The following is a 203205-nucleotide window of genomic DNA, read 5'->3' as shown; positions in this document are numbered from 1 at the left end:
ACCTTAAGGAGCATCTGTTTTAACCCCATTCATTTACCCATCAGGAAATAAAGATCAGAAAAGTTAAGTAATTTGCCCATAGTCACACAAGGAATAAGTTACAGATCAGGTTATTTCTTCCTACTCCCACCCACGTCTACACTCCAGACAAACTATCTCCTTCTTTATGTGTCTAGTGCTTTACCACCCCTGTGCCTTTGCTTGGTTTGAAATAGCAGCTACTCCTTTCTACCCACCTTTGCCTATCCTTTAAAACCCACTTCAAATGCCACTTTCTTTAGAAAACTATCAGACCATCTCTAGTTTAGTGGGTAAGTCTAAGAGAACTTTCTGAGACTCCATCTCCAATATCAATAGTAAATGTTGAGCATTACCCCTTCCACAGCAATTACTTTTAACTAGTTAATTGTGAAAATAACAATTTATACCATCACTATGCACACATTGTATTATTGTTATTTGAGTATTTGTCTTATTCTCTTACTAGACTGTAAACTTCATAGAGGAAGGATCTGAAAAATGTATTATCTAAATTTTTTATCTTTCCCGAGTGCCTAAGTGTTCTGCATTTAATACATATTTATAATTGGTTGCTAAATAAGATGAATGGATGGAAACTATTAGAGAAAAAACTGAGAGAAAAACTTTTTTTTTTCCAAATCAGGAAATTCTGTCAATCTAAAACCACAAAGGAGACTTAGAAACCTCCAAATTCTGCATGGTGGTGAGTCTAGACTCTTTCTCTTCTTTCTTTTCCTTTGATTTTTCATGACATAAATTGGCATAGTTCTTTAAATTGAAATTTTCACCAGAGAAATGAGACATTCCAGGTTGTCATTGATCTTTAGCAGAATTTGGATAGGGCTGCCTCCATTTGTGGGCAAGATTCAAATAAAATATCCCAGCTCTGCCCTTGTTCCTTTGTTTGCTACATGTTTGGTTGTAATTATGAGCTTCATTCTTGAGGTTTCTTATCCACAATGTCTCACTAAGAGAAAGATTACATGAGGTTTATATCTGCCCTTGCTAAGAGAAAAGAGGTCCCCCAGTTCTGACATTAAGTCACAGACACCAGGAGCTTGGATCATGCCCCACTTTCCAAACCTTTGATATTTTCTCCAATAGGCAAGTTCCTAAGATATGAAAATCATGAAGACTTTTTAAAAAATGAATATTTGTTCATTGTTTACTTAATTGATAGTGAAAGAATTAGTTTTTAGAGCTTCCTTCTTTGGAATTTTGGATTTCCTTTTCTGTTTTGTGTCAATCTAGGAAAGGTAAATAATATATGAGGAGGAGGGAAGAATACTGAAAAAAATTAATGGAAACCCTTACTTTCATGGAAAGGGGGGGCTACTGAAGAGTAAATGAATTTCAGTTTGGTTCAGGATGCATTTGTTGAATCTCTCTGCGACATGCAAGGCCTAATAATTTAAAAAAATTCTGTATAGGGAAATTAGTTCCATTTGTAACACTTAGTTGAAATCCTAGAATATTAAATGTTCTCTTATTGAGAACAATTAATTTTTCTGACACAGATTGTATCTTTATGACCATAATAAGCTGAATGTGGGGTTGTAAAATGTAGTTAAATTAACCTTTAGTAGTTGGGCCATACCACTAGTCTCATCCACTCCTAGGCTGCCTTAGGGATCTTCAGAATAGAAGATGAGATTTGGGGCATACCAGAAAGACTCTGAAATTTGCAAAATACCTTCCTTTAAAAAGGTTTTTTCTTAAAGGTCTCTTAATGGCTGACATTGCCAATCTATTCCTTCCTTAACCTAATAATAGGTTTAAGAAAGCAAAGATTTGTCATCTGCTAAATGCAAATTACTCTTCTGAGAGATAACATAGTGAGCCTTTTGGATTATTTGCACTTCAGTTCAGGAAGCCTGACCAGGTAGAAAAAGTATTAGTTTAGATTCAGAAACATTTGAGTTTGTGTTTTGCCCTACTTTTACTATTAATTTTAGAGACTGACTCTCAGTGTTGGAGTTCAAAAGGGAATGTTGAGGTTCCAGATTCATGTTATGATGTCTTAAAACAATTTGCAGTCTCAGACCCATCTCCAAGTCATGAAGCAAAGTTTATTATAATTGTAACACCAATTAAAGTGGGGTAAGTTCCAAAAGAAGTTAGCAAACCAAAAAAAAAAAAAAAAAAAAAAAACCAGGAGCAAGAAGATAAATTTATAGGGAAAAGTTAGAGAGACCAGGTGCTTCTTGACACTGATATGCTAATTTTATGACTTAGAAGTGAAGTTGCAGAGTGGTCTTAGAGGTGGGATTGAGGAGTGGTCTGGTTGCACCCCATTATTGTCTCAGAAACTTTGCTATCATCTGACAACCAGGAATGTTTATGGAACTATAGAACTCTGAAGGTCAGATGGTCTTAGGTTTATTGCTACATCCTCCCTAGGAGGACTACCACATCATTCACCCCTCAAGCAGATGGTAACCCAATTTATTTGGGGCAAAGAGTGGAAGGTCTCATCTTCTGGAGCTGCTTTAGGCTAATACAGATGGAGAGCTGTCCCTGCCTAGCAGAGTCCAGACTGAGGAGGGGAGACACATGATTTGAAGATAGTGACAGCGGCATCTAAAGGGGTTCTGAGTCTCAGAATCAGGGAGCAGGTGGTATTCAGATTGAACAAATAATTGGAAGTTTAGGGCCTGGAGCCTACAAGAGACAAAGCTCACTGAAAGGTTGAATTAACAGTTGGTATGGAAACATGAGTAACAATACCCTTGCAAGTAGAGACTTTCTACTCCTAGAGTAAAAGATTTGAGAAGGTACCTAAGTACTCAATTCCAAAACAATACAGATCAAATAAGGCATTTATAAGAAAACATATCTGTACCACAGGGACACATAGAATGAACAGATGTTATTTCCACACTTGTAACAAACTTGAACTTTTTCATTGATGTAACACAAAATATCCCACTAAGTTACATCTCTCAAAGAAAACTAATTGCATTAAAATTCTCTTCTCTAAACCCTACTGAAGATGTTTAAGATTTTGTTTCAATAATCATTGGAATAATAATTATGTCCCATAGACAGTTTATCAATTTAGGCACCTAATTTCATACGAGTATATATCTAGTAACAGATGACTAGACCAAACACTCATTTGCCTAATTATTTAGGATATGATGACTATATTTTCAGATTGAAAACAAGAAGATCTTATTGTGCTCACTGCACCTATTGACCATTTACTCTGATTATAGAAATTTGCTATAAGAGGAAAAAGCAAAGACACAATTATAATAGCACCAAAACAGGCTTAGCCTAAGAACACATACATGCAGGATAAAGTATCCTTAGCTCTGTTTGACTTCAGGTAATGTCACAGTTAACAACCAATCATGTAGTAACAATTCTACCTCATAGTCAGACTCAGGAATAATCAGGTGGGAAACAAACAAAGAAACAGAACTGGAAAACTATCAGAAGGATCCAATCTTGAGCAGAGACCAAGCTTGTTCTCCCAGGATGGCATCCCTCTGAGTAATTTATGACATTTTTCTCAAATTGCGTGTTACTGACTTAATGATCCATCAGATAATCATATCCAAATTCAAAATTCAAAAGAATATCAATTACAGTTCCAAGAAGTACCTCAAATAGCAAATTCTACTAATCATAGCTTAGGGATAAATAAATTATTTTTACTCTTATGAAGTTGCAATAAGCAATTAAAATTTACTAGGACTCACACACATAGGAGATTTTGTTTAATATCTTTTATGTTTTTCTTTTTTCTTCTTGAGTTTAAGCTCATCCTGGTACAAAGATCAATCATTAGAAATCATTTCTATATAATAAACAAGCTTATAGATTCTTAGTAAACACATTTCTTGTTTGGGAACTATACATTCCAAACAAGCTCACTTCTCAGGGGTGATGACTTGCCTACACTATGGTTTAAAGAATACTTGCAAGCTTACAAATTAAGGAGAATTAGCAGACTCCTTAGAATAGGTTTGCTATCCAAGTATTCTTAGTGTGCTATGGCCTTTGATACCTCTCCCCACTCTGCAAAGGGGGAAAAGAGTGCTGCAACCCTCATAATTGAAGGCAAATGGATAAGGCTTTCACCTGATTCTTCTTGTTCCACACTCAGTAATTACCAATTTCAGGTTTAACATGATGATAATAACTCCAAATAATTTAGTCAACAATTTCAGAATTTTCAGAACAACCAAAGAATCTTAACTATATTTCCTCTTAATTTTCCAGCAAAGATAGAAATACCTAATTCCTAAATTACATTTACAAAACATTATTAAAAAGGTAAGCAAGGCTGATGAAATAAATAAATTTTCCATCTTCTTTTAGTTGTCCAGTTTATTTTGTCCCCAAGCTGTTGCAGCTTTGGAAGTTCTCAGGAAGAGTTCTGGTTTTCTCTCCTGTTTCCTTAAATAAGTTTTCCTTTTGTTTTATGGAGAAAACAAGACAATTCTTAAAATTGAGATGGAACATAATCTATTACAAAAATGAATAGACATCTCATATAATTTACAAGCAAGTTTCCAATTTTAACATACATACCACTTTAAAAAGTTATTTTAAGATAAAACTTTAGTTTATGAGATTCCCTAAATTCTAAGAAAGTGTCCCAGTCAAATTGAATTACCATTTGATTATTTTCCAATTCACACACATTTCAATTCCAATTCCAAACCATTTCTCTTTTGTGAACCAGGCAAGGGTTAAGTGCCAGTTTTTACTGACAGGGCCCCTAGAAGTCTGACTCCTGATAATGCAAAAACAGGCTGTTTGCTGCCAGAGTTTTTAAAGTAGCAGTGAACTGCTTTTCTGTTTTCTTAAAGTTCTCAAACTCTTAAATCTTCTGTTAATGCTGTCAGTACAAATAAATTACAACTTATATATCCCTTTTGTGGGCTTTGATTAAAGTCCTTTAAAACTTCTTTACTATCATATCTAAAATAAATTTCACTGAACTGAGTATATTTTCTCTCTCTCTCTCTCTCTCTCTCTCTCTCTCTCTCTCTCTCTCTCTCTCTCTCTCTCTCTCTCTCTCTCTCTCTCTCTCTTCTCTTTCCTCCTTTCATTTATGTATCCCTGCTGCAGTCAAGAAAGGAGGGAAGAGGGAAGGAAGAGAAAGAGACTCTCTTTCTACTACGCACTATTGCACTATCCTCCTATTCCTGGGAAACCCAGGCTGATGATCGTAATTTAATTGAATTTGCTTCCAAATTACTTATACACACACACACACACACACACACACACACACACACACACACATCATTTATCTCAACATTGGCATTGTATGTTGATCACATCTAAACACATATAAAGTTATCAAATATGAAGCAATTATATCCAATAAAACAGTTAGCATTCATATAGCATTTGTTTTATACTAAGAACTTTTGCAATCATATGATCTTTACAACAATCCTTACTATTTCTCTTTACAAATCAGAAAACTGGGCAAAGATAAAATAATTTGCCATAAATTACACACCTAATACATTTCTGCAATTGAAACAGAGAATGATGGGTTTACCAAATGCAAAGGTTGACAGGTTTTCCCACTTACACTGCCACGCTTAGTGCTGCCAAGGGCACCTGGATTCTTCCCAGGAAGTTGCTGGACAACACCTATTTGAAGGCTGGGGTGGCTGGTACCAGAATCTCCCTCTGACGGTGAGTTCAGGGGCCAGGGTTCAAGGAATGCTGACCATTGGGCCTTGCCCCCAATCCATCTCCACTCCCCCAAGATGGATTGGGGAGGTCCTTGGGCAAAGTATGTGAGGTCCATTACAATTACTGTTTCTCCTATTTCTACAGATGGGCAGAATTTGAATTTCCCTATAGTTCTTCACCATTCTCCTTTCTTAATCTGATCTGAAATAGAGGGACTAATAGAGGGACTTAGACTATATCGATCTCACTAGCAATCTGGGGAGTGGAACATCCTTAATATCTTCTGAGATGCTTTCCCTTTTCAGCATCTACCTTAGCTTTTATGTAAAGTGAACCATATTTTTTTAACCAAGGAGCAAAAAGGAACTCTGGATAAGACAGGAGGCAAGGAAGGGTTAGAAGAAAGTTGCTGTTTACCTATTTTTTTTTTCACTTTTTATTTCTGGGCATTCTGCCAACTAACTTTACTGTTCAACAAAACTGTTAATCTTGTCAGTTGCTTTTAAAAACTTTTTATAAGATTTAATCCTTATTTTTCCCCAAAATAAATTCTTAAAAAATGGTACCTCAAAACATACTAAGATGATTCAGAATGGAGCAAATTCCTGGAATTATCCCCAATGTCTCAGGAATTTTTCTTTCAATCTTAAAATAATTAATTGCCAAATTTGTTAACCATTACTCTCAAAACTTTGAGAATATGTTAAGATGTTGTTTTAGTGGTTGTATAATTTTAATTAGCTAACTTTATTTCTGTAGCCCCCAGCTTGACCTGGCTTGGGTCCACAGGAAAAAAGTAAAATTTTACCCTTTCTAAAATCAGAGTCAAGAAGGTTAAGAAATCTTTCCCAATGTTCTAATAGAAGTTTTTCTTGCTGGCTGCATTTTAAATTTTTCCAGGTAACAAAATCTAACTCACAGAACAACCATGACACAGTCTTTCTGCACAAAGACATAGATATGGATAAAAATGACATGGAAGAAGACTATCCCGTCTTTGCCAAAACCATAAAATTTCTATTTCTATAACCTCCTCCGGCATCTCAAGGAGGGTGTAAAGTAGCAAAGGCTCCCTTGTCAGAATTGAAGACTAGGTAGCCCTAGTCAAGGAAAATTTGCTGAGCATAACAATTTGATGGGTCTTCCTGGGTACTCGGGGTGCCCAGCTATAGGATAGAAGAAGAAAAGAATGGGGAGGGCTTACCTTGACAAGGAGGGGGTGAAGCCAGAGGAGAGCATACTCTCTCCATACAAGCCACCAAATGTTGGTGTGCAAGGGGGACCCCAACAATGTTGGAATTCTAGGCCAGTGTCACAAGGTGTCTCAAAAGAATTTGCAGGCTCAAACCCATTTCCAAATCAAAGGGCAAAGTTTACTATAATTGTAATGCCAATTAAAGCAGGCTAAAGTTCCAAAAGAAATTAGCCAAGAACCAGGAGCAAGAAGATAAATTTATAGGAAAAAGTTAGAGAGACCAGGTGTTTTATGTCACTAATATGGTAATTTTATGGCTTAGAGGTGAAGTTGAGGAGCGATCTGGTATGCACCTTATTATTGTCTCAGAAACTTTGTTCTCAATGACCAACAAACAGATTGTTATCTGATAGCCAGCAATGCTTGTGGAACTCTCAAGCCAGTGGCCTTAGGGTTAAGGCCAGGTGGCCTTAGGGTTATTGCTACAACCTTCCTAAGAGCTACATCACATCATTAGAAAGACTTATCTATCAAACTAGAGATGGTTTGACAATAATGAATTTATTGAATGCTTTTCAAAGAGGAAGTTTAGTTATAGGAATTGAGGAAAGAGTGGGAAAGAAATAGTTATTTAGGGAGACAAGAAAAAAAAGGACATCAATACAGGGAAGGGAGGGCATATATAAGGAATGAAGACAACTCAATCTGCTTCACCAATTTGCTTGAGAATGACTCTATCCTCGTTTTTTATAGCATTGAGATAAGTGGAGCCAATCTTAACTATTTAGGTGACAAGATTTTCGAGACCCTGAAATACCTTTTCTCCATTAGAAAACTCCCCTAGCAAGCTACCGATCTAACTGAAATTTCCTGGACATTTCATTTCTTTGATTAAAATATTGCAGGACACTGTGAAAATGTAAATGTTACTCAGTAGAGAATCACATGTTAGTTTGTTGTCACCCACCATACAAGAACATCCATTTAGGAACCATTGGGATTCTGAAGGAATGAAAAACATAAGCAGTTGAAGAGATCAGTGTTTGGTTGCTTTAGTCTCTTCCCTCCAACCATCAGGATTTGTACTATTGGATGGTTATGAAAGGTGCGTGGATGGGGGAGGGGAGGGTGGGATGAGGGTTGTCTCTTGTCAGAATCTAAGTTCCTTGAGAACAAGAACTACTTTGCCTTTGTCTTGGAAGCCACAATACCTAACATAGTACCTAGTCTATGGTAAATATTTAATAAGTGCATTCAATTGATAGATAGTTTATAATTTTTGCTTTAGGTTTGACGTTGAGAATAATTGTTGCCCCAGAAATTAAAATGCCTGATTAGAATTCTGGTTAAGGAAGCAGTTTGTAAACAACAAAGCATTATAGTAATACAAGTAAGTTATTACAATTAATGCTGCTGATGAAGATAATTTTGTTCTTGTTTAGTATTTCAGTCATGTCCAACTCTCTGTGACCCCATTTGGAATTTTCTTGGCAAAAATTCTGGCGCGTTTTGCTGTTTCCTTTTCCAAGCTCATTTTAAGATGAAGAAACTGAGGAAAACATAATTAAATGGCTTGCCCAGAGTCACCCAGTCAGCAAGGCTGAGATTGGATTTGAACCTATAAAGATGACTCTTCCTCATTCCAAGCCTTGCTGCCTGATTCCAACTAAACCCATAATAGCAACAATAATAATCATAATCTGTGTCTAGACACAATCACTATCTCAGGAAGATGCTGCAGTTTTTAAGTGAAGGGACCAAATGAATTAACCAAATTCTTGAATAAACATTAGCAAGATCACAAATCTAGACCTAGAGGCATCTCTTCTGTCCTCCTCATTTTTATAAGGAAGGCATCTGAAGTGCAGAGAGGTTAAATGATCTGCTCAAGATCATACAGATAGGAAATGCAGAAGCACAATCCTCCAAGACCAAGACCAGTGCCCTTCTCCCTGTACCAAGGTGCCTCCCAATATGGTGCTCTTTTGGCTTAAAAAAGACCATTTCCTATGTGTTGGTAGCACCAATAACAACTACAAGAAACATACAGGAATGTGAACTGTTTGGGTTTGAATAGGAAAGGAAAATTGACTTACAAATCAGGAATGAAATTGAAAACCTAAAAAAAGAACAGAGTATCTTTCCCTGCCTTACATATAAATATGTAATGGAATCCTGCACTGGGGAGCTGCTCAGCTTCTCACAGTATCAAATATGAAGCCACAACCAAAATACCAAATGATTTAACAGTGGTTGCAGAAAAATGTGGATAAAACTTGGAGGTTTTACTATAAAGAAGTTGAGAAATTTTCCAGTCCCAAGTTACCCTTCATCTACATTGTTTTTTTTTTTTTTTTATTCAGTAAATTTGTGGTGCTTTACAGAGGCAAAAGAATAAATAGAAACTTCCAGTTACCAAAATATGTGCCTACAAAACACTTGCAGCATATAACTAGGCTGTAGCCTTTTAAAATAACTTTTCCAAACCAACAGATGATTTGAGTGATTGGCAATCCCAACAGAAAGAGAAAGGTATTTCTATGATTTCTATGATTAAATGAACAAATAAAGGCCAATTTAGGCCTTTAGGATTAGAGATCAGCTAGTTTAATTCTCCCATTTTACAAAGGAGGAAACTGAGTTTCCCTCCAAACCGCTCCCACCCTCTAAGACTAAATTATTTTCACATGATCACATGTGATTGAAACCCAGGTCCTCTGTGACTTCAAACCTAACATTCTTTCCATTGTACCATCCTCAACTTCTTCCTTCAATTATTTTTGAAAATATAAATACTCATAGATTGTGGGTTTCTACACTTCATGGAAAGACAAAACACAACTCATGACTTGAAGAAACTCATATCCAAAATAAGGTGAGTCGTGCAAGAACAATTACATCTGTTCATTCTTTTAACATCCTATGATGTTGTTTATCTGCAATTGGCAGTTTGAAGTCTTCCCTGATGGCAATTCAGTGTTGTTCCATCTTTAGTTTCTTTTCTTTCTTTCCTACTCCACAAAACCAGGAAAACCTGAATTCAAATCTGGCCTCAGACACTTACTAGCTGGGATTTAAGTCATTTAATCCCCGTCTACTTCAGTTTCCTCTTCTGTAAAATAGCAATAATAATATCACCTAGCCCCCAGGTTGTAATGATATAAATTTTTCATTGTCTGTGGTGCCTTTTATCTATTTTTGTTATTGAATATTTTATTTTATTTTTAATAATAGCTTTTTATTTTCAAAATATATGCAAAGATAGTTTTCAGCATTCAGCCTCGCAAAACCTTGCAGTCCAAATTTTCCTTCCTCCCTTTTTCCCATCTTCCTCCCCTAGATAGAAAGTAATTCAATATATGTTCAACATGTACAAGTCTTCTATATATATTTCTACATTTATTATGCTACACAAGAAAAATCAGATCAAAAAGGGAAAACCTGAGAAAGAAAACAAAAAGCAAGCAAACAACAACAGAAATGAAAATACTATGTTTGATCCATATTCAATGATGTAATATTTTTTAAATATTTTGTACATATTAAAGAACTATATATATATATATATATATATATATATATATGCTATTATTCTCCTTCTTAAAGAGAATAGAAACAGAATAAAAGCTGAATGACTGTCATCTGTGTTGCAGTGAAAAGTTCACAGATCCTCATGTGTAAGATAAAGAATGTGGACTTGATGTCCCCTAAGGTCCCTTCTAGCTCTAGCTGTATGTTCATAAAAGAATTCTTGTCTTAGAATCAAGAAAAACTTAAATTATAATCTCCCTCTGATGCTGACTAGATATGTGACTAGAAGAAAAACACCTCTACGAGTTTCTTTTCTACATGTGCAAAGCAGAGATAATGTTATTAGTACCTCCCTCATTGGATCATTTACCATGTACCAAGTTACTGACTCTATCAATGTCAAATCACTAGTGTCCTCCCATCCCTTGATCTTTCTTTTGATCTTTCTTTAGTCACCAATTTTGCAAAAACAAAACAAACAAAAAATTTAATTGTCCTTGCTTCCATCTTTTGTATATGTTTTCTTCATATATGCATCTGTAGTTGTCATCATATCCCTATTCCTAGTTTGCTACTTCAAAGACCTGGGGTGAGATCCAGGACATTCTCTCTTACTAAAGCTCAGTTACCTCATCCCCAATAGGAAAGCTTCTTCACTCTATATTGCACACATTTCCTATGTATGCCTTTTCTAATTTCTGTTTTGCTATGACTTGGATAAATATTGCTATTTGGTATACATAGAACTTGTAGAAAGAGTATTAGGTAGAAAAGTGTAAAAGGATATGTAAAAACCAATTATTGTTGCAGCTAATATAATAGTAATAAGTAGATGTGATTAAATAGATGTGAGGCAGCTAAGTGGTTCGGTGGATAGGGCATTGGGCCTGGAGTCAGGAATACCTGATTTCAATCTGGCCTCAGGCACTTAACTGGCTGTGATTCTAGGCAAGTGACTTAACCTCTGTTAATCCACTGGAGAAGGAAATGAGAAACCATTCCAGTATCTTTTCTGAGAAAATTCCATACAGAGTCTCAAAGAGTCAAACATGACTGAACAAATCAGTAACACAAGAAAGGAGTCAAGCCTTGGATATAAAGCCTGGGGAACCTCTCCCCAACAGGATGACAAAGTGATCAAAAAGTTAGATGGAATCTGGTCGTATCCACTGAATGAACAATATTTAAGGGAACAAAGAAACACACTTCTAGCCCAGCACACCTTCTCTCTGGGAAGAGCAGAGCAGTGGACTCTGGCCATAACCTCCTACTTCTTCTCCTGGCAGGAATTAAAGTTTCCCTTGAAGAAGGGCTAGGAGCTAGGAGCTACCACAGGTAGACCTCTCTGCACATGTGGGGTCTGTAGTAATTTGCAACATCAGCACAAAACCACTCCTCCTTTTTCCCCCACTTCCCCTCACAGCTGGAGGCCATCCAGTAGGCTCTGTCTGGACAGAATTGTTCTTGGGAACAGTGACATAAGCAGTCATTTTCCTAAATCAAAGACAAAAAGTTGGGGAAGGAGAGCTTGGGCAATAGTCATTGCCAAAGCAGAGAAATGAAAGATGAAAGCATCTTCTATGAGGAACAGGAAGAAGAGCCAGTCTGGATGGACCAGACTGCTCATAAAAGGGAGCAAAGCATAAGACCAGAAAAGTAAATTGAATCTGAGATACTATTACACCCCTCTCAGATTGGCTAAGATGGCAGGAAAAGATAATGATGACTGTTGGAGAGAATGTGGAAAACTGGGACACTGATGCATTGTTGGTGGAGTTGTGAACGGATTCATCCATTCTGGAGAGCAATTTGGAACTATGCCCAAAGAGTGATCAAACTGTGCATCCCCTTTGATTCAGCAGTGTTACTACTGGGCTTATATCCCAAAGAGATTTTAAAGAAGGGAAAGGGACCTACATGTGCAAGAATGTTTGTGGCAGTCCTCTTTGTAGTGTCCAGAAACTGGAAAATGAGTGAATGCCCATCAATTGGAGAATGACTGAATAAATTGTGGTATATGAATGTTATAGAATATTATTGTTCTGTAAGAAATGACCAGCAGGATGATTTCAGAAAGGCCTGGAGAGACTTACAAGAATTGAAATGAGCAGGACCAGGAGATCATTATACACGGCAACAACAAGACTATACAATGATCAATTCTGATGGATGTGGCTCTCTTCAAGGACAATTCCAATAGACTTGTGATAGACAGAGTCATCTGCACCTAGAGTAAGGACTGTGGAGACTGAATGTGAATCACAACATACTATTTTCACTTTTTGTTGTTGTTTGCTTGCTTTTTGTTTTCTTTCTCTTTTTTTTTTTCATTTTGAATCTGATTTTTCTTGTGTAGCATGATAATTTAGGAAATATGTATAGAAGATTTGCACATGTTTAACATATATTGAATTACTTATCATCTAAGGGAGGAGAGGGGGAAAATTTTGGGACATAAAAGTTTTTGCAAGGGTGAATGTTGAAAACTATCTATGCATATATTTTGAAAATAAAAAGGTTTAAAAAAAAGAAAGGTAAGTTGGAATTAATTTGAGAAGAGCTTTAATGTCAGAGGAATTTATACTTGGTCTTAAGGATAAAAGGAAGCCCCTGGAATTGATTAAATAAGGGTATGATGTGGTTGAAATTATGCTTTAGGAAAATCTCGATATAGTTCCCTGCAACCCTGAGTAGGCTGCAGAGTCTGCTGGAACCTTAGTTCTGGGAGTTACTGAGAAGGAAAGAGTCTGTCTGTATTCCTTCATCTTTGCCTTCTTCCTGCTCCTAGCAACATCCCGCCCCAGGCATCAGGTCTGCCTGCTCACATTCCCTCTCCCTATAATTCTGCTCACACACAAACATAAATTGAAGATACTCTATCTCCAAACTCACAAATACATATTTCTACTTTCTAGCAAATCAGACATTATTTTACTTAATATTTAGTAATTCTTTGTATCATTTCATTCTCTGATTACTAGAATATATCCTTATGCTTCCTATATTATTTGTCATTCTGTTGTGAAATTTATGGCCAAGAAAAAGGCTTGTTTTCTCTAAAGGAATTTACAAAGGAATTGAGGCAATGAGGTTAATGTTAATTAAACAATTAGAGAAAAATTAAGATAGCATGGGATCAATTAAATAGATTGATGCAAATTATAATGGCTAAAGAAACTTAGAAGAGAATGAACATGGACCGGAATAGCCAGAAAGAAGGCTTCATGCATGAGGCAAGATCTGATATGGGTTATGAAAGATGGATGGAATTTAAACTAGATTTTATTCCTAAATCAAGATGAAGAGATGCCAATGAAAAAAGGTATGAGTGAGTGAGATGATCAGTCTGACACAACCTAAGAGTATATCCCGATTAGAAAGGAATGGAGAGATGCAATATGTCTAACCATGCAATATATTTTTATTATTGTTTTTCCTTTTCAAGAGTACTATCAATATTTTGCAATGTCCCACTGAGGTAAGGAATCTCTGGGAAGATACTTTGAGGGGAAAGAGTCAAGAATAGTACTTACAGATAAAATCTTAAGGGAAAAAAAAGCAAAAACTCAAAGATATTAGCATGATAGGCACTTAATAAGTGTTTATTGATTATTGATTGAGATATTATCCCTTGGGGGAGGGTAGAACTAGGATGACATCATCCATATTCTGAATGTCATTGAAGACACCACCACTGTTCATCTCTTTTTGCTCCAGATGAAAAAATCTCAAGCTAAACTTCTACCCCTTTGACTAAGTTTAGCTGAATACATACTGTGACTGGAACACTCTAATATTCCCTAGGACACAAATGAATCCAATCTATGTCACTGCCTTCATCAGAATCAAGATACAATGACATGAACTACGCAAGAACTGAGGGAAATCAAAACAAATCTAAAAATGCCAGCTTTAAGATGATAATGCCAAAGCAGAAGTTGGGGACTGAGTAGAAATGAAGAAGAGGAGAGTGGAGAGACATGAGTTTCCTGAGTCAATTATCCTAAAAGGCCCTTCCAAGAAAATGCCTGGGAATCACTTCATAGAAATAGGCCATCTTGACAGGCATTTCTAAGAGCAGTTCAAATGTCTTTTATTTTCAACAAAAATATTTTTACTATGAGTTTAACACATATAAACAACATATATTAACAATAACTTATCATCCAAAGAAGAAGGATTGTATTTGAATCCATGAATCTCTATTTTATATAGTGTGTGATAATGTTTCTTAAAGTACAAATTAAATTTGAGAAGCAGCATATTGTAATTCAGGAGGTCCAGTTTAATGGTTCACTGATGACAGTGGTCCAAGGGGTTCACACTAAAAATTCTTTAATGGTACCTCAAGTAGTAAATAATTGTCCAATTGGAGAATATATATAATATGCATATTATACACACACACACACACACACACACACACACACACACACACACAAATGTAAATCTAAATCTAAATCACATAAATCTAAAAAAATTAAAAGGAGTCATATGTATGAAAATATTAGGATCCATATGTGCAAAAATATTTATAGCAGCTCTTTTAATGATCGAAAAGAATTGGGAATTGAGGAAGTGCTCATCTATTAGGGACTGGTCGAATAAATTATGGTTTATGAAGGTGATAGAATACTATTATGCTGTAAGAAATGATGAAGAAAAGGGAAGATTTATATAAACTGGTATAGAATGAAGTAAGCTGAACCTGGGGAATTAATTATATAGTAACAACATTATTGAAATAAATAAATTTAAAAACTTTCCACTACAAATGTTCATGTGGATTATTCATGCTCAATTGATGGTAGAACCTTTTGACCTCTTATCAGTCTGACCAGTCACACATCAGATATAGTATACCTTGACTACAACATAGTGATGTCATTTTGGTTCAAAAAGAATGAAGGACAACAACCAACCAACCAATCGCAGTATTGTAAAGATGATGTTGAAAGACTAGGGAGCTCTGATCAACAAAATGACCAGCCCCAACTCCAAAGGACTCATAATGAAACATGAGTTTCCAAATGGAAAACTGATGGACTTAGATAGATTGAAGTGCATTTTCTTCCTTCCTTCCTTCCTTCCTTCCTTCCTTCCTTCCTTCCTTCCTTCCTTCCTTCCTTCCTTCCTTCCTTCCTTCCTTCCTTCCTTCCTTCCTACCTTCTTTCTTTTTTCCTTCCTTTCTTTCTTCCTTTCTTTCTTTCAACATGGTTAATGAAGAAATGTGTTTTGCTTAACTCTGTGCGTGCATGTATGTAAAACAGCTTTTATTTTTCTTGCCTTCTTAATGGGTGGGGAAGGAGAATTTGGAATTAAAAATAAAACATTTAAAATAATATTATGTGTAGTATATTAAGTGACTCTGGGGATTCACAGTATATTTTCTGTTGTTATTGTTAAAAGGAATTCACAAAACTAAAACATCAAAAACCACATTGTAAATACGAAGTTGCCTCAGAGCCAGTAAGGCCTGAGTTCAGGTATAATCTACGACACATCCTGACTATGTGACTTTTGGCAAATCACTTGATCTAAGACCCTAGATAATTTTCTAAGGTGAAGTGGCAGAGTAGGTGCTGATCTACACTGGTAGAGGAGTCTCATTGTCAGCCTCCTATATTAATGAAGTCTGTCCCATTCAAACATTAAATTTAACATAATAGTAACAAAACTGCCCTGTTTGTGTCTCCTTTTGAATTTTTTCCTACTCTCTTTGGTGTATTTGTAAGCAATTAAACAATTGACAGATATTTATTGAATGTTCACTATGTGCCAGGTACTACACAAGATTTCTCCAAGCATTTCTAAATCTCAACATGGAGCCTGCCTTAAGGGACCTTTGAACAGGCTTCTGGTTAGACCAACTGGTCTAATTCAAGGCTAGCCCTAGATTAAGACTAAGCATGCTCAAAGAAGCTTGGCCTTCTTGTGTTAATGTTTCATTGATATTTTTCTTTCTTTTCTTCTCTTTTTTTTTTTTTTTTTTTTTTGCATCTCTATCCCCCAAAACCCTTCTCTATGGAAAACTTACTTTCCCCCGCCCCACTAGAAATCTTTCTCAGTTTAACAAATAAGTAGAGCTAAACAAAACAAATTCACAGATTGTCAGTGTCTGAAACTGTATGTCTATTTCTTCCCTTCCCCTTCATCACCTCTCTGCCAAGATGTGGGCAGCATTCTTCATCATCTGTCTTCTGGAGTCATTGTTAGTCATTGCATTGCTCTTAAGACTTTCATAGTTGTGTTCTATTCAAAGCCCCTTTGTTTAAGGCTTGTTCCCCACTCTCCAACCCACCTAAACTGGAACCAAAAAAGACAGAGGAGTTTTTTGTGTTTGTTTGTTTTATTCTACTTTGTTTTGCATTTAACACCAGCTGTGAATTATTGCATGATTGAAACCTGCGAATGTTTTATGGAAGAGGCAGTTTGTAGAAGTGGAAAAATTATGAGCTGGGAGTCAAGGGATGAGGATACCTGCTTCTTGCTCTATTATTAGCTTTTTGGTCTTGGGCAAAGCACCTAGCCTCTCCCTAGACCTAGGGTGTTAGATTACGCATTTTCAAAGTTATTTATTCTATTCTGAAGTCAAGAAATAAAATAAACATTTCCATAACATAGTAGAATAGGAAAAAAGAAGTTTGTACATGAAACTACAAGTCTATTCTGTACAACTTACTATCATATAATTTTTCCTTTTTCTTCTTCCCTCTCTTTCATCCATCCTCACCCTAGAGATGTTACCATTAGACACAAATATATACACATAGATATGAAATGTATAAACATGAATAAATAAATATGTGTATATATTTGTAAATGATATATATATGTGTGTGTATGTGTATACATATATGTAATACCACTCTTTACATACTTCTATTTATCAGTTCTTTCTCTGGATGCAGATAGTATCTTCCTTCAAAAGCCCTTTGCAATGAATTTGGGTATTTATAATAGTTAAAATGACTTAGTCACTCAAAGTTGTTCTTAAAATAATATTGTTAGTTTATGCTCTTAGATTAGGCATTTTCTAACGATTCTTTCAGCTATAAAATTTTATAAGTTTATAAAAAAGTTATCATTTTACCATTTAAGAACTCTGTGGTATTAAGAAATAATTCCAAGTATAATGGGAAAAATATTAGAGTGAAATATCCCCAATTTCGATCTGATATATATATATATACACATATATATATGTATATGGAGCTAGCATAGATATGTGGATGTCCCAAAAGTGTTAACACATATCCAGTACATGACCAAAGGCCATTCCACAAGAGATAAGAAATTAAAGAATATTCCTGTTTGTTTCTAATCTTGCCAAGAAGACCCTAAAGAGTCAAACAGACTGAAATGACTGAATAACAACAAAGAGAGAAGGGGCAGTTTGATGGCACAAGGGGTAGAAAGCAGGTCTTAGAGTCAGGGAGACTCATCTTCCTAAATTCAAATCTGGCCTCAGACACTTATGATCCTGGGCAAGTCATTTCACTCTATTTACCTTAGCTCCTCATCTGTAAAATGAACTGGAGAAGGAAATGGAATCCACTCCAGTATTTTTGCCAAGAAAACCCCAAATAGGGTCACAAAGAGTCAGATACAACTAAAAATGACTAAACAATAACAAAATGCAGTATAAGAAATAGTTTCTCTGACAAAGATTCATATTCAGGTCAAGGAGTTATCTTAACCTAGATTTCAAGGTTATACCTATCATACCTAATAATTAATGTAGAAGAGAAGTGAATGTCCTTTTTAGCAAAGAAGAAGATAGATCAACTTAAAGTATATAAAGACTCTTGATTACTGAAAAGAGAAAAAGGTCCTAGGGAATTAAATGGGATGCGTATCTCCAAGCTCAGTGGAAAATCAGTTTAAAGAGAATGACAAATTACCAGGGAAAAAGGAGACAGGACTGTCATAGTCATAGGCACAAAAAGACAATGACAGGAAAGGGGGGTCTCAGCAGACCAGATTCTCACTTTGGGGCTCCACCCAGCCTGATTAGTGACTGGATCTCTTGGGACACCGTTTCATATAATTCTTAGCTAAGTTTTACTTCATTGCCTCCTCTTTTGTCATTTTCTCATACTCTCTTATTGTGGAATCATTAGGTATCCAGCGAAAATTTTTGAGCCGGAGACATGAAGCCTGTGCATGAGGAAGATTATTTTGGCACCTGTCTAGGAAATGGATTGGAGAGGGAGAAAAACTAGAAACTTGGAAGCCAATTACAAGGATATTGAAATAATAAGCATCATATTTCTGTCTTCTCAATGGAGAAAGGCGGATATTGAAATAATTAAGAGAACAATAAGAAGCTGAATTAAGGTGGAAGCTATGCAAAGAAAGAGAAGGAGATGGATATAAGAGATAGTATGGAGATCAAGTAGACAATATTTTAGATCTAGAAAGTGATAGATAAGTAAAGAAGGAAGAGTTGAGGATGTCCATTTTGTTAGGGAATGTCAAAATATTTACCCACATTCCCTCAAATATCTTGACTTTCCAATTCCTCATTATCTTCAGTTTTTATTATCTACTCCACTAAATTCATGTACACATGAGACTTTTCATATCCTTGATCTTCCATCAGCTATCAGCATTCCACTTTCATGTTTAAGAATTCAGAAATTTTCAATTCTGATGGATGTGGCTCTCTTCAACAATGAGATTATTCAGATCAGTTATAATGGTTTTGTGATGAAGAGAGCCATCCACATCCAGAAAGAAGACTGTGGGAATTGAGTGTGATTTATAACAAAGCATTTTCATACTTTTTGTTGTTGTTTGCTTGCATTTTAATTTTTTTCTCATTTTTTTCTGATGTGATTTGATTTTTCTTATGCAGCAAGATAATTATATAAATATGCATATATTGGATTTAATATAGATTTCTACCATGTTTAATATATATTGGACTACTTGTCATCTGGGAGAAGATGGAAAGAGGGGGATTGGAACGCAAGGTTCTGCAAGGATTAATGTTGAAGAATTGTCCATACATATATTTTGAAAAATAAAAAGCTTTAATATGGATAAAAAAAAGAAAAAATAATTCAGAAATTTCTTTGTCCAGTCATACTTTCCCATCAATTCATCTTTCCTAGTGTCTTGTTCCTCATCCTTTGGGGGCAGCTAGGAAGTGCAATGGATAGTGTACCAGACTGGAAGTCAGGAGGACCTGAGTTCAAATCTGGTCTCAGACATTTAACACTTCCTAGCTGTGTGATTCTGGGCAATTCACTTAACCACAATTGCCTCAGCAGAAAAAAAAAAAATATCCTGTGAAAATCCTTCCTAGATCTTACCACCACCTGAAGTTATCATTCTGTTTTATTCCCCTTTTCAAAGCCACTTTCATTTAAAAAAAAAAAAAAAAAAAAAAAAAAAAAAAAAGTTGTCTTAACAATTTGCATCTGACCACAGAAGTATATATGCAGTTCTAATCTGGAATTATCAATTATCTAATGTACATTTCATAATGGATATACAGAAGACAGATGTATCTTAAACTCAACATGTCCAAGACAGAATTCACTGTTTCCCTCCAAACCCATCTCTCCCCTGAACTTTCCCATTCTTGTAAAGGACATTCCCAAAACTCCAATATCGTCCTTGACTCCTCAACCTCCTTTATCCCCCACAGTCAATTTGTTGCTAATTCTTGTCATTCCTATCTCTATAGCATCTCTCATATACATTCTTTTCTTTTTACTCACATGGCTACCACCCCTAGTTCAGATTCTCATCACTTCACATTTGAACTATACTGGTCTCTGGCTCAGGTCTGCCCTCTCTTCAATCTTTCAAATCATATACCTAAAGCTCAGGTCTTATGTCATTATACTACTGAATTATTTCAAGTGGCTCCACATTATTTCTAGTGTCAAAAGCAAACTTCTATGTTTAACATTTAAAGCTTTTTACAATCTAGCTCCAACCTCCCTTTTAACTTTATCACTCCAGTTCTAGCTTTTATCACTCCAATTTATTTATTCTATTGTCTAGGCAAACTGTGTTTCCAGTTGTTCCTCATAGACTACATTCTATTTCTTATCTCTGTACTCTTACACAGGCTGCCTCTTATGCCTGGAATATACTCCATACTCACCTCTGACTCAAGTTTCTTTCAAAGCTCAGCTTAGAGGATTGTTTTCCAGAATCCTGTCTCTACTTCCCCCAAACTTCTATTGCTTTCCTTCCCAAAAGTATTCTATATCTATTTTGAATATATTTTTCATATTCTCATTTATGTTCATGCCATTTCCTTTGGTAGAATGTAAACTCCGTGAAGAGCTGTTTTATTTTTGTCTTTAGATCTGTATCATTTAACCCTGTGTTTGTCTCACAGTAGATGCTTAATAAATTCTTGTTAATGATTCAGATGTTTCAAAATTAGGTGATTAGAGGCCTACAATTACTACTACAAGCTACTGTGGTACAGACTACAGGAAAAAATAGAGAAGTGAAAAGGAGAGGCAAGTTTAGGAAGGAAAATGTCCACTTAGTATTTAGAATGTCAATGGTATATCTACATAAGCAGAGAAGTAGCTCATGGTAGAGAGTTGGAATTCAACATATATATATATACTTATACGTATATAAATATGGATCTATAGATATACATATCATAGTCATATATAGATTTTTATGTATAATTAGATAGAAATATAGATAGATATAAGTCATCTGCTTAGAGATGTTATTGAGCTTTTGATATTTGAAGAGATCGTCAAGGAATAAGGTATAAGGATAGAAACATCAGGAATAAAGTATAAGGGGAGCAGGAAAAGGATAATGATCTGAAAAGGAGTGATCAGACAGATAGGAAGAGAACCAGAAGAGAAGAATGATCCAAAAGTGAAGGAAGATGAGAGTGTCCAAGTAGAAGACCATATCAACAGCATCAGAGCTGAAGAGAAATCTTAGAGGAGAGCTGAGAAAATTCCTTTGGCTTTACTCTTTAAGAGATCCTTAGTAACCTTGGAGAAAGCAGTTTCAGGTGGGTTGTAAAGATTAAAACCCAGATCACATTACAAGGGGTTTAAAAAATGAGTAACAGATGAAGTGAGAATAATGGGTATAGACTGCTTTTTTTTTTTTTTTTTTTTTTTTTTTTTTTTTGAGGAGTCTTTCATAGGATTTAGATTTAGAAGACATGTTAAAGGTCATATAGTTCAAACTAATGTTACAGATAAGAAAATCAAAGCTTAAAGAGATGAATTGACTTGCTAAAAATCCCATCGCTAGTAAACCAAAAAGGCAGTTCTTTTTTCCACTATAACTTTCTTTCCTCTAGCTTCTTTACTATGACTTAGAGTTTGTTTTCTGTCATGATCTTTAAGAACCTGAGGCCACTTCCAAGACAAAAGGAGGCATTAGAAGAGGATTTTTGTAAATAGTTAATAAGTTGTAATAAGTTAAAGCATTGGGTAATGGAAAAAAGAGGAGAAAAATACTCTATTTATAGAAATTCTACTGGTTCATAAAAACAAAAACAAACAAACAAACAAACAAACAAAAACAACCAAGACTTAAAAACCAATGGTGATGGGGAGCTCCAGTGAAATTTCTGCACCAGACACAACCATTGAAATGTAAAGAGGAAAGCCAGAATTTGCTTAAATGTTTTTGAATTTCATGTGAAGAAGCAAGTAAGACAATGAACTTTGAGCAATGAATAGTTTTCTCTCTAGCCATTCATTTACATGATTCCTATAAGAGTATGGAAAGTGAAACTGATTGACTTAAAACTAATCACCATAAATTGATTTTAACCAGTAGTCTGTGGTTGTGGTGGCTGTACTTTTGGGGTACAGGATTTAATGCAAAAATTCCTAACATATCTCTCTTTGATCTGTTTTTTAGTTAATTTACTTGTATATGTTATATCTTATATTTTCTATTTTCTCAGTCTTTTGACTTTTTTATTTTAATAATTCTTATTGTCTTCTGGAATCATTAGCTCTTATTGAGTCCATTATAATTTTTAGGGAGTTTGTTACCAGAGCAGATTTTGGATCTTTTATGTTAAGCTGTTAATGCTTTTAACAAGCTATATAGCACTCTTTTTCTTCATAATATTTAATTTTTTTCAATTTTTGCATCATTTATTCTAGAAATTCTAATTGTTTTTATGGGCAACAGGCTTTTTTTTTTTTTTTTTCTTTGAGATTTTGCTTCTAGGTGTTTTTGAATTATTCTCCTTTTCTGAGTTTGTATTGTAGTTTATCCCTGGCATCATTAAAAATTTTTTTTGTTGTTTTTGTTGCTGTTTATTCATTTTTGCTGCTGAGGCCTTAAGAATTGAGTTCGTCTCTCATACTCTGGAGATCAAATCAAGTTGCCCTAGTGATTTTTCTTTAGGGATTCTTTCTTTGGGTGTCAGGTTAAGTTGAGCCTTTTCTTTTGATGCATGTTTTTTCTTTTACCACAGACACCAAAGTACTTCTTCCCTCCTTCTAAGATCAGACTGAGTTGAGACCCTTTTTTGGAGAAGTGGACTAAAAAGGAGAAAAGGCTTTTTTTTTTTTTTTTTTTTTTTTTAAATCCACATTTATTCTGGAGGCTGTTTCTTTTCAGGAAGAATAGACTTAGTTGAGGCCTTTCCCTTATATAAAAGGAGAAAGGTAAGGATACTTTTCCAAGAAACAAAATATCTTATCAAGAAATTCACTGATGAATGCAGGAAAGATTTATTTTACATCATTGCAAGAATGGGTGCCTAAGTTAGTGGACACACCTTTGAAACTCCGGAAGGCAGCATTTTATTTCCTATCCCGAAGATCAATTAGATGTTATGGAAGCTACAGGACATGAATCTCCACCCCTCATTTCAAAGCTAATCCCTGCCCCAAAGGAGCTTATATTCTAGAAAAGGGAAAGTAACCAAGGAGTGCTCTGGGTCAAGAACAAAAGATTCATTCCAAATCTCAGGTTACCACTCCTGATTACAAAAGTCAGTTCCTGTCCCCAAGAAGTTTATATTCTTTTGAAGGAAGATAATCTCCATCCTTGATTATTCTTTGATGTCTTTGTGGGTTTCAGTTTTCTAATTTGTTTCATTTCTCCGATTTAATTTTCATAACTGTGAAAAACAAATAAATGCCCATCCATTTCTCGTACTTTTCATTTTTATCTACCTTTCAAAATTGATATTTTTTTGCAATTTTCTTTTTTTTTATTAATTTTATAATTATAGCTTTTTTTTTTTTTACAATACGTATGCATGGGTAATTTTTTACAACCTTATCCCTTGCATTCCCTTCTGTTCCGAATTTTTCCCTCCTTCCCTCTACCCCCTCCCCTAGATGGCAGGCAGTTAAATATGTTATAGTATAATTAATATTATTTTCTTCCACAATAGCTAAACACTCCCCCACACACACTTTTTTTCCTCTATAAAAGCAACATGAAGTTGGTGATGAGGCTTTTTTTTTTTCACAGATATTTTTATACCTTTCTGATAATCTTAGGGAATAGTGAAGAAAAGGCTAAAAGAAAAGGAAGAATAAGAATAAAGTAGGATCTAGGAGTACAAAGAAAAAAGTATAAAATGCTGGGGTGGGGAAAAACATACAATTAACTATTTTATCTAGTTGTGAATGGTGTACAGTCACTCAAAATGAAAATGGCAAAATGAATTAGAAAGAAAAATCCAATTATACATATATATAAAACAAATATATTATAAAATAATGGCTTGGAGTAAAATCCATTATATTCTAGCTGAACAAAAAAAAAACAAAAAAAAACAAAGATAGTTTGATTTCAGATAAGGCAGCAGCAAAAATATACTTAATTTTAAAAAGATAAACAGAACTACATTTTATTAAAACATAAGCCACATAAAAACTTTCAATATTTTACATATATGCACGTCACCTCTAAATACTTCAAGGAAAAACCAAGTACTTAGGAGTAGAAGTAGACAGTAAAAATATAACAATGAGATATTTTGATATACTCCCTTTTAGCCTAACAAATATCTAACCAAAAAATAAACAAGAAAGAAGTTAAGGACCTGAGTTGAATTTTAGGAAAAGTAGATGGGGAAGACTTTTTGCCATTAATGAATGGGAACTAAAAGTTATATACGTGTGTGTGTGTGTGAGTTCCACAGTGTATAATGTTCAGGTTAGCTTTCTGGAGATCCTCCAGATGGGCTTTCAGCAGGATAGACACCATGAGAATAGTCAGGAATGGAGTCTAAAGTCTTTATTGTCTCCTTCACAGTCTGACCTAGTCTTGATCTTAATGGAGGAGTACAGGAGGCAGGAGAGCCACCAGGAGGATGGTCAAAGATGTAATGTCTCATTTTCAGTCCTCTCAGCCCTTAAATACCTTGGTATGATTACATCATTATAGCACACTATGTATGTGTGAACTACAAAACCATTGCATCACCATACTAAGTACTAAGTATATGTGAACTAGAGAACCACCATCTCATCAATTTTTATGTTAATATTTAATTAATTTTACTTTTATTTTTAATTAATATTACTTATATACTTAAAAAAAATTTTTTTTAACAAAAGACAAAATTCATATTAAGGTTAAAAAACAGTTAAGAATCTCAAAGAAAACAATGTGGGGGGAAGAAAGAATAAAGAGGGCCTAGTGTTATCATTACATTTCAAACTCCACCACAAGGTAGTAATTTTCAAAACAATTTGGTATTGGTTTAAAAACAGAGAAATTGATCAATGGAAAAGATTAAGTACAAGTTACAAAAGCAAACAAACTTAATAGCCTACAGTTAAAACATATACACATACACAAATGCCCTGTTAGGGTAAGGATTGTTTGATAAAAATTTCTGGGAAGATTAAACAGCTATATGAAAGAAAATAGATTTAGAATAATACCTAACATCTTTTCCAAGAACCAACTCCAAATAGATATGTATCAAGCATACAAGTGAGAGTGAAATGAATCAGATGGACACCAAAAGTGGAAAGCAGCCCTGAAAAAGGCTTGGCAGCCCTCACACCAGAGGTACTAGTCTAACCTGAATACTTCATATCTATCACCAGATTTGATAATTAAAAGATAATTCATTTAACTTCAATCTCTCCCTCTCTGGTGGCTCATCACCTCCTGCCTATAAACATATCCGAGTCTTCCCCATGCTGAAAAAAAAATCTCACTTGATGCTTCCATCCCAATTATTGTCCTATATCTCTTATACTCTTTGTAGCTAAATCTCTCAAAAAAGTCATCTACAATATGTATTTATTGTCCTTGCTACTTATGCTTCTTTCCAGTGCTGCTTCATCTCTTGGTATTTTCTCTGTCTCCTAAACCTGGAATTCGAATGTTCTTTTACCTTCCTTTGTATCCCCAGCACCTGCCCCTGTCCTTGGTACATAGTAGGTGTTTAATACATACTTGGTGATCGACTAACGAATTGATAACTTTCTGCAGAGGCTTCTGATCTCATTAATTAAGAATGCTGATCCATGCAATGACAAATTACAATTGAAGACTGATGATACATATTGCTTACTTAAAGACAGAGATTAATAGGCTCAAAATGCATAATAAGACATATGTTGTTTTGGCCTGGCCAAAGTCAACATGAGAATTTGTTTTGTTTCATTATAAATACTAATTTCAAATCCAACTTCAAATGCTTAACACTTACTACCTGTGTGATCCTAGGAAAGTCACCTAACCTCAAATGTCTCACCAAAAAAAAAAAAGCTTATTGATTTATTGTGGCATTCAGTATAAGGTTGACCAAGTCTAAGGTGGCTTCTTTTTAGAAGTCATTATGATAGATAATATTTATTGAGTACTTTAAAATTGTAAAGTGCTTTGCATATTTCATTTTCTCCTCACAAAAAGGAAAAGAGGTGATCTGGGGAGGGGATGGTATTGTCATCTCCATGTGAAGAAACTAAGGCTGATGATTAGCCCAGGATCACACACATAGCTAGTCCATGTCTGAAGAGGATTTGGAATTCCTTTTTAACTTCAAGTCCAGTGCTCTAGCCACTATGTCAATCTGCTTCATCCTCAATTATTAGAGGAAGCTTCCATTGAAAAGTTTATTATAAATATTATTTAACCTCTAATACTCACCTGTCGCCTGGTCCCAATGTATATATGTAGTATGTTTAAATATATAAGAATTACTTATTTCTTCTTCATTTTCCATTCCTATTTTTCCTAATATCTTAAAAGATATTAGGATTCTTACTAGAAAAATGGTTTATCCCAGGTATTCCTAAAATTTAGAGCTATAATAAATAAAGACATTTAATGTCTTTCATTATTGGTTTGTCTATTCAAGTTCATATTACAGCCTTTCCTTCTCCCTTCCCACCAAAAAAATTACAAGTTTTTTCAAGGCAGGAGTCATCTTTAATACATTTCTATGCCTTTCTGATTGCCTGGCATCATGCTAAACACAAGAGTAGGCCTTTAGTATGTGCTGATTGTGTGAATTAAGACAGCTCATAGTCAATGGGCCATTAAATGATAGAGAAGAGGGTAAAAGGCTAGTGATTGGAAGAAGTAGAGTGAGGTAGTATTAAAGACTGTAATGTAGTTGTTTTATAAACAAGCCCATGACTAAGCTATGGGGGTTGAGGAGTAAGGGTAATCGTGAAGGATGTGACTTCTACTGTATATCTATTCCCATTTCAGGTAAGTTGGAGAGTTCTTTGAAGAATAGTCATGTGACACTGCATATATGGAGGGATATTGTGATTTTTGAATGGCTAATGGGAGCCACAGAAGTGGACAAAACTTGGTTCCCAACATATTACTTGATTCCCAATATCTGTACTCTAAGACATTGCTAAGAGTAGACTTCTCCATGGCAATTATTTTCGTGATAGAGCTCTGATTTCAGGGTGAAAACAATAGCAAGATTTAGACCTAAATCTTCTTTGATTTTTGCATTTGCTTAGATAAATGTGTTTGCTCCTTAACCAAGACTGTCTTTTAAGTAACCAGTGTTTGATAGACTAGAAAGAAAATGATTAGAGTAAGCTATTCCTTCCTCTTTGGAAATGAAAAGAAAAGCAATTTTTATTCCAAACCTTAAAAAAAAAACACTGTAGTTCTCATTTAAAAATACCTAATGTGCATAGAGATAGAATTCTAGCCTAATACCCTTTTTGAAGTTATAAAAGTACCCAGCTGCTGCTCTCCTGGACATCTGTTTCTCCCCTGCCAGGGCATCTCTGAATCTGAATTCTATTTCCAGGAAATATTTATGATGCTAGAGCTGGAAGCATCTTCAATGGCCATATAGTCTAATCACCTCATTTGACAGCTAAAGAACCTAAGGCCCAGGGAATCTAAGTGACCTGCCAAAAGTCATATATGCAGTAAACATCAGATAAGAAATTTGAACTCAGATGTTCTGACTTCAGAGCTCTTTTCACTACCATGCTTCTTTCTGTCTCTGACAGTCCACAATGTCATTTCTTCCTACATACCTTAACTACCTATGTACTTTTTTTCCTCACCATCACCCCCCCAACATCTCTATCAGGTTTAAGAAGTATCTTCATATTAATTCCTCTGATTTCCTCAACTGTGTTATTTGTTTGGATTCCCGAAACATTTTTTTCATTATTACAGTAAATGCAACCCAAACCACTCCCATAGTAATCCATTTTATCATGAAATATTGCTGATGGGAGGAAGTTTGAAATAAATATAATGGAACTCTGGTGTGTGTCCAGAGCACCTGGGGCAGCATCCTTCCACACGAAGAACTTGATAAGTAGACCTCCTTCTGGGAGGAGAATCATGATGACATGTAAAGGAAGTACCCTGGAGAGACAGACTGTGGAACACGTGTAGACATTCCATAACTGGTTCCAGGAGTCTAATCATGTGTTGAAGAGGAGACTCTTTTATTGGCTTGTGAGGTATTCATAATGGCCTATTAGTTTATTTAATTTTTATTTGCATCATTCCCTTCTGGGAGATCTCAATAACTGCTATTCTCCATAGCATCTGGTAAAGGGAGCGAAATCTCTAGTGTTGAAAATTCCAAATGTCAGGAAGGCAGGCCACAGGAATCTGGGAATTAGAGTTAAGGTCAAATGTTGTAGCAGTGATGTCCCAAAGAGTAAGATGATCCCAAAGAGGATCTTGAGTTCCACATACAGCTAAGACGAGAATTCATCTAGCAGAAATGTCACATTTAGATGTAAACTTGGTAGAACCAATATTATGTAGGAACTGAAATAAGGTAAGCCTGTCCAGAACTAAAAGTGGTATTCAGGCAAGTATGGTGCAGAGATGGTAGGCAAGATGTTTATATGTTTGTATGGGCTGTCTCTGAAGACTTTTTTTTTTAGCAAAACTGGATGGATCTTAATTAGAATTTCTATTATTAGTAATCAGGAAAATAAAGCCATGGAGGGCTGAAACCAGTATCAGTAGAGAAAAAAGCCATGGAGAAGAGATGTAGCCTACCTGGTCTTAATAGAGTTAGCTAGAGTGCACATACTATGTAAGATATGACTACTACTACATAAGATTTGAGCAGAATAAGAATAGACCCTCTTTGAAAATGAAGACCCACAAATAATCACTGAAAAAGTTCATATTAGAATATGAAAAATTCATATTAGAATATTCAACCAGAATGTAAGAGCTTCTCACAATGTATATCTAAATACAAAGTGTAAGACAGAGATAATGAAATAATGAGAAGTACAGTTTAAATTCAATAGTATAGGAAAAATGTTAAAAGAAATATTTTTAAATTTTAAAAGCTAAAAGATAATAAAGCCAAGTGACTCAAGGATCTTTTAAAGTGCTGCTACAATAGGAAAAAAAATACATTTTAAGTTTTTGTCTACTAGTCAAAAATCTCTTTAAAATGAGTTTGAATTCAAATTAGAAAAATCAGTTTTGCAAAACAAAACAAAACAAAACAAAAACAGCATCTTTAGAACTTTTTAAAAAAAGAAAGTTAGGGGGAGCTAGGTGGCCCTGGAATCAGGAGGATCTGAGTTCATATGTAACCTCTGAGCAAGTCATTTAACCCCAATTTCTTCAGAAAGAGAGAGAGAGAGAGAGAGAGAGAGAGAGAGAGAGAGAGAGAGAGAGAGAGAGAGAGCTAGAGAGAGAGAGACAAAGAGACAGAGAGAGACAGAGAGATAGACAGAGACAGAGACAGAGAGAGACAGCGAGAGAGAGAGAGACAGAGAGAGAGACACAGAAAGAGAGAGACAGAAAAAGAGAGAGAGAGAGGAAGAGAGAGAGAGCTAAAGAGAGACAGAGAGAGAGAGACAGAAAGAGACAAAGACAGAGAGAGAGACAGAGAGAGAGGGGGAGAGAGAGAGAGAGAGAGAGAGAGAGAGAGAGAGAGAGAGAGAGAGACAGAGAGAGAGAGAGAGACAGAGAGAGAGAGAGGCAGAGAGAGAGAGAGAGAAAGAGAGAGACAGAGAGAGACAGAGAAAGAGAGAGACAGAGAAAGTGAGAGAGAGAAAGAGACAGAGAAAGAGAGAGAGAGAAAGAGAGGCAGAGAGAGAGAGAGAGAAAGAGAGAGACAGAGAAAGAGAGAGAGAGAGAAAGAGAGAGAGAGAGACAGAGAGACAGAGAAAGAGAGAGAGAGACAGAGAGAGACAGAGAGAGACAGAGAAAGAGAGAGAGAGAGAGAGACAGAGAAAGAGAGAGAGAGAGAGAGAGAGAGAGAGAGAGAGAGAGAGAGAGAGAGAGAGAGAGAGAGAGAGAATAGTAAGAAATAAAATAAAGCTATGGACGCCAACCACGTGTAAGAACTCATCAGCAGCATCATAGAATCATGGATTTTAAATGGAAATAATACTAGAAATATGTGACAGAATCAGGATTCAAACCCAAACCTTTATACTGTATCATATATCTCTTTAGCACTACAAAAATTAATTATAAAAATAAGATTAAAGTGATTAAAAATAATTAAAATATTTCTTTTGAAAACTCTTTTGTAGTGTTATTTGTTTAACCCCAAAGCAAAATGTAAATACTCAGGTTTGACATTATAATAGAAAAATTATAATTCTCCTGGTGAGATATAACTGGCAAAGAAAAGTGACATTTAATAAGTACAAAATGCTGCATTTTCAGTTAATCTCCTTTAAAAAGTCATCAATATCTCCTCTCCCTCTGTGTCTAACCATGTGCAATATGGTTTCCTACCTCATTATTCAATTGAAACTGCTCTCTTGAATCAAGATATCTACTGGCTGACCAACAGGCATCTTGAACCCACAAGATGTCTAAAATGGAATGCATTATTTTCTCTTCCAACCTATCCCTCTCCTGAACTTCCTATTTTCCCATCACTCACCTCTTATATCCATAGTGTTGCCAATTCTTATAATTTCTATATCTACAATATCTCTCAAATCTTTCTCCTTTCCTTCACTCACACAGCTCTCTCTGGGACTACTATAGCCTCATAACTGGTATCCTTGCATCAAATCTGTCCCCACTCTAATCCAGGATCCACATAGCCACAGGTGAGATTACGTCACCCTCCTATTTAATGCACTCTAATTTATTATTATTATTACCTCTAAGATTAAATGTAAAGTCCTTTGTTCAACAACTCATATTCCTCACATCCTGTGTCCATCAATTGGAGAATGGTTGGGTAAATTATGGTATATGAAGGTTATGGAATATTATTGCTCTGTAAGAAATGACCAGCAGGAGGAATACAGAGAGGCTTGGAGAGACTTACATCAACTGATGCTGAGTGAAATGAACAGAACCAGAAGATCGCTGTACACTTCAATGCTGTATGAAGATGTATTCTGATGGAAGTGGATATCTTCAACATAAAGAAGATCCAACTCACTTCCATTTGATCAATAATGGACAGAAACAACTACACCCAGAGAAAGAACACTGGGAAATGAATGTAAATTGTTAGCACTACTGTCTATCTACCCAGGTTACTTATACCTTGGGAATCCAATACTTAATGTGCAACAAGAAAATTGGATTTACACACATATATTGTATCTAGGTTATACTGTAACACATGTAAAATGCATGAGATTACCTGTCATCTAGGGGAGGGAGTAGAGGGAAGGAGGGGAAAATTTGGAAAAATGAATACAAGGGATAATGTTATAAAAAAAATTACTCATGCATATATACTGTCAAAAAATTTTATAATTATAAAATTAAAAAAATAAAAATTTTTAAAAAAATTTTTAAAAATTCCTCCCATCCTGGTCATTCCCTACCTTTGTAGTCTTTTAAAATATTGTTCCCTTCTTCTCAAGTAATCTATAATTATGCCAAATTGGTTAACCTGTTCTTCCTCATATAGGATGTTCCATTTCTACTCTCAGAACCTTTGCACTAGCTGTCTCCTCTGCCTGGCATGCCATCCTTCTGGTTTTTGGAATCTCTGGTTTCTTTTAACCTCACGGAAAGTGTCACTTTCTGCCTATGGTCTGTCCCAATCCTCAAGCTGCTCATGCTTTACATTCTAGGTCATCTCACATGATTACTGTTATGTATCTTGTACATACCGTGTGTGTGTGTGTGTGTGTGTGTGTGTGTGTGTGTGTGTGTGTGTATTTACAATCACCCTTCTATAAGCATTCTTTTTTTATTATTAATTTTATAATTATAACTTTTTTTTTTTTACAAGCATTCTTTACAATCTATTTTCCTGGACTATTGAAGAGGTAGATCAGAGGAGAGGATTCTTTTTTCTACCAAGGGTCATTGGGATATTTATAACATCATTGACGGGCCATATACAATTATCAATTTACAGAACTCAAGCAGTGGAAAGTTGTACCTAGTGTTCAGCTCATCATCACTTGTGGTTGCCTTTGTAAATAATTTCATGGGCCTTATATGACCCTCAGGCCATAGATAGTCTAGACTATTTCCCCTATTATGATCTTAGTTCCTAGAAAGCAAGGACAATTTAATTTTTTGTCTTTGTGTCCCCCAAATCTAGCATAGCACCTAATACAAAGTATGCGCTTAAATGCTTATGAAGCATGTTCTAATCTTGGCTCTGCCAGTTACTCTCTATGTGACTTTGAATAAATCACTTGACTACTCAGCCTCAAGTTCATTTCTAAAATGGACCTTGTAGTTGTTCTGTCATGTCTGAGTCTTCAAGGCCACATTTGGGGATTTCTTGGCAAAAGTACAGGAGTTTTTGCTATTTCCTTCTCAAGCTCATTGTACACATGAGGAAATTGAAGTAAGCGGGATTAAGGGACTTTTTTAGGATTGCACAGCTAGGAAGTCTCTGAAACCAAATTTGAAATTGGGAACATGAATCTTCCTGACTTCAGGCCTGGCTCTTTATCCACTACACTATCTCACTGTCCTTCTAGAACAGACTAAATGACCTCTAATGACCTCTATATGACAATTCCAGTTCTATGATTTGTAACCCAAACACCTTAAATCCTTGCAATCCAGCTTCTTTCAACAGAGGTTTACTAAAACTACCTGTCTTAACAGTTGCCAGAGATTTTCCTCTCCACAAATCCAGGAGCATTTTCTCAGTTTTCATCTTGGTCATTTGGCAGCTTTTGAGATTGATGGACACCCACTCATTTTGACTTTCCAAACATTCCTTTCTCTTTGTTCTCCTCTTATCTTCTAATTCTTCCTTTTCTTCCTCATTTTCTTTTTTCTTTTTCTTCCCCCAGTCCTTTATTGTCTTGACTCAAGTTTCTTCCCCCTGCTCCTCTTCCCTTTCTACACTGTTACATTTAATAATCTCATTCACATTCATAGTTTCAACTCTCGATGGCTAATACATATAGTTTCCATATTTTTAGTTCCAATCAGCTTTTTCCCCTGAGATGTAGACATATATCTCAAATTGCTTATATGACTTCTGCACCTGGATATATCCTAACAACTCCCTTTTATCCCTAGGCTCTCTGGGGCAGCAATCATTATACAAGTACAAAGAATGAAGCAAAAATCAGAGTTGGAGAGGGAATGCCAACAGTAACAAATGAAGGATCCTTGAAGAATTGAAATAAGCAATAATAATAAACTCCTTTTAGCATCTTAAAGTCCATAAAACATGCTCATAAGAATCCTGAGGTAGATAATATACAAATAGCTACATTATAAAGTGATCCTTGTATAAGTGCATAAGAAAAGAGCAAATTTACCATTGAACAAGCCAGGAGAAAGTGGATCTTTCACCACAAACTGAAGGAATCAGGGAAAATTTCATGAAGAAAGTAACATTTAAGTTGGCCATTAGAAAACAGGTAAGATTGTGTAGGGGAAAACAAGATTGTGTAGGGGAGAAACAGGAGACAATGACATTGAACCGCTTGAGCAAATGCTTGAAGGGAAGATCATTTGCTATATGTGGAGTAGACAACATGTAGTACAGACTGATTATAATATAATAAGAATAGTCAGTAAGATGATATCACATTGTAGAAGCACTTGAATACCAGATTAAGGAGCTTGAACTTTATTTTGAAGACAATAAAGAATTATTGAGACTTCCGGCCAAGATGGCGGCGTGGAGGAAGACAGCTGCTTGAGCTCCGTGTTTTCTCTCAGGACTTACTTCATACAAGCCTCAGAGTTAATGGTTGACTGGAAAAGAAACCCACAAATAATCACCAACAGACGACATCCTTGAAATTCTCCAGAGAAGGTCTGTGTTTGCTCGGGGGAGGGTCGAACAGACTGGGCACAGACTGAAGGCAGGCAGCCAGAGCAAAGTTGCTGGATACAAAATAAATCCACATAAATCCTCAGAATTTTTATACATCACCAACAAAATCCAAGAGCAAGAGATACAAAGAAAAATTCCATTCAAATTAACTGTCAATAGTATAAAATATTTGGGAATATATCTACCAAAGAAAAGTCAGGAATTATGTGAGCAAAATTACAAAACGTTTGCCACAAAAATAAAGTCAGATTTAAATAACTGGAAAGACATTCAGTGCTCTTGGATAGGCCGAGCAATATAATTAAGATGACAATACTCCCTAAACTAATCTATTTATTTAGTGCTATACCAATCAGACTCCCAAGAAAATATTTTAATGACCTAGAAAAAAATAACAACAGAATTCATATGGAACAACAAAAGGTCGAGAATTTCAAGGGAAGTAATAAAAAAAAAAAATTAAATGAAGGTGGTCTAGCTGTACCTGATCTAGAACTATATTATAAAGCAACAGTCACCAAAACCATTTGGTATTGGCTAAGAAATAGACTAGTTGATCAGTGGAATAGGTTAGGTTCACAGGGCAAGATAGTGAATAAAAATAGCAATCTAGTGTTTGACAAACCAAAAGATCCAGCTTTTAGGATAAGAATTCATTATTTGACAAAAATTGCTGGGAAAACTAGAAATTAGTATGGCAGAAACTAGGCATGGACCCACATTTAACACCACATACTAAGATAAGATCAAAATGGGTCCAAGATTTAGGCATAAAGAACGAGATCATAAATAAATTAGAGGAACATAGGATGGTTTACCTCTCAGACTTGTGGAGGAGGAAGGAATTTGTGTCCAAAGGAGAACTAGAGATCATTATTGATCACAAAATAGAAAATTTTGATTACATCAAATTAAAAAGTTTCTGCACAAACAAAACTAATGCAAACAAGATTCGAAGGGAAGTAACAAATTGGGAAAACATTTTTACAGTTAAAGGTTCTGATAAAGGCCTCATCTCCAAAATATACAGAGAATTGACTTTAATTTATAAGAAATCAAGCCATTCTCCAATTGAAAAATGGTCAAAGGATATGAACAGACAATTTTCAGATGATGAAATTGAAACTATTTCTACTCATATGAAAGAGTGTTCCAAATCACTATTGATCAGAGAAATGCAAATTAAGACAACTCTGAGATACCACTACACACCTGTCAGATTGGCTAAGATGACAGGAACAAATAATGATGAATGTTGGAGGGGCTGTGGGAAAAGTGGGACACTGATGCATTGTTGGTGGAGTTGTGAAAGAATCCAACCCTTCTGGAGAGCAATCTGGAATTATGCCCCAAAAGTTATCAAAATGTGCATACCCTTTGACCCAGCAGTGCTACTACTGGACTTATAGACCAAGGAAATACTAAAGAAGGAAAAGGGACCTGTATGTGCCAAAATGTTTGTGGCAGCCCTTTTTGTAGTGGCTAGAAACTGGAAAATGAATGGATGTCCATCAATTGGAGAATAGTTGGGTAAATTATGGTATATGAATGTTATGGAATATTATTGTTCTGTAAGAAATGGCCAACAGGAGGAATACAGAGAGGCTTGGAGAGACTTACATCAACTGATGCTGAGTGAAACGAGCAGAACTAGGGGATCATTATACACTTCAACATTGATACTGTATGAAGATGTATTCTGATGGAAGTGGATATCTTCAACATAGAGAAGAGCTAATCCAATTCCAATTGATCAATGATGGACAGAATCAGCTACACCCAGAAAAGGAACACTGGGAAATGAGTGTAAACTGTGAGCATTTTTGTTTTTTGTTTTTCTTCCCAGATTATTTTTACCTTCCGAATACAATTCTTCCTTTGCAACAACAACAACAAAATTCGCTTCTCCACATATATATTATACCAAGCATATACTATAAGATATTTAATATGTATGGGAATGCCTGCCATCTAGGGGAGGAGGTGGAGGGAAGAAGGGGAAAAATTCAGAACAGAAGGGAGTACAAGGGATAATGTTGTAAAAAAAAAATTATCTATGCATATGTACTGTCAAAAAAATGTTATAATTATAAAATTAATTAAAAAAAAGAATTATTGAAGGGCTCTGAATAAAGGGAGTGGTAAGTTTATATCTGTATTATGATATTTAGCAGCCATAGGAAAAATGGTTTGGGAGAAGGAATAAATTGAATACTAGTTGAATATCTATGGCAATGGTCTAGGTAAGCTGTAATGAAAGTTTGTATTAGAGTGATGACACTGAAAATAGCAAGGAGGGGGACAGATGTTAGAGATCATATTAATTAGTATCCACATAGCATTTAAAGTTTTGCAAAGCACTTTCTTCACAAAAATCCTGTGTCAGAGGCAGAGCAAATATTATTATCTCCATCTTATAAATGTAGAAACAGAGGCTGAAAAAGCTTCAGGAACTTGACCATGATCATACAGCTTGTAAATGTCTGAGACAGAATTCATATCCCCGTCTCCTGACTCCAAACAAAGTACTCTATTGACTAAGCCATTTATGTACAAGTCAAGACATTACTTGTCCCTCCCCCCTTTCTCCATGTTACTGGTCTTCTTTGAAAACAAAAGATAAACAACAATAATAACTGCTTTAGGCAAAGATACCAATTACAAGAGCTTGTTTATAATAACTAGATATGAGAGGAAGAAAAGAGAAACATGACAGATCAGATAATGATTGCTGCCGCAGAGAACCAAGGGATAGAAGGGGGTTGTTGCGATATATCCAGGTGTAGAAGTCAATATAAGCAATTTGAGATATATGTCTACAATTCAGGGGAAAAAAACAGATTGGAACTAAACACAATCCTCTCCAATATTTATCATTTTCTTTTTCTCTCAAAGTAGACAATTTGATATCTGTGACCTCAGAGTTTTTAATGTGCATATCTCCAATCAGTAGTAATTTAAAGCATTTTTCTCTCTTTTTTTTAATAATAGTTTTTTTTTTTTCTTTTCAAAATGCATGCAAAGATAGTTTTCAACCTTCACCCTTGCAAAACTTTGGGCTCCAAATTTTTCTCCTTTCTTTCTTCCCACTCTCTCCCCTATACAGCAAGTAATCCAATATAGGTTAAACACGTAGTTCTTCTAAACAAATTTCCACATTTATTGTGCTGCACAAAAAAAAAAAAAAAAAAAAAAAAAGAGAGAGAGAGAGAGAAAGATGATAAAGAAAAGAAAAAGAAAGCAAATAAAAAGATGAAAATACTATTCAATTATGTAATATTTCTTTTTTTTCTTGCTTTTTTGCAACATGATCCATATAGAAGTATATTTTGCATAACATGAATACAGGGTATTTTATTTCATGTTTTCTCAATGGGTTGCGTAAGGGCTAAGGCAGGGGGAAAGATTTGGAACTCAAAAATTTTTAAATGAATATTAATGAACTTCTGCTGAGTGAAGTGAGCAGAACCAGGAAAATACTGGCAATTTCAATAAACTTTGGATGGAGAACACATCCAGAGAGTGAACAATGGAGACTGAATAAAGATTAAAGTATACTATTTTCATTGTTCTTTTTTTTTTGTTTGTTTCCTTTTGTTCTGATTTTTTTCTTCCAAAATGACTCATCTATATAATTATAAAAAAGTACATATATAATCTAAAAAAAAATAAAATAAGAATGTTTAAAACAATGAAATAAATAAATGACTTTTGATTGGCAAAAGTGTTGAAGCAGAAAAGGTCATCCCTTTTCTTTCTTTCTTTCTTTTTCTTTTCTTTTTTTTTTTTTTTTTGCTGAGGCAATTAGAGTCAAGTGACTTGCCCAGGGTCACACAGCTAGGAAGTGTTAAGTGTCTGAGACCAAACGCTGGTCCTCCTGACTACAGGGCTGGTACTCTATCCACTGCTCCACCTAGCTGCCCCCAGAAAAAGTCATACCTAAGAAAGCCTGTAGAAGGGATCTAAAAGATTTCATTTTCAACTTCAAGATGCTTTGCCTCTAACTTTGGAAATTGGCTTTATTTCCTTAGAGTCACGCTACCTTTATCACATATTTCCTCAATAACATGTTTATTACTGGGGTCCATTGAATATTCCCATGCTATGGTTGTATATCTGGCCCTGCATTTGCTTCCAATTCTCTTGATTTTTCAGAAATATTTAGTGGATTGACAAATTTAGCTCCTGTGCTCAACTTAATACTCAAGATCTTAGGGTAAAAGAAAGAACACTGGGCTAGCCAATCTAATCCTGCTCTAAATAATGGTACAATTCTGGGTAAGCCATATCTTGCCAGAGCCTCAGTTTTCTCAGTGACAGAATGAGATAGTTATCTAAGTACCACTACTGGATCCATACCCTAAGCATTAGGCAATATAGTATGGTAAAAGGATGTTGGGTCTAATCCTACTTCTGATACTACCTATGTAACTAGGGTCAAAGCGTTTGAACTCAGGTTTGAGTTTTCTCATCTGTCAAATGAAAGACTGATTAGATGGCTAACCTCTACAACTATGATTCTACAGAATTAGAGACAAAAAGAATATGTGCCCAAATATTCTGTGGTAGATGATCAATTAGACCCCTATTTTATTTCAATCAGTATTAATATCATTCCAAAAGGAAGTGATAAGTAATGTATATTGGGCCCTAGAACTCTGAACTTTCAGTTATGGAGTTCACTTGTCTAACCACAAGAATGCTCTTGCTCAAGCCTAGTGGGGGTGGGAAACTTTGGCATGACATAGAAAGTTCCACAATTTATTTGTGTACCTGTGGACCACCCTTTCATGTCCAATATGAGCTGGTAACCATCTTATGATCACTTAGTCACTGGAGATGACTATAGTCTTGTCCATCTTGTGACTGACTACTCATGATGATGCATCATTTCTGGCCCTCCTAAAGAGTCAAAATCAAAATCTATCAACCAATAAGATCCTGTACTTTATTTTAACTGTTCAGAGTGCCTGAGTATCAAGTTCTATAAAAGTAAGACCTTGGAGAAAGGAAGCACCTCAAAGCACTTCACTAGAGGGGACTATGGACTCTTTAATAAAATGCTATTGGATCAGAGCCATGGCTCAGTGATTTTTCTTGTATATTGGGACAATTTCAGACTCCATAATTCATGGCAGTACTTTTTGTGGAATTTTTTTTTAAATCCAATATAAATAAACTGAGAATTCATAGATTGGGGAAGTGTTCAACACGTAGAATATGAATCCATGGAATGCTATAAAAATGGAATACAATAAGAGATGGCAAATAGGAGGAATTAAAAAAAAGTTTGGGTAGGTTTGTATGAATTATTAGAGGGTGAAATCAGCATAACCATGAAAATTTCATACACACACATACAAAGCCCCACAATAATGTAAACAAAAATGAAATTCAACAGTAGCTGAACTCATATTTATTATAGTTATTAATTTTAGTCCTGGAAAACAGATGAGGAATTCTGTTTTCCTCTTCTTAGTAGATATATGGGACTACAGAAATAGAAGCTGGTATAATCCATCAGACACTATTTTTTTATTTTAGTTGGTTTGATTTAACTGATATTTTACCCTTACCATGGTGAGGGGTGAGAGTAAGAGTACAGGGGAGTATAGGGGAAGAACTAGTGTTTAAAAACATATAACATTAAACATAAACATAAAAATATATCAATAAAATAAAAATAAAAAAACAATGGGATAAATTTCTAAAAATTAAATGGCTAGAGAATCTAACTTCCTTATAAAGAGGGTTCTAATCTAATCTAATATAAAATAACTAAGAATCTGTCCTTAGAAAAAGCATTTTCTATTATTTGAGATGAGAAACTGTTCATTTTGGTATGGTACATAGAACATCAGATTTGGATTCAGAAATTCTCATCCTGTTCTCTTCAGAACTTAATTTCCTCATCTGCAAAATGTGGAAGTTGAACTAAATAGTTTTACCAGGCCTCTTCTAGATCTAGAGTATTGCTGTTTTTAATTGCTGAATGGCTTAGTAAGATGACAACTGCTATCATTTTAGCATCTTTCTTAATTTTCCTTAGTTTGAGCTGTTTTATTATTTGCAATATTCCCCATAATCTCCAAGAAAGCATAAAAGAATTTTTACTATAACTCAAAACTTTCTTTATAGAACTCCCCCCCACCCCTGCCCTTTGATTGTGTTTTTGTTACTTTTCTGTGGATTCTTTCCAATTTCTCCACATTCCTCTTCAATCATGTAGCCTGTAAGTAGACACAGAGTTGCACTTAAGGGCCTGACTCCATTCCAAATAAAGTGGAAGGATTATTTTTTGGCTCCAATTGGCATCCATCTCTACTTCCTTCTTCCGTGACAGTTTTGTGCCACTCCATCAAGACTTTGCTTTGGTTCTCTAGGCACAAGCTGCTTTTTACAATATGTGGATTTAGAGCTAAGGAGCCTCTAAAGATCATCCATTCCCATCATTTCACAAACATGGAAACTGAGACCCAGAGAAGTAAAATGGACTTGCACAATGTTACAGAGATGGTGGCATAAATGGGATTCAGTTCAGAGCTTCTGTTGCCATATTTACTGCTTTATCTACTGAAATGCCTTCCTTTCCTTATTCCAGGAAGGGCTTGCACAGGGAAGTGGAAGAAATGAAAAGGACAGGAAATAGAGTGACATTTTAAAAATGTTAAAGAATATCAGTCAATTACCAGGTTGATTTTATCTAAAATTCACTCTGAACATTATTTTTGGAGATAAGAAAAAAACTGGATTTCCATTCTTTCTGTTATTGTTTGCTAGCATTTTTGTTTTCCTTCTCAGGTTTTTTCTTTCTTTCTAGATCCCATTTTTCTTATGCAGCAAAATAACTATAAATATATATATATATAGGATTTAACATATACTTTAACATATTTAACATATATTGGACTACCTGCCATTGAGAGGAGGGGGTGGAGGGAAGGAGGGGAAAAGTTGAAACAGAAGTTTTTGCAAGGGTCAGTGTTGAAAAATTACCCATGCATATGTTTTGTCAATAAAAAGCTATAATAAAAAAATTTTAAGTTAGTAAATGTTTGATTTATATACCTATTTAATATACCTATATATTCAGGATCATGTAAAAATGTCTTGGATAAAAGGGCTCATGAGGGGAAAAAAGTTTACCCTGATCTAGGGTATATAATTAGGTTTCATTTAACTTTTGATCATTTTCTCATTTGGAAGAGACAAGGAGACTCAAAGCTTTATATTTACAGCTCTTATCAAATATTTAATACCTTCCATAATGAACACACATAGCAAATAGCAAAAAACCAAAATCATTTATCCAAATCATAGCAAACAGAAATCAGAGAAGGTATACATAAGAGAAAATTTGCCATATAATACAGTGTAAAGCAGTTCTCCCATTGGGAGGAAGGCAACTCAGATCAACCAAGAGAGACTCCTGGATCTCACCCAAAGGGAAACTCCTTGAAGTCTCTAGAATAGCAAGCTGGTCATAGGGACATGAAAGCCCAAACAATCCTCTCATGTTTTCCCAGAATTTTTTCTTTCAGCAATATGAAATGGGGTTAGCCTCTTCCATCTTCACTTTCAAAACTACACAGGGAGAAAAAGACTTTCATTTGGAGAGCCCTTAAGAGGTATTCCCACTTAAGAGTCCTCAGGGTAGGACTGGCTTGGAATTGAAGCTCCAACCCTCTCACTAACTCAGCCTGCCTGAATTCAAATTTAGCTTTAGACGCGTACTAGTTGTGTGATGTTTAGCAAATTACTCAATCTCTGTATGCCTTAATCTCCTGGAAAAGGAAATAGCAAATTACTCCACTATCTTTGCCCAAAAAATCCCCCAAAGGGTCAACAAAGAGTTGGATATGTTTGAAAAATGACTAAAGAACCCTATCAATAGATTTGGGAACAGGGAGAAGAAAAGAAGACAGGCAAAGGAAAGACATGATAATATTACAGGGGTAGTACGCTTTATAATTCAAGAAGAGAGATATTAAGCTGAAAATAATATAACGAAAAAATTGACAAGGAAGACAATCCTGTAGCCTATTATATTGACTAAGAAAAACAAGGGAATGGGAAATGTGTGTGAGGCGGGCGAGAGAGATGACTGATGCTTTATGTCAGACCACAAATTCAAAGAACAGCTTTAATAACAGACCTCAATAATAGAGAAATAATTGAATTTAGCACCTAGTTAACTACATAATTAATCCAAATAAGAAGCTAAGAAATGGCATGTGTCCTCACCCAGCAGCAGCCACACCCTGGGTGAACAACCCAGCCAGTCTAGCCTGCCCTACCTGGGCTGTGGCCTCCCTAGCAGCATCCTCCAGGTGTCCCAGAGTCTTATCTCTCCATCGAGGGAATTAGTGTGCAAAATCTCTTTGCTCCTCCTCTCCCTAATTGAATTTGTCTTTTAAAACAACTGATTTGAGATGGCATTATGTGCTACTTGCCCCAGGCACCAAAGTGCCAGGTATGGCTATATGTGAATGTGTATGCAATGGGGATAGAAGCCTTCACTATTGTGTCTTAAGAGGCTTCAGCTTTTAGAGTTCCTTCCTAGGGGTTTCTTGAGGCTTTTTCATGCCTTATAATAGTCACCAAAGCCTTACACTAATCTAGGCATGAAGAAGGGAAAGCTGATAAGAGAGAATAGCAAAATAGAAAGGAGTGTTGAGTCCAACTTCATGCAGAATCAGAAAAAGGGCAAGTTTCTCTTGCAACTGAGGGAGGGAAAAGATACAAAGAATTCAGTTTCCTTAATTTGGCTAGGAATGAGGGCTACTTTTTGTCACATCAGTTGAGATGAAAAAGTCTTCACAACAAAATGACCTTTATTGTGTCAGGTGGGCTTTGGGGCCTGAAAAGAACAGCTGGAAATCTTACTCTCTTGGATATAACTAATATTTTAGGAACAATAATATCTCCTAAGAAAGGGGGAGTCATTTACAAAAGTAGAAATGGATACAGGGACAGCAACAGTAGCAGAATGTCGAACCTGCAAACCTTTTAAATCCTTGATAGAAAAGACAGTGAGGAACACCAAACTGCACATGATTGGAGAGGGATCAATACTAGGCAATTAACATTTATTGAATCAATCAATGAACATTTATTGAATGTTTACTATATACCAGGCTCTGTGCCAAACACACACACACACACACACACACACACACACACACACACACACACACATACAAACACACACACACAGTCCCTGCCCTCAAGAAGCTTACAATTTAATGAGGGAGAAAACATGTAAACAAATAAATAAAAATCAAGTTGCATTTAGGACAAATAGGAAATAATTACCAGATGGAAGATATTAGAACTAAGAGCTTTTGGGGAAAGCTTTCAGTAAAAGATGGAATTTTTGTTTGGACTTGAAGTCAGGGAGGTGAGTAACTGGCCAACATTAGGGACAGCATTCCAGGCATGGAGGAAAGCCAGAAAAAAAATGCACCAGAGGTGAATGATGGAATGTCTTGTTTGTAAAACAGCCAGGAGACTGATGTCACTGGATCGAAGAGTATGTGAAGATCTAGATACAGGAATAGAGGAAAAGAAAAAGATTTAGAGGTTTTAGTGGACTATAAGCTCAATATGATCCAACAATGTGATATGGAAGGGGGTAAAAATGTTTATACACTCATTGATGTCATTGAGAGGTCTAGCTTCCAGAAACAAGGACACATCTGAAGTATCATGTGAAGTCTTGAGCATCTAAGTCATTTTAGGAATGACATTGCTAAGTGTTCAAATGAGGGCAACCACAATGGTGAAATTCACTCCACAAGTTAATGTACTGGAATTTTTAACCCAAAGAAAAGGCTTAAGGAAAACATGACAGTTTCCTTCATGTATTTAAAGTCTATCACATGGGCAGCCCTTTTCGTAGTGGCTAGAAACTGGAAGATGAATGGATGTCCATCAATTGGAGAATGGTTGGGTAAATTATGGCATATGAAGGTTATGGAATATTATTGCTCTGTAAGAAATGACCAGCAGGAGGAATACAGAGAGGCTTGGAGAGACTTAAATCAACTGTTGCTGAGTGAAATGAATAGAACCAAAAGATCGCTGTAAACTTCAATGCTGTATGAAGAGGTATTCTGATGGAAGTGGATATCTTCAACATAAAGAAGATCCAACTCACTTCCAGCTGATCAATGATGGACAGAAACAACTACACCCAGAGAAGGAACACTGGGAAGTGAATGTAAATTGTTAGCACTACTGTCTATCTACCCAGGTAACTTATACCTTCGGAAGCTAATACTTAATGTGCAACAAGAAAATGGTATTTACACACATATATTGTATCTAGGTTATATTGTAACACATGTAAAATGTATGGGATTGCCTGTCATCTAGGGGAGGGAGTGGAGGGAGGGGGGGGATAATTTGGAAAAATGAATACAAGGGATAATGGTATAAAAAAAAATTTAAAAAAAATAAAGTCTATCACATGGAAGAGAAATTAGTCAAGAATTATAGAGTTTAAATGGATCTGGAAAACCTTTATTTAATAGGTGAGAAAATTGAGGTCGATAAGTTTATATAATTCATCCAAGGTCACCCAAGTAGTTAGCTTCAATTACATTATCTGATACCAAAATTCTTTCAGTGTTCTTTCCATAGTGCCTCCTGGTTAGACTTGCTAAATTTAGTTCTAAAAGGCAGAAATTGAAGAAATGGATAGAAATTACAGAGGTGAATTTAGACTTGACTTCAGGAATTTTTTTTCTAAAAAATAAGAGCTATCCAAAAGTTAAATGGAAAATATATTGACTCTCACTGAAGGTATTCCAAGCAAAAACTAGATTGCTATATTGCTATTTGCTATATTGTAATGGAGATTCTTTTTCAGGTATGAGTTGAATTAGGCTGATTGTTGAAAGCTATTTCAATCTTGAAGTTTTTTGGGGGGAGCAGAGTACCAAAGGAAGAAAAGAGACTGTTTTGGCAAGGAATAACAAGATCCACAGCACAAGCCAGAACCTAGAAATAGTGAGGCTTGGAGTTGCAATTAGGAGTAACAAGCCTGGAGTATGTCATTCATTGATACTATGAATAAATATGGTGAGCTTTACAGGTTCTGTCGAGGGGGTGAATATTCTAGCAACTTTAGGTGAAAACCTCAACCCAGAGTAGGGGGTAAGCCTGGGTAAGGTAGGAGATAATGCAGGTGGCAGAGTGTTGCTTGACTTATTAAGAACAAAGAATTATTTCTCCACTAAGGTGAGCCTCAAAATCAAGATGGTGCTATAAGTGTATAATCTCTGGGGGCAAGTGAGAGTTTTCTTGATTACCTATGTGTTCTAGCACAAATCTTCATTTAGGGGTAGTTTGCATTAAGTACCTCCTAAGAGTTAAATGTTCCACATTTAAATTCTATCATCCTGTGAAATTTTCTGTAATTGTTGCATTTTACAAAATCTATTTTATGCTCTATCTCAAAGCTGCTTAAGCTGTGGGTTATGACCCCTTATAGGAGTGTGTAACTGAAGGTGGAGCTTGAAAAATTATGGTTTATTATCAGTAAATGTTTGATTTGTATATCTATTTTAATTACGTATAGATCTGGAATGGCAAAAAATTTCTGTGTTGAGAAGAGGTCCAAAGTGGAAAAAGTTTAGGAAGCTCTGTTCTATCTTACCAACCTGGGCTATTTCTGGAGAACTGAATATGGAGTGTTTACTATGTGCCAAGTATTGTGCAAAGTAATAGGGATACCCCTCCAAAAAAAAAAAAAGAAAAAAGAAAAAGGGGGGGGGAAGAAAATCAGTCCCTAGAACTCACATTCTAAGAGCTTACATTCTAATTTCTTCAGTTATTATTTAAAAAAAAAAAGTAATTCTGTAAAGGGGTCCTTGGCATTTATCAGACTACCAAAGGGGTGTCCATACCACAAAAAGTTAAGAACCCCTAATCTAAAGGGGAGCCCTCAAGATGGAACCTAGTCTGTTTAGGAGCAAATGGGTTACATGTGTGTATAAAAGGAAGGCTGGGGAGATTTCCTGGCAAAAGATCGTGCAGCACAATCAGGAAGAGAAAGCCTGGAGGCTGGTGCCTCTTCCTAAGATTCAGCCTACTAGACCATCATGGATGAGAGAGGAAGAAGGAATAAATACAAAAGAATTTCCATTTCAAATATTTCCTCTTCCCACTTCAAAATGTCTCTGATTTTGTATTACCCCTGGCCGGTATTGCAACCACATGAAATACTGCCTAAGATAAGAGAATATTCCAGTTTTGCTTCAGTTCATTTTACATAACGTGTTAACATCATTGGTTCTGATTCAAACTTCTTTAACCGGTTCTTCACTTTTCTCTTGAGGTTCTGTTTAAAAAGAAAATAGTTGGCGTGCCCCGTGCCCCCGCGCGCCACTTCAGAATCTTAGCCACTAAGAGTAGTTACTTCATTTTGATCTTTTGCTTATAGTTCAGTTTGGCCCAAGCCGCTGCTTTAGTTCAGAGCCAGGCCCACTGCAGGCGTTTAATAAATGCTTTTTGATTGATTGATCCGAAATCCCGGAGGTCAAAGGCAATCTTAGCTTTTCCCAGCTTCAACAAAGAAAGAAGAAAAGAGTAGTGGGGCAGGAAACAATTCCCCACGAAGTAAACTTGAGGCAGGCGAAGAGGCGGCAAAACGGAGTAGTTCGGGAGCACCTCCGTCAGGTCCGGACCCTAGTGCCCAGCTCCGGGTCACCTGACTCCAGGAATTTTTGGCCCGGCCGGGCGGCCGGGGGAAGGGGTGGGGAATGGTAGCACCTCCCCTCGCTCTCCTGCTCCAGGTCGACGGGGGCCGGCGCCTGGCGGCCACGTGGTGGTACTACCGCTGCCCCCGCCCAGCCCCGGGAGCCGAGGCGCCCACTGACCACCCGCAGCCGCGGGAGGGAGGTGGAGAAAGCGGAGGCGGAGGAGGACAACGACGAAGAGGAGGAGGAGGAAGAGGAGGAAGAAGAAAAAGAGGAGGAGGAGGAGGAGGAAGCAGGCGCAGCTGCAGCGGCTTCCTTAAGCAAGCGCCTGGCGGGCATTCGTGTTGCTCGCCCCTTCTGCCCGGCTGGCTTGCACTGCCGGCGGGCCGGGAGCTGCTTCTATGGGGTGAGTGTAGCACCGAGACTTTGGGACTTGCCCGGGCGCCCCCATCCTAGGTCCGCCTTCACCCCCGCCTTTCCTCCCCTCCCTCCTCCCAGGGGGCAGTGCCGGCGCCCTATAGTGTCTCTCCCTCTCTTTGTGTCTGGAGCGGGAGCGAATGGAGCTGCGGGACAGCCGGGCAGAAGGAAACGGAGGCAGAATGCGATAGCTGCGCTTCGTTGGGGGGAGAGAGAGACTTGGGGCCACCGAGGTACCACTGCTCCCTCCTTCCCCCTCGGCGGGCGGCTTGGGGATGGGAAAGGGGAGGGAGGAGAGGAGCTCACTCTCCTTGCAAACTGTCTGGATCGCGGTTGGGTTTGAGAAGGAAGGGGAAAGTGGCTTAGTTTAGGGATGGAGAAAGGGAGCCGGGCAAAGTTTGGGAAAGGATCTTCATCCAAAGCCTTAATCTCCCCCCCCCCCCCCCCCGCCCCAGTGGTCCTCCCGCTGCGAAGGGTTTGCAAGAGCTCGTCCGGAGTGGGGGATTGGAGTGGGAATGAACTATAAAACGGGGAGGGGAAAAAGGATGTAGACGAGCCCTTCCCCACCTGCTCTCACTCCGTGGGGCTGGCGAACTGCCTTTCCCTGCACCCAGCTCCTGACGGGGCGGGAGCCTCCGATGCCAAGATTCCCTCCGCTCCCCTTGGCTCACATCTCTTTCAGACTGCTGAAGTTTGCAGAGATTGAGTGGGGAGTTCGTGAGAGGGAGCACTAGTAGCCCGCCTGCTACCCCCAAAGGGGCTTGTGCGGCTCAGCCTTGGCTATTGTTCTCCTTCGGTTTCAAATCGTCCCTTTGGCTTTTCCAAGAAGAATGGCTTGATTTCCAGACCGGTGCTGTGGTGAGCTGTCTCCTCTCTTTCCTTACTTTTTCTCCCTCCTCCCTTCCTTCCTTCTTCCCTTTCCCTCCTTGAAGCTTTTAAAGAGGTGAAAAAGTTGCCTCTCAGGGCTGGAGGGATATTAGTAGACTTCTTAGGAAGCCAAGACTTGGTTTACGGTTTCCTGGGGGCGGGAGGGGTGCTCGGTCAGCAGACTGGTGTCCTTCGACTGCTGCTGACTTATGCTGCTTTGTATGAAGTTTGTTTCAGTGCGGAGTTGTCTGGTTATGCAGGAGGCAGACGGGCTAAGGCCAGATCGAGTAACCGCTGATTCACCGGTGACTCTTAAGTGCCTTTTTTCCCTTTTGGAGTGGAGAGTAGAGGGGTAGATAAGCATGAAGGATTCTAGAGGGATGCGGCCGATGGGTGAATAATGACTCTATTTAGCCAAGTTGAAAGAATGGCACTCATAGGTTGCTTCCAGGGGCATGTGAATCGGGGAAATCTGGGCTTATTTTTTGCTTTCAAACACCAGTGGAGTCCACTGGTGAGTCCAATGAAACTCATTTCTGCGTAGCATCTTAGGTAAGCTGTATTCTGGGGTCTTGGATTTGGTGACTTCAAAACATGATTTTTTAGCAGTGTTTCTGATTTCATTTGTGTGAGAGAATGAAAAACTGCTTTGGTTTGTGGAAATTTCTTCAGTCCTTAGGAAAACTGGGGGACTGGGTGGATCTGTTAGAACCAGGGAAGGAAATGGTTACTTAGATCCATAGAGATGGCAGAAGGGAATTAAGAAACTGGAGTAGATTGTTCCAGCTGTGATATGAACAGAGAAATAGAGTGAATAATTCAAATACCAAACTTGATGTAGCCCCAAAAGAAGGTTATTTCATATATTCATTCTTTAGTCATATTATGAGTATTTTGTGTGTATTATTATTGACATGTAATCTAATGATTTATTCTTCATGATATTAACCAAACTATTTAACTGAGTAATGAAGTAATAAACTTTGTTTGTGGAATTTTATCCTACTCTGATAATCTTACCCAGCACTTGTGTAACTAAGGACTACCAGACAGGATTTCTGTCACAGTTAAAAAGCTTCCTGTTGAGTAAGTGACTGCTACAAGTTGTTAATCTGTTTGCAGAGATTTCATTAATGAACTTTTGTTGTCCCCTATTCACCTTTTCAAGTTATTTGTTCCATGTTTTTATATTACCCTGATGCTCAGATTTGTCACTTTGTTTTCACATAGTGTTTCCACAATAAGTTTTCAGCACATACACTGGGGTTGGATTTGGAATCAGAGAACTTGGGTTCAAGCCTCATTTTTTGCATTTAACCTCAACCTTAACTGACTTTTCCCATTACAAAATGAGGGAGAGGAGACTTCCAGGGTCTCTTCCAACTTGAAATCTATGTTCCTATGCATTGAATGAATGAATGCTACAGATTTTGGTTAAAAAGAAGCAGAATATATTCTCTGCCCTTAGTCACAAAGATATTAGTACTGGTTTGGGATTTCTTTGCTCTCTTGTTGGTGTTCATCCTTCGTTCTTAAAGAGGTCCAATGACATCCAGAGGGTGGATTGGAAGTGGATTAGATTTAAGTGAGACACAGCTTTGCAAAATCACCAGTCCCACCTTTTTCTTTAGAGTCATCTAGTTCTGGCCAGACATAGGTCAGGAGGACTGGAGATGGCCCGGATGCAGTGACAGACCTTGATCTTTTTAAGCTAAGGTCTTTCCCAGATCCCAGTTTGTCTGAGGCAACACCTATTCAGTAATCAAGGGCTGAGTAAGATTTGAGGCAAAAGATAGGCCTAATTTGCCTTCGAAAAACAATCTGGGAGGTAAAACCCTCATTTTTATTGTTCTACAGAATTCCCTGGATGAAGAGACTCTCAATGAATACAAACCATCTCCTACTTTCCAATTTTATAGTCTCAGCAATGAGAGATCAGTTAGGTATTTGACCAGGGGCATGTGATCAGTACGTGTCAAAGGTGGGACTGAACACAGGTCTTACTTGTTCAAAGCAAAGCCACTTTCTCTCTTTGACATGCCATACTACCCTCAGTGAAATTTTAATTTCACATCTCACTTTATCCTCATAAGCAACTGTGACGTAGCTAGGATAAGAATTATATCCTTTTCATAGATGAGGAAATTGAAGCTTCAAGTGAAAAAAGAAGTGATTTGAAGCCACATAGTTCGTTAATGATACAGTTTGAAAACAAATCCAAATCTCAGCCTAGTTCAGAGTTTAGTTTTTTATGCGGATAGGTTTGTTGCAAAAGTGTCCAATTGAATTTGATCAACATGGGGATTTTAGTGAATTATAGGTTTGCTTTCCTTTGTAATTTGGGAATAAGGTCAATATAATAAATCAAAAATGATTGGTGACTTTAATTCTATTTAGATTTGTGTTCCATTGGAAGCAGTTCCTTCAGACTGGTTCAATAGACTTGTCATAGATTTAGTGTTGAAGCACTCTATCAAATGCTTCAACCCTTATTTTAAAGCTGAAAAAATTGAAACTCATAGAAGTTGAGTTATTTACCTAGCATCATATACAGGATGACTACAGTCTCCTTTATCAATGTTTGCAATTTTTTAGTCTACTTTACTATGAGTTTAATTGTTACTCACTATAATTTTGAGTTTTACTAGGTTTGACCTATCAAAGTACCATCACTTAAAACTTGAAAACCGAGATGTCAAATTCCCAACAAACTCCAGAAGTGGGTCCAAATCAAGTTAAAATGTAATTGGAAAATGGTTTATATAATAAATATACAGTGCGATATAGATAATGCTAATTTGTGGTTTTCTAAACCAATATTTGGAAATCTATTCTTATTTGAATTTGACATCACTGCATTACAAGATGACATTGGTAAAAAGAAGAGACTACTGGACTACAAGATGGAGTCAAGGTTTAGTCTTGACATAGCCAATAAAATTTGTGATTCTAAGCCTTGTATAGCAGAGAAGAATTTGAAGAAAGTTTTTAAGAATATATGTGCTATATTTGAAGTCATTTTTTTGTTTCATAAATGTTTTTTCTTTCTCTTTTTTCTTTTTTTTTTTTTTTTTCTTTTTCCTGAGGCTGGGGTTAAGTGACTTGCCCAGGGTCACACAGCTAGGAAGTGTTAAGTATCTGAGACCAGATTAGAACTTCTGAATTCAAGGCTGGTGCTCTATCTACTGCGCCATCTAGCTGCCCCGTAAATGTTTTTTCAATATAAAAAACAAATATATAGATTCATCCTGGTAGTACCAACATATCTAGAAATGGTCACACTGAGTTTTCCTGAGACGGTCATCTCACAAATTGTTCCATTTAGTTCATACAGCACTTGATAATCCCTAACCAAAAAGAAAACTTATGCTTTGCTCTGTGGACGCCCACTCTTCCTTTTCTTAGTAACCTATCTTTCAGAAGGTTCACTTATAGGAGCCGCATAAACATGTCTCGCCCACTTCTCCATTCCACAAAGACATCTGTCAAAACAGCAAAACACTGATCTCAAACAACTTTAGTTTTGTGGCAGCTTTTAAGAACAAAGAGCTGTATACTTTTGTATTCTTGCAGATACAACCATCCTGATTGTTTCAACTATTGTACATTTATCTCCCATCTCCTGCAGTTCCCTTCTTTCAACTTCCAACTATGTATTTCATTATGGAAGAGGATAATTAGGCAAACAAATACCTAGAAGCTATCTTGACACATACAGTCTTGAGAACTGTCATTCATGATTCCTCAATTTGCCTTTGTTACCAATAGACTTTGTTACTATAGACTCTAAATCATAATGTGGTCTTTTCTGATGAAAACCAGTGGTATTTTTCTTGTTCTACTATTAAAAAAAAAACCTTAAAAAAACAATCCAGAGCTAAAAATCTGAAAGCCTTAGTGTGTTATTTTAAGAGTGTGATAAGAATAAAATTCTAAGATTTTCCATAAACCATTTTGATATGTTCATGAGCTTACTAGAGAATGGATGATTGTTTTAATCTCCAGAAAAAAAAAGGTTGTTGAAAGAAATCGGTTAACAATGATTACAGAAAATTACTCATCAGCTAGTGTTAATTATGGAAACATCAAGTCATGAGCTAAAATCCCATGATCAAGGCATTTTATTTGTGAAGATTGGGAAAGCTGAATACTTCGGAGTCTATAAGATGAAAGTATTCTTTAAAAAACAAGTTTTCCTCTGCTATTCTGCCCCTCCCCAAAAACCACTCTGAATAGAACAGGTTTTAGTTTTAGTTTTAGTTTTTTTTTTTATCATGGAATCATGGGAAAAGAGACAGGTGATGGTGCAGTGGATAGAGTACCAGCCCTGAAGTCTGGAAGTCCTGAGTTCAAACACAGCCTCAAACACTTAACACTTAATAGTGAGCCTGGGCAAGTCACTTAGCCCCAGTTGTCTCTCAAAAATAATCATGAGAAGATTGTTTTTCCCTTTTTATTTACAATGAAGTGACAATCTCCTTTGACAACAGATCTGATTGTGGGAGTAAATTCAGTTGCAGACTTAACAAATAATTTCACTGCCAAGACCATCAAGAGAGAATAAATTATTAAATAATTAAGAATTAGCAAATCTTAAATATTTCAAAGGAAAAAAAAATTTGTATTTTATTACAAACATTTTCAGTTTATCTATTTAAGATACTCATATAAATTAGGGTTGGCCCAGAGAGGAAGGGTTAAGAATTTAAGACTAAATTTACCTGACTTTGGCTCTGGTTTTTGGCCATCTGGCTAATGGTGAACTTGGACAAGTCACTCAATCTGAGTCTCATCATCTTATATGAGAGAGGAAATTATCTTGAAGGCTTGTTAATGTGCTGTATATTAAAAGAAATAATTTAAATTGAAAGTGTTTTAACCAGGACAAAATGGAGCACATATATAAAGCATTATTATGGTTATTCTGTAGCTATTGATGCTTACTGACATTAAACCCTAAATTCTTAGGGAGAATAGGCAGATTAAACCAAAAAATTGGCCAATTCATACTTTTTTTAAATGACTGAATAGTTTTTCATATTTTTTTTTGTAATGTGTATCTAGAGTGCTGACACGAATAAAGAGTGTCAAAGTTGGCAGCATATTTATTGAAACCTTCCTATACTGGTAAAGTAATATGTGATGGAAGCATTGTGGTATGAGAGAAGCAATGCTTTTGTAGTTAGAAGATTGGATGTGAATGGATACAGATGATCACTTGCTGTTTGTATGTCTGTTAGAACTAGTCACTTCATCTTCCTGAACCTCATTTTCCTCACTTTTAAAATAGGGAGTTGGATTAAATCATCTTTTAGATTCCTTTTTCCTCTAAACATTATTCTCCTTCCTGTGTGGTGTTTGTTACTTATGGAAACTGAATTCAAACTCACTCTGTGCCAGTCTTGTATGCCCATCTCTTCTGTGATGAGGCATTCAAAGAGATTCACGATGCCATGTATTAGATAATGCTGGTTTGGGAATTAAGAGCACTGAAGTGCAAGATCCAGCTCTGTAGCTTTCTACTTAACTTGGTTATGAGTCTTTTCAAACCACATTGACCCTCAGTTTCTTCATCTTTAAATAAAAGGATTGAGCTAGCTCTGGGTTTTTAAAACTTTTTCTACTTGTGACTCCTTTTTGCTCAAGAAACTTATATGACCCTGGATATATAGGTATGTAAAGTAGGTATACAAATCTACCATTTACTGACAATAAATCATAAAAAAATCAAAACAATTCTTTGGCATACATAAAGTTTTAATCATTTATTAAAGACAAAAGCAAATTTTCATACTAATGAGATGGATGTGCTTGCTTATTTTTATATAAAAAATTAAATCTTGGTGGAATATTTGACACCTTTATTGTTATTTCATGATCTCCATATTCAGTTATGTGATCCTATATGGGACTATAACCTATAGTTTAAGAAGTTTTGAGTTGGATAGCTTCATTCTAGCTTTAAATCTGTGATCCTGATATTGTGTCTCCACAGTTCCATAATTATTGGCCATTCCTGAGCTAAGCTAAAGGTTGTCTTGATTTTTTTAAAAAAGGGTTTTGCTTATTCACATCTCTTAAGTAACTGCACAATTCATTTGTGAAGGAAATGTATTTATTCTAAGTAAAAGAATGGATGATTTCTCTTTTCTTCCTCTTTGACCCCTCCCTTTTCACATCTTATTAAACCCATTTAAGTCATATGTCCTCAGTCTAAATTCAAGTAATTTTATTTTTTTTTTACTCAAATGATTACTTCTTCTGTATATAGTAATTCTTCAGCTAATAAGCATTTATTCAGCACTACTTGCCTGGCACTAAGTAGTAGAAATACAAAATAAGTTTTTGTCCTTAAAAAGTTTATATTTTAATAAGAAGTTCCCAGTGTAAATCCTCTGCATCTTTGTCTTAGTGTTGCTTGTGGTTATTAAAAATAAAATGACTTTGCCATTGGCTACCCAAATAGTACTTGTAAAAAGTGGAATTTTAACTGACTTCCTAGGTCTTGTATTCATTACCCCATATTGCAATGGAGTTACATTGTGTTGGACAGTGGCTGATTAGACCAATACAGGCTCAGAGTTCTCTATCATAGTGGGACATAAATAGTCCATATGAACATTTGGGGTAGCTTCTAATTTTACACATCTTGCATTTCTTCTGGGCTAATTCAATTCTTCTTTGCTCACAGACTATCAACCTTCTCTGATGAGAGCACACCACGATGGGCAATCCTGTGCAAGTGTCTCCCATGTCATATAATCGATTCTAAAGTTCTTAAGAGATACCTTGAGAGTGTCCTTGTACTACTCTTTCTGACCACCTTGTAAGTGTTTGCCCTGAATAAGTTCTCCATAAAATAATTTTTTGACAAGTGTGCATTTGGCATTCGAACAGTGTAGCCAGCCCAATGGAGTTGTGTGCTCTGCAATAGAGATGGAATACTTGGCAGTTTGGTTCAAGAAAGCACCTCAGTGTCTGGTCTCTTATCCTGCCAGATGATCTCCAGAATCTTCCTAAGGCAATTCAAATGGAAGCCATTCAGTTTCCTGGCATGGTGCTGAAGTTAGCACAAAGGCTCTATAGACCTTGAATTTAGTAGTCAGTGGAAAAAATCTGGCCTCAAATTTGAACTCAGGTCTTTCTGACTTCAGGGCTAGTGTTGTATCCACTGCGCCACATAGCTGCCCCAAATGGTCAAGTTTTGAATGCTGTGGATAAGATCTTTTACTTTGGCAGTGTATTTTCCAGGGATGTACATTCACATTGATATGAAGTTGACACATGTATTGCCAGAGCTAGCTCAGTGTTTGGAAGACTCCAAATGAAACTGTAGGAGAGGAGAGAGGTATTACACTGACTACTCAATTCTAAATTGGAGTGGGAAGATCAGAATGTCAATTTTTGCTCTTAATTCTTGGGGTTTTGACTTTAAGCAAGTCACTTAACCTTGAGAATCTCAGTTTCTTCATCTATTAAACTGGAATATTTATATTAATGCTTTACAGTGTTCTAAAAATCAAAATGTTATGTAAGCATTTTTATATAAATTCATAAATTAAATTATCATCAGTATCATGTAGAACACTCTTGGGGGAGAAATATGTAATGATCTGCCAAGCTCTGTCAACATGTTCAGATATTTAAATCCCATGCTTGGCCATGCAGGTGATGATAACATTCAGTTAACTTTTTCTAACACAAAAATTGCTTTGAAAATCTGTTTTGCTCTAATGATCACAAGCTATTCAGATGAACAGTCTTATTTTATGAAGTAAAGCAAGTCAAAAGCTTATAGTGGACAAGGAGTAAGATTCCTGGGGATAATGGCTATTTTGGATATTAAAATGGGTGCAGAAATGGATTTATTTCTCAGCCTTGGTTCCGTAGTGAAGCATTAGGAAACCAAAAGGCCTTTACTTTAAAACATGTAAAAATGTCCTTTTTTAACCAAAATGTCTTATCCATAAAAGTTTACCCCAAACCTCTATACAGCATGAGAAAATCCCCCAAAGTATCTTATATTGAGTTTTATTTGGACTTATTATTATTAGAGATATGAGTTAACTCCAAAACTTTCTTAGCATTTTATTTCTTCTGTTTAAAAAAAAAAAAAAAGGTTAATGCTATTGTTCTTTTTCACAGAACTTCCTTTTCTAAGAATTTTTAGAAGGAATGTTCATTGTCAACCATAATCTATATGTTTTCTTTTGACATGTCCTGAGAGTTTTGGTACTGACTAATTGATCCAGGCAAACTTGTCCTTTCTTGAACCGTTCTGTAAAAGTTTAGAGTTTCTACCTTATGATTCTAGTTATTTTCTTTTTCTCCTCCATATACAAAGGGGAGGGGAAGAGAAGGGAATAGATATTTGCTAAGTATCTATTATATTCCGGGGGCAGGTAAGTGGCACAGTGTATAGAGCACCAGCCCTGAATTCAGGAGGACCAGAGTTCAAATGTGGTCTCAGACACTTAACACTTCCTAGCTGTGTGACCCTGGGCAAGTCACTTGTATCTATTATATTCCAAGCACTGGGCTAAACTCTTTAAAAATATTATCTCATTTGACCCTCATAGCAATCCTGGGAGGATTTTATTATTATCCCCATTTTACAACTGAGGTAGAAAAGGAAACTTAGTTTCTCTAAAATAGTACTTTAAAATAAAAAAACAGAGATGTTCTATTGTTTCTTATTTGGGCATTAACCATTTACTTATACCATGTCTTAAGTAGTCAACTTTTTGTTTCTTTCATTCACAACATTTCCCTGATTATTTTAAGTGCAGACCCCTTGTAACAAAGGGTGTTTTGACTCTTATTAAGTTGGAAGCCTATATTTACATCCACTCTAGTAAAAGAAACAGAATAAAGATTTTATCCAAACTGATGTCGATGCCAGAATTTGGTGACAGGCTGATGGGCCTTGAGTGCTTTTGGAAGCTTCTCCTCCCCCAAAAAATGAGGATATGTTTATATCCCTGACTCTCTTCCACTTATGCCTCATTGGATGGTATTGTTTTAAAAGGCTTTTCTCCCTCTCTCCTCTAACATTGGTTGCAGTGTTAATTATGAAAAAAGTAGCTTTTTATTTTCACACTGTAAGTGAAACTGGCAAATGGGCCTTTGTCAAGAATATTAGGATAAATCATCTTGTGGGGATAGAATTGTCTTGGTGATTGTGGCAGATGTGTTCAAGGACTGCCCAGTTCTTATCCTTTACTTCAGTATTTCTAAGTGCCTACATTAACTTTGGTTCCTTTGGCATTCTATCAGTCAGTTATGTACTTAATAGCTAGGATATCTAGTAGAAGATAAACTCCTTGAAGACAAGAGTTGTTCTCTCTCTGTCCTTTCCTTTTGGAAGGTGGGAGAGATCTACACATAGTAGATCATTTATAAATGTTTATTTGAATTGAAAAAATCAAGTCAAGTCAACAAGCATTATGGGCCAGACATTTGGCAAAATGCTTGGGGGGAAAAAAAAGGTAAAATACAGCCCCTGCTCTTGAGGATTTTATACTATAGTAGTGGAGATAATATGCAAACAATTATGTTCAAATTAGATCTTCAGGTGCAAATGGGAGATAATTTCAAAGGGAAGGCAGGAAGATTAAGGAGCCCCGAGAAAAGCTTCTTCTGGAAGATGGGACTTGAGTTCAGACTTAAGTGAAACCAGAAGGTAAAGATGAGGAGGACAGAGGGACTAGAAGTGAAAATTCTAGTGAAAGTGAAAATTACAGAACAAAACAGGTCAAAAAAAAAAAGTTTAAAACAAAAAGCAACCATTCTACAAACTAAAAGTTTAAGGTTTGTTTGTTTGTTTTTGAAAGAAATTTGTTATCTAATAAATAGCAAGGATGGCAGAGACAATGGATTGCATGGTGTAGTTTTGGAAAATAAAATGTCATAAGGCTGGAAATATAGGAAGGAGCTATGTTGTGGAAGAGGATTTTGCATTTGATTCATATTGAGGTAGTGTGAAACCACTGCATTTGATTGAATGAATGGGGCAGGAAGAAGTGATACAGACTTTAGAAAAATCTGTTTGATATCTGAATGGATAATGGATTGAAGTAGAGACTTGAGGAAGGTGACTATTGCACCAGGGTGATGGCAAGGTCAGAGCAAAGAAGAAGGGGTAGCTGGGTGGAACAGTGGATGGAGCACCAGCCCTGGAGCTAGAAGGATCTGAGTTCAAATATGGCCTTAGATATTAGCTATGTGATCCCAGGCAAGTGATTTAATGAGAGGAGGCAAGTATGAGAATTGTAGAAAAAAGAGAATTGGCAACTGACTAAATTTGAGAGAATGAGAGAAATTGAACCCGAGTGACTAGGAAGATAGTGGTGCTCTAAAACAGTAATAGTGAATTTTGGAATGGGGGAATGATCCCAGACAAGCATTTCTGAAGAGCCTATTCCAGGCTTACCAAAAGGGTAAGTAAGTATTACCTGCTCTGGAGGAATTTAAATTTGGTCTGGTGAAACAACATGTATACATATACAAATATGCCAAATAAATATGCAGTAGTTGGAGGTGTATTTGGAAATTCTTCAGATAGAAAGTGTTGCTTGAGTTGAGTTTTAAAGGAAACAAGATTCTGAGGGATGCAGGTGAGGTGAGTCAGGAATGGGAGGCAGTCATTGCAAAGACTCCCAAACAAGAGATGGAATGACATATGGGAAGAATAGCAGGAAGGACTAGCTAGGTTGGACTGTGGAGTTTGGAAAGAAGAGCAATATAAAATGTTGAAAAGGTGGATTGGGCCCTGGTTCTTCAAGTGGAGCAGCTGTTGTTTGATCCTAGGGGTACTATGGAATTTTTGTCCTCTTCATAAACCTGTGCTTGGGGTTTAAAATGGTATTTTTTACCAAGTGGGATAGAGTAGAATCATACAATATGAGATTAGAGCTAGAAAGGGCATTCATTTTGGGGCAACATTATCATATCCAGTCACCCAAACTTACTTTCTCCTCCTGCAGTTTCACTTGTTGTCTAAATGTTTTCTGTACCTGTTGGTGAATTGATGTTCCTTTTAAAAAATTGGCATGTGATCATTGACATTAGTGGTTGTGAACAGTACCTTTAATTTTAAAAGAATCAGATGCCTGCTATTGTAATCTGCACCTGACTGGACATCCTTTGTCTGCAGTCATTCAATAGACATGTATTAAGGACCAACTGTATACTAGGCACCATGCAAAGTGCTAGAGATTCAAAGAAGGCCTGAGTCTGCTCTCAAGAAACTAAACAGTCTAATGGGGGAGACTACATGCAAACAACCATCTACAAATAATCTATAGACAAAATAAATTGAAGCTTATCAACAGAAGGAAGGCACAGACATTAAGGGAGATTGTCAGAGCCTTCTGATAGTAGGCAGGATTTCAACTCTAACCAATCTGGAGACCTCCAGTGATGGGGAGTTCTCTACTTACTGAGGTAGCCCATTTTGGCTTTTGGATTCCTATTAGCCTTATGTTGAATCAGTCTCTCTGGCATTTGTGCTATTGCTAATTTTGACAAAACAAAGCTAATCCCCTCTTTCACAGAATAAGTAAAATACAATTAACAAATATTTTTTGTACTTGAAGACCATTTACTATCTTGGCCCTCCAATTCCTGTTTTCTGTAGGCTAAATATTTAGTTTCCTTTCACCTATTTTCTTAGGTTATTGGTTTCCAAACTTAATGTAAAATGTAATAAAATTTAGAAGCTGTATAATCATTTTCCTCCTTTAAATTGTCCCACCACCACCACTTTTTTATAAAATAATTTCTTCAGATAATTTTCTTACTTCATATTTTATAAAAATAAAATTAAAATTTTATAATTTTGTAACATAAATTTTAAGATAAAATATTGTATAAGCCGATTTTTTGCTTGTAAAAACTCTTTACAAAAGATAATTAAATTTAATTATTAAAAATTTTGCATGATTATAGCAGTGCCTGTTATTTCATTTTTTAAGATGCAATTTTAAAAAAATCAGTTTATTACATTAAGCCAAAGTGAATCATGTTGTGAAATAGAGAACTTTGGCACTTCTAACTTTCACACAGATAAGATAACATTGGACACACTTCCTAGTCATGTAGAACGAGCACCAAATTTGGATTGAGAGAATAACTTTGGTTCAAATCATACTTGTTCATTACTCATGATATTGAGCCAGTTCTTTCATCTTCCTAAACTTCAGTAACCTCATTGTACAATGAAAGGGTTGGGCTAGAGGCTTTGGGAGTTCCTTCTAACTAAAAATCTATGATCTTACAATACAAAATGCCACAAGAAACACAGATTTCTCATTTATGTCATATGCCCATTCTGATTGATGGTGGTAGATCATGCCCGTTTCAAGATTCAACACAGGCTAACTCAAATTTAACTTCATTTATGCATACTGGATTAGTGCACTTATGTCTGTTATATTCATTGAGAATTGGAGAAAAATCACTACTGTTCTCCTTGTTGTGGTTGACTTTGATTCAAATTAAAGTAAATGTATTAATATAGGAGTTATTAATTAAAAGTATCAGATCATTTTGGTCATGGCTGATCTCTACCTTCTCTGTCATTTGGAAAATGACAGGTGCCTTATGGCTTCAAAGTTCCAATCTCTTCCTTTTAGATGCATTCCTTTGGACGTATATCATTGACCTTTCTAAAATGTGGTTCCCTAAAAAAAGTGAGAGAGTCTTAAACTGTGGGTTGTGACCCCATATGGGGTCATGTATTGGAATGTGGGGGTCACGAAAAATTTGGCAACAGTAAAAGATTTCTTGAATGCAGTGACCAAAAATTAATTCAAAATCAAATGTGTGATGAATCAAGGTGTTTCTAGCCACACTTGGCCAATGTGGGACTTCACCAAAGTCTTAATTCAAAACACATAGTATGCATACTTTGTACTGGGCATGCATGAACATTTCCAGAAATACCTTGACTCAGATTCAAGAGGGGGTCATGCAAAAATTTCTTGAGGAAAAAGGATTTGTGAGTAGAAAAAGTTTAAGAAACCCTGCTCTAAAAATAATAATAATAATAAATGTGACGCCTAAGCCAGAATATGGCAGGACCATCCCGTCTTTCATTTTGTATACTGTTTTGTTTATTGCCTAGATTTTGTGAATTGTCATGTCACATTGTCATAAGGCCCCCTGGCCATTAAGTCAGATAGACCTGGATTCAGGTCCTCTTCTGTCTGTGTAATCACTGAGTTAAGCTAATTAACTTATCATTACTTTAAGCAATTCTCTAAAACCAGAAGTGTCAAACTGCTGGTGGCCTGTATAACTCTTTAGTCAGGCCTTAATTAGATTAAAATGTGATGGGAATTGTTTTTTAAACAGTTTTTAAAAAAATAAAAAATACAACATAACACAGGTAATGTTAATTTGTGGCTTTTTAAATCATTGCTCAGCCCTGAGAGATCAATATCTCTGAGTTTGACACTACTGCTGTAAAACTCTTTAAGTTATAGGGAAGAGGTCATCCTGCATTGGTAGAGGGACTCCTTAACCTGGGAAATCACAGGTTCAGACCTAAAGCATTAAGTTAGGTATGGATATTAATATTATCATTTAGCCTCCATCTAAGTGGAGTCTATACTGGGCATTTATCCCCAAGTATCTCATGAGGGACTTTTTTAAGTTGCATTGCTAAGATGTAGATTTTCAATCAAGTAAAAAAGCATTGTTTTAGTGAATAAGATATTCTTTTACTTAGCTATCTGTGGGATTGCAAAGTCAGCAAAAGAAGTAGTCCTTGACTTTAAGGAACTTATTTCTACTTTAGGAATACAACATAAATACACAAACACATACACAGACATATATATGTGTGTGTGTGTGTGTATATATATATATATATATATATATATGTATATATATATATATATATATATGCCCAAAGAGAGATTTGTAAATAAAAGATAGATTGTTTTTTGTTTTTTTCTATAGCATGGAAAGGATAGTTGTAATCTGGGTTTTTCAGTAAAGGCTGCCTCTAGCAGAAATTGAGAACTGAAGATTTCAAGGGTGAGAGAGGTGTGTTATCATCCCAGACACAGGGAAGTAGCCTGTGTAAAGGTGGGACAGCAGTGTAGAGCATGTCTATGGTGTCTTTCTGATCCAGCTATCTGAAACCAACCTAATAAATCTGCAGTTTATTCAAGAATCTGTCTTGCTTAATTTACTCTCTTGACTGATGACTACCTACTTTTACCCTACCATTTCAGGAGGGGATCCCAGCCATACTCACTTCATTCCAAGTTCAATTTCCTCCCACCTTTGGTATATTACCTCAGCCACATCCACACCTGTGCCCCCTTTCATTCCCCTTTAAAAGGTAAGATTCTTGGAGATGGCCTTTCCTTGTATTTGTATCTTCAGCACTTAGCAGAGTACATAAGATCTTAATTAATGCTTTATCTTTCTGTCCATCCAGCAATAATTAGAACAGTAATTCTTCTGTCCCAGAACCCCTTTATCCTTTTAATAATTATTGACTACCTCCCTCAGAAAGCTTTTGCTTATGTGCATTATATTTATTGATATTTATAATATTAGAAATTTAAATGTTTTCATACATATTATGAAAATAGTTTTTGATCCCTGAAAGGGTGTTGGGGCAGGGGGGACTCTTGACTCTGGGTCACCCTTTGGAGAACTCTGACTTAGACATAATTTTAACTGTGAGATCATCCTGGTAGACATAAGAGGGATGTATCAGCCAAGTAGATTTCTTCATTTTCTGATATTACTATTCCGTAAGAGAAATTCTGCTATCCTATATGTGAGGTACATAGACTTTTTTTTTAAAGGACCTTACCATTGATAATCCTGATGTAGAATTGAAATAAGCCAACATTTACTAAGTGCCTACTATATGCAAGATACTCTGCCTAGGAGTAGGTGGGTTACAAAAGATAAAAATAGTTGCTGGGGTCAAGGAGGGGAGGAAAAAGGATTCAATGGAAGGAATCTTTCAGCCTTGCAAAGTAATATAAATCATTGATTAACTTCATCTCATGAAATATGTCCTTCATACCTCATTTAGTTAACATTTTATCATTAATATTCTGGCATATGCAACACCTTCTGGTTCTGTATAGATAATTCTGTGGAACCATAATGTGTATTGTTGCCTGTATGATTACTTTGGCTACTGACCTAGTATCACTGTAGTGCTTGTGAGGAAGCAGTGAAGCATTGTAGTCTGGAAACTTGAGTTTGATATTGGGATGACCCAGTCATTAATGCCTATTTCCTCATCTATAAAATAAGCATTAAAATACTTAAATTACTTACCTCTAAAGGTTTTTGTGGAGAAAGCATGTGATCCTGAGCAAGTCATTTAACCCCTTAGCTATCCATTAAGATTCTTGAGATAGAGAGTGGATGGCTATATCACCCTTAGCATTCAACACAAAATATCCCTGTACAGAAATACTCAGTAAGTATTTGATTAAATTCTTTCTTGTTTCTCCAGTAGTTTGAAACCTTGTCCCTTAGCCTCAAACCAAACTTGGCCTTTAATATCTAGAACCTCATTGGCTTTCTTAATTCCATCACATTGTCACCTGTATTTATGTATAACTATGAAGCATTGTTCAATTATATCAAACTCTTCATGACCCCATGGGCCATAGCACTCCAATACTGGCCATGGGGTTTTCTTGATAAAAATATTAGATTGGCTTGCAATTTCCTTCTCCTTTAGATTGAGGCAAACAGAAGTTAAATGACTTGTCCAGAATCACACAACTAGTAAGTGTCTGAGATCACATTTGGACTCAGTTCTTCCTAACTCCAGGCCTGTGCTCTCTATCCACTGAGCTGCTTAGCTGCCCCTAAATTATGAAATACATATAACAATATTCAGAATTTGCAAGTATCCTAAGTATTTCATCTGTTTATATGGGTATGTTATCCATAGCTTTGCTTTTGCATCCAGCTTTGATGGATGCCCCAAAAGCCTCAGTGCAGTTTTAATTCTTTAAGAGCTGAAAATTACACTAAGATTTATAAGGGCATCCTGTATTTAAGCATTTAGAAAGGGCTCATTTTCTTTGGCTTACAAATCCTATGAGTTCCCCCTCTTCCCCTTTGGTTCAGAGCATCTTGTTAGCTAACTCTTTGCTGAAGGTTTTAGATACTGGGTATGGCTCATTTCTGAGGGATGGGATGCTTAGGTAGTAACTGGTTATCAGATCTAGTAACACTGAAGTCTGGCTTTCCCCAGGCAAGAGGTTCTAGACTCCTAGATAACTGACTGAAACTGTTCTGAAAACCCTCCTAGAGTCAAGACTCAAAAGAACTTTTTCAACCACCCCTCTGGTAAGATAGGGTTTCCATATTAGGGATAGTGCTCAAATTAGGGATGTCTTAGACTCTGGGGAATATATTCATTAGAATAAATTAGAATTAATGACAGCTTCTGTGCACATAATATATTCTATGTTATTTAAGGATTAACTGCTTTGAGGATTATATTTGAGACCTTCAGTCCATTCCTTCCAGCTGGGTCCCAGGAATCCTTCCCCTCCTCCCCTAGAGTTAGCTCTCCCTTATCCCTCCTCCTCTTTCCTGCTGGCTGCCTTCTCTCCTTCCATTGCTTAAGGCACTCCCTACTTTCCCTCATCCTCAGCTGCTGGAACAGCCTCTTTCCTCCTTCCCTTTCTCTTTTCCCCCTCCCACTCCTGGCAGCCCAGAGAATTGATTTTAGGCCATCTGGATGGGCTGCTACGTTAATGGGGAATAGAGGAAAAGGAGCCTAACAAAAAAAGCTCCCTTGCTCTAGACAAACAGTATATAGGAAGAATAAGCAGTAATCCTTCCAGTCAGTACCCTTCTGCTGAACATTGCAGAAGTTTTTCAGATTTGAAGTCAGGGATGAAGAAGTTTTAAACTGTTTCAACTCTAATCAATTATGAATAAACTGTGATTGGCAGAAAACAGGGAAAATAGGATAAATAGGAAAGCATTTCCCTTCCTTCCCCTAATAGAAATAACTAGAACTTTTCATATTTGGGAGTGTTAGAAATAATATTTGTAATCATCATGGTAGTAGGAGCTTAGGAAGACTAGAACACATTTGGATAGATGGAAACTGACTAGAAAGAAGTTTATATGATTCCTGAGGGGAATCTATCTCTATTTAATCCTTTTTGAATTATTTGAATCACTGGATTCCATGATTAATCTGGATAGTTCAAAGTGTATATTACATATACTTGGACTGTCCCTTTGACTATAATGAATTTAATTACTTGGCCCTAGGAAGAAGCCCTAGATACAGAGGAATAACTTTTGATCCCTTTTCTATCCTTTCCAAATGTTACCTTGATGGAATAAAATACAAATATATGTATATATGTATGTATATGTATAATATACATAAAAGCATCTGAAAACATTCAGACACTATGCAGAAGTAACATCCTCCATGTAATTACTGAGGTGATTCTCCTTAAGCACAGTTCTGACCATGTTCTTCCCCTACTCAATAAACTCCTATGGCTTCCTATTGCTGTTTTTTAAAGCCCTTCACAACTTGGCCTTAACCTATTTTTCCAACTTCATATATTACTACATTTTTAATACTGACATCCCAGCCAAAACATTCTTATCTCCTTTCTCACAAGCCTGGAACATATTCCTTTCCCACCTCACAGAATCCTTAACTTCCTTCAAGATGAAGATCAATCACTACCTTCTACATCTTAACCTTTTTTGTGTGTTCTGGACACTTTTGGCAAACTGGATCTCTCAACATGATTTTAAATGCATAAAGTAAAATAAAATAAAATAAAATACATAGGATTTCAAAGGAAGCCAATTATATTGAAGCAAAAGTGGTTTTTTTCCCCTGTCCAAGTTCACAGACCCAAGCACCTCAAATCTACAGGATACCTTTCCAGAACCCCCCTTCCCACTTTGTATTTACTTTTTATTAAATTACCACATATTTGTGTTGTATTTATCCTGTACACACTTATTACATATGTGTCTCTTCCAATATAATGTAACTACATTAGAGCAGATGCTGTTTCATTTTTTTGCCATTGTATACCAGCGCCTCTCACAATTCAGGACACATAGTAGGTAAATAATAACAAATGCTTGTTGAGTTATGATTTCACTGCTGTGATAAGTCCCCACAAAGATACATAACCGAGCCCAGCCTATGTGACTTTTATCCATTCACCACTAGGGATGCACTAAAAGGTCTATCTCACTTTCTCCTGTTATCTCTAGAATGTTTTTCTTATCTTTCACTCTAGATACGTGAGTACCCTTCACGAATACATTTCCCTGGGGATATCATTTACTTCATCTCTTCTTTTTTTAAATTCCAAATTTGGTAGATGATGTAGCCTGCTTACTTTGTTTGCTCGGTGGGTGACCATATGTTTTCTGGGATTTTATGACTATGGGTATACCTTTTATTGCAGATCATAACTCCAACATTGTTTAGTAAAAAGGTCTTTGTGGGTTGCAGGGACAAAAAAAAAAAAAAAATAGCACTTGTGACTAGTCTTTTGGTGATGAACCATTATCATGACAAAGTATAAGGTTGTCTGATCCGCTCTTTTCCCATCTCTGTATAATTGGGAGTTTTATGCAACCCAGCATTAGCCTGGGGTAGAAATTAGGATATCTTCACATATAAGATAACTAAAGAGTCTTAACAGGAAGAAGAAGTTAGTTGATCAAACTAATCCTCTTCCCATAAGGCATCAAATTTTATATTTAACATCTTTACTTCTATCTCGCTGCCTCCAAACAATATGATTGTGATTGTTACAAATGAAATTTCCAGCATTCCAGAAAGTAGAACATCCAAAGGTATTCCTAATTAGGAAGTCAAATTGATTGCTGATGAAACATACTACAAATCAGCTTCTGACAACTTGAATCTTTCTAGAACAAAAGCTTGGATTAGATATTACCGTACATGTTGCCTACTTACATCACATCAGCATCTCTCAAGATGTTTTCCACAATCAACACTGTATATGTGGGCTTTCTTTTGAAATTCTTTTGATTTTTACTGAATTTTAGATTGGTTGCAAATCCAAGGAATAGGCTTTCAGCAAAAGAAATTAAAGATTTTGGGGAAGTTGTAGTACAGGAAAAATCTCAAGCCTTTCTTGTTTATGAGTAGGTATACATTTTTGTGTTTGTATTGTTTGTAGGAAATATAATAGGGATTTTTTTCCCTCTGGATATGGGAAATAGTTTTCATTTAAAAAAAAAGAATTATAATCTCTGATTCTATTATGCCTTAATTTCTGATTAAATTTCTTTGCTACTAACCATGTTCTCCTGGCTTTCTAATCTCTGTTTTAAACTTAAACTTTAAACTAAAACATGTCCAAAATGAATTCTTTCTCCTGAACTTACTTTTCCAAATTGTCAAAAAGTTCTACAAATTAAATATTTAAAAGTCTGGTGGAATGCACCAGTATTCCATGCATGCGGTATTCCACATCCACAATTCATCACTTCTAGAGAGGAATGGGGGAAAGTATCTTGTCATATCACTTCTCTGAGTTTAAGCTTTCTCAGTTCAGATTGATTTTTTCCCCCTAGTTATAGTATATAATCACTTTTTATATTGTTTTCTTGGTTCAGCTAAGTTGGCTTTCTATCACTTTATTTAAGTCTTTCCATATTTCACTGTGCCATTAGCTTTGGCACACAGTATGCACTTAATGCATGTTTATTGATTGATATTAATTTTTTTAAACATAATATTTTGTTCACATCCTTAGTGTGTTTCTTTTTTTAAGCTTTGTATATTTTAATCACTTTGTCTGAATAATTTCAAATTGCTTTTCATAATAGCCGCACTAATTTATAACTCCACCACCAATACATTAATATCCCTGATTCACTTCTGCAAAAGACTTCTTTCTTGTAGATGAAACCTTGAAGGTTACAACAGGTGATGCCTTTCTCCATCCCACCCATCCCCTTGGCAGATGTTTGTACTTTCTGCCTCCTCAGATAATCTTGTTTGACTTATCTGTGTTCTTGGGTATCCTTTAAGCCCCAGGGGCAGGGACTTTCTCTTTTTTGTCTCGGTGTACTTGTTCTTTAGGGCAGTAATAAATATTTGCTCGAATTGAATGATATTGAAGAGGATGTTGAAAGATTTTAGAAAAATACTATGATTACATTTAGTTTCTTGATACTGGAGGGCTTTCTATTTTTAGTTGATGAAACAGAATAAGGCAGCTGGCTTTGGCAAATCCAGTAACTACTGAAGTGGAAGGATCCAGGACATGAAATTACCTCCAGGGTCTTGCTTACTAGAGTCCCTGGAGTTTATGAATAGCAGACTAGGTTGGCACTGAGTCTTGCTACTTGAAGGATAGCCAGACTTCCTTGTTAGGGCCTCTGATCTTGACTTCTTGGTGGACCAGTCCAACCTGGGGGCAGTGTTTATTCTTTTAAAGGTGAAGGAAGATAGTAAATAGGAATTATTAATGTTCTCAGAAAAATGACAACTAGATCATTATTAATATTTTCATGCAGCATCTCTGGGACACTTGGTTTACAGACTGTAGTCATTTATTTGCAGCTGTTTAAACTGAGGTGTTTTGCTAAATAGGAAATTATCAAAATGGAATTCTTTAAAAAAAAAAAATTAACCTGCTCTTCACCATAAACATTTTATTAATTGCCTATTATAGCAGAAGTTCTGTGTTGAGTCCCAAAGATGTAGCCTTTTCCTTTCTATGCTTATCTAGAGACAAGTCCATTGATGTCATTTTGTTATTTTTTAAAAAATTGAACCCATGATTTCATTGGTATGTAGAACTTGCTCCATCCAAGCAGATCAGTACTTGCCACTTAAACTTACATAGGGAATTAATTAATTGCTTTGGGAAATAAGTCACATAGCCAGTAGATATTAAACTGGGGATTTGAATTCAGGTTTTTCTGACTTGAGACCAGCTGCCTGTCTTCTAGAATACTTTCTACAGTCAGTCACAGGAAAACAAAGTTCCTTCTCTTGGGGATTTATATCCCAAAGGACTAAGGCATGTTCCCTATACCTCAGCTTTTGGCCTAAAGCAATTTAAGTTGTATTATGGAATTTCCTATGAAAGATTGATCTAAGTTGCTGATCAAAAGATATAGTAGCAGCTGTGAGAATGAGAAGGGAGGTGAGAAGCAGTTTTCCTTGAGTATCCCCCAGTGGGTATGTTCAGTCATTTTTCAATCCTGCCTGACTCTTTGTGACCCCATTTGGGACTTTTTTGACAGAGTTACTGGAATCATGTGCCATTTCCTTCTCCAGCTCATTTTACAGATGAAGAAACTGAGGCAAGCAGGGTTAAATTGCCTTGGATCACACAGCTAGGAAATATCTGAGGCCAAATTTAAATTCAGGAAGATCTTCCTGACTCTATCCATTGTACCACCTAGTACCTATGAGCACACATCACTTCTTGCTAATAAGTTTTACCAGGACCTTACAGGTTATTAATGCAATCTATCTATATTGTATGATAATTATTCATTACTATTTGTGACACATTTCTAAATGGTATCATCCCAGGACATAAAACCTAATATTCTTGCTGTCCTTTCTATAAAAAGATATTTCCCTTTCTATAATTGGTCCCTGACCTGTTTACAAACTCATGTCAGAGTCCTTTTGTGACTAAAACCAGAGGGTTATGTGGGATTTGGAAGAGAGCTAAGACAGATGGCCACATAGGGGCATACGGGTATCCCTTACTTTCAGTCCCATCCCACTCTTCTCAGAGTTCAATCCTAATCTTACTTTGGCCCACTCTTCCATGACACCTTTCTTGAGCTTCCAGTCCTTAGATGATCCCTGCAAAAGCCCCAAATTTTGGAACTTGAAGAGATCATATAGTCTAAACCCCTTTATTTAAAAAGTACCATTCAATTAAATAAGAGTAGTGAGATTCAATTTACTGCAAGTTTACTGTGGTCTAATGGAGAAAGTATCAAACTTGGATTTGGGAAAGCAGGGTTGTACTGCTATTGGTAATGATGACTTTGGGTAAGTGATTTGAACCTTTCAAAGCTTCATGAGAAAAGTAATTCCTATGCTTAACAAAATGGATAGTAAGAATTAAATGAGAAGAAATGCATTAAGTTTTTTCTAACTATAAAGAAATTTATGATTGTCACTAAGTGGCAAAGAAGAAACTAGTATCAGATCCCCCAGTCTCAAGTATCCTAATGTACCTTAACCTCCAGCAGGTTGCCTATTCCAAAGCTTCCTAAACTGTGGGGTCATGTAACTGAATGGGGGTGGGTTGTGAAATTGTGATTTGTTATCAGTAAATAAATACAAGAGATAAAAAATTCTAAAAGACAGACATTGACAAGAGTCTGATAATATGAGCAGTATTCCGCAGCCAATAATACCCTCCCTTCTTCCCCTTCTGCAGAGACAAGGGAGGTGACTCTTCCTCAAGGACAAGCTTTCAATTTCAATAAGCTTTTATTAATTTTTATCATGTCCTTTTTGTGAAATACAAAGACAAGAATTAAATTGTTCTTATCCTCAAGGAATTTATATTCTATGGAAGACCAAATGTGTATATAAAAATACATATAAAAGAAATACAAGATAATTCGAGAGGGGGGAATAACAGAAGTCCAGGGAGATTAGGAAAGATTTCATGCAGAAAATAGTAATTGAACTTAACTTTGGAGGAAGTAAAGGATTCTACAATGGGGAGGTAAGCAGATATACTGAATATACTGTAGCCTTGAGTATTTATTTGTCCATTTGTTGATTCAGTAACAATTTTCACAGTTTCTCTTAAGTGCAGAGCTGCAATAAATGATATAAACTTTAGGTAAGTTAACTTTCGTCTTTTCTTCTGAGTCTTATATATCAAAGCTTCTTGGGATTACAGAACTGAATGAGTCACAAAAACTTTGGCATCAGCAAAAAGTATCTAATATTCTGCCAAGATTTAATTCTTTATATAAAAAATAAAGAGCACATCCATCTTATTAGTATGTAATTTCATCTTTAAATAATGGTAAAATTACATGTATGCCAAAGAATAAATAAATTTCTTTATGATTTATTATCTGTAAATGTTTGATTTGTATACTTATTTTATATATCCATATGTCTGGAGTTGAGTAAAAATTTCTTGGGCAAAAAGGGATTGTGAATGGAAAAAAATTAAGAAGTCCTCTGTATAATACAAAGAGAGTGAAATAACTCAGGCAAGGTGAGTCTTCAAACCAGGGAAGCAGAGAATCCAGGCACTTATCCAGGTAGATAATCAGGTGACTTTCTAGGACAATTTTTTTTAGTTTCAGTGGTATCCAAGTAGGAATTTGTTCAAGGGACCATTTGTGACTTGCCCAGGGTTACACAAATAATTCCAGGTGTCTGAAGTCCATTTGAATTCAGGTCTTCCTGACTCTGGAGTTGACCTACTGCCCCACCTCATTGCCCCTTTTATATATTTTAAAAAACAAAAACAAAAACAAAAAAACCTCTTATCTCTACTGCAGAGATTATTGTTTGGTGAATGTAGGACAGTTGAGGAATAATAGGGAGATTATAGTAAATTTGTGGTCTCGTCCTCCATTTGGGCCCATGGGTTTTAGCTCCAGTACTTTTTTTTTTTTTTTTTTTGACCTCTGTAAACTTAATTCCCTAAAGGTCTCGTGTACATTAATATTCTAATGTAGCTGAAGAGGCCTTAACAATTATTGATGAAATATAATGGGAGGATTAGTTATGGGGCAATGATTTTCCTTGATCCTCTAATCCTAATATGTCATTGAAAGATTTTCTTTTCTTTCTCTTTCCCCCTTTTATTCCCTTCCCTCCTTCTTTTCCCCCTTCTCAGTGTCTTAGGCATTGGAATCATATGAAACCATTTCGTTTCTCATTCCCTTCATCTTCTTAATTGATTGAGGCAAAAAGATTGAAGGGAATGAGAAAGGAAATGGTTTCATATGAAAATAAATTTGTTACCTGTAGAATAGGCAGAACAAAGTGGGAAAGTAGATTGTTGGGGAATGTTGCTTTAGGGGAGGAATAAAGGAATAAAGTGGAGACTTGGGGATGAAATATGGTCTTTGGACAATGCCTGGGTTACAGAATCACAAGTTTGGTGAAGGATCCTAGTTAATCATCAAGAAATTAGTTCAAGTAGTTATCATATCCCTAGGGGTTCAGCTTTTTATGTGTACAGAAAAAAAGGGAAGGGCGGGACAGAACACAGGAGGTTGGAGAGGGTTGTAGGAGAGAGGGGAAAGATTATTCCAGGGATCCTGGGAAACCTACTTTTCATTTTATTGGCAGCCAGATTAATCATTAATATCTTATTCTGAGCAAGGGATAATGTTGTAAAAAAATTACCCATGCATATGTACTGTCAAAAAATGTTATAACTATAAAATAAAATAAAAAATTAAAAAAAAATATCTTATTCTGAGGCATTTTATAAAGGATGTATCTTGGGGCATTTTGATCTACTAAATACCAAATGGAATTCCAAACTTACAAAAAAATTCCTCTAACCATTTCTTTATTTTAGGAAGCTAAAAACCTTAAGTCGCTTCTAAGTCATCTAGTTGTATAAGAGCTCTGTATTTATTATCTTGAAATTTAAGATATGGAATTACCAGAAAGTTATGTTTTAAAAGGTGAGGTGAACCTCTGTGTTCCAGAGTGATACTCATCTTGCCATTAAGGGTAATCATCTGCCTGACTACTTTAACTTAATTCCCTTGAGAACTTTTTGGAATCACTGATATTTACATATCACATTAAGATAAGAATTTGTCAGCTCTAATCCCATTCACAGAATAATGCCAATTCTCAATCAACTAAAACCCAACCGCCATAACTTTCCCCAAGCTATCAAACCCCAAATAGATGGCATAAGAAATGATAGTGATGATGACAGTAAAAATGACAGTGATAAATTTGCCTTACATATAGAGTGTGATTTCACTATGGAAAAGTATGTTCACATTATGTTTGATTTTTTTTCAATAAGATTATGAGAATTTAGGTGATGAATTACAGATATAACTAGGGCCATTAAGAAGGTAACATTAACTCTTGGTGATCCAGGGAACAATTACAAATTGGTTGATTATTTCAAACTTTCCTTTTTTTTCCTACCCCAATTTCATTGCTTGAATTTTGGCAGTCTCTTTTGGGCATGTTCTTCGACTAGAGGGTGCCCATGGGGAAAAAAATGAAATTTAACATAAGGAAGCTTTCTACATATTAACTCAGGGAAAGGGTTAAAATATAGAGGACTTATCTGGGAGTTAGGAAATTTTACTTCAATTTTGACCTCAGACATTTATTAAGATGTGTGACCCTAAAATCTGTCTTGCCTCAATTTCCTTATCTGTAAAATGGGAATAACAAAAGCACTTACCTCCCAGAGTTGTCATGAGGTTCAAATGATAACAATAATTAAGTACTTAACTATATTTGGCACATAGTGGATGCTTTTTTTTTTTTTTTTAACACAACAGGAAATAACGCAGTTTTATTTCACTTACTAGAAAGCAACAAACTCTCATGCAATATTCCTAAAAGTTGTGGTTTTTTTTTTTTTAAATATAGAATACAAAAATTGGTGCTTTGGAAAATTCTTTTCTCTCTGTCTTATTGGTAGAGTGGCAAGACAGGATCTTGAGAAGTAAGACATTTCACAGCTCATTGAAAACATTGCAAAGTATTTAAGTTACAATCTTTATCCCTTTAAAGTGGTGACTGGTAACCCATATGGGATCCTGACTGTGGCTCCTCAGTATTTAAATTATTTATGACTGCTTACAATATTTTTTTCTGCTCTACAAGCTCTGGATTTTGGCTGTAATGTTCCTTGGGATATTCATTTTGAGGTTTCTTTTAGGAGATGACCATGACCATTAGATTCTTTATACCTACTTTGACTTTGGATAGTTTTCTTTTAAGACTTCTTGATCTATGTTGTCAGGACTTTTTTTTGGGGGGGGGAATCTGTTTTCCAGGTCAACTGTTTATTCTATGAGATATTTTTTTCAGCCTTTTGACTTTCTTTTAATATTTCTTGTTGCTTCATGGAAGTTAGCTCCTATTCGGTCTATTCTAATTTTCATGGAGTTTGTTGCTTGGCAAGGTTTTGCTGACTCTTATGCCAGATCATTACTCTTTACAATTCTTTCTTCCATAATTTTCATTTATTTTTCATTTTTTTCATCAAATATTCATTCCATTTATAGAAAACATTTTAAAATGTCTTCACTCTTGCTTCTGCTCTTCTAATAATTTTAAGTGAATTTCTGTCAAGGCTTTGTTTTTCACCTGTTGCTATTTTGGAGTCATATTTTTCTTCTTTGTGTCTTGAGTGTCCCACCACTAGAATAAGTTATTATCTGTTCATTCTTCCTACCTGCTTCCTGACTTTGAACTCAATGTTAGGACTGGACTTTGCCACTCTTCTGAAGGGAAGGTCTAGCTTAGTTGTGCTGCTCCTTTCTTGGGATGTTAAATATCATATTATTCCAGGATCTGAAACAGGCTGGGAACCAGATTTTCAAAGAAGTCTGCTCTAGGGCAAAATTTGATTGATGTTCCCCTGATTTGAACTCACTTAAGTTCCAGAACCTGGTTTTGGGTCTATGCAGAAGTAGATATTGGATTCAGCTCTTATAGCCGGCTGGAAAGCTCTGTTGTTCAAAGCTCCTCTTTGGTCTTGTGTTCTTGCCCTGGTTATTCAGCAGCAGACTGAACTAGATGCTGGAAGCAAGCTCCTGCTCTGAGCCTAGTTAGTGTCTGAGCCACATACCACTGCTGCTTTTGGCTTTTGAACTTTCTCTTTTCTCTATGCTGCCCACAGCCTCCCTGCTTAGGTCCTTTTATCCATCTGCCTTGGATCTGTCACCAGAAATGGGATAGTCTTTCACAAAGTTGCCAGTTGACATCAGTCTCCATGGTGGTGGATGAGGACCTCTTCTTGCTCTAGTGCACAGCCTCTTCTGGGCATTGAAATGTCCAGGTCTGACCCCGCTGCTGGTCTAATCCTGTCCCTGCTATCCATAGACCTCTATTCTTTCTCTTTTAATCTGAATAAGATTAGACAAAGGATTCACAATGAATCTCAGGAATTGGGTTAGTGCATTTTCTTGGTCTCTTTTGAAAGGAATTTGTGGAAGAGAACTCACCACACTCACTGCTTTTTAACATTTGGCATATTGGTTCTGCTCCCCAAATGTTTGTTTCTTTCCTTCCTTCATATTATTTTTTTAAATGAAGATCTTGTAATAAGGAAGGTGCTATAATGAAAACACAGGGTATATAATGAACTTAAGTTCTAGTGAGGGGATCATCTTTTGACATCCCCACTGGGATCACAGCTCTAAAGCAGCTTAATCACTTCTATTATCGCAGATCATCATTGCTCAGGTTTGTGGATAGTGGAAAGAAGACTTTACTCTGGCCTTAAAAGTCATTTTAAAGTAGTCACTTATTAGCCAGAGTAAACATTTGATTGATATCAATTCTGAACTGGAGTCTTAGGAGCAAAGATATCAAGCTGGAGGAGAATGTGAGAGTTATTGAGTTTAATCTCCTTATTTCACAGATGAGCAAACTGAGGCCCAGAGAGGTGAAAACAGTTTGCTTGTGTGACACAGGCAAAAAGTGCCAAAAGCTCCATTTGAACCCTTGTCTTCTCCCTCTAGAGAGGTGAATGCTGAATGCTGAACCTTGTCTGTTTCCATTTATTATTATTCCACTTATATCATTTAATTCCACTAATGGAATTAATTATTCCAATTATTAATAATTACCTTTAAAAAATTACTTTAAAAAAATAATTACCTTTAAATAGATTTTTTCCTATTTACAAAAACTCGTGTACTCTCCAAATAACTTTGTATTGCAATTAATTTATCACCATTCAAGTTTTTAGAGTTCTGTTAGGAAACGAATTGAGGGTTTGCCATATCTTTTGAATGAGCTCCAAAATTAGATGTCATTCTTGACTTCTACTTTCTCTCACCCTCTCTCTTATATCCAGTTAGCTTTCATTTCTATATTAGCCACAACTTTTGAATAAGCACTCTTCTCTCCTTGGAACCTTCCACCACTCTGGTGAGTCCTTATTCCCTCATACCTGAACTGTTGAAATATCCAGATGAATGCTTTCTCTGCCTCAATCTTTTCCTCTTTCCATTTCATTGTCAGTCACATTTCAAGTTGATCTTGCTAAAATATAAGTCTGATCATGTCACCATGTCTACCCAGGAAACCTCAAAGGTTCCTTAGTATTTCCAGTTTCAAATACAAAATCCTGTTTGTCTTTAAAAGGCCTTCATAACCCGACTTCTTAGACCTTACTTCTCTCCATGCACTCTGCAGACCACTCATACTGCCTTTCCAGCTGTTCTTCAAACATTATGCTCTCAACTCTGGGCATTTTCGCAGGCTCTTTTCCCATGTGTGGAATTTTCTTCCTCCTCATCTTTATCACTGGGCTTTCCTGGCTTCCTTCAGTTCCTCTTTAAAATTCCGCCTTCTACAAGAATGTTTTCCCAGCCTTCCTTACTCCTACTGTCTTCCTTTTGAGATTACTTTCAATTTGTCCCGTATACATCCTGTTTAAACCTAGTTGTTTTCATGTTGTCTTCCTGTCCTTTGACTGGAGCTTTTTGAAGGCAGTGACCATGTTTGCATTTTTTTGTTTTATTTTGTTTTGTTTTCCCATTTAGTCTAGTACTTATTTGATTCATAGTAAGTGATTAATAAAATACTTGTTGATTTTACTTGAAAACAGTATGGCACAGTTGGATTTGGGGAAGGAGTTTGAGGTGAAATGTGCCACTTACTTTGTTCATTATATATTGCTTTTCCTCTCTCCTAATTGTACTGTATAGTAAAAAGACTAAGAATTCCAACAGGATCAGATTAGGAAAGAATACTCCTCTTTACTCCTTTAAAGTGAATAGCTTAATTCTAGCATTAAGAATTTGAAGGAAGTGACTAATCATATGAATGGAGATGATAATTTGCAGACACTGTTCTTGAAATTTTATTTCCAATTTTTGTGTGTGAACATAATAACATAAATTTTAATACTTGCTTAAATTCCTACTGTTCTTGTTTTTCTTTTAGAAAACAGGTAAATCTATTTACTAAGCTAGAGTGTGACCTTAAGATTCACTGAAGCTTTGCACATGTTGACCTGTGAATATGTTGTCTGTCCATGGAGATCTCTCAAAAGTCATACTTTTAGGTAGCATTGTGCCTTAGATCAGGAAGCAGCTAGGTGGATGTTGCCATAGAGTGTTGGCTCTGGAATCAGGATGACCTGAAAGAAATCAAGTCTTGTAGTACAGGTTGAAAAAACTTTTGAGAAAAGACTTAGCAATAGATGTATGTCTTACATGTAAGAACTAATTTAAATATATTGAGAGTTGTGTCTTGAATTGCTTGGTTATTATAACCCTGACCATCTAGAGTTTTCTAGATGATGTGATTATCAGGTATTTCAGTAAGTCAACAAGAATTTATTAATTTATTAAGTTTTATTTAAGCTATGTGTTGCTAAGCAAGTCATTTCGTTTTTCAGCCTCAGTTTCCTCATCTGTAAAAATAGAGATAATAGAACCTACCTCACAGGGGTGTTGTCATAATCAAATCAGATAACATGTTAAAACTTTTTTTTTCTTAAAAATACAATATAAATTCTAATTATTAGTCTAACTGAACTGTAGGCAAAGAATTTTACTTAAATTAATGTATACATATATTGGATTTAACATATTCTTTAACATATTTAACATGTTTTGAGCTACCTGCCATCTACGGGAAGGGGTGGGGGGGAAAGAGGGGAAAACTTGGAACAGAAGGTTTTGCAAGCATCAATGTTGAAAAAATTACCTGTGCATATGTTTTGTAATTATAAAGCTATAATATTTATAATTTTAAAAATTAAAAAAATAAAATAAAATTACAATGGAAACCAAGAACAACAAAAAATAATAATAAATTAATAAATTAATGTATACATGGCTTTGGGAAATGAGCGATCTTTAAAATTTTGGTATATTTTAGGATCTAACAGAGTTAGCTCCAATTGATAATATAAAAATATTTCCAAGCATGGAAAAGAGACAAGAGAGGGAGAGAGAGAGAGTCTGACTCAGAGAAAGTCAGATGGTGTTTATTTGGAGTCTTACTTTTTCCTTTCTCCTTTTGCTTAGGTGTTGAAAAATCTCTTCTTGTTTTGGAAGGCTGAATGGGCTAACCATGAAGAGCTTGAAAGCAAAATTCAGGAAGAATGATGTAAGTACTCTATGACTCACAGTCTGGTTGTTCAGCCTTGGTAGCTTGTACTACAAGACAGTATTTCACTCCCACCTTGATAAGGCTTTGCATTAAACTATAGAGAACAGAAGCATTCCCGCTACCACCGCCATCCCCCAACCCTTTCAGTACAAAGTTTATGAATGGCATGTTGAGTTCTTTTTCTTTGAAAATCTGACTCTCCTGAGTTTTCTTAGGCATAGGGTCTGTCCCTTATAAGAGAAGTGCTACTATTAAAAGGAGGGAGGGAAATTAGCAAAATATTAAGGCTATCTTATGAAGGGGGAGCCCTTTTTAAAGAGAAAGTTTTCATGGAATAGACTGATTACTGAAATGTCAGACATCTCTGGTCTACTTTTGGCTTTAACCATGAAACTAAAGTTGACTTAATTCCATCAATTTGTTATAATTGATCATAATTAAAGATACCAGTCACTGCTTTGATTTTTGCCTAGCATATCTCAACCCTTCCCCATTGTTCTTAGAAAAAAAAAAAAAAAGATAGTGAATTAGTCATCCTGCTGATATGAGTTCCAGTGGAAAAAATAGGAAATAATCCCAGAGGAATTAAAACCAATAACATTTTTGCTAAAGGTCACTTTAGAAATCTGATTCACAAGTCTCTGTTGGGAATCCCATCTGGCACCCTTTGTATCTCTCTTGCAAAGTGCATTCTAAAAGTCTTGAGCAGAGTATTTGGCCAGGAGGGATGAATGGAAGGGAATTTAGAACAAGAAGCTTGCTCAGCAGTCTTTTTATCTTATGTAATTAAGGTGTTTGTGAACCTGGGTTTCATTGCTTTACCATGAATTATATTTGACAGCTTGGCACAATTGTATTGATGCAGTGGGGGAGATTGTGGGCTTTTGTGGCTGATGTGTCACATGCACACCCTTCTTTGGCAGTAGCCTTTCCCCTGAGGCTACATTATGACATGTAGTTTACAACCCTGAAAGATTCTCTGTTTGCTGAGCAATCTCAAAGTATCATTTTAGTTCTCTAGATGATGTGATTTTTGGGTGTTTCAGTAAGTCAACAAGCTTATAAAGTGCCCAGTATGTGTGCTCTGTCCTCTACTGCACTTTATCTCATCTCTAGCCCATATAATCTCTGTAATAACCCTACTCTGATACTTGCTAGTCCTGTATAAGCCTAGGCTTTTAAAGGCTTTGGCCTTGGAAAGTCATTTTTCCAGAGAAACGACTTTTGAGAAGAGCAACAGACTGTATGTCTTTCATTCAAGAACTAATTTAAATATATTGAAAGTTTTGTCTTGAATGATTTGGTCTCCACAATCCTGACCATCTAGAGGGGTTGTGATAGGTATGTACAATGAAGTTAAGGATACTTGGAAGTATTTTATGTGACACTGAGGATCTCATGTTGCAGTGGAACAAACATTGGATTTGGGATCCAAGGACCAATACTTGAAGCTCAACTCTGCTACTTGCTGTCTGACAATCTTGGGTAAATCAGTTGAATTCTAGGCCTCATTTCAAATTGATCTGTAAAATGATGGATCTTCTGGAGCATACGATCATATACCCCTGCCTTAATTATTCTAATTACTTAGAAGGAAAACCCTGCCCAGTCCAACAACAACAGAAACAAAAATCCATCCTGTCATCTTTCTCTCTATAATCAACGAAAATCCATATTCTATTAAAATAAAACCTACTAGAGCAAGAATTCATCTGATTGGTAGTCTGGGTTGCAGAAGCATTTCTTCATTAAAATTTTTTTGAAGGGTGGCAAGTCACAGTCTGATATTGAAATATAATAAGAGGCCCAACAGAATGTCTTAAGAATGTAATTTGTTAAGTAGAAGCTTCTGAAACTGGTGGCAAAAGACACTATAATGTTCAATAGTTTAAATTAAAAAGAGAAATTTAAGTGGAGATTTATAGTGAAAGAGGACAGAAAAAATGACATAACTAGATGTTAGAACCTGATCTGGTGTTTCTGCCCCAAATTATTTCCCAAAGTCAAACTACTGAACATAAACATAGAGGTCATTAAGAAAAGTTTCATTGTCACTTGCCAATTTGTTAGTTGGACAAATGCCAGCCAAATAGTACTTTGGAACCCCAATATGAGTCTCTGGAATTGGATTTGGATATATGAAACAGAAAGCATGATGATCGGGATAATAATGCAAGGCAGAAAATAAGATGAAAAAGAATTCATTTAAGTGAATGGCCAAGTGTTTACTTTTTTGCTCTGTGTAATAATTACTCTCAGGAAACTAACCTGGATTTACCACTGGACAATTTTCTTATATATGTTTGTGTAAGGCAGTTGAAAAATGTTTTTAAAATAGTTTTTTGTGTTCTTGGAAGGTAAGAAAAGAAAGGGACAGCAACTCATGTCTGTGCATTTGTGAAGAGAAAAGAGTTATCCTGTTTGTTCTGATACCATTTCTATCAGCCTGTGGCCAGATTGTTAATGATCACCTAGAAATAAATGAGAGACTTTTAACCTTTCTGTATCAGGACCCCTTTGGATAGTCTAATGAAATTTTGGATCTCTTTGTGGAGTGTTTTTAAGTTCATAAAATAAAATTCACAGGATTACGAAGAAATCAATTCTATTGAAATACAGTTATCAGAATGTTAATTTAAAAACATATTTCACAAATCTCAGGTTAAGAATTTCTGCTATAAAGCGTAAAGATATTCATAAGAAAACCACACTTGTATATCTTAAAGCCATTTTGCTAGTCTAGTTTTCTCAGGCCCTTGTATATATTGTTATGTAGACATGTTATGTTGTAATGGAATGAAGTGGACTTTGGGCTCTGTGGAATGGAATGAATATTGTTAGAATTTGGGATCTGATAAAGAGAGGACATGGCCAAGCTATTAGGACCTCTTATTAAGAACTTTGGGGCTCTGTGGATTAACAAACAAACAATCAAATTTATGTTAGAGTAGAGTATCGTTCCTTCTGAAATAGAGTATCATTATTTAAAAATTTTCTATCTCCTGAGTATTACCATTCTGCTATTTTAAGGAGATATTACATATTAATATCTGAATGGTGCTCAACATTTGTCTGGGTGCTTTTGGAGTCCCTACTATTTCCTTTGACTATTATTCTTTAAGTAATCCAATCCAAACCAGTAAGCATTTATTAAGCACTTTTTCTGTGCAAGTTATATTAATCTGTGCTTTTTGTTTTTTAAAGGCTTGGGAGAGGAGGCACTGAATAAATAACTATTTAATACCAACTACATGCATAGATTAAGTGAATTACAAAAATCATTTGATCCTCACAATAATCATATGAGACATATTATTATTATTATTCCCTTTTTTTTTTTTGGTTCAGTTATTTTTCAGTCATGTCTAACTCTTTGACCCCATTTGGAGTATTCTTGGCAAAGATATTGAAAGTAGTTTGTCATTTCCTTCTCCAGATTATCTCCACTTATAGTTGAGGAAACTGAGGCACACAGAGGTTCAATGATTTAGTAAGTGTCTGAGTTCTGATTTGAACTGGGTCTTCTTGATTCCAGGCCCAGCATCCTATCTATTGTGCCACCTAGCTGCTTCTTTATCTCAGCCTAGCTGTGCTTTGTTTAGCAAGAGGACTTTGACCTGTAGATTGGTCCTCTTTGATCAGTTTGGCAATTTATGTGACAATCCCACCTGATAATGCCAAAATGAGGGCACACAACTGATGGTCATAGCCCCCTGAAGCTCAAAAAAATCCTGCCTTCCCCGCCCCAAAACTGGAATTATAGGCCACAGTGGGTTTGTTAACTTGTTTTACAGATGAGGAAATTTATCCCCCATATAGAGACTAGGTTATTTGCTCAAGATTGCACAGCAAGTTTGTGTAGAGTTAAGAGTTGGAATTCATGGGTCCTGATTTGAAATGTTGTATCCATTTTACTATATTTCCTTTCATTATAGCAAAGCAATGGGTCTTAGTTATCTAGCCAGCTCCTTGTGCTTCACCTAAGGACTTATATGTTATAGAACCCAACATCTGGTTCATACATCTTGCAAAAAGGGCATATATATACCCTTATGTAGTGAAGCACAAATTCACTTGCAGTAGAAATTTTCTTCTAAAAAATGAGAATAGTGATGAGGAACATCACTTGGACTTTAATTTTGCCTTTGAATACATTTATCCATTTCTAAAAATGCAACCATGCAAAGAGTTTGTAATACATTTAAATTTGTTTGGGGGAAATTAAAGTTGGACTTTTAGGCTTTTAATACTGGGCTTGTGGGACATAAGAAATCCTAAAGTGTTAAGTAAAGGAATACAGTAATAACAGATAAATTGAACTTCATTTGTCAGGTTCTCATTTTCTTTAAAAGTAGAAGCAAAACATGATGAAATTGTTAAAATCTCTGAATCTTTCAGTCAGTTTATTATTTATTGATAGTATAATTCAGGCCCTGCAAGGGGGATATAGAAGGAAAACGAGATTAACTTAGACAAAACATTTGGAGAAAATGAAGCAACACAGAATGTTCAAATTCAGAAGGAGCTATTAAAGTATTTATAATTAAGTGGAGTCTTTTTGATAGGAGGGGAGTCATCATGGTTTGTTCATGAAGCATATGAGATTTGAGGTAGGACTTGTGGATGAGACAAGAGAGAAAGATGGTCATGTTCATTTCTAAAATAGGTTAGACTTTCATATAAACTGTACCTCAAATTAAAAAGGTGATACTGGAGAAAACCCTGGAGATTACCCTTGGCATGGCATTGAAAGTATTTTAAGAGAAGCACTGTATTTTCATTGCAATATTTTAAATGACTGTTTTAGTTTTTGGCCTTATAAAAATGAGCAGAAAGCTCTAAATCATCATTTTATGCATTTTATGATTCTAATTTGAAAGTGTGCCTTTCTTCCCAACCCTCCCCTTTAAATATTTGCAGCAGTTAGTGTATGATTCAACATGGAAAACTAGCTGTCATCATCAGAAATGGAGCCAAGAAGGTTGGGATTTCCCTTTGCTAATAAAATGCTCAGACTTCTGGTATTTCTCTGTAAATGCCAATTTTTGTTCCTTGAATGAAAAGGGTGGAGATTGGAGATGAAAAATGGGGTTCAGAGAGAGAGCTTTGCAATAAATCTTGAAAATCTGACTGAAACTCAATTGAGGTGATAGAGTGCTTCAGAGTTTACTTGGTGTATTTATAATTTTATTATGGAGGTGGAATTTCTGAATTGTGAACCCTTTCATGAAACTAAAAACAGTTCTTATTTCATTAAAACATCAGCATTTAATAACACATTTCTAGGGAACCCAAGCTGATTATTATTTTTCTAAGCAGGATAGTACTGAAGCCTTTTGGTTAAGGAATTTAATACTTAATAATAAGAATCTTAATAAGCCAGGGAGATTCTGCTGCCACAATCCAAGTTTGCTGACCTTTATGGTGTCCTTTTTTAGGTCTTCCTTTGGCATTTCCTTCAAGTGATCATTGCTTTATCATTTCTATAAATGCCCAAAGAAAACAAGTACAAAATAAAATGAGTATAATGATTTTGGTCATGCTTACCTCACAGCATTTCTGTAGGAAATACATTTTATAAGCTATAAATATTATGTAGATATGAGAAGGGATTTTTGAATTCAGGTATCTTTCCCTTTTTTAATAAACATGTTCAATCAGTTTTTTTAAAATAAATTTTAATATCTTTTTTAATAGCTATTTTCCCTATTGTGAGTCCTCCTTCATCATCATCCCTCACCTAAAAGCCATCCCAGATAATAAAGAAAAAAGTTCAGCAAAACTAACCAAAATGCAGGATTATCATTTACAGGATCTATATCAGTGGACCCCATATTTATAAAGATGTATATAAGAGTAGTATATTTTCTCATACGAATTCTCTGGGGCCACACTTGGTTGTTATAATATTGCATTCAGTTTTGAATGTTTTTCTCTTTCCATATACAACTTTGTTATTGCTTAAGGTCATCGTATATGTTGCTTTTCTGGTTCTGCTTCACTCCCCATTGTATCAATTCGTACAAGTCATGCTATGCTTCTTTGTATTTATTGTTTCTTATAACTCTGTAATATTCTAATACATCCACGCACCATAATTTATTTAGCCATACATACTCCAATGGCTGGATTCCTTCTTGGTTTTTAGACCTTTGGGACCACTAAAGATCTCTTCAATGCATCTCTTTTAAAATTTATTTTTAGATTGATTTTTAAAATTTATCAAAAATAATTCACCCTTTTGCTTCTCCCAATCCCAATTTAAAAAGAGAAAAGAAAAAAACCCCTTGTAATAAATAAATATAGCTAAGCAAAACAGATTTCCATATTGTCTAAAAATGTGTCATTCTGTGTATTTAGTCCATCACCTTTGGAGGTGGGTAGCATTCTCCATCATTGGTTCTCTAGAAACATGGGGAAAAGTTGAAGGGGGGAAGAGAAAAGGAAAGGAGAGAGAAAAGAAATGACATCGCAATAACTTTTGGTCAATAGTTGTGAATACAGGGAGCTCACATTGGATGGATCCAATCTCCTCTTCAATTAAGATTTCACTTAGGAGTTTGAGGAGAAGGGAATAAATAAACATACAGTCAACCACGAGCCTTGGTAGAATTTCCCCATGTCTTCCTTCCCTACTTTCATTTAATGACAAATTGATTTTTTTTTTCTTGGCATGCTAAGCTCATATACACTAGAATAGTTCATTGTTTTAATGAAAATGTTTTCAGTTTCAAGAAGATGCTTTCTCCATATTTTCTTTGCATAAGAGATTGTAAAAGATCTCAGTTTCCAATTCCTTCGTTTATCTTGGATTGCCTAAGTTTCTGGTTGGTTGGAAAACATTGAGGATTTTTATAATGTGAGAACAACAACAACAACAACAAAGTTATAGAACCAGGTGTTCCCTTTAGTGTTTGTTTGGATAGACATTCCCCAATGCTGAGAGTGTTTTGCTGATGATTGTTTCATGTTTTTAGAAAGGATTTTGGTATCTATTTTGCATATCTGTCTCTTCTTGGAAATGTTTCACTGTAAAAATCAATTAATCAGCAAACATTTTTACTTTTTTATTTGTGTTCTGTGCACTAAAGATACTAAGAAAAAGGAGTAGTTAGAAAAAACAATCCCCTGCGGGGGTGGGGATGAGGGAGAGTTAAGGAGCTAATTTCAAAAAATTTTCCTATGCTGAGCTTTGGAAACTATGATTTTTTTTCCCCCTTTCTAATAATTTTATTTTTCTTTTTGGCTCCCAACCCGATTCCCAAACATATGAGTTGGTGAGCATGTTATAGCATGCTGAATTACATTAACTTAAATGATAAGTTTCTTGCTAAAGCTTTGGTTGGGAAAGTAGAGTCACTCAGGGATGCCAGCCAACTACATTATCAGACTCTTCCTGTTAAAACTCATAATATATTGGATGGCTTGTGTGTGATATGCTATGTATTTAGCAAAGGCCTGTTTTAAATAGTCTGCTTTTCAGAACTTTCTGATCTTGAATTTTTCTTTACAGTTTTGTTTTGTTTTTTTACTTTACATAATTTACATTAAATGTTAAGTACTAGAGATTTGTAGCTCCACAGATTTAGAGATAGAAGGAACTTGAGAGTTTACTTTTCAGAGTCCATCAGTTGAAGAATTGAAACCCGAAAGCCCAAAGTCACATAGGTAAAAAGTTTAGATTTGAAAAGTCTTCTGATTTCTAAATCAAACATTTTTCTTCTGCTACACTGTGACAACTATATCTCTTCACCTTCATATTCCAGTGACTAAAATAGTATTTTGCAGATAGTAGATTCCTAATAAATGTTTTTAATTGAAATTAGAGACTCTTTTGTTTTATTTTATATTTCTTCATAGGTATTGGTAGGAAAAGAGTTGTAGTTATTCAATCTTTTTAGTCATGTCTCATTCTTCATGACCCCATTTGAGATTTTCTTGGCAAAGATACGGGACTGATTTGCTGTTTCCTTCTCCGGCTTATTTTACAAATCAGGAAAACTGAGACAAATAGAATTAAGTAACTTGCTCAGGGTCACATAGCTTCAAAATGTGTGAGAGTAGATTTGAATTAAAGTTTTTTGCCCAGGAAAGGAGTAGGTCTAATTAAATCTTTTATTAACTAGAAAGACCAATTGTATAAAATGATAGAAGAATTTAAATAATTCTTTATAATTTTACTATAATTTTTCCTATTTATGTAAATGTACTTTTAATAGAAGTAATTAAAACCGATGTTATAATTTACTTTCAAATAAACATTTTCATTCTACCTGTTCTGTTTCATTGCCTTATGGGTTTAAAAAAGTTAATAAATAATATAATAAAAATAAATAAGAATGCTCATTGACATGAGTATTTGAGCCTCTAAAGTATTTTTAAATTATGGTTTAATTCATTCTTCATTTATAGTGACTAGGATGAGGAGGCAGTTAAAGTAGTCAATATTTTCCACTGTTCAGTGCTATAGTGCCTTTTGCATTCATTGGAGAAACCAAAGATGGAATAGATGCTAGCATACCCATAGGTGCTCAGAAATGGAAGAGAATTTTGGGGTACTGGATGGACAGATGCTTTCTAAGGGCAGTTTGGCCCAGTCCAAATAACCTCCATGAAGGATTAGTTTCTCTTCGGGCGGTGGCCCCCATTATAAAACAAATTGAGCAGGCCATTATCATGGTTGTACTGCAGATCTTGGGCCATTTTGCTTGGAGCCTCCAGGAGGATGGAATGGTTTAGAATGATTCTTGGGAATCTTGTTCTCTATCAGTTGTATGTTCTTGATTGGCCATATGCCCTATGCTTCTAGCAGCTGCCCGTAATGAAGTTCAGGTTGAGATTCTGGTGCCCTGACATAATGGAACTGGAGGGCCTTGCTTCTCTTATCCTGTGCCCCCTCATTCCATATTCACCTGAATAATCAAGGAAGGCCTTCTTGATATTAGACTCTGAGGGATGGGTAGGACTTAAATGGACAGAAAAGGCATCTCAGTAAAGTGGAAATTAACCTTTTTTTGTGGACCTCATTGATAGTCTGATGAAGTCTATAGACCCGTTTTTCAAATAATGTCTTTAAATGCATAAAGCAAAATACATGGAACTTCCAAGGAAATCAATTACATTGAAATAACAATTATCAAAATATTTTTTACAAAGTTCATGGACCCCAGCTTAAGAACTGCAGAGATGAAGGGAACAATATGAGCAGGGAACTGAGCATTGTGTGGGTCAGAGAGAAACTGACAGTAGGAAGGATAGCCAGTGTAACAGAAGCAGATGGTTCCTGTTGGGGAATGGCAGGAAATAGGGTTTGACAAGTAGGGGTGGGGCCAGACCCTGTAAGGCTCAGAAAATTAGACAAGAGAGTTGAAATTTAATGTAGTGGTCAATGGGAAATCATTGTAGGTATTTGAGGAGGAAACTGACTTGGTGAATGTAGTGAATAAGGAAGATTAGTTTATTGATAATAGTATAAAATGCTTTAGAAGGTGGAGAAGCCAAAATCAATGAGACTAGATAGAGATTATTACAGTAACTGAAGCACAAGGTGTTAGGGACCTAGACTTGAAGGATAACGGTAGAAGTGGAAAGGAAGGGTCAGAGACCCAGGTATGTGAATTGACAGATCTTGGTGATTGATTAAAAGTAAGGGTGAAGAAGATGGATAGAATTGATAACTCCAGTGTTTATATTCAAGTTGATATTCAAACAGGAACCTTGGAAGGTGCTTTCACCATTATTTTCTCTTTCATTCTGACCTGAGTTCCCCTAGCCAAGTCTACTCTGATCATCTGAGAAATTTGTTGATAGCTGGGACAGGGAATTGTTAGGCTAATATTTCACTAAGCAGCTAAGTATTGAGAGGTTTCAGAATTTTTTTATTTAATAAGACATAGTCACTAGCTTAAAACCTTTGGATAAAGTGCCCATGTCTTTTTTCCCTTTCTTCAAGGATGGTGTAATATTTGCCTAATCAAGCAAATGCCTGTACTTTGGAACTTAAATTTCTTTGCCTAATTTCCTTGGATGATTGACAGATAACAACTTAAATATCATGGGAAAACTCTGACCATAACCAATTCTAATTCTGGTGAGCTTCCCTGAATAGATTCTTAATTAGTTGTTTAAGAGTAGTTTGGCTTAGTGAGATAAGAAGAGTGAAAAACCCACAGATAGAAGTTGTCGGACTTGTTTTTTTTAAGGGTGCGGAGGAGTGAGACCCAAAATGCAAATTGGGGTCAGAGGCTTAAGGAATCTTAGGGTTGGGTTTTTTTTTTTCCCTTGCATAAAAAAGCACACATGATTTAGTCAAATGTCTATTCCCTTGGAAGGTTTAGAGTATGCTTTTCTCCTGGATGATCACATCCATTCATTTGTCTTTTGTGATTTTGCCTGTACTTGTCCAAAGTACATGAAAAGTAGGTTAATAATAATAATAATAATATTAATGACTCACAGGTACAAAGCTTTTTAAAATTTGCAAAGCGCTTGTTCCCTTATATGATCCTTATGAAAATCCTGTGAAATTGATACTATTATTATACTTATTCTATATATTCTTACTATTCTTAAGTAGGAAGAAACTAGGGCTCAGAGAAATCAAGACACAAGCACTTTACCCAGGTAAAGCTTTGACTATTTTGGAAAGAATTTTTTTTCTGAAAATTCTGTCTAAAATACTGTTCAAAGTGATGGGTGGTGTTGGTGTTCGATGGTTTTACTCATGGCTGACTTTTTGTGACCTTGTTTGGGGTTTTCTTGGCAGATATGATGGTGGTTGGCCATTTGGCAGATCAGGAAACTGAAGCCAATAGGGTTAAACTGAGACTTGTTCAGGATCACACAGGTAGTAAGTGTCTTCCTGAGCAAATCTGTTGCTCTAGAATCCATTGCATCACTAGCTGTCCAAACAAGATGTGGTGCACAGAAATAATGTAATAATAGGGGGCTGTAAGAAATGCTAGACTCATTGAACATAGAGAAGCATGGAAATACTTGATTGCACTGATTCACAATGAAGAAAGCATAAGTATATGCAATGAGTTTAAAAATATAAATAGAAAGTAAAACAGCAGAACAGTTAAAAACTGAATGCTATGAAATTGAAAAGTCCCATTTGTTGTAATGCCCTAAGGATCTGAGAAGGCTTACCCTTTGAAAGTGGGGGATAAGGAGTATGGGATACTGTGTATAACTCTGAATTTTTATTGTATATTGTTTAGTTTTTCAATTATTTTCTTCCATGCTTCATACTTGATTATAAAAAATGTCTACCTAGGAGGAGATGAGGTAAAAAAAATATGATGAGAAATATAGGTGATAAAAATATATTAATAAATTTATTTTTTAAAAATTATATGAGCAGGTCAGTGATCTCATAGAATGGCTTGGATTTGGTAGAAGGAATTTATTATCAGATTATGGCAGTAGAAGTATATGCTTTGCTTAGAAAGATACAACAGAAGAAATAGAATATACCTTGGACTGTGTGTGTTTGTTTTTAAAATACTTTTAGTGATAAACTGTGTCTGTTTTTAAAATTTTTTAATTGGTAAACTGTGTTTGTTTCTAAACTGCTAGGGTAAAATTAAAGAAAGACTGGAGCCTGAGGTATTTGGGTCACAACAGACCTAAGATTATTCATAGCACAGGTGTCATACTCATAGACAGCAAACTAGATAAAATTTAATTGGGAAATAGTTAAAAGTATGGTGCAGTATAGATAATGTTGATTTGAGGTTTTCTAAGTCAGTATACAATCCAGAAACCCATTTCTATTTGAAAAGCCAGTTCTAGAGAGGTTGAGGCTGGTTAACTCTTTTGAGCTTAGAAGTTCTGAGCTTCAGTGGGCTAAGCTGATTGGGTATCTGCATTAAATTTGATATTACTATGATGAGCCTCTGATAGCTGGGACCAGTGATATATCTAAGGGAAGGAAAGTAGTTGAGGTTTGAAATGTAGCAGGTTAAAGTTTCTGTGTGATTAGGCTTGTAAGTAGTCTCTGTCCTTCCTACCTGAGAGAGTTAGGGAAACTCAGTCTTAAGGGGAGAAAAAGATTTATAACCTTTTGATGAAGGCTCTATCTTTCTAAAATCTGTACTTGTATGAAAATTTATAAACCTGAAGATGGATAAATGTTCAAAAGCATTTGGATAGAATCCTTCTGGTAATAATTAGAAATAACTTCCCCCTTTTTAGGCAGGGGGCTTCCCTCTGCCATCATGGATTATAACTTCCAAGAAGGGAGAAGAAAAGAATGGGAAGGGCAGGGAGTGAAGGAACGATAGGGGACCCCTCTAGTCTTTTCACTTAGTCCCCCTGCTCAGCTGGAAACTGGGATTCACAGTTGGAGCTTCCCCTAGCTAGCATCTCTGTTCCGCCCCCCCATAATTTGAAAGGCACCAGGGACAATTATTAACTGTTCCCTCCATCCTTACTTTGGACTGGGCTTTGTCCCCCATAATCTGCTGCCCCATTTTCTGTTCCTACTTTGGGCTGAGCTAGCTCTCCTCTTGTAAGCAATTTAGCCAATTTTTTGGAGGGGAGGAAGAACAAAGATGTGTATAAATCTTCACGTGAACCTGAAGAAGAAAAAGGGGAAAAATGTTGAAGGAGAATATCTCATACCTCGATTGAACATTATTCATTAAAAATATGGAATATTAATGTATACAGTAATAATTGACATTTATCTGATGCTTTACTTGTATTATATCATATTTTATATATATTCCTTCATTACAAGGCTCTGAAATGGTACTCACCTTACTAGACTGACTTAACTTTTTGAGGCAAAGACTGTGCCTTATCTAAGCTTTCTTTCTTCTCCATTTCCTAACACTGGCCTCTGTACATAATGCTTTCTTTGTGACCTTGGGGAAATTATTTGATGCCTCTGAGTTTCAATTTCCTTTTTGTGTAAAATAAGCAGATTAAAATGTATGACTTTTGAGGTACCTTCTAGTTCTAGATCTATATATTTTCCTCTAATTTTCATCTAGATGTTATAATAAATATTATCAATCTTATTTGCTGTCTAGGAGAGGGCATGGAGGACCTTTCCTCTCCCTTAGAGGAAAAAATTTGAAACCCAAGGTTTTGCAAGGGTTTAAATGTTGAAAACTATCTTTGCATATATTTTGAAAACAAAGTTATTTTTAAAAATATTTTCAATCCCTACCATTTATCTTCTTCTTAAAGGAATTGCCTTCCTGTAATTTACATATTATTTTCTTTAATTTATTGATTACTTAGATAAATGTTATTGAACACTTGCTTGATACTGAGTACTGTGCTATGATCTGCAAGCAAGACAGTCTTTCCTCTTAATGAACTTACATTCTCATAGAGAGAAGACAACATATAGGAGAAGAGGGATTGAAAAAGGCTGTGGGTGGGGAATAGACTCCCTTAGTTTGGAAATGGTGGTGGGAGTGACTCCAGGGGGCAAAGTCAAAAGATTGAGGGGGAGGGTAAGAGTGGGAGTAGAGATGAGGATGATGACAGAAGAATGTGGGTAGTGTAGTTTTAAAATGCTGGTTTATGAATGAATTTTTCATGAAAAATGAAGGTTTTTTTTTTAAACTCTCAATTCACTCTTAGCCAGCTGTCCATGTATGTAGTACATTGGAGTTTTCCAAAGATTTTTCTTAGATGCTTGAAGTGGGAAGGGGAAAAAAAAAATCACAAATTTTGATTCACAAACTATATGATGTTTTGGCTAGATGCCATGGGAAAAATATTTATTGATTCAAGTTGTTTTGGTCATAAATTGATAACTTATGTGTATATAAATCTTTGCATATATAGTTTCATCTGCTTCTGTCCTATCTGATCTTTAAGCATAGACTTAGAAAAAAAAGTTGGTGGTGCTATCCCCATTTTATCAGAGAAATTGAAGAACAGGGAAATTTTAGTTTATGACCAGCTTTTACCTATTCCCTTAAGAAGAATTGAGGTAAGCATTCTTGAACCCTAATAATACAGCCTCAGTCTTGTTGTGAACTTTGGTTGTTATATTCTAAGAAAGAGAAATGCCTTTTTCTCCATTCTTATGAATGGAATATGCTGAATAATGTACTGACCTTGAAGTGAGAAGCTCAAATTATGTTTCAGCTCTTACATTCACTAGTCCATTCTGTGACCCTGGGAAAGTCATTTAACTGTTATCTACCTCAGTTTCCCTATCTGTAAAATGAGAATATTACCTACTCTTCAGAATGGTTGTGAGAATCAAATAAAATAATATTATGTAAGAACTTTGAGAACCTTGAAAAGTGCTCCACAAATATTATTACAAAATCATATATATTATTATAATAAATATTGTAATTTCACCATATCACTTCTCCTCTCATTAGTCTGAGTAATTGGTACTGCTGAAATAGCATTGGGCTTGCCCTTATTTTCATTGGATTAGGACAATATGAAATCTACCCTTGACTCTTTGGGCCACTCAGTTGTTAGAATGGACAGCTCAGGCCATTTTTGAAGGAGTGTAATAATAGACATGGTTTTCCATGGTAACGTTAACCATCTTAATATTTAAATCATCTCCATAATCCTGATATTAGTAGAGGTGATGAGCTATTGGACTGTGTTTCCAAAACTGCCTTAATAAAAGTAGAAGGAACCTAGGGCCTGAGGAATTCAGACAACAGGTCTAAGATGATGAAAGCTTACAATTATATGTTTAATAATTTAGTAATAATCTTGAGTTAGGGACTATGAGATAGGTTTCTCTGAAGTTAAGCCTCATACCTGAATATAAAACTTATGATTCCAGATTTTCCATTTGAGATAGGGAGCCTCTAGCCTCACAAATCTTGACTTTTTTTTGTTCTCTGGCCCCAAGAATCAGGATCATTTGATCAGTGCTATTCTTTGTTCAGATCATAAAAGAAAGTGAGGACACCATCTTTATAAAATAGCAGGGGTTGTTCATTTCTTCTTGTATCACAGACCACTTTGTCAGAATTAAGAAGCCTATGGACTCCTCAGGATAATATTTTTAAATGCACAAAACCTATAGAATTACAAAGGAAAAAAGGTTGTTTTTTTTTAAATGTATAATTTTTTTTTTCTATGCAAGTTAAAAGATGCTCTGAAATCTGTAGGGTCATTGGATAACAACCCCTGTTCTAGGTTAATTTTTGTTCAAGAACATTGTAATTCTTTAATTAATTTTTGGTGGTATTTTATTTTTCCAAATATATGCAAAGATAGTTTCCCTCTGTCCTCCCCCTACCCAAAATAACAAACACATAAGTTTTCATGCAATTCTAAACATATTTCTATATTTGTTATGCTGCACAAGAAAAAATCAAATCAACAAGGGGGAAAAACACAAAGAAAAAACAACAACAACAACATCAAAAAGGTAAAATTATGCTGTGTTCCACATTGAGTTTCCATGGTACTCTCTCTGGATGTGACTGGCATTTTCCATCCCAAGCCTATTGGAATTATCTTGAATCACCTCATTGTTGAAAAGAGTTAAGTCCATCACAGCTGATCATCACATAATCTTATTGTTACCATATACAATGTTCTTTTGATCACCATGATTCTTGCATATATAAGCATTTCATAAACATTCAGGGTTTGGGTCAGTATCTCTTTTGCAGTCCTTTTCCCAGACTCAATACAAAGCAGACAAGAATGTTTAAAGGTTTACATTAAAATCATATGCCTGCTTCTAAACCACTTTAGTAACCAGCAAGGTTTTAAAAAAACACATTGCACAGCTTAATTTTTTTAAAAAATTGAGGGCAATTGTCTCTCCTCCTTTCAAAACTCTATCTCACTTTAACCTGTTTAGAACATTAATTTGAAAACGATATATTAGAAGGTGAGAATAGTTTTTCAGGCAGGTGTTGGGAAACATCTAAGCCAGATAAACAAGGTTTACCTTGGTTACTGCTATTATTGTGAGGTATAGGAGGTGTTCAGGGAGGACTAGCACCTCAGGTGTGAAGGCTGCCAAATTCTTTTTAGGGCTGATTATCTAGCAACCCTTCAGTGTCTTCTTGGACACCTGTGACTCCAAAATTCTGTAGCCGGTGCTATGGCCACACCCTAGTAAAACCATCTTGACAAGTGGGCTAAATCCAGTTGAGGGTATCAAATCCGTCCACAAGTTAGGAGGTGTTTGCTCCAAACATGTGAAAACTTTCCCTGATGGAAAAGATGAAAAGCATCGTGGCAGATGAAAGCAATTTATTCCAGTGGCCATGAAGGCAACTGAAGCAGATGCTATGGAGTGCTTAGAGTTTGGTCAGACTATCAAAAAGGCCAATGAATCCCAGACTATCACCCCTCATCCCGACTTTGGTCTCACCCTGGATGTCAGTGATTCTGAAAGAGAGAATGAAGCTGACAACTTTTGAAGCTCTGCCTCATTTAAAGCTAATCCGCAAACAAATTCAGTTTTGACCCTGTTATGTCATTAGTCCTCTTTCAAAACAAAGGATGAACGACAACTAGCATTGTGGATTAAGGCAGTAAACTTCACTTGTCCCATAAGAGAATCTGCTGTTCTTTATCTTCATCCCTCGACTCTCATTGCCTGTCTTACATTTCCTGTAAGAAGAAGGCTAACAAGTTTTCTATTTAGAAATCATCTTTTTTCATCTCATTTCCTATTAAGTTGGAATGTTGTACAGAATGGATTCAGTTTTTAAGTGTCCCACGATGCAGCTGAAATGGTGTACTGAGTGTCCATGCTTAATTCTGAGCCTATCCTTGATTAGTCCTCCCTAATCTTAGCGCTTCCCCTTAGATAATTGTCTCTTCTTTATCCTGTATATATGTTGTTAGTATACAATTATTTGTATATTAGCTCCCCCATTAGATTGTGAACTCTGAGGGGAAGAACTGGTTTTTGCCTCTGTCTCTCCAGTGCTCAGCAGGCATTAATGTAATACATCAGAGAACTATTATTGGATCAGACTCAGACCATCTTGTCCAATCCTACTTCCTGGAGAAGTGACCTGATTCTTGAAGGAAACTAGGGATTCTATGAAGTGGTGGACAGATAGTACATATACTTGGAGATAAGAGATGGTGTCATGGGTGTTATCTTCTCCTGAAGTACTGCCATATTCACCTTAAAGCCATATAGATAGATATGAGTGACCATTATTACAATTTGTAAGATTTGGTACCAGCCTTGCTGCCACCCCCAGATTCTGCAAGAATAAAAGCTCTTAGCTAAATTTTTAATTTTGTTTTTGCTTCTAATTCCATTTTATCTCCAGTAATCTATGCTTATCTATATACAAGGACATGGGAGACAGGGAGAAGTAGTGGTACCTTGTTAGAACCCAGTATATGTCAGGAATCTAGTAAATAACATATCAATCACATTTATTAAGCATGTGCTATGTGCAAAACTCTGCTGGGATTAAAAATGTAGATAAGGTAGTCACTGCTTTTGGTCAGCTTACTGTCCAATATGGAGAAAGACATGTTCATAAATAACGGGTTTAACATGTGAGAGAGAAAAAAATAGATGTACAAGAAAAATATATGAGAAATTTGAGGAGAGAGATTTGCTTCATGAAGTTGGGGGTCTGTGATTCAAAGTTTATAGATGGAGAAAAAGGTTCAGTGAATAAATAATAACATTAATAACTTACCTATATGACATATGTACATATATATGTTTATCTATAATATGTAAGTTTTATAAAACTTATAAAAGCATTTCCTCACAAACTGTGAAATAGTGCATATGTTGTTATAAAGAAATCCATCCTTTAAGAAGTTGACTTTCCTAAGATTGAATAAATAGCTAAGAGTGGTTGAGCTTGGGATCCATATAGTAGGCACTTGATAAATGCTTAGCTGATTGCCATATATTGCTTACTCTACTACTAGGTGTTGTTTCTAAATCTCTGAAGATGGTTGTATTAGTCTCATGACTCTTATTCCAGGGCTCAAAGTGTGGATACAGGACCTAATTCACCAGGCCAAAGTATTACAGGATGGGGATGATTTTTGACACTTTAATAATGATACTGAATGCTCCTGTGCTTTGGCAAAGCACTTTTTTTTTATTTTATAATTATAAATTTTTTGACAGTATATATGCATGAGTAATTTTTTATAACGTTATCCCTTGTATTCATTTTTCCAAATTATCCCCTCCCTCCCTCTACTCCCTCCCCCCGATGACAGGCAATTCCATACATTTTACATGTGTTATAGTATAACTTAGATACAATATATGTGTGTAAATCCTATTTTCTTGTTGCACGTTAAGAATTGGATTCCGAAGGTATAAGTAACCTACCCAACTACTGTAGATAGACGGTAGTGCTAACAATTTACATTCACTTGCCAGTGTTCCTTCTCTGGGTGTAGTTGTTTCTGTCCATCATTGATCAACTGGAAGTGAGTCGGATCTTCTTTATGTTGAAGACATCCACTTCCATCAGAATACATCTTCATACAACATTGAAGTGTACAGCGATCTTCTGGTTCTATTCATTTCACTCAGCATCAGTTGATGTAAGTCTCTCCAAGCCTCTCTGTATTTCTCCTGTTGGTCATTTCTTACAGAGCAATAGTTTTCCATAACCTTCATATACCATAATTTACCCAACCATTCTCCAATTGATGGATATCTGTTCATCTTCCAGTTTCCAGCCACTACGAAAAAAGCTTGGCAAAGCACTTTAATGTCTCTCATTTAGCTTTTAAAGTAGCTTTCTGAGGTACATTGGACAGAATTTGTCATTCCTGTTGGCAAACGAGGAAGCATAGTCATCCAAGGTCACCCACAGTGTTACTGATACAGGCAGTACTAATTCTTGGTCTTTGGGTTCCTTTAGGGTCCAGAACATGATGCCAGGGGAAGTAGAATAATGTAAAATGTAAACCCTTTGAGGCTAGGCACATTTTTATATCCCCAGAGCCTGTCAGAGTACAGAGCACCATAGTGAGTGCTTAATAATACTTGTCTTGAATTCAGCTTTAGAGCAGTGATTGGGACCTACCTCTTATCTTCTGGGTTCCTTTCCAGCAGGGAACCAAACTGTTCACTTAATCTTCTTTTCTAAATCCCATGACATGTGTCTGTTTGGAGCTTTCCTCTTTCAGTATTATAAATTCCGAGAGTACTGTTGCCTTCTCCTAAGTTTGTCACTTCAAGTATCACCTCATTCCAGTTCATTATCATCTTTGTTTTTTCTACCTACTGAGAGATGAAATGCTCAGTAAAGCAAGAAAGGTATTTATTAGGTATGCTTTTAGAGAATGAATCTTCCAAATATGACTCTAAAAGTCAGTGTTTTTAAAATGAGATCTAATCTTCATTATTAATAAGGAATTCCCGGTGAACAAAGTGCCTTTCCGGGTAAAGATCTTACACTTAGAAGGATCTTGCCAATATTTTTCAAAATTCCCAAAGCCAGAATTTTTCAGAACAGGATCTTGAAATCAGATTTTCCTGATTCTAAGGCCAGTTTTCTTTCTTTCTTTCTTTCCTTTTTTTTTTTTTTTATTAAAGCTTTTTATTTACAAAGCATATGCATGGATAATTTTTCCAACACTGACTCTTGCATAACCTTTTGTTCCATATTTTACCCTCCTTCCCGCCACCCCTTTCCTGAGCTGGCAGGTAGTCCAATACATGTTAAATATATTAAAATAGATGTTAGATCCAATATATGTATACATATACAGTTATCTTGTTGCACAAGAAAAAGCAGATCAAAAAGGAAGAAAAAGAAAAACTGAGAAAGAAAAAACAAAATGCAAGCAAATAACAACAGAGAGTGAGAATGCCATGTTGTGTTCCACACTGTTCCCACAGTTCTTCATCAGTGAACAAATGGAACTGGTTTGAATCATCTCAATGTTGAAGAGAGCCACATTCATCAGAATTGATCATCATATAGTCTTGCTGTTGCCATGTATAATGATCTCCTGGTCCTGCTCATTTCATTTAGCATCAGTTCATGGAAGTCTCTCCAAGCCTCTCTGAAACCATCCTGCTGGTTGTTTCTTACAGAACAATAATATTCCATAACACTCATATACCATAATTTATTCAGCCATTCTCCAACTGATGGGCATCCATGCAGTTTCCAATTTCTAGCCACTACAAAGAAGGCTGCCACAAACATTTTTACACATGTGGGTCTCTTTCCTTTCTTTAAGATTTGGGATATAATCCCAATAGAAACACTGCTGGATCAAAGGGTATGCACAGTTTGATAACTTTTTGAGCACAGTTCCAAATTACTCTCCAGAATGATTGCATTCATTTACAATTCTACCAACAATGCATCAGTGTCCCAGTTTTCCCACATCCCCTCCAAGATTCATCATTATCTTTTCCTTTCATCTTAGCCAATCTGAGAGTGTATAGTGGTATCTCAGAGTTATTTTAATTTGCATTTCTCTGATCAATAATGAATTAGAGCACCTTTTCATATGACTAGAAATAGTTTCAATTTCTTCATCTGAAAATTGTCTGTTCATATCCTTTGACCATTTATCAATTGGAGAATGGCTTGAACTATTATAAATTTGAGTCAATTCTCTATATATTTTACAAACAGGCCAAGGCCAGCTTTCTATACATTATGCCGTCCAACTTTCCCACTTAGATGAAAAGAAGCTTAGCAGAGCCCAAAGGCTGGAAGATACACACATTTGTTCTGTGTGCTCCAGAATCTCTTTCCTGTGGCTTTCATTGAAGTATGTCTCCTGGTGGCAGCAGGGCTGACAAATGTCATAGGTGCTTGGGTTTCCACTAGTCAAGAGTATGTAAGGGAAACAGCAAATATGACTAAGGCTACTTAAGACTACCTTTGGACAAAGCAACCACCCCACTTCTTTGGTCTTCAGGAAAAAAATTTTTGAGACTAGAGTGAAATGAATAAGACTTACTTAGGGATAGTGTGGAAGGGGGAGCTTGTGGGCCTTGGTTATATCTCTTTAGTGTGTATTGGTTTATTCTAGAGAAGCGTGATAAAGAAAATTTTGGTGTTGATACCAAATCTGCTCATTGCCTAAGTAGTTAAGTCATTTGGACATCTAGGAAGAGAGGCTGTGATGGGGGGAGGGGAGGAAAGGGAAGGAATGCGGGATTTCACACATACATAAACACACACATACACATGCATTTAAAAACACAACACAAAATAACACAATAAATGACTATAACAAATACATAATCATATAATCACATCAATTTAATGACATTAATATACTGATCATACCTTATAGTAAGACATATGCATATACACACATATAAATATATGTATACACATACAGATAGATAGTTAGATAAGGAATCTAGGGTCAGCAAAAGCTGAATCCTTGAGTAATACTTTGTGTTTTCCTTGTTCCAGTCAAGGCTCGTGATAGAGAAATTTTATCAGTCAGACGCTATGGGAACATGAGAGGACGGCTTATTTCCCTGATTATTATTTCATGCCAACTCTGCCAAATTTCTTTTTGAGAAACATATATTTATTTTCTCTATCTGGCTTGACAGTCTTTAATTCAGATCCCATGATGATATCATTAACTTTTTTCCCCCTTTTTGTGCATCTTTTCTTCACACAGTGCTACTCTTCTGTCCTTTCTTTTAGGACTTTTTATTTTGAATGAGACATACTCTCCCATTGCCTTAGTCAAGACATGAGTCCCTGGGGCAGCTAGGTGGCACAGTGGATAGAGCACCAGCCTTGAATTCAGGAAGACCCAAGTTCAAACCTGGTCTCAGACACTTAACACTTCCTAGCTGTGTGACCCTGGGCGAGTCACTTAACCCCAGCCTCACCCCCCCCCAAAAAAAAGACATGAGTCCCACCTTCCATCTTGATGATACCTATAAGGCATTATTTATTTTCTGTAATCTCAAGTAATTGGCAAAGAAGACCTGAGATGTCTCAGAATAGCCAGTATTGGAAGTATTGTGGAAAGAAAGGCACACTTATAGCATTGTTAAAGCTGTGAATAGGCCAGTCTTTTGGAATAATGCTAAAGAAAAAAATTTCTTAAAATATCTATGCCTTTGTCCTTAGTATTCAATTGCTAGACATATATCCCAAGGAGGGCAAATAAAATAAAAAGCCTCATATATGACAAAATACTCATAGTATTGCTTTTTTTTTTTTTTTTTTTTTTTTTTTTTTTTTTTTTTTTTTTTTTTTGGTGGAAACAAATTGTAAACAAAGTTGATGCCCATTACTTTGAGAATGACTAAACAAAAGGCCATGAAATAATGATGTATCCCAAAAAACAGTGAATATGAAGTGATACATTAAATGATGCAAAGCTAACAGAACAAAGAAAAATATACACAACTATAACAATGTAAATGGAAAGAGCAACCACAAAATAATAAAAACATTTTGTAATTATAATCAAGCTTTGCCCAAAGAAGAAAAAAATATACCTCTTTCTCTTTAGAATTGAGGGATCTACTGGTGTGCCACATTGTATATATTAATGTTTAGTTGATAAGTTCTTTAGTTTTGATGACATGCTTTAAAAAATTATTTGTTACAAATAGGAAATCATTCAGTAGGAAAAGGGGATAGAAATTTTTTTGGAAATGAGGGTGATTATATTCCTTTTGCTTTTTGTTTATTCTGGCTTCCTTATTTTTTTCGCTATTCGATATAAAGAGAAAACTACATAGCTTTTAGAAATTATCCATCTTAACTGGGTGCACAAAGGTGCATCCAGAAGTCAAGTCTTTTCTGGAGCAGATTTTCTGTCTTCATTTTCATCTGAAATTCTCCTGGCTCACCTTCAGCCCCAAGCTTCCAGGGCCAATTATGCAGTTGTTCTCCTCCTGTGTGCAAGCGGTCCCTACAGTTGAGTAAAAGATCCTTCCAATTGTTTTTTGACCTGGAAGGAAATTTGAGCTGAAGCTGCTTCAGTGCTACTGACTTTTAAAACTACACCATCTTGCCGAAAATATGCTCCCTACACTTGGGCTTGGCATGTGTCTTTAAAAAACAAAAACAAAAACCCAAAACTTTTTTTTTTTTTTTTTTTTTTAAGTGTTGTGGTAGCATCGGAATGTAATTGTTCTGCCACCGTGTTTTTTTCCCTGTCCATACAAGGGAGTTTCCGTGCCTGGAATTTAGATTTATAATCCTTTCCTTGTTTTTGTAAGGCATCCTAATACACTTAAAAAAAAATAATTTGACCTTGACATAATTCATATTTTTTTTCTCAAAATGTTAACACTGACCACTTCCGCTGGCACTGACTGTGAATCAGAGGAATGTGTGAATCTTCCAATGGTAAAAGTTATTCATTAAGCTAAAAGGAGATCTTTTTTAGACAAACAAATATGACATGTCACTTACAGGGCTGGATATTTTTGCTTTTTCTGTCCTTTTGCCTTCTTTTGGCATAGTTAGCCAATTACTGGACTAATATTACTGACTAATGGGTTTGAAGAAATGGATTTAAATAAGTTCACATTTTGAAGATAGTTCCTTGAATCTTCAGCTTGTAGCAGAAAGATTTTATAGCAATGATTTCTAGAACTTTGTTACATTGGATGTAAACTTAAGTTTTTATACTATTAGGTTGTTTCTTGGAATTAACTTTCTGCCCTTAGGGAATACTTTTTCTAGTTTTCTAGATTTTTTAAAAAAAATTATTATTGAGCATCAATAACACCAGTATAAGTCAATAAAATCAAATGTCAATAAAAATATAACTTACTTAGTAACTATTTACATTTAATTAATTAAAACTAATCCATAGAGATGAAAGGGTTCAGATAACACCCTCAGCCAAGATTTGAGTTAAAGCAGTCCTTGAATCCGGGTTCCCAGGATTCTTAGATCAAGTGTCTTTCCATTAACCCTTGTAACCTCCCTCCCTCCCTCCCTTCCTCCCTCCCTTCCTCCCTTCCTCCCTTCCTCCCTTCCTCCCTTCCAGAGTCACACAGCTAGGAAGTGCTAAGTGTCTGAGGTCTGATTTGAACTCAGATCCTCCTGACTTCAGGGTTGGTGCTCTATCCACTGGGCCACTTAGCTGCCCTCTTGTAATCTTTCTTATCCAAAGGCTACATGTAATTATGCCCTCCCCATCAACAACAACAAAATGACAAAGTTAATTAAAAAAATGATATTCAGTTATTTTCTGTTGGGTCCATCTTTTCATGACATCATTTAGGATGGGTTTTCTTGGCAAAGATGCTAGAGTGATTTGTCATTGCCTTCTCCATCATTCTATAGATGGGGAGACTTGCCGAGGATTATACAGCTAAACTTGCCAAGGGTCGCACTGTTAAAAGTACTATGTTATTTTTTACAGGATAGTTTATAGCAGTCTACATAGCCATAGCAGATACATACTATTTTCTCTCATTCAGATGGGGAAAGAAGGTAACTAACTCTGTAGAAGTATCACCCATCACCTTTATTTTATTACTAATGATATTTATCTTGTATATAGTGCTTTAAGGCTTGCAAACCATTTTATAGATCTTACTTATTTGAGTCTCACAGATGATACTTGAAGGTAGATTAATGGGGATGATTTCCCATTTTTACAAATCTGGAAACTGTTGTACAAGTGATTTACTCAGTGTGACAAAGCTAGTAAATATCTAAGGATAGTTTTGAACTGGTTCTTTCTGACTCCAGATCTGGTGCTCTCTACGCTGTACCACCTAGCTGCCTCCTTCACGTAGTTAGAGGCAGAGCTGGAACTAAAATTGAAAGCCTCAAAGATAGAGCATAGTGTGACATATAATGTGTAGCTCTAGTGTAATAACAAGAAACCTGGGTTAGTTTTCCTGGGTACTGTCACTGAATAGCTGTGTGACCTTGGATAGACCTCTTTATCTCATTGGTCATCTACAAAATGAGCAAGTTAATGCCAAGTGTACTTTTAGAAGTTGGCACTCTAAAGCTTCTTGCCCTACATCATACTGTCATCCTCAAAGCAAGGTTCAGATCATCTACCATGTAATGATCCCTGTTGTGGTTGTAGGCATGAAAAAGGAAGTGTGTCTATATATACATATACAAACATACATATAAAATACAGTTGTTGGGAATCCAAGGGCCACCAAAAAGAAAAAGTCAGGTGGTATCTTATTCATTCAGCTCTTCTCACAGTACTCAGCTGAAATGTTTCCCTCCTCTTCATCTTGTTCTGTTTTGGTTTTTTTGTTTTTGGTAATCTCTTCTGATTAAGCCCTAGGAAGGCGAAAAGAATGTCATCTGGGTCTCTGAAGTGATTATAATGACTCCCTCTTAGGAAATAAATTAGTCTTTTGTCGTGTTTGTTTGAGCTGAAAGCCCACAGTGCAGACAGGAAATACTCTAGTCTATGAATTTGTCTCCAAGAAAAAAAAAAATCAAAAGCTTTTCAAGAGAATGGGGGGTCAGAGGTGGAGTGTGGAAATACATTAAAAAAAAAATCCTACATGTGAAACTTGTGTACAGATTTACATGTAAGAATGTTTCCATTTTGAAAGAGAAATTAGAGCATCTAGTATGCCAAATTACTTTTCAATTTGTCAAAATATAAATTTGTAAATATTTATTTAAATCACCACCTGGAAGACCTGGATTCAAGTACATGCTGTCTGGGAGAATCTGGTCAAGTTACTTAAACTCTCAGTGCTTTAGCCAGATGTGTAGAATAAATAACAGGTATGCAGCACTCCCCAGGACACCTTGAATCATATTAAATGTAATTAAGAAATATTTAATAAAATATATAAAAATGCAATAGAATACAATACCATTAATATGTTATTTTTCAAGTAATGTGCAGCCAACATGGATCCTTTTATATGGTTCATTGGCTCCTGCTTTCAATTTGAATTTGACACCCCCTACGCTAAGCAATTCTGCAATACTATAGAGCAGGATTTCTTTTCACTTGCAAACTCTTTTCACCTGAGAAATTTTTACATGACCCAAGTATATATGTATATAAAATAGGTATAGAAATCAAGCATTTATTAATAATAAATTATAAACATATTCAGTTACATGACCCTATATAGGGTCTCAACCCACAGTTTACAAAGCTTTGCTATAGAGAAGGTGCTGACCCAAATCTCATTCAATCTAGTTGAACCATATTTTGAAAATAATATAACATTAAAACATTGAAACTGGAAGAAATCAAGTTTTCAGGATTTTGTAGTACTGTAAAAGGATAATCCATGACAAGAATTACGATACTAAATTAGGCGATCTGCCCACTTCTGCTGAGCACCCCCTTAAAAAATGACAGAATAAACAACTGTGTATAATTGGTTTCCTGACACATAACTGTTTCTTTAGAAAGCATGTTTTGTCATTAGCAAATGCCTTGGAACTTTATTTTTGAACATGTTACCATGGTTTTATTGTACCAAACTTTATATCAAGCTTCAATTAAGGCAAATGAAAATGAAGAGAAAAAAATTGAAAAAAGAACAAGGGATATTTAGCTATGAATGAAATTAGAGGAGCTTGGTCTTTCATATTGGATTAGATTAAATCCTCTTGGTGAAAAATGTTACTGATTTATGGTTAACAGGTCTATTAAAGCATGATTTGGCATGGTGAATAGAGCTGGCCTCAAGTCAGAAAGGAACATCTAGGCCTAGAGTCAGACTTACTTAGCTGTGGGACTCTGGACAAGTCACTTAATCCTCTTTGCCTTGGTTTTCTCATCTTCAAATGAGCTAGAGAAGGAAATGACAAACCTGTCCTGTATCTTGATCCAGTTGGACGTGAATGAAAAATGATTGAACCACAATTGAGTCAGAAAGATCTTAGTTAAGTCATACCTCTGGCATATTTTGGTTTTCTATATGACTTTGAACAACTTATTTGACTATTCAGTGCCCCAAGTAACTCTTTTAAGGATAATCTAAATTACAGAACTATAGCCATCTGTATTAATAGAGGTTATTGAAATAAAACCACTGATCATTTTGATTGTGATACTGTTTTTTTATTGAGCTTTAAGGTTTGTCATGTAATTGCCTCACAATTGAAGGTGACTGATTATATGTATAATCTCCATTCTATGGATGAAGAAACTGAAGTTCCTCATTTGAGAGAAATCTAATAAATGAATAAGCTAAGAAATCTTTCAATTCAAAAACTACTGCTATTTCCACCAAACATTCAATAAATTCAACTACCTTTTGCTAAACCAGTCTTTATAAAGTCCTTCAAAGATTTTTTTTTCTCCCTTTTAAAATTGATCTTTGAAAATTCCCCTATTTGTAGAACTTGCTTTTAATGTAGGATGGTGTGGTTTGACTAGCATTTAAATGGTAACTAAAGTAGCAGCATTGGATTATTGTGTTTTGTTTTGTTTTTCTCTTGATGATAATCAGATCTGGTGGATGGACAGTTAATATTCTGGGTTTTTGTTCATAAAGGGAAGAAACAGATGGTGATTTATGTACTCTCCATTTTAAAGGAGATGTTTTGTGATTCCCTGCTGTGCTAATGAATGACTTAATGCTGTAGGTGGATGGCTTCCTAGGGAAAATACAACTTGACCTCTGTGCTCTTTGGTGAGGAAAGGCATCTCCCTTCTTGTCTCCCTTCCCTCTCCCCCAAACAGACATCTGGGTAACAGAAACTCCATTTGTGCCGTATATCTATCTGGTCACTGCACAGAAGCTTTCATTTCACAGACATGGGCAGTTCTTATCTCATGAAGAAAAAAGTTAATGCTTATGTAGGGCTAGAGATAAAGATTGGATTGGGATAAGAAGCTCCTGAATAAGGAAACTCACTCTGCCAGTGCATGTCAGCACTTTCTCTGCAACCCATAGTCTTAAAGTCTAACAAGTAATAACAACTCAGGAGCCCTTAAGTGACCTGCATAAGGTCAAAGAGCAAGTATATGTCAAAAGAATGAAATGAGCTCATCTTCCTAGTTCTGAGTTCTTTATTCAGTATACCATATCACATCTGTTAGATTCATGTAACAGTCAGAATTTGTTTTCTCATGTAGAAGTTAATAAGTGTAGATAGTGGCCTACTGTCTATGTAATAGAACTAAGGGCTCCTGTCACAAAATTATTTACGCTGCCACTGGTCACAAATTTTCCACCTACTCCAAATTTCTAAAATCAATTATTTGTTTCACTTGTGGCTTTGAAGGTCCCTAAGCTAGTCTTAGCCAGTGACTAATGGCCAAATTCACTTAAAAGAGTTTTCTGGGGATTGTTCTATAAGGCAGCTAATTAGATGATCATTAATGTGTTTTAAGCTGATTCATTTTATGGAGTATTTATTGAATATCCATGGGGAACTCAAATGAGCAGCTTTTAGCAGTTTGACATACAGCACTCCATTTGCTCATCTGGGTCACAATACTTGCAAACATCAAAAGTGCTTTGATGACAATGATGGAGAAATTCAGAAACTGCTAAATGAAAAACGAGAACTTCACGGGATGTACCAGCAGAATAGTTCATCTATCTCCAAGAAGGCAGCATTTAACTCCATCAAAAGTATAAGACAATTAGATCTTAGATATAGAATTCTTGGCTCAGTAAGAAGGCAAATGAAATTCATTTTTATGCAGAGAGTAACAATCTGAAGCTCTTTTAAGATGTCTTGAAGGCTATTTATGGACCAAAAACCTATGGTGCATCTTAACTACTCAGTGCTGATGGAGTCACATTAATTGGTGATCAGGACATGAGCCTAGAGATTTGGATTGAACATTTCCATAGGATTCTCAACAGATAATCACCAATCACTACTGAAGCCATTAACTATTTAACTCAGGCTGAGGTCAATCTCTTCTTAGCTAATATTCCAACTGAAGAAAAGGTTTTGAATTCCAAGCAAAACATCTGGTGCTGATTACATTCCACCTGAGATTTACAATGTGGGGGAGAGGGAATCTATTCATACGAAAGTTAACTGAAATTTTCTGTATTGTACATCAGTCTCATAACAGCATGTTTGCCTGGGTTCTGAATAATAGACGATATTCTTGTGCTTTCCCAGGCACCAATGGAGTGAAACAAAGCTGTGTGCTTGCTACCATGTTTTTTAGAGTGATATTTTCAGCCATGTTGTCAAAGGCCTTCAATAAGGACAACACAGCGTCAAGGTCAGCTACCACACTTTAAAAGACTACAGGCCAAGACCAAAGTAAAAAGAATATTGGTGCATGGTTTTTTGTTTATTTGCAGATGTTTGTGCACTTATGCAGCCTCTGAAGCTGAGATTCAGCAAAGTGTGGATCAGTTCTCTGCTGCTTGTGCTAAATTTGGCCTAACAGTCAACACCAATAAGTTAGCCAGCATCTCATCATCCATATGTGGAATCATCAATTATCGTAAATGGAGAAGTTTTGGATTCTGTGGATAATCATTTATCTTGACAGTATACTTTCTAGGGATATACACACTTATAACGAATGGTTAACACATGCATTGCCAGAGCTAGTTCATTGTTTGGGAGACTCCAAAGAAAAGTGTGGGAGAGATGCCAAAATGAAGGTGTGCAGAGCTGTTGTATGCCTGTGAAACCTGGACAGTCTATTAGCACCATGCCAGGAAATGGAATTGCTTCCATTTGAATTGTCTTAGGAAGATTCTGAAGATCATCTGGCAAGACAAGATACCAGACACTGAGGTCTTTTCTCAAACTAAACCTCCAAGCATTCAAGCTTTACTAAAGAGAGTGCAACTCTGTTGGGCTGGCTATGTTGTTTGAATGCCAAAGATATGCTTGCCCCAAAAAAAGAAAAAGATTATTTTATAGAGAACTCACACAGGGCAAACACTCACATGATAGTCAGAAAAAGCAATTCAAGGAAACTCTGAAGGTTTCTCTAAAGAACTTTGGAATTGATTGTGTGACATGGGAGACATTAGCACAGAACTGCCCAGCATGGTGTGCCCTCATCGGAGAAGATATTGTGCACTATAAGCAAAGCAGAATTGTAATAACTCAAAATAAATGCGAGATGAACAGAGTTAAATAAATCACCCCAAATGTCCATGTAGACTATTTATGCCTCACTCTTCCTAGAGCATTCCGGTCTGATCAGAGCAAAGTGGTCTGATCAACCACAGTCGGACACACCATAACTTGACTCTTAACATTGTGATGTCATTTTGTTCCTCTTTGAGAATGAAGGATTACAACCAACCAGCCTGGTTGGGGAAGACTTACATAAGACAAATGAGCAGCATAACACTGTTATATTATAAAGTACTAGGTACAAATATTCAAGCACCAACATGTAAAGGAATGGAGAGATCCAGGACAGGTAAGTTTTATTTAAGCATGGGGTGAGGATAAAAGGAAAGCAAAAGAGTCTGAGAGAGTTGAAGAGATCCTAGAGATACTTTATCCATTGTACGTTGACAGCTCCACTCTTCCTAATACAATCTGAAGATCTGTCAAGTGCTCTTGTATATCCCTCACTCTACCCTGGTTTGAATGTTTTGATGGGTTTAGTGACCCAGCATGGAAGGGAACAGAATTTACTCTAAACCTTCTTCTAAATGAGTTAAAAGGCACCATAACAAAGGCTACTTTTCCTGGGCTGATTCTTTTTTGATAACTTCCCTTAGTGGTGGTACAAATACAGCTGAGAAATGACTGAACAACTGTAATTACCTGAAGAATGATAGGAGGGGGGATGTTAAAATAGAAGAAAATGGGGAATCTGTTATTGAACACTTATTTATAGAAGCCTATTATAGTGCTTTAGGAGAAATCCACAAAACATTTAATGTGTTTTGAATGTCTCTGTGCAGGGCCCTGTACTTGGTATTTGGAGATATTGTAAGGATTTTAAAGATATATAAACTATGCCTCTCCTCATCAAGGAGCTTATAATTTTATTATAATGGCATAACATGTACCAAAAGAGTATCACAGATCAAAGCTTTAAGACAAGCATTCTAAGAGAAATTCAGGGGAGGGAGGGAGAGTTTCCTGTGGCTCTAGGTATTCTGGAAAGATTGTGAAATAGTTTCTTTCCTCAAGAAGTTTTCATTGAAGTTTGAGACACAAAAGTCATTCACAAGATCATTGATTAAGAGCAGGAAAAAAAGACTGAAATAACATAAAATGTAACTCCTCTTGTTATAGTTGAAGAAACTGAGTTTCAGAAAAGAGAAGTAATTTACATGTCAGACCAAAGATTCAAAGCTGAGCCCTATGATTCCAGATCTTTTCACTGCAAGAATTTTTTAAAAGTAACATATTAACAAGTGTAAACAAGCAAACAACGATACCGTATCTGTATAGAATTTTGTGAATGCCCTATCTGTGTCAGAGTGGAGGGGTAGATAAAAGATCTTCTAATCAATCAACTAACATTTTTTAAATAAGCTAGGCAACAAAAAAGGGGATTGGAGTGGGTTATTTGCAGATTTGGGATTAATTCAATACAGCAAATAGTTGGTGACTTAGAGAAGTGCTCTCCTATGGATTTATCTGTTTTGGGTATACTTTCGTGGGAAAATATTTCTGTTCTAGGCCATAGTTTTGCTTTATTTTTTTAAAAAAATTCTCTCAATTTCTCTTCATGTAATGGGATATAGTTTTATTACAATGGGGTTTAAGTTCAGGCAATATATTATTACATCTAAACCATTAAGTTTCTATGATCAAGTTTCTTAGTATTTTTTCAAACTATCCATTTAATGAATCGTTTTAGAGATTCTCTTGACAGTTTGTATTCTTGAACCAGCCCAATAGTTCTCAGAATATCCTTAAATAGTCAGAACAGACACTAGTTAGACTTGGATATTAACCCCAGATTTTTAGAGTATGAGGAAACTGCGTAAATGAAGCATTAGGTCTTATTTGTGAATAGCAATTGTTAAATGGATTGTGAGCCTCATGGTGAGTGTATCTGGCTGAGAAACCTGAACAATGATTACTCTATATGGTTTTCAGTTAAGTGGGGTTTCACTCACTGCTTGACTCACAGTGATATGGTGTAACCATGTTTATAGAAGTAAAAAACAATTGCCTAACAGTAATAATTGGGGAGTAGGCCAGGCAAAAAGCCCTAGTTTTGAAAACTAACAATTATAACAATAATTAACCCCATCTACTTGAGAATTGGGCTAAAATACTTGATATAAGCTACCACTACCTGTCACAGAATTCTCAGTTTCCATACTGTTTCCTTTCCACCTCTACTAAGGGCATGGATGGCATTTGGTGATTGTGTTAATGATGTTAAAACTGTAAAGAGGATTGTCATGAAAATGAAAGATGTATGAAGGAGCAGAGAAGATTGCTTTTAGGACTTTAAGGGGATGTGTGGCAAGGACCTAACTACAGAACTTTCCTAACAAAATGTTATCTTGGTGGAACTTAACTAGATTACCCAAGAGATCCGGAAAGGAAGTTCTTCCTCTCAAAAGTAGATCCTTAAGTTCTTTGGGAAGGGTTCTTAGAGACTATCTGGTATGCACATGAAGCAATTAAGTGAGTTGAATAAGATTATGCCAGTAGTTGTAAGTGACAAAGTTGGATGGGATTTGAACTCAGTGACTGGAGCTCCAAGTTCCTTAATTGACATGGAAGATGCTATACATTGTGCTTAGTATAGAAATATTTAATTAAATTAGTTTCCTGAAGAAATGAATTGTTCTTTTTTAAAAAATTGATTTTACATATGGTATTGGGTACCAGTACAGAGCAAGTAAAATAGCCATAATTTCTGTTCTGAAGGGATAGTAGAAAATTGTACCTTTGAGGGAGCTTGAGAACTGAAAGAAGTTTAATATCTGCACTCCTGTTGTTTTGAGGATGATGATAAGTTATTTGTGTAAATATGGTTGAGTTTCCTCTATTGCCAGCAAGGAAATCTTGTAAATCCAAATCTGGTGGGATGAAAAGTAATTAAATATATGAAGACCATTGAAGGCTCTGTATGGTTGTGTTATATGGTCCACCAGTGTTTTCAATTTTCTTTCTTCTTTTTCTGTATTTTTTACCCCTGTTTTTCCTGAGATCGGGGTTTCTGTCTCCATTTTCTTCCCTGACTTCTTCCTGCCTCTTAATATCCACTCAATTGTGCAGTTCTGGTCCATTCTTAGAGCTCTCTGAAAAACTGGTGAGAGTACTGAAGATAACTGAGGCACCTCTTTAATTTGGGTCCCTAATTGGTTTTGTGCTGCTGCTACTGTTTTTCTTAAGCAAAGTTTGAATTAGATTTAAGGGTTTCTTATTTGCTTGAAGGAAAAGATGAAGAACATGGAATTTTTAGTCTTGTCTGTTTCTCTTTGTGAGGGTGGGAAATACTTTTTTCCTGCATTAATAAGGCTGTGCCCAAAGAGAACTTAAAAACAAAACAAAACCCATCATTTAACAAGCATTTATTAAGCATCTTACTTTTTGCCAGGCAACATTCATTTTGGGCACTGAGAATAAATACACAGACAAAAATGACAGACTCTTGTCTACATGTCTACATGTTGTGGATGTCTGTACAAAAAAAAAAAATTAGAAGATAAGTAATTGGGGAAGCCCTCATTGAAGATGTGATTTCTGAGCTGGTTTTTCAAGGAAACTAGGGAATCTTAAACGAAGATGAGGGGAACTGTATTCCAGGTGTAGGGATGGATGTGGAATATTGGATGTGAGGAACTGAAAGGCTGGTTTGGATGACCCATAGAGCATATGAAGGGAAAAAGATAGACGTGAATTTTAACTTTATCCTTGAAAAACTTCTCAATATAATTCCTTTAATTCTATAGTAATCGCATTCATTAAATTTGAGGAGTAAAAGAAACTAGAGGAAACATTGTAGAAAGAGGAAATCTTACTTCCTACTACTTGTCTATCTTTTGGATAAAACAACAACCACAAATTTAAATCCTCCTACACAGTCCTTGAGTGTAATAATAACCACCAAGAGTTTGTTATGGTCTTATGGGGAGGGGAGTAGGATTAGGTGGGAGAGAAGGACTTAAACCTTCAGAGAAAAGCCCTTCCTCAACACTACTATCATATATGTGTGTGTGTGTATCTTGGTATATTCTTTGTATATGTTTATACACACACACACACATACATATCTATGTATACACACACATAGACACTCTTTCTTGGAATGTATGGCATGTTCAGGGAGGCCTAACACCTCTAGTGTGAGGACTTGTGAAATACTTTATAGGGCTGCTCATCTCCCTTTGGACACCACCAAGCTGTTGCTTTGTGCAGAAGCCAGCCCCTTGGTAAAACCATCTCAGCAGATGGACTAACATAGGTTGAGGGAAATCTACTGGCCTCACACCTGTTGACGAGTTAGAGGGATGTCTATCCCAACAGGCAAATGCTTTCCCTAGTACAGTGGGCAGGTGAAAACAGTTTGTTCCAAAATCACATACAGATCAAGATATGACCCTATGTTATAGAAAACGAAGGACTACAACTTTGTCTTTCCTATTAGAATACAAACTCCTTGAGAGCAGGGACTGTCTTTGTATCCTGAGGCACCTATTATTGAACCTCCCTCTCTTAGTAGGTGAGGAATAAATGCTTTTTTAATCCATTCATTTATCAGGTATTTGAAAGGCTCTTATGTGGGAAAGGATTAGACTTAAGTCTTCTTTTCCTTCATAGCAAGGAGACTTTAGCTTGAGGTCAGGAAGAAATTTCCCAATTGGGCTGTTTTGGGATTAGTCTGGAGGACCTCTTCTGTATTGTGTGGTGTATTGTGTCTTATTCTGGAATAGATTGAACCAGATAGATGGTTTTAGATGGCCTTTGTGCTCCATGATCTCCTTTACTCTTGGGAGTGAGTATATTTTGATGATAATGATGATGATCATTTACATTTCAGTGGCATTGTTGGTTAAACACTGTTCACATTCACCCTCTGAGGTAGGTAAGTGTAAATGTTATTGCTCTCTTTTTTAATAGGAGATCTGAGATACTGAATGATTTGCTTAGAGTTGTGATGACACTAGTTAAGTGCCAGGACCTGAACCCAAATCTCCCCCAAGTCCAACATTCTATCCACTAATCAAAGTTTGGTTTTTTGTTTTGTTTTGTTTTGTTTTGTTTTGTTTTGTTTTGTTTTTTGGAGGAATGATAGCTGGAATTGCTTTGGCAGAGTTCTAGGGTCTTCTCCCAAGAGAAGTGTCCTTTAAAAAAAAAAGAGAGAGAGAGAAGTGTCCTTTTGCTTGCCTGCAATAAATATGTGTAACTTTAATTTGTATTCAGTTTGCTTATATACTCAGCAGACTTTGTCTAAAAAAGTGATGAATTCCAGTGCTGAAATTAATAAGGTGAAAGGTGTTTATAAATTTCTGTTGTTGAGAATTACTCTGTGTCTAAGGGAGGGATGGAGGGAAGAGAATGTTACTTTAAAGGACTGATTGGTTTTTTATTTTTTTTATGTGCTTACATGTGAACAGTGTAATAGATTTTTATTTTATTTTACTTTTGTATACCCTGGAGTAAATGAGATTTATTTGCTTTGACGACCTGGAAGACATTAATTATTTCTTTTCTACCCCCATCCTCCCAACTGTAGTTGCTATTTCCATAGAGAAATAACATCACTGCTATAGTCAGCAAAGAAATTAGTATGATGAGGTGTTGCATGGACTTTGTGTGTGTGTGTGTGTGTGTGTGTGTGTGTGTGTGTCTGTCTTTGAGAACATGTGTTCATTTTAAGTATTTTTGCATGTCTTTGGGGGAAATGGAATTTTCAGTTTTGATGAAAGCCAGCTAAATTACATTTTGAATATACCATTTTCTCCTTCCCACTCACCATTTTCTCTTTTGGAGGGAGGAAACTGTAAAAAATACTTTGTGAGAATAGCATGATTTGAAACAAGGAACTTGACTTGCCAATAGGAAGCAGAGCCTTAAGACAAGTGAGCTGTAGAGTCCCACTGAGCTTGCCACTCTCCTTTGGTTTCTGTGTTCATTTTGTTACGCCTCCTATGTGCCAAGGAAGGAACGAGGGGCCCCACCGAAGATGTCAAGCCTTTGTGTGGGGAAAGCTTTCCTTAGCATTATAAACCAAGACTCCTTCCTAATTAGTATAGATGTGAACAGAGCTTGTAATAACGAGCGCTGGTTCCCATTTTGTAACCGCTCTGGACTGTACTTTACATTCCTGACCTGTAATGAAGTTGTTCCCAAATTCAGTACCACCCCCTCTCCCAACCCCACCCCACCCCCACACCTCATTCTTCTTCTCCCAGTAGGGGAAAAAGTTTTCTTGAAATGGGCTGAAGGCTGAACAACAACAATCAAACATCCCCCCTCCCTGTCACTTTTTAAAATACTTGAGTTCTTAGAGGTGGGAATGGGCATGGGGGAGGTTATAGTGGGGAAAGAGTAGAAAGACTACTAATTCTCCTTCCTTTTCTTTATCACATTTATACTTGTGCTTAAAAATTTTGAATGAGTACTTTACTCGTTAGGAATGAATAATGGTAATGAGTTGGATATTTGAAAGAGTGCTTTAAGTGTTTTGTAAATCATTTTATGCAATATCTTCCACTCCCATTTATGTAATATTTAAAGTTTGTTGTGAGATATGTCACAGTTATATGTCTTCTTGTTGAGTTCAAATCTGGCTTCAAATAATTACTAGCTGTATGACTCTGGGAAAGTCTCTTAATCCTGTTTCCCTCAGTTTCCTTATCTGTAAAATGAACTGGAGAAGGAAATGATGGCAAACTGCTCTAATATCTCTGCCAAGATTAACTCCAAATGGGATCATGAAAAATTGACTGAAAAGACTGAATAACAATAGATGTCATGGTTAAAGTTTACTGTGAGTTTTGAGTTTTTTCAATTAATTTGAACTGCACACCAAGACACTGAGGTAGGTGCTGGAAGTTACCAAACTCAGTTTCCTAGATGAAGTGAAGTGGCTTCCAAAGTTAGATGACTAAGAAGTGACAAGACCAAATCTCATGACATCAGATCCAGTGATGTGTCTCAAAACCACGTAAATGACTAAAAAAGGAAGTTTAAAAGAGCTATGGATTCTTTCTGCTGGATGTTTTTGCCTCAGGGTATCATAGATGAAGATGCAAAAAAAAAAAAAAAAAACTGCCATGTATTACAGTTTTATAGATGAGAAAACTGAAACTGAAAAGATTAAATGCTTTGACTGAGGATGTTGTTCAGCCATTTTCAGTCATATCCTTCTCTTTTGAGGTTTTCTTGGCAAAAATACTGGACTGGTTTGTCATTTCCTTCTCCAGCTCACTTTACAGATGAGGAAACTGAGACAAACAACATTAAATGACATGCTTAGGATTACATACTCATTAAATGTCTGGGGCTAGATATGAACTCAGGAAGAGGAGGTCTTCCTTAAGTCAAGCCCATTGCTCTATACTTTGCCCTCTAGCTGCCCTGTCACACAGGTAGTGGATACAAATCCAATTTTGTCTCTGGTTCTCATGTTGCTCCTTAGTATTTGCCCTTAGCAAAGGAAAGCTGATTTATACAATATGTTTGAATTTCACAAGTCATGCATTTTGGTTGAGTTAACTTTCTCAGATGTTATCCTGTAAGCAGCATGTGATCAACAAGGCATTTACCATCTAAACTTGAAATGCAAGCAAAAGCAAAATTAATTGTTCAATATTTCTGATTCTGATCATCAGCCATCTTAACTTTCTAACATACTATTTGTAAACTGTTGAAATGTGAAATGGAGAGGTTTACTGAGGCCCTTTATCATTACTGTCTTTCTAGTCACTGCAGCAGTATCTTAGAAATCACTTTTATACAAAAACCTGGACTTTTAAACTCAGGCCTCTCCCACAGGATGATAAGACCTTCAACCTAGAGCTGAACATGGTTTCATAGGTTATTTTATTCAATTCCCTCTATTTTTAAGACTACCTAAAACAAGACTAATCTCTTTTATGAGAGACATCTAGATGGTGAAAAGAGCCTTGGGGATGTATGTAGTTGGGACAACTGTGTTGAACACTGGCGAAAAAGCCAGTAAAGTAAAAATACTTAGAGCTTTTGGACTACAAGCTAAGGGATTAATCTCAGTTGTCTCAACTGTAAACAGAAGAGATTTTTTCTACTTCCCCGACTCCATGATCCTCTAAGTATATTCTATCTCATCTTATTCCACTACCTGTTTGTTCTCCTGATTTTACATTTCTAGTATCTTCAGTCATCATGATTTCCAATCCCTTCCCTATCCTGAATGCATTACTCTAGGTACTTTCCCTCTTATCATTGTCACTCCTAAAATATGGCAGCCAGAAATGAACTAGATTGTAAGTATTTGCAGAATCCAAGCAACTTAAAAAAACAACAACAACAAAAAAACAAAAAACTTGGTATGGTATGCTAATCTCTTTATTTGAGACATCATGTTTTATGTCAAGAGGACCCGAGTTCAAATATTATCTTTGATACATACTGACTATTAGGAAGTCCCTTAACCTGTTGGTATAAGCAACTTTTTAAAAAAAGAATCTCAGTAGTATTTATTTTTCCAATTACATGTAAAGATAGTTTTCAACAATCATTTTTGTAAGATTTTGAGTTCTAAATTTTTTTCTCCCTTCCTCAAGACAGCATGCAATCTGATATAAGTTATATATGCAGTAATTTTAAACGTATTTCATATTAGTCATTTTGTGAAAGAAAGATCAGAACAAAAGGGAAAAACTGTGAGAAAGAAAAAGAAAACAAAACAAAACAAAAAAGGTGAAAATAGTATGCTTTGATATGTGTTCAGCCTACATAGTTCTCTCTCTGGATGCAGATGGCGTTTTCTATCCCAACTCTATTGGAATTGTCTTGAATTACTGTATTTCTGAAAAGAGCTAAGTCTATCATAATTGCTTATCACCTAATCTTGCTGTTACTGTATACAGTGTTCTCCTGGCTGTAGGCAACTCTTTAAAACTATTAAGTTGAAGAGAAACTGATGACTTGGCATTGATAAAGGGAATTTCCTGGTGTGGGAATTCCCAATATCAGTGTAATCACAAATATAGTCCCCCTTGTTTCTTGTTCACCATATCAGCTGAGAGATAGGCTGAAGAGACTAGATCAGATGGATGAAAGAAGGACTCTGAGGAAGAAAATTAAGTCTCTGGCCCTATAACTTCATGCAGATTGAGCCCTGTGCTTCATATATGAGTGTTCCTCATCAGCAGGAAAAATTTAGGGGATGTTGCAGGGGTGATTTTGTTTCCTTGAATTTTTTCATGGGAAAAGTAATTTTTTGAAATTTACTTTTTCAAAGCCAAATTTGTCATAGGTTCTCAGTTAAGTTGCCAGGATTGTGGAATGCCTGTGGGTTTTAATTTGTTTTATTTAATGGTACATAACCATTGTGTGCTGGTCCCATGGGACTTGAAAATGAGTGATCCCTTCCTCTGTATTCATAATAATTTTAATAACTAGGTTTTGTGGTCTTTTAAGAGTTATCAAAGGCTTTTCCTGAAATTCTCCTCCAAGGTAAGCAGTAGAAGTATTGTCATTTTTTGTTTTATAGATGAGGAAACAAAGTAAGGCTCAGAGAAGATGTGGCTTGGCCAAGGTCATGTAGCTGTTTGGTGGCACAGCTGGGACTAGAACTGGGACTGAGAATTATTTGGTAGATACTTGCTTATATATCTTAACCCTTCTTGAGTTATAAATAAACTTCTTGAGAACCAAAGTTTCTGTACCATTTTTGTACCCTCAGAGTTTTATTTGTAAACATGTAGTAAGTATTTGTTTAATTGACTTGACCAGAACAGATGCAAACACAAATATGCCTCCTGTAACAATATTCTCTTTCTGGGAATGAATGTTGATGCATTTTAGAACCTTGCAGTCTTATAGGAACTTGGAGCTCCTAGCCTATTTACTTAATGGAACAACAAAAAAGTAGAGAAATGGGTGAGAATACAGGCACAGAATAGGTCAGCTATCTTATGGTAGGTACCTTAGAGATCACACAGTTTAATCTCTGTTTTCAGAAGAGTTGAAGTGATTTCTTCCAGATTACAAACCAGCTAGGAAATATAGGCAAGACTGTAACCATATGTAAGTGGTTAAATTGGAAAGAATTTAGATTCATAGTCAAGTATTGAGTTTACTTCACCTGAATGATCAGTTTAAGCATCTAAAAAAATTAACTTCCTCTAATAATGCATGTCTCATGGGAATTTATGGCCTATGGACTACATTGTCTCCAATCATGTGTCAAAGTATGTGAGTCTGTGAATAAATACATGTGTATTTATATTTGTGTATCTGTATATACATACATATTCATTTTTCATCTATGTAGCTTATTCTTAAATGGCCATTAGAACGTAAACTCCTTGAGAGGAGAAAGTATTTCTTTCTCTGTCTTTGTATCTCCAGTGCCTGATATATAAGAAACAATTTTTTTTTGATTGAAGGATTACAAATTTAGTGATTTTTGCACCTTTTAAAACTATTTTTAAATTAATTTCACTGATAATTTCTTCTACCTCAATCCATGTTCACTTTCTTATCTCTTGTAATTCTTCTCTATATCCTACATTAAATTCAACTTAATGTAAAATTAATCTAGGTTCAGGATTTGCATTTCAAAAGGCATAATATTAAAGAGGGGTGGGTACAAGTTTATTACTGCTCAGAACCTTGATTTTAATAAGAGATGAGGAAAGAGGAAACTCATAGCACAAAAGTAATACACAATTAACAAACATTAACATATAACACTATATGTTATACTATATACAAACAAATAACATACATCATATCACTCCAAGGAAGTATCAGCATCTGAATTCCTTGGCTGGAAGGATGGTCACCGCTATTCGCAGTCTCTAGTGGGAGCCATTGCTAGGCAAGCTATTCAAGGACTTCCTAGCCAAAATCCTCAAACTCCCTTTCCACTAAAGGGTTTTTATAGGCTGAGCACAAAGAAGGCGCTACCCTAAATATTCTCATTTGATATATGACTCTTGAGATGTAGCAACCTCCCAGATATAGGACACTATCACAAGAGTTCCTCCAAAGAGAATATTTGTTCATTCCTTTAGGAGGATTATTTACTCAAGGGCAGGTTTCTGGGGTAAAACACAAGGATATAATAAAGGAAACTTGTTGATTAATGCACAAGAAAGGATGACCTTTCTTTATGCTTTCCTGGCATTCCATCAGATAACTGCAAGCACATTTTCATGTTCTCAGCAAAAAGTTACACAAAAGACAAGGCTGAGACTTATTTAAGATTCCTTACTCACTAGAATTCCTTAGACTGAACATGATGGGGGCCTTTCTCACTAGGTATTTTAATATTATGCAAATGTCTTTGCAATACTTGGCTTATCCAGTTATCCTATATTCTAATTACATACTTCCTAGTTATATGTATGACCAAATCATACTTCCTGATCCAGCTTCTTTTCTGGGCCCGTATATCCTTGATGATGTTTTAAAGATTAGGAAAGGGAAGCTCATAATGGTGAGGCGAAATGCTCAAGATACATGAGTGAATGAACTATTATGTATTAAATATCTGCTGTGTGCTGGCTAAACACTGCAAAAACACAGAAAGAACACATACACACTCTTAAGAAGCTCAAAGCCTAATGGGTGTCTTAGTTATATTCTGAATCTATTGTTAGCGCTCATTCATTGAATAAAAATTGTTAATGACTCTGTGTGTGTACTGTTGGGATTGGCTGAGTAAATATCAAGACACCAGATGATTAGTATTTTAATGAGGTAATTCAAAAATCTCAGTTTATTTAGTGCAAAAAGCACTGGATGAAGTGGATTGGCAGAGGAAACAATCATTCCTTGTGATTCCTTTATAAAGTAAAAAAATCAGTTTAGAATTCAAGCTGTTGGAATTCTGACAGAGATTCTGATTAAAGGATGGAGGATTCCAGCTAATTTTCCCAAGAAGTCCCTTGGGAGAGAGGTGTGTACTTTAACTTCAGTCTTAATCTTCTCTTCCTCCCTCTTTCCTTATCACTGACTTTGTGAATTTTTTGCAATCTGACTTTTCATAGACATCCTTGCAGCATTACTGATATAACTGAAACAAAAATACCCCCCATTTTCATCCCTACTCTTGTCACATATTTTTTTCACCAGTGAATGCGTAATTTAGGGGAAAGTGGGCTCAAGCCTAAAGATTACCTCTGGCAAAAGGACTTAAGCTCTCTTCCCTTTCTTTTCTTCTTTCTCTCTCCCTCCCTTCCTCCTTTCCTTCTTTCCTTTTCTCCCTTTCTCCCTCCCTCCCTCTCTCCCTTCCTTTCCTCCTTCCTTTTTTCCTTCCTCCACTTCTTCCTTCCCTACTTCTTTGTACCTCCCTTCCTTTGGCAATTGGGATAAAGTAACTTGCCCAGGGTCACACAGCTAGTCAAGTCTTGAAAAAGGATTAAAATTAAACAATTTTTAAAAACTCATAATCAAAATCATATTAAATCCTTCCATTTATTTTGTGCCTGTATGAGTTAAGAGCGGAAAATAAATTGTGGGATATTCAGGTTCTAAATTAACTTCATAAATTCAGAGACTACTGTTGTGATTATCACTAAGGTAGCAAACAACTATCAATAAAAGCTGTGATTAAATACATTCATTTATGTATGAAACAATGTCCTATACTCAGTAACACAATACTCTTAAAGTTTTATTTTATATTTTAAATAAAATGAAACTTTGATTTTATGAGCACCTTCTTCTGGCAAGGTCTCTGAGGGCAAGATTAATCATTTTTCTTTGCATTCACTGGCGAATTCTCTACTATGTATATAAGTAGATACTTAATAATTGTATTTGTTTAAATGTGTTTTAAAGATCACTTTATTCAAATTAATTCCACAAACTTTGTCTGAAAAAATTACTCTGCTACTTCCAATTCTTGGAAGAGTTTAGGGAGGAGGTTTAGAATATATTGCTTGAGGATGTATGTAATGGATTGACAAAGCTCAGTTAAATTGGTTTCCCTCCATTTTATACTTCAGCTTTCAGTATAGGAATACTTGCCTGCATCTTTACTGTCAAAAATGCAAGAATCAAGAAAAATTGCATTTATTTAGAATTTCCTAGTAGCTATTTAATAGCCACAAAAGCTTTATTTCTTTTCAAACTTCATAACCGTAACTCTTCTTTGACTATCATTTTGGGAGAATAGGATTGAAAATATTAGGTACCCTGTTTGTTTTTGAAGTTTTCACTTCTAGAATGGAAGCTTAACTGGTACGATGAATGGCCAAATTAAAAATAAATGAGTGAATGGAACCTAGTTCTTAAACCTCTCATGACCCTCTAGAAGGCCAGACAGAGCAAGAGTAGCTTGTTTATACTAATCTGACTTTCCATGTGATGGCTTTTCCTGTGAAAAGCCTTTCCTAAGCCTGTGGAGTCTTAATGCTGCTGCCATTACTTTTTCTCCTGGGACCCTAGCAGAAGGTGGATAGAGGCCCCAAAGGAAGTGACCTGGAAGAGAGATATAATGCCTCCCTACTCAACCTCCCTTATTCTCCTTCCAAGATACTCCAAAAGGGCAAGCTGAGGATGCGTTCTACTAACAGAGACTACTTTTGTTAAAAGGAAAGTTGAATTTTTTTGACCTAGAGATGATGTTCTTTTCACTGTACAGTCATGAGGAACCTTGTTAGTGGATCATTGGCCAGGAGGATGCTTTCGCATCTTGGTGAATAGGTAATAAAGAGACTTTTGTCTCTAATATGCATAATTTTGCATTCATATAAAAATGGTGGAAGTAGATGTGCCAGATTAAAAGTTAATTTTCAAAGAAGGATCTTCCAAAGGAATTAACTGATACTGTAACTTATTTGTAAAATGGCACACTGTTTGATGTATTCACGAATAAATTCAATTTATTTATTTTAAAATCTAGAAATAATTGTAAGGATATCAAAGATAATTACCTCATGAAACAAATTTTAATGGCCTCAGAGCAGAGAAATTTACCCCAGAATAAATTTCCCTAGCTGTGTTTTTTTCTGTGTCCCTAGTGGGGTATACAGGGAATTGTGTGAGAGAAGAGGAGGAGGATTGCTGTATTCAGGAGACTGTATACGCCTGACTGGATCTTTTTTCCATTTCTGAAACACAAGCAGATTCAGTTTAATTGTCTGAAAAAAGCAAGATGAGAAGCAAAATATAGTTATAATCTATTGAGTTCATTGGTTTCAAGTGTCATGCCTCTTCTCTTTTCTCTGAATTTATTGGTTGGAAGTGGTGAGAGGGAGGGAAAAGACCTAACACTTCCAAGTTAAAATTAAATTGTTATATAGCCCACCTCTGAACTGTTCATTGTGAGAAACTGAGCTATTCAGTATAACAGATTTTTTTCTTTTTCCTTGAAAAAGGTGGGACTTTTTTTCCATATAATTTTTATTTTTGAATTTTTTTGATAATCTGCTGCTTCCTAAGAGCTTTCTTCAATGTGTTGGTTCTGTTTTTTGACTGGTACAATGCCAAACTAGCCATAGTGGTCCTTATTGTCCTATTTTGCATAAATTTGCTCCTTTTAGAAGAGGCTGTTATTTCCATGCTGCTGCAATCATTGTAAATATTGTTGTTTTATTCGTTATATGTCCCACTTCATTTTAATAACCCAGGAAGAAATACTGTATCATTTTATTTAAGATGAAATCTTGTCTTTCCCCTTCCCATCTCCTTGAACATGGAAAATAATTTGGGAAGATCCAGATCTCTCTCATTGTTTATTCTGGTTGATTCTTCTTCTTACAAACAGAAGTCCACAAGGTTGCCACCCATGTGGACAGAAGTCCTTCAACAAAACATAATGATGAGATCCCATACAATTATATTATATGCTCCCATTCTACACTGAACTCCTGGTAGGTAGTGCAGTGGATGGAGCACCAGCTCTGAAGTCAGGAGGACCTGAGTTCAAGTGTGACCTCAGACACTTAACACTTCCTGGCTGTGTGATCCTGGGCAAGTCACTTAACCCCAATTGCCTCAGCAAAAAAAAAAAAAAAAAAAAAAAAAGGAGAAGAAGATGATGATGAAGATGAAGATGAAGATGATGATTAAAAGAGAACCTCAGATATAATTCCCCTGGAGTCGGGAGAACCTAAGTTCATATATGACTTCAGACACTTAACACTTAGTGGCTATGTGACTCTTGGCAAGTCACTTTACATCACTTGCCTGCAATTCCATAACAAAAAAAAAAAAAAATTTGTGGAAGAAACACCTCTTTGAGGCAATGAAATACGGGAATGATGACTAAACTGGAATCAGGATCTATTTCTGCTACTAAAACTTGGAAAGCTCTGCCTCCACACTCATGCTTCCTAAACATCCCTTGTTCTCTACAAAGGAGACCTCAGATGCCAATTAAGCATCTTCATTTAGGAAGATTTTCCTAATCTTTGCAGTTGCTGATGCCTTCTTTTATGTCTGAAGTCACCTTGAATTTATGTTGCATATATTCTGTTTATTTTTACTGGTGTAGATACGTATTGATTTTGCCCTGAGGAAATGCAGCCTCCTTCAGTGCTGATTTAAATTTAATATTGTCCCCATAAACCTGTCATATAGGAAGTGCTCAACAATTAATGTATGATTAGAATTGAATTGAACTGGGGGGGGGGGCTCAGTTTGTCTATCTACATTATAAAATGGTTCAGTTAGATGATTTCCAAGGTCCAACGCTTTCTGATTTCTTTGATTCAGGATAAGAATTTAGATAGATGAAAGAGGAAAGACATCAGACAGGGGAGTTAGCATGTATAAAAGTATCAAGACAGAAATCACTCTATCAAACATTTATTAATTACCTACTGTGTGCACTCTGGGGATAAAGAACAAAGGGGAAAGATAATTTCTTGCCTTCAAGGAGCTTACTTTCTAATGGGGAAGACAATATGCAAACATATATGCAAAAAGCAAGCAACATACAGAATAAATAGGAAATAATTAATAGGGAACGCACTAGAATGAAAAGAAATGGGAGGAAAGCTTCCAATAAAAGATGAGATTTTAGTTAGAACTTAAAGAAGCCAGGAAAAGTAGAGCAGAGAAGGGAGAGAGTTTGGGGTTGGAAGACAGAGAAGTTGCCTGGAGCCAAGAAATAAAAACATCCCTAGAAGGTCAGTTAGATACGTGAGCACGTGTCAGGAAGTAAGGTTTAAAGAAGATTGTAATTGAATAAGTATGGTGTAGCTATTTAGCCATAGGAAGATTGACTTGATTTTTGAAGCAGCAGTATGTAAGACAATCTAGATGAAGTACTTGGACCATAAATTTAATATGAGTTAAAGAAGAACAGTCTGTTAAGATGTTTCATATATAATTTTGGATTGGATAGTTAAGGACTGGTGAGAAAGGTACCAAATTATTCATTCCTTTGGCTCTTCCAGCCACTTCTTTATGATAATTATCTACTTTTACCATCTAACATTTTCTTTATTAATCTGTTGGAATAAGTTCCATTTGATAGTTACGAATAAAAGTGGTCATCAGAAACAGGTCTGTGATTGAACTTTCCTTGTAGTTCAGATTTTATGAAATAGGCCAGGGCACCTGTTGCCACCTAGTGGCTGCATAATATCAGGTGTATTCAAAATTTTACCTAATAAAAAAATACTTGTATGGAAGTAAAATAAAGAAACAGATATTACAGAGGAATAGATTAGAGCTATAAAGGATCTTAGAGAGACCATCAAGAGAGCCAACTCATTTTACAGATTAAAAAAAAAAAACACAGAATAGAGAAGTTAAATAGCTTATTCTGGGTCATTTAGTGTCTAAGGTAGGATTTGAATTCACATCTTCCAGTAATGGCACTGTCAAGTGCCCTATCATGTTGTTATTATGGGTTGACTTTCCCAGCGTCTCATCCCTGGAAGTTTGGTATTAAAGTTTAAATTGGAATTCAGGATCAGAATTTACTCTTTCTTAAATTTGTCAAAGAAAGTAAGAACCTTTCTCCTTGTTGATCTTAGATGGATGTTTCTTCATAGTCATTGGTTATATGGGAAAATGGAGTTACAATATTATGTTCAGACAAAACAACATCTTTAAAATAGTAATTACTTTTTCAACAAATGGAATCATAAGTCTTAATGTGTATAAGGAAGAAACAGATTCTAACCATCCTGTTAGATGAGAGTCAAAACTAGTCTGTTCAAGGCTGCATATTGAGTCCCAAGTACTATTTAATTAGACTTTTTTTTCCTCTTCTGGTGGTTGTTTGTTCACTTCAGTGTCTGGCTGCATCATAAAATTCTAAAACAGAACATTTGTAGAAATCCCAAGTGTGCTCTAAAAGGGTAATGAATGAGGTTTTACATATGGAAATGTCAATGACTTTTCCAACAGTTTTCCATATCAGGCTATCTAGACATTTGCCTTGCATTTTGGCTTCTCCATGACTCTCATTAAGAAATTCTCAATTGCAAAGTTAAGCCCTCTTGGGTTTTGTTAGATTGCTATATATCTTCTATGGACTGACAAGTATTCTAGAGCCAGAGGTCAGTCTGTGCTACAGATGTTGGGACATGTGTGCATCTGATGGCTTGGAAAGATCAAACTGATAATGAAACACATAGTCTCTTGTCTTATGCTTTTAAAAATATTGTTTTGTGCCGTTAGACATCAGACGAAAATAATTTCTTGGAAGAAAGAATTTTTTTTTTTTCCCTTGGGTGGATGTTGGAGTTTTTTTTTGGTTCTGTTATTATTGGAGGGTAGAAAGGCCATAACAAATATGCCCATTCTGAGAATTACAAGAATTATGTTATAAATAGATCAATGATTTCTCTTGCCCAAAATAGTTTGCCCAAAATGATTTTTTAAAAACCATACAAGAGGTACTTGTCATGTTTTTCACATAATACGAAGCCTAACGTAACTTATAGACCTTCTACATAGGAATGATGAGCTGAAATGCTAATAGCTCCACTCAAAAAGTCAGGAGACTTTTCAACTTTGAGTGTTATATGCATGTCACTGTGCTTGTTATTATGAGTCATAGAAATAAATATAAGATGTGGTTCCTGCCCTCAAAAAACTTAAAATCTAGCTGGGGAAATGATATAGTCACATTAAGCACGAATTTTTCCTGACTTTATTACAGGAGACAAAAATCTCCTTTGTAACTTTATCAACAGGACAATAAATGGATAAGTACCAAATCAGAAATTCACCGACATATCGGCAAACATTTGTGGACAGTTGTGAAATTTTTTTTTCCCCCCTGAGACTGGGGTTAAGTCCAAGGTCACACAGCTAGGAAGTGTTAAGTGTCTGAGATCACATTTGAACTCGGGTCCTCCTGACTTCAGAGCTGATGCTCTATCCACTGCGCCACCTAGCTGCCCCCAACAATTGTGAATTTAGAAGAGAGATGGAAATCAGTGGGTTTAGAGAGACTCAATGGAAGAGGTGGAACATAAAATAGGTTATGAAAAAGGGGGAAGGAAAGTGAAGTGATGCCTTATAGAGGCAAGAATGCTTATGGCCCACTTACCAAGTCAGTGGAGATAGTCTGGTTGAACAATGCATTTTCATAGAGTATGAAACTTCTTTTTTCTTTTTTTTCCTTTCTTTTTCTTTTTTTGCTGAGGCAATTAATTGGGGTTAAGTGACTTGCCCAGGGTCACTCAGCTAGGAAGTGTTAAGTGTCTGAAGTCAGATTTGAACTCAGGTCCTCCTGACTTCAGGGCTGGTGCTCTATCCACTGCGCCACCTAGCTGCCCCCTGTTCCAAAACTTTCTAAGCTCATGGGCACAGTATTCTGAGAGTCTTAAATTCTAGGCTAGGGAGAGTGAACATTATCCTTTGCCTTGGTTTTTGATTTTTGTTTGCTTGTTTTTATAAATGTGTGTTAGGTTACAATTAGGACTGAAACAATTAGGATTGAACACATGGCAAAAGCATGAAAGAGATAGGCATAGAGCCATAAGATTGGAAAAATATATTAGTTTAAGTGCCAACCCTTCATAGTTCATATGAGCCAAATGTGTGGGTGCCTTTAGTATTTTAAAGAAATTTTCATGTGACTATCATATCTTGATTTACATCATTTAGCAATAACTCTGGCCTGTGCCCACCAAATTGCACATTGTAATTTTAAAAAAAATTTTGACAGAGTTCCTTAAAACTCATTAGGAAACATTATTCAGTGAGATCTTACCAAAGTAAAAGAACTGATCCAGTTTCTAGCTGTTTTTAACTGGCTTCTAAGAATTATTGGTGATCATGGAAAAGAAGATGATTTTAATATGTTTCTGTCTTTTGATGTATGAAGCTTTTAGAAGAGAGAGAAGCATAGGATAAAGGTAAATTGCATAGAGCAGATCTGATCAGCTGCATATTAAAGATATTACTATATTTTTAACCATAGAACTAAGTTTTTAAACATAGTTGGATCCTGGTTCTCTGTTATAGGTTTTATTTATTTTTTTTAGCAGTATTCATTTAGTCAACAATAAAGTCAAACTGGACTGATCATTCACTATTTCCTAAGCTATTTCAAAGTACTGTATTTAGAGGAAGTGTAGAAATTTAAAAATATATAGTGTCTGCCCTCAAGAAACTTAAAATTGGAGAAATGAGACATTCATAAATAACTGTTTTCCAACGTTTAATTTGGCATGAAAAAGGATTGGGAGTTCAAAGAAGTAAAAAATTATGCTAGTAAAAGGTTATGATAGATTATGATACAAATTAAGACAATTCTGAGGTACCACTTGATACCTCTCAGATTGGCTAAGATAATAGGAAAAAATAATGATAAATGTTGGAGGGGATGTGGGAAAACTGGGATACTAATGCATTGTAAGTGGAGAGCATTCTGGAGCAAAGTTTGGAACTATGTCCAATAAGCTATAAAACTGTGCATACCCTTTGATCCAGCAATCTCCCTACTGGCTCTGTATCCCAAAGAGATTATAAAAGAGCAAAAAAGATCCACATGTGCAAAACTGTTTGTAGCAGCTCTTTTTATAGTAGCAAAGAAGTGGAAATTAAGTGGATGCCCATCAGTCAGGGAATGATTGAATAAACTGATGAATAAGTTAGGTTATATGAATATAGTAAAATATTATCATTCAATAAGAAATAATCAGGAGGCTGATTTTAGAAAAACCTGCAAAGATTTACATAAGCTGAGGCTGAGTGAAGTGAGCAGAATCAAGAGAATATTGTACACAATAACAGCGAAATTATGTGATGATCAACTGTGATGGACTTAGCACTTTTCAATAATGAGGTGATTCAAGACAACTTCAATGGATTTGGGATGGAAAATGCCATCTGCATTCAAAGAGACAACTGTGGAGGTTAAATGTGGATCAAAGCATAGTATTTTTATCTTTTTTGTTTATTTGTTTGCTTTTTCTTTCATATGTTTTTTTTCTTTTTTTGTCTGATTTTTCTTGCACAACTTGACAAATATGGAAATATATTTTAAAAGAATCACACATATAATCTATATTAAATTGCTGTATTGGGAAGGGAGATAAGAGAGGGAAGGAGAAAAATTTAGAAAGTGTTACAGTAATTCACAAAGTGTTACAAAAATGAGTGTTGAAAACTATCTGTATGTGTATTTGGAAAAATAAAATACTATTGAGGAAAAGATTATGATGATGATGATAAGCTGCCATTTGTATAATTCTTTAAGATTTGCAAAGCAAATCTTATTTTATTTGCTCCTTTTAAATAACTCTGTGAGTTAGGGATTGTCATTATTTCCATTTTGTAGATGGGAAAACCTAATCTAAGGGAGATTGTTATTTTCCTAGGGTTATATACTTAGTAAGTACTTGAAGTAGGATTCCAGTTTTGGGTAATTCCGACTCCGAGTCTGATGTTCTGGCTGCAGTTAGTTGGCAATCAGGAACTTTATGGAAAGATGGCATTTGAGTTCATATTTAACTTCATATTTAAAAGATTTCCTTGGGAAAAGTTGTATTCTGGTAAAATCTTATGAGCAGATATGGTAAAGAACATTGTAAGTCTGAGTTAGGTAAGTAGTCCAGTTTGACTGGTTCATAGGGGAATGATGGAAGCCAAAACTTGGAAATTAAATTGGGGACAGTATGTAGGCTTTAAATACTGACTAGGCTTATGGGTTTTATGTTTAGTTGGTGGGCACCTGAGATCCATTTCAAAGTTTTTGAAGATTGACATGACAGATTTATCTGTGCTTTTTGAAAGACCTCGAGGTAATATATGAAAGACTTGAAACAGGGAGAGATGAGAAATAGAAAGACCAGTTAGGATCCAAGTTAAGTAGTAAAACAAGTACCAGGGGAAGCAGAACTGGAGTGGTGTTAAGGGGTAGCATGGATATGAGAAAGACTGGAAGAATGCTAAGAGGATAACTCCCTAGCCCTCATCCCCACATTCAGTTCAGTTCAGTATTGCAAGAATTTTCAGGGTCTTGTTAAATAATCATTACACAAAATAACCAGCACAAGTTATAGAAAGACAGGTACATTGCAGTTTATCAGCTCAAGAATGTTAACACGCACCATCAGCAGGTGATGGACCATATGTGTCTTATAATTCAACAGGTGACATGCATATATATATATATATATATATATATATATATCTTTCATATCTATATGCATGTAAGTGTGTATATAAGCCCATGTATGTATGTATATATATCTTGTGTGTATGTGTATACACACATGTATGTATGTGTGTAGATAGAGATTCTCTTCCTGAGTTCCATGACCTAGAGTTTTGGTTAAGATCTATTAAGAGTTGCAACATTTTTAGAAAAAGAAAAAGAATGCTTAAACTGTTAACAAAGGCCTTTAACATGTCCATTTGCACAAAAAGAGACTGAATTTTCTTTATCAGTTAATTAGCATGTATTAAGCTACTACTAAAATGTCTAATTAGAATAAAGAGAACCGGATAAATTGCTGGAAACTTAAAAGTATTATGAATTTTCTTTTCTAACTAGAATGATTGGAGTAAGGGAGGCACTGAAGGAAACATTTGGTATATTCGTTCAGTGTATTTATGTGATATCAATATAACAATATCAAAATAAAGCCAGTTATGTTCTCCCAAAAGTTCTCATTTGATATCAACATTAATTAAATTCTTTTTTATGTAAGGTACTATGCTGAACCTGAAGATATAAAGAAAATAAAATTGCCCTCAAGAAACTTAAATTCTGTTTGGGGCTTATATCAAGTACACAAATAAACATGAAATATATCAAGATTACTTAGAAGCAGGTAGATGTAGTATGTAGTACTCAAACTATATTTTAAAGGAAGTAGGGATTCTAAGTGGTGGAAATGAAGAGTAAAGACATTCTATTTATGGGAGATCACTTGTACAGAAGGCTTGAATATGGGAGATAGTATATCATTTTATGAGTAAAAACTGGCTGGTCAGTTTAACAAGAATAAAGAGCATAGAAGGGGAACAATATGAAAAAAGAACAGAAAGCTAGTTTGTGACAGATTATTGAGAGCATTAAATGCTTTTCTAAAGGGTTCATATTTTTATCCTATAAGCAATAGAGCGAGAACCATTGAAAATTGGGATTGAGAGGGAAGCTGACATAGGTAGATCTGTATTTTTGGAATATCAGCTTATATTTTTGGCACCTTATATTTTGAACCTGGGTAGCAGAAAAGGTGGTAGGTACTCTGTATAGAAAAATCAGGGGAAGGGAACTAATTTGGTAGGAAACAAGTTGGAAAAAATATTATTTCATTTATGGACATGGTGAGTTTGAGGCATTAGCAGTCAGTCGGGAAGGATACAATATAAGTATTTAAATTTTATATTTTTTCAATTTGTTGTTCAGTTTTCTTGGGAAAGATATTGGAGTGATTTTGTGAGAATTGGATGAGGGTTTAGTTTCCACAATTACAAAAATTGAATTAGAGAAATACAGAGAAATGAAACTTAAATTAGAAAAATAAAATTAAAACCTAAGAAATGGAGGTGGAACAAGGAAAATGTAATTAAGGTTGGGGACTCAGACTTGTAGATATAATCAGAGAAACACATTGTAAAATATAATTAAAGGGGGAATATATATATATATATATATATATATATATATATATATATATATATATATATATATATATATATATATATATATATATATTTTGGAAAGGAGCCTTAGTGAGGAAACTTAAGACTCATGGAATTTAGACTCTTCAGATAGGATAGTACTCAATAGAGAATCAAGAAAAGAACTATATTCAAATAAATTAAGTGCCAAGGGAGAAATAATGATGTAATCCAGAGTGAAGATTCATACTCAAGGTGGGGGGATTACTCACTCCTGATAGGTTGTGACCTCTGTGGTGTTCAGCCAATGGGGCATCAGGGGAGGGATTTGTGTTTTGATATAAAAAAGATAAATATTGATTTCAAGCATTCCTATTTTATAGGATACCCATCTCTACAGTGAGGCAAACAGTTAAGGGATTTGTCCAGAGAAACACAGCTAGTAAGTGTCTCTAACTGGATTTGCAGGAAGAGAAGTTTTCTGGATACCAGGCCCAGTATTCTCCTACATCACCTAGCTGCCCTTTTCTCAGTTAACAAATATTTATTTTCTTCCCTGTCATTGGAAACAGAAACAAAACCTTTGTAACCAATATCCATAATCAAGCCAAAGTAATGTTGCACATTAATTTGGGTGTGTTTTGAAGATAAGAAAGGTCAAAGTTGGCATTTTTCCTGTTTTAGTAGGATGATGATGGTGGTGGTGATGGAGTATTTGGTCAATGTTAGTGCCAAGGTTTTTGTCTTCATTGAATAGCAAAGGAAAATCATGCAACAAATGGTTTCTTTGTTGTTTTTTTTTTTAAAACATTATTTTATTTTTCCAAATCCATGCAAAGATGGTTTTCAGCATTCACCTTTGCAAAACCTTGTGTTCCAAATTTTTTTTCCTCCCACCCTACACCCTAAGACTGCTAGCAAGCAATCTGATATATGTTAAACATGAAGCAAGTAGTATGTTTATTTGTTTTTTTCTTTGAGGCAGTTGGGGTTAAGTGACTTGCCCAGGGTCACACAGTTAGGAAGTTCAGTGTCTGACACGAGAGTTGAAATCAGGGTCTCCTGACTTTAGAGCTGGTGTTCTGTCCATTGTGCCACTGAGCAAGTAGTTTCTTAAAGCAGATAAAATAATTTGGTCTTCAGACTATAAAGTTGACACTGAATTTTGTTAATGAATGGGAAATGGGACCTGCATCCATGCAGAAGATGTTACTGAAACACATACAGTCTGTGGAGGCCCAGCCACCATGACAGCTTTAACTAATCTATGACCCCTTTCCTTCTAGGCTTTCACCTGAACCTAGAAAAGCCACTGCGGCCTGGGCATGGGAAATCTATAGCAGAGTCTGCATTTGGGGGAAGTTTCTTATCCTATCAACGAATGGAATTCTTCCCCTCATTAACACTGAGCCCTTACCTCCTGAGCCAGTGGAGTCCACATCAAAGGATAGGAAATGTGCAACAAATCTTAAACAGATTCTGTGCTTTAAAGGCATGGGGTTTTTGGAAAGATCATTAGATTTGAACTTGGAAGACTTGAATACCAGGCCCAGTTAAAGCTTGTCATTTACTGTTTGTTTGAGTCTGGCCAAGTCACGCTTCCATGTTGAGCTTCATTTTCATTCCCTATAAAACTAGAAGGGTTGGATTAGTTGATCTCTAAGGGGCCTGCCTCCAACCCTAAAGTCCCAACATGTTGCCGAGGCTGCTTTATTCCCTCAAGGCCTCTGTGCTTGAAATCCTGCCACACTCTCTGAACATTTAATTGGCTTTATTTTCTATTTAGGCAGAACTTGTGTAAGAAATAGTTATTTTTAACTGTACCCAGCCACCTACTCCATATGAAATCTATATTATACCACTTTGAGTCTGAGAAAAATGTAGGATTGGGACTGGATGTTATGCTCAAATGCATGCCTAGAATACTTTTGGCATGTGCTTGCATTATAAAATGACATGTCTTGGAATGTTCTATCTGTACGTGATGAGAACTTGGCCAATAAATCCATGTTTCAGACATAAACATGCTTAGGTCACAAGTGTACTTCATTTTATACACTAGGTAGATTTCTTTCAAACTGGTAACTGTTTCATTAACTTAGTCCAACTTCAGATGTACTAGGTTAATGGGTTATTCAGAAAACGCAAATGCTGAATTCCTTTTAAGTTACTTTATTATTGTTGTTGCTGTTCAGTTGTATTTTCAGTCATGACCAACTTTTCATGACCCCCTTTGGGGTTTTCTTGGCAGAGATACTGGCGTGGTTTGCCATTTCCTTCTCCAGCTCATATGACAGATGAGGAAATTTGAAGCCAATAGGGTTAAGTGACTTGCCCAGGATCACACTGCTAGTAAATATCTGAGGCCAGATTTGAACTCTTGAAGATAAATCTTCCAGATGACTCCAGACTCTGCACTCTGTCCACTCCACCACCTCCTCTGACTCCAAATTCAAGAGCCCACCTCTCTGTCTGTCTGGCTGTGTTGGAGGAAGGTGGTTTTTTGGTTTGGTTTGGTTTTTCCTAGGAGCCTTTTCCAAGAGGGCTGTTCTCTATCTTATATTTATATAGCCCTAAGAACTGACTCTGCTGCCTGCTTCCTGTCAAATGCCCTTGTGCAATAGTATGGACTTTAGGTAAAGTTGATTTCCTTTAATAAAGATATAACTTCATTACTTAATTAACAGTGTCTTTCAAAGCAAGAAGGTAGAAAAGAACAACTGAGCTTTGGTATCTGTCCCGTGTACATAATGCAGAATGGAGAATTTAACCAGATCAAACTGAATTCTATCAGTGGCAACTGGCAGGCAAGGTCTAGAATATTGAGGGGAAGGGAAGCTGGTGTAAAGGTTTATTTACATATCAGGAACATCATTCTAGTTTTTCTGTGAACAAGGAGGGCATTATGTGGAGTGAATAACGATGATGTTATAACATGGCATGTTTGGGTAATCTGTTTGTAATAATGTGTGGGTGGAATATGAGACTGTCACTTTAGAGGAAATTATCAAGAATAAGTCTTAAGTAGTAACTAAATCTCATTGTAAACAAACCTTAAATGAAAATTTCCCCTAAACCTACTGCTCCTGTTTATAATGATATCACCTACAGTTTCCTAGTCATCCTAGTTTATAACCTCAAATTGCCAGTGACCCTTTCCATTCCCTCATCATCTTCTAGTCCATGGCCAAATCCTGCCAGTTCCACCTCCACAGACACTTACCCTTCCTTTCTTCATATCAGTTATCTTCTCTAGTTGAGATCTTCATTACCTTTTGCCTGGACTATTTCATTGTCTTGGTTTGTTGTTTTGTCACCTAGGTTGGAGGTGAAGTGGCTCTATTCATGGAGACCATTCTGATCAGCATGGGAAGTTTGACCTGCTCTATTTTTCCAACCTGTACCAGTTCATCCTTCCTTAGGCAACCTGGAAGAATCCCTACTAATTAAATGAGGCAGGGAGAATTTCCTATACAGAATCTTTTTCTTCTCTGGACCCTCTTATATTGTGTGTCCCTATTTTCATTTAGTACTGATATGTGCTGCTTTGCATTGTTGGTTATCTTTTCTTGTGCAATACTTCTTTCCAGTGCATTGTAAACTCTTTGAGGGCAGGAATTGAGTCCTCTCTTTTTTATATGTAGATACCCCCAAAATTATGGATTTTGGTTTAGAAGGTCACTTTTCTGTTGTTTCTTTAAACTCAAAGTTTCTCCCTTATTATTTTAGTCCCTATGGATCCAAAACTGATTATTATGTAGGAAGTAGCAGAGTATCTTGGGAAAGGGAAAGAATCTTCCTCAAGAGTTAAGATGCTTTAGTAGTTGCTAAGGGATAGGTCAGTTCGCCAAGAACTTCCACAGCTGTGGATCATAGCATCTCTGACTTGCAGAGCAGCCTTTGCTGACACAGGTGTTGCAGACTAGGAATGAGATAAATTGGAGGCAGAGGGAAGAGGAGAGAGGTCAGAGAACAGCAACTGCCTCTCAGTCTCTTTGTATCATCTGCTCATAAGAGGAGATCCATTCTGCAGATCTGGGTTGGACCTCCAGCAGCCACTGTCAGGTAGCTCCTGTGTATTCCAACAGCTCCTATATTCCAACAACTAGTACCTTAGCTGTTCTTTGAGTTGGAATTAGCAGAACTGGGACACTTCAATTAAAAATGAAAGCTTCAGCATCTTTCATAAAGGAAGTCAAAATAGTACTTTCCTTTAACAATATATTTTCTGCAGTCTGATAGATTAGGTTTACAGCTTTATAACACAGACATGTTGACAAGTTTGTTTCCAAGAAGAGGAAAGAAAAAGCTTGTTTTTCTGTGCCCAAGTGATCAAAACTTAGTCACAAAAGGTAATTATTGCTCTGCCTGTTGGAAAGTTTGCCTGCATAGAGTCTCAGTGCCCCAGTGATCATTAGAAAAGTTTTTTTTGGTCTGTTATTCCAGACATTGGGAAGACAAATCTCTTGAGAAGGCTTTCAGTACAAGAAACCATTAAGACGGCAAGTGTCTGTCATATCCTGATAATGGAAATAAGGACAAGTAAGAGAAATGGTTACAGCAGGGCAAGAATAATAACAGGAAGTGCTAAAATTCAGAATAAATTGAAGCCTACGGGAGAAAGCTATGGAGAACAAGAAGGATTGTGGTTAAAATTATACTGGGTTAACTAGCATTGAGGAAGGATGCTAGGTGGCAACAGTTAATAACTAGAAAACTACAACAACTTTAGCCGGGGAAGAACTATAGAAAGCCTCACTTTTGGTCTCTTGTCCAGAATGCTTCAGGGTCATATTTCAGGAAAAGGCCTGTGAGGTTCACATGTTACTTTCCTCTTCATAGCTAAGGCATTACACACGGTTTTGGGACATAGCATATGGCCTCCTAAATTTGCAAGTGCAATCTTACGTGTTGAGCTGAAATTGAATCCTCTTAACCAGTTCCTTGAAAAAGGGGGTCATGGTAGTAAAGTACTTGTTTTAAGGTTTATTTCTCTTGAGACCCTTTAAATGCTTGTAAAGTGTTTTGTTTGTTTTTTTAATTTTGTTTTGTTTTTACCAGGTAGTGGAACAGAAAACAAATAATTTGAATTTTGGGTTCTGGTATTACTTTCTTCTTAAAGGATAATGGATTTCCAATCATAGATTGTTAGCTTGCAAGACTAGCTACTGTAGCTATGTTTAAGGAATTCCCAGTCACTGAAAATCAGTCCTAAAATCTTGACGGTGAAGAGGTCTGAGAGGTTATCCAGTCTGCAACCTAAGGTTAGGATTCAGGTTTCTTGAATATCATTTCCAAGTTCCTTTCTTCTTGACCACTCTTGTCAGTGAGAGTAGATAGAAAAGATACTTGTCTGTTTTCCACATGAACCTTAATATAGGTTGGATTGTAAATTTTTTTGTGGGCAAAGAACATTCCTTCTGGCACTATCATACTATTGCTACTTGTTCATTTCAGTCATGTCCAACTTTTTGTGACTTCATTTGGGCTTTTCTTGGGAAAGATGATAACCTGGTTTGCTATTTCCTTCTCCAACTCATTTTACAGATGAGGAAATGCAAGTTTGCATTTATTGAACCCATCCTACATAAAGAACACTCATGACATTCATGATGGGGACAGAGAATTTGCCTTCCTGAATAGCAAGTGAGAATATTAGGAAGGGGCATGTTCTTTAGACAGGGAAGTGGGTTATTTTAAAATGCTTTGTAGAGATCTTTAATTTAAATGCTATTCTGAACTAGACAGTGTTAGTATCAACCTACTTAATGGTAGAAGATTGGACAAAGTGAGTTGGTAAGAAAATTCCTTTAGGTATTTATGACTTTGATTTTGGTTAAGGAAGGACCTCTCCACCAGATGACCAGATTACTGGTCTGATTCTAAAGTACAGTGATCTTCCTTTTCCATTTAGCCACACTCCTCCAAAATTCTCTATCTTGCCCCTGCTTCCATTTCCCTTTCCTCCCACACCAATCTGCTTTCAATTTCCTTTTGTGTTGACTTCCTCCATTAAAATGTAAGAAGCTTGAAGGTAGGGACTGGCATTTTTCATATTTGCATTCCTGACATAACAGTAGGTCCTTAATAAAGTATATTGACTGATAAGAATGAAAGAGGTAGTAAATCTCAATGGACTGCATCTGGGAATGAGGAAGGTGGGACCCTCACAATTGTAGTTTTGAAAGGAATGGGAAACGACCATTTGTAAATTCCAAAGCTTATTATTAATATAAACAACTCCCTGGCCCTTGACCAGAAAATAGTGCTATATAAGCATCAGCTTACCCTTAGACCTAATAGTGTCTGTCTGGGTAACTACCACATCTTGAAAAGCTAGCTATTCACAATCAGGTTTCCTTATTACCAGGACCCTCCATCCCACTTTGTCTTGGATCTCTTTTATTAGCAATTGCTAGCCTTGCTAATAAAATGATCATACTTAGAATTCTGTACTTTGATTGTTCTTTATCACAAATTTTTATTGTACTGGCCTTAATAATACACAAGGACTTTCCTGATTTCACTGGTTGCTAGTATTTCGTTTCCCACTCCCATTACTTTGTATATATTTGGTATTTGTAAGTGTGCATATATTGTTTCTCTTCACCACTGCCCCCAAATGTAATACAAATTATCTTGAGAACAGGAACAATTTCATTTTCTATCTGCTGTGTCTACCTATGGGCCAGCAATATCATTAGTGTTTAAATAAATTCTTTTTTTTTTTTTTTAAACAAATTCTTGTTGAATAAAAGAATGAGTAGAATCTCTTTAAGCTGCTTCCTAAATGGGTATAGATAAAATAAATGCTTATTGAATGAAAATACAACATCAAAAGGTATTTCCTAAATGAGTATAAGTAACTTTTGTGTTTTCTGTAGCTCTTCTGCCATTTTGGTTTCCTCACAATAGTTGTTTCTAGTCAGGAAGATCCTAAAAGACACTATATAATTTTACCTATGAGCCAGAGTCAGTAGGAACTCACTGGTTTAAAACATCTCAATAGAAATTTTTGTTTATAGGACATTTACTGTGAAATTTAGTCTAGAGCAAGTACAGCAACATGTTATTGCTACTCATCTATAACCAAAGGAAATGTGAGCCTTCCTTTTCCATTAATACCTTCTGGTGCTACAGGCTGTAGTGTTTGCTGTGCTGCTGGCCAGGAGGAAGACTATTGATTTAGGGGAGATGAGATGCTGCTGCTGTTCTATTTGCAGATAAATGGAGTTCTGTATGGATAGTATAGGTACCTTTAACCTGAGATAGTCAGTGGCTCTTCTGAAAAGGAATTCATCCTGGAAGCTTTCCAACTTGAAGAAATAAAAGGCCTGGCCCAGCCCAAAGCTTCCACACCCTAGAGAAGTGATATAAACTGGGAAACCTGTGTTCCTAAACCTTTAAGATATGAATGGTGTCTAGAAGGATAGAAATTTACTGCTTGTGATTTCATTGTGTAGACCTAGAAAAATCTGGCATTTTACAAATGTAGAAGAAGCCAGTAACTCCCCCCAAATTGGAAAGGTTTCATTTAGGATGTCTCTTCTCAGCCAAGTTCTTGGACATCTGGAGACCTTGCCTCTTTGGGGACTGGCCTATTTTGGGCAGCTGCAGCTACTTTGCATGCTTTCATTATCAGCTGCTGTGTCCGAAAACAAAGACAAGTGGGAGCCCCATATAAATCAAGCGCTGATCCACCCTCTCTTATCCTATTGGTGGTTGGGCTGAAGTCCCTCCCACGTCTGGTTATTTGCTGCAGGTTCTGAAACCTGAATGTGTTGATTGCCAACCATGCCGTACCTTCAGCGTTTACTGGGATTGTCTCTGGTGAGTTGGCTCTTGAGAAGTGACCCTAATAGAATATACTTGAAATTGGGGCAAAGGAGGGGGGGAGGAGTAAATATCGTCTGTACTTGGGAATGTGTTGTCATTACTTAGGAGGAAAGAATGTTTTTGCCTTTGATTAGGGGTAGTTGAGGTGCTGCTCTGAGTTGCATCTGTCTGCAGGAAGACTCTGTGGGCTCAGCCTCCTAGAATCAACCCAGGGTCTGGTAAACAAAGGCCAGAAAGAGACTGGATAGAAGCAGAAGAGGCTGTTGTATCTCTGAAACCTCATGTAGCTTAGGGAGGTTAGATAGAACTGCTTCTGTAGTATGGTCACACAGGACGAACTTTGGACTCGAGGACAAAGGCTCATCCTCCAGGGCCAGCCCTAAAGATTGGCTTGAGTTGAGCTAATATGTAAACTGGCATCTGGAGAGCGGGAGCAAGTTTAAAGAAGTGGTTTTAATGTAGAGTTTTGTGGTGACTGTTCAAGTCACATGTATGCTATTTGTTTAGGATACAGCTCCCTTTTTCTGAATGGGAAAAGGTAAGGTATTTTTAAAGTTGATGTATTTGTGGAAACTTTTTATGTGGGCTTGGGGTGCTGATGGGAAGATACAGGAAGGACTTAAGGCAAATCAGACGGACCAGTGATCTTGCCTATTCCTGTGGTCTTGCCTATTTGTTCATTCCATTCTTTTTTCCTTGCTTTCCAGACTAACGAGTGGAATAAGAATGATGATCGGCTGTTGCAGGCTGTGGAGAATGGAGATGTGGAGAAGGTGGTCTCCCTGCTGGGCAAGAAGGGTGCCTGTGCCACCAAGCATGACAGCGAGGGCAAAACTGCGTGAGTATTTTGTTGATCTTTGCCCTGATTAGTTAAGATTTTCACACACTGGAATGTGAGGATCCTGGGAAATTTGTTAGGATTCCATGTGACATTTATTTTACAAATGGTTTCAAGTATCTTTGTGAACTTCCCATAAGTTTGTGTGGGATTCTTATTGCTAAATCTCATTCCTTTCCATTCTACTTCCAAATTATTATTTTGAAAAACAACAAAAATAAAAGCTAACATTTATGGAGTGCTTTAAAGTTTGGAAAGCACTTTGCATGTTATCTCATTTGATTTTCACAATGACCTTGAGGTGTAGGTAGTTTCCATTATTAGTCCTATTTTATAGATGAAGAAACTGAGGCAAAAAAAAAAAAAAAAAAAAAAGTCCAAAAAGGATAAGTGACTTGCCCAGGATCATATGGTTAATAAAATGTCTGAATCAGGATGTAAAAATCAGATTTTCCCTGATTCCAAGTCCAATACTTTGTTCACTGCTCCATCTGGTGCCCCCATCCCTCCATCATCTTGTAGTTGTGATTTCTTCTCAAGTGTAATCAGATGGTATGAAAGCTGTCTTCTCCTTCTAGGGAAAAAATATTGTTTGACCTGAATTATATACATTATATATGTAAAAGGCAAGGAATGAGCTTTAATTATGCTCACCACTGTCTCTATAACAATAGCTCACCTCTATATAGTGTCTTAAGATTTCCAGAGGGGTTTTCTTAGAATAGCCTTCTGAAGCTGGGAATGCAGCGATTATCATCTCCATTTTAGAGATAAGAAAGTTGTGGCTTTAAGAGGTTGTGATAGAAGCTGCATTTTAATTCATGTCTCTACCAAAGTCTGTTCCTTCCAGAACATCACCCTGCTTCTCCGATATTTGTAATTAATGTACCATTATTGTTATTTATTCTGCATAACTCATAGATTTTGTTGCCTTTTCATTTGTCAGTGGTATAAAAGTCAGTGCAGTTTGAATTAATTTTTTTTAAGCTTAATACCACAGTAAGACTTTAGGAACATCTATATCAAAATTTCTTATATTGTGGGTCATGACCCTATATGGGATCATGTCACTGAATGTAGAGGTTGCAGAATTATGATTTATTCTTAGTAAATGTTTGATTTGTATACCTGTTTTATATACCTGTATACCCAGGGTCATGTAAAATTTCTCTGGTGAAAAGGGTACAAAAAATTTAACAAGTCCTGCTGTATAGAAGCATTCCTTACCTAATGGTAATTGTTTCTACAAAGATACAATATTAGGAGAAATAACATTCCAAGGGATAATAGATTCATAAGAACAGTGTTTTAGACAGATGATTAGCTTATTGCTGTTGAGTTTCATGACTTGACCATCAGGATTTGGTTATGAGGTATTTGTTGGGGAATCATGAGCAGGGTGACTATAATCTAATTCCTCACTAAAAATATGTCTTGAAGAAGATTCTATAGCTGTCCTTCCTTACTAATAATAAAAGTTCTTTGAAAAGTTTGAAAAGCTTTCTTCTGGTTGTCAAACTAAAGAATAGGAAGGTACAAACTGAAGAGGCAGCTTGGTATAATGAAAATAGACATGGATTTGAAATCAAAAGACATATAAGTCTTGACCTCCCTGAACCTCAGTTACCCCATCTTTGTAAGAGAATTTCTCAGCTTGAGTTGCTGAAGAGCTCAGGTTGAATCTTACTCATCAGCTGGATCTGACTGGGAATCAAATAATTTAAATGGCCAAGAGTTTTAAGCACACTAAGAAAGACAATTTACTTTCTGCTTCTTAAGGTACAGATATGGTTCTTAAAATTTCTCAGGTTGGCTTTAGAGTATTCAGCCAATCAGCAGTGTAGTGTTACAGCTTAGGATAGAGAAGTGATACCTTACACAGGAGAAGGTGAATCAACCAAGAGAAGGGGGCATTCCTAAGGGAATGTGTGTCATTCTGGCAGAGTTTCATAGGAATGACAAAACATTTCTTCTTCAAAGTCAGAAATTTTAGAATTGGTTAAAAAAAAAAAAAAAAAAAGTCTATTTGATAGCAAGTTTGAGGTAGCAGCCAAAGCTGCAAGTGTCTTATTCAAGGAAAACAAATAGTTTTACACCAATGGATGAGATCATCTGCTTTGCTATGTCCTTAGAGAATTTGTTCTGTTTAATTTCTCAATCTATAAAGTGAATGAACTGAACAAGACAATTTCTAAGATCCTTCTCAACCGTAAATCCTGGGAAAGGTAGTTGAGGGAAATTCAGGAGTAAAGCATAAATTGATAATATGAATTAAGTGGGTTTTTTGTGTGTTTTTTATTTTTGACAGCAGCTGTGGGTTTATTTGTAGGGAACTCCAAGGAAAAAATTGCTCTCTACTAACGCCAGTCATCAACCCCTGCTCTGACACTTTGTGCCTCAGATCAGGGTATATAGTCAGTATGTGTCAAATGTAGTACTTGAATCTAGGTCTTCCGGATTCCCAAAATCAGATCCCTATCCACTTACACTACTCATTAGTTACTATGAGTTAACTATGGTTACCAAAAACTGTGGGCTCCATGGAAATACTGAACCCACACCAGTGTCCTAAGCTCTGTAGTACTAGCCTGGGACAGAGGAAAAAAACAAGTCCTAGAGGAGCAAGAAAGGGAGGAGAGCAACAGCAAAGGAGACCTCTGCTTTTGACCCTCATACTTTCTGCATTCCCTTGATGCCACTTTGGGGGTTAAATAATTTCACTCCTCTAATCTTTGCTTAGTTGAGATTTCTGTTGATTGGAAGCTAGTCCTTCCGGTAGAAGAGTAGTCCTGGTCTTGGACCCCAAGCAACAGTGACTACACCCAAGCCCCTCCTGAGAGTATTTAGCTATATATAATAGGTTTGAGGGTTTGGTTCCTGCACCATTTTCTTGATTATCTTTTTTTTTTTTTTTTTTTCCCCTGAGGCTGGGGTTAAGTGACTTGCCCAGAGTCACACAGCTAGGAAGTGTTAAGTGTCTGAGACCACATTTGAATTGGGGTTCTCCTGAATTCAAGGCTGGTGCTCTATCTACTGCACCACCTAGCCACCCCTTTCCTGATTATCTTGTCCAGATTTTCCCCAAAGTGACTTTGTAATTCCTTGCATCAGGCGGCTTCGCACACCTCAGAGAAAAGGAAGGTGTGTTCATAATCATCTCAACTAATTCAGAGATGAAATATGATTGTAGACCAGCAATATAGCAAGACAATTTCAAAAATCTGGACATTGTGAGAGCACTTATTTGTTCATTAACTACCTGAAGATTTGTTAATGGTGGTAATGATTTATGCTTAATAGAGGAGATTAAGGCTGATCAAGACTTTTCCTTTGAGGTACAAATTCAATGATTTTCTTCATTTTACAGATAGAGAAATTAGGGCTGGGGAGTATAACTGATTTGTCTATGGTCACATAGCTTGTTAGTGAGGCACAGTCTTCTATCATAATTCTAGCAGTCTTTCCACTGTGCTTTATTGTTTCTCAAAACAAATCAGTAATTGTATGGAGGAGTTTGGAATGTTCCTCTTGATTCTGCAACTTGGAGAATGCCTACTGAATAAAATGTGTGTGTCTGTGTGTCTGTGCATGCACATGTATGCATTTGTATTTTCAAATGTTTTCATCTCCATTTTGCCTCAGTCAAATACTGATTGTTGACTATAGGCAAGTCATTTAATTTTCCAGTGATCCAAAGACAGACATTAATCTTTTTTGTTTCATGTACCTATTTCTTTGAGCATCTAACAACTATGGAACTCTTCTTAAAATATTTTTCAATTCATAAAATACATAGGATTACAAAGGAAACCAATTGTACTGAAAAGCAGTTATTCAAATATATTTTTAAAAAACCCAATTCTAGGGGTAGCCAGGTGGCACAGTGGATAGAGTACCAGTCCTGAAGTCAAGAGGACCTGACTTCAAATCTGGCAGTGTGGCACTGGGCAAGTCACTTAATCCCAATTGCCTCAGCAAAAAAAAAAAAAAAAAAAAAAAAAAAAAAAAAAAATTAAAAGGCAATTCCAGGGCCCCCAGGTTAAGAACCTCTGCCCTGAGACTCTCCAGTTGAACAGAAGATATTCTATTGGTAAAAGTTCCTATCTGAGAATTCCTACTCTAACACAATCACAGTTTGTATAATTCCCATTTTGCTGATAAGGAAACTTAGTAAACATTGTGACTTTTCTTGGAGAGACATCTTTTGTAGTACTTTTCCTGAAGTGTGACCATGTTTAACTCTCCTGACCAGTAAATTTCAGTACTTTTATTCTCCACATCTTCATGCATTACACAGTTTGGCTGACTGGACGACTTGCTGTTCTTTGCACGTGATAATTCTTCCCTCATCTTGCTTTTGTACAGGCTAGCCCTTATCCCTCAGCATGCCCTCTGCCTCTTAAAGAATCCATAGTTTCCTTCCAACCAGCTCAGATGCCACAAGATACAGGAGGCCTTTCCTGATTACCTCTAGCTTGGAGTGTTATCACCCTATCACTATTACCTTGTAAACATTTAATGCATATTTATTGTTCTTCCTGATAGAATGTAAGCCCTTTAAGGCCAGGGACTGAAAGTTTCCTATTTGCCTTTGCCTCCCTAATGTCTAGCACAATGCCTGGCCCATAATATGGGTTTAAGTGCTTGAGGCTGATTTATTGATTGATAGAATTGTGTGCTTTGCATACAGGCACTCTGTAAATATTGAGTTAATCATAAAATCAGGATCAACACTTGTATGTAGTTTTGAATTCTAAATCTTAACATTTTTTTCACTAGATAACATTGTTAATGTAGGAAGTTATTAGAGCAAAATAATAAAGAGAAGGAATACTGTTTTTCTAGTTTCTTGCCCTCCAGGAAAAGCCATATCTTTCAAATCTGAACCTCTTTTTTTCTTCATGGAATTTTGTTCTTCTCAAATCTTTTATCAGTTATTCAGTCAAAAGAATCCAGTAAACATTTTAAACATGTAATATGTGCCAGGCATTGTGCTGAGCAAAGGAGATACAATTAATAAAGAGAGAGAGAGGTCTTACTCTCAAGGAGCTCAGTACAGGGGCATCTAGAAACCAGGCAAAGCAGCAGGTAATGAATGGAGCAGGCTGAAAAGTCCAGATTCTACCCTCTCTATAAAGGAGAAGGAATTGGGAGGGATTCGGGATTCCATCCGGGAAGTGGTGCCCATCAAGGCTTGTATTAGCCTCCTGGTGATGAGGGTAGAAGTGATGAGCTCAACCTGAGAGGGGCATTGCAGTAGATGAGAGGACTTTGTTTCCAGTTTTCTAACCAGGATAACAGGTAATTTAGATCCAGTGGAGACTGGAGACCTTAGAAATTATCTGGTCTAGCTCTCTCAATTTACAGGTTAAGAAACTGAGGACGCTGAGAATAAATATACACTTACCCAAGCTTAACTTAGTAACAGTGCCAGACTTCTAGTCTGTAACCTCTGGCTTACAAGGGGCCATTATAAAGTTCTTGTCCCTATCCTATTATTCAAATCCAATATCCTTAAGTTATCATAAAGGCTCATATTTGAAAAGTACAGAATGAGATAACTCTGCCCTGTCCATATCATAAAAAGCAGAAGTTAACTAATAATTCTTTGTTACTAACAATTTCTTGTTAATTCTTTGATCCCAAGTCAATTGGATGATTGGTTACTGAGGCAAGTATTTGAAAATTTACACTTCTCTATTTGTGCTTAATCTAATTTAATATTCCTATGTTAAGTCTCAAGTCTCACATTTGCAGAGGATTTTGATTCTTAACCTTTAGAGATTTTTGCTTCTACCTTATATTTTTCATGTGAGTTCACTTATTAAAAATGCAGACTGAATTGGTTTAATACCAAATTACTTGAACTGGAAACTTGCTAGAAGCGTTTCTGAAACCATAACCAATCAAAGCAGCCTATCCCTGATATCCCTGAGCCAATGTTTGAGCCCTGAAGTTAGCAGTGTTTAAGATACCATCTGGTTTCTAAAGTGAGTAAAATGTTTTGCTTTCTACCACTTCTCAGGCTACACCCCCTCCTGAGGTGGTTGTTCTAAGGAGGAGTTAAGAATATGCAAGGATGTCTAGATTGATACACATTTAATTCCTCTAGCTATATTTCTACTCTTAGGGATCTCACATTTGAAGCAGGAAGTAAAATTAAATTTATAAAAAGTTGAAATATTATGTGACTCAATACCCTTTGCATCCTTTTCTATCATTTAGCCGCCATATTTGAAGGAGCAGAGAGCTGCATAGAGCTGAAGTTTGGCATCTATCCTTGTTTCCTGGGTGGTCTTGGCCAAAGAATTCACTGTCCAGAGGCCCACATTCTGGTATTGAATCTTGCCCTTGGGCCTATAGTCTCTGGGAGTGTCTCTATGGCCCCAGGCAACTTCCTAACCTCTCCCATCAATTTATCCAAAGCAAAAATAAAAGAATAAATACCTTTCTCCAAACTAGATCTTGGATTTAACCTTTTTGGAAGGAAAGGAAAGGCATTTCCTACTTAGGGTCTGCAAAGGCTCTGTTTTCACTTTCTAGAATCAAAGGAGTTCCATAGTACTGCCCACTTTATAACTTAACTCCTGTAGTTAACTAATTTACCTTAGGCCATCCTTCCCAGCTACCAAACCTACTTGTGTAGGTCAAGGGACTTACAGTACCACAGAGTTCATAATGATGCTGTTCTTTCCTGAAATGCATTCTTACTCTCTTCTTTATAAATCCAAATCTTAACAATTCTTAAAGATCAGTTAACATTTGTTAAATTACTGTTCTTCTAGTGCTAAGACCTGAGTATGTGAAGACAAAAAAATGAGAGTCTCCGTCTCAGGGATTTACATTCTATCAAAGGAGATATGCATCAGTTTATAGTCTGTGGACCTGTAAGACCTGGGGCAGATTATTTACTTTCTCTGGATCATGGATTCATTTCCTGTAAAATGAAGGGACTGCACCTTCTAACCCTCCCCCCCCAGACCAAACCTGGGCCCTATAATCCTGCCTCTCCAACATAACTGAAGTCCTTAAGAAAAGTTGCTGCAACACATCTGTTCTGCTTTTATATCCCTCATAGAAACTGGCAAAACATTCGCCTCACAGCAGAAATTTGAGCTTCTTTTAGAAGAACCTCTTACCTAATTCATTTGTGGGGGGCGATAAGATTAGGGTTGAACTCTGGACCTTTGATTCCATCAGTCAGTCAACTTTTATTAAGCTCCTACTATGTGCCGGATGCTGTGCTTAACCTTGGAGATACAAAAGTAGGCAAAAAGTAGTCCCTCCCTTATTCAAGCTTACAGCCGAATGGGGTGAACTTCATGCAAATAAATGTAGACAATGAAAGCTACTTGTTGGCTAAATAGGAAGTAATTAACAGTGGGAAGCCATTAAAATTTAATGGGGTTGGAGTAGGTTTCTTATAAAGGAAGAGGCTTTTTGGAAGCTTGGGGTGTCTGTAGGCTACTGGAGGAGGAAGAGCGCTCCAGGTGTGGTGGATGTGCCAGTGAGAACACCAGAGATTTTGAGACTATCTAGTCCTAAAGACAGAGCTCCTGGTAAGACAACCTTCTTTATTAACAGAGATCAGTCTTTTCTCTAGCTCATAGTCCCAAAAAGTTTCCTAAATCATTAAGTGTTCGAATGATTTACCAGTGTATGTGAAGGTAAAGACTGCAACCTAGGCTTTTTCTGGCTCTCAGCCAGCCTTTTATTTATGGGTACTTCCTTATATGGGGGGAGGGGAGAAGACATTCCAATTCTTATTAATTCTCCAATTCTCATGTGTAACTCACTAATGATTTAGTTTAACTTGGGAATCGGGGAAGCGGGCGTTCTTCTAAGGCCCCTCTTTTCAGATGTGCGACCCTGTCATCCTGGCATTTTAGCCCCCAAATTTCCTGTAGAACTTCAGGGGAGAAATTCTTAAATCCACTGCCACCCATTGGCCCAGAAACTGCAGGAATGTGGGGGCGATTAGAAAAGCAGCTGTCTCCCCAGACATTCACCAGAGACCTCCGTTTCTGCTCACCCAGGGTCAGTAACCAGATGGGGACTTCTCTTTGCCATTTCTTTGGAGAAGCTCTTGGAATAACTCTCTTCTAGAGACCAAGCAAGTTTGTTTTCCTCAAACTGAGAAGGAGGTGTGGTGGGGTTGTAATAGAATGGAGGCCTTGGTGTAGGAAGGGGCTTCCTCAAGGCTATGCTGAAGCCGTTCCACTTGGCCACACTCTGCTGCATCTGTGTTGTTTCCATGGTGGATGGGAGGAAGTGGGAGGATTGCAGAACCTTGAAACCTCTTACCCTAGAGGGTTATAATTACTTCAATAGAATTTTCCTCCACATTTCGTTTTGAACTTAATTAAAGTTGTGTGTGTTTGTCTTAGGAACAGGCAGACTAACATAGCAGGTCCAGCTCCAGTGTTTGAAACGGCAACATGTGAATACTTGTGCCACATTTCACAGCACACACAGTACATGCAGACATGTACTTAAATGGTATATGGGACGGTTGCCTTTTCTGCTGTTTGAAAGTACCATTATATGCAAGGCCGGGATCTATGAACTTTTTTCTTTTAAATTTTAATAACTATATTTCTGTGTGATTTGTTTCCTTTGCAATCCTATTTGTTTTATGGATTTGGAAACGTTATTCTAAGAAGGGGTCCATAGGTCTCACCAGATAGCCAAAAGGGTTCCAGATCTTAAGAGGTGAAAAACATTTGCTTTATTACATCAGTTTGCTTTCCCTCTTCATTTAATTATTAAATATTTTAAGTGACTTCATGAAGCTGAAATAAACCTTAGGTCCCTGTACTTATGAATCCTTTCTGTAGGACTTTTGCCTTAAATCTGTGGGTAAAGGCATTTTTGCAGAATGATTTCACTTGTAGAGGGTGGAGGATACTTGGAAGTGTTATAGCCAAATAGTGGACTTTTCTACTAATGATGGAACTAATACATTTTTTAAAAAGCCTTAACTATATCTGTTATCCTGAGAACCAAGTATTTTGATATATTTCAGGCTAGCATTTTATATAAAATTAAATACTGGATTAAATAAAGTTTATAAAGGATTACTGAAAAGCCCAGAGTAGTATGGAATTGATCATGGACTCTTGAATAACACATTCAGGTTTTCCCATGCTGGATGAGCTTTGAATATGGTCTCAGCTAATAGAAGAATTGGTAGATGATAGGAATGGTTATTTCTAGTAATTTCATTAAAACTGAAATTGGTTATATTTTAAAAATAAGAAATAGCACATAAATTATGTGGAAGTCATTCCTGATTCCAGTTATTTGTGTATAGTTCAGTCATGAGTTTTATTGAAACAAAAAAAAAATTTTTAAACTAGAAGAAAGAATAAATAAAAATGAGACAAAGCTATGGCCTATAGTTAAAACAATTCAACACTGACTTCTTCAAACAAGACACTATTGTGTGTGTGTGTGTGTGTGTGTGTGTGTGTGTGTGTGTGTGTGTGTGTGTGTTAACATTTTTATTTGAAGTTTGGAGTTCCAGACTCTATCTCCAACCTTCTTCCTCCCTCTCCTCTTGAGATGATATAGGTTACATATGTGCAGCTATGTAAAACATTTCCATATTAGTCATTTCATACAGAAAGGCTCGAATAAAAGAAAAAAAAAATGAAGGAAAGAATGTGAAAAATATAATGCTTTAAGTCTGTGTTCAAAGAATATCAGTTCTTCCTCTGATGAGAATTGTATGCTTTGTTATTAGTCCTTTGGGATTGTTTTGGACCATTGTATTACTGAGAATAGCCAACTCACACTTTTTTATTGAACATTGCTGTTATTATGTATGGTCTTGTTCTGTTCACTTTACTATGCATCAGTTCATTTAAGTCTTTCCAAGATTTTCTGAAATCATCTTGTCATTTCTCAAAACATGATAATCTATTATAATCATTCTACATCTTCAAAAAGTCATTCATAATGAAATTTAATAGTAGATGGAAGAAAAGATGTAGTTACAAACTAATAATTTCATGCAAAAATTTAACTGAAATAAATCGATAGCCATAACAAGGAGATCAGAAGAATCTCCAAGATGCCTCCAAAAAGGTATGTTAAGGCACAAATTATTTGCCAAGTTGAAAGAGGTGGCAGCATTCATTTAGAATATAAACTTATTTGTAAAAACTTAATGTAAAGAATTTTGGAAGAATGTAAGTAGTGATTAAGCAGTCATCTTAAGAGCATTTAAGAATTAAAGTGGAAAGAAGACCCAAAACAGGAAAAAAAATTTTTTTGAAAAAACTTGGAACATATTTTTCAACATCGACACTAGAGCTACTTGAACCTTAAAATCATATTCTTAGATATCCTAATAGAAGAAGTAGAAATGTCATTAAAGAAGGCAAAAATAGAAAAAGCAGATGGATTAGAGCAAGTCTATGTAGAAGACAAGCTGGGAGTGAAATAGTATTGAGGACAATTAAGGGATCATTTTACAAGTATTTTTTAGGGGAGAAGATAAATGTGTGGGAAACATTAACATTATTAATGTTATATATTAATACATATTTTAAGGAAACTGAGAATGCCAACTACAAATACTTTCATCTGTATATAAAATTTTTGCAACAATCCTCAGAGTTTTAGAAGGCTTTTGCAGATGATATTCCAAAATAAATCACATGTTCATTATCAATTATCACACAATTGACTGAAAAGTTGTAGAGAATACAAGATTTCATCAGGTTTATATTTGTTGTTGCCCAGATATTCCTATTACCACTTAAACTTTTTACATGCAAGTGGTAAGTTGATGAAGGATACTTTTTTTTTTTTTAAATTTTTAATTCATTTATTGAAGTTTTTTATTTTCAAAACATGAAAGTATAGTTTTTTCAACATTGACCCTTGAAAAACTGTGTTCCATGTAAAATGTGTGGGATTGCCTGTCATCGGGGGGAGGGGGGGATAATTTGGAAAAATGAATACAAGGGATAATATTATAAAAAATATATATATAATAAAAAAAAAAAAAACTTTGTGTTCAATTTTTCTCCCTATTCCCTCCCCTAGATGGCATATAATCTAATATATGTTAAACATGGTAAAAAATATACTTTAAATCCAAATAGGCATACGTATGTATACAATTATCTTGCTGCACAAGAAAAATCAGATGAAATATATTTCACTACAGAATTATCATTTGTGTCCTATGATTGGTGATTAGAGGTAACATGACAAAGTGGGAAAATGCATAGCAGGAAGTAGGGACTGGGCGGGTGTTGGAAAAGGTTTTGTTGGTTCAGAGATTGATTTGATACTTGGAAAGATCCATGTTTTTTGTTCGTGTGGGCACTCCCTCCCTAGATGCTGATCAAGATCCCTCTACATTTTATGGGTTGCTTTAACTGAAAGATTTCACCCAGTAGCAAACCAGTTGATGAGAGAGGTTTGTAGATTAACTTCATTTTTTAAATCTCAGGTATGTATATTAGATACTAGAACTTTGTATTACTGAGGGAAATTTTGAAGGAATTTGAAGACAAAGATTTTCATTTGTTGTTGGGGGAGCTGAGTGTCAAAGAAATGGAGGAGGGAAAGGTTGTCTGTCTATAGGCATTAATTAGTAAGACTCCAGGGCATTTGTCTTCTAGAGTGTGTAACCTTGTGAAATTCCAGGGAAACTATGGCCTCTGGCATACTAATGCTGCTTGAGCAGATAATTATGTCAGTGTATTATGTTCTGTGCACTGTGGTCTTATTTAGGTCTCCAGTAAGTTCCTTAGGGTGCCATAGAGGTAAACCTCTGTCCAGCCAGCTGTCTGAAAAGATCATTTTACATAGCTGCTGCATTCCAACCCAAATGCAGATCCTCAAATTAACTTTAACCTGATCCTGGAGTGGTCTTGGACTGTGCTGGGGAAGTGGCCAATATGTGCAGATAATAAGGGGAGCAGGACCCTGGCCTGCCAAAATGTATCATTGACTACCCATTACCAAGTATTGATACACCAGCACAGACTTTCTGTATTTAACTTTCTGTCAACTGAGAAATCTCTGGTTTTGACATTTGTTTAGGTAAATAATTTTAGTGCATAGAATTGGACTTGAAGGAGGCTTTTCCTGTTTTAATACACCAAGACTTCATCCATTTAGGTAGCACCCAAATGATGTCAGAGCAAAGACTCTACTTTGGTGAAAGGCTGTAAAGAGTAAAGAGGAAAACATAGAGGACAGTTATGAAATCAATCACTAAGCACTTATTAAGTGCCTATAGTATGTGCTGAATGCTGAGGAAGTGTTAGAAGCATTTGGACTGACAAGAAGATCTATGGTCCCTAAAGGGCTATTCTGGTTTTTGTTTGTTTGGACTGGACCTGTGGTTTCTGGGATATTGGGAACACCTGGAGAGGGAAGAAAGATGCTCTTACAATGCAGATTGGTACTTTGTCATTTACCATCTTAGAGGATTTGTGGGAGACATTGAAAGACTAAGGCATTTGCCCAGAATCACACAGGTAATATACATTAGCAGTGAATTAGCAGAACCAGGTCTTCTCTGACTTTGAGACTTTCTCTCTCCCCCTTCAGACAGAATTCTGCCTTTTAATAAGAATATCGCTGGGTGATTATTTTTGCCTGACTATGTCTTTGTGTATGTTGATAAAAATGAATGGCTAGAATAAGTACTCCATAGTAATTTTTTGCTCCAGAAGTGAGGGGGATGAAAATCACGTGAATGTCACTGACTTGACATTTGTAATAGTGACTTCTCTAAACTCTTTATAACCTTATTTCCAGAGTAGTTCTTAATGTGGGCTCACACTATTCTCTGGAATGTACTCTGGAATGTCCTCTCTTCCTTTTTGCTCTTTTAAGCCCCAACTTAGATGCTAATTAGTCCTCCAATTCTTATCTGACTTGGAATCCTCACAAAGCACTTTTTATAATGCTCTGGTGTACTTATCACTTTATATCATATATTATAATTGTCTTTGTTGGTTTCATTCCCTTATTAGAATGTCAGCAGAGACTGTATTGTAAGTAGTAGATGATAAGTAGTTATCACAGTTGCATTTGGATTATATAAATAAATTATATCAAAATCTCCCCCTTGTATATTCAGATGTTATACAACTTCTTTTTTAAATGTAATGTCTTATTTTTTCCCCAATTTCATGTGAAAATAATTTATAAATAAATTAAATAAATTAATAAACATTTCATTTTTTCCTTCTCCTTCCCTCCATTGAAAAAGCAAGCAATTTGATAAAAGTTGTAGATGATACTTATACAATCATGCAACACATATTTTCATATATTGCTTTCTTCTTAGAAGTGGAAACTCTTTTTTTTTGTTTTTTGTTTTTTGTTTTGTTTTTTCCCCTTTTCTCTTCCAGTCCACTCCCTCAAATCTAATTTATAAGAACTACTTTCTTCTTATTAGAGAAGGACTCCAACATAGCATTGCCCATGATGCTGAGGATTTTTGTCTGGTCTTTCATGAAGCTAGAGAAAAGAAAAGGAATTTTTTTTCCTCCAATCCTCACTCCTCAGCATGATGTGGAGGTGAGTGGGGTTCTTGTAAAGATAGTGAGGAAGAAGAGTGGCTTTGGAATCAGAGGACATGGATTCAAATCCTACCTTTGATGAGGATTATATATATAATCTCAGACAAGTTACTTAACTTCTTTCAACTTCAGTTTCCTCATCTGTAAAATGAGAGTTGGACTAAATGATCTCTCTCACTCTAGATTTATGATCTCATCGTCTTATGTGATATGAGAGTAGAGTACAAGCCAACCCAAAATGGTTTTGAAATCAAGCCTAGCTAAAGACTGTCCTTCAAGGACCCACCTAAGTAAGTTCAGAGAGGCTCATTGCCAGAAACTGGCCACCAGATAATCAAGTTATTCTGATTATAACTACTCATACTTAGAAAGAGTTGTTCTCTTTGTACATAGAGAAATCAGAAATCTTCAAAATCACTGAAGTGAAAACTTATTCTCCAGTCCTGAAAAATAATCACCATTAATGCTTCATCTTTTTTCTTCCTTCACTTTCCTAGCAAACCATGACTGGTGTTGATGTACAGCAGGAGAGAAGAGAACTGGATGAATGCTTTGAGGGCATGGCCCAGCTCTTTTAATCTTGGTTTTCAGTTAAGCAAAGGCACATATTTTACAATATTAACATTCTCCTAGTGTTCCTACATGGCAGCAATATGTGGAATATTGCTGTTCCAAAGAACTAATGACTTTTACACGAAAGACAAGAAATGGAAAAGCATAGTGAGTGTGAGCAGATTGAAATTTTGTAACCCATGAGGAATTCTGAAATCTGTCAACAAATCTTTATTAAGTGCTATATGATGTGTACTGTGCTAAGATCTGGGGGTGCAGAAGCAAAAATATGATCCCCTTTTCTCATGGAATTCTTATCTAATGAAAATATCCAAAATATATAAAGTGGAAATCGGCAATAATCACAGACAGAAGGTACTAGCTTGGGTGGGATGGGGGTGAGAGTAGGGAAGTTTGCAGAAGGAGAATTGAGCATGGGGAATATGGGAATAAAGAATCAAAAATTGGGAGGTAGAGATGTGTGAGAATGTCAAGGAGGCTGGTGTTACTGGCTGGATCTTAGAGTTCATGAAAAGGAGTAAAGCATAGGAGATCTGGAAAAACTAGATTGTGAAGACCTTTAAGAACAAAACAGAGCATTTTAGATTAGATTCTAGAGAATAGGGAGCCACAGGATTTTACTGGGTAAGGGTGACATGGTCAGATGAATGGTGAATTCATCGGAATGGGGAGAGATTAAAGCAGGGAGGGCCAACCAACACTCTCTTGTACTCTGTGAGCATGATGATGAGATCTGAATCAAGGAAATATTTTATTGGCTACAAAGGTACTCTTTTAGAGTGAAATTGATAAATGGGTATACATATATTAGAATGAAATTGATAGGGCATATCGATATACCCATACCTGTAATGACTAGTTCTTGATACTGATGTCACCAGATTTTACAAGAGAATAATTGTTCTATGACTTTTGGGCCTGGTCCTCTGAAGGAGGGGCCATATTGTTATCTTAGCTGCCTATTTAGACTCTCTTAACTGAAAAACCCTTAGAACATAGAACTGGAAATCTCTCACACTTTTAGGAGAAGAGCAGGATTAAAGAATGTTTTCAAGAAATCATATTAAAAAAAATAGATTGGTTGTGTAGTTAAGTGGAGTGACAGGTGGACAAGTCAGTGTCCTGCTATGTGTTTAGGCAATTGGAAGAAATGAAAGGTCTCCAGCATTTGGGGAATGCTCCTTACAATTTCCCTGTGGTCAGCATGGACAGAGTCCCATGGGCTGGACAGACATGGATTGCTTGCAATCTATAGCAATGGAGGGAACTCCTGGATTAACTCACAGATTTGTTTGAGATTACAATTGTGCTATAAATTTCATGTAAGTTAGCCTGCCTAGATAACATTTAATAAATCATCCCCAACTTTATAGTTTGAGAAAGGTAAATAACATAGGAATTTCTTTTCCAGCTAACAGTTTTTGGTTTTTTGTTTACCATGATCAAGATGAAGAAAAGAGAAATCAGTGTGACTGGAGGTTTTTGTAAATCTAGATTCTCTCAACACTGAGAGTTTACTAAAGGATAACAGTACCTTTCTTTCTCAGTACCTCTCAGTAGAGACAGCAAAGATAAATCAGGTCATGGAAACTGAGTCTTATGCCTCAAAATGTATTTTCATATGTAGCTATTTACTGAAAGTATTTTTTTTCCCCCTTAGTCCCTGCCCACAGTCCTTTTTCCTTTTTTTCCAACTTTTAGGTATTCTATTTGTCAAGATCAATAGAAAGGATAGTAAGTAAAACTCATCAATTTATATGAATTGATTGTAGTAATAGTATAGAAATACAAAATATTAGAGTTGGATGGGGCCTTAGAGTTCATTTAGTGCTACCTAATGGTTCCTCTGTGGTATTTGAGTTATTTCATGAACCACTTCTTTGGTCACTGATTCCATGCCTTGAATTGTTGAATCTGTAGGATTATAGATCATAAATGGAAAGAATCCTAGAGAACTAGTCCAACCCCTTCAGGGCTGGTGCTCTATCCACTGCACTGTCTACCTGCCCCAAATGAAATATCTTTATTACCGAAAAGTAATTAGACAAAATTAGTGTGTAACTTGCCAAGCCAGATAATAAGTGAAAGTGCCAGGATTTGAATTCAGAGAGCTCAGATTCTCCGACTCTAATTCCAATGTTCTTTTCATTTAGCCAACCAGAAAATAGGGATCCTCTGCAACTTTCCTGCAAGTAATCCCTGAGCCTCTATTTGAAGATTTATATTTGATTCACTTTTGGTTTTGATGAAGATTATACAACTCTGATATAATCTAGAACTTCCACCCACTAACAGAGTCTTAGAATCCTATGAGTTGGAAATTCAGAGACCATCTAATCCAACCCATAGCCGACGAAGAAATCTCCCTCAAAAATCCCTGACAAATGATCATCTACCTTATGTTTAAAGATCTTCATTAAGGGATGAGTTTACTACTTCCCAGAGTTGTCAGTTTGGATAGTTGTCTAGATCATTTTGGATTTTGATTCGGGTTTTTAACATGCAAACTTTCTCTTCCTGTTTTGTTATCTGCAGTATGACAAACTTGTCTAATATGCCATTATTCAAGGAACTGTTTAAAATGTTAAGGAGCACAAGGTGAAGCTCAAAATTTCTGGGACATTCCATTGAAGGCCTCCCTCCAAGTTTGCACTGACCCATTAATGAATATTCTTTTGGTCCAGTCACCTACTTCTTAACAGTGTTATCAGTATACAACTTCCATTCTCTTCACTAGGCTAGCATAAGAGACTCTTGTCTATTACTTATCAGAAATCTAATTAGGCTGTGTCAGCAGCTTCTTCCTGACTAGTTCTTCTGTTGAAGACATAAATAGTTAATCTGTTTAAAGAGGTAAATAGTTAATCTGTCTTTTTAGATTAACCACTTCTGACATTTAATGATACCTGATTCCCTTTCAGAATATTCACAAATTATCTTTTTTTTTTTTAATACTTTGTTCTAAAATTTTGCCAGAAATGGAACTTCCCTAGGCTATAGTTTATTGACTCTACTTTTTTCCCTTTAAAAAATAAAAAACAGCATTTGTCCTTCCCCAGTTCTGTGGCACCTTTTTTATTTGGTCTTTCAAAAATTATGAGTAGAAATATATTCTTTGGATAACTGAGAAGATTTCAGAATCATGATTTGAAAACTAGAATTTAATTATTCTATTGCTCTAAATATTTATTCTCAACATAGGCCACATCTCTAAAATTAGTTGGTTTTTTTGTTTGTTTTTTTGCAAGGTAATTGATGTTAACTTGTCCAGGGTCACACAGCTAGTAAATGTTAAGTGTCCATGGCCAAATTTGAACTCAGGTCCTCCTGACTCCAGGGCTGGTGCTCTAACCACTGCACCGCCTAGCTGCCCCTACACACATTTTTTAATGAAATATTATACACACTAATTTTGTCTAATTTCTTTTCAGTAATAAAGATATTTCATTTGGATCAGGTAGATAGTGCAGTGGATAGAGCACCAGCCCTGAAGTCAGGAGGACCAGAGTTCAAATCTGGTCTTAAACACTTAATATTCCTGGCTGTGTGATCCTAGGCAAGTCACTTAACTCCAATTGCTTCAGCAAAAAAAAAAAAAAAAAAAAAAAAAAATAAAAATAAAATTTATAGCTTTTTTCCACTTGAATAAATATTTCAGCATCAATGCTTTTGCCATTTCCTTCTTAGTTTTTTTTTCCCATACAAAATCATTTTGTTTGCCATCCATTGTTTTTTAAAGGCAACAGGGCATCCACCACCATTTAACAAGGCAGATGATCAGGTAGAGCAAAATTAAAATATACCAAGCAGGAAGGAAACATCTCTACAGGTCCACTTGAGTAAGGTTTGAGGGTAGTCATAGGGAAAAAACAGGAACCCTTCCTACTTCCCCCCCCCCCAAAAAAATGGGGGAATTCCACTAAGCTAGAGTATCAGTTGGTTCTGCTGAATCCATTGTCTGTGAATTTAGGCAAACAGATAGATAAACAGATGGACAGATATACATATTTTTAATAAGTATCTCAGCATAAATTATTTCCTTTATAATCTTCCAGATTTTAATGTATTCATATCAAAACACTACTCTGAGAAGGGGTCCATGACATAAGAAGTTAAGAACCTCTGTTATTCCCCAAAGTTCATCTGTAGTAATCTTTTTCAATCTGGTGGTACCACTAAATGTAACCACTACTGGTTCTAGTAATAATAATTATTCACATTAATAACATGAATATTGGGACTTTGAGGTTTTAGGAAGAACTTTCTGTACATTAACTATCTGATTTGATCCTCTTAGCTAGCCTGTGAAATATACCTGCAGTTATCCTCATTTTAAAGATGAAGCAGCTCAGGACCAGGGAATAGGAGTGACCTGTGCAGTTACATAACTAGGTAGTAAGTGTCTGAAGAATCTATAGCTAGGCTCCTGTGTCTCCAAGTCCAGAGCTCATGCCTCATTGCCAGATTGCCTTTCAGGGAACTTTAAATTTGATATAATGAGGAGGGGAGTATATCCTTGGTTGGATGATACAATAGGGAGAACTGAAGAAGTACCTCCAGCAGATTGGGTGGACAAGTTTGGAGAGCTTGCAGTCTGTTATTGGAAAGAATTTTTCAGACTATTCGCCTATTTGAGGAGGATAGTATTTATCAAAAACCCTTTTGTGTCTTGAGCATTTTGTTATGGGGCAGAATTCAGTATAGGATCAGAATTTTCAGACCATCGCCAAGGGGTTTACTAATTAAAGGATGTAAAAGCGATCTCCGAGTTTCAAAGTCTAAGGACAAATCTGAGCAGCAGTGATTGTAAAGATTGTAAAATTGTTGCTCTCTGGTTTATGTGTCTGATTAATAAGTAATTTTGGCCATATTTATACACCTAAGGAAAAGTGTCAGTGCTAGATTTATTGTTTTTTAAGACTAGATGATTTTTAAGGTCTCTTCTATCTCTGCTTCTGTTAATCCACTAAGTTCCCAGAGCCATTTATTGAACAAGGAGATGCTGACCCTATCACTCTATCAAGATGAATAACTTTGAATTAATCCCTTTGCTGGTGCTTTTAAGGCCTTTAATTCTCCTTTCAAAAAAAAAAAAAAAAAGCCATTTATTATAAATGTCAGGTTCTTTTAGCAGCAGTGGCTCAAATTGGAAAGCTAACAAATGTTTCTGTCTCCCAGTTTTCCACCAGATTGGTTTCCAATAGTTGAAGAGATTAAAGTTGCTGCTACTGCTGCTTTGGAAAAACATTGACAGCAGCTTGTCATGTACCATCCAGGGCAGCACTTTGGTCCCTCCAGGGGATTTGTTTCTGAGCCAGCTCTGTTCGGTAATTTGTCTACAGTCATATACCAAAGTGTAGAATAGAACTTAGTTTTCTAAGGTCTTTGATAGCTAGAAGCTATTAGACTTAACATCTTTAGGTAATTAGATCAGAATTTGAATGGGAAATTGGACCCTTTTCAAAATCTTATTCGGGCCAATGTTTATCTTAAAAAATAGAACATGAAAAACACCTTTAGCTAAAGAGATAGGAATCTGTAGATATAAATGTCTATGCAGTCACATAGGGCAGCTGAATGGCACAATGGATGGAGCACTGGGTTGAGAGTCGGGAAGACTCATCAGATACTAGCTGTGTAACCCTGGGCAAGTTACTTAACCTGTTTACCTCAGTTTCTTCATCTGTAAAATGATCTTGAAAAGGAAATAGTAAAGCACTCTAATAATCTTTGCCAAGAAAACTCCAAAGGGAGTCAGAAAGCGTCAGATTAGACTGAAATAACTAAACAGCAATAACTGTTTCTCACTTGACACCCTGGTATTTAGGTATTACCAGGATGAGTGGAATTATAGATGTAGAGCCAGAAGAGACCTTCAAACACATATAATTCTTCTTTATTTTGTAGATAAGATGATTGAAGATCCCAAGAGATTAAAGACTGGCGAGTCAGTTTTTGCTGAGTGATCTCTGAGGTCTCTTCCTACCTAGTCTCTGTCACTGTCTTAGGATAGACAGTATGATATTACTTATGAAAAGTGCACTTGGGTTCATTTTTTTCTCTTCTGTTTTTTTTTTTTTTCTGTTGTTTTTTTTTTTTTTTTTTTTTTCTGTCTCATGGTTTTTCCTGTTTGTTCTGATTTTTCTTTCCCAACATGGTTCATAAAGAAATGTGTATTTAAGAAAAAATTAAAGTACATGTATAACTAGGGAGAGGGGGGAAAAAGAAAACAAAAAAAAAGTTATTTTTTTTTTTTTTAAACAACACTTGGTTCTGCCATCAGAAGACTTGGGGGGGGGGTGTCAAAACCTGCCTCAGTTTCCTCAACTGTACAATGAAGGAGTTGAACTGAATGGATTTCTGAGGTTGTGTCCAGTTCTACATCAATGCTTACCTATAAAGAGGAAGTGGATGAGCTACTCTGGTAGGATTTGATATGAATGAAAATGTTCTTTGAGAGACTGAGCATTTTGAAAAAAGGAAGTTTGTTGTTTTTTGTTTTTTTTTAATTCCCCTCTCTGAGTGTCTGTTTGAATATAGTAATCAGGAAACCAGAATGAGTTACTGTATGAAAAGTAAAAGGAAATTGCTTAGATCATAACTCTTTAGGTTCTTGGATAGTGAAAGTTCAAATCCCTTTATGACTCTAGGACTGGAGCAATCCCACATTGTGCTGAGGTGTTTGTTTAGGGAAAGTTTGCACAGCTTGCAGGGAAGTGGTTTGTAGGAAATGAAATCTCTTCTGCAGGCCATGTTTGTTTGACACTTGAATTACATTCCCTGATTTGAGAACTCTAGAAGTACTTACAGAAAGTCAGGAGTGCTTGCAATTTTCCAGAAGCTTCTAACTGTTGTTAAATTCAGGGGGAAGATTGCTAAAACCCCACCTACCACTGCCCCCTCATGCTTAGTCTGGTCCTTTTTCTCTTGTTTTGGCCCAGTAGGATCAATAGGATGATATATTTTTTGGGAAATCACCAAGAGAAAACCTTGGGAACTGCTTAAGGGACTGGGTCACAGCATGGAAATTCCAAATATCATTAAAGGGGCAAAAGGGATCAAAGTAGTTTTATGTAAATCTGCAAGCTGTTCTGTTTGGGCTTTTTAACTGTGTTGGTTCTCTTGAAGAGTTCCAGCTGAGTTTTTATAAGTATAAAGCTAAATACTCTGTTTAACAATTAAATCCAAAACAGACTGGCTTTTTTTTCCTCGAAATATTTCTATGAAATTGACTCTGGCAGGGCTTTTGCTTTGAAAATCATCTATGAAACAGAAGATATTGGGGAGCTGGAGGTGTTTTCCCCAGCTGGTGGGCTGCACCTTTGGTACCCTGGTAATCATTTCACCCCTTAGCTGCCCCCGGAACCTTCCTGTCATTGAAAGAGATGTTATCTGCATTGAATTATTGATCTACTGACACACGAAGACCATCAAAGCCTTTATAAAATAATTTACAATTAATTAATCGATCCCAAGTTAGGAATTTCTCCCTAAAAGACGTCAATTCTTAGTTGCTCTTTTAATTACCAAGCATTGTGCAGGTAATTGGCAGATTTCTGCCTCTGACCTTGATCTGTTCACTGCCAGTTCTGAATTTCCAAGTTCCATAGCCTCAGATACCAGCTGTGTAACTCAGGGTAAGTCATTTAACCCCTTTTGCCTCAATTTCCTTATCTGTTAAATGAGCTGGAGAAGGAAGTGGCAGACCACTGGTATCTTTGCCAAGAAAATCCTAAATGGGGTCATACCAGGTCTCAATAACAATAGCTAAACTGTACACACAAAAGACAACTATACCAATCTATCTTTGAATAGTTGTTTTATAAAAAATTCAGTATTCTTTATATACATTCCCAGCAATTACTGAATAGAAATGTGATTATTTTTGTGATTCTAGTTGTGTAATACCAGAATGATCTCCAAAGATGCTCCTAACTTAAAATTCTATTAGCAGTGTATTAGTGTCTCTGATTCTTTATAACCAATTAACATTGATTTTGGCCAATTTTAAATATATTTTAAAAATTCATTAAGTATGAAATTGGGCCACAGAGTTGCTTTCGCTTGCATTTTTGTAGTCTTTAATGGAATTTAAATTGCATCTCTTTTTTTTTCTCTTATACTTCTGAACCCTCCCAAGATCTTAGGGTTTACTGGATAGATTTCTTTCTTAAAGACCAGGCCTTAAATCAAAACCAATCTGATTCTCATTGGCTACCAATAGGTCCTAGGTGAAGCCTTAGTTGGTCGTTGTTTGGGTCCTCAGATTGAATGTAAAATGGCCAGAAACTCCCCCTCCCAGATTCATTTATTTAGTTTTTGGAGGATTTTTTTTTTTTTTTAAATTTAATTTTTTTTTCCTGAGCCTAGGGTTAAGTGACTTGCCCAGGGTCCCACAGCTAGGAAGTGTTAAGTGTCTGAGATCAGATTTGAATTTGGGTCCTCCTGAATTCAAGGCTGGTGCTCTATCCACTGCGCCACCTAGCTGCCCCTGGAGGATTGTTTTTCAACTAGGTGAAAGAGGAGATTCTTTGCCTCAGTTACCACCTAGCCTTAATCAGTCAATGGGTGCACCCTCAGTCAAATTGAGACCTGTTGACGATCTTAGCTTAAAAAAGCCCCAGGTTTCTCATTTCATCCAGGACTATCTCTAATTGTCTTAATCTGTCTTGCCACTGGACCCAGAGGAGAAAATGAGGCAGCCTTCCCTCACTTAAATCCAATTCACCTGCATGTCATGGCATCACCTTCCTGATGTGGCCCTCTTAGACAAGGAAGGACAAACAATAACAACTACTCTGATCTTTAATGGGATTAAAATTGCACCTCTTTACTGTGAGTGAGGAGCAAAATGTAGTTATCTCCTTTCCCCCTTTTTGTTTTGTTTTTTTTCTTTTGACCTGATTTTTCTAGCACAACATGACAAATATGGAAATATGTTTAAAAGGATTACACATATTTAATCAATATCAGATTGCTTGCTATCTTGGGAAGCGGGAGGGTAAAAGGAGGGAGAAAAAATTAGAACACAGAGTCTTACAAAAGTAAATGTTGAAGTCTATCTTTACATATATTTAGAAAAATTACTATTGAAAAAAAATGCACCTCTTTATCGATTAGTAATATTTTTTGTGGATAGGAAGACTGGAGAGTGTAATATAAGGACACTCTACCTTCTGTCATTTGCCCATCCAACTTTTCTTACTGCCTAGTTGCGGTTCTCCATAAACACACACAGCCAGATTTTCACATAAGCATATCATGAAAAATTGGCACTGTTCTGGTTCACAGTTTGAAGGTCAATTATAATGCCATTGCTTTTGCTAAACTGTGCTTGAGTGTTATCATTCTAATGAAGCTGTCAAAATGTTAAGAGCTCAACTATAAGCTCTGAAAATAACTGATTTGAAATAACTTTCTGGATCATAAACTTAGAGCATGGAGGAATTTTAGAAATCAACTAGTACAAATCCCCTATCTTAAAATAATATGACAAAACTGAGAGCAGGGAGGTAAAGTTATTTGCCCAATATTACACAGACTGTAGCAGAGCCATGATTTAAAGCTACATTTTATATCAAAGCAGGTCTCCTTAGAATGAGAGTTCAACTTTGTCTTTGGATTTCTTGGAAATCCATACATCTTTTATTGACATTTTTTCCTTTCTTTACTGATGATTGATACAATCATTTCTGATTTTACTTTAGTAAATAGTTTTCCCAGAATCTTGAGAAATTTTTTCTCGTGATAAATCACATTTCTACCTTTAATCTCTTTTAGGTTGCTATTTGAAATCATAATTAATTTTACAAATCATAGGTGTTAATGATAGCTATCAGCTTTCCGATAATTGAAAATGCCAATCCAAATGAAATAATGTGAAATAAGCAGATATGAAATATATTTTCTTCATATAGTCCTTTCTTAATAATGTCTCTTATTCCACTTCTTGGCTAACAACTGATTAGAATTTGAGCTTCTGAAGGACAAGGACTGATTTTACTTTTCTTTGTAACTGGTACTCGGGAATAGTGCTTCAGGAATAATAGCACTAGTAAATACTCAATAAATACTTTTTTTTACTATTTATTGAGAATCCTGCTGGCCATACATTAATACTAATAACAGAAAAATAAGACACAGTTCCTTCTTTTATGCATTGTTTAATCAAAACAGGAATAATGACAATCTAATAAAAAAATTCAAGAAGTCACAAATGATACATGCAGCTTGTCCATATTAATACCAAAATGATGCAGAGTAATGATGAATGAAGCTATGATGGGCATTTCTTGTTCCTGCCTGAATGAGGCTCTGTGAATAGAGAGGAAAGGAAAGATGTTGACATAAATCTAGATGTGTGTGTGTGTGTGTGTGTGTGTGTGTGTGTGTGTGTCTTTACACATAATTTCTTCACATATGTTAATTTGAATTCCCAAATTAAATTTTAAACAGTCTGAGAACAGGTATATTTCTCTAGGTTCTGCAGAGAAAGGCATATTTGAGACTCTATGCAAATTGGGTGTGCTAATAGATAAAAAGTACTGTTTATGTTAAAGACTTTGATTGTCCAGGTACCTCCTTTCACAGAATAATCTGTTTTCCTTGGTGTAATACTTATTTTATAACTTTAGGTTTTAAATGAAAGCTTAGACTTTTAGATGTGTTTCAGAACTGTAAAAAATAGGCCAGTGTTTACCCCCTTAGATTTTCATGGAAAGAAGTAAGGAAATAAGAGATAAAGAAAAATGTTTGCAAGTTTACCTATTCTTTTTCTTTAATGGAAGCAAAACAAGTCCCTTAAACATTATAATCTGAGTTGGTTAGAAGGATGCTTCTTAATTTCTCATAAAATTTTGTCTACCTTGGCAGGGGATCCACTCTTCTGTTTTGGAGCAACTGGTTAAGGAAAGAAATATGTTTATAACTTCCTGCCAGTTGTGAGATGTGTCCTAGAAACCATTCCTGTGAAATAAACATTGCAGATGGTACTATACACACACATTCATGCCTCTTTATGTGTGTGCTCATATGTGGGTGTGTAAAGTGTTCTCCTTCACATGAATATTGGGGTTTTTTTTTCCCCACAAGTGACTATAGATTTACATAGATCCATGGGATATTCAGGAGAACTAGCACCTCTGTTGTGAGGGCTTTAGGAGCCCTTTAGGAGACCTTTTTAGAGCTCTCATCTGCCTATGGTGTCCCTCTGGTTCACTCCACTCTTATCTATAGCTCCAAGAAGCTGTAAATCTTCTTGGCAGATGAACCAAGCTGAGTCTCACTGACAGTCACGTTTGGTGATTTAGGAGGATGTCCACTCCAATTGTGTAAAGACTTTCCCCGGGTGGAATTGGGTGGATGAGAACAATTTGTTCCAGCAGCCATCAAGGTGTATCAAAGTGATTCAGACCACTTCCAATGACCTTGTGATGAAGAGAGCTATCTACACCCAGAGAGAGGACCGTGGGAACTGAGGGTGGACCACAACATAGCATTATCACTCTTTTTGTTTGCTTGCATTTTTCTTTCTCATTTTTTTTCTGGTTTGATTTGATTTTTCTTGTGCAACATAATTGTATAAATGTACTTATATTGGATTTAACATATTTTAACATGTTTAACATATATTGGACTACTTGCCATGGAGAGGAGGGGTGGGGGAAATTGGAACACAAGGTTTCGCAAGGGTTAATGTTGAAGAAATTTAAAATAAAAATAAATAAAATAAGAAAAAAAAAGGTGCATTAAAGATACTGAGGTCATCTACTCCATCCTGGGCCATCTTGACTTTTGTCTTGGCACTATACACTGATGATTCTGGAAGAGAGAGTGAGGCTGACAACTTCTCGCCTCTGGCTTACTTAAATCCAATTCCTACTCAAGATGTTATCTATGATGTCATTGATCCTCTGAAAACAACATAGATCTATCCACATAGTTCTTATCTATATATTTGTCCAAAAAAAAAAAAAATCTGTTTGGAGTAAGGGCCATGGCATTACCTCATTAGGTGCGTATTCATCAAGTTAGAGGGCAGGAAAATGTGACATTATCTCTCCATCCTACTATAGTCCATTATGAGGCTTCTCTCCAGCACACCCCTACTACCCTCTTCTTCCATTATTATTACAATATTCCCTCATTCTTCTAGAAGCTAACTTTCTGTAATATTGCAGTAAGCTCCCAATGTCTCTTCTTCTGCACCAAGAATCAGTGCTTGGGATAATTATCATATATCAATATGGGCACCAGAATCAGCAATTACTTATGTGCTGTTGGGAAAATTAATTCCTCACCGATAGTCTCTCACCTCACCTCGGTGGTCTCTGAGCCTCCTTTCCTTAGAGACAGAGTGAGAGTGACAGGATAAAAAAGTTTTAATGCAGTTGAAATCTCATTATGTTTTCCCCTTAATTCATTCCTCTTCCAAACTGCCCATTTCTGCCTAAAGCACCATCATTCTTGCAGTCATCAAGGCTCTTAGTTTCAGGATCCTCAATTCTCTCCTGTTCATTCACACTGTACATAGTTAGTTGCTAAATCTTTCTATCTTTTCAACGTTTTTCCCACTGTCTTCCCAGAGTCTCTTTTGGTCCCATCCTCATCATAGATTATTGCAGTAGACCTCTGAATGGGCTTTATACTTCAAATTTCTTTCCTCTCCATCATCTCCAGAGTTGCAAAAAAATGATCCCTACACTCCCAAATCAATCAAAAAGCATTTATCTAGTGTTTCTTATGTGTAGGGATCTTTGCTCAAGGATTCAAAGACAAAACTGCAAAAGAGTATTTAAAGTTTACACCTGACATGTGATTTTCTTACTCAAGTTGTTTTTGTTCATCTTTTTTTCAAAGAGAACCATGATGTCAGAAAGATGCCATGACATACAAATGAATTGGATTTAAGTGAGGGTGGACTGTGCAGTCATCGGGCTCACTTCTCCAGAGCCATCTGGGTCTAGTGGCAAGATATGGGTCATGACAACTGGAAATGGCCCTAGATGCAGTGGGACATGTTGGCCTTTTCACACTAAAATCTTTAACAGATCTCAGTTAGATATCAGTGAATCTCAGTTGACTCTAGACCCAAATATAATTCCATTTTATTCTCATCCTTTTAAAATTTCTGTTACTGGGGGCTGCTAGATGGTGCCATGGATAGAGTGTTAATCCTGAAGTCAGGAGGACCTGAGTTGAAATCTGGCCTCAGACATTTAACACTTCCTGGCTGTGTGACCTTGGGCAAGTCACTCAACCCCAATTGCCTCAACAAATAAGCAAATAAATAAATAAAATTTCTGTTGCTGAATAAATTTTATACTATAATAGCATAATAGTACATGTTTTTGATTTAAGAATAAATAAGACTTGTTGTTCCATGTCAAAATTTTACTTTTAGTTATTTTTTACGGATGAGTGCATAATTGTGGGGAAAAGTTGGAAGGCCATTATTCTAGCCGATTCTACTAAATTGTGAGACTTGAGAAAGACAGTTATTCTGACTTAGGTTGGATTTGACTTAAGTAATTAAGTGGATGTTATCTTTGATTTATATATATGCACACACACATACACATACACACATATATACATATACACACTTTGTAATTTGGGGAAAGGACAAGATTTACTCTGTATATAAAACTTACATAAAACAATATAATGGATTAGCTCTATTTCCAGTCTTTAAGCTTTTAAATTTTTTTTGTTTTTTGTTTTTTAACCAAGAGATAGAAATTTACAACTTAAGGATTGAAAATAAGCTTCTACTTATTTCATTAGATTTTCCTGAACACCAAATTTATAGAAAACCCCTTGTGAACCATAGAACCTTGACAGCCTTAATAAATTCTGAAGCTTATTTATAAAAAGTTTTATAAAATAGTTTCATGCATATATTTTTGTTACATTTTATGTAATTAATGATTTATTGGATAAAAGGACATCAGAATACTGCTTTGCTTGCAGGGAGTCATCCCTATCCTTCAGGCTAGAGAATGATAACTTGATACTTTCATACTATTTTCTGTCTCCTCTCCTATGAGGAAATGCCCTGGCTATAAATTAGTTTTGCAGTGATTATAGTAATATACTAATTCTTGCAGGTCCCAAGAAACCATGTGCTTTTTTGGAAAAGCCACTTCTGAGGCCCTCTGGAGGCGCTTTATTGTAAACCTTTGAAGATATAAGCAGTAATTAGATCCAAAAAAAAATCTGGAACAATATTCCTTCAGAATTTTTCCCAGACTTCGTTCCACCTACACTCTACTACTAATAGTCTGGAATAGCCTTGGAATTGTTCTTAGAACTTTTTATTCCAGCCTGCCCTAAATACAACTGCATTTTTTGTTTGCCAAGATGATTGTTTTGGACCCATGATTCCCTATCATGAATTTGGTTTATATTTATATAAAGTAAAAGAAATTATGCCTCATGTATTGAGTATTAATCTTATTAATATTATTAAGCTTATGGTGCTTGTGGTAGTTACGATCTTTGTGATGGTAACTTGACAGAATGCTGGTTAGGAAAGGTTTTGAACCCCTTAGAGCCTTTTTTCTGTCACCAAGAAAGAGTGCAAGAAAAATCAGACTGAAAGGCAGCTTGGAAGTGAAGAGCTAGCTGTTTTTCCCTCCTATTCCTTCCTTTAACCCTTGAAGTCTTTGCCACAGTGTTGAACTGGGAATTGTCAGGACAGCTGAGACAACTGTGGTTTTGGCTCTAGAGCATTCCGCTACTGTCTTCCTTTAAATAATGAAGGGCAAAAGAATTAAGTAGCAGCATGACTTAGCAAATATACGGCTAGACTTTAACTTGGGAGATCAAAATTTAAATATTACTTCAGACACTTACAGGCTGTGTAGCCCATGGGCAGGCCAGAAATTCTTACTACTTGGATTTTATTATCTTTAAAAATGGGAGAAATCCTTATACCTATTAATTTACAGAGGCAAATGGGTGGATCAGTGGGATAGAATTCTGGACTTAGAATCAGGACCTGAGTCCAAATCCAGCTTTAGATACTAGCTATGTGGCCCTGGGCAAGTTACTTAATCTCTGATTGCCTTAATACCCTGGAGAAGGAAATGACAAACCAAGAAAATCCCATGGATGGTATTGACATGCTGGGTCAGGAAGATTAGGTAGCAACAATCTATCTTCTAGGGTTATGGAGGAAGAGTTAACAACCTTAAAGTATGACATATACATGAAGTATCTTTTATCTTTTAAAATTAACTTGCATTACATAGGAATTGCCATTTCCTTCTTTAGCTCACTTGACAGATGAGGAAACTGAGGCAGTTAAGTGACTTGCCCAGGATCACCTAGCTGGAAACTCTCTGAAGTTGGATTTGAACTCTGGTCTTCCTGATTCCAGACTCAGTGTTCCTCACCTACCTATTATAACAGAATGCCTACCTTTTAATTTTTTTAAATTAATTTTATAATTATAACTTTTTTTTGACAGTACATATGCATATGGGTAATTTTTTTTTTACAACATTATCCCTTGCACTCACTTCTATTCCAAATTTTCCCCTCCTTCCCTTCACCCCCTCCTCTAGATGGCAGGCATTCCTATACATATTAAATATGTTATAGTATATCCTGGATACAATATATGTGTACAGAACCAAATTTTTTGTTGCACAGGAAGAATTGGATTCAGAAGGTAAAAATAACCTGGGAAGAAAAACAAAAATGCAAACAGTTTACACTCATTTCCCAGTGTTCCTTCTTTGGGTGTAGATAGATGCCTACCTTTTAATAAAGCTTTATGGACTGGGCCAGCTAGGTGGTGCAGTGTATAGAGCAGCCCTGAAGTCAGGAGGACCCGAGTTCAAATCTGGTCTCAGACACTTAATACATCTTGGCTGTGTGACCCTGGGCAAGTCACTTAATCCCAATTGCCTCAGGGAAGAAAAAAAAAAGCTTTGTGGACTGGAAAAAATAAAAATTAACTCGCATTAGAACTATACATTTAGAGACAGCTAAATAGCAAAAAGAATAGAATGGTGAGCCTGGAGTCAAGAAAACCTCAGACACTAGTAGCTGAATGGCAAACACTTAACATTTGTCTCAGTTCCTTCATCTGAAAGTGGAGATAATAATAGCATCTATCTCCCAGGGTTATGGAAAGGCTAAAAGTCAATATTTGCAAAAGTGCTGCCCAGACTTCTGAAGTGCTGTATAAATGTTAGCTAGTAATAGTAGCAGCGGCTGCCACCATTGTCATTATCCCCATCACCATCATTGTTGCCTCCTAAGGGCAGAATATTCATCTTGTCAATAGTGCAGGGGAGGTTGGGGAGAAGAGCAAGTCTTATGGGGGATGGGATATTTTTTTCCTCTGAAACCTGTAACTAACCAAGATCTTGATGCTTCCTTCTTTAGTTTCCACCTGGCTGCATCAAGAGGGCAGGTGGAGTGCCTCAGGGCCATGGTTACCCACGGAGCGGATGTGACAGCGCAAGATACTGCAGGTACATTTTCTCCATCATTAAATTCCAATAAAATTAAATATTTGTTTTTTAGTTGCTTAGATTTTAGCACTTTTTTTCTCTTTCCATAGCAACTATATTCTTAGTTATATCTGTTTTCATTTTGTATCTAGTTATTAAACTGAAGTTATTAGGCTTTGAACATTTTTATTAGAGTAATAAAAAAGAGAATGGCTAAATGTATTTTTAATTTTAAAAAGCATTCTAAAAAGTTCCATATTTCATATATAATACTATTTCTATTTTCCATCTTCTATGTGCAGAATTATCAAATGTTTACTGCAATGTAAATAGATTGCTAGATAAGTAGTCAACTTGTGATTGAATATACAAATGACAGGAAGTAGTCTTGTTTTTAATATTAGCAAAATCGAATTGCTATAGTGCATGAGATCCATACTCCAGTGGAGCCCAGTATTCTGTCTCTGGTATTCACTGCGTGTTGCTTAACTGGCAGAATCCTGTGCTAACACAGCACAGACTGATTATATGTCTGTGCTTTTCAAAATTTTAATCTCTTGAGCCAGATTGGCCAGAGTCTATGTGAACATCATGCACAGAGTTTCCACAATTTCTATGTGATGGGTAATTCTAACCTTAATTGTCAAAAAAAAAAAAAAAAAAGTCAAAAAGGAGCTGAGGTAAACTAGTGACATCCATGCCTTCACCTGCACCCCTCTGCAACATACCAGCCAGTAATCACTCAACTTCCATTTGAAAACCCACCAAGATGGGGAGCTCAGCTCTTCCTGAGCCAGCTTAGTTCATTCTATAACAGTATTCTATTAGGGAGAGAAGTGTTTGTCTCTTGGCAATTTCTGCATCTTGTTCTTGGTTCTGTCTTCTGGAACAAAGGAAAACAAGTCTGGTTCTTCTTGCACATAGCATCCCTTTAAAATATTTAATGATAGTTATAGTGCTCACCCTACCCTCAAGTAATATCTTCCCCAGATTAATCTTTGTTACAGCAGGTCATTACAGGGCATAGTTTCTAGCCTGTCTTCCTATAGGGTCATCTTCTCCTGGACTCACTAAAAATGGCTAGAGCAGAGTAGAGCACTCTCATCCATCTCCATTTTATCCTGAATATAGCTAATTGTTACAGACATAAAATAACACCTGCCAAGTCCTTCCACAGAGCTAGGGATATAGCAGGCACTATTTAAATGCTTAATCATTTCCCCCCAATTGTGTGGGATTTTACCCCCATTAAATTGTAATCTTCCTGAAGGTAGGGACTGCCTTTTGCCTTTCTTTGACTTACCATTACTTGGCAGAGTGCCTGGAACAAAATAGGTGCTTAATAATGCTTATTGACTGACTCTATTAATATTGCCTAAGACCATGTTAGCTTTTTGAACTATAAGATTAAAATTAGGTTATATTAAGAGAACAGTTCACTAAAACCCTAAGAACTCAGCTTCTAGTCTATTTCATAAGAATGATTTCTATGGTTTCATTTGAAAATGATGCATAGAATGAGACCCAGGACATATATTGTGGAGTAGAGCTCTCCTGAGTTGATCTTAGTTTGCGCTGGCACTCTCTCACACTGTCTCTGCCTCTGCCTCTGTCTCTCTCTACCTCTGTGTCTCTTCACTTCTGTCTCCCCCCCTCCCCATATTTCAAACATGGAAATAAAAAGATAATATAAACAAACAAACAAATAAAAAAGAAAGAAACATGAGAATAAAAATATCCAGAGGAGATTGTGGATTCTCCCTGCAGATCTTCTAAGTGCTTTTTTGGGAAATATCCCATAAAGTTTGAAGTACATTTATATACACATATATATATATGTGTGTGTGTGTGTGTATATATATATATATATATATATATATATATATATATATATCCTCTGAACAGGTAGGAGCACTTGTTAAATCCAGCATCCTTGCAGTCAGATATAATTTTTATATTGGACTTCAACCTGACCCTATAATATATTACTTTGAATTTGCTTCATGTGTGTTCACTAATTTTCATGACCCCATTTGGAGTTTTCTTTGCAAAGATACTGGAGTCCTTTGCCATTTCCTTTTCCAGTTCATTTTACAAATGAGGAAATTTCAGACAAACAAGGTTTAGTGGCTTGCTCAGGGTCACACAACTAGTAAGTGTTCAAGACGGCATTTTAATTTTGATCTTCCTGATTTCAGGCCCAGCACTCGATCCACTGCATCACCTAACTGGATTTATTTCATATATTTTTTATGTGTGCTTTTTCCCCTTATAGAATAAATAGTATTTCTGCCTGCCTTTCCCTTTCCCTTTCCCTTTCCCTTTCCCTTTCCCTTTCCCTTTCCCTTTCCCTTTCCCTTTCCCTTTCCCTTTCCCTTTCCCTTTCCCTTTCCCTTTCATTTCCATGATTTTACTAATCATACATTTGTGACCTAAAAATGAAATGGCTTCTCTTTTCCTACCTTTGCTTTCTCTCCATTAGAGTTAATTTTACCTCAGTTTCCTTCAGGGTCTTATATAATTGTGATTTTAATAAATCTGTGCCTGGAATTAGAGGATTAGAACGCCTTCCTTCTTTAGGGTCCTTTCTGCTTCTCAGATTGTGATTCTGGCATGTAGTAACAGGCAAATCCTACAGTCATAAATAGACTTGGTGGTTCTCCAGTATTGGAGGAACTTCTGCTAGAATGCAATTAAAGTGGATTGTTTCTAATAAAATTACTTCCTCATGGGGCAGTCTTCAGTTGTCTAGGAGTCAGATGCATGCATTCATTGTCTTATCAGGAGAGTTCATCAATAAAACAGTATATTCCCTTTGCAGAATTTTATATTCTGAAAGATCTGGGTACATTAGGACTAAGAAATCCTTTTCCAGAATAATGCCGTACAGGGAATGGAATGTGGTTCTGATTTTAACTCTAGTTTAAACTACAAGGGGGAAACTAGAGGTTGGGGTGGCATTTGTCCTGTCTGTAAGGGTAAAGATATTCTGTAACTAAAAAGCGGAGCATGGTTTCCAAGTTCAGAGAGAGACATAAGATTGCTATCTAGGCATGGTGACAAGTGGATCTTGATTTATAAGAAAGCCTTTTCAATTTTATTTTATGTTAACTTTTCTTCTTTCTACCTTATACTTACCTGTGTTTGAAGAAGTTTGCTTTTTTTTGTTAGTTTTTAAAAGAGGCAGAAGATGTTGTGGTTTTTGAAAAAGCTTTTGTCCTTAACTCGGAGAAAAGCTAATCTATATCATATACCCTCTCAGCAGATGCCAGCTTTACAAGTTCTATCTTTTTTCTCTTTCTTCCTTTTTGTCTTCCATCTCTTCTTTCTGTCTCTGTTTCTCCCTTCCTTCATTTCTCTCTCTCTTTTCTCTCTCCCTTCCTTCATTTTTCTCTCCCTTGCTTTTCCCTTCTTTCTTTTCTCTCTTCCCCTCTTTTCTTTCATTCCTTTCTTCCCAGATTTTTAAATCAAATTTTGTAAAGGATTTAGAACAGTTTTCTCATAGAAACAATATTATGGATGATGATGAGGTTCTTTGGCCAACCCACAACATCTTGGAGTTCTAGGTCCTGAGAGCAGGGAGCTATACAGTGTTTATTAGATAGGAACAGACAAGAATATTTCTGCCTTTGCAGGCAAAAAAAAAAAAAAAAAAAAAAGTGAATTTCAAATGTCCTAGCCCTGATCTTGAAGTCCCCAGGCATCCTGTTCTTCCTCATGTTCTATTTAAGCTCCTCTTATCAGCATTTTGTAGAAATTAGCTTTCTCCCCCAGAGGGTACCTTGTTCTAAAATTGTCTCTCTCCTCTCCCACAGGAGAAAATTTCATTGCCTCAATGTGTCATCTTGATGTTGGGAAGAAAATCTTATGAACAAATTCATTCATACTAACTTGGGAATGACCAATAGGCTCTTAAATCTTAAATTTCCAAAGAAACAAAAACGACTCAAATTTAATTTCACAGAAATAAATTGATTCAACTTCATTAAGATTTCCAGGGAATAATCTATGATAAATAGTTGAGTTCATTTTGTTGAATTATATTTGTTGAACTAGCACTAACTGCAATCAGTAAAGCAGTTTTATCTTAATGGTGGTGGGGGTTGGGGGCAGTTAGGTGGTTCAGTGGATAAAGCAAGTAGCCGAGGAATCCAGAGGAAATGAGTCCAAATCCATCCTCAAACACTGATTAGCTTTGACTCTGGGCAGGTTACTTACCACCGCTTTGCTTAAAAAAATTTTTTTTTCCCCAAAGGCCAGGTTCTTGTAATCCAAGAGGATTTCAAATTTGCGGAATTACAAAGTAAGAAACTAGGGGAAAATTTCAGATATAGTAGAGGAAAGATTTGGTGGAACTTAATAGATAAATGACCTCTTAACACAGAACTCTCTCTTTCTGCCTCTCACTTTCTGTCTCTGTCTCTGTCTCTGTCTCTGTTTCTCTCTCTCTGTCTCTCTCTGTCTCTCTGTCTCTGTCTCTCTCTCTCTCTCTCTCTCTCTCTCTCTCTCTCTCTCTCTCTCTCTCTCTCTCTCTCTCTGCCTCTCTGCCTCTCTATCTCCTGCCTCTTCCACTTTTTCCCTCCTCTCCTCCTTCCCCCCTCCTTTCCCCTTTTCCCCCTTTCTCCCTCCTGTCCCCAAGATATCCCTGTTTTTCAGGATTTTTTTCCTTAGCTTTCAAGTTTGTTTTCACTAGGCTTGGGAGTTTCTGACTGAAGAGGTAAGGGAGCGATTGTTGCTTGTAATTTCTTAGTCTGGTACTTCCTTCTATTTTGAGGCCAGGTATGCTCAGTCATATATATGAGTTGACATAGATTTTAAAACAATAAGTAGCATTTGTAGAATGTTTTAAGGCTTCTAAGGTGATTTCTGATCTTTCGTTTGATGCTTGCATCCATCCAATAAGAGGTGCTATTATTATCTCCACTGAGGGAATTAAGGCAAATGGAGTGACTTTCTCAGGGTCACACAGCTAATCAGTGTCTGAAGCTGAATTTGGACTAGGATATTTCTGGCTCCAAGTCCAGCACTGGGTCCCAGTCATCACCCAGCTTTATCCCATCATTAGCAAAACGGAGAGTATACAAGCAAGGCTTTTCAATAGCAGGTTACTAATTCATGGCATGTTCCTAAACTGATGCTTTTAAGTGGCTCCTAATGATCAGTATGATCTGTATTCCATTTCCCTCCCATACTCATCGACTTCTCCTCACCACATATCTTCTTTCCCATATCTCTCCAGGTTACTAGGAGGTAGCCATGTCCTTTATCTGAAGATGAACAGTGCAGCCTTTGTTGCTGAAAATTTCATGAAAATATCATTTCCTCATAGATTTCTTCATTAGGAAATAAGCTAGGATTGGAAATGTGTGTGCAATGTTTTGTGTTTTGTTTTTTTATTTATTCAGGACACAGTGCTTTACACCTGGCAGCCAAGAACAGTCACGCTGAGTGCATTAAGAAGCTCCTTCAGGTAAAGTGGTAAAACATTAAAAATCTTCCCTATGTCTTTTTTTTTTTTTTTGACATTCATCTTATTTTTTCCTTAAAGACACATTGTAGGTAACTATTTTACCTTTTTTCTATAATCCTTTTTAGTGAAAAATAAATAATAGTGTGTTTCCTGAGAAGCTTCACCATGGGAATGCTATCCTCTGAGAAAAAGCCCAACTTGGAATGCTATCCCCATAGCAACTCTATGAGCAAGAATAAGCCCCAATCCAAATCTGGTGCACCTTCCTGGGACCTAGATTAGTTCCACAACCCTCTTTGCTTAGTGTTTCCCCCTCTCCCTCCTTATCCTAAGGAAAGAACAAGTTCAGAAATAGTCTCTATCCAAAATAACCAGAACAGTTTGTAAATTACTTTTGTAGCTCCCTGTCCTTAACTCTTTAACTCATTAATTCTCTTTTGGAACTGTCGAATATTATTTTTTTAAATGTTACAGGAATAGCTTCTAGTGTTTTCAGTTTTGTTTATGACTAAGAGTATGATCTTTCTTTAGGGGGGGAGGAAAAAAAAGATAATATAGCTCTGGTTTTAATAGTGTTACCTAAAAGCTAAGTACTGAGTTTAAAACTCAATCTTTAATGGCAATACAGATAGTGACATCCAGCTGTTGCTGGTCATATTGCATCCTAGACATTTCTGCCAATATAAGAAAGATTTTGGCTCCATGAAACCCAGTAAAATATTTGTTCGGAGTGACTGCTCATTTGTTGTCTCACTTCTCAGACACAATTTGGGATGAGGCATCTTGCAGTAATTTAGTTTTGTATTTCTCATGCAAAAGTATGGTCACATTCTTAAACTTGTCAGGATCTGGTGATCACACAGCTTCTCGTCTTGCATTACATGATGCAAACTGCCCTCTTGGTGCCAGGAATGCTTAAATTTAGTAGGTCTTTGAAGCTAAGTTCAAGAACAGCAGATTTATATCTTTGATTTGTGTGTGTGTGTGTGTAGTGTTTCCTTCTGAATGCAGTCAAATTAGAAGTTTTCACACTGATGCTATTTGAAGCCAGGTGTAATCTAAGAGAATGGTCTAGAACCATATAGGCTTATAGATCCTGAGCCAGAAAAGATCTTAGAACTATCAAATTCAACCTCTTAATTTTACAGAAGAGGAAACTGAGACCCATGGAAGTTAGATGGCTTATCCAAGGTCACAGAGATCCTAAGCATCAACAGTAGGATTTGAATCGAACTCTTCTGACTCCAGTACCTCTTAGACCTAGACCATACTGCTTCACCAGAGTCAAGTTTCTAGTGTAATTCGTAGAAATGCATGTGCATAGAATTTTTTCCCCAATGTTGTTAAAGTTCTGAAGTTTGGGGTTATATTTTAATAAAGTTAGACCCAAATGTAGTAAATTGCAAGTATATCTTCATTTTTTTCTAATGCTAAAGGACCCTCCTCATTCTTGATGCTCCTCTTTCATGTTACCCCCAACTTCTAAAAGACTATTATAATTTTATTTTCATTTTAGAGTCATTGTGAAGACCTCATGGCATATTGGAAACCCTATTTTTGAAGGCATTATTGACTGGGGCCAAGTTGAATTAAAATAATTGTTTGGAATATATATTGTGATTGTTTTTTCTCTTTCAGTCTAAATGTCCAGTAGAGAACACTGACAATTCTGGAAAAACAGCTTTACACTATGCAGGTGACTTATCCCTTCTTTTACTACACCTTTATCATTCTTTTAAATTTTATTTATATTATTCTGAACTTAAAGTAATAAAAATTATTTCTATAACATAATAAAATAGAAAAAGATTGCACATAAAACTACAAATCTCTATTATGTACAAATTGTTATTCCTTTAAGACATATAGTAGTTATTTTGTAACTTTTTTCTTCCTCTCCCATTGATCTCTTGAAAGAGATTCAAACTTCTTATTTTTCCTATTCCCTCCTCTCATTTAACTTTTGATACTGAAGGTACCATTTCTCTATAGCCCTCCAGCAGAAAATTCTCATTTTTATTCAGTTCCATTTAGTAAACATTTATTTATTAAGTGCCTACTATTTGTCAGACACTGTGCTAAGAGCTAGGGATACAAAAAGAGGCAAAAGATAATGCTTGCCCTCAAGTTAATTGTTTATTGAAGAAGATGACATGCAAACATTTAAAAACAATTTATGTAAAGATAAATAGAGGGAAAGCATTGGAATTAGAAGGGTTGGGGAAGGCTTCCTTTAGGAGGTAAGATTTTAGATGGAAGCCAGAGAGCCATTCTGAAAGAGAACTACCAGTTAGTTATACTATACAGTACAGAGAAATTACTTCTGCCCAAATAAGTGACTGTTAAGGCTTTTATGTAGTTGGGTCAGTGAGCAAGTATTTGAAGTTAAGTGCCAGTCTGGGAATACACTATTTTGGGATATACTATAGGTTGAAAGATGTCTCCTCACAGAGTTTAGATTCTAATAGGAGAAAACAACATATAAAAAAGCGAAAGGGGGGGGGGGGAAGGGGTAGAGAGGAGAAGGAGGTAGAACATAGTCCAGAGTACAGTCTGGGGAGGAAAGTTTTCCTTTTCAAAGATTTTGGAGTTTTAAGCAGTGATGATAGAAAATCCAAGATAAATATTTTTTAGTTAAACTTTTATTTTCCCATCAGTTCTTGATTTTTATTGTAATTGCACAAAATTGAACACACTATAAGTATATGTTGATTGAATGGGAATCTTTTATACATTGGGCACTGTAGTAGAGGTCCTAAACTTATAAAGACAAACACAAAACAATCTATTTTCTTAAGAAACTAAGTAATAAAACTTGACATTTTATTTTTGTACAATTACAAAGTCATCCGAGTTGGTGATTTTGCATTCTATTACATAATGCTTTTTAATGAAATAAGATTTGGGGGAGGGATGAGTGAAAGAAAGTCATGTGATTTGTTGGGAATTTTGTATTTTTCCCTCAGCGGCACATGGATGCCTTCAAGTGGCTCAGATTCTCTGTGAGCACAAAAGCCCTATTAACCTCAAGGATTTGGTGAGTACCATTCAAGCAGTAAGTTCACTAGAGGTAAAGAAGGAAATTAATTTGCAAAGCATTTTGGGTTACCTTGGTGGCTCCTTATCTATATTCTAAGAGCCTATATACGTTTAATGGAGACACTGGCTTTTGTTAAACTATTCCCTTAGATCTTCAGAGAAACTGAAATAATACAATCTTATCCTTCTAACCTTGTGGAAATACACTTATAGAAATAAGTGGATTAATTTCTAAATATCTGTCTAGTATATGCTAGAAAGAACTTTTAATCTCTAGTGTAGTACAGTATTATTTTCTCAAGGATGTTGAAACACTTGACATTTTGAGTGTATACTTCATTACTTAAAGGGATATTGTAGGATCATAGATTTACAGATAGTGACTTTGGAAATCAACTAGTATAAATGATTTCATTTTATAGAAGAGGAAATTGAGGCTCAGAAAAGTTAACACTTGTGAGACTTTGGTTCAAGTTATTTAAGTACCAGAATGGGAATTCTGACTGATTAAATATTCTTACTTTGATGGGTAGGAGGGCAGGAGGCACAATGATGAGGCAGATGGAGTAAAGTAACTTTCCCAGAGTCACACAACTAATACAGTCAAGTGTCCAGGTTCAGATTTCAACTCGAGGCCAGTGCTCTATCCACTGTCTCTCAAATGTGCTTTCCTTTAAAAAAAAAAAAAAAAAAAAAAATCATGTTTTTATTGATAGCCTTTATTTTTGCCTCTTTCATTTCCCATTATTTCCCTTCATCTCTACCCTACCAAATAAAATTCAGCAAAATTTATCAACACATCAATTATATTTGACAGTTATTCAAATTCTACACCCATAGTCCTTTTCCTTCCCCTCCCTCTTTTACGCCTTTTTAGGAAAGGCTTAGACATAGTAACATAATTAAATAGCATTTAGATTATCTTGTTATTTTACAGGGAGAACAGTTCTCCTTATATTGATGTCCTTGTGTACATCGTTTTCCTGGTTTTGTTTGCTTCAGTCTGTATTGATTCATATAAGTCTCCCTATGTTTCACTAAATTCTTCGTATTTGCCATTTATTATAACATAACAGCATCCCGCAGTTGGACAATTTTTCAGTTGAGAAGTCCAAAGCTTTCTCCATTGCACTTTACTTCCATGATTTTCATGTATGGGTACTCCTCCCATTTATTATTTAGTGTTGACTAGTGATTTTCTTAAGCAAAAAGGAATTATCTCCTGGTGGCCAACCTTCTGGTGATAAACTTCTAACTTACCTAGGCTGAATTCTGAAGTAATTAGACTGTGGTTTGTCATTGGCCATATAAGTGCATAGTATATGTATAGATGTAATTTTTGTAAAATTTGTTGCTTTATGAGAAATCAGAGGACCTTCCAAAATTATATTGAGTGTCCCATCTGGAAACACCATGGATTTTGAGGGAAAAAGTTATTGTTTCTCTCCCAATCATTATTTGCCTTACTATTTTGTAGGCAAATTATCTCAAACCATAGATTCTTGAGATTATAATAGTAAAGACAGACAAGGAATTAACAAGATAAATTGAGGGTAGACACATTGGGATTGATTGATAGAAATTGCTTTGAGACTATCCGATCATGTGAGAGAGAGAGATTAATTTTGCTTATAGTTGATCCTTTGGCTTCCATTCTCTCATCTTGGTACCGCTAGCATTTATAAGGAGCTGATTATTGAAAGCATATATCTTAGCATGTTGGGAGAACTTGAGAATGTGAGAGCAAACTGTCATATTTCTTACTACCCTTCCCTGAAAGAAGGTCTTTTCCCCTAACTGGGTAATGGCCCTGAGGCCTAATCATTTTCTAAACCACCACCCACCACTTTCCCCTCTGCCCCAAGCCTCTCTCTGGGTAATTACAAATGTCTTCTTACCTACTTCGGGTGATTTCTTCTCCAAGGCTTAAGTATCTGGGAAAGCTTGATTATCAAACCACACAATGAGTAATTATGTTGCAAAAGTTCACAGCAATTCCCCGATGACAAACCATATCATAGTAAACCAAATGTGAAACCACCAATTCAAGACAAGAATTGGCTGGAGGGAGCAGGGCACTTTGTGATTCCGACTGATCTCGGTCTGAATGTGTTTCCTAGGATGGGAATATACCTCTGCTTCTTGCAGTACAAAGTGGCCATACTGAAGTGTGCCGTTATCTCCTGGATCATGGAGCAGATGTCAATTCCAGAGACAAGAATGGAAGGTACCACAAAATTAGCCTTGTTAATGGCAGCATGGACTTTTATTTAGCTATCTGTCGACTTGTTTAATTGATAAAAAGCATGTTAACATTTTAGTATAAGAGTTACATTTGAATTAAGAAATATATCATAGTGAGAAGTCTTGAACATAGGGAGAATATATACTTTGTTACCACAATGTAATCTAGTTATTTTTAAATGTATTATGTGCACATTTAATTTCATATTTGTACTATGCTATCAGCCTAAATTACAAGAGATTGGGGGGGAGGGAGAGAGGGAGGAGCAGGCTAAATCAGTCTCTCTAGCAGCATTGTTTTCCTTCCTTTGCACTCTGTCTCTGTCTGTTTCACTCTCTTTCTCTTCTCCTCTTTATCCTTTTCTTCCCCCCAACCAATAGATCTTTATTTATTTTTTTCCTTGCCCCATGTCCTCTCTGTTTTTTTAAGAGGGAAAAAAAAAAAAGGAAGGGATTTCCCCAGAGAGCATTCATTCCTGTTTTCTTAGGACTAATCTAGTATCTCCCTTTTTTTCTCCAGAACTGCTCTTATCCTGGCTTGTGAAACTGGCAACTCTAACATGGTGGAAGCCTTAATTAAAAAGGGTGCAGACTTAAATCTTGTGGATTCTCTTGGACACAATGCCTTACATTATTCCAAACTCTCAGAAAATACAGGAATTCAAAGCCTTCTATTATCAAAAATCTCTCAGGACACTGGTATGTGAAAGAAAATAACCAGTGTTGTTTTAAGGTTTCCCACTATATTTTCCCCAAAGGATAAAATAATTTAAATGTTAGACTTTTTCTACTTAAAGTATCTTGATAAAACCTGAAATATTAGTATTGTTACCTAGTCTATCTCCCTCCTCCCCCAAATGGATTTCCATCTTTTAAGATTTAAAAAGTTCATTTCCCCCCTTTCTCTACAGATGTAAAGACTCCGACAAAACCAAAGCAGGTATTTATTGGAGCTGGTGGTATAGAGGGTGGGGGTGGCAAATGTTGCCTGTTTTCAATAGTAGGAACTTTAAAAATGTTTGACTCGAAATAAGTTTGTGGTCTGTTGCTACAGTAATACAGACTAAAAAAAATTTTTGACGGGATTGGAATGTCATCATTTGGGTCTTAATCTAATGTTTTGAGGGAGGTGGTGAAAGATATATTTCATAGAAACACATTTAGAGCTATAAACAACCTAGGAAGCCATTTAGTCCAACCCTCTCATTTTATAGATAAAGAAATCAAGGCACAGTGGTGAGATGACTTGCCCAGGAAGGCATGCCTAGTAAATGAGTCAATATTTTAACATTTCTTATTACTGTTGAAATATAGAATGTATGTAATGTTTGGAGCCGGTACTTCAAAAAAATTTGAAGAGCATGTAACTTTAAACTTAGAAACTTCATTAAAAATTAACTTAGGAAAACCCAACCCTGGGACTTAGCTCTAAAATAATTCTTAAATCATAGTCATGGAATAAAACTTAGTACTGTAAACTTTATAATACTACAGAACTATACAACTATGGAAGATTTAAGTTGATTTAATTTTAAAAAGAGGAAAAAAAAGTAAATATAAATTATGAAGTAGTTTAAGACCCCTTTTTAGTCTGTTTCATCTGCTGAAAACTTTTTAACTGTTTGTTTGCCTTATCTGTAAGGAAGCATGCACTTGGCTGTTACTTATAGATATCTATTTCTCATTGAGCAACATTTGTATTTCCCAGAATTACAGAATACTTTATAAAATGCTGAGTTCTGTGTTTACAAAAGTTAATTTTTGGGGAAAAGGGGAAGAATGATATCCTATTCATGAGATTTTTTTTTTTTTTTTAAATGGCTACAATGCCAAAAAGATGGATTTTTTTTTTAAGTTGTTGGAAAAAAGATTCCAGGTATTCCAAGGAAAGGAGAAAAGAATCATGTTAAAAGGGAGGAAATTATAAGCAATATATCCTATTGTATATCTACACTGCTCTTTACTCAATAGGCATATAATACATATTTGCTGAGTCAATAACTACAATAAATGATTCTTTCTCCCAATCTTTCATCACCTTGTTTGATATTTTTATGCTTTTCCCCCTCTCTCATTGAAGCATGGGATGCCAAAAGGAAACTTAGCATGCTTAAATACTGTATTTTTTTTTGTTCATATGTTTCAGACCCAGGTATTTACATAAACACACACACACACACACACACACACACACACAGAGAGAGAGAGAGAGAGAGAGAACAATTGCATGTGCTACTGAGATTTTTGTTTATTTTGAAAAACTACTTGCTCAAACTTTACTAACCAGACTAACCCGCCTCCCTTCTCTGGCCTGTGAAACTTCCAGCATGATCAAGTCTCTAAAATAAGCTCAGAAAGAAGTGGTACTCCAAAAAAACGCAGAGCTCCACCACCACCTATCAGTCCTTCCCAGGTAAAATAAAATAAAATAAAAAGAAATAATATAGCAAAATCAAAATTTTTTTAACTTTAGTACTAAAAGAAAGAAGGGATAGTACATCAATTGAATGATACATTTGAACTTTAGCATTATTTGTTTCTTAATATTACTTTGCATAGTACTGTAAAAGGATGTCATTACCAGCCATGAAAGCAAGTTTGTTTTGTTTTATCCACAAAATTGGGAGAAATATACTAGGTTCTAAAGGAGGATAGTTATGGGTGAAACTTTTTAGAAGGTGATTTATTTTCAGTTTATGATCAGTTCTTAATTATATGCACAAATAGGACTAGAACAGTGGTACTGATAAGGGGAAAAAAGTTTTATTAGATCATCCCCCAAAAATGTACCATACTAATTGGTTGAAACTGAGGAAATATAAAATTAATGTGCATTCTCTAAGTCCCCTGTGTCTCATTCTGTGTGTATGTGTCTGTGGATGTAGGCGAGAGTCCAGAAATTAGTGGAATAGCAAATAAAACAAAGGATTCTAGCAGTTAAGATTTTATGCAGCTATTCCACAAAGGGAGAAGAAATCTATCCAAAGATATGAGAATTATGTATCTTCCAAGGAGTTTCTTTTTAAAGCATTTTAGTTTACTTATCCATCATTTTCTCCAACTCTAGTAAAGCTTCTCATGGGCTGTGGATTGTTTGAATTTGGGTTTGAACTAAGTTGAAAATAGATAAAATCTTCCTTTTAAACTTGATTTAACTGCTACTTATCTGAAACATTAGGTCACTTAGCAATGAATTATCAAGTGATACACAAGTAAAAAACAATTTGAAGAAACATTCTCTATTAGTGATTTTATTTTTTGTTTTTTTCAGCTGAGTGACCTGTCTACGCCACGTTCAGTAACTTCAACCCCATTGTCAGGAAAAGAACCAGTTTTTTTCCCTGACCAATCTTTCAAGGTATTCTATTTTTTGGAGGTGGGTGGAGTAGGGGAAGAGATTGAAATTGAATAGATATATCAAGAGAGTAAGCCTCTATGTTTAGAAGTCATATAACTTAATAGAAAAACCAAAATAATCATACAAATATTTCAATTAAACACATCTTTGCTTAACAACTAACTTGGGAGGGAGAATAAAACCTTCAGTGAAGAAAATAAAACAATATGCACTTTCTCTTATCTTGGGGCTATTCCAGCAAGTTGTTTCATTTTAGGTCCATCTTTTTGTTAAGAAACTTTAGATGATAGTGCCTGGCTATTATAATCACATGTCCAAGAAGTTCGACCCTTGAGTCAGGGGAAAAAAAGTCATACTACTGTAATTTAGTAGTCTCTTCTACTGTGGCAATGGCTCAAAAAGAAATCACACATTCCAAAGAGGAATTCTGCTACCAGCCAAGTGATTTGGGAAAGAGGAAAGTAAAAGAATTCATTTCCTGGGGGTGGGGAAAGTATTAGAAGTGAGGAGGCTGTTTTGAAACCAAGAATTTTCCTCATTCTTGCACCTTCTTCCGCTGCAAAAAATCTGACTGCTTAAGCTTTTAACTTGTGAAAAATTCTGTCTCATGTCTTTACTACTCATCCAAGTGAAGTATTTTATTTTATTTATTTTCAAAGGTTCTTCCCTTTGAAATTTTCAAGGTTGAAGAAGAGGAAATCATTTAGGACTCCCATATCAGAGTATATAAGCATTTTAAAAATTAAAACATTCAAAATGAGATAATCTTAATATTCATGATTGCATTTAGCTTATTGTAATTTTTATTTATGTATTTTATTTTATGTATTGTAATTTAATTTTATTTATTTTGATGAGGCAATTGGGATTAAATGACTTGCCCAGGGTCCCACAGCTAGGAAGTATTAAGTGTCTGAGACCAGATTTGAACTCAGGTCCTCCTGACTTCAGGGCTGGTGCTGTATCCACTGTATCACCTAGCTGCCCCTATATAATATTTTAAATAAAGGTTAGTAAGAACGTTAATATCAATATTATAACCTATTCAGAAAAGATTAGAGGTAGGAAGTAATGTAGAGCAAAGAAAAGAGAATTTAATTTGCGATGCAAAGGCCCATGTTTGAATCCCAGCTCTGCTACTTATTACTCATGTGACTTTAGGCAAGTCATTAACCTTTCTAGTCCTTATTTGTATAACAAAGAGTCATACATCTGATTTCTAAAATTGATTTCCAGCTCCCATTCTCTGAGAATGAAAACACTAAAAAACACAGTATTCTTCAATTAAAAAACAAACAAACTTGGCAAATAAATTAATAGGTAGCTGTGTAGTAGTAGGCAAGTGAATTAGCTATTCAGTCTTCCAGGCTACACTCTTTACAAGACTTGAAAGAGATTTGTCATCTCTGATCTTGGGATATATACTCATTTAAAAAGCTATTAGGTTAGGCATGGGAGTTCAGACCTGCATTCCTAGGCTGGTAGCTATCTCATGCTTGGGAATTCTGAGCTGCTGGAGTGTGCTAGGCTGTATGGATAGCCATATTGGTTGAGTAAGCCTTCAGGGGTGGAGGATCAACTACCAGGTTGCCCCAGAAAGAATAAATCTGCCCAGATCAGAAACAGAGTGGCATTAATAATATTATATTTGTTCAGCAAAATTGTTTTTTTGGGATTTTGGTTGTTTTTTTTTTTTTTTTTTTTTTTTTTTTTTAAATAAGGACACATTTTTAGGAATATTCCTTTTCTACCTATTTTAATTATAAATGGGAATTTTCAAAGATTACCATTTTGAAATCTGTTCTTCTTTCAAAAAAAATTCTCTTCTTATTCTATCATTTTGCTTGACTTCACAAATATATATATATATGTATATATATATATATATATATATATATATACACACACACACACACACACACACACATAGCCATGTCTTTTTTGTTTGTTTTGGTTTTAAATGAAAGTTCCAAAAGTTAATCAAGTCACTTTGTATTTAAGCAGGAAGAAGTTAGCTCTTTACGGGATAACAAAGACCGACTGAGTGATAGTACTGCAGGTAAGATATAGAGGCTGGGCTTGCTGACATCAGTGGGGAGGAATGGAAGAGGGATGGTTATCTTTGTTTCAGAAGCGTTCCAAAACAGTGTTTCACATATGATAGATTCTAAAGCAGCCTAATGGGAACACTTTTAGAGAGACAGATTACTATGTGTCTTATATTAGCCTATGGCACTTTAAATTGTAGCAGTGGGGGCAGCTAGGTGGTGCAGTGGATGGAGCACCAGCTTTGAAGTCAGGATGGCCTGAGTTTTAAGATACTAGGTTCAAAACACAGCAGTATATCTTTGGCAAAAATTACCTCATTTGAAATTATATCCACCATCCCTAGACCCTTTCAAATTGCCATGACATTGTCAGTAGAAGACAGAAATCTGATGTGACAACATACCCTTCACTGAAGTTGGAAGGGTGGCAAGATTGCTTATAGAAAAAGCCCTTTCAATGCAAAAGAAAATTTGCCCATGAAGAAATTTTATCTTATACCCTATAAGACTTAAATGAAGTTTGTAAAATGTGATCTGATGCTGTGATAGAGATAAAATCAACTTTTATTGAGTATGTTTCAAGAGCTAATACCAGAGTGTTCAGTGTCCAAATTTTATGTGAGCTTTAACCTTTTTCCTGTAAGTGATAGGGAGATGACAGATTTTGAGCAAGGAAACAAACATATGGTTGAATGAGTGCTTTAAGAATCCTAGGAGTGCCATGACAGATGAATTGGAAAGGAAAGATACTATCTATAGTGGTATAGTGGAACTGAGGAGTGTAGGATTCCTGGCTTTGCTACTTCTTATTTGTGTTACTATGGACAAAGTACTTCTAACCCTTCAGATTTTTATTTTCCTTTTTTGTCTAAGGAAGGGCTTAAATGACCTAAAATCACTTCAGTCTTTTGATCCAACCATGAAATTCTTGTTATATTTTATTGGAGTGCAGCAACAGATGTAAAAAAGGAAAAGAGCAGATGTAAAAAAATGCAAGGAAGTAGAAAGAAGAACCAAAGTGGTAGTTGGGGATTTTGATTTGGGAAAATGGTATGTTACTGCCCTATTATAGGAAAATTAGGAGGAAAAGCTATCTTTTAAAATCAGATTCAGAGTTCATTTCAGGGCATCTGGGTGGCACATAGGATAAGAGTACCCAGATTGCAGTCAGGAACACTCCTCTCCCTGAGTTCAAATCCAGCCTCAGACACTGTGAGGCCCTGGGCAAGTCACTTACCCCCGTTTGGCTCAGGTTTCTCATTTGTAAAATCAGCTGGAAAAGAAAATGGCACTATAGTATCTTTGCCAAAAACCTCAAATGGTGTCACAGAGTTGGACACGATTAAACACAGAAGTAACAGTTGAGTTCTGTTTTAGACCTACTGAGTTTGAGAGGAATGAAAATTAACTTTTTTTTTTTTTTAAAGGTGCTGATAGTTTATTGGATGTGAGTTCTGAAGCTGACCAGCAAGATCTTCTCACACTCTTGCAAGCAAAAGTCGCTTCTCTTACCTTGCATAATAAAGAATTACAAGACAGATTGAAGGTAAGTAGGGTGGGATTTTTCTATATAATTTATAATGTGAGATTATTTGGTTTGAGGAGGGAGCATTCTCTCTTTCTCTCTCTCTCTCTCTCTCTCTCTCTCTCTCTCTCTCTCTCTCTCTCTCTCTCTCTCTTTGTTTTTTTTTTTTTTTTTTTTGCAAATGCAGTTAATAGTTTCGCAAATTACAAACACCGGTCATTTATTTAGAAATTCATTTGGTAATTCAACAGATTTAACAACAACTACATCTGGGCAGCTAGATGGTATTGGGCCTAGAGTCAGAAAGATCTTCAAAGTTCAGATCTGGCCTTTGACACTGACTGTTTAACCCTGGGCAAATTACTTAGCCCAATTTGCCTCAGTTGTGAGCTGAAGAAGAAAATGGTAAATACTTCAGTATCCTTTATCGAGAAAAACCCAAATGGGGTCACTGAGAATTAGACACAACTGAAAAATGACTCCACAAAACCAATGGAATAGATGCAAGATGGGCACATGGAAGTGACCTGGAGTTAGGACCTGAGTTCAAATCCAGTCTGAGACACTGACTAGAAAGATGTTTGACTCTAAGCCTAGTCACTCAATCTCTGTTGTCTCAGTTTCCTCATTTGTAAAATGAAGACAGCAGCCCCTAGCTCCCAGGGTTGTGAAAATCAAATGAGATAGCAGTTAAAAAGCTATGAATATTAGCTCTTATTATCATTAGGTGTATGTTCTCCCAGGTGCAAAAAAAGGGGTGGGGGGAATCCTTCCACATTCTTCCCTGGAAAAAGGGCTTTGACTGCTTCAAAGAGAACCCATAATTTGTGTTATTTTCAAATCATTCCAGAGGAATCCCAGCAGTTTTAGTCAAGTTACAGAATAATATCCAGAGAAATGTCTCCCATGTTTTGAATGACATTTCTCTATAAGGATGCAGGGCCTAGGAAGTGGACATTGACAGACTGATATATTCCACTCAAGCATAGATAATTCTTCCCACTTGGTCAATTCCTTATCATACTGGAAAAAATGTTTAATTACTTTTCTTTTTCTTCTTCTTCTTCTTTTTTTTTTTTTTTTTAATTTATTTAACAGGCCAGAACATCCAAGGAGGTTGAGGCAGACTTAAGTACTGACTCTTACCATTCTACCCAGACTGACTTGGTCCCATTAGCAGATAAACCAAGTGAAACCTCTGCCTTTGTTTTAACCCATACTTTAAGTAAAGCCACTAGCAGCAGTGACATAAAAATTCAACAGCTACAGGAAGTTTTACAGGATATGCAGATGAAACTGGATAGCTCAGAAGCGGAAAGGAGGGAGTTACAAGCCCAGCTCCAATCTCGAGTTTCAGAATCAATTTGTCTAAACAGCTCTGAGATTTCAGAAAATGGCTCTGATCTCAGCCAAAAGCTTAAGGAAACCCAGAGCAAGTATGAAGAGGCTATGAAAGAGGTTTTGAATGTGCAGAAGCAAATGAAATTAGGCCTTGTTGCTCCAGAAAATAAAGATAATAGTTTCTCTAATCTCCATGAGCTGAGGTCCACAGATGAAGCTATTGAAAAACTTAAGCAAGATCTACAGAAGGCATTAGAAGAAAGTGAAAGAAATAAAGACAGAGTGAGAGAGTTAGAAGGGAAACTTGAAGAAAAGGAGAAAAGTCTGGCTGTCAAACCATCTGTGGAAGAGTATGAAAAAATAAGAAACTCATATTGCTCTGTGATTGAGAATATGAACCAAGAGAAAGCCTTTTTAATTGAGAAATATAAAGACGCTCAAGAAGAAATAAAGAAATTACAAGAGACATTGAAAAGTCAGACACCACAAGAATCCAGTGATGATACTGGAGACATGAAAGAAGCAATGAACAGGATGATCGATGAACTCAATAAGCAGGTAACTGAGCTCTCCCAGTTATACAAGGAAGCCCAGGCTGAGCTCGAGGACTACAGGAAGAGAAAGTCACTGGAGGATGTCACTTCTGAATACATCCATAAAGATGAGCATGAGAAGCTTATTCAGGTGACAAATGTGTCCAGGGTGAAAGCTGAAGATGAGCTATCTGAAATGAAATCCCAGTATTCAAAGGTATTGAGTGAAGTAACACAGCTCAAGCAGCTAGTTGATACTCAGAAGCAAAATTCCGTATCCATCACAGAACATTTGCAAGTGATAACCACTCTCCGGAGCACTGCAAAAGAAATGGAGGAGAAAATAAACAGTCTCAAAGAGCAGCTTGCAGGCAAGGAAACCGAAGTGGCAAATCTTGAGAAGCATCTTTTGGAAGAAAAAGCAGCAATGAATGACGCTATGGTACCCAGAGCCTCCTATGAAAAGCTCCAGTCATCTTTGGAAAGTGAAGTGAATGCATTGACATCTAGATTGAAGGAATCAGTGAAGGATCGAGAGAAGGCATCCTTAGAGTTAGCACAGGTGAGAAATGAAGTCTCACAGATAAGAAGGGAAAAGGACAGTATTCAAAATCTCCTGAAAACTAAGGAACAGGAGGTAAATGAACTTCATCAAAAGTGCCAGCAAGCTCAAGAAGAACTTACAGAAATGAGAAGATATTCTGAGAGCTCTTCAAAATTAGAAGAGGACAAAGATAAGAAGGTTGGTGAAACTTTTTTTTTTTCTGTAAAGCTGTCCTTTAGGAATTTCCTGGAAGCTTATTAACCTACCTCCTCACCCCCCCCCCAAAAAAAAAAAAAGCTCATCCCTAGGCTACTCACCATAATGATACCACAATACATAAAAGTGTTCTTTATCACTAACTTCCATGATTTTTATCTTCTTTGTGAATTCACTTTTCTCCAGGGCAGCTTAATAGAGTATACCTTGATTCATTCATTAAAAGCATATAGTGTTTAAAATAAAAGTTCATAAAGCATTTTCAGTTGTTCAGTGCTTGGAATTCATGCATCTATAAAAATAATCATTCAGAAACCTAGCCAATGTCTTCTACTAAAGGTAAACTACCAATTTCAAACCTTGTTCTTGAATAAAAATCCTATTTTTCCTCACCGAAAAATTGAATAATCCTCAATAGTAATCCCATTCTCTAAAGGAGATATTTTCAAAAGTGTATCTGGTTACCTCTGGAGATATCTTTTCCCTCAAATACCTTGGAAGGATATCTCCAAGATATTTTTATAATAATAGTAAGACATTTTAATTCCTAATATAGTAAGTATTAATAAGATAAAAATTACTGAGGCCTTCCAAAGAGGCCTTTTTGTTTAAGAGAGCAAATTGGTCCAAGACCAAAAAACTGAAGAGATTCTAAAATAATTAATAACCAGAATTGATAACCAAGGCCAATGGAAATACTCCCTGGACCTTATTTTCAAAGGAAGGTTGGAGAGGAAAAAAAAGGAATGTTTTCACTGAATAGCCAGAGTTGCCCATAGGGGGACAAAGAACAAGAAGAGTATCTGCTCTTCCTGAACAATTATTCATTGTCTGAATCTGTATAGATTTTCTGAATAACCAACCACTCTGTCAGATGAATGCCATTGGCAGAAACATGAGGTTTTAAGAGTTTGGGGGAGGGTTGTTTGTTTTTGTGTTTTTTAAAGAATATAACTAGGTAGTAGTGCTCTCTGAAATACAATAAATTACCTGAGAATTGAAAAAACCTAAAGGGTTTTGTTTTAGAGTAACCTGTTCAGAAAAGTTGGGACTTCTAAGACCTATCCCACCTGGCAACTTTAGGCATGATGGCTTTTTTCTTTAAATTAAGCATATATTGGTGTTCCCAGATGTTGTTGGCTGATTTTATAGTACATAGGAAAGTCATGCCAGAATTTAAGTATTTAATTCAAATGCTTTAAATTGGACATAAGCTTGTTTTGCTCTTTCAGTTGTCTTGTATAGTAACATTGTAGAAGAAATTGGTAAAAGCTGTTAGAGGCATGCCTTTGACATTTTGTTATACAAGCGTCTACATGCATCTCTCATTTCACTAGATAAATGAGATGTCCAAAGAAGTCATCAAATTAAAGGAAGCTTTGAACAGCCTCTCTCAGCTTTCCTACTCTACCAGTGCATCCAAGAGGCAAAGTCAGCAGCTGGAAGCCCTACAGCAGCAAGTGAAGCAGTTACAGAATCAACTGACAGTAAGTTTGAATTTATTTCTTTTGACAGGTTGAGTGAAGTAGCACAAGTCAATTCAGCTGAAGGAACCTAAAAAAAATTATGTTCTGAGGGGAGTAACCTGAATGGCTTTGTTTTATTTGGAGGTGAAGATAAAAAGATGAAACAAAGGGAATTGGGAGGATAGGGATAGATCCCTTTCCCCCCCACCTCCCTTCTTCTGCCTCTCCTCTTTCTTCTTTCTCTTTTTGTCTCTGAATCTTTCTCTCTTTCTTCTAATAGTGGATAGAACATTAGACCTGAAGTCAAGAAGATCTGAGTTAAAATCCATTTTCAGATACTTACTAGCCCAACTGTAAAATAAAGATAATAACATCACTTACTTTGCAAGCTTAGGTGAGGATCATTTATAAAGCACTGAGCACATGCCTGAACCAGAAGTATGCATTATTTAAATGCTAATTCCCTTGCCCCCATATTTCTCTTATTTACCCCCTTTCCCTGTTCTTCCCTGCCCTCCCCCATCACGAAGTCATTGGCTCTCTCTGGCTAAGATGTGTTTTAAGATTGCACTTCAGGTTTTTTAAATTAAAAAACCTCCCTAACAAGTATATAGGAAGAGGAAATATATCTGTGATTTCATTAGTGTGAGGAATTTCCCAGAAATTTCCTAACTAATGTAAGTTGCATAAAAATGCTCTTATAGAGGCTGGATTTGGTAATGATCAAACATACATAGATTTCACCTTATTCCTAGATGCTCTAATGCATCTACCATGTAAAATACCTTCTTTCTCTTCCCCTACAAATCTAGTTCTTAGTTAGCAAGCATCTAAATTATAGTTATATAATGAAGAAGAGGATTACTTTGTCTCCCCAATTTTCTCTGGTTTCAGAAAACAGTGATATCTTCAGCACAGAATTGACATTGAACATTAAGTCCCTGAGATTCGATACATCTATCCTTTTCTGTCTTGATATTGTGGATAATGCTGATAGAACTGGGGAGGCATGAGCTAACCTCTCCCACCTCCATTCTCCTATAACACTAACCAATAATGTTTTGAACAAAGAAGCTTTAGTTCGTACTTAGGACAGTTTGAGAACTTTTTTTCATTTTAATCTTCTTAAATTCCAGGAATCCAAGAAACAACATCAGGAGATTGTCTCAGTTTACAGAATGCATCTTCTGTATGCTGTACAGGTACAGTCCACAATCTACAGAAATACTTCTCCTCCTCCCTTTACCAAAAAAGAAACTTTTTAAAAAGTTGTTCCCATAGATAAATTATGCAAAGAAGCAGACTTGATAAATGCTAAGGAAAATATGAGCACAGACATTCAGGAGTGCAAAAGTGAGGGCTTCTTTAATTTAATTTAAATGAAAGGGACCTTCAATATTTTACTTTTGTCTACTTAAGGAAATTTGGGTCTTTCTCTCTTGACTCATTTGAACAAGTGGGAAATTGAGAGGTAAAATTCCCTGAAAGTATTGTAATGCTTAACTCTCCTTAGTATATTCAAATGGTACTGTTGATACATCACCAACAGACCATGTGGTTTTAAATGTTTCCTTTGTTGTTGGTAAATTTTTTCCACTGAGCTCTATCCTTGTTGTCATCATCGTTGATCAATGGCTCACTAGCCGCTCAGTGTAGTAATTAATAAGACTTAACATTGGCTAGAGGTCACTGAATCCCTGAGAGAAAAGTCACTTGACCTCTGCTTTAGTTTCTCTTGAAAGAGAAATGTCCAGACCTGTACAGTAGAGCTGATCCTTTCCTTGGTAAAGGGGATAAGAGTTCTTGGGTAAAGTATCTCATGACTGTCAGATGGTTCATCATAAGTAACTGAGAGATTATAGTCTGCCTGTTCAGATGTATTGTCTATTATTTTAATTGTGTTTTTATCTAAATTTCCTAGGGTCAGATGGATGAAGATGTCCAAAAAGTACTGAAGCAAATTCTCACCATGTGTAAAAACCAGTCACAAAAGAAGTGAGATAGATTCTCTGGGACTCAGCGCCAACCCCTCACATTTGCCATATTTGCCTTAAAACAGGAGTTAGGGTTGGCAGCCACTGCCATTTTTCTAGTTTGTATGCACTGTGAGTTCACATAGCTGCCCTCTCAGCTTCTTCCTTACACAAGGACTTCTGAGGACTGTCCCCAAGAGAAGACCTTCCATTCTTCAGAGTTGTTGGTTGACTTTTAAGACCTAAAGTTACCAGCCTTGTGATGAGCTGAAACTGTTAATTCCAGATCTTGATGCTAACTAAGGCCAGATTTGGTTTGGATCTATAAGGCTTAAGGGACTTGACTGAAGTGTCTGTGGGATGGTGGTGACTTGCAAATTCCCACAGGATTTCTGGCTGGTCAATCCTAGTTGTTGCAAATAATGTGGTGAATGCTGTTGGAAATGGCTGCCCATCCACACCAACTTTTAGTTAGAAGCACCCAAGATTTCAGGCTGGAATTAACCCTTAACATGATTTAGTTTCTAGTCAAATTAACCCTAGGATTGGTTACAAGGTACAATACATCATGTCCTCTGGATGGAGTGCATACCCAATTCCCAATCTGCCTTTCATTCTTAGAACTATGCTATTTAAACCAGCAACTGGATGAATAGGATTAACTAAAATGTATAGGTTAAAAACATAAATGAGTTGACTTTTAAAGATTTCCAAAAAACAAAACAAAAAAACCTTTTAAACACATTGCAAACAACCTATGCAAACTTGCCTACTACTGTTGTCCATGAAGCTCAGGAAATCCAAGTACATGCTTTTCAACAAGGGATTACAGTAAACAATGTGTTTACAACCAAAAGAAATTCTTCATAGTTCCTAACCTCACTTTTGTAAAGATGTGGGTTTTTTTCCATTATATTTTTATTGGCTATTACAGATTTTTGGTACCTAAGCCATTTATTTCATAAAATTTGCATTACACTATGTTAACAAAATATTTTAGATAACCATGCGTTAGACTTAAAATGTCTTTGGGTAAAAGTTTTCAGCTGTAGCAATATGTACTAGAAGTACTCTCAGCTCATCACAAAACACCAGCAGATAGTAGTAGGTTTGGTCATGTGTCTGAGTGCTCTTGTAGCTGTCAAGCATTCCTGGTGAACATGGCCTTGTTCTTTTGGCTGACTGTCAGGATATCATAACTCTGCTTACTTTTCCAGATATTGGGAGCATGACTAATGCCAGTCATTAAAAATTGGTAAAACCATAGTGCATAGCAAAGATGTAGGAAAGAAATACTTTCCTATTCCCATGCCATACTTAGAATTTAAAATTTGCTTGAAACTTCATTTAGGGCTCTATTCTTAATGGGGTATACAAATATAAATAAAAATCAGTCTCTTAAGATGTTCCCAGAAGCCTGTGGCTGCTTTGAGTAGAAAGTCGTTCAAGGCTTACTGGGCTCTGCTGTCTAGAGTATATGCTCTCTAAACAATGGTAAAGCAAAATGGCTTTAAAACTTCCCATCAAATAATAGGTCTTGGTGTTAAGTTGTTTAATGATAATTTGATAATTTTGAAAAGGCCCCAAGGAAATGTGAAAGGACTTTTTTTTGGGAGGGGGGGTTAGCACTTAACATACATACACACACACACACACACACACACACACACACACACACACAAAAACAAATCCAGCACACAAATGCTGCAGAATCTAAAACTTGAGACATTTTATAGGTTTCCTGATAATTTTAGTCTTTTACTTTGTTTCATTATGCATATTTATTACAAGTATCCTGGTTAAATATTGAAAAGTTATACACTATAGTCTAGCATTTTTGTCTTTGTAATTTACAGGAGTTTATGGAGAAAATAAACTTTGGTTCCATTGTTTTCACTTCTGTCTAGTTTTTAATTTCCTTATTCTCCACTTAGGTAGTTTGGGGAGAAGAAATATTGTGTTTAGCTATTTATAAAGTTTCAGGGAAAAACTCTTATTTTAGCTATATCCATTAGAAAGAGTAATCAGATCAAAAACATCAGCCAGTATAGCAGCTCCCACCAGTCTCTGCTGCTGGGGAAGTAGGGGCTATTGGATCACTTGAGCTCAGGAGTTTTGAGCTGCAGTATTACTGAAATCAATCAGATGTCTACACTAAATTTACACAAATAAGAAAATGGTGATCACCCAGGAGGGAGTTTAGAGAAAAAAGAGAGGAATCAGGCATCAATTGGGAGGCTATTGCAGAATTCCAATTAAAAAGTAATAAAAGGCCTGAAATATAGTGATGACTTCATGAGTAGGGGGTGGGGGAAGGGGAAGAGATGCTCTGGGCAAGATCTGCCAACTGATGACTGGATATTTGGGGCATGTAGGGAATCAAGGGCGCCACCAAAGTTGTGAACCTGAGTGACTAAAAAATTCCTTAAAGTAGAAAGGGGGAAAGTTTGGAAGACAAATGAGCTTTGGGGGAATGATAATGATGTTAATTGGTATGGGAGAAACATAACCCATTCACGATTGCTTATATCTGACAAACACTTTGTCTCACAAACCCAAAACAAAAGGAGGGGTGTGTGGAATGTCTTACTCTTATCGTTGTCTATCAACCCACGCAGGGGCAAGGATGCCTCATTGCACTATTCATCTCAAACTTGTAGTCCACGGTACATCCATCTTCCTGAATTCAAATCTGACTTCAGATACTTAGTTGTGACCCTGGGCAAGTCACTTAACTGCCTCAGTTTCCTCATCTGTAAAATGAGTTGGAGAAGGAAATGGCAAACCAGTAAAGTGTCTTTGCCAAGAAAATCCCAAACGGGATAATGAAAAGTCAGAACTGAACAACAAAAAGAGCTATTAGTGCCAGGACCATGTCTACAATAGAATAACCCTGCCCCACCCCAACATGTTTTTAAATCCAGGTGAAATAGTCAATCTGAAGTATCTATTATAGATGCAAATCTTTTTAGCACTAGCTGGCACAGATATAAGCACTCCTCATCTTCTTGCCAATATCCTTAAATCAATGACCCAGCACTCTGGTCCTTGGGGAACTGAGATAATTATTTTTCCTCTTACCACTGCACCTTACTTCTCATCCCTATTTGCCATATCACAAAGTTTGCATAACCATAAACCAGGTAACAAAGAATTTCTTTCCCCACTCTTCCAAACACTACAGACATTTTTTAAATCCCCCTGTCTTTTCCTGGAAAAGCATCACTTCTAAATAACAAACCCCACACCACTTCTAATATGTGCAAATTACTTGGATTTTTGAAGTTTAAGGAAAAATAAGAGTTGGAGAAGTTTTCAGCCCTTTCTGGATAGCTGCTTTCCATAACACTTAACCATTAAACACTGTCCAAATGACCTGTAAGATGCTAAGATTTAGATTTTATATTCATTGTTGAATTGAAAAAAATCAAGGAAATGGACTCTTTGAAAAACTTTTGCTTGGTTCTGTGAAGACTCTAATTCCCCCCACCCTGAGGTGGGGGCTAAGTGACTTGCCCAGGGTCACACAGCTAAGAAGTGTTAAGTGTCTGAGACCAGATTTGAACTCAGGTCTTCCTGAATTCAGGGCTGGTGCTCTATCCACTGCACCACCTAGCTGCCCCAAGACTAGCTCTTAAGTTATTGGAATTAAGTTTTATTTAAAGAGTTACATAATCAGTTATACAAAAATCACTCCTGGAGCATGAGGATTATGCTCAAAGTGCTATAAAACTCTGTATATACTTTGACCCAACAATGTCACTATTAGGTCTGTATTCCAAAGAAATAAAAAGAGAAAAACCTACATGTACAAAAATGTTTATAGCACCTCTTTTTGTAGTGGCAAAGAACTGGAAATTGAGGGGCTGCCCATCAATTGAGGAAAGGATGAAAAAATTATGGTATATGGATGTAATAGAATACTATTGGGTTATAAGAAATGATGAGCAGGAGGATTTCATAAAAACCTGGAAAATTTTAAATGAACTGATGCTGAGTGAAATGAGCAGAACCAAGAGAACATTGTACACAGTAACAGAAACATTGTTTGATGATTAACTTTGATAGACTTAGCTCTTCTCAATAATACAATGATCCAAAACTCATGACGGAAAGTGCTATATATCCAGAGAAAGAACTGATGGAGTTTGAATGCAGACTGAAGCATGCTACTTTTACTTTTTAATTTTTTTTCATGCCTTTTCCCTTTTGTTCTGATTCTTCTTTCACAACGTGACTTAATGTATAAATATGTTTAATTTGATTGTACATATATAACCTATATCAGATTTTTTTTTTTTTTTTTGCTGTCTCAGCAAGAGGGAGGAAAGGCAAAGAGGGAAAAATCTTATAAAAGCGAATGTTCCAGCCCTGAAGACAGGAGGAACTGAGTTCAAATGTGGCCTCAGACACCACTTCCTAGCTGTGTGACCCTGGGCAAGACACTTAATCCCATTTGCCTCAGCCCAAAAAAAAAAAAAAAAAAAAAAAAAAAAAGGAATGTTGAACCCTATCTTGACATGTAATTGGGAAAATATTAAGTGGGGGAAAAAAAATCACTCCTGCAGTTCACTTGGATGACATGGCTAAAAAGTACAAATCTGGAATGAATGAAATAAAACACCCTTTCTTTTTACAGATAACACAGAGAAGTTAATACAGAACACCAAATCACTTTTTGTCAGAACTAGCCACACACAAGGCCAAGGAACTTGATGGTGTCCAATTGGATTGTAACTCCACTCAACCAACCCTGTAATTCCTTTTAGAGCTGATGTGTTGTTTTTGCCCGTTACATTGTAAGTCTCTTGAGGAAAGACACTGTTTTGTATCTCTAGCACTTCACCCAGGGTTTGGTTCACAGTAAGCACTTAACAAATGTTCATTGACTGGAGTAGTTATTACTCTTGCTTGCCTTGGTTACTCCGGGCCAGGGCTACCTTTCCCAAACGGAGGAGGAGGTGCTTGCTATGAATCATATGTTGTGAGTGAGGTCAAAAAGCGCTTTCTTCCTGGATCTCTTTAGATTATCCTCACTAAAATCTGAAATTTCCCCTATTAGCAATACATTCCTTTGTATTAAATCACTGCCTTCTCAAGACAGTCTTTGGTGGTAAGAAAAGAGCTAGACCTGGGAGTCAGGCTTGGGCTGGCTTTTGCCACAAGACTGGCTGTGGGAACTTGGGCAGATTGTTAAACTTGCCTTGTAGTTCCCTTCCTCTGTAAACTGGAAATGATACTTGTGCCACAAATTTTAACAAGCAAATGAAATGATGCATGAAAAGCAATTCTCCAGATAAAACGTGACCAGTTTTATTTAATCTTTACAATGCAAACGCCATTATGAAGGGATATCAGTTTGAATTAGTGCTATTTTTTGTGAGTGCGTGAGGGACAACCAAGAAGTTGAATTTTCGTTAGGATTGGATTGAATGCGGATTGTTAAAAGGAGGGAGTGGTCACTACAATCAGGATTGCCTACTTTCCTCGTTCTTGTTTTCTACCAATGCACATGGCTCCCCCTTTTCTTGCTCCCACACAAGGGGCTTTTTTGGAGGAGCTCTGGGGATTTGGAAAGAGTGACCACGGTTTCCAAAGGGAAGGATGATTTGTGCTTGCTCGCGTCATTCCCGCACCCCACCCAGAGAAGCGGTCAAGGGACAGGAAAGGGCGGAAAGTGGGGCGCGCCCTACTCTCTTCCAGCGGCTGGCATTAGGCCCAATCCCTCTCTGCTTCCTCCCCATTCTGCTGCAAGCAGAGCGTTTAGGAGCTGCGGCCCAGCTCCCAGCGCGTGGGCATCCCTTCGGTTGCCGTGGCAACCGCCAAGGCCGCGTTCTGTTTTTCCTGAGCGCGAAGTATCCCGGCTGCAGCAGTCGCGGCATTCTGTCCCATTGTGTGGCGCGCCGGGCTGAAGACAGTAGGAGAAGAAGGGTCGCTAGTTCCCCACAGCTCCCATTCCGCAGCCCGGCGTAGGATGCGCTCTCCTGGTTGCAAAGTGCCCTGACATTCCCACGGGAAACCAGGCTGTCCCTTAAGCAAGCGGCTTTCTCCCCCTCCTCCCACCTTCCTGTATCCTTGGAGCCAGGAAGGAGGATTTTTTATTGTGTTTCCACTGGCTCAATCAGGTAATCAGTGCCCCTCCCCCGACCCAGAGCGGATCAGGAAAGGTGGAATCCCTCCCGCCCAAGGTCTTCCCCTGCCCTAGTACTCCCACCTTCGGAGCACCCCATCCGGAAGCAGGACTGAGGAACAATAAAGCAACTTAGGGAAAGAAAAACGAGACAAACCTCTCCCTCACCTCCCTCTCTCCCCAAAGTGTAGTTTCCTGGAGGGATTTTCAAGGCCATTTATGATTTCATCATGCAGCATAAAAGAGACCATCATCATAACTGACGTTTCTGTAGTGCTATAAAGCCCCTTTTTTAAACATAACACCCCATAACTCACAACAGGACTATGGGGTAGGTACTACAAGTATTATTCTTATCACCATTTTACCGGTGAGGAAACGGACACGACAGGTAAGTGTTAGAGGCAGAATTTGAACCTAGGGCTTGCTAACTTCGGATCCAGCCTACATGTTTCACTCCATTGTCCACTACTCTGTGCTGCCTCTCCAGCTTATGGCTTCTGAGAGTTAATATTACTTCTAGTTTTATTAGAATTATTTATACCTCAAATACTTAAAATTTCCTCAGGGTGAGAGCACCTCTCACCGCTGCAGCCACTTTATAACTTAGTGTTTGGCCTTCAGGGGCTGCTGTGGCCAATACATTCATCATCTACTTATCCAACCTGGTGGACCCTGGGGCAAAAAGGTTGGTTCCTGTATGACATATGTTCATCACTGGGTCCCTTCTTGATCTCTGTCTCTGCCTGTCTTTGTCTCTGTCCTTTCTGTCTCTGTCTCTCTCATCTTGAAACTTCACGAAGAACTGGAATGGGATATTCAAGATCATAATTATTATAGCATAATAAATTAATGAATAACTATAACAGCTCACATTTATGTAACATAGTAAGATTTACAAATTACTTCCCTTTATTCCCCTCCCCCCCACCAAAAAAAAAAAAAACTGAGGTAAGTAATGGAATCACAGAATTTTGATCTGGAAGGAACTTTAGAGCATCTAATCTAACTCCATTATTATTATTGTTGTTGTTATTAATTATCCCCCTTTTACAGATTATAAAACTGAGACTCAGAGAGGCTTGCTGTTGGTCACTTGCCCACAAAGCATTGCAACTCAAACCCAAGTCTTCACACTAAATGATAATGAGTGATGAATAGGCCAGATTTAACATTCTCCAAGGTTATGTGGGAAAAGGAAAGGCAATATGGTTTCAGTAAATGGAATGCTGGACTTGGGAGTTAGGAAGAATTGGGTTAAAATCCTACCTCTGACACACTTAAGACATTAGGTAAGTCAATTCCTCAATTATATAGATGAGTTTTTTCCATAAGGAAGAAATCACAAATTATTAATCAAATGTCCTTAATATGTTATTCAAGTATCTGTGATTGACTTCATCTGAGTAGTCAGAATTTATTATTATGTTTAGAAGGCAGCATGGCACAATGGAATGTGCATTGCCCTGAAGTAAGGAGACCTGAGTTCAAATCCTGCTTTGGATACTTTCTAAATGTTGAATCATGAGCAAGGGGACCAAGCACAGGGTTCCTTATGGAACTCCTCAATTTCTTCATCCACAAAATGAAATAACTTGTATTAACCCCTCTCCGTAGGCTTATGAGAAAAGCATTGTACGAAGCTTAATTTGATATATAAATTTGAATAATTATACTGAAATCTCATTTTTACTTTTAGTAACGTTTATGTTTATGTTGTGACCAATTCTCTGCAACACCCCCCCCCCCCCCGCCTTTGTCAAAAAAGAAAAACATTTAAATGTGACCAGGAGGGTCCCTTTTTCCCAGAAGGGATTCTTCTGCTGGATTTTTCATGGTCTCATTTTATCCAGAGGTAAAACTCTTGATTCTATGACTCATTGTCCCCCCCAGCCACAGTGGTAATTATGGAAACATCTACAAAACCAAATTTAAATCTATTGCTCATGTCTTACATGTTCAGCAGATGGAATAGTCCTGAAAGAAAGAAAGTGTTTCTCCTTGGTTCCTTTTATAGCTCACCATGTGAACAGCTCCTCCGGACTTGGAGGCCAGTTTTATCTTGAATGTCATCCCAATATTTGGTAACCAATCAGGAGTTACTGTGTCATCTCAGTGAAGTACAGGTCCCACAAAGAGAGACCAGAATAAATACACCTAGTTCCATGGCAAGAGCCCCAGTTCAGTAGAGGAGAGAGTTCCCTTGCTCAGTCCTATTAAATAAGTAAAACAAGCAGATACAATGACTAAATCTGACAGTGTAGATACCGCATTCCATATCTACACCTCTAGAGAAGTGTTCAATGTTCAAACCTCATTTTTAACCATGTCTATTATGTCCAAAAGAGTTGCTAACGACAAAACAGACTAATGAGTTTCAATTCCATTGTAAATAATGGAATTGAAATAAATAACAGAAATGAAATAAATAAGATAAAACAAAGTCCAAACTCTGCTATTTCTCTGTGACCCTGGCCAAGTCACTTCATTTCTTTGTGATTCAGAAGAAAAATTAGTTGGACTAGGTGATCTCAAGTCCTTTCAAGCTTGTAGTTCTGCTATGTTCTCTTCCTATTCAACTGGGTAATCAGCCACAGAAGAATGAATATATTTATTCAATTTTATATAGTCTTTTTACAGTTCCAAATCAGCCAATGCAATGGCTGGTTTGGATATTT

At 36.3% G+C, this 203205-nt stretch overlaps 1 protein-coding gene across 7 annotated transcripts; it reads left to right on the top strand.

Annotated features, from left to right (window-relative positions):
- The first annotated feature begins 47002 nt into the window (after window positions 1–47002).
- Window positions 47003–196293, top strand: RAI14 (retinoic acid induced 14). 7 transcript variants are annotated; one of them, XM_074282705.1, is made up of 18 exons: window positions 47003–47195; window positions 78320–78401; window positions 139915–140045; window positions 170573–170661; window positions 176046–176110; window positions 177749–177806; window positions 179077–179147; window positions 181270–181376; window positions 181914–182092; window positions 182305–182333; window positions 183720–183806; window positions 184665–184751; window positions 186756–186810; window positions 188227–188345; window positions 189423–190940; window positions 192296–192445; window positions 193561–193626; window positions 194346–196293. In XM_074282705.1, exons 2-18 carry the CDS (start codon window positions 78366–78368, stop codon window positions 194421–194423), a joined length of 2925 nt encoding a protein of 974 aa, XP_074138806.1. In that variant the 5' UTR covers window positions 47003–47195; window positions 78320–78365; the 3' UTR covers window positions 194424–196293. The 7 variants fall into 7 exon arrangements, with proteins under 7 accessions (XP_074138806.1, XP_074138803.1, XP_074138809.1 ...); XM_074282702.1 differs by having other exon boundaries at window positions 186753–186810; XM_074282706.1 differs by lacking the exon at window positions 47003–47195 and adding an exon at window positions 47304–47439.
- The last annotated feature ends 6912 nt before the right edge of the window (window positions 196294–203205 follow it).

This window comes from Sminthopsis crassicaudata, chromosome 1 (assembly GCF_048593235.1).
Source record: "Sminthopsis crassicaudata isolate SCR6 chromosome 1, ASM4859323v1, whole genome shotgun sequence".
Lineage (NCBI taxonomy): Eukaryota > Metazoa > Chordata > Mammalia > Dasyuromorphia > Dasyuridae > Sminthopsis > Sminthopsis crassicaudata.
The sequence above is the reverse complement of the archived record's forward strand: the minus strand, read 5'-3'. Positions and strand labels throughout refer to the sequence as shown.

Bases quoted from the DNA above. Each gene is read 5' to 3' on its own strand.
- RAI14 (XM_074282702.1), top strand. From the start codon at position 78,366: ATGAAGAGCTTGAAAGCAAAATTCAGGAAGAATGAT. The intron at 78,402-139,914 runs GTAAGTACTCTA...CTTGCTTTCCAG, and splicing joins CAAAATTCAGGAAGAATGAT to ACTAACGAGTGGAATAAGAA. The intron at 179,148-181,269 runs GTGAGTACCATT...TGTGTTTCCTAG, and splicing joins CTATTAACCTCAAGGATTTG to GATGGGAATATACCTCTGCT.